Consider the following 277,676-nt stretch of genomic DNA (forward strand, 5'->3'; position numbering starts at 1 on the left):
AAGGGCTTGGACACAAACTCTAAAGAGAGCAGAGATACCAACCCAAGCTATTATACTCAGCCAAACTTTCAATTACAATAGATGGAGAAAGAAAAACATGCCATAATAAAAATAAATGTATGCAGTATCTATAAATCCAGGCCTAAAAAAGTACCAGAGGCAAACTTCAACCAGAAGAGGTTAATCACACCCAAGAAAATACAAGGAATAAATAATCCCAGGTCATCAGATCATATGGTGGGAACACACCACAAGAACAAAATAACAGGAATCAACAAACACTACTCTTTGATATTCCTTGACTTCAATTGTCTCAATTCCTCAATAAAAAAACAGACTAATAGGATTGATGCAAAAGCAAGATCCATCCTTCTGCTGCATCCAAGAAACATACCTTACCATCAAAAATGTTAAGGGTAAAAGGTGGAAAAAGATAGACTAAGAAAATGGATTTAGGAAAGTGAGCCTGTACAGCCATTTTAATATCGATGAAATAAATTTCAAACCAAAATTAACTAAAAGAAATAAAAGGATTCTTCATACTCAACACTATATATACACACACACATATATACACATTTATATATGTATTTATGTGTATGTATATATGTATTATATATACAAATATATGTACACATATATCATATGATATATGATAATAACTGCTATATTTATGTCCCTTACTCTCCTAAAAGGTGACCATCTCTTTAATGAGACCTATTTCCATATAAACCAGTGGGCAAAAGGGTGAACTGAGGCAACCCCCATGAATGTGACCATTGGCAGCCAGATTGACTGGAAAGCCACCCTAGTCTGTGTCTGACCTCCCTTTTTCTTTCTGGTCACCATTGTCCATTGTCCATTGTCCATTGTCACAGATAGCCATAACTTCTTTAATGAGAAGTGTCTCCTGCTGGATGGGGTATTCAACAACATCTATCCTGATGAGGGAACCAGCCATCATTTAGATGCCTATAATCAATACCACTTACTTTCATGCTGTCACTCTGATGAGCCGGACTGACTCACAAACCTACACTGGGAAAAGAGGGATTTTGGTATTACAGCTGCCATCATTGAGGCCATCATCGCAGGCATTGCAGGGGCAACAACAGCTGCTGTTGTCTTGACCCAGAAAGCCACTATGGCAGAGACTGTCAATGCTGTAGTCTCTAAGTCAACTGAGGCACTACAGGCACAGGAAGTACTAAATCAACATCTTTATCAAGCCATACACATTTAATAACAGATTGATTTACTAGCAGAAGAGTTTGCCCTTGTAAGGGACACATTGCTATTCGCATGTGACCCAGATTTCACGCCACTGAAACCTGACAACAGTTGGCTCAATATCGTGGAAGGTACCTAGTCAGACAAATTCCTTAACTATTCTGTGCTGTTAAGGGAGAACACAGTCAACCTCAATGCAACCAGGGTATATGTGATCTCCTTAGATGCCAGATTCTTGGGAAAAGTGTGGGACAATATTAAAAGTCTGTTTGACCCCTCATATATAGCCACTTATGCTCTGATGAAAGGAATTGTTATACTAATAATTATTTTGTTTAAGTGTCTCACACAGCGTATCTCCAGGCAGCGCTCCATAAATAAAGTGACCCTCCAGGTGCTGATAGCTTCCAAAAATCCTGATTACACCCCCATATAAGGAAGTGATCAAAGTCTGGATGGCAAATATTCGTGAGACCACTATATAGGCTGTTCCTTATCTCTCCTTTGTGTGACTTGCCTCCAGAGTGATGGCTTTTTGAGGGATGGTAGTCAATGATGGGGAAGATCCTGGAAGACAGCACCACACAGTCTATGAGGTCCAAATAGAACCTCTTCCAGGACCTCTTGAATGAGACCCACAGAGGCAGTGATCAATGCAAAAGTAAGAAGAGTTTAATCATTCTGACATGTCAGGGTCATCCCACTTCAAGGGGACACAACCCTGAACAGACTAACAGGGAGTTATATACCTTGCAAACAATTCGGGCATAATTCAAACAATGGTAACTAGGCAGGACTATTGATGGGGAGAAGCAACCTTCAAACTGACTTGTAGTCAGTGGACTATTCTGAACTTTCCAAAGGGGGTAACGATTAGGAGTGCGTTGGGGAGGACGGGGGTCAGTTGGAAATCACAGGTGGCTTTGTTTGACAGTTTGGCTTGCAGGAACTAAACTAGCCCTACCCTTCCTGGAAGAGAGGGTTCTTTGTGCTTGGAGGTTTGTGGTGGAATTTTCCCACTGGCCTTCAATTGACCCCAACTCTGGCTCTTTCATTTTCCCCTTTTCTTTTAGCATAGCTTCAATCTTGAAGCTTATAGTCCTCTAGCTTGTACTCTTGCTTCCCTGCTTCCAGCTGCACATAGTGTTGGAACAGCTAGAGCCAAGTAGTCTTCTTCAGTGAAGGAGCAGGCCTAGCATGGTTGTAGTACATGCAGGTAGTGATCGTGGTCAACAGGATGATGAAATGTCCTTTTCACCTGGGTTTAGGCACATCTTGACTTGTGTGATTCTGGAACTAAGCCTGCTTCATAGAGGGTACATATTTAGGCCAAACATATTCATGAGCCTATTGGTTAGTTCTGACCTTAAATTATCACTTTTCAGTTGTGTAATAGCTGCCAACTGTAAGCTGGATACAATGGGGGATAGAACGCCATATATATCTAATAGAGGGTAAAGGGAAGGAACATCATGCAGACCCCACCAGTCTCTAAGGCTAGTTTAGTTAAGGTCTCTTTTAGACTTCTATTCATCTTTTCTACCTGTCCTGAACTCTGGGGATGATATGCAAGGTGGGGTCAACAATGTCGAGGCAATGGCACCCTGGCTTCCACTAGGCTGTCAAAATCTAAAAACAAAGGGTGGAAATGTAGGAGGAACAGCAGCAACCATCCCAGAGATCCAGAGATGGTTCAACATATGTAAATTGATAAGTGTAATCCACCATATAAACAAATGAAAAACAAAATCAACATGATCATTTGATCAGATGTAGAAAAGGGTTTGACAAAATCCAACAATCCTTCATGATGAAACAAAGTCCTGACAAAATAAGGGACACAAGGGACATACTTCCACATAATATAGGCAGCTAACAACAAGCCCATGGTCAGCATCAGCTTAAAAGGAGATAAATTTCACTAAAATCAGCAAAAAGACAAGGTTGTCCACTCTCCATACCTATTCAATATAGTACTTGAAGTCTTAGCTAGAGCAATAAAACAACTGAAGGTCAAGAAGATACAAATTGAAAAAAAAATCAATCTTTATTTCCAGATGAAGTGATAGTAAGCCCTAAAATTACACTGGGACCTCCTTCAGCTGATAAATACCTTCAGCAAAATGGCTGAATACAAGATTAACTAAAAAAAAAAAAAAAAAAAAAAAAAGACTCAGTTAGCCTTCCTATAAGCAAATGACAGATGAACTGAGAAAAAAATCAGGAAACAACATATTTCTCAATAAAAAAGAATATAAGCTCTTGCTCTCTCTTTGCTCTTCTCTTCTCTGTTCTCATGCGCTCTTCCCCATCCCTTCTCTCTTCATCTTCAACCCCTTTCCTCCACATGCTCATGGCCGGCCTCTGTTGTTCCTCCTCTCTTCTACTTTTCTACTCTCATTAAACCTTTCCATGTGAAAAAAAAAATATAAAATATTTTGGGGTAATAACTATAACCAAGCAAGTGAAAGACTTGTGACAAAAACTTTAAGCCACTGAAAGAATTGAAGATGATATCTGTGGTGGTTTGTATATATTCGACCCAGGAAGAAACACTATTAGAAGGTGTGGCCAACAAGGTACTCCAACACGGAATAGGTGTGACACTAGGTGTGGGCTTTAATACCCTCATGCTAGCTGCCTGGAAACCAGTCTTCCACTAGCAGCCTTCAGATGGAGATGTAGAACCTGAAGCTCCTCCTCTGCCATGCCTGCCTGGATGCTCCCACACTCCTACCTTGATAATGGACTGAACACCTGAGGCAGTCCCAATTAAATGTTGTCCTTATAGGCATTGCTTTGGTCATGGTGTCTGTCCCCAGCAGTAAAAACCTAAGACAGAAATTGGTACCAGGGACTAGGGTATTGCTGTGATAGGCCTGACCATGATTTTGCTTGGAAGAATGTGGATTTGGGGACTTTGAATTTGGAAAGCAGTAGGATGCTTTAAATGGGGCTTAATAGGCTATCTTAGTAGGAATATGGAAGACTTTGTTACTGAGAGTGATTTGAATTGTGCATACCTGGTCCAAGATGTTTCAGTGGAGAATTTCAATATGTGGTCTAGAGACTGTTTTTGTGGTATTTTGGTGAAGAATGTGGCTCCTTTTTGCCCTTGTCTGAAGAGACTGCCTGAGATTCTTAGCCTTAGTGAAGAGATTCTGATTAATTGCGATCACAAAGGAAGTCTCAAAAACATCCATTATAGACTTTGTTCTCTGGATAAGTCTCATGAAGAGCATTTTAAACAAACAGAGAAAGATGAGAAAGGAAATATGTAAAATACATGGTTTGAATATTAAAGGGGCACCAGGAAGTAAAATGGAGCTGAATCCTGTGTTCAAGGATATTAAATTTAATTAAGGGACTAGTGATCTTGGGGCAAGATTTCACCCAGCTAAGTTTAGATCCAAACATATAGTACAAGTCTTTAATCCCAGGAGGCAATGACAAGCAGATCTCTGAGTTCAAGGCCAGCCTAGAATAGAGCAAATTCTAGGTGAAAAAAAACATAAATCCAAATTTGGTGGACCACACACCCTTAATCCCAGTGCATGAATTCAAAGTCAGTCTACAGAGCTAGTTCCAGGATGACTAAGCTTAGGCAGTGAAGCGATTGGAAAACAGAAAGCTGGTGATAATAGAACAAGAGAGCCATGTTCCAGCCCCAGCAAGCAGCTTTGGCCATGTGGCTCTGAATTTAGAGTGGAAAAATAGAAAGGACTACTGGGACAATTGGTGCTGGTTAGCTGGAGTTAAGAAGTTAGTGGTGATTAAGAAGACACCAGCAACACCGAGGTAGAATCTTCTGGAAAGTGTTTTCTGAGAGCACAAATAAGCTGTGTTCCAGAGATAGGAAAGGTTGTGCCTCATGTTGCAGCTGTACTTGGTAATATGTAAGAGTCACCCAGGTGGTACTGGTTTTGAAGGCATGAAGGGGTCATGAAAAGCAGCAGAGGTTTGGCACTGCGAGAAGTCATGGAAGGCCATTAGTAAAGATACAGCCTCAATTGCAGCTGATGACCCAGGACTAAAGGGGTCATCCAAAGGAATTAAGGCCATTAAGAGAGCCTCTGACAGACTATTGGTGAAGCTTAGTTGCAGCAGAAGACCCCAGCATATTGTAAATGTCAGTACCTTGGGGCAATCACCAGGAATAGCAGTAGCAGTGGAATAGATCAACCTGAGCTTAGAGAGCTACGGAGGGCAGAGCTGGAGAAGTGACACCAGACCTTTGGAGGAGCCCAAAAGATCTTGTATGGATCCCAGACATTAAAACACGAACTTGTAACATTGAAGTTGCCCTGGAAACCCTAAGATATTTTCCAAATCCATGGGCTATCTGCTGAGGAAAGCTGCTAACAGGTAGTGGAACCAGTCCAGAAGAAAGAAGTTTGTTGCAGTCAACAAAGATGAAAAAGAAATTGAAGATCTGAAGACCACTTTGACATCAGCCATGGAGATTCAGAGTTTGAAGTTTGTCTAGCTTGTTTCCTGTCTTGCTTTAAGGATTGCAGTTAAGTGATTGGGTAAATCTCAGAAGAGACTTTGAACTTTGGACTTTTAACACTGTTGAGACTGTTATAATCTATGGGAACTTTTGAAGTTGGACTAAATGTATTTTTGCATTATGCTAAGTTTAGGTATGGTTTCCATAGACTTATGTGTTTGGACAAGCCTATGGGGGCCAGGGAATGGAATGTGATGGTTTGTATATGTTTGACCCAGGGAGTGGCACTACTAGAAGTTGTGGCCTTGTTGGAGTAGGTGTGTTACTGTGGGTATGGACTTTAATAGCCTCATGCTAGTTGCCTGGAAACCAGTCTTCCACTGGTAGCCTTCAGATCTCGGTTCCTCCTGCACTATGCCTGCCTGGATGCTGCCAGACTCCTGCCTTGATAATAATGGACTGAACCTCTGAACCTGTAAGGCAGCCCCAATTAAATGTTGTTCTTACAGGCATTGCTTTGGTCACGGTGTCTGCTCACAGCAGTAAAACACTGTCTAAGACAATATCAGACAATGGAAAGCTCTCCCATGCTCATGAATAATTAGAATTAATATAATAAAATGGCCATCCTAAGTAATAAGTAATCTACAGATTCAATGCAATCCCTGTCAAAATTTCAACACAATTCTTCACAGATATTGAAAGATAATTTTTAGTTTCTTATGGAAACACACATACACAATTAAACCCAGTTAGGCTAAAACCAATCCTCAACAATCAAAGAATTGCTGGAGGTATCAACCAATCATCCCAACCTCTATATACTATAAAGCTGTAGTAATTTTAAAAATAGCATAATAATGGCACAAAATAGGCATGTTGAAAAGCTCTCAGAAAGAACTTTCCCTCGGGATGGAGATCCTCTAACTCCAAAGACCAGACCGAGACACCACAGGATGCAATCAGCAAGAGGATTTGGTTTATTGTTGGGATACACAGGCACAGGCACCTGCGGGCGCTTCAGTCACTCGGGGGACTGGCGCGCCCCACGGAACCAAGGATGGGCTTTTTATAGGATTTTGGGGAGCAGAAGCAAGCATACAGAAGCAGATGCATGGTTACAGGTATATAATTGGTGGATTCTAATATGGCAAGGGTTTAGCCCAGGGGCAAGTTTCCTAGCTACCTTCCTGAAACATAACGGCTGACTCGGCCCCCCAAGGGTTCAGCCCTGGGGCAAGTTTCTTAGCTACCTTCTTGGAATATAACGGCTGACTCGGCCCCCCACCAGGGTGTGGGACCTCTCCCGGGGCTTTTTTTTTCATTGTCAGGTGCTCAACCGAAGTCGTCCTGTTGCCAGGCCTTCAACCAAACACATCCTGCTTGGCAGCCGCTGTGTACTCAGTGTTCTAACCTTTCCCTGAACCAGTCATCTTAAGTACAGCCTTGCAAAATGGCGTTACTGCTGCTAAGCTGGGGTCTTTCATTCCCCCATTTTTTTTTGTTAACTTTGAGTGAAATCTTTCACTCAACTTGGTCAAGAAATTTCTGTCTGGTGGGGGCTTATTCCCCCACTGACTCTAGGCCACAAAAGGGCTAGGAGGAGCCACGTAGGAGTTTTAACTTTAAGGGGTTTGGAGTGCACTGAACTCTCCATGTCTGGGGTGTAGTGTTGTGATTAGTCAATTCCTCAGACCGGACTGCCTTGACGTGTGGTGCGTGGATCTAAGCTGCGACTCCGTCTACCTTTAGGGCGGTCGGGGTAGTCAGGAGGACAGTGTAGGGTCCTTTCCACCGTGGCTCGAGATTCTTGGTCTGGTGTCTGCGCACCCACACGGTGTCTCTAATCTGGAACGGGTGTGGCACCACCGGATGCTCAAGCTTGTCCTGGTAAGCAGCGGCCAAAGGTCTCCAGACGTCTCTCTGCACAATCTGTAGGGCCTGTAAATGGGCCCTCAGAGAAGGGCTGTCAGCAAAATCAGCAATGTTTGAATCAAAGAAATGGACAAATGGGGGTGGTGTTCCATACATTAGAACTAGGGGAAGGAGGGCCACCCAATCCTTTGAGCCAGTTGCAAGCGTAAGTTTGGATAAAGTCTCCTTAATTGTTCTATTCATGTGTTTTACCTGACCTGAACTCTGGGGTCTATAGGCACAATGTAATTTCCAATCAATCCCCAGCAATTTGGCCACCAACTGACTTACTTGGGAGACGAAAGCGGGCCCGTTGTCCGACCCCAACGCTTGAGGCATGCCATACCTGGGAAAGATTTCCTCGAGGAGCTTCTTGGTGACCATTTTTGTAGTCTCGTGTTTTGTGGGGAAGGCTTCGACCCATCCTGAGAAGGTGTCTACAAACACTAGGAGATACTTGTATCCATATATACCTGGTTTAATTTCAGTAAAATCAATTTCCCAATGGATGTCGGGACGGTGTCCCCTAGGACGAACTCCTTGTCCAATCATGGTCCTTCCCGGGTTAACCTGAGCGCACGCTTTGCAACTCTCAGTCACCTTTTGTATCGCTTTGTCCCGATTCAAAAAACACAGATTTATCTCTTCCCGATCTAGTAAGGTTTTCATCTTCTTAAACCCCAAATGGGTTAATTTATGTAAAAAGGAGATCAATTCAAAAGTCCTTTGTAGACCCACTGTTTTAGTTGAGGGTGGTAGATGGCCCCCATTTTTTTAGGAGCTCTATGTCCTCATGGGCATAAACCCAACTGGTTTGTCCCACTGGTGGGGGCGTGGGTTGGTCTGGGCTATTTAAGGGCAAGATTTGTTTGCTCATGGCCACTTCTCGCGCCGTGGCATCAGCCAGCCGGTTTCTTCATGCCTCTGGGTTGTGCCCTTTCTGGTGTCCTGGACAATGTATAATACTCTGTCTTTTGGGCAAGAATAGGGCTTCTAAGAGGGCCAGAATTTTAGCCTTATTTTTAATATCTTTACCCTCAGATGTGAGCAGCCCCCGCCTCCGGTAGATCTCCCCATGGATGTGTGCCGTGGCAAAGGCATAACGGCTGTCTGTATATATATTTAGCCTCTTACCTTTTGTCATCTTGAGCGCCTGAGTCAAGGCGATGAGTTCAGCCCGTTGTGCAGAGGTACCAGCAGGCAGGGCTTTCGCCCAAATCACTTTGTCCTCCGTAGTGACCGCAGCTCCAGCCTTTCACTCTCCCTCTGCCAAGAAGCTGTTGTCATCCGTGTACCATGTGTGGTCAGCATTCTGAAGAGGCTGGTCCGATAGGTCCGGCCTGGTTCCATGTACTTCTGCGAGGATTTGTAGGCAGTCATGCTGTTCTGCCTCCTCTGGTAGAGGAAGCAAGGTGGCAGGATTGAGGGCGACTACGGGCCCAAACTGAACCCGTTCTGCATCCAGTAACAAGGCTTGGTAGTGGGTCATGCGAGAATTAGAGAGCCAGCGGTCTGGGGGCTGCTTTACCAAGGCCTCCACTGCGTGGGGTGCTAGGATGGTGAGTGGCTGTCCCAAAGTCAATTTTCCAGCGTCCTTGATCAGGACAGCAATAGCAGCCACCATCCTTAGGCACGGTGGCCAGCCGGAGGCCACAGGGTCCAATTTCTTAGACAGGTAGGCCACAGGGCGTTTCCAGGGTCCCAACCTTTGTGTTAGGACCCCTTTAGCATACCCCTGTTTCTCATCGATGAACAGTTACTGAGCAAATTGTAAGGGTTTGGAACAGTCGGATGAATATCTTCTATCCTCTTGTTGACCTTTCTCAAGTCTTGTACTGGCCTATAATCTCCAGTGCCGGGTTTCTTAACAGGCAGAAGAGGCGTATTCCAAGGCGACCGGCAGGGGATTAGGATGCCTTGATCTAGAATCCTCGTAATGTGAGGCCTTATACCTTGATAAGCTTTATGTGACAGGGGGTATTGTTTTATGGAGACTGGAGTTGTAGTGGCCTTTAACTGTATAATTAAGGGGGGCTGTTGGAGCGCCAACCCCATCCCACCAGTCTCTGCCCAAGCCAGTGGAAAATTCGTGACCCAAGTGTCTATTTCTAGGGAAAATGGCTTGTCCTGTCCCGGTTCATATAGTCTATATTCATCCTCTAATTGTAGGGTTAGAACTTGAAGGGGAGTTCCGTGGGGGCCAGTTATTCGGGCCCCTCCTTCCTCAAAATGAATTTGTGCTTTTAGTTTGGTGAGCAGGTCACGGCCCAGCAGAGGGTACGGGCGGTCCGGAACATGTAAGAAGGAATGGGTCACCTTACCGGTAGCCAGCTGAACCCGGCGGTCCGTAGTCCATCGGTATTGTTTCTCACCAGTAGCTCTTTGTACCCAGGCCGTCCGGTCGCTGAGTTGTCCTGAAGCTTGGGTGAGGACTGAATGCTGGGCTCCTGTGTCTACCAGGAAAGTAACCGGCTGCCCCCCCAACTTCAAGCGTTACCCTGGGCTCAGGGGGAGGCTCCTGGCCCTGACCTCCCTAATCTTTATCTAGAGCCCAGAGGGAGGTTCGTGGTCGAGGCTTTCGGGGTCCTCCAGGCTTCTTGGGGCACTCTCTGGCCCAGTGCCCTTTCTCTTTGTAATAGGCACATTGATCTTTATCCAGCTTCAGCCCCTTTCGAGCTCCCCCCCATCTCCCTTCCTTTCTTGGCCCTGAACTACGGCGGCCAAGATTCGACTCAATTCTTAGTTTCTTTTTTTTATCTCTCTCTTATTAAAAATCTTTTCAGCTTCTTTAAGTAAATCCTGTAATGTATAGCCCTGCAAATTTTCTAACCTCTGTAACTTAGTCCTGATATCTGGAGCAGCCTGCCAGATGAAGGACATAGAGACACTCGTCATTTGTCCTGGGTCATCTGGGTCATAGGGAGTGTACATACGGTAGGCCTCCTTAAGTCTCTCTAGAAAGGCGGAGGGAGTTTCCCCTGCTTCCTGTAATACCTGTTTTACCTGAGCCAAATTAGTAGGGCGTTGTATAGCCCCTCGGAGACCCGCTAGAAGCAACTGGCGATAAAGGCGTAGGTGTCCCTTACCTTCAGCTGTATTAAAATCCCAGTTTGGTCCTCAGGCAGCTGGGTGGGACGCCCATCATCTCCCAGAACATGCTTTCTGGCCTCTAGGAACACTCTTTGTTTTTTTTTCTGAGGTTAAGAGGGCCTGTAAGAGCTGTTGGCAGTCATCCCAAGTAGGCTGGTGGGTAGGTAAAACAGATTCTATTAGGTCGGTGAGTGCCACCGGATCTTTGGAGAAAGAAGGGTTGTGTTGTTTCCAATTGTAAATGTCAGCTGCTGAAAACGGCCAGTATTGGGTCTGGCCACCGGTTCCCTGTCTAAGTGGGAAAGCCTGGGAGGTTGAATCTGGCATCACCTCGCGCTTATTGTGCAATCTCCCTGCGACAGGGGAGAAACCCTTATCAGACTGTGGCCCGGCAACTGATCTGGCCGGCGGCTCTGCCTCCTCCGTTTTAGCCGGGCCTGTCAGAGAGAAGATCTATGAGAGGGGAGTTTGGGTCTGCCGGGAGGACAGGTTTTTTAGAAGGCTCTGATTTCACAAAGGTAGAGACTGTCCCATGTTAGTTCTAAGGAAGATTAGGACACAGAGAAAACAAACAACACCAACAGTCAAACAAACAACAGACAGGCGTGCTGCACGGCTTTGGTACCAAACTGAAAGCAAAAAGTCAGATGGAGGTGGCAAAGGTCCGGGGCCCTCTGAAAGCCAAAAATACAGACAGAGGTGCCGTAAGTCCGGATCCTCCTCCTCTAACCAGAGTCCCAGATTGGGCCCCGAAAAGTCGGGCCCCTAACACCCTTGGAACGTCTTCCAGGGCTGCGGGTTGAGAAGTCCGAGCTCGTCAGCTCCTTCTTCGTCCCGCCCAAATTCCAAACAACCTGGCTGAGCGCTCACAGAACAGACCTGCCCGAGCGCTCACAGAACAGACCTGCCCGAGCGCTCACAGAACAGACAGAATAGCCCCAGATTGGGCCCCGAAAAGTCGGGCCCCTAACACCCTTGGAACGTCTTCCAGGGCTGCGGGGCGAGAAGTCCGAGCTCGTCAGCTCCTTCTTCGTCCCGCCCAAATTCTAAACAACCTGGCTGAGCGCTCACAGAACAGACAGAATAAGGCAGAACGAGACAGAATCAGACAGACGCCGGCCGGCTTACCTCCCAGTGGGTGGTCGGTGGTCCCTGGGTGGAGGATCTCCTTTCCCGGCCAACGCACCAAATGAAAAGCTCTCAGGGAGAACTTTCCCTCGGGATGGAGATCCTCTAACTCCAAAGACCAGACCGAGACACCACAGGATGCAATCAGCAAGAGGACTTGGTTTATTGTCGGGATACACAGGCACAGGCACCTGCGGGCGCTTCAGTCACTCGGGGGACTGGCGCGCCCCACGGAACCAAGGATGGGCTTTTTATAGGATTTTGGGGAGCAGAAGCAAGCATACAGAAGCAGATGTATGGTTACAGGGATATAATTGGTGGATTCTAATATGGCAAGGGTTTAGCCCGGGGGCAAGTTTCCTAGCTACCTTCCTGTAACATAACGGCTGACTCGGCCCCCCAAGGGTTCAGCCCGGGGGCAAGTTTCTTAGCTACCTTCTTGGAACATAACGATTGACTCGGCCCCCCACCAGGGTGTGGGACCTCTCCCGGGGCTTTTTTTTCATTGTCAGGTGCTCAACCGAAGTCGTCCTGTTGCCAGGCCTTCAACCAAACACATCCTGCTTGGCAGCCCCTGTGTACTCAGTGTTCTAACCTTTCCCTGAACCAGTCATCTTAAGTACAGCCTTGCAAAATGGCGTTACTGCTGCTAAGCTGGGGTCTTTCAATGTCAATCAATGGTATTGAGTTGATAACCCAGACATAAATTCACACTGCTATGGACATTTTTTTTAATAAAAAACTAGAAACACACACTGGAAAAAAAAAAGAGAGCAGATTCAGTAAGTATGCTGATGAAATTGGATGGGGATGCCTGCATGTAAAAGAGTCCAAATAGATCCATATTATCATCCTGCACAAAACTCAACTCCAAAGGAATTAAAGACCTCAACATAATACCAGGTACACTGAGCCTGCAAGACAAAAAGAGGGTAACCTTGAACTCATTAACACAGGAAAAGACCTTCTGTGCAGAACACTGTTAGCACTGGCACTAAGATCAAAATAATAAGTAGGACCTCATGAAACTGAGATGCTGCTGAATGGCAAAGGACACTGTCATTTAGACAAAGTAGCAGCCTACAAAATGGGAAAAAAAATTTGTAGCAATGTACACATGTGATAAAGGACTAACTCAAAAAAAAAAAAGAAAGAAAGGAAGAAAGAAAGAAAGAAAGAAAGAAAGAAAGAAAGAAAGAAAGAAAGAAAAGAAACCTGGATATTAACAAAGCAAATAACTCAATTAAAGATGGGGTACAGCTCTAAACAGAGAATTCTCAAAGGACAAAACTCAAGTGGCTGAGAACCATTTAAAGAAAGTTTAACAACCTTAATCATTAAGGAAATGTAAATCAAAACTACTTTGAGATTTCATCTCAACACCAGTTAGAATGGCCAAGATCAGTAAAACGAATGACAGCTCAGCGCTGTGAGGATGTGAGGTCAAGGTCACACTGATGGGAATGGAAACTCATATAGCCATTATGGAAATCAGTGTGGTGATTCCTCAGGAGGATGGAAATCAATTTATTTCAAGATCTAGCTGTAATCACTCTTGGGCATAAAGAATGCTTCATCCTACTACAAAGACATATATCCAACCGTGTTCATTACTACTCTATTTATAATATCCAGAAACTAGGAACAATCTAGATATCTATCAATAGATGTGTGGGTAAAAAAAATATGGTTCATACACAGTGGAGGATTATTCAGTCATTTAATAAAATGAAATCATTAGACCAGAAAGTGGTGGTGCACACCTTTAATCCCAGCACTCAGGAAGCAGAGTCAGGAAGATCTCTGAGTTTAGAGCTAGCCTGGTATACAAGGTCAGTTGCAGGATACCCTGTCTCAAAAAAGTCAATAAAAGAAAAAGAAAGAAAAGAAGTCAGAAAATTCACTGGTAAATAGATTGATCTAGAACAAGATCATCCTGAATGAGATAATCCAGATCCAGAAAGACAAATATGTTATGCATCTTCTTACATGTATATGTTAGCTGTTAAGTCGTTGATAAGCAAGCTACAATCCAGAAAATCACAGAGGTTAGGTATAGTGCAAGGGACTAAGTGGGACAGAAAGATCTTTGTAGGAAAGGGAAATAGAATTAATTATGGCTGAACAAGGCTGGTGGGGACTGGAAAGGGAGAATCAAATGGGGAGGGAAGAGAGGGCCAAGGGAGGGAATATAGGAAGAGACAGCTAAAACTAAGGGCTATTTGAGGGTTTATATGGAAACCCAATAGAGTAGAAGCTTCCTAAATTATAATGCATATATTAATGTTATCTAAATGAAAGCACTAAATAACAGGAGATAGCATCCCAACTGCACATCTCTCATAAGCAAATGCAGCTTTAGTAATGGCTGTGAGTTATGTCTAATCAAGTTGTTAGCCAAAGGAGTTCCATGGGAACCAAACAAACAAGCTGCTGCAAAGGCTGCAAACCAACATTGAGTCTCTATTGCTAAAAAATAACACCTAAATAATTCACTGAGCATGGAGAAGCCAAGTAGGTACCTACCAGCTCATGTTTTTGATACTGAAAGGTACTCTGCACACTAGTAAAGGAAGAAGATAAACACAAACTGCAGAACCCTTCAAAGCTATAGTGTTGGCCTTTCTGTGAGATATGTAGTGAAATGGTGACACAGCTTGTGAGAGGAGGTAGCCAACATCTGATTTGATTTAAGACCCACTCTACTACATGGATGCTGCTTGAGTTACTGAGAACTTGAGACTAGATAGCTCAGGGACCCAATTTTTAATGGCATCCTACTATAAACATAGATCAGGCCCTTTCTTGGCCATTATCAGAGAAGCTTTCCTCCTACACCAGATAGGAAAAAATACAGAGACAAAAACACATACAAATACAGCTAGAAAAAATATGCAAATAGTGAGAGGCCTTGGGACATTCAGCCCTAAACAGGATGTCTCCTGAAGTCCCGTTCCCTTAGGGCTCAGAGGGCCCTGAAGAAAAGGAGGCAGTCTAAGAGCCAGAGGTAATACAGGACACCAAGGAATCAAAACCTAAAAACAGCAGGACCTCACAGAGTCTGAGGCAGCATGCACGGGGCCTGCAAGGGTCTGCACCAAACGGGGTCCTAGAGCTGAAAGGACAAATGGACACATGCCCCATCTTATCTTCAAATGATAACCACTTACAAGTGAAAACTAAGGGAGTCTCATTGGGAAAACTACTCTTAAGGGTGGGCTGAAAGCCCAGCAGTAGATGATAACAGACATGAACTCAAAGGCATCTTTGGAGTTTTCTCCCTCATAATTGCATGTCATGGCCTTTCATCATTTTTGATTCAGCTTTTTTTTTTCTTTAAAGGTTTTGTAAATATAATATTTACAATATTTCCAGTTTTGTGTTTTTACGGGATTCCTGAATATGTGAACAAGTGGGTCTCTGTGTCTATATGTGATTCTTGTGCCTTTTCTTAGGCTCTTCTGTTTGTTTGGTTTGTCTACTCCAATTTGTTTGGTTTTGTTTTAGCTTATTATGTTTTATTTTATTTAATTATTAGCCCTTAGAAGCCTGTTTGTTTTCTAATAAAAGACAGAATAGGGGTGGATCTGGATGGGTGGAGACATGGAGAGGAACTAGAAAGAATAGAATATATTGCATAAAACAAAATCTATCTTTAGCAGTAGTGTAGAACTAGAGTTGCGGCTCCCTGTTTTGGGGTACGCTCTTTCAGTAGCAGTAGTAGTAATGATGATGATGATGATGATGATGATGATGATGATGATGATGATGATGATGGAGGAAGACAAGGACCAAGGAGACTTAGCAGATATAACCAAGTATGTTTGGGAAGCCTGGTTTGAAACAGATCACCCAAATTAGACATTTTGGAGATAATGATAGAAATTTGCATATTAATTCAGTATTGGTACGTTGGGGGAGCATTTGCTTTATTGGATATGATAATGATGTTGTAACTAGATGAAGCAAGTTTGTGTACGTTTCAGAGCCATATATATAAATGCTTAGAAGTTCTCTCACTCTTCAAACACACACAGAAGGACATAGCCATCAATTACATCTGGATTCTAGGCATATACTAATTATACTGTAGATTTCTTTTAGTTCATGTTTTAGTAGATTTTTCTTATATTTGATACATCTTATGAATGATTCTTTAACCTCTGAATACAATAGATCATATGTGATGTGCCAGTGGATTCCAGTTTTAACTGTTAAAAGTTTCTACTATATTTTTCATGGCCAACAGGGGAACTTCAGAAAGAACCCATCTGCTTTTCCTCTTTCAGGGACGGTGCTTAGAGGCACTCAGGATGGTCCAGCGTTTGACATACCGTCGTAGGCTTTCCTACAATACAGCCTCTAACAAACTAGGCTCTCTTGAACCCCTGGCAACAGGATTGTTTACCTTTATACCAAGAAGGTTGGGAAAGCACCTAAATCCGCATGCGGCATATGCCTAGGCAGACTGTGAAGGGTTCGTGCTGTGAGACCCAAAGTCCTTATGAGATCATCTAAGACAAAGAAGCAGGTCAGCAGGGCCTATGGTGGCTCCATGTGTGCCAAGTGTGTCCGTGACAGGATCAGTAAGGCTTTCCTTATTGAGGAGCAGAAAATCGTTGTGAAAGTGTTGAAGGCACAAGCACAGAGTCAGAAAGCAAAATAAATGTGCAACTTTTTTAAGTAATAAAAATCAAGACTTGGTCTAAAACGAAAGAAAGAAAAGAAAGAACCCATCCAGAACAAAACAAACTGGTGTCAATGCCCGCACCGACAGCACTGCACCGAGAACCCGGCATAAACCTGCGGGATTAAAACACACACATAAGCAGGTCATTCGGGTTAAGAAAGAATGCCAATTCTGTAGCTTTATTCACCGAATATATATCCCAAGTTGACGGGGCGGAAAACTCTAGAAAGCACAGTGGGAAAACCCGGCTTAAGGCTTCAGTAACAAAAGACCAAATACGTGCCCCAAATTTACTGGGGAGAAATCCAGGAAGACCAGCCTAAGTCCCAGAACAAAAGACTGAGAACAAAAGACAGGAACAAATGTACCATCGCCCAGGTATATGTCCAGGTGTGTTGCTACTGGGCCAGGGCGTTCCTTTGTTAGGAACAAAGGGCTTCTACATGCTTCAGCAGGGCTCAGCAGGGGTCAAACACTGCAGGGGACCCAGGAGGGTCTGACACTGTGGGATGGTGGATGGGGCTGAGAAGGAAGCAGCCTGTGTGAATTCTACTCAGGATGGAGACTAACAGGCCAAGCTCTGGCTACCTAGAGGCTGGGATGACCTCAGTGATGAAAAAGTTGAATGCAGAGGCAAAAGCAGGGAGAGATTAGATGTTCCTGATTCCATGAGTATATGAGCAATTTGACCCAGAAGCAGGATGGGGTGGTAAAGCCATCCATCTCCTTACCCAGTTATAGCCAATCCACTCTTCCCTGGTGGTCTGAGCTTCCTACGTTCTCCAGGTGGTTGTATAGGCACTCAATGAATGTTAAAAACCTTCCAGGAATAGCTGCATTATTTCCAGGCTCTCACTAGTGGGTACAGGCCCAAGAAATGGGTATAATAGTGCTTGCCTTTCCTGGAAAAAAAAAAAAACCATCCCCAAGCACAAGTTTCTATCTATCTGTATGTGGAGAAAAGTCTGATTATATTTTTCTCCTCACTAGCTAGAGAGGCAAAGAAAATGCTACATAAGTTTGAGATTGGGTTTTCCACTAAGTCATCTTGAAACTATTATTTCAGAGGCAAAAGCAATCCACAGAGGCTCAGCCCTTCACCTCTCTGGTCTTTTCTGCTGTAGATATGTCCTGAGATGCAGTCAGGTTTCCATCTTCTTTTTATCTGCGTTTGCTCCAGGCGTGTCCCATGCATGCACCTATATTGCTCCATGTCACAAAGTCCCCACAGGGAGAGATGGGAGGCCCCTGGAAGATCTCCATTGCAACTGAGAGTGGAGATAAGCCACTCACAGCTGGTTTGAACCAATAATTAGTCCCCTCATGTGCTGTAAGGAATGACCACATATGGAGTGACATGCCAATACCACATTATCATCTTGTGCCTCTCAGGATCAGAAATAATATCAGTTTCTCTGGGCAAAAAAAAATCAAAGTGCTGGGTTAGGACTTCATTCTGTCTGAAGTTCCAGGATAAGAATCCACTTCCTGACCTCTTTTGACTTCTGGAGGCAAAGGCCTCAATTAGAGACAGCCTGCTTTTCTTGGTTCACAGACCTTTCCTGCATTTTCAAAACTTATAAAAGAATTTCTTCAGATCCCATCCTGACTCTCTGGTGTGCTTGTTACACTTCTTTTACCTTGAGACCACCTTCCTCCCTCTTCCAGGGATTCTTGTAATTACATTGGCCTTGCTCAAATAATCTAGACAATAGTTAAAAAGATAATAAGCCTGAGGTTCTCAGCTCAATCACATCTGCAAAGTCCCTTTTGTCATATAAAGTAGTCTGTTCATAAGTTCTAGCAAGTGATACCCATTCAACTTTGGGACTCATTAATTTGCCACAGTGAATGTTTATACCAGATGATAGTTCTAGAATACAAGCTTTGCTCCTTCACCTGGGATCTATTTTTTGATGGTAACAAATCTCACTGATTTTTAGTCACAGCCTAGATAGCTCCCTCTCTTCAGCCTGGCAACCTCCATGTCTCAGTTGCTGGTAACTTCAGACATGGCTTCTTGCTTCTTTTGCTTGTTTGAATATAGCTACTCTTTCCATTTTTACTCTTTAACCTCTTCTCCCTACCACCATAATAAGCTGAACGGTCTTCTTAGAATTTTCTACCTTTTTCTTTTTTGCTAAGAATTTAGAAGTATACTTGCTTAACTGCTCTGTGAAAATACAAGTATAACTATGCCCAACTAAGAGTGAGTGTGTGTGTGTGTGTGTGTGTGTGTGTGTGTGTAGACATATACAAAATTGTTGCAAAAAGATGAGTACACATAATCTGTCAAATTATATATATTCACTTAAACATATTAGTATAAACATATTAGTGAGGGTAGCCACTTTTCTCCATGAACAAAATTACATGAGCTCTAACTTTTCACATAATGAAGAAATACAGTAGTGTCTTCTCAAAGATAAAAACCTGAGTTAACACATAGACAATGTCCTAATGAATTAGATTGTGGGAATTTTCATTCTAATCCAAACTCCATCTTAAAGACAGCAATATATTGTTTTATTAACTAAAAGGACTAGTGTGAGACCTGTTTCTTTTTGTAGAGTGGATCACCTGTTTTCTAGAACTGAAATGCAAGGCCTGCTACTATTCCCAGGGGGGCAGAGAAGGGAAATTCCCACAGAGTTGTTTTTCCCCATATGCATGTTAACATACAGTAATCTTCAGCTTACAGATTACTGTATCTTTACTTCAAATATCTCTTTTTCCTTGTCAAAAATAATTTCAACATTTTCTTTGCTGTTTGAATTTATCCAACTTGTTTTTATTACAATTAGGAAGAACCAAAGCATTGTGGTACATGTATCTATGGTGTTTGAAGCAGGTGGACAGGATAGACTTGCGACTTTCCAACTCTCTTAAGAAGTTCCTAAACTCTTTGCAGGAATTCCATCTGTGTGGGATTTTAAACATAATGCTGTTACATTGTTTATCTTTCTATTTTTATACTACTCTCTCTGAGGAAATAGACCCACACTCCAACCTGCAAACCAGACAGAGCAAGTGAAGCATGGAGCACTCCTTCACCTCCTCCGGAGGAAGTTTAGCAAAAGATTCTCTCTGCTCTGGAATTTAAGCCTGGAAGAGAGCTGTTCTTTAAAGAAACTATAGGGGCTTGTGGAATAGCTCAGCTGACAAAGGTGCTTGTGGTCCTGGGATAGCTCAGGAGGCAAAAGTGCCGCCACCAAGAGTGATAACCCAAGTTTGAAACCTGGAACACAGATGGTGGAAGGGAAAACCAATTCCTACAAGTTGTCTTTATCTTCAACACATGCACACGTACATGTGCACAAAGAAATTATAAGACCTATGTATGTAATTGAGAAAGTTCCCATCTGCTCCAGAGAATCAATTCTTGAGGCTGTTTTATAAATTATTGTTTTGACTTAGGAAAGATGCAACACATCAAGGAGTGCAGTGTAATCTTTGGAAAATAAAAATTTAGTCTCTTCTATTTGTCTGGGTCTGGAGTAATAGCAAGAAATATGAGCCCTAAACTCACTGCCAATACTATTTTTTATTCATTCACCAATTCAGATTAGAGGGGATGTGTGTAGTAATTTGAATGAGAATAGGCCTCATAGGCTCATATGTTTGGATTCTTAGTACCCAGTTGGTGGAACTATCTGAGAAGGAATAGAAGCTACAGCCATGTTGAAAGAGGTGTGTTACTGGGGTGAACTTTAGGATTTCAAAGCTCGTGCTGTTCTCAGCTCTCTCTATCTCCTACTTGTGAATCAGGTGTCAGTTCTCAGCTACTGCTCTGGTGCTGTATGTGCCTGTCTACTGTCCTCATCATAAGGGTTACAGACTCTATCCTCTGTAACTGTAAGGAAGTCCCCAGTAAACTCTTTCTTCTATAAACCGCCTTGGTCATGGTGTCTCCTTACAGCAATAGAAGAATAACTAAGACAAGGTGAAAAGATTTTTTCAAATATTTGGAAAGAAAAAGGGCACATATGCAGACTACACTATAATAAATTATAGGTAAATGAGTTAATCACAAGAGAGGACAATATAAAAGTGAATTTTTAGCATGGTAAGATAGGAAATTACTTTCTAAACCATGACACAAGACCAAAATGTTTTAAGAGAGCAAAAGACTTGATCACATGAAAATTTAAAATACATATATAAAAAATACTCTGAACAAAACTAAATAGCAAATGAAAGGAGGGGAGAGATTTTGTAGCATATGTACTTGGTCTATAAGATTATATTTCTAGCTCAAAAGGAGCAGGAAAGGGAATGAAGTCCCCAGTTAGAGAACTAATTCTAAAAGCAATATAAAAATTAAAAATCAGCCAAGTATGGCAACACATGCTTTTAATCCCAGCACTCAGGAGGCAAAGGCAGGCCTGTAAATTCTATGCAAATCTGGTCTACTTAGTGAGTTACAAAACAATCCAGACTATGTAGCAAAACCCTGTCTCAAAAAATTATTAATCAAAATTCTAATTTTATCTAAGTGCATATAGATTCATAGTTAGACAGATATAGCTTTTGCAACTCAGATTTGACAAAAGTAATGTGTGAATGTTGTATGTGTGAATTGGTGAAAATGAGAAACCCCAGGAAGCTTCACTGATGGGAATACAAGTTGCCAAGACCTTCTTTTAATGGGTGCTATGAAGGGGTCTATAGAAGTAACAACACATTTCTCTTCTGATCACCAATACTTTTATCAATAGACAAGAACTTGACAGACATATTCTGGAGGAATTCTCACATGGAGTATGAAGTCTAACAGATATGTTTAGTATCCTCATGCTGCTGAGACAGTGTAAGAAAGTGATGTGTTTTCTGGTATAAGGTAGTACTCTCCTCTTGAAATAGTCCACTTGTTTCTATATGTGACTTATGATAAGTGCATGAGGAGTAAGTCTGCCAAAGGCTCAGTGTGTGGCTTCATCCTCACTGACAGGGACCCACAAGGATGCAGAATGGTATGAAACTTGGAGTAGAGAAGTTTGACTCATGTTTGTTGGAATTGGCTAGGTAGCATGCTGATAGGGCAGGTGCTCAAAGGAGCTTAGTAATTTCCAGGAAAGTAATGCTGTTGGTTGACCGATAATGACATATCATTAGGTAACTGTAAATGATAGGCTACACTAAATCATAAATGCCATTTGAGCCAAGGAAAAATGTACCTACCCATCTTCAGTGTCACATTCTGAACAGAACTGATAGAATGAATATATATAAAGGGATTTATTAGAATGGCTTACAGGCTAGTACATCAGTGGCTGTCTCCTGAGGGAAAAACCATGAATCTGATTTGTTCAGTCCATAAGGTTGGATGTCTCAGTAGTCCCAAAGGATTTTTAGAAAGCTGCCAATTTCCTGTCTACATTGAAATCGCAAAGAAGTAAGTTCTAACACTAGCAAAAAAAAAAAAAAATGCATCAGCAATAGGATAGAAGAACCTACCAGCAAGAGTGAAGGCAAGCAGGTAAAAAGCAAAGCTTCCTTATTCCATGTCCTTTCATGTAGTCTGCCACCAGAGTGGGTGTGACCCAGAGTTAAGGTGGGTCTTCAGCCTCAAATGATCCAGTCCAAAAAATAAAAGATCATAACTCTGTTGCCTGAGTTTTAGTTGGTTCCAGGTGTAGTCAGGTTAGCAACTAGAACTAGCCATCATATAGGGTACTTTAAAGTTACTCTCTTACAGATTACAATTTAAAACTTCTCTGCTGCTGGGTGTGGTGATTAGTGCTAATTGCCAATCTGACAGATTGATCTAGTTTATTAGGTTAATTGCTGTGGAAAGACCCAAATTAACTATGGATAGGGATCCTAGAATGTATAAGATAGAGAAATCCAGCTAAGCACAAGCATTTGTAGCTCTCTGCTTCTTGACAGTGTGGGTAATGTGAGTAGTTCCCTCCAGCTGCTGCCCCAGTGACTGCTGTGGTGTAATGGACAGGACCCTTGAACTACAAGCCAAATTTCTTCCCTATATTGCATCAATCAAAGTATTTAATCCCTACAGTAATATAAGCTAAGGTGCCAGGGGTGACAGCACACACCTATAATTCCAGCAGTCAGGAGGTTCTTAGTTAGGGTTTTACTGCTGTGAAGAGACACCATGATGAAGGCAGCTCTTACAAGGACAACATTGAATTGGGGCTGGCTTACAGGTTCAGAGGTTCAGTGCATTATCAAGGCTGGAGCATGCAGCATCCAGGCAGATATGAAGTAGAGGAGCTGAGTTCTGCATCTTCATCTGAAGGCTGATGTGGAAGACTGGCGTCCAGGCAGCTAGGTTAAGGGTCTTAAGCCCACACCCACAGTGACACACCCACTCCAACAAGACCACACCCTCTGAGAGTGCCACTCCCTGGGTCAAGCATATACAAACCATCACATTTCACTCCCCGGCCCCCATAGGCTTGTTCAAACATCAGTCTATAGGGGTCATACCTCAACATAACATAATAAAAAATACATTTAGTCCAACTTCAATGACCTGTCCAGCGGGTTCAGTTATTCAGGGTTCCGAGGGGGCGCTACCCTTGGGCCAATGGGGGGGGCGAGAGAAGAAGGAGACCAAGCAAGATTCTATTGTCAAGGTCTCGTTTATTGGGATGAACGTTACAGTTTTTAAGGCTTTCACGTAGGAGGAGATGAGGGTATAGGCAGTGATAGCTGGAGGCAAAGAGGTCAGGTGGTAGATGATGAGGTCAGGCAGTGGAGACACCGGGTGTTGACTCAGGAGATAATTGATTTTTGCTTAGGCTGAAGCATCCCGTGAATGTTATCTTCCTGGGCTGTAAATTCATGGGAGAGGCTTTTGTCCCACAATCTCGAGGCTTTATGGCAGTCATCTTAGAGGAGTATGTGTGGCCAGAGGCACGTAGCCACTTTGAGCTATACAGTCACAAAACGGCCAGGCCCAAATCCAATACGGCTCCCTACACTTCAAGAGTCCTCAAAATCTATAGCAACAATGTTAAAGTCCAAAGTTCAAAGTCTCTTCTGAGATTCATCCAATCACTTAACTGTAATTCCCAAAGCAAGATGAGAAACCAGCTGGGCAAACTCCAAACTCTGCATCACCATTGCTGATATCAAAGTGGTCTTCAGATCTTCAACCTCTTTTTCATCTTTGCTGACTGCAACAAACTTCTTTTTCTGGACTGGTTCCACTACCTATTAGCAGCTTTCCTCAGCATATACCCCATGTCTCTGGCATCTCAAACATCTTGGGATCTCCAAGGCAACTTCAATGTTATGACTTCTTGTTTAACTATTGAGGATCCACACATGATCTTCTGGGCTTCTCCAAAGGGCTGGCATCACTACTCCACCTCTGTCCTCTATAGCACTCTAGGTTCAAGTTGATCCACTCCACTGCCACTGCTGTTCCTGGTGATTATCCCAAGGTACTCACATCTACAATATGCAGGGGTCTTCTGCTGCAACGAGGCTTCACCAATAGCCTCTCATAGACTCTCTTCATGGTGCCAAACCTCAGCTTCTTTGCATGGCCCCTTCAGTCCTGTGCCATCAACTGCAACTGAGGCTGCACCAATGGCCTTCCATGGACTCTCACAGTGCCAAGCCTCTGCTGCTCTTCATGACCACTTCATGCCTTCAAAACCAGTACAAACTAGGTTATTCTTACACATTACCAAGTACAGCTGCAGCACAAGATACAACCTTGGCTATCTCTGGAACACAGCTTATTTGTGCTCTCAGAAAACACTTTCCAGAAAATTTTACCTCAGTGATGCTAGTGTCTTCTTAATCACCACTAATTTCTTAGCTCCAGCTAACCAGCCTCATTGTCCCAGTAGTCCCTTCTATTCTGGACTCTAAAGCCAGAACCATGTGGCCAAAGCTGCCAAGTTCTGCTGCTTACTGGAACATGGCCCCCTTGTTCTATTACATTATTATCATCAGCTTTCTGTTTTCCAACTCCTTCACTTTGGCTGAAACTTGCTCTGAAGACTGACTTTGAACTCAGAGATCTGCATGCTTGTCTCCTAAGCACTGGTATTAAATTCCAACAAGCCTGGATTTAAATTTTTCTTTGATTAGAACTTGTTCTGTTCTAGGCTAGCCTTAAACTCAGAGATCTGCTTGTCTTTACCTCCTGGGGCTTGTACTATAATGCCTGGACCTAAATGTAGCTGAATGGGATCTTGCCCCAAGGTTATTACTCCCTTAATTCAATTTAATATCCTTGAACCTAGGATTCAGTTCCATTTCACTTCCTCATGCCCCTTTAATACTCAAACCATATATTTTATATTTTTTCTTTCTCAGCTTGCCATGCTTGTTTAAAATGCTCTTCATGAGACTTATCCAGAGAACAAAGTCTATAATGGGTGTTTTTGAGACTTCCTTTGTGATTGCAATTAATCTGAGTCTCTTTACTAAGGCTAAGAGTCTCAGGCAGAGGAGACTCATTCTTCACCAAAATACCACAAAAACAGTCTCTAGGCCACATATTGAAATTCTCCATTGAAACATCTTGGGCCAGGTCTGCACAATTCAAATCACTCTCAGTAACAAAGTCTTCCATATTCCTACTAGAATAGCTCATTAAACCCCATTAAAAACGTTCCACTGATTTCCAAATTCAGTCTCAAAATCCACATTCTTTAAAATAAAATCAGGATCAGAGCTATCAAAGCAATACCCCAGTCCCTGGTACCAACTTATGGGTGGTGCCTACATAACATGCAAAGCCACCAATAAACTGTGGTCCTAGTCTTCTCTTCTTTGGTCAGCTGACCATAGGGAACACCCCATGTGGCTATAGGTGCATGCTTGGCAGCAGATCTCATTGTAACAGGAGTAGAAACCATAAGCATTTGAGCAACTTCATGTAACTTGCTTGTGCCTTCATATATACTACTTCCATTTGATAGTAGACTGCTGCTGTGCATGTCCTAGTTTATGACTTGGACTCATGATGGGTAGTTCAGGTCACATGGTAATTTGGTGCCCTATTGTCAAATGTTCAGTTTTCAATAATGCCCAATAGCAGGCCAAGAGCTGTTTTTCAAAGGGAGAATAGTTATCTGCAGATTATGGTAGAGCTTTGCTCCAAAATCCCAAAGGTCTCTCCTGTGATTCACTTACAGGGGCCTGCCAGAGGTTCCAAACAACATCCCTATCTGCCACTGACACCTCAAGTACTATCAGGTCTAAGGGGATCATATGGTCCAAGTGGTAGAGCAGCCTGCACAGCAGTCTGGACCTGTTGAAGAGCCTTCTTCTGTTCCAGGCCCCCCACAAAACTAGCAGCTTTCTGAGTCACTTTGTAAATGGGCTTAAGTAACATACCAAAGTGAGGAGGGTGCTATCTCCATAATCCAAATAGACCCACTAAACATTGTGCTTCTTCCTTGGTGATGGGAGGTGCCAGGTACAATAACTTACCTTTCACCTTACAAGGAATATCTCTGCATGCCCCACACCATTGGACCCCTAAAAAATTCACTGAGGTAGATGGTCCTTGAATTTTGGTTTGATTTATTTTCCCCCCTCTGATATGCATATGTTTTATCAATGAGTCCAAAGTGGTTGCTACTTCCTGCTCACTTGTCCAATCAGCATAATGTGATCAATCTAGTGCACCAATGTGATATTTTGTGTAAGAGGCAATCAAGATCCTTTCTAACTAAGTTATGACACAGGGCAGGAGAGTTAATATATCATTGAGGCAAAACTGTAAAGGTATGCTGCTGGCCTTACCAACTGAAAACAAATTGCTTCTGGTGATCCTTATGGACAGGTACTGAGAAGAAGGCATTTGCTAGGTCAATAGCTACAAACCAGGTACCAGGAAATGTGTTAATTTGTTCAAGTAACAATACTACATCTGGTACAGCAGCTGCAATTGGAGTTACTACCTGATTTAGTTTTCAATAGTCAACTGTCATTCTCCATGATCCATCCGTTTTCTGCACTGGCCAGATAGGAGAATTAAAGGGAGATATAGTAGGCAACACCACCCCTGCATCTTTAAAGTCCTCGGTGGCAGTAATTTCTGAAATTCCTCTAGGAAAATGGTACTGGTTTGTTTCACTATTTTCAATTGCAGAGGCTACTCTAAAGGCTTCCATTAGCTTTTCCAACCATACTAGCCCTCACACTACAGGTCAGGGAACCAATGTGAAAATTCTGCCAATTTCTAAGTTTATCTGTCCCAATTATACATTCCAAAACTGGGAAAATGATCACAGGATGTGTTCAAAGACCTACTAGACCTACTTTGAGTCACAGACATCAGTCAAAACTCTATTAATCACCCATCCTCCATAAGTCCCTACTTTAACTGGAGGGTCACACCCTCTAATAGTGCCATTCCCTGGGCTGAGCATATTCAAACCATCACTGGCATAGGCAAGAGGATCTAAGTTCAATATCTCATCGTGCTATACAGTGTTCCAGGTTCTCTCTCTCTCTCTCTTTCTCTCTCTCTCTCTCTCTCTCTCTCTCTCTCTCTCTCTCTCTCTCTCCACACACACACACACACACACACACACACACACACACCATCAAAAGATCAGATTTTTACTATATTAACCAGCTGGTCCTGAACTCAGGATCCTTCTGCTTCAACCTCTCCAGTCCTAATATTAAAGAGATGAAACCATACCTAGCTACCACATCCTTGCATTACTCCAGAAATTGATCTGAGTGTGGCAGCAAGGGAATGCACACATGACAAACACACAGACCCAGAAAAATTAGAGTTGGGTGGAATTGATTCTCTAATGAAAAGGTCATGGCACTCTAGAAGCTGTCAAACAGGGAGGTGGAATTGTTGCACTCAGATAAACAAGGAGTCAAGGTTATTGCATACAGATAACAAGGAGGCAAGATTATTACATGCAGGTGAACAAGGTGGCAAATTTATTTAATTGAAGTAGGAGCAGTCTAAGAAAGAGAGCAATGTATAGCCACAAACTTCCAAAAGAAGAAAATTACAGAGGATGATTTCTGCACACATTGTGGACATTTGTATTCAGACCAGAGGCTCTGCCATCCCTTTGAGCTTCACTGCCAGGGAGCTGAGGCATTTGAGTCCTTGACAAGGCTATCCCTTGTCAAGAATACATGTTCACCCAGGATTTCACCTATAACCAGTTGTATTTATACATTTAAATAAAATGTTTACAAAGACAAATGGGAATTCAAAATGAAGGACAATAGTTTTAGATGTATTGTTGTCTCCATTTAAATTAAATCTAATCAGCTAACTAACTTTTAAAAGTCAGCATAGGGGAGGGAGAGCTAAACCTTCAGAGAGGCAGACACGCCTGGGAAGCCAGAAGAGACTACACTCTGCCCACATTTCTGACTCCAGAAGAAAACACCAAACGCCATCTGGGACCCAGGTGCACAGGTGCTCCAGAAAGGGCATCACAGGTCCTCCTGGTTGCTGCCCTCTCAGAGAGCTCATAAGCAACACCCCACGAGCAAACTTGAGCCTTGGGACCACAGGTAAGAACAACTTTTCTGCTCCAAGCGACCTGACTGGTGGCCTCAGGACACACAGAGGCAAAATTCCTCTAGGACCAGACACTTTCAGTTTTTAGCTGGATTCCCAACCTCGCTGATCCCAACCTGCAGCTCACTGCTCCCAAACCCCGTGGGAGGGAGAGCTCACTGCCCAGAGAGGTGAGCACTCCTGAGACTGCAGAGCGGAAGAGACCACCAACACTGCCCACCCCTACCCACTTCCGTGGCCCAAGAAGAAACTGTATACAGCCTCTGGGATTCAGTAGATAAGGGCACTGGAGCCGCAGGTCCCCTGAGTCTGAGACACCGCTGGAACCTGAAGGGACCAACAAAATAAACAGTTCTCTGCACCCAAATCCCATGGGAGGGAGAGCTAAACCTTCAGAGAGGCAGACACACTGGAAAAACCAGAAGAGACTACACTCTGCCCACATTTCTGATTCCAGAGGAAAACACCAAACGCCATCTGGGACCCTGGTGCACGGGGGCTCCCGGAAAGGGCAGCATAGGTCCTCCTGGTTGCTGCCCTCGAGGAAAGCTCATAATCAACACCCCACAAGCAAATTGGACCACAGGTAAGACAAACTTTTCTGCTCCAAGCGACCTGCCTGGTAGACTCAGGACACAGGCCCACAGGAACAGCTGAAGACCTGTAGAGAGGAAAAACTACATGCCCTAAAGCAGAACACTCTGTTCCCATAACTGGCTAAAAGAAAACAGGAAAACAGGCCAACAGCACTCCTGACACACAGGCCTATAGGACAGGCTAGCCACTGTCAGAAATAGCAGAACAAAGTAACACCAGAGATAATCTGATGGCGAGTGGCAAGCGCAGGAACCCAAGCAACAGAAACCAAGACTACATGGCATCATCAGAGCCCAATTCTCCCACCAAAGCAAACACTGAATATCCAAACACACAAGAAAAGCAAGATCTAGATTCAAAATCATATTTGATCATGATGCCGGAGGACTTCAAGAAAGACAGGAAAACATAAATAAACAAATAGAAGCCTATAGAGAGGAATCACAAAAATCCCTGAAAGAATTCCACGAAAAAACAAACAGTTGAAGGAATTAAAAATGGAAATAGAAGCAATCAAGAAAGAACACAGGGAAACAACCCTGGATATAGAAAACCAAAGGAAGAGACAAGGAGCCGTAGATACAACCTTCACCAACAGAATACAAGAGATAGAAGAGAGAATCTCAGGAGCAGAAGACTCTACAGAAATTATCGACACAACTATTAAAGATAATGTAAAACGGAAAAAGCTACTGATCCAAAACATACAGGAAATGCAGGACTCAATGAAAAGATCAAACCTAAGGATAATAGTTATAGAAGAGAGTGAAGATTCCCAGCTCAAAGGACCAGTAAATATCTTCAAAAAATCATAGAAGAAAACTTCCCTAACCTAAAGAAAGAGGTGCCCATAAGCATACAAGAAGCCTACAGAAATCCAAATAGATTGGATCAGAAAAGAAACTCCTCCCATCACATAATAGTCAAAACATCAAATGCACAAAATAAAGAAAGAATATTAAAAGCAGTAAGGGAAAAAGGTCAAGTAACATACAAAGGCAGACCTACCAGAATCACACCAGACTTTTCGCCAGAGACTATTAAAGCCAGAAGATCCTGGACAGATGTCATACAGACCCTAAGAGAACACAAATGCCAGCCCAGGTTACTGTATCCTGCAAAACTCTCAATTAACATAGGTGGAGAAACCAAGATATTCCATGACAAAACCAAATTTACACAATATCTTTCTACAAATCCAGCACTACAAAGGATAATAAATGGTAAAGCCCAACATAAGAAGTCAAGCTACACCCTAGAAAAAGCAAGAAACTAATCGTCTTGGCAACAAAACAAAGAGAAGAAAAGAACACAAACATAACCTCACATCCAAATATGAATATAACAGGAAGCAATAATAACTATTCCTTAATATCTCTCAACATCAATGGTCTCAACTTCCCAATAAAAAGACATAGATTAACAAACTGGATACGCAATGAGGATCCTGCATTCAGCTGCCTACAGGAAACACACCTCAAAGACAAAGACAGACACTACCTCAGAGTAAAAGGCTAGAATACAACTTTCCAAGCAAATGGTTGGAAGAAGCAAGCTGGAGTAGCCATTCTAATATCAAATAAAATCAATTTTCAAACAAAAGTCATCAAAAAAGATGAGGAAAGACCCTTCATATTCAGCAAAGGAATAATCCACCAAGATGAACTCCTAAATATCTATGCCCCAAATACAAGAGCACCTACATACGTAAAAGAAACTTTACTAAACGTCAAATCACATATTGCACCTCACACAATAATAGTAGGAGATATCAACACCCCACTCTCATCAATGGACAGGTCATGGAAACAGAAATTTAACCGAGATGTACACAGACTAAGAGAAGTTATGAACCAAATGGACTTAACAGATATTTATAGAACATTCTATCCTAAAGCAAAAGGATGTACATTCTTCTCAGTTCCTCATGGTACTTTCTCCAAAATTGACCATATAATTGGTCAAAAAACGGGCCTCAACAGGTACAGAAAGATAGAAATAATCCCATGTGTGCTATCAGACCACCACGGCCTAAAGCTGGTCTTCAATAACAATAAGGGAAGAACGCCCACACATATGTGGAAGTTGAACAATGCTCTACTCAATGATAACCTGGTCAAGGAAGAAATAAAGAAAGAAATTAAAGCCTTCTTAGAATTTAATGAAAATGAAGGTACAACATACCCAAACTTATGGGACACAATGAAAGCTGTGCTAAGAGGAAAACTCATAGCGCTGAGTGCCTGCAGAAAGAAACAGGAGAGAGCATATGTCACCAGCTTGACAGCACACCTAAAAGCTCTAGAACAAAAAGAAGCAAATACACCCAGGAGGAGTAGAAGGCAGGAAATAATCAAACTCAGAGCTGAAATCAACCAAGTAGAAACAAAAAGGACCATAGAAAGAATCAACAGAACCAAAAGTTGGTTCTTTGAGAAAATCACCAAGATAGATAAACTCTTAGCCAGACTAATGAGAGGACACAGAGAGTGTTTCCGTATTAACAAAATCAGAAATAAAAAGGGAGACATAACTACAGAATCAGAGGAAATTCAAAAAATCATCAGATCCTACTACAAAAGCATATATTCAACAAAACTTGAAAATCTGCAGGAAATGGACAATTTCCTAGACAGATACCAGGTACCGAAGTTAAATCAGGAACAGATAAACCATTTCAACAACCCCATAACTCCTAACGAAATAGAACCAGTCATTAAAGGTCTCCCAACCAAAAAGAGCTCAGGTCCAGACGGGTTTAGTGCAGAATTCTATCAGACCTTCATAGAAGACCTCATACCAATACTATCCAAACTATTCCACAAAATTGAAACAGATGGAGCACTACCGAATTCTTTCTATGAAGCCACAATTACTCTTATACCTAAACCACACAAAGACCCAACAAAGAAAGAGAACTTCAGACCAATTTCCCTTATGTATATCGATGCAAAAATACTCAATAAAATTCTGGCAAACCATATCCAAGAGCACATCAAAACAATCATCCACCATGATCAAGTAGGCTTCATCCCAGGCATGCAGGGATGGTTTAATATATGGAAAACCATCAACGTGATCCATTATATAAACAAACTGAAAGAACAAAACCACATGATCATTTCATTAGATGCTGAGAAACCATTTGACAAAATTCAACATCCCTTCATGATAAAAGTCCTGGAAAGAATAGGAATTCAAGGCCCATACTTCTTTTTGACAAAGGAGCCAAAACCATCCAATGGAAAAAAGATAACATTTTCAGCAAATGGTTCTGATTCAACTGGAGGACAACATGTAGAAGAATGCAGATCGATCCATGCTTATCACCCTGTACAAAGCTTAAGTCCAAGTGGATCAAGGACCTCCACATCAAACCAGATACACTCAAACTAATAGAAGAAAAACTCGGGCAGCATCTCGAACACATGGGCACTGGAAAAAATTTCCTGAACAAAACACCAATGGCTTATGCTCTAAGACCAAGAATCGACAAATTGCATCTCATAAAACTGCAAAGCTTCTGTAAGGCAAAGGACACTGTGGTTAGGACAAAACGGCAACCAACAGATTGGGAAAAGATCTTTACCAATCCTACAACAGATAGAGGGCTTATATCCAAAATATACAAAGAACTCAAGAAGTTAGACCGCAGGGAGACAAATAACTCTATTAAAAAATGGGGTTCAGGGGTTGGGGATTTAGCTCAGTGGTAGACCACTTGCCTAGCAAACGCAAGGCACTGGGTTTGGTCCCCAGCTCCGAAAAAAAGAGAAAAAAAAATGGGGTTCAGACCTAAACAAAGAATTCACAGCTGAGGAATGCCGAATGGCTGAGAAACACCAAAGAAATGTTCAACATCTTTAGTCATAAGGGAAATGCAAATCAAAACAACCCTGAGATTTCACATCACACCAATGAGAATGGCTAAGATCAAAAACTCAGGTGACAGCAAGTGCTGTGGAGGATGTGGAGAAAGAGGAACACTCCTCCATTGTTGGTGGGATTACAGACTGGTACAACCATTCTGGAAATCAGTCAGGACGTTCCTCAGAAAATTGGACATTGAACTACCTGAGGACCCAGCTATACCTCTCTTGGGCATATACCCAAAAGATGCCCCAACATATAACAAAGACACATGCTCCACTCTGTTCATTGCAGCCTTATTTATAATAGCCAGAAGCTGGAAAGAACCCAGATGCCCTTCAACAAAGGAATGGATACAGAATATGTGGTACATCTACACAATGGAATATTACTCAGCTATCAAAAATAATGACTTTATGAAATTCACAGGCAGATGGATGGAACTAGAAAATATCATCCTGAGTGAGGTAACCCAATCACAGAAAAACACACATGGTATGCATTCATTGATAAGTGGCTATTAGCCCAAATGCTTGAATTGCCCTAGATGCCTAGAACACATGAAACTCAAGACGGATGATCAAAATGTGAATGCTTCACTCTTTCTTTAAAAGGGGAACAAGAATACCCTTAGGAGGGAATATTGAGGCAAAGTTTAGAACAGAGGCTGAAGGAACACCCATTCAGAGCCTGCCCCACATGTGGCCCATACATATACAGCCACCAAACTAGATAAGATGGATGAAGCAAAGAAGTGCAGGCTGACAGGAACCGAATGTAGATCTCTCCTGAGAGACACAGCCAGAATACAGCAAATACAGAGGCGATTGCCAGCAGCAAATCACTTAACTGAGAACAGGACCCCCTTTGAAGGAATCAGAGAAAGAACTGGAAGAGCTTTAAGCGACTTGAGACCCCATATGAACAACTATGACAAGCAACCAGAGCTTCCAGGGACTAAGCCACTACCCAAAGACTATACGTGGACTGACCCTGGACTCTGACCTCATAGGTAGCAATGAATATCCTAGTAAGAGCACCAGTGGAAGGGGAAGCCCTGGGTCCTGCCAAGGCTGGACCCCCAGTGAATGGGATTCTTGGGGGGAGGGTGGTAATGGGGGAGGATGGGGAGGGGAACGCCAATAAAGAAGGGGAGGGGGAGGGATTAGGGGGATGTAAATAAAAAATACTCAAGTTAATAAAAAAAAAAGTCAGTTTAACTTCTGCTCACTCTTTCAGAGTTGGTAACCCACATCCCTCTCTCAACTCCCAGTGAGTGTAACTTGTGGCTCTCTTGCTTCCTGTTGCTCTAAAGCATAAGAAAGATAAACTATTTTGAAGAAAGATGTGTATGGTGCAGAAAGGCGGATTTTATGGGTCATGCAATATCAAGGCATGTCTGGTCACTTACAAGTCTTTTTATATTTATCCTGCTTCTTAATGACAAACAGTTCCTGTCTTGTAATGGTCAGCTTATAATAGTGCAAAGGGGAACTCACTCAATAAACAATGATTGAACCTAGATCTCTTTACAACCAAATGATAGGTAGTATTATACTTTCCTGTGATGCTGAGCTGGTCCTGAGTAGCTGCAGCTGTCTGTCAGCCGCATGGCCATAAAAGAAGCAACTGAAACCTGCAAAGTGTGACATTGTTAAGCTATGGCTTTAGGTGGGTTAGAGGACTTTAATGCATTTTCTGTTGTGATGCTTATATTAATTACATTTCTTTTGATAAGAAAATATCAACACATACAACCTTACAATGGCTAGATTCCATCATGCTAGGGATGGCATGGCAAAAGGCAGGGAAAGCTCAGCAACAGGTGCAGAAAACCAGTTGAGCACATTTTCATCTGCACACAAAGAGCAATGGAGAGAGAATACTGAAAGTGGAGAAGGCTATACACCCTCAAATCCTACCCCATTGATAGAACTTCTTCCAGCAAGTCACTTCTTCCTGGAGGTTCCATAATTTTACCAAACAGTACCACCAACTGAGTACCACATATTCAAATTGATAAGGCTTTTTGAGACATTTCTTATTTAGCCAACACAATATTTTCAATTTATAATGGGATTATCATCACTTAAAAACCACTGTAAGTGGAGGAGCCTCTGTGGATCTATATAGTAGTCAAAGAAAATTCTTTTGCTATTCAAATTTTGGAGCAGCCCCTGTGTTTGTAAACCACCCCACCCCACCCCCAGCATCACACAGGCATCTGTGGTCATTGGTGCCAAATATGCTTCAAAGCCATAGTACTTATTTATTTACTCTGTGTTTATACATTCATTCTTTTTAGTCTTTTTCCAATTAATCAAGTATTTTTATGGTTTTGTTGCTTTATGTAGTTACTAGGTGTTTAGTTATAAATGTTTGTGTTATATTCTTTTAGAATTTCTCTGGAGATCATGTGATTCACTTAGTATAGTATGTTACCATGAAGCAATCAAGTCATATATTTTTTGATGTTCTTCTTTTTTTCTTTCAGTTACATTTAATTTAGTCAGCTTCGAAATTCCTAAGTTAATTAACTTATTTAAAATTTTTATTTGCATACATAGCAGATGCTACAGCTCAGTCTCCCAGTGGAACCCTCAACAGCTGGAATGAAGGCTGTCCCTAAATCTGACTGTAGAATCTGATCCCCAACAGGGCTGCCTTGTCTGGTGCAATGAGAGAAGATTTGCCTAATCCTGCAGAGATTTCATGAACCTGGGGTGGGGGTGGGGGTTACCAGGGAGGGGACCCACCTCTCAGAGGAAAAGGGGAGCTAGAGTGGAGGGGAAGACTCTGAAAGGGAGGACAGGAAGGGGGCAGTGTCTGGGATGTAAATTAATTAATTTTAATTTTTTTTAAAACTATGTTTGCACTCCCCCACTCATCCACCTCACCACCTGCTGCAGGTGGGAGAGCTGGCCCTAAAGTCATGAAAGCACTCATGGCCCCTGCAATTCACCTGGACAATACAGTAGAGATGACCCTGATGGTATAGGCATAGGTAAACTGTTCCTGAGGGCATGAAAGTGGGAAAGCCCCACACTCCTTGCTGGCTGAGGCACTTGAGTGAGCTAGCCTGGGCAGTGCTGGAGAGGTGGCCCTGGTGATATGGGTACAAAAGAACTGGTGTGCCCCGTCCTTCAGGGCAGTCAACCAGGGTCTGGGGTCCACCTAGGAGAGAATGGGGAACAAGAGGGGCAAAGAATGGACAGCAAGTCAAAAGGTCTGATCAAGCTGACAATTTTTAATTTTTCTCAGGCAGATGATATACTAATAGAAGCAGGACGTGGGGAGGAATTAGGTAACCACAAAGGAATGGGCCTGGCTCGATGACCAGGATATTGGCTGGGTAAATTGGTCAGCAGGAGGAACAGAAGGGTGGGTTGCTTAGTGACCTGACCACCAGTGCTAAGCAACCTGACAACCAGATTTATTCTATCTATTGAGTTCAAGCAGAACTGCAGGTGCAGGCTTAGGTATGGCTGAAATATGATTGCTTTTGATCTAACATAAGGCTAAAATACATTTGCTTTTGATCTAACATGAAGGTTGCTTCCAACATCTTGAGGCTGCTCCCAACACTGATGGACTGAACAACTCAGCTACCACCCAGGCCCAGATCCAGGGCTTTGAGTTGGCCACCCTAACATCTACCCCATGGATGAACTGCTGGAGCCTGTGAAGGGGTCAGTTCTGAAGATCCAAAGCTGCAGGATCTCCATGACACAGGGCAACATGACAACAGGATACCCAAGAAACTCTTCGAGTCTTGGTGAGGATCCAGTGTTGATAGTGGAGCAGAAGCCAGAGGCACATTGCAATGAACATTTGCAAGTAAAGATGTGTGAACAAAGGGTATACAGTGTATGACAGACCATGACACACTATGGCTTCCAAAGCAAGATGCTTTTATTTTTTGTTTGTTTGTTTCATTTTATTTTGGGGGGGCTTGGAGGGAAAGGTTGCCAGATCAGAGGGGAGACACAAAGGGAGCAGGAGATGAGTGGGATTGGACTGCATAATTCACAAAGAATCAATAAAAAGTTTAAAAAACAAAACTTGGGCTTAAGGATTTTGGATGTTTTGGTTTAAGACAGAGCAAGCTTACAGCTTGGGTGTCTAGTGAATCACACATTTTGGTGAAAAAGTATACCCAAAGCAATCAATTTCTATCACAAGCCAGGAAGCAAAATGGAAAGAACCAGTGGTTTCTGCAAGCCATTTTGAGAGCATGCCTCCAGTGACCTAAAGATGGCATAAGACCTTCTAGCAAGTTCCTAATAGCAAGCCCCTGTAGACTGTATCTTTAGCACATTGACCTTTGGAGGACATTCAACATACAAATACACTTGTGTGTGATCATTTTCCTTCATGTTTACATTCTTCCTCTAATTGTTCTACTATTACATATTGGAGAAGATTTCTTTCCTTTCTGGTTGCCTAAAACATTTTTTAGCCTTCATTTTGATGATACTATAGATTGCTGTAGGATTATAGATTGGCAGTTTTTAATTCCATCCCTGTGAGATGTTATACCATTATCTTTTGACCTCATAGTTATATTGAGCTATTTGTATAACCGTTGCTTCTTTACGGTTAATAAATGTTCTCCCAGAATCTTCCTAGGTTTTCTCCTAATCCTTGACTATTAGAAGTTTCATGAAAAAAATATATTTAAATTTTCTTTCCATGCTACATAGGATGTGCCAAGGTTCTTGAATCTGTGAAACGATTTCTTGTTAATTTTTAGGCAGATCTGATCCATTATTTCTCTAAATACTGCTTCTGCTCCTATTTGTTTCCCCTTTGTCTTAGATTCCAATTAAATACAGGTGGCCTCTTGTTTTTGTCCCACATACCTCTTGATGTGTTTTTGTAAACAGCCAAGGTTATGTTTTATAGAGCCAGCTATGGGGGTGGGAGTTGGTGCTTCAGCAGGTCCATGCTGAGGCATCCCTTTTCCCCACCCTCCAGGAAACAATCATACAAGTCTAGTATAGAATAAAATTTATTTGGGGACATGGGAAGGGGAATTGAGAGGGAATAGGGCAGAGAAAGAGAGGTGACAGAGGACAGAGAAAGAGAAGAGGCTGGCCAGGTGGGGGGTGGGGGTGCGAGGAAGAAAGTGATCAGGGAAAGCAAAGGGGGTCAGGGAATCAAAGAGAAGGTGCAGAGAGAACAAGAAGGGGCTAAACACTCTTTTATAGCAAGCCAGGCCTACCTGGCTGTTGCTAGGTAACTATTGGGGAGAGTGTAGAAGGAATGCCAACACCTATTGCCGTTCCCTTTCCTTGCAAACATTCTTTCCAATGGTCCTTACATTTTGTATTTTCTGTTGTCTTGTCTCAGAGTGTAACAATCATTTCCTCTTCTTTGTCCGGCCTGTTGTCAAATGTATCCAGCATGTTCTAAACCTCGGATACCATGAGTCTTAGTTTGCTCTTTGTTGCTATGATAGAACACCAACCAAAAAGAGCTTGGGGAGGAAAGGGTTTATTTATTTATTGTAGTGCCAGGTATCAGTGAAAGGGGTTAGGGCAGTAAGCAGAGCAGAGACCACAGAGGAGAACTGTTTCTGGATCCTTTTCAGCTACCATTCTGTAGCATTGGAGAGGGATTTGTTCCGTCTTACGCATTGCTTTCCATCAGTGTTCTATCACAACAGAGAACCAACTGGGGCACCATCTTTGTCCCTTAGAATATGTTCATGCTTCTTTTGCACTGGATTTAAATGTCAGCTACTGTCCTTTCTGTCTTCTGGTTCACTTAAACTACATTAACCAGATACCTTGTCAGCTCTCTTCAATGTCGTGATCACCTGTGGATCTCCTTCATTGTTTACCTTTTCTCTTAATTATGATTCCTCCTCTCTGGATGTCTAGCAAGGCTTCTTGTCGTCGTCATTGTTGTTGTTGTTGTTGTTGTTGTATCCCAAAAAAGGTAGGCTCCCCTTGATGCATGCTCTGGAGAAGGTTTCCACAGTCCTCTTTGGAAAAGCTAAAGGAGGAGGGTTTATGTTTGAGCAGAATAGGGCTTGCAGCTAAAATTGCAGCAGCTGTGATAAGTCTTATACTATCTCTTACTTTTCTTTGTTCTTCAAGCATAGCTCTTTAGGCTTTGGATTAGGACCTGTGAGAGCTGTTTCCTCAGTGCTGAAAGACTTTGAGGTTTAGCCCTTTAGCTTCATATCCTTTGCATCATCACAATTTCAAACTCTGAATGCTGTCCTGAGGAGTGTTTAGCTATGTGTCTAAATGGCAGAGTTTCATATTCTGGTTAGAATTTTTCTCTCTAGCATTATGAAACCAAAAGGACTTTTGTTATGCCTTGTAGAATCCTTCAACCAAATGTCCCAGCCTTCTTTGCATAGTCCCTGAACTCAGATGTCCCGTGGGGAAAACCAACCAAATTTAGCACAACTCAAAGTTTCTAATTTCTCACACAAGCGCCACATGACTGCCAAGTCTCACTGGTTTCTTTTTCTACAAAAAGATTTCTTCTTTATAAGAAAACTCTAGTACATTTGTTGTTTAAGCCCAGAATTATAAAATGCCCCCCCAAAACAAAAACAAAAAATAAAACTGGTCACTTATGTAGCTATCAACTCTTCCTACTTTTGTGAAAGCTTTCATGTGGTCATTTGTAATTTCTCTCACGCTAATCCTTACAAAGGGGGTTCTAGTCTGCTGTCATGTCATTGACTACACTTCTTCAGAATCAGAATTCCACTGACCTTGATGCTTTAAGGATAAAAGCCACTAACATGATTCTAACTACAAAGAGCATGAGGCCATGACCTGCCACCAGTGCTTGGGTTCCAAGAGGGCTGAATTCACATCTGTAGTACAGACATTGACTTTCAATTGCAGAGGCTCCAAGAAACTGAAATAGCACAGCCTTGGGAGCCACTGCTTTGTGTAAGGAGAACGATTGTCAGAAGGATGGAGCATTCTTGGTTTTGGGGAAGCAGTCCGACCCGATGCAATGCCTGGAGCCCTCCATTTCCATGGATGTGAGTTTTCATGTGACCCCCAGGTGCAAAGGGAACCCTCCCAGTCTGTAAACGATCTTTAAACACAATTAAAGTTTAGCCAAATAAAAAATAATTAAACTCTAGGTTTCATAGAGGGAAGCATACTTACTATATGGTTACTCCAAGTGGTACAGTCAGGTAACTGGGATAATATTCATAACTGTGAGATTTATTTTGTTTTGTTTTGTTTTGTTTTTGTTTTTGCAGCAGAGTTTCTCTGTGTAGCCCTGACTGTCTTAGGCTTACTATGTAGACCAGTCTAGCCTCAAATTCAACAGAGATCTACCCGCCTCTGCCTCCCAAGCAATAGAACATGCACCACCACGCCTGGCCAGAATTGTAAGACATTGAATCTGAAGTTTTATATATAAAAAACTTCATCTTGTTTACATTGTCTTTTTTTATATGCACATGTACATTACATGTGTATGCATAAATTTTCACATATATATTGTGAGTGTATGTCAGTTGAAGGATGTCTTTAATTTACTTGCTGTAGAAGGTATATTGATATTTCATACATATTTGAGTGCCTGACCACATTTCCAATTCTCTTTATGAATGAAAACAACCCTCAGAAGCATCCATTACTTTGTTCTCAAAGTTCTAGAACAGAAAGCAGTTCTCTACCGGAGGATATGTGGGGTTCCTAGCAGCTTTATAAAACACAGTGTTTATCCATGGCCATTACAGTGCTACGACCCCAAAATATAGGGAGAGCCCACCCTACATCAGTAAATTGAAATCTCTAGAGATGAGATTTCCTGCCAGCACATTCAGCTGTTGGGAATTGTTTGCCAATCATACTGTCAATTACTATGCCAATTTTGTTTTTCACTGTCATCAATGTAGTATACATTCAGTATATATGTCTGTGTGCAGCATGTACGAATGTATGTATATATTTGTTTTTGAAAATGAGTCTCATGTATCCCAGGCTTGTCTTAAACTTGTTTGTGATTGAAGCTGACTTTGAACTCCTGATCCCCTTGCCTTTTACCTTCTAAATGCTGGGATTACAGGTATGTGCCACCACACCCAGTTTGTGTGGTGCTGGAGATTAAACCCAGCACTTCAGCATGCTAGGCAAGCACACTACCTCCTGAGCTACATCCCTGGCCTTCTCTATTTATCTACCTATATATTCTCTTCTTTCCTGTCATCACCTTTTTATCCTGAATTCTCTCCATGCTGGCTGACCTCACCACTTCTCCTACTTTGACTATGAGAACAAGTCATTTGACATTTTATAAGACAGCTTTCTGAAACATCTTGTGGTTGATCTTGAAGTCTTTGTACTCCTCCCTATCTGCATAGGGTTGGAATTTCACAAAGGCAGTCAGTCACTTTAGTCTTCAAATGAGATCTGGGTGGTCCTCAAGATGATGCCTCCACTGGGACCCCCCGTCCCCCATTCGTCAACATGTTTCTCAGTAAATCTCATTATAAGCTAGGGTGAGCTGAAGTGTAGAAGAAAATCTTATAAAACGCTCTCAGAAAGCAATAAATCCCAAGCCCTTCAGGATGTCCATTCCATCCACAACCCCCTCAGGCTGACAAATTCTTCAGAGTAATCACGCATGGTTTTTAACTTGGCTTCTTTCTCTATTAAATGTTTGGTGATCTTAATTAACATCTTTCCCCGAGCCTGTTGTAATTCTTAGTTTGGATTTTGAAGTGTCTTTCATCTAGGCACTTCACCTTTTAGTGTCCAACCTGACTAGGTGTCTTCAACTCTTAACATCTTTCTAGTACTACACACCCCCGCTCCCTCTGCCTGTCCCCTCTTGTCTGCCTGCCCTCCTCTTGTCTGCCTCCTTTTCTCTGCCTGTCCTCCTTTTCTTCAGGCCTCCTGCTTTATGCTTTAGTTCTCTCTCTCTCTCTCTCTCTCTCTCTCTCTCTCTCTCTCTCTCTCTCACTCACTTTTTCTCACTGTTTCTTCACATAAGCTTTTGCTTTCAGCCTGCCCTTTCTTTACTTCTGACTCTTTCACTCTTGCTCTCTGGCTACCAATCTTCTTGCCTCTGTAATTTGTGAAATGACCCCCTTCTAACCTCTCTGGTCTCAGCACCTGCACAGAGGCCATCTCTGCATTTGTAATTGTGTAATCATGTAATCTTTTGAGCTGCTGAAACAGAAACCATCTTTAATTGGTAACAAAAAAGGGGAACTTATTAAAGGCTGACAGAGACTTCTCACAGAACTCCAGAGAACGTGTGCAGGAGTTCAGGTGAACTCAATGTCAATGATTCCTAATGTTCCTGTTTTCTGTTCCAGGTTTCAAATCCCTGGATCCCCTGTGTCTAGAGAAATGCAGAATGTGCTATGTAAATGAGACTGATTTTGGAGCTCACAGTAAGCTCCAGCCCAGTTCTCTGGCTTTTCCTATACTAGGTCTGCTGGAATGGAATCTGGGGACGACTGCTGTTGTCATCTCCTACTGATATCTGTTGCTCTTCATGGTTCCAGAATGGCACATTGCAGCAAAATCCAGGTCAGCTTCTCTGACCTTTCCAACAATAAATGTACTGAATCTCTTGTTTGAAGTCTTCCCACTTTGCCCTAATCATTAGTCCTTCACTATATTCACCCCATACAGCATCTCAAGCCATGATCCCACAAATCTGTATGCAAGTTTAAAAAAAAAAAAAAAAAACCTAACCATTCCAAAACAAAAAACTCGGTGATGATTATAAGTAATTCACAGGAGTGTTTCAGCTGGAATTGGGTTTTGAGCACTATATACTTAAAATAGAAATTGTCTATTTATCTCTTCCTCCATTGAAAACATTTTGTGGGGCTAGGTGGTGGTGGTGGACACCTTTAATTCCAGCACTCAGAGGGCAGAGGGAGGTGGATCACTGAGTTCAAGGTCAGCCTGATCTACAGAACAAGTTCCAAGATAGCCAGGGCTACACAGAGAAACCCTGTCTTAAAGGAAAAAGAAAAAACTTGACTGTGGCATGGAGTCTTTGATTTCTATTGATAGCTATACACAAAAAGGTGAACACTGTCAGCAACACCCTATCTTCAAATCTTCTGGTTTGGCAGAAGTGAGCAATCCCACTATCTAAGTGCACCAACTGAGAGGTGCCAGGGGTAATGATGGTAAGCGGGAAGTCAGCAGAGCTCCCTCCCTCCCCTTGCCCTGATGCTTATCTTGAGGTCAGCAGGCCAGGAATGTAGGTGTCTGGAGAAGAAACAGAAACTTCTTCCAGATAAAGAGCTCACAGTCTGTGTGGGCTCTGGTGCTTAAAGGACCCTACTGCATTTGGAGAACTGGGAGTCCAACTTGTGGCTCAAGTGTAGAATTGGGAGCAACAGGAAAGAGTTGATAGGCCATCAGGAAGGGCCCTCCAAGTGAGCAGGTGACAGACTGGTGGGAAGTCATTGGCTGGTTTTCAAGCAATGGTGTAAGATGATCCAGTTCAGGTTTTTAAATGAACTGTCTGGCAGCTGTAGACAGAATGGTTGGAAAGCACTGAATGAAATCTAGAAATAGCCATGTGCACTGTCCACCTAGCCACACAGTGCGCAGAAAGCCAACATTTTCTCATCATTTCCTGACTATTTTCATTTTAAACCTGTCAGTCATCCTGGTTCAGAGGTTGTATGAATAAAATAGTAATAACGTCAAAGCAGGAGTTTTAAAGGACTGGGATTTGTCCCAGGTAACGAAACCATGATGTCAAGTATGAATCAAGGATAACTCCTAGATTCCTTACTCTAGCAAGAACATAATGTTGCATGAGAATGTAGCTGTGCTCTTTACATATCTTTCTGAACAGGCTGTCTAGTGAGGAGGATCCCTGCTGGTTCTGCCTTTTCCCTAGTTTCTGACTCAGTGTACGTATTTAATAAATTCCCTTTACTAAATCTCCATTTAAAATGTAATTACGGGGTTGGGGATTTAGCTCAGTGGTAGAGCGCTTGCCTAGCAAGTGCAAGGTCCTGAGTTTGGTCCCCAGCTCTGAAAAAAAAAAAAAAAAAGAAAAAAATGTAATTACTTTTCCCTTTTCATGCTTGTTTGTTTTGCCTAAAAGCCTGTAAATGTTCTATTTAAAGGACTGCAGGACATGTCAACACTAGGCACTAAGTCATTCTAAAAGGCAGAATTCTGCAGCATTTTGTGACTCATTCTAACTCAAAACACATTGAGATATTTTTTAACTAGAATTTTAAACCATGGCTATTGCTTCTGATGAAGGAAGAGTTGAAGGCTGTCTGCATTGTCTAGGGGAAACCAAATACAGTACATCAGAAGCACACCAGAGACCAGCATAGCACAAGATGGATCTTGTTAACACAGCAGTGTTCGGTGCATGGTTATTTCAACAGGAAATATGGCACCGTGGTTCCAGTATTACAAACTCATTGTAGCGTAAAATCTAATTTTCCTACAAGTGGTTAAGCAACTTTATTCTTTCTTTTCTCCTTCCTTCCTCTTCTTATTCAGTTAGTGTTTTCAGTGCCAAACACTGTGCATGGCTAGGAAACTTTATAAAAAATCGTGGATGTTATTTCTCAACTTCTGAAGTTGAGAGGCAGACAATCACTTAAATGCAGAAAGAAAAAGATAAAAAGTACAGACTGTCAAGCTACAGAGTGGTAGAGCAGGGTAGGCATCTCTGGGGGAATGACAGTTGAGCTGATACCTGGGATATCCCCCAGGATGAGCTGTAGAAGCTTCAGTCAGAAGGAATAGTGTACACAGCAGAACCCAAAGAGGAGAAAGCAGATGTCAGTGAGCACCTAGGAGGAGGTTGATCAGGAAGCATGTAGGGGGAAGGGGAACACAGAACAATACTATACTGGAGAATCACTTGGAAGTTCAGGTCATCGCTGACCCTCTAGGTCTGAGAAGTACTAGTACTAAAACTCAGCACGGATACTATCTATTGTGGGGCTTTGAGATGTAATGTAAAATTATTTAACTGATACCACAAGACTGGGTTTGCTATAGCCAAAGGAGATACATGGAAAATTAGGAGGAGGTTCTCAGGTGTATAAGTGTCATGGAGGTGGGGTGGATTTAAAAACAGGACTTGGTATGGCAGTGAGTATGATAGTAAGAGAAATTGTATTCAGGAATAACCTGTAAATTTCTGACAAATGTTGATATCATTCAGTGAGTAGGACAGGCCATAGGGAAATCCTCCTTTCGCGAAAGGGCCAAGAGTTCTATTTTAGATGTGGTGATAGTCCTATGCAGTGAGCCATATGGCTCTGGAGTTGAACAATCAAGATTCAATAAGTGTGAGAGTAGTATACATAAAGATCAGACTAAAGTCACTAAAATTTATGAGTTAACCTAAAAGCAGAGCAGAAAGCAGAAAGAGAAGAGGCCAGGGAAGGATGCCTGCACACGCCTGATATTAGAAAAGCAAGAGCCAGGAAAGGACACACTGAGACCCAGGAGAAAATCCCAGAGGTAAGGTGTCATGAAAGTCAGAGAATATTTAGGGGTGGGGAAATGTCTTAGGTGGTAAGATACCTGCCACCTCAGCAGAATGTCTGAGTCCAGATCCTCAGGACCCAGGAAAACGGTAGTGTGTACCTACAACTTCAGTCTTGGGAGACAGAGCACCGAGATTGGAAGATCCCTGAAGCTCACTGGCCAGCCAGCCTTGCTGAATCCATCAGCTTCAGGTTCAGTGAGAGACCCTGTCTCAAAAACTAAATGTGGATAGGGCTGGTGAGATGTCTCATTGGGTAGAAAGGTGCTTCCTGCCAAGTCTGATGATCTGAGTTTAATATCTGGGATCCATGTAATGGTAAAAGAGAATAACCAACTCCCCAAAGTTATTATCTTGTTTCCACATATGTGCCATGACACACATCACTCACAACATGCATATACACACTAATAAAAATATTTTATTTTTTCATATATGGGTACTATACTTACATCATTTCCCCCCTTTCTCCTTCCTCAAGTCCCTTCCACATACCCGTATGCCCTCTCAAATGCATGCTTCTTTTTCTTTAGCTAGTATTATTATTAATATGCATATATGTATATATATGAATAAATGCATATATATAACTTGGTAAGTCCATTTAGCATTGTTCATACGTATATACACATTTTTTTTCTTTTTTCTTTTTTTTTTTTTGGAGCTGGGGACCGAACCCAGGGCCTTGTGCTTGCTAGGCAAGCACTCTACCACTGAGCTAAATCCCCAACCCCTGTGTATACACATTTTTATTGCTGTCACTTGACTTTAAGTAACAAGTTAGGGGCCTCATCCCTCAGAAAATTAACTCCCCCTCTCTAAGTAGTCATTAATTTCCTATAGTTCTTCATCTAGTGCCCCGTCCCCAAGATTTCCCCATCCATCTTGGTATGTCAACTTGTATCATTGTTCAGGTCTTCCTTAATTAGGGTTGCTCTTTCTGTGATGAAATGCCATGACCAAAGAAACTTGTAGAGGAAAGGGTTTATTCCACTTACATGTTATTTTAGTTAGGGTTTCCATTGCTGTGAAGAGACACCATGACCAAAGCAATTCGTATAAGGATAATATTTATTTGGGGATGGCTTATAATTTCAGAGGTTCAGTCCATTATCATCACGTCAGGAAGCAAGGCAGTATCCAGGCAGGCACGGTACTGGAGAAGGAACTGAGAGTTCTACATCTTGATCCAAAGGCAGCCAAGAGAGGACTGACTCTTCTGGACTTGGTGGAGCTTAAGCATAGGACCTCAAAGTCCACCTCTACAGTGACATACCTTCCCCAACAAGGTCACACCTCCTAATAGTGTCACTTCCCATGGGTCAAGCATATTCAAACTACTATATATTTCCCCCATCACTGTTTATCATCAAGGAAAGTCAAGACAGGAACTCGAACAAGGAAGAACCTGGAGGCTGATGCAGAGGCCGTGAAGGAGTGCTGCTTACTGACTTGCTCCTTCTGCTTTCTTATAGAGCCCAGGACCACCAGAGCAGGAATGTTACCATGCACAATGTGCTGGGCCCTGTCCTATCAATTACTAATTAAGAAAATGCCTTACAGGCTTGCCTACAGCCAGATCTTATGAAAGCATTTTCTCAACCGAGGTTCTCAAGTCTCCCATGACTGTAGGTTGTGTCAAGTTGACATAAATCTAACCAGGAGAGATGGAGAGATGTCTCAGCAGTTAAGAGCACTGACTGCTCTTCTAGAGGTCCTGAGTTCAAATCCTAGCAACCACATGGTGGCTCACAACCACCTGTAATGGGATCTGATGTTCTCTTCTGGTGTGTCTGAAGACAGCTACGTTGTAACAGAATAACATAGATGAGAGCAACTAAAGAAAGACACCCAATACAGACCTTGGGCTTCTACAGATGTGCACACATGTACATTCACACCCACACAAACATATGCACATGACACAGGGAGACTATTGGGAGAAGAAAGTGGTCACTAACTCTTGAATTATGCTGAGATCTCTAGAAAACTGTGTTATGGCAAAAGACCCATTATTTGGCCACATGGAGATCACAAGTGTTGGAGAAGAACAGTTTGAAGTAAAGACAGTATGGAGAGGAAAGGCAGTTTGTTGCTGCATCACCTGTGAGCAAAAGGCAAAAGTGGAGGTAGGGGAAGTACATGAGTGATTACTGCCTGCTGCCATGTGACTGGGCTCCATGCCGGCTCACCTCAAACAGCACACTTTCCCCCCTTTTCTTTCCCTCTAGACAGCTGTGAGATTTACACTTTGCCTGCCCTGGGGTTTTTCTGAAGAAGAAAAAAATGATTGGGGAAACATAGGTAAACAATGGCAAGAGGCTAGAGATAGATCCACTTCAGATCTCACAGTGTGTGCCTGATACTCCCAAGGAGACACACCTCAGATTCCCAAGGAGACACACCTCAGATTCACAAGGAGACACACCTCAGATTCCCAAGGAGATACACCTCAGATTCACAAGGAGATACACCCCAGATTCACAAGGAGATACACCTCAGATTGCGCAGTATTTGCCTAATATTCGCAAGACCTAGAATTTATTTTCTGACACTGCAAAAAAAAATGTAAAGAATATATAATGGCATATATCTCAATCATACAATGTGTGATTAAACACCAACAAGATGCTGGCCTGGTATGGTGGCACATGTCTGAAATTCCAGCACTTGGGAGGTAGAGGGATCAAGGTCATCCTTGTCACATGATGACTTGGAGACCAGCTTGGACGACCTCAAGCTCTGTCCTAAGTGGGGTAGGGGAGAGGGGATACTGGACAGTTCAGTTAGTAAAGTTCTTGCCTTACTAGAATGAAGAGAAAACCTGAGTTTGCTCCCCAGAGTCCACATTTTTAAAATGCTGGCATAGTAATCCAAGAGCAGGGGGAAAGGAGGTACAGACAGATGAATTCCTGGAACCACTCAACAGCCAACCTAGCCTATACATAGGCAGCTCCAAGACAGTGATGCACCCTGTCTCTAAAACATATGAGACTCCCGCTGACATCGCCCCCGCCAGCAGGGACCCAGTTATTTGTGGGGGTCGAGGGGGACCCATACCTTCCGGGAGAATGGGCGAGAAAGAGGAGCGAGACCAAGCAGTGTCCTTGTCAAGGTCTGTTTATTGAGAGGAATGTACAGCATTTAAAGCTCTGAAGCAGGAATTGAAGCAGGAACTGAAGCTTGGGGTGTGGGGGGATTACTGGGAAGTGCCCAAGGACATAAGGTGAATCTCTAAACTGCAAGATAGTCTCCTTAGACACTGAGGCAACAGTCTTCAGGGGACATGTTCTTTCTTTGAAAAGGTCAAGCCCTTCTCAGGAATCTGCTCAGGGCAGGGCACTAGCTTTGCTTAGTCCGGTCCCCGACATGACATCACATACATGAGCATGCAGATCATGCAAACACATGTACATGTCACACACACACACACACACACACACACACACACACACACACACACACACACGACGACTAAGCACTTAGTTTCCAAAAGGCTTAACTTAGGCAGCTCTCACTTTGGATTCCTGCATCTTACTTTCCACTCTGGTTGCTTTGTGGCTAAAAATGCCTGAGGGATTCATGTTCTTTTGTCATGCATGTCCGTGCCACCCCTGGCCAGAGAAATTCACACTGAAAGGCTGATCCTAGGCCAAAGGACAATAGAAACTGACAGTTAAATGCTTCCCCTTACATCCATTGGGTAGACTGTTTGAGTCATGTTTCATGACTCTGATCAGAGAATCAGGTGTCTATAAAAATAGTTCAAAGAAGAGCATCTATTTCTTGTTTTGCAGCAGCAGCAACAGTAGCACCAGCACCACCATCACTACCTCTACCATCAGCAGCAGCAGCAGCAGGAGCAGCAGCAGCAGCAGGAGCAGGAGCAGCAGCAGCAGGAGCAGCACAGCAGCAGCAGCAGCACTACCACCAAAACTATCACCTCTGCCACCACCACCCATACCCTGAGGCCACTTCTCAATAATCACCTGCCTACATCCCAGCATTTGAGACACAATAGAACATGACAGGAGGTAGAAGAAGGAAGGTGTGACCTCTGATAAGGTGAAAGGAGTTGGATGGAGACTGCCTGCTACAAGACAGGAGGATGTTTTCTCTCTGTGCCACAGGGGCATAAGTGGGATGAATCAGGGCAAGTCTACTTGGAGTTCGGAATGTCACAGATGACAGATTACCTGCGTGCATTAGATTGAATTCAGAGAAGAAATTATATGTATGTCATCTGTTGAATATCTATATTTGTGCCTATAGGTAAATTTGTTACAAAGACCTGGCTGTTATAATGGTGAGGGGAAGAGGGATGAGAGCTTTCCTATTTTATCCTATCCATTTTTCTATTGTTTAGGCTTTTTCTTACAGTATTCACAAATTGATTTTACTAAGTACATGGGTGATACTTTAAAACCTCTATGCATGTTAAACATGGAATTGGCTCCTGGGAGACAGCTTTGTGAAGAGCATTTTGTAACTTGGAGAATATACAAGGCATTTTTGTTGTTCTGATGCTTAAAAGATGCTTAATGTGGCTCAGGCCTGGTATATTTCATGATAGTTCTCTTCAAGCTCTGTTATAAACTAATGGTCTTGGTAATGGCACATACTGATACATGTGATCATGTATCAACAATGATTAATTTCAAAAAACAATGATCAATTTCAGAATGACTGGGGTTGAGTTATGTAAAGATTGCAATGGGCTCCTAGACTATATCAGAGAAACTAGAGTTAGTCAAGATCTTTTCTCCACCACAACTTATCTCAATCAATCATCCTGGCCTGGGGCCTAGACTGAGCATGGTTTTAGTTTTCTCTACGCTGATTTTAGATCTGTGTATCACTTGCTTCTGGCATAGGGCTCGTGTTCATTCCATTCCTGTTGAGAGTTTAAACACATATCCTGATAATAACTTCCAGTTCTGCCTAAGAGTGACAAGTTGAAATATCAGCAAACTATTTCTCTGAAGTGAGAAGCTTAGGCTATCATCTAATTGCTCCCTGACTGAGTGACTGGGGTTCACTTGCACTCCAGATCTCATTTCCTTCCTCAACAAGTATTTCCCTTCCTTGGTGAAGAAGCACAATGTCAGTGTGAATCAGGTTAGTTCCAGATCTTGCTACCAGACTCAGGCCCTACCAGAGTTTCTAAGTAAACTCTGTAAGTCTAAGAACAAGGATGGACCTATCTGGCAAGTGCCATCTAAACCTACTCTAGTGTAGCATCATTCAATAGCAATTTAACACTCTAGGGATTTTGGGAGTGGGAAAGATGGAGCCTGGTGGAAGAAGTGTGTCACTGGAGGCATGTCTTTGAAGGCTAAAATCTTAGCCCAGCTCCTGCCTGCTACTCCTCTACATTTTCTAGCTGCCATGAGGAAAACAGCCTTCTTACAACATGGCCCTGCCATGATGATATTAGGCCTTGTCCGGCCTCCAGAAACAGAACCAACTGACCACAGACAGAAACTGCAAGGCTGGGACCAAAATAAGTCCTCCTTCCTTTTTTGTCGCAGAGACAAAAACTTAAAGATATAACGATATGAAGAAGGTAACAGAGCAAGTGAAATGAATGCTGACAGCAAATTATTTACCCTTTTAGTTCTGAAATAACATCATTTCAATATGTAATGAATATTAAAAAAATCTGTTTACATTTCAATCCCTTGAAAGCTGCTGTGTATTTTATATTTTCAGCACATCTCAGACAAAAGCAACAACACTCCAAGAGCTTTGTGCCTTTTGCTATTCTATTGATTAGTGCCCTTGAAGGATGCCATGGTATCTACTGTTTAATCCATTTTCTGCTTCGACATACCAAAAACAAATGTGATAATACACCACCCTAACAGTGACTTCCTAAGGCTACTTTTTCTGAAAATGTGAAAGTGGTCCAGCCCCTCATTCATGTGAACATTTTACAAGATGATCAAGAGGGAATAACATATTTGATCAAGGAGAAATGCTGTATTTCAGAAAGGAGAGTCAACTTCAAATATAGCTCAATGTCCTGTTCACATTTACCTAACTTCTGACTCCTATGGACTTGAGGAGACCAACAAGAGATGGAGGTGGTAAGAACTGTAGTGCCTTGCCTTGGTCATCTTTGGAGCATCAATAGCATCCTTCCAGGAACTTTGGATGGTACCTTGGTTTCTTTTTATTGCTGTGACAAAACACCATGACCAAAGCAATTTTCGAAAGAAAGAATATAAATGGTCTTACAGAGGGTTAGAGTTCATGATGGTGGAACAAAGCGGTGGTGGCAAGAACTGGAAGCTCACATTTTATTCTACAAGTAGGAGACAGAGAGAGTATGTTTATGTGAACACTGGAAATAGCATTAACCTTTTGAAACTTCACTGTGACACACCTCCTCCAAAATGTCCATACCAACTTCTCCCAAACAGTTTCATCAACTGGGGACCAAGTATTCAAATATATGATCCTATGAGGCCATTCTCATTCAAACCACCACAGACTGGAAAGAAGAAGGGAAAAGTAATGCTTAGAAGAGAGATATTGAAAAGAGACTAGTATTCAAAGAAGCAAGGAAAGAAAGGAACAAGAGACTGGGGAGAGGAAGAGAGAAGGAGACGGGTGTGATTGACACAATCCTATGATCCCAGCATTTGAGAGGCAGAGGCAGGAGGATCACGCTAAGGTCAAAGTGGTGTGATCTACAATGTGAGGTCCTGTCACAAAGCAAAACAAAGAAGAAAGGGAGAAGAGGAGGAGGGAAGAAAGGGAGAAATTGATGAGCCCAAGGATTTGAAGGTGGCAGGGAGTGGTGGAAGAACCTTTACAGGGAAATACCAGAATAATCTCTCCAAAGTGAGCTCCTGCTAGTTAATCTGGGTCTTGGGGTTGCTACCTCTTTTTATCCACACATTGAAACTGAGGTGAAGGGCTATATTTATTTTGACTGTGACCCTTTTCCAGTTGTTAATGGAGGAACTGTGAGCACCAGATAATTATATTTAACATCTGTTGCTAGGAGACATAGTCTACAGCCCTCGGCTGAGAGAAGACAGAGAGGTGGTTATTAAGTCAGCTAATACTCACAAAGATTTTCAATCCAATTCAAAACAGATTTTGTCCAAAGTCTGGATTGCTCTTAGAGAGAAATTAGAGTGCTTTAATTCCTAGGCAGCCCCCGAGGACAGCATCCACCTCTTCTTGCAGGTCTGGCAGGGTCCGTGCTGGGCTGCCCTGGTACCTCTGTGTATGTACAGATGCAGCTGTGGAGCAACTGGTCCCTCTGCCTCATGTTGTGTCTCATTTCTCACCTGCTTCAGGCAGATGCTCCCTATCACTTCAAAGTGATGGATTCAAAGCCCAGACTCAGAGAAATGGCTGGAGACAACAACAAAAACTGTCTGCAAGGAAACTTAAGCCCTCACTTCTCTCTGTAAGAGAAAGAAACAGCAAAAGGAATGGGGAAAGTAACAGAATTTTCCATGTGCGTTTCATTTTCTTTATGGATTGTAATTTGACCATCTCATGGTTTCTTTTAGTTTTAATATATGTTGTGGAAAGGAGACAGTAAGGCATTTGAAAAACTCAATAAAACTATGGCATTTGGTTGATAGAAAATTTACCCTTTTGTTTCCCCTGGAAGAAATCCAACAATCTTGGGCTATTGACAAACATTCCCCTTTGCTGCCCCAATTCCTCTTGAAGTCAGAATGAGGTAATCAAACTTCTCTCAGCAAATACGTAATATACTAATTTGCATATTATTTCCATAAGAGATGATGCAGGGATTTTTCTCCTGTGGGAGAAACCCAACCACAGGACCTTCTTGCGTTTCATATTGTACCTTATTTCCTGCCATCACAGTCCTATGAGACTTTCTTAGCCACACTGTAATGTCAACCTTGCACCCCACTGCACCATTATCCAATATTTTGTTTAACAACCAAATTAAATTACTTAAACCATCATCCTTCATACCCACAGGGAATCCATTCACTTCCAAAATGTTCCATAGGACTCCAGAGAGATTTGTTACTACCTCATAACAGTTCCTGGAGGCTCTTTCTGCTGTATCTGCACCAAGCATTAGTACGGTCCCTCCCCAACCTTTATAGGTTACTCAGCTTCTGACAAAGATGAACTACAAAATATAAAAGCCTTGTTTGTCTGGGTCCTGCGACTGCCTCTTTCCTTACTCTCTCCTCCTGGGTTAATTGTTGGCACCTGTAGTTTCTTCTCAAAGGCACAGGTGCCAGATCAAGAGGAGGACAAGGAAAATGTATTAACAACATGGAACTTTTCCCAAGAAATCAACCAGTGCTTTTCTACTGAAGTAGATTCACTAGGATGATGCTCCTCTCCTTTTCTAGGACTTTTATCTTTTAAAATTAACCTAAGTTTTATCCCAGACAACCAAACAGTCCTGTTAAGCTATCCCAGCAAAAGGGGATCTCTTCTTCTAGAGATCAACCAAGCACTTAACAACAGACTCAGTCTGTGGGCACAGTTTTGTTCCCACAACAAAAGCATTCTAGAATATTTACTTCTCTGCACTGGCATCTTGACTTAGAGTCAGTGGAATAGAGCACAAGTGTACACAAAGGATTGGGAAAGATTTCTGGAATTGAGAACAGGGACAGAGGAAAGAGAACAAGGAAATTCGTTAGAAGTATTTATTAAGCATGAAGATGTTCACACTCTATAGAGCCATGTGAAGAAAACAGCTATGTTGCAAAAATCTCCACACTAAGGGTTCAGATAAATGGCAGATTCGCATCCATTGTTCTGTGTCCTCAGGCAAATTTCTAACCAGTAAAGCAGGAATAAGTATGGATTCATACATAGCACATACTGTTGTTAAATTTTACATATATATAAATAATATCAGTTAATATATAACTAATATATATATATATATCAGTTGACAGCTAGTGGATGTTCAATAAATATTCTTCCTATTTCTATTGTTATTCCCAATGAATAGGGTGCTCCAGAGTTAATCAAATAGTCTAAAGGTCCATTATGACGGTTAGAAGGCAGCTCACTGAATCTCTAATCTTTTTGCTGGTCTTGCTCCTTTTTTCATTAATACTTTTAGTTAAAATACAAAATAATGGGTTTCGTTAAAACATATTTTTATATCCATTATTGTGCCTTACTTAGATCATTCCCACCCTCCTCTGTTATAGGGAATAACAATAGAAGTTTGCTACTCCTTGCCTCGTAACCCCCTGCTGCCCTCTTCCTCCCTCCAAGTACAATCTCTTCTGCTTAGAGAATGTTAGATTACTGATACATAGTTTTCAATATATAAAAATATTATTAAAACTCATTCTTATTGTCTAAATTATTTATTGCAATAAATAAAATTCATGGAAGAACATTTCATCAGACTAAGCTCCAGTGTAACAGAGACAACAACACAGATGCCAAGAGACCAAACTGAACTGTGAAATGGTGCAATTTCCCCCAACAAGAGATTCCAAGCATCAAATGAAGAGGGGTCCTGTTAACCCTGGATAAATGCACTTCTTCAGTAATAAAAGTCAAGTATATCTCCAAATCTTCAGACCAAAGTTATCAAAAGTTTGCTTTTTAGCAATTACTTTTCTGAAGTTCAACTGGGTTTCAGGTCTAAAATTCCATTTCCCCCAAAACCAAAAGGCAGAGACAAATGGTTATCTGTGGTGCCTATGAGCATACCAAAAACACATGCTGACCTCCAGGCTCCTGCAGTATCACAAATACACTTTTCAAAGTCTGTGCTAGCATCTTAGCCCTTCTTACTGCCTCCCCTTCCCTGAAATTCCCAAGCTCATGGGCTTCCCTTCCCCGAGCTACTCATTCTCCTTATAACTCTGCTATTTTGACTATGCCTTTTTTTTGTCTCCCTCTGTCTCCTCCACTGTTTGTGTCTCTCACTTATGCTCTTTTTCTCCCTCTCTCTTTCCCTCTGCTCCTGTTTCTCTCATGTCCAGGTTCAGTCTACTTCTTTCTCTCTTTGCTCTGGACTCTTTCAGATGCCTCTGGCTGTTTTCTCTCCTTCCCCCCAACCCCTTTACTATCTACAATTTAAAAAACTTCCTCTTATAGCATGAAGCAGTCATTTCATCAATTTAAACAACAGGCTCTCTGGTTTTATCCAGCAGCTGTCAACTAAAATAATTTTCGTCAAAAGAGAAGTCAAATAAAAGTCAGTGCTCTGTTGACTTCCTATTCCTCTCTAAATAAAAGTAAAACTCTCTTTTCATAGTCTATCCCAGCTGACTTTACCTTCTTCAGTCTGAACTTCTCTCCAGACAATTATCTGACTCACTCCTTCCTGTCCATCAGGCCTCGGCTTGTGTGTCTCCTTAACCAGCTCCTCTCTGTTCACCCAATCTGAAGCATCTCTGCTGTGGGTCTTTGTCCCATGACTTTCGTTTTCTTATAACCCATGTCCTATCCTGAGATGTCTTGCCTAATTTAGAGAAACTGCATCACTGCTTGTTGAGTTGTGTTCTGTCTGAACAGGCAGGCTAAGGATAACATGTCCATGATCCACCATCAAGGGAAGATAGTAAGTTACAAAGCAGTATGAGGCATGGTTCTTGTAACATTTATAACACACATAGCTGTTGGGTGAATCATGCTTTATAAAATGTCTGAGAAATGGCTAGGTAAAAATAGGTATGCGTATGTAAAGGATGGGTCTTCTTGGGTATAGGATTATAAATATACTTTTTCTTCTACATTTACTTGAACATTTTGTATCAGTTCATAGTCAATTACATTGATTGTATTCAAAAGATAAAATCAAGCTATTTTGTTTTTAAAGAAGAAAAATAGGTTTAACTATAAGAAATTTGATACTTAAAATGAAGTACATTACAGGATCTGAACTGATGGCTGACAAAAAGAACTACAAGTGACTTTAAAAATAAAAAGTTTTCCTGGTTACTCCAGGCTAGGTGCTCACATCTGAAAATTTGGACTTAGGAGCCTTGACTGGGAGAAAGCATGCAACATTTGCCTTTCTGGATCTAGGTAACCTCACTCAATAAAATCTTTTCCAGTTCCATACCTGTACCTGAAAAGTTCATGGTTTGTTTTGTTTTTGTTTTTGTTCTACAGCTGAACAGTACCCCCACATTATATATGTACCACGTTTTCATTATCCACTTGTCAATTGAAAGATATCTAGATTGGTACCATTTCCTAGCTATTGTGAACAGAGTGACAGTGATTATCTATGGAGTAGGATGTCAAGTCCTTTGGAAATATTCCAAGGAATGGTACAACTGGGTCATATTATTAGCTTTTTGAGAATTCTCCACACTACTTTCCACAGAAGCTGGACCACTTTGCAATCCAGCCACCAGTGAAGAAAGGTTTCCTTTTCCCCTGCATCCCCTCCAGAATTTGTTATTGATTGTTTTAATCTTTGCCATTCAGAATGGGGAAAGATGACCTCTCAAAGTTGATTTGATCTGCATTTTCCTAATTGAAAGGGGTGATGAACATTTTTTTGAGATGTTTCTTAGTCTCAATCACACACAAAGAATTACAGGCAACCAAGTGATGCTGTCAGAGAGAACACAGTCTTATTGGGGATGGGGCAGTACATCGGACCAGAGTTGCTTGCATGAGCAGGGGTGGGGATCACTCACTAGAGCAATGGTCACTTACCAGGACTGAAAAAATATCTCTCCCTTGCAGAAACCATTGACTACCTTCTGTCTTTAAGTCCTCAGGAAAAGATGGGGTTTCAGAAACCTCTCCCTCAAGAGATATTAAATTGTGGTACTTTTTTTGGTTTTTTGAGACAGAATTTCTCTGTATAATACCTAGCTGTGCTAGATCATTTCATAAACCCAGCTGGCCTCAAACTCACAGAGATCTGCTTATATCCACCTCCTGCGTTCTAGGATTAAAGATGCACGCCATCATGTTGGGCCTATCTTATAGTACTTTTAAAGGAGTGTAAAATTCGAATCTAGTCTCTATTTTTAAAAGTTTTCTTAGAACACAATCATGTTCACTCTGTTTCATATTTCCTGTGCCTGCTTCCACAGCACTATGTCATCACTGGGAGTTGAGAGGATCCACATAGTGGGCAGCACTAAGCCTACCACCTGGATCTCTACAGAAAACATTTGCCAATCTCCATTAACTGAAACTTCTGATCAGTAACTATATCTTGATAATTTCATTTTGTCTGTGTAGAGATATGTAAAATGACACTCTCAGCACTGGCAACCATGCATGTGGTCTGGAAGAGGGACTAGAGTATATACAAGGAGAATCTAAGACTCTAGAATGTAAAAACTAGAATGGGGCGCTCTATCTACCTGCCCCCATCACTGGTGAGTAGGTCAGGCTCTTTGGTTACAGCTGATTTGAGGAGGAGTTCCCACACCCCTCTGAGTAACTCCTTAACTAAGTTCTGTAAGAAAGCCCAATATACTTAACAGTTCCCCAGAGTGAACTTTGACAGAATTTTAGAAGAGAACTTTAGTCTCCCCCTGGGAAGGAATTTTAACAATACAAACATACATGTGCATGAGCAGGAACAAACTACATATGAATAAACTACCCACTTTTTGAGTTCTTCCTAGTAAACAGCCCTGGGGTGACAGTTCCCATTCTGTTGTTATTGTTTAATTTTTTTATTTATTATTTTTAATTTTTATGTATGAGTGTATACTTGTGCACTTCTATGGGTGCTTGTGCACATTTGTGTTCCTGGTGCCCACAAAATCCAGAATAGCGTATTAGATTCCCTGGAACTGAATTTGCAGATGATTATAAACCACCATATGGCTTCAGGAATTGAATTCAAATCCTCTGTAAGAGCAGCCAATGCTCTTAACTACTGAGCCATCTCCAGCCCAACCCCCATTTTGTTGTTATACAAAAAGCCCCCGCCCCTAAGTTGTTTAAAAGGCTCAGCAATAATATCTCCCCACACCCCAACCCCATGTAAACTGAAAGAGCATGCACAGGTACATGATTACTTATATCTACACAAGTTGAACTCATTGAACGTATCATGAGAAACGTAAAGTGGTGGACCCCCCATTGGAGAGGCAGAGCTGGACTGAGACAGAGAAATGAATGGAAAACTTTGACTTTATCTCTCTTTAGTACTCTTTTGCTTTTAAATTATTGAATATATAACCTTTTTAAAAATTAAATAGCTTTTTAAGAAATGAAACCAAAATTCACAAGTAATACACATCTCAATGATGTGGTCCAGACCTATCCATCCCAGGCCTCCTCTTTTTTCACCTCACAACCCTCTCTAAGCCATCAAGAAACAGCTTTCTTCTTTTCTGCCTCACCTTTTGGACTCCATGTGATCTATTCACCAGTGTGAATAAGTTCAGCAATACCTTCCTATGTATCCATGGCCTCTTCCATACCTTCAGTGTGCCCTCTCTATGCAGACCACCCACCATCCTCCATCACCCTCCATCCTTCTCTTTCTTTCCTGAGTCTCTGGCCATTGCCTTTACCTGTCAGTGAAGCAGCCTCCACCTCTGAAATAGTTACAAGCTTCTCCCTTTAAGAACATGTCACTTAGCACTCTGAAGTTGTCCAAGTCTACTTCACCAGCTTTGGCCACTACAGTCAGTTTTCTTAGTGCTTCCAAATCCTCTGTCTGTATAGCTTCCAAAACTATCCTTAGCTCCAGGTCACCACACTGAAACATTTCCTTACCCATACCACTCTCCTGCTCTGCCCTGTATAGTGAAGGCTACATCATGTACCCATTTGGGGTTTCTGCTCTCTGATTTCAATCTATGATCTTTGGTGGTTTATCAAATACTTATTCTTATATTTCCAAGGCATTATCTAAATGGCTGTTCATCCCTATTTTCTCCTTTAACTCTAGGGAAGTAGTTACCCAACATTAAACTTGATTCTGTATTTTAAATCTGAAGTGTTCCCCCAAATGTTTTGTGTTTAAGAAAAGGCTTAGTCCCTGGTATAGCAATATTTAGAGGTGAGTTTTTTGAAGACATCAGATCATGAAGACTCTGACCTTACTAATAGACTGATGAACTGATCTTTTCAGACTTTGGTGGAAACTTTAGGAGTTAACACTCAGATGGAGAAACGAGGTCACAGGGCATGTGGGTCCCTAGTCCCCTCTTTCTGTTTCCTGACTTCCATGACCCACCCAACTTTACTCCTCCATGACCCAGAGATAACGTAAATGTGTGACCATGCACCAAAGCCACTGACATTATGAGCCAAAATAAACCTTTGTCTATTAAAGTTGGTTAGCTCAGATATTTTGTTACCTCAATGAAAAACTATGATGTGTAGCCACTGAAGGCTTGTCTTCATAGGCTGGCCATCTCTCCCAGCTCTCCTCCTGACTCATCTTCCTGACACATTCACTGGCCTTTTCTCAGGGTTCCTTTTCATCAGATACCAGACTGTTACTTCATCTGTCTCTCTCCTTTGTTGAATTTTGTGGCATGCCACTTATCACTATCTTACTTTCACACTCACTTTTTCTTCCAGCCTCTCTTCTCCATTCATTTATCACTGTGAGATCCCTTAAACACTATAGTCCATGCAAGATCTTTTTTTCGAAGATGTCATTTTTCATGTTAAAGAACACTTTCCACATTAGTAATTGAAGCACAAGACAGACTGGTATCGTACCCAAACTTATGGGACACAATGAAAGCAGTGCTAAGAGGAAAACTCAGAGCTCTGAGTGCCTCCAAAAAGAAACTGGGAAAAGTATACACTAACAGCTTGACAGAACATCTGAAAGCCCTAGAATAAAAAGAAGCAAATTCACCCAGGAGGAATAGGTGGCAGAAAATAATCAAACTCAAAGCTGAAATCAACCAAGTGGAAACAAAAAGAACTATACAAAGAATCAACAAAACCAGGAGCTGGTTCTTTGAGAAAATCAACGAGATAGATAAACCCTTAGCCAGACTAATCACAGAGCAGAGAGACAGTATCCAAATTAACAAAATCAGAAATGAAAAGGGAAAGATAACAACAGAAACTGAGGAAATTTAAAAAATTATCAGATCCTACTACAAAAGCTTATACTCAACAAAACTGGAAAATCTGGAGGAAATGGATAATTTTCTAGACAGATACCAGATACCAAAGTTAAATCAGAATCAGATAAACCATCTAAACAGTCCCATAGCCCCTAAAGAAATAGAAGTAATCATTAAAAGTCTCCCAACCGGGGTTGGGGATTTAGCTCAGTGGTAGAGCGCTTGCCTAGCAAGCACAAGGCCCTGAGTTTGGTCCCCAGCTCCAAAAAAAAAAAGAAAAGAAAAAAAAGTCTCCCAACCAATAAAAGTCCAGGACCAGATGGATTTAGTGCAGAATTCTATCAGACCTTCAAAGAAGACCTAATACTTATATTCTTCAAACAAAATAGAAACAGAAGGAAAACTACCCAATTTGTTCTTTGAAGCCACAATTATGCTTATATCTGAAGCACACCAGGAGCCTACAAGGAAAGAGAACTTCAGACCAATTTCCCTTATGGATATCGATGCAAAAATACTCAATAAAATCCTTGCAAACCAAATCCAAGAACGTATCAAAACAATCATTAACCATGATCAAGTAGGCTTCATCCCAGGGATGCAAGATGGTGCAATATACAGAAATCCATCAACATCATCCACTATATAAACAAACTCAAGGAAAAAAGCCATATGTTCATTTCATTAGATGCTGAGAAAGTACTTGACAAAATTCAACACACCTTTATGTAAAAAGTCTTGGGAAGATCAGGAATTTGAGGTCCATACCTAAACATAGTAAAAGCCATATACAGCAAACCAGTAACCAACATCAAACTAAACGGAGAGAAACTCGAAGCAATTCCACTAAAATCAGAGACCAGACAAGGCTGCCCACTCTCTCCCTATCTATTCAACATAGTACTTGAAGTCCTTGATGGAGAAATTAGACACAAATAAAAGATCAAAGCAATATAAATTGGAAGGAAGAAGTCAAAAATCATTATTTGCAGATGATATGATAGTATATTTAAGTGACCCCAAAAATTCCAGCAGAGAACTCCAAAAATGATAAACAAATTCAGCAAAGTGGCTGGATATAAAAGTAACTCAAACAAATCAATAGCCTTCCTCTACTCAAAGGATAAACAGGCTGAGAAAGAAATTAGGGAAATGACACCCTTCACAATAGCCACAGATAATATAAAATACCTTGGTGTGACTCTAACCAAGCAAGTGAAATATCTGAATGGCAAAAACTTCAAGTCTCTGAAGAAAGAAATTAAAGAAGATCTCAGAAGATGGAAAGATTTCCCATGCTCATGGATTGGCAGGATCAATATAGTAAAAATGGCCATCTTGACAAAAACAATCTACAGATTCAATGCAATCCATATCAAAATTACAAGGCAATTCTTAGTATAATTAGAAAGAACAATTTATAGGTTCATTTGGAAAAGCAAAAACTCAGGATAGTGAAAACTATTCCCAACAACGAAAGAACTTCTGGGAGAATTACCTGACCTCAAGCTGTATTACAGAGCAATAGTGATAAAAAAAAAAAAAAAAACCAAAAAACTGCATGGTATTGATATAGAGACAGGCAGGTAGATCAGTGGAATAGAATTAAAGACCCCAAAATGAACCCACACCTATGGTCACTTGATCTTTGACAAAGGAGCTAAAACCATCCAATGGAAGAAAGATAGCATTTTCAACAAATGGTGCTCATTCAACTGGAGGTTGTAGAACTGTCAGCGTACTGTCAGCATGTAGAAGAATGCAGACCGATCCATTCTTATCACCCTGTACAAAGCTTAAGTCCAAATGGATCAAGGACCTCCACATCAAACCAGATACACTCAAACTAATATAAGAAAATGTGGGGAGAGTCTCAATCACATGGGCACTGGGGAAAATTTCCTGAACAAAACACCAATGGCTTATGCTCTAATATCAAGAATCGACAAATGGGATCTCAGAAAATTGCAAAACTTCTGTAAGGCAAAGGACACTGTCATTAGAACAAAATGGCCATCAACAGATTAGGAAAATATCTTTACAAATCGTATATCTGATAGAGGACTAATATCCAAAATATACAAAGAACTCAAGAAGTTAAACTCCAGGGAGCCAGATAACCCTATTAAAAATGGGGTACAGAGCTAAACAAGAATTCTCAGTTGAGGAATACCGAATGGCTGAGAAGTACCTAAAGAAATGTTCAACATCCTTCATCATCAGGGAAATGCAAATCAAAACAACCCTGAGATTTTACCTCACACCAGTCAGAATGGCTAAGATCAAAACCTCAGGTGACAGTAGATACTGGCAAGGATGTGGAGAAAGAAGAACACTCCTCCACTCTTGGTGGGATTGCAAGCTGGTATAACCACTCTGGAAATCAGTCTGGTGGTTCCTCAGAAAATTAGACATAGTACTCCTTGAGAACCCAGCTATATCACTCCTGGGAATACACCCAAAAGATGCTCCATATCACAAGGACACATGCTCCACTATGTTAGCAGCTTTAGGAATGGATACAGAAAATATGATACATCTACACAATGGAGTACTACTCAGATATTAAAAACAATGACTACACAAAATTCTTAGGCAAATGGGAGGAACTAGCAAATATCATCCTGAGTAAGGTAACTCAGTCACAAAAGAACACAAATGGTATACACTCACTGATAAGTGGATATTTCCCCAAAGACTTGGAATAACTAAGAAAAAATTCACAGATCATGTGAAGCCCAAGAAGGAAGACCAAAGTGCTTCATTTTTGTTTAGAAGGGAGAACAAAATACTCATAGGAAGAAATACAGGGACAAAGAGTAGAGTAGAGACCTAAGTAATGGTCATCCAGAGACTGCCCCACCTGGGGATCCATCCCATATACAGCCACCGAAACCCAGTCACTATTGCTAATGCTAAGAAGTACTTGCTGACAGGAGCCAGATATGGGTGTCTCCTGAGAGGTTCTGCCAGAGCCCTACTGATACAGATGAGGATGGTTGCAGCTAACCATTGGACTGAATGAGGGGACCCCAATGGAGGAGTTAGAGAAAAGACTGGAGGAGCTGAAGGGATTTGCAACACCATAGTAAGAACAACATCAACCAACCAAACCCCACCAGAGCTCCCAGAGACTAAACCACCAACCAATGAGTACACATGGAGGGACCCATGACTCTTGCCAGCATCAGTAGGAGGAAAAGCCTTTGGTCCTGTGAAGGCTTGTTTCCCCAATGTAGGGTAATGCCAGGACATTGAGGTTCGTGTGGGTGGGTAGGAATGGGAGCATCCTCATAGAAGCAGGGGGAGTGGGGAGGGAGTATGGGGGAAAGAGGTAACATTCAAAGTGTAAATATATAAAATATCCAAGAAAAATAAAATTTTAAGGAAAAAGACAGGTACCACGCATGCACATACACACTCACACAAGCACACACACACACACACACACACACCCACACACACACACACACACACACACTGCTTCATTACATGAACTGTGAGTAGCTGATGGCCATGAGCACATCACATCCAGGGAATGCCTCAGACTAGATAGAGTTTCTGGCAGAACTTGAATCTAGGTGGGAGCAGGAAAGGACTGCCCAACAATAGACCCATAGCCTGGGATGAAAACTGCCCTAGTGGCCCTACTGGGTTTTGAGACCCCATAATACATTTCCCATGGCTCCACTTGAGTATTATTACCTATAAGTTGCCAGTGAATGGTCTGTGGTTGGTATTCAACATAATTGAAATATAGTTTACAAAAGAAAAATATGAAGTACTCTCTTGAGAAGTGAGTGTGACAGGACTTTACTCGACTCCCTATGCTTCAGCATCAGACTTTAGTGACTTTGTGCTGCAGGACCATACAGTGACCTTCTTACCAAATGTAGTAATATAGTGGGAACTGAATTAGAGGTGAAAGAACTTCTCAGAAGGTGAGTTCATGAGTCATCCAAGAGGCAGTTCTGGGAATACTCCAAGCTACCCCAGGACAGTCATCCTTACAGCTCTTCCATGTTCGTATCTATAATCATTGTCTGGAGTGTTTAAAAAAGAAGCTTGTTTATCAGCCATTGTTCTAAATGCTGGTGATATAAATGCCAAGAAAAGTTGTCCCTTTCCTCCCAAAAGATTATATTATAGTACCCATGAACTACAAGTATAGTCTAGAATTAGACCATCTTAAGAGAAACAAGTACAAAGTATATCATCATATTGGTTATAGGCTGATGCTTATAACATCTTTTCACATCTATTACTATATCTAATATAGATTGAGAAGAGGAAGCAGGAGAATTGTAAAGAGTTTGAGACCAGTCTGATCTACACAGTAAGTTCTACGTGAGGCAATGGTGGTATACACCTTCAATGCCAGAACTTGGGAGGAAGAGGCAAGTGGATCTCTGTGAATTCAAGGCCAATTTGATCTACGAAGCAAATTTCAGGACAGCCAAAGCTACATAGTGAGACTCTATCTCAAAAACAACAACAACAAAAACAGTGAATTCTCAAGATCCTGTTGTAAAAAAGAAAATCTCTATCATCCCAAAAAAGTGCACAGAAAGAATAGTGTGGTACCCTTGTTAAAGAAGAGGACATCAAAGCGTGAAGACGTCATGTGCACAATTGTGTTTCTAGCCTATGGCTGAGAGCTGGGGCAAGAACCCAAGTACTCAAGTGGAATTCACATTTCTTTACCAGATTCTGCCTTCCTTCAGCTGAACTGCTTAGGGAAGCTGCTAAGTTGGCTGTTTTTCTTCTATAGTTCTTTGCTAGTAAAAGAATCTCTTCACCAAGGAATTCCTGGTCCAGGAGACACAGATGGACCTAAAATTAGCAAAACTTGCCCTGACCACATTGTAGGACTCTAGTACATTCCGTAGCCTGTACTACAAAATACACTACTCTATTGAAAGCACTTTCAGGTTCAATCAAACCAGACCTATCTGAGTCTGTTGTATCTAACATTCTAAGAAGGAAATTTTCCAGGCTTCCTTTTTTTTTTCCCCAAGTGTCTGCCTTTCCCAGAACTCAATAGAAGCAGAAAGCATATGCTTTCTTCACCACTACTGGCAGCAATCCATGTGGCTCACACAATTAGGAGCTTCCTGTGAGCAACATGGCATTATTAGGAAGCAACAAAATATGAAGACACGTTATCTTTGCAAGAGAGGAAGCAGCCTCCTTGGTCTGTGCTCTCTACCTCAACGCCATACCCTTGTGTTTCTCAAAGCACCTAGATCAGTATATTGGTGCAAGTTCCATGACTATCGCATGGGATGAGGTTGAGGGGAGAGGAAAAGAAAGGAAAAAGATAGCTTATCAAAGTTCATCAATGCTTTCATCTCCATAGATGGAACAGCTAGGACTTCATTTGTTCGAATCCTCATTTCTCAAGATCCCAGATAAAAGCAGCCATCACACTGGGTCTATTGTGAGGAAAGGATGCCTAGGATCCTCATGTAAACACCATATTCCAGGAAATTATGCTGGAGTCACAGAAGAAGCAGTAGCCACAGTAATCACTAACCCCAGATTCCTCTAGAAAGGCCAGGCATTGTTTTGTGTTATTTTAGGCTCTCTGGCTCAGAAAGCACCATTGAATGGAAGCACTTTACCTTCCCCCGCCCATCAATTCCCAATTCCCAGTGCTGACTTGTAGTCAGTAGAGAATATTCAGCCTGCATGTCTTAAGAAATATGGGACAAGGCGATGGGTGGAGAAGTGCCAGTATGACAGCGGAGGTGCGTCAACAGGCCCTGGGACAGGTAGCAATGACCAGCCTGGGGATGGATTACAGTCAGAGCAGTTGCTTTCTCTCCTCGTCACTGTCCCTGGGAAGGAAGTGGTTGACATCCAAGCCAAACCACAAGACTCTGGAGAAAGATGTCTTGGCTAATCTGCACACGAGTTTTCTCATTGTTGAAAAACTGCCCAGAAAGTCGTATTCTGAAGAGGACTTTGCTTATTGGCTGCTGCTTTTTTTTTTTTTAATTTCTTACAGACATTTTTCTCCTGATCACTTAGGTAGTATGCTTGCGTAGGCTTGCCACAGTATTATTATAATGAAGACTTTCTACCAGTCATTAGGAAGGAGCTAACTTTGGATATGGGGACAAGACCACGTAAAAGAGTAATGGATTTATTTTGTGGAAGTATGTCCATGAGAAAGTGCCACCTCATCTAGATATACAAATTGGGCTGTAACTGGCAGCCCCAGCACAACCTGTCAATAGTGTAGTTGAGGTTGCTAGTACTGGAAAATGCAAACTGGGGTAACCGCTCTCTCGAAATATGGGATTTGTGCTGCCCATTAATTCTCTCCAGGTGCAGCCCAGCAGGCCATGCCTACGTTCTGGGTCTTTGAAAAGAAAGAAAAAAAAAAGAAAGAAAGAAAACCCCAGTTTACACAGATAGCCAGTTTCCCTAATGTAAATATTCTGACAATGAAGAACGTCCAAAAAGTGGTGTAACCTGCTCAAAAACTTGCTAAGCATACAACAATCGGCCATGTTAATGACTGCATTGGCCAGGGGAAGGAGGCATCATCTTACTTGCTACTTCCAGGTTTGGCTTTGTTACTTATGGCACACATGCCTTGGCCAGTCTCACTTTCCTCTGGGGCAGTTGTTTCTGCAGCCCAGGTGATGTAGGAAATACTACTGGTCTCATAGCCAGGCCCACAAGCTCTCTTCTTGGAGAACTGTGGCCTCCTTGATGCTCCCTCATGATGCCATATTTGGAATAATGGACTCTACCCTAATCTTGATCTGATCAAATCAGAGCTGATACAGATGCCCGGGGATGTCTGGACAGTGGCAATCCCATTTCTCTTCTGATTATTTGAGCAGAGCAACCTAGAGGCTAGGTTTGAAGGGAAGGGAAAGAAAAAAGAAGGGGGGAAAGGAGACAGGAAGGAGGGAAGGAAAAGGAGAGCGTTTTCTTATCCAAGGTTGCTATGGTGCATAATTGAGAAAGGCAGCCAGCTGCTTCTTAGGAGTGCTCTTCAGGTTCAGGCATTGTGAGTGAGAGCTGTAAATGAGGCAGAAACACCCCTCCAGGCCTTTTGGAGCCCAGACATCCCATCAGTGATTCTGTCTGTGCCTCAGCATTGACTCCAAATGAACACTTAGAAGTGTCACCTTAGACTTTACCACAGATCTGTTCAGTCAAGAGCTCCAAGGTAGACCTAATCTGTGTTTCTACAAGCTTTCCTGATGACTCTGGTCCTTGCTCGACTTCGATAAAGAATGTCTATATTACTATTCCAAAGTGGTTACGTGTTCAGAGTGGCACAGTTTGTTTGCCTGCTAGCTTATTATATAAAGGCCAAAATTTTTTTTAATTAGCTAATTGTTTACTTTACAGAAATAAAATCCGGGAGCTGGAGAGATGGCTCAGTCAGTGAAGTGCACTCATTCAGAGTATGGAGACCTGAATTTGGATCCCCATATCTATATAAATGTCATACGCAGCAGTTTGAATCTGCTGGGAGGCAGGAACAGATGGATCCTGGCCTCGTTTGTGAGCTCCAGGCTCAGGGAAAGCTCCTGTCTCAAAATAAAATGGGGAGTAAGTGAGGAAGAGACATGATGTCAGCCTCTGGCCTCCATGTACTTGCTCATGTTGTGTGTGTGTGTGTGTGTGTGTGTGTGTGTGTGTGTGTGTGTGTGTGTACAACACACACACAAATAAATACAATATCACTCAAAATAAACGGCAAATTCCTTTATTAAAAAAATTAGACCAACATTCCAAAGGCTAGCCTAAAGTAATAGAAGGCAAGTGTGAAGACTTAAGCATTGTCAGTAAATGGACAGCCATGGAAAGAAAAGTGTGAACACTGAAACATTGCCAGTACATGAACAGCCTGGAAAGCCAGCACAAGCATTTCAGAATGCCACAGCTAGAGAGAACTCAAGAGCAGATGGCTCAGATGCTGTGTGGTTTTGAGTGGACAGGATTTCACAAAATGCACCACTAAGACCTGAAATGACTCATGCTTTCTGGCCCTAGGAAACAGCTTAGTATCCACTAGAGAATGATTTGCATAAGTACAGTAAAAAGTGAAACGGGAAACTGACCTCACTTTATCCTGACGTCTGTCAAAGCATACTTTTCCCTGTTGGCTTCAAGTCATTTGATTAAATAGGAATTTTCACTTTAAAATGTTCTAAAGGGGCAGTTCCCATGGAGTGGGCTCAGTGGTGACTTGGTTTTTTGAAACTAATATGGTATTCTAACTCAAACAGAACATAGAGACTGAATTTAGGAGGAAAGGACTGTAGGGAAAACAGACCTGAGAGAGAGAAGTTGGGTGCATTGTGCCTTACTTCTTAAGAGCAAACCACAGGTTGGATAAGAGGATCCTTCACATAAATGAAACGGATTTCTGGCAGGGCTGGAACATCATGCAGCTCCTGAGATGGTTATCTTCAGCAACAGCCACTAGTCCTGTGCAGAAGTGAGAGACAGGCAGTGGGAGGAGGGGAGTGAAGGAGTGGGGCAAAGGAACTCCCTTTGCACAGTGGATGGCAGAGGTGAAGGGCAGGGACATTCCACAGAGGAGTGATTTTCTCCATTATTACTGTGGCACTTGAGGCCACCAAATGAGTGTAGGTTATTCCCATGCCCAGCAATATTTCAGCTGGTGTTCAGTTCAAATCCTAACTGGCGCAGTTAGCATAGGCTCCACAAGGAAGTGCCCAGTCTCACAAGACTGCTAATCAAATGTTCCAGGTTGTGCCTGTACTGTCGTCGCCAAGGAGCCATAAACCGAAGGTCCCCTCCAGGCTCTACTCAAATTTGGTCAGTTATTAGAACCATTCACAGAACCTCAGGAAACTCTCTGGATTGTTAGAAAGGAGAGGGGCTGGGTTTGGTGGCACACCTGGTGGCCCTTAATTCTACCACTTGGAAGACAGAAACAAGCAGATCTTGGTAAGAATGAGGCCTGCCTGCTTTCTGCTTTACTAGTGAGTTCGCTACATAGTGAGATCCTGTCTCAAAAAAAAAAAAAAAAAAGCCAACAACCAGGAAGTAGTATAACAGCCAAGAGAAGGAATACACTATGAGCAAGGGATCTCCTGTACTTAGAGCTGGCCGGCGCCTCTGTTCCTATTCCTGAATGTGTTCCCCAACCCAGAAGCTCTCTGAACCAGTCCCATTTGAACAGTGCTTCATTGTATATGCATTGTTATTTATTGAACTATTAGCCAAATCAATCTCCAGCCTTTCCACAGACGTTAAGCTGAAATTGTGATCCTCTAGCTCAGACTCTGGCAGCCTTTCTCAGGCAATCTGATAGTTCTTCCTCATTAACATACAGAAAGGAACCTTATTTTCCTGAGATCCTCTGTATTTGAGGAGATGTCAGGAAGTAGAAAAAAGACCAGATATGTATTTCTTATTATGAATTATCATATCCAGTGACCAAGTATATATCAGTAAGCTGGAAAAATAAGAAATTGGGGGATGTCCCTATTTGCAGTGGGCCACTGTACCTACCCATGCTGTGTCCCAGTGTAGACCTCCAAAGCACAGTGACTGTCATTGCCAGCCTTCAGGCATATCCATCCTGGTCTTCCATACCAGTTACCTGCTCAGTGATCTAGTTATTGACTAAATTAAAAGATAGCCCCACTCTCATCATCTGAAAAGGGGGGAGGGGAGCATAATTAAGTTACTAATTAAAACCTAGTGTCCCAGTTTTCTTGCCTTTTAAAAAATGGAGATGATAATAAAATGTTTTTATTATTTTGTTTTATAAAATTCCAGTCCTCTCTGGCACAGCCCTGCCCTTCACCTCTGCCATCCTCTGTGCAAAGGGAGTTCCTTTTCCCCACTCCTTCATTCCCTCGCTTGACCATCTGGCTTTCCCTTAGGACTTATCACTGTATAAATTATCACAGAATTTAAGTGTGTGTGTTTTCTCTCATTAATCACTGAGCTCTTGAAGTAGGTAGCAGAAGTAATAAAATACATGTTTCCTTCTGCTATATGGTTCTTGTCTCGGGTTCCTGCCATGGAGCTGCTAGCCCTTTGGAATTTCTTGGGTGACAGGAACATCTCTTATTCTACTGAAAGAACTCTTGATAGGACCCTTTATGGAAGAGAATTATCAGGAAGTTCAGGCTACAATTAGAAGATTAGGAAATGGAGGAACTTGAAAGGTGAGATGGTGGGTTAAGCACTCTTACCTGCCTGGAGGAGGAAGGGAATTCCAACCCCTATGAGAAAAGCTAGGCATTGCAGCATCCTTGCCTGGGACCCCAGTGACATGGAAATCAGATGGGGACAGGAGGTGCTCGGAGTTCCTTGCCACTAGCCTAGCTGAAAAGCTGCAAGCAGAGAGTGATAGACATCTGACATCTTCTTCGTCTTCCACATAACATACTTGCACATACACCGATGCATACCACACGAACACAATTGTTTTAAAGATTAGCCCCAGGCTGGAGAGAAGGCTCAGTGGTTATAGAGCAATGACTGCTCTTCCAGAGGTCCTAAGTTCAAATCCTAGCAACCACATGGATTTAAAAAAAAAAAAGATTAGCCCCACTTTTATTCTCTGGGAAGGGAAGAGAAGCAGAGTTAACTGTTGAAATTGCCTATATAATGAGGAAAGAAGACAAAAATATGAAAAGCAGAGGCAGTCGAGGTTAGGTTAGGGACCATCTCCCATGCTGGAGGTGAGGTAGAGACTCCAGTGCCCAGAACTCTCTAGACCATGCCCGAAGTATCACTTCATTTAGTTTCTCTATTTCCTTAAAAAAAAAAATCTTATTCTGTAGCAGACTAGCCTCTAACTTGCAATGCTCCTGCCTCAGCTTCCAGAGTACAGGTGACATTAAGGCCAATATATACTGATTCACTAAGTGTACCCCTATGTTCTAACAGCTGTTCTAGACAGTGATTCGACTCAGAAAGGAGATCAGAAGGACTGATTTTTAGCTGGTCAGTCAGACACAGTTGACAGCCTGGGACTCGTGATTGAGGTCTATAGCGGAGGTACAGACTTGTGGAACTTTGTTTTCAAGATAACTGATTCGAACTTGACAATATTTAGTGTCCAATGGAAAACAGAATGTGTACAAAGAAACACAAACACCTGGTCAAATGTGTACTGAGTGTATAAAGAAAGTGGAGTTTGTTTGTTTTTTTAAATCCAAAAATAAGTCTTTTTTGAAGATTCAGTGAGCTTATTTGTGTGTTAAAGCACTTATTACTCTGAGCACTTAACATATGTTTACAATTTGTCTTAGACACATTAAATACATGATCTTCTTCTGTTTGGTTTGTTTGCTTTTGAGAAAGGGTCTCACTATGTAGCTCTGGCTGTCTTTGAACTCACTATGTAGACCAGGTAGGCCTTAACTCACACAGGTAGTGTCAGACATTTTTGATGGGTCAAACACCTGAGAGGAACAATATAATGAAGAAAAGGTTTTGTTAGCCTAGCTCCATTGATTTGTGGTTTGCGATTAATCAGAGTGCTGTGGTGTGGACCAGAGGATACAGTGAAACACAGTTCCCACCTCATGAGGACAAGAAGCCAAAAGATTGTGGAAGGGGCCAAACATTCAGAGCTCCAGAGTTCATTCAGAGAGTGGCTCCAACAGGTCTCTAGTTTTCCTTCACAGTCCAATAAACTAGGACGGGATTAACCCATTGCCTAGGTCCTCAAGATCAAGTGTTTCTCCAAAATCCTGCCAATTGGCAAACAAGCCTTTGCAGGACTGTAAAGGTATTTTATTTTCTTCTAGTAATTGTAGTCTAGAAGAGTTATTGCCTCTGTCTGCTAACCTGAGCCTAGTCCTGGAAGCTTCTAGCCTCAGCATAATCTAATCTAAGCCTAAAATGTTTCAGTCTCTGAAAGTTACTACTGAATATGCTATCCCTTTCCTAGTTCTTTCTGAGCAGTGGCTGGCTGGTTCAACTAAGCTGGCCTGGATCTAACCTCCAACTCCTCTCCAACTTAACTGATTCAGTCTAGCTGCCTCTCTCTCTCTCTCTCTCTCTCTCTCTCTCTCTCTCTCTCTCTCTCTCTCTCTCTCTCTCCCCCTGCCCTCTCCCAAATTAACAATTCATACTAATGTTAGCAATGTTCTAATCATCTGGCTCCTTCTCACTCTCTGACTCACTCAATCTTCACCTGTGTCTAGCTTTTTCCGTCTTTAATCGGTCTCTTCATAACTCTCCTGGTAAAACTGCCTCCTTTCTCTCTCTGCACTGCCTCTTAAGTAGCTTGTTTTTCCTCCCTCTTCTAATGACAGTCAGGCAAATCCTATTCTGTCAAATCTTTCTCAAATTCATCACTTTGTCTGCTACTTGATTAGACATCACTTTCAAACATGGGTACTTCCTTCTATAAGCTAACTTTACCTTCACTGTTTGGAACTAAAAGAATACTCAGGGTACGTGTGTCTTCCAGTCAGAGGATTAGAGGTGTGTGCTAAGGCTGAGACACACCACAACTATTTGTATTTCAAATACACAAGTATTTCAGTAAATAACACAATTTTGGAGTTCACCCTGAGATCAAATATCCTGCAACATAGGACATTTCAGATCAAGCTACAACCAGGAGCAAAGCTGGGTGATGCAATATGGAGAGAAAGTCAAAACAGTATAGGGCACGGCCATCCCTTGGAACCTTTGGTAGTTGTTGGGCTACATCACTCTCTTTTGGGTAAAGGCAAGCTCTTTTAGCTTGTGCAGTCAAGGGTTAACCTTCTGGACCAACAGCATGTGCTGGTGTACTGGATTTAACATTTAAGAAAGAGGTCAAGTGAGACCTCATACTTTTGACTCCTACAGTGAGGTTTGTCCCTGAAGTGTCTTGCACAGGTCAGGACACTTGGTCTTACTGCTATGTGACAAACTGTTCCATGGTTGGTGAAATGAAGCTCTGACTTATAGCTATGTTTCATGTTCTTCAGGTTGAATGGACCCAGCTAGCTAACTCCTATTGCTTCTGTTCTTTCAAAGTGAGGCACTTGAGCATCACTTATGGGGCTGGTACTTGAGGCTGGCCATTGACTGGGAGCCCAGTAGGAGCAATTTATGACCTGTCACAATCAATCTCCCACCCTTCTCTGGGTAGGGATTATTTATAAAGCTGCATTCCAAAAGATTCAGGTAGAAGCTCCACAAAATTAGTGTGAGCTAGTCTTACGCATATAAACTGCATTTTGTTGGACAACTAACTCATTAAGTCTCTAGTCACGTCTTGATTTAGAGAGGAAGGGGGAAGAAACTGTTGACAGTTGTGCTTTCGTATTTATGAGTACATGATAGCATCTCTGGACTACATCTATTCTTTCAAGTACCCTATGCAGGCTTTAGAGACTTACATTAATGCCAAGAAAATCAAAGCTCCACAGCACACACTCTGTGGTTTGCAGTCACCTCAAGAGGTGGTAGAAGAGTGAGTGGCCAGAGCATCGCATGTGAAACTACCAAGACTGAAGAGCTGGCAGCAGACAAAGCCACAGGGTCACAGGCGATCTTGTGAAATATAAACTCTCAGTGTCATTAGCAGCAAATACAGTAGGGAGTACTCATGAGTATTTGTTAAATTGTGTTTTTGAATGTCAATATTGTACCTTAACATATGCTAATTGGTCTTTTAAGATAATATATCTATTATTTTTAAAAAGGTTATTTTTAAAGAAGAAAAGCAACAATGGTGGTAACAAAAATTATTCAAAAGAAGACTGCCCTTTGCAAAAAGTACCATGAAATACTGTGGTACATTTTCTACAATTAAACTCAACACCAAAAATTTAATGGCAGCAAATATCACCAGCCATTACTCTAAGCTAATGTTGACAACTTTCATTTCATTGGTCTACATGCATATTTAGTTTATAAACTTGGTTTGTAAACAAAATAAGAGGTTTAAGTATATACATTCTTACTCCATTCACCTTAAAGAAATAGTATAATTGGGGCACTTGCTCTTCTTCCAGAAAACCTGAGTTGGGTTTCCAGCACCCATGATTGGCAGCTTACAACCAGCTCCAAGTGACCCCATGGCTTCTTCTAACTTGACAGACACCCACACACATGTGGCATTCAGTCAGGTACACACCATACACACATACATAAATAAATCTTACAAAAGAACAGAATTAAAATGACTAATCTCTACATTGATTATTTAAAACATTTTCCTTTGAATTTTTATTTCATTTTCATACTTAAAAAATATTGACTTAGATGGGTACATCAATGTTCCCCTATGACACCTAATATTTGAGACACTGAGGCAAGAGATTTCAAGTTCAAGGCCAGCCTTAAAAATAGAGCAAGACTCGATCACAAAAATAAATACTAAATAAATAGTGGCGTTGGGTGGAGCAGTGCTTCAGAGCTTGGCCTGGTGGTGCAGACAACACAAGATAAGTGAGAGGAGTCCCAGTGCGGATCCAGTATTAATGGTGGCACAGAAGCCAAAGACCTGGAACCAGACCAAGGAGTAATTGCAATGAACATTTGCAAGTGAGGAAGTGTGGACAGAGGGATATACTGTGAGACACACAGTAACATAATACAGCTTCTACAATAAGATACTTTTCTAGGCCGTGTGTGTGTGTGTGTGTGTGTGTGTGTGTGTGTGTGTGTGTGTGTGTGTGTGAGTGTGTGTGTTTTATTTTGGGAGGAGGTTACAAGAGCAAAGATCACATATGAGGTGACAGGGAGTGAGTGGGACTGGGAAGCATGATGTGAAATTCACAAAAAAAAGGTTAAAATAATAGTAATAAATATAATAAAAGAAGGAAGAAAGAAAACTATATTGATTTAATAAATAATGTTATAAATTTAAGAACCATTTTCAGCATCCAGCCAGGAAGAAAAAGACACACACACACACTTATCACACACACACACACCACACACACACACTCACACACTCACACACACGTGTGCATGTGCTTTATGTACTTCATACACACAGTTTTTTTCTTTCAAAATTATTGTTGCTAGTCTTGTAAAATTATGAGTCCAATTGTTTTTGTTATTGTTTTCTTAGTTTCCTTCGTTAAGGATCTTTATAAGTGCTTATAATTTCTAAAGACATTTGCTTACTGTACTTTGGACCTCCAAACCTCCCTGAGTCCTGAGAACAAACCACACTCAGTCTACTCCTGCACCTGCGCACTTGCTGACTCAACCCCTTTCAGAGCACTGCATAGCTGTCACTGCATAGCTGACTCTTCCAGATAGTCTCCGCTAAGCATTCCCTTCCAGAATGCCCTCCGTAGCATCTATATATAAAAAGATCTGTCCTGTTATTGCTCGCTGTCCACTTTACTCCACTGTAATAATTACAGGATCTCCTGATTAAAATGTTTGTTTCATTCAGTACCTACCTCCTTCGTGAGACTGTGGTGCTGAAAGACAGACTCCACAGCCATAACTGTGTTTGTTTTCTTGTGTTTTGCCCTGTTGGGGATCAAAGGTACCTTAAGCACACTAGACGAGCACACTAGACCAGCACACTCTTGCTGACCTGCAGCTCCAAGCCCCATATACATGGTTTGATTACTGTATTCTCGACATCTGGCACATTCTATGAGAGATAACAGAGACATCGTAAACATTGGGAAATATGGTGATCCCTGCATTCTTGACGTAGTGCATTCCTGGACATCTCATCTCCCAGGAGCCCTTGAAAATGCTAAGGACTAATTCTGTGAGAAATATTCAGTGAGTAAACTGAAGGGGCCAGCAGAGGGTCAGATACACTGAAGAGCTTCGTGATGGAGTACTCCTAAACCAACTTCTCAGCAGAGGGTAGCCCCGCTATTTAATTTACAGATGCTCACTTCTTCTCTTTAGTACCACAGGCTACTTTGCTCCATGGTTTCACAGAGTGGGAGAATTGGTACTTTAAGGGCCAGAGTGAGATCCGTTCAAGTTGGTGCTCTGCAATGGCTAGAAAAGAAGAAGCAATGAACTGCTGCACGCAGTTACATTGTTATTCAAAGACCCCATGTATTTATTTACTTAAAACTCTGTGAACTATGTATTGAATAATTGTCATTTTGCATTAACTCGAATGTGTTGTTTCTTCTGAAATTAGTTTTAATAAATGATGCCATCCCGCAGCTTACTCAACTCAGTGGCCTTTTTTTTTTTTTAAGAGCAGCTAGAACTGTGTGCATTTTACAGTTGATAACACTTTGAAATCCACTTTAGAAAGACAGGAGGTAATGGTCTAATATTAGTGTATTCAATGAAGGCACTTGGGAGCATCTCGGTAGGAGCAAGCACTAAAGCAGTATCTCGAAACAATGACCAGCAAGGCCTGGTGCAGCTACAAAGTCTTATAAGGCTGTGGGAAGTTTAATGACAAATCTCCCTGCCAAACTCCTTTTTATTGGTGATTGTTTCTGTTCAGTGTCACAATGCATCACTGAGTGCCAAGGCTCCCAAAAGATGTTTGACTCCTAACCTGGTGTAGAACCTCAGGACTGCCAACAGAATTGCATCCAGTAATCCCTAATAGTTCTCCTTGCCTAGTCATGCCACTTCCTTAACAGAGCCATCTCCGGTGACTTACTCAAGGCCATAATCAGTGAATGATCTAAATCTGACAAATTTCAGAGCTGTCAGAGCCCAGGCAACCACCCCTCCCTTGAGAACTGTCACTCAGAACAGTCAACTCAGTGACCAAGCAGGATATCCCCAGTGTGAGCAGCAGTTTCTCAATAGGAAGTGTGAGAACCAGGAACATTGCAAAGGGAGGGCCAGGACCCAGAAATATTAACATCCGGTCAAGTGTGAGAGGGAAGCAAGCCACTTCAGGAAGGAAAGCTATTTCAGAAGCCAAGTGTGGAAAGAGAAAATGACTGCATAAGCCACAGGTCACAAAGCTAAGCAAGAACAGGAATTTGTGATTCTGATTTTCCTAAGATTATGTACTCTTTTGAAAAAGATTTTCCTCTATTGCTCCATGAAATATGTGTGTGTTAATACTTTAAGATAAGCCATATTGTGTCATTAATTCCTATTATTCCTATTCTGTGGAATGCAGGATCTGGGCATACAATCTGATAATTATATTTACTTAAACTTCTCTCAGCAAATCAACATAGTACTTTCTCCTCTGTGACCCACCACAGGACTTTTTAATGAGACCCCAAAACTGAGAAAATTGAAATATCTTTTGTAGCCTCTGACTGGCACAGGAGGCCTTCTGCAGGGACTTACAGAGATTTATAACACCTTTCACAAGTCATAGTACAAATCCATCTACCAACCCAGAAAAGAGGTAGTCCTCCATCAGAATCTAGCCTCATATGAGTCTGCCAATGTGTTCAGTCAGACAGTGACCAACTCCATCTTTCCTAGAATTCAGAGAAATAGCCATCTTGGGATTGAATAGTATAACACTTCAGAGACATAAACCCAGGTAGAAAGCTATGGAATGAAACCATTCCCAAGGAAAAGCAAGCTTCAGAGAAGAGTTAGTGGAGGACAAACTCACCCTGATATGCTCTGTATTCAATAGCTTGCTGTAGGGAGAAAGACTATTATTCTTTGCCAATAAGTACATATGTCCATTGCTATTTGTGATCATTGTAAAAGGACATTGATTAGCATTATCTAGACAAATCCCCTTCTGAGGTTGGGTAGCAGACAATGCCAAAACGTAAACAATGCCAAAAGTATTTTTGCACACTACAAATCTTCATTTGAAGCTAAACAATTGCCATTGGGTTGTCTTCAAATATTAAATTCACATCAAATCACTGATGCAAAGAGGCATGTCAGAGTGTGACCCTGGTTTCTCAACAGAAATAACATAAAGTAACTGCAGCAGTAAGAGATGTCATCATAAGGCCATCTCCCCAGACCCCAGCATTTCTGCTCACAGCACCTGAGTGTTCCCACTTGCTTTTCTGACCCTTGAGTAAAAGGTCATCAATTTTACCTCCTTCTGAAGGTACAAATGGCCCTGGGGAAGAAATTTTGGGGAAGCAGGAACTAAATCTCTGTACTCAGAACAGAAAATAGGGAGGAAGTAGGGCCCAAGAAATGTGTGTTTAAAGCATGAAGGCTTGTTGGATACTAGGTCAGCCATAACTTTGAATGGTGAAATACAAGAAAAAGTTGCTGAAATGAGAATCCTCTAGGAGAGAAATCGTGGCCAAGTGAACAGGAGCAAGGGCACTGAGGGACATTAGGCAGGGGACTGTTGAAAATGGCAAAAGAATACCAGAAGTTGGGGCTTGGAAATTTTCTAAAGTGACTGTGGTCCAGGTCATCCTGAAATGTAGGAAGAGCATGAGGGAGTGTTTTCTTTGTCTTCAGGGTCCGGGATTACAGAAATTATGGCCCTGGGGATTCACATCACGCTAGATTTCATCACTAATTTCAAGGTAAAGTTGTGTCTTTGGCCCAGTCACATATGGTCACACCAAGAGTCAGACCTCCTTTTGTTTAGATTACTGAGTGATGTACCAGTTTCTGTTATCTTCCTCTAGATTTCCAACAGTCAGCATGACATGTAATAAGTTTCCTTGAAAGACCGAGAAAAGGATGTAATCCAAATTCAAAGGATTATCAGAATGTGCTCCATTGCCTGTGACTGTGATCTGTGATATACATATGTTTTATGAGTATATAGTAGATGTCAAGTTGTCAGGACTAGAACTGCACTGCTGATTAAATCAGGTACTAAGTAGTAGTGTTCATTTCTCATGGTTTTTTAAAAGACTTTCTCCCTAAAGCAAAGTGAAAAGTAGAAGTTTTCATATCAAATATTATTTCTCCAATATGAGGGAAGCCTTTAGACTTTGGAGTAAATACAATCAAAGGTGGGGTGGGGTGCTTTGTTTGCTTTGTTTTGTTTTGTTTTGCTTTGTTAAGACAGCATCTCACCATGCAGCTCTGGCCATCCTGGAATTTATTATGTTCACCAGGCTAGTCTCTAACTCACAAAGTTAAACCCAGCTGTGGTCAATATTTTTAATGTTAGGTTATGAACTAAAGTTCTGATGTTTAGGACTCCGTTTTACCATTGAGAGAGAGAGAGAGAGAGAGAGAGAGAGAGAGAGAGAGAGAGAGTGTGTGTGTGTGTGTGTTAAGGTCAGAGGGCAACCTTATGGTTTGCAGGTATGTATGCCAAACTAGCTGAGCTATGATCTTCCAGGGTTTCTCCTGACTCTGCTTCCCATCTGGGCATAGAAGAGCTAGGATTACAAATGTATATCTACTGTGCCCGGCTTTACATGGGTTCAAGCTATACAAACTCAAGGTTTGTATCAGGTACTAAGTACCTCTCACTTGCATGGCACTTTCTTACTGAGCTATCTCCCTGACACTTAAGTATCCTGTAGGGTAGTGCTGCACATCTTTAATCCCAGCACTCAGGAGGCAGAGGCAGATGGATCTCTAAGTTTGAGGCCAGACTGGTCTACAAAGCAAGTTCCAGGACAGTCAAGGATACACAGAGAAATACTCTCTGGAAAAACAAAAATACAAACAAACAAAAAAAAAGTATTGTTTGAAAAGCATATTTAGAAAAAGAAGTCCAATCAGAATGTGATGAGATTCTGAAACCAACAGTCCAACAGATCTCAAGACATGGTCAGGTAAGCCCTTGAGCATCTTGGGTATTTTGTGGAGATTCCCAAGATCCTGCCTTCCTGACTACAGTTCTCAGACACTTCATTCACTTCAGCCAAAGCAATGCTACGGATTCAACACAGAAATAGATAAAAGTTCTAGTTGTCTTCTTTTTTTGCCAAACATTTCCAAAACTTAAATGAAATTCCCATCTTATATTATATTTGGGGAGATATAGTACATTTTCATGACCAGTGTTGTTTATGCTAAAGTTCATGGCACTCCAGACACCGCTGGAACCCGATGGGACCAGATCAACAGTTCTCTGCACCCAAATCCTGTGGGAGGAAAAGCTAAATTTTCAGAGAGGCAGACACGCCTGGGAAGCCAGAAGAGACAACACTCTGCCCACATTTCTGACTCCAGAGGAAAACACCTAATGCTATCTGGGACCTCGGTGTACGGGGGCTCCCGGAAAAGGTGGCGCAGGCCCAGCTGGTTGCTGCCCTCATGGAGAGCTCAAAAGAAACACCACACGAGCAAACTTGAGCCTCGGGACCACAGGTAAGAACAACTTACCTGCTCCAAGCAACCTGCCTGGTGGACTCAGGACACTGGCCCACAGGAACAGCTGAAGACCAGTGGACAGGAAAAACTACACGCCCTAAAGCAGAACACTCTGTTCCCATAACTGGCTGAAAGAAAACAGGAAAACAGGTCTACAGCACTCCTGACATACAGGCCTATAGGGCAGGCTAGCCACTGTCAGAAATAGCAGAACAAAGTAACACCAGAGATAATCTGATGGCGAGAGGCAAGCACAGGAACCCAAGCAACAGAAACCAAGACTACATGGCATCATCGGAGCCCAATTCTCCCACCAAAGCAAACACTGAATATCCAAACACACAAGAAAAGCAAGATCTAGATTTAAAAACATATTTGATCATGATGCTGGAGTACTACAAGAAAGACATGAAGAACTCCCTTAGAGAAACGCAGGAAAACATGAATAACCAAGTAGAAGCCTATAGAGAGGAATCACAAAAATCCCTGAAAGAATTAAAGGAAAACACAATCAAACAGTCGAAGTAATTTAAAATGGAAATAGAGGCAATCAAGAAAGAACACAGGGAAACAATCCTGGATATAGAAAACCAAAGGAAGAGACAAGGAGCCATAGATACAAGCATCACCAACAGAATACAAGAGATAGAGGAGAGAATCTCAGGAGCAGAAGATTCCATAGATATCATCGACACAACAGTCAAAGATAATGTAAAACAGAAAAAGCTACTGGTCCAAAACATACAGGAAATCCAGGACTCAATGAGAAGATCAAACCTAAGGATAATAGGTATGGACGAGAATGAAGACTCCCAGCTCAAAGGACCAGTAAATATCCTCAACAAAATCATAGAAGAAAACTTACCTAACCTAAAGAAACATAAACATACAAGAAGCCTACAGAACTCCAAATAGATTGGACCAGGAAAGAAACTCCTCCTGTCACATAATAGTCAAAACATCAAATGCACAAAATAAAGAAAGAATATTAAAAGAAGTAAGGGGAAAAGGTCAAGTAACATATAAAGGCAGAACTATCAGAATCACACCAGACTTCTCACCAGAGACTATGAAAGCCAGAAGATCCTGGATAGATGTCATACATACATAAGAGAACACAAATGCCAGCCCAGGTTACTGTATCCTGCAAAACTCTCAATTAACATAGATGGAAAAAACAAGATATTCCATGACAAAACCAAATTTACACAATATCTTTCTACAAATCCAGAGCTACAAAAGATAATAAATGGTAAAGCCCAACATAAGGAGTCAAGATACACCCTAGAAAAAGCAAGAAACTAATCATCTTGGCAACAAAACAAAGAGAAGAAAAACACACAAACATAACCTCACATCCAAATATGAATATAACAGGAAGCAATAATCACTATTCCTTAATATCTCTCAACATCAATGGCCTCAACTCCCCAATAAAAAGACATAGATTAACAAACTGGATACGCAATGAGGACCCTGCATTCTGCTGCCTACAGGAAACACACCTCAGAGACAAAGACAGACACTACCTCAGAGTAAAAGGCTAGAAAACAACTTTCCAAGCAAATGGTTGGAAGAAGCAAGTTGGATTATCCATTCTAATATCAAATAAGATCAATTTTCAATAAAAGTCGTCAAAAAAGATAAGGAAGGACACTTCATATTCATTAAAGGAAAACTCCACCAAGATGAACTCTCAATCCTAAATATCTATGCTCCAAATACAAGGGCACCTACATACTTAAAAGAAACTTTACTAAACCTCAAAACACCCATTGAACCTCACACAATAATAGTAGGAGATTTCAACACCCCACTCTCATCAATGGACGGGTCATGGAAACAGAAATTAAACAGAGACATAGACAAACTAAGAGAAGTCATGAACCAAATGGACTTAACAGATATTTATAGAACATTCTATCCTAAAGCAAATGGATATACCTTCTTCTCACCTCCTCATGGTACTTTCTCCAAAATTGACCATACAATTGGTCATAAAACAGGCCTCAACAGATACAGAAAGATAGAAATAATCCCATGAGTCCTATCAAACCACCACAGGCTAAAGCTGGTCTTCAATAACAATAAGGGAAGAACGCCCACATATGCATGGAAGTTGAGCAATGCTCTACTCAACGATAATCTGGTCAAGGAAGAAATAAAGAAAGAAATTAGGGGTTGGGGATTTGGCTAAGTGGTAGAGCACTTGCCTAGGAAGTGCAAGGTCCTGGGTTCGATCCCCAGTCTCCCCCCCCCCAAAAAAAAAAGAAAAAAGAAAAAAAAAGAAAGAAATTAAAGACTTCGTAGAATTTAATGAAAATGAAGGTACAACATACCCAAACTGATGGGACACAATGAAAGCTGTGCTAAGAGGAAAACTCATAGTTCTGAGTGCCTGCAGAAAGAAACAGGAGAGAGCATATGTCAGCAGCTTGACAGCACACCTAAAAGCTCTAGAACAAAAAGAAGCAAATACACCCAGGAGGAGTAGAAGGCAGGAAATAATCAAATTCAGAGTTGAAATCAACCAAGTTGAAACAAAAAGGACCATAGAAAGAATCAACAGAACCAAAAGTTGTTTCTTTGAGAAAATCAACAAGATAGATGAACCCTTAGCCAGACTAATGAGAGGACACAGAGAGTGTGTCCAAATTAACAAAATCAGAAATGAAAAGGGAGACATAACTACAGAATCAGAGGAAATTCAAAAAATCATCAGATCCTACTACAAAAGCATATATTCAACAAAACTTGAAAATCTGCAGGAAATGGACAATTTCCTAGACAGATACCGAAGTTAAATCAGGAACAGATAAACCATTTAAACAACCCCATAACTCCTAAGGAAATAGAAGCAGTCATTAAAGGTCTCCCAACCAAAAAGAGCCCAGGTCCAGACGGGTTTAGTGCAGAATTCTATCAGACCTTCATAGAAGACCTCACACCAATACTATCCAAACTATTCCACAAAATTGAAACAGATGGAGCGCTACCCAATTCCTTCTATGAAGCCACAATTACTCTTATACCTCAACCACACCAAGACCCAACAAAGAAAGAGAACTTCAGACCAATTTCCTTTATGAATATCGACGTAAAAATACTCAATAAAATTCTGGCAAATCGAATCCAAGAGCACATCAAAACAATCATTCACCATGATCAAGTAGGCTTCATCCCAGGCATGCAGGGATGGTTTAATATACGGAAAACCATCAACTTGATCCATTATATAAACAAACTGAAAGAACAAAACCACATGATCATTACATTAGATGCTGAGACAGCATTTGACAAAATTCAATACCCCTTCATGATAAAAGTCCTGGAAAGAATAGGAATTCAAGGTCCATATCTAAACATAGTAAAAGTCATATACAGCAAACCAGTTGCTAACATTAAACTAAATGGAGAGAAACTTGAAGCAATCCCACTAAAATCAGGGACTAGACAAGGCTGCCCACTCACTCCCTATTTATTCAATACAGTTCTTGAAATTCTAGCCAGAGCAATCAGACAACAAAAGGAGATCAAGGGGATACAGATCGGAAAAGAAGAGGTCAAAATATCACTATTTGCAGATGACATGAGAGTATATTTAAGTGATCCCAAAAGTTCCACCAGAGAACTACTAAAGCTGATAAACAACTTCAGCAAAGTGGCTGGGTATAAAATTAACTCAAATAAATCAGTTGCCTTCCTCTATACAAAAGAGAAACAAGCCGAGAAAGAAATTAGGGAAACGACACCCTTCATAATAGACCCAAATAATATAAAGTACCTCGGTGTGACTTTAACCAAGCAAGTAAAAGATCTGTACAATAAGAACTTCAAGACACTGAGGAAAGAAATTGAAGAAGACCTCAGAAGATGGAAAGATCTCCCATGCTCATGGATTGGCAGGATTAATATAGTAAAAATGGCCATTTTACCAAAAGCAATCTACAGATTCAATGCAATCCCCATCAAAATACCAATCCAATTCTTCAAAGAGTTAGACAGAACAATTTGCAAATTCATCTGGAATAACAAAAAACCCAGGATAGCTAAAGCTATCCTCAACAATAAAAGGACTTCAGGGGGAATCACTATCCCTGAACTCAAGCAGTATTACAGAGCAATAGTGATAAAAACTGCATGGTATTGGTACAGAGACAGACAGATAGACCAATGGAATAGAATTGAAGACCCAGAAATGAACCCACACACCTATGGTCACTTGATTTTTGACAAAAGAGCCAAAACCATCCAATGGAAAAAAGATAGCATTTTCAGCAAGTGGTGCTGGTTCAACTGGAGGTCAACATGTAGAAGAATGCAGATCGATCCATGCTTATCACCCTGTACAAAGCTTAAGTCCAAGTGGATCAAGGACCTCCACATCAAACCAGACACACTCAAACTAATAGAAGAAAAACTAGGGAAGCATCTGGAACACATGGGCACTGGAAAAAATTTCCTGAACAAAACACCAATGGCTTATGCTCTAAGATCAAGAATCGACAAATGGAATCTCATAAAACTGCAAAGCTTCTGTAAGGCAAAGGACACGGTGCTTAGGACAAAACGGCAACCAACAGATTGGGAAAAGATCTTTACCAATCCTACAACAGATAGAGGCCTTATATCCAAAATATACAAAGAACTCAAGAAGTTAGACCTCAGGGAAATAAATAACCCTATTAAAAAATGGGGTTCAGAGCTAAACAAAGAATTCACAGCTGAGGAATGCCGAATGGCTGAGAAACACCTAAAGAAATGTTCAACATCTTTAGTCATAAGGGAAATGCAAATCAAAACAACCCTGAGATTTCACCTCACACCAGTGAGAATGGCTAAGATCAAAAACTCAGGTGACAGCAGATGCTGGCGAGGATGTGGAGAAAGAGGAACACTCCTCCATTGTTGGTGGGATTGCAGACTGGTAAAACCATTCTGGAAATCAGTCTGGAGGTTCCTCAGAAAATTGGACATTGAACTGCCTGAGGATCCAGCTATACCTCTCTTGGGCATATACCCAAAAGATGCCTCAACATATAAAAGAGACACGTGCTCCACTATGTTCATCGCAGCCTTATTTATAATAGCCAGAAGCTGGAAAGAACCCAGATGCCCTTCAACAGAGGAATGGATACAGAAAATGTGGTACATCTACACAATGGAATATTACTCAGCTATCAAAAACAACGAGTTTATGAAATTCGTAGGCAAATGGTTGGAACTGGAAAATATCATCCTGAGTGAGCTAACCCAATCACAGAAAGACATACATGGTATGCACTCATTGATAAGTGGCTATTAGCCCAAATGCTTGAATTACCCTAGATCCCTAGAACAAAAGAAACTCAAGACGGATGATCAAAATGTGAATGCTTCACTCCTTCTTTAAATGAGGAAAAAGAATACCCTTGGCAGGGAAGGGAGAGGCAAAGATTAAAACAGAGACTGAAGGAACACCCATTCAGAGCCTGCCCCACATGTGGCCCATACATATACAGCCACCCAATTAGACAAGATGGATGAAGCAAAGAAATGCAGACCGACAGGAGCCGGATGTAGATCTCTCCTGAGAGACACAGCCAGAATACAGCAAATACAGAGGCGAATGCCAGCAGCAAACCACTGAACTGAGAATAGGTCCCCCGTTGAAGGAATCAGAGAAAGAACTGGAAGAGCTTGAAGGGGCTCGAGACCCCATATGTACAACAATGCCAAGCAACCAGAGCTTCCAGGGACTAAGCCACTACCTAAAGACTATACATGGACTGACCCTGGACTCTGACCTCATAGGTAGCAATGAATATCCTAGTAAGAGCACCAGTGGAAGGGGAAGCCCTGGGTCCTGCTAAGACTGAACCCCCAGTGAACTAGACTATGGGGGGAGGGCGGCAATGGGGGGAGGGTTGGGAGGGGAACACCCATAAGGAAGGGGAGGGGGGAGGGGGATTTTGCCCGGAAACCGGGACAGGGAATAACACTTGAAATGTATATAAGAAATACTCAAGTTAATTAAAAAAATAAATAAATAAATAAATAAAAAAACAACCCTGAGATTTCACCTCACACCAGTGAGAATGGCTAAGATCAAAAACTCAGGTGACAGCAAATGCTGGTGAGGATATGGAGAAAGAGGAACACTCCTCCATTGTTGGTGGGATTACAGACTGGTACAACCATTCTGGAAATCAGTCAGGACGTTCCTCAGAAAATTGGACATTGAACCACCTGAGGACCCAGCTATACCTCTCTTGGGCATATACCCACAAGATGCCCCAACATATAAAAAAGACATGTGCTCCACTATGTTCATAGCAGCCTTATTTATAATAGCCAGAAGCTGGAAAGAACCCAGATGACCTTCAACAGAGGAATGGATACAGAAAATGTGGTACATCTACACAATGGAATATTACTCAGCTATCAAAAACAATGCCTTTATGAAATTCATAGGCAAATGATTGGAACTGGAAAATATCATCCTGAGTGAGGTAACCCAATCACAGAAAAACACACATGGTATGCACTCATTGATAAGTGGCTATTAGCCCAAATGCTTGAATTGCCCTAGATGCCTAGAACACATGAAACTCAAGACGGATGATCAAAATGTGAATTCTTCACTCCTTCTTTAAAAGGGGAACAAGAATACCCTTGGCAGGGAATAGAGAGGCAAAGATTAAAACAGAGGCAGAAGGAACACCCATTCAGAGCCTGCCCCACATGTGGCCCATACATATACAGCCACCCAATTAGACAAGATGGATGAAGCAAAGAAGTGCAGGCCGACATGAGCCGGTTGTAGATCTCTCCTGAGAGACACAGACAGAATACAGCAAATACAGAGGCGAATGCCAGCAGCAAACCACTGAACTGAGAATGGGATCCCCGTTGAAGGAATCAGAGAAAGAACTGGATGAGCTTGAGGGGGCTTGAGACCCCATATGTACAACAATGCCAAGCAACCATAGCTTCCAAGGACTAAGCCACTACCTAAAGACTATACATGGACTGACCCTGGACTCTGACCTCATAGGTAGCAATGAATATCCTAGTAAGAGCACCATGGAAGGGGAAGCCTGCTAAGACTGAACCCCCAGTGAACGTGATTGTTGGGGGGAGGGCGGCAATGGGGGGAGGATGGGGAGGGGAACACCCATAAGGAAGGGGAGGGGGAGTGATTAGGGGGATGTTTGCCCGGAAACCGGGAAAGCAAATAACATTCGAAATGTAAATAAGAAATACTCTAGTTAATAAAGAAAAAATGTGATAAAAGTAGGGGAAATAAAAAAAAATAAAGTTCATGTTGCTGCTATTTTAACTGAACTGAATACATCAACACAGCCCAGTTTCATTTTCTAGCATAGTACGTTTTAGTAAATGCAGACCACATAAAAGCATTATGCTTAAAGTCCTTAATATTTTTTAAATAATATAAAGGGTTCCTCTTATACTGAAATGTTTGGAAATTGGTACATACATTTTCCTAGTTGGTTTTCCTCAGGTTAATTCTTTAAACTTTGCAGCCATATGCTGTGGTTTGGATGTGTTTTAAGGATTTGTATTTTTTAAAAGTTTGGTCCTCAGTATGGCTGTGGTGAGATAATAGACCTGGTACACAGTAATTGGGTCATTAGGGCCATGGATATTAGATAAGATGAAGAAATCTCTCATGCAATTCCCCAAGATTTTATAAGAATCACTTATGAGAGCAAATAACCCCTGATCTTCTCCTGGTTTCCTATTTTAAGATGTGACCTTTCTTTCACATGTTCCTACCAAAGTCATCTACAATGTAGGGACCCAAATGGGACTCTCTATAGAACTTGTTCCATGCTCCTGGGCCTTTAGTATCTCCCAGACTATGAACTAAATAGAACTCTTTTTGTTACAGTTAGCCATCCTGCATAGTTCCTTAGAGTGATGAGAAGTAGACTTATACCCATTCCTTTAGCCTATGCATCCTGCTGCACTCTGCTCTCCACCTCCCAACAGTGAGAAAGAAATTATGAAAGCTATGCAATGATTGGCACAACACAGGAAGCAACCAGTCTCTGTGCTTTACCAACCACAAGCAAAAAAGAGCAGGTCTCCCACCACCACACCATCTCAGAGTGCCTAGGTCTTTCCTCTCCACTTGTAAACTGTCTTCCTTGAATATATGAGAATTCCTTCTTCCACACGAAAGTCCATTCTACTTGAAGGAGAGCCATGGGGCTCAAGGGAGCTGCAGCCAAGATAGATGGAGCTGAGATGGAGACAAATCCACCTGACTTGTCCTACAGCCATGGAAACTTTGGGATCACCTATAAGCAGTTCCTGGGGCTAAAAGAGCACTTCCTGAAAGAATGCTGCCCTAAGGATGAGACTCTAGAGGCCTTGGCTGAAAAACTCAAACTGATCCTTTGGCTTTCCCAGAAAAGGACTGAGATAATGCTCAAGTGGATATCTAAGCCCACAAGTGTTGAGGAAGATACAGGTACCACTGGACACCAAGCAAACCACCCAGCAGAACCCCAAGAAGTCCTCTCAAAATGAACCTGAACTCTCCAAAGCTTTGGAAGCCTTGAAGAGTTTCACACTCTTTTCCAGGTACCAAGGCAGAGATGGCATGTCACAGGGTTTCTGACTCCCTAGTATATCTAGCATATGTTCTTTTTGTTAATGTTTTTCCAGCTTCCTTATTGGGGTACAGGGCTGTTGGGTTTTATATCTATCATGGGTACATTAATAACAAAATTTGCATTCATAGAAACCAAAATGACTGCTTTAAAATAGGAAATTAGATCTTATTCCAAAAGAAAATAAAGACTGGTTAGCACGTTGTAAAGAGTGCCAGGAGGTGGTTGTGTCATCAGAAATCTTGGAATGTACTTAATGTCTCTTTTCTACTGGGATGAAATTCTGAGAATTGGAGAAGCGAGATGCAGGGAATTTCCAGGGCTCTGAGGCTAAACACAAGAATGCCAACTTTGCATGCTTTGATCATATCCCTTTGAAGTAGATGTCTCCTCAAGCCTTCGTTCTTCTTTCTTGCTGCTTTTAGAAATGGAATTGTGTCTTCCCCACTACATCACTAAACATTAAACACAGACATTAAAGTGTTAGCTACTTCTACAGACAGGTAAATATCAACCCAGTTAGACTGGTGTTCTTATAAGAGTAGGAAATTCAGACCCACCAACACATACAGAGAAAGACACAAGAGGAACAGATGTGAATGTCAAGACAGGTGTCCTCAAGCCAGTAAAACAGGCCTGAAACCTTTCTTTGCAGATAGCCTGGTTTTGGATTTCTCTCCTTTAGAAGAGACAGACAGGAATTTTCTGTTTTTCTTTTTCTTCTTTTTTTCTTTTTTCTTTTTTTCGGAGCTGGGGACTGAACCCAGGGCCTTGTGCTTGCTAGGCAAGTGCTCTACCACTGAGCTAAATCCCCAACCCCAGGAATTTTCTGTTTTTAAGCCACTAAGCCCATGAGACTTGCTGTAGCCTCCGAAAACATTCCTTCAGGTTTTCAGATCCAGCCACAATTTCTGTCAAAAAAGAGAATCCACTCTAAGGAGAAAAAAGTCTCAGGAGCTCTTTGCTTTGGTGAGTGAGGTCTAACAACTAAAGCATTTCTCTCACTGAAGCTGGGACAGCTGTTTCAGCCACACACCACTCAGGAAAGTCTTTCTCCACCAAAGACTTAGGGTGTCTTAAGCAAGAACATAAGAAGTGTGACCACTCCTCCATGGAAAGTAGAAGTGTGGCCTGGAATACACGAAGGACAGACTTTCCAACTCTGTACATATAGCACTCCTTGGGGGGTCTCTTTCTTGGGAACTGCTGCTCAGGATAGCTAGAACCTGATCCCAATGTATAACTGGCCCACACATGTCCTGAAATATGTAATCACCAACAGTGCGAACTTTCTGAGGACTTGAATGCTGCTTCTGACCTTGACTCAATCAACAGTTGTTCTCTCTCCTTCTAGGCCTGCACCCTCTTCTGCTGCCACCCCCTACACACACATACAACTCTTGTTCCAAATGATATTTTAAAGCTGATTTTTTTTTCTTAAAGATTTATTTATTTTTATTCTATGTGCATTTGGTGTTTTGACTGCATGTTTGTCTGTGTCAGAGTGTCAAATTCCCTGGAACTGGAGATACAGACAGTTGTGAGCTGCCATGGGGGTGCTGGGAATTGAACTTGGGTTCTCTGGAAGAGCAGAGAATGCTCTTAACCACTTAGTCATCACTCCAGCCCCTAAAGCTGATTCTTAATGAGCAAATCGTTAAATGCGTGTGCATATGTTAAATACATAGGGCAACTTTAGCCACTAATGTGCCTGACATCGATTTTTAGTCACTAATGTGCCTGACATCGATTTATTATAATGAAGAGCCCAAAGGGCAGATACTGCATAGCTGCTGGACAAGCATGCAGGACGGCTGACCTTCCTTTTGATCAGTTTTCATCTACAGGATGAAGTAGGCAAGTGTGAAGCATCTCCCCAGATGTAGGAATCCCCCCTTTACTATGCACATTTCTCATTTTCCATTTCCAATTGATAACCTCGGGAATTCTTTTTGTATAGACATGTTCATGGTGTGTACATATGTATGGTATGTGCATATGTATGTATTGTGCACATGCATGTCTTCAGAGCATGGAAAATGTGGGACTCTTTCACCATAACCCTAGACCTTTCAACATAACCTATGTTGAAGCTGAGTCTTTCACTGAACACAGAGATTATGCTCTTGACTAAACTAGTTAACCAGTTTGTTCTGGGGATTCCTGTTTCTGTCTTCCTTCCTCCTGCAATTACAGGAAGGCTGCTACACCCATGCAGCTTCTGTGTGGCCGCTAGTGATCTGACTGCCAGTCCCCATGCTTGCCTGGTGAGCACACTTCCACTTTGAGAACTTGGAAGCTGAGTTTGTGAAGTGTACACAAGGTAAGCAAACAGGTGCTTGGCTAGTGCTGCTCTCACTCCTCATGGAGGTGAGACAAAGTAGCTTTCGGTTTTTAACGCCGAAAGGCAAGAGTTTGGTTATTTCATGGACTCCATTTTTCCCTCTCAATCACTTGCCTTTTATAAAGGTATTGTTCATAATGGGTTTCTGTGTGTGTTGAGCAGTCAATCAGTTAAAAGTGTGTAATAATTATATTAATTATAATTTTTTTATATTTGGTGGTGGTGGTAGTGGTTGTGTGTGTGTGTGTGTGTGTGTGTGTGTGTGTGTGTGTGTGTGTGTGTGTGTGTGTGTTTGCATGCATGAGTAAAACCAAATCTATGGCAGCTTTTATTTATTTATTTATTCATTATTTTATTTGTTTTGTCTTGTTCTTCAAGACAGATCTGGCTGCTATGAAACTCACTTTGTAGATTAGTCTGGCTTCAAAACCACAGAGATCTGCCTGCCTCTCCCTCCTGAGTACTGAGATTAAAGAAATGCACTACCATGCCTGGCTAAGCCTGGGCAACTTTTAAAACCTTTTTGTGAGCCTTGGTTCTCTTTATGTACTAGGGCTAAGATCTTACCAATGAGTAATCAATTCTTGCAAAGTGCAATATTCAGGGTACCTGGAAAGTGCTCATTCAATTTAAAGCCACAAGCCGAGTTTGACCGACAAGTATCTCCCATATGAGCCTGAGGGCTCAACATGGGGATGAGTACTTAGCTTTATGACAAGGTATCCATATGTCTCCTCTGTCTCTGTCTCTGTGTCTCTCTCTGTCTCTTTCTGTCTCTCTCTCTCTCTCTCTCTCTCTCTCTCTCTCTGTGTGTGTGTGTGTGTGTGTGTGTGTGTGTGTGTGTGTTTTGTACATGCGTGCCTTAACCAAAGCTTCTCTTACTTGGTCCCTCTTGCTGCGACCCAGGGTAGTCTAAAGAAATTCCTGTTTCTATTACTAGAACTTGATTAGTCATATACAAGGTATTTCTCTAAAGCTATATAAGAAAGTTCAGACAAGTTATATTTCCTAGGAGACTTGGAGGTTAAGACAGCACATTCCACCAGCTTCCTTCCCCCACCTCTTGCCCATCAACCCTCTCCAAATGTATGAAGCCAGCAGAGACTGGAAGGAGAAGTTGGATGTGATGAATCAAGTCACTCATCACAGACAGCATCTGTCTTCATGCTTGCCCGATGTAATTCTGGGCTTCTGTTTTGTTTGGCTTAGTCCAAAAAACACTCAGAGGTTTGTACTTTACCATCCCTGATCCTCTGGAGGACTATGCTGCAGTCATTTTTTAAAACCCATTGCAACTAATATAATTATCACACACTTTTAACTGATTGACCCCTCAACACACACACACGCACACACAAACAACCCACTGTGATTCATATCTTTATAAAAGGCAAGTGATGGGAGAGACAGAGACAATAAATAACTGACCTCTTACCTTTCCATGGTCTATTCACCACAGCTCTCAGTGCTATCTAGTGGAGGATTGTCCTCTTTTAAATTTTTTCCCAAAATATTTTCTGAGAAATAAAAGCAGAAATTGCCCTGTGCACCCACAAACTCCATTTCCTCTACTGTGTTACATGCTGAGTATTTTCTGAATGGAAATGATGTTACATGCTGTGTATTTTCTGAATGGAAATGATAGGATACGATTCTGCAGCAAGATGGCTCTCTGTTCATTCATCTCTCCACACATTTGTCTGTGCAATAAACTCTGCCTAAACAAGTTCCTACCTGGTGTGTACAATCCACAGTCTATCAGTTGCATGTACTCCAGGATAGCTAAGTCAGCGGCTCAACACAAAGTTCATAACCTTAAAACATAAGGAATTTTTTTCCACATTTAGGGGGTAGGGTTGAAACAGGGTTGCTTTTTCTTTTTTCTTTCTTTTTTTTCCTTTTTTCCTTCTTTTTGTTCTTCTGTTTGTTTGTTTTTTTTAGATTTATTTATTTTATGTATGAGTGTTCTATCTGTATGCATACTTGTGTGCCAGAAGAGGGCATCAGATCCCATTACAGATGGTTGTGAGTCACCATGTGGTTGCTAGGAATTGAACTCAAGACCTCTGAAAGAGCAGATGATGGGTACTCTTAACTGCTGAGCCACCTCTTCAGCCCTAATACAGGGTTTCTTTGTGTAGCCCTGATTGCCCTGGAACTCACTCTGTAAGTCAGGCTGGCCTCAAACTCAGAGATCCACCCACCTCACAAGTGCTGGGACTAGAGAGGTGTGTCACCATTGTCTGGAATTTTTTCACTTTTCTTGGTAACTCACTTGTTTTCAAATGTGAACTTTGTAGATGACAATAGCATATTGCAATGTCACAAAACTAAACACACTAGTGAGACACTGAGAATGAAAGGACAATGTGCTTCATATTGGTAATGAATATAAACTGCTAATAATGATGGTGGACATTTTTTCAGGGCCTTTCTCTATTCCATGTGCTGTGTATATCAGCTGTCAACTTTGCCACAGTCTTTACTTAGTAAAGGAAGAACCTCAGGCTCAAAGGCAATAAGAAGATTGTGATGGAGTCCAAGATTAAACTCAAGCAGTTTGAAAACTAGACATCAATGTGAGAAACAAAAACAACCAGAAAAGAATGTTTAGAATGCAGTACAGTGACTGAAAATTGAGGGCATTCCATGACTGTGAGTCAAGGGAGTCATGACCAGTACCTAGGAGGCTCCAGGGAGGTTGACTTGTCTTCTCTCTGTGTGTGTGGCTCTTGACCTACAGGTTATCAGTATTGGTCTGGAGTGGTTATGCTGGGTTTTTGAGAAGCAGAGATGATTTTGAATGTCTGGAAAGGGTCAGCAGGGTGGTAGTAATGTAATACTGGTGGGAATCCTGCGATGGTTATGTCTCATCAGGATTTAAATTCAAGGGTTTTGTGTAATGTTCATTCATTTGATAAAAATCTGAAAAGTTCCCATTCTCTTCCTAAAACCTTCCCTAGATATTTGGGATACTTAATAAATACGACAGAAAAAAAATATTCTTGTAATCATGGAGGTTGTGTTCTTTAGAGTGAGACAAGCAATAAAATAAGCAAAATAAATATATTACAAATTAAGTCAGATTCAGCATTCAGGAGGTGGAGACAGGAGAGTTTTGAGTTCAAGGCCAGCCTAGGCAACATACAAGATTCTGTCTCAAGAACAACAGTAACAAAAAATAAGTTAGAAGATGGCAGTATAAAGAGAACATGAGGCAGTAGCTGAACATGTGGATTGTAGCTGAAAGAGGTCAGACTAGCCAGGGCTGTTGCCTGAGCAGTACATGGAAGGCTGTGAGGACTTTACAATGCAGAGGACAGTAGTAATGGAGGTGCTGAAACAAGCTGATCATGAACATATTTCAAACTCCACAGATGTGCTGATTGGTGAGGTGGATGTCAGAGGAGGGGCATCCAGGCAGCTCAGTGGTCCATGGGCATCAACTAAGGATGGAGATGTGAGAGACTTCTTTGAGAGGGTTTAGATCTAGTAGGTTAAGGAAGCTGTTAGGTAAGACTCCCAACAATGGGAGTGAGGGTTGCCATGTCCAGCCATGATATAAGGGTTTTTAGCCAGTCTTCTTTTATCTTATTAGGGCATGTTCAGTGCTTCTTTTTGGTGAGAGGGAGGGAAGAGTTGATCTGGCATATAGGAGATGTGGGGGAAGGGACCAGGAGGAGTGGAGGGAGGGGAAGCTATGAACAGGATGTAATTTATAAGACAAGGATAAAAGTTTTAAAAAGAGGCTGTTAGACATTAAGGTAGAGAGGGAAAGTCAACTTAGAAATGTGGGCTGGTTTATAAAAGAGAAGTCTAGGCCAGGAATCCTTGAAACATGAGTGCTAGGGAAATTGCAAGAAAAGATGGTTTCTTAGTTAGGATTTCCGCTGTGAAGAGACACCATGACTAAGGCCACTCCTATAGGGAACAACATTTAATTGGGGCTGGCTTACAGTTTCTGAGGTTCAGTCCATTATCATCATGGCAGGAGGTATAACTGTGCAGGCAGACATGGTGCTGGAAGAACTGAGAGTTCTAAATCTTGATCCCAAGGCAACCAGGATGTCTTCCAGTGTCTCTGTTCCACACTGGGCAGAGTTTAAGCATAAGACCTCAAAACCCTCCCCCACAGTGAAGCACTTCCTCCAACAAGGCGGCAATGTCGAATAGTACAACTTCCCATTAGCCAAGTATATTCAAACCACCACAGATAAGGTGAGGCAGAGTAAAAAAGAAGGTTGAAGAGGCAGCAAAAGGGCCAGGAGCAGCTTCTGCAGAGGAGGAAAGTGGTAGAAATGTACATCAGTGAAGAGGCCTGGGGGCTCTTGCTTTTCCACCGGAACAGGAACACCCAAGTGAGAGTCGTGTCAGTTTTTCTCCAGTAGTCAGGAGTTAGGAATGGGAGTTAGACAGACAGTTTTAAGGGCCAGAAACTGCAGCAACTGCAGCTTCCATTGCTGCTTTTTTTTCCCCTCTGCCACTTGCTTTGACAATTTACATCAGAGAGTTTGAAAGAATGAAAGCTCTGAGCCCAGAGGTCACCAGAGGAGCAGTTAGTCATTAGCCCACTTCTTTACCTCCTGTCCACTTGATGTTTCTAGCCAGGTTAACAAAACAACCCTGACCTCCAAGCCTCCAGATGCACATCCATCTTCCTTGAACAAGCCCTTCCTCTAGTATAGACTGTATTGTTAATTTTCATTTTCCTAATTTTATAGAGACAAAGACATAAGGAGCCTTGTATTTTTGCAATTAAAACCCAAGTTGTCCTATATACACAAGCATCTTCACCTTGTTGTACCTCCAAAGTGTGTTCTTCAGCCCTGCAGTCACAGGAGCTGGCCCTCACAAAGAACTAACACTGCCCATTCTTAAAATGGACCTACCACTTTTTTTTTGGTCTCATTCTGGCTACTCTCCCTTCTTTGGAGTGGATCCCAGAAGAATCAGGTTTAGCTGCGTCATGGTGCAGAAATGAAACACAGAGAAAACAGAGTCTGTATTCTGTGCAGACACTGGCAGAAAACAGGAAATCATCTGAAGACTTCAGCCACTGGGTCTACAAGGTCAAGCCACAGTGAGCTGGGTGGGTGGGCGGAGCAAAGCTCTGAGTGTGAGCTCTGGAGTGCTGAGCCTGTGTGTGGAGAGGAAGCTGACAAGAGCTCCAGCCCATCGTCATCCAACATTCACAACATGACTCATTATTTTGCTTCTTCACGAGTTAATAAACAGATTGGAGAAACCAGACACAGCCTGAGAATGGGGTGTCTGGGAATGGATTGTACAGCACTGAAGGTACAGCACCAACTGTTGAGTCAGACTGGCTGGGCTTCAACCCTACGCCTGACCAATTTTTCTGTAAGGCCCTGCCTCACTGCCTGTAATCCAGACATTTCCTCCAAAGAGGACATGGTGGTATGCAGCTGTGAGGGTCCTTGATGAACTGTGGACAAGAGCTCATTCTGTAGTGGGCCAGTTCCAGATACTTCAGTCTGGACTCCACATACTGGAAGGTCATTATTGTGTTCGTTGTATGTGGGAAATGTGGTCTAAATGTGTTTCATACTGAGGCTGAAGGGAATAGTTACTTCTGCAGAAGATGGAGGTGACTGTATCACATTCAAGCAAATATTCACAAATCGTTACACTTTTCCCCTCATGCTGGGAAGTAGGTTCAGTTAGGGCTTCACTGAGACCTCAACCACTGGAGCTTGTGCTGTGTAATCCAGATACCAGTCATTCAGACTGTAAGGAATTTCTCTCTCTCTCTCTCTCTCTCTCTCTCTCTCTCTCTCTCTCTCTCTCTCTGTGTGTGTGTGTGTGTGTGTGTGTGTGTGTGTGTGTGTGTGTGTGTGTGTGTGTGTGTGTTGGGGTCATTGGGTCACTGTAATGAGAGAAGGAATTTCCCTCATAGACATACTCCAACAGTGAAAATTGAGGTGACTTCATTATCATCACTGAGCTGTAGAAGGCCACCTCAGGGAGGAGCACATTTAGGAAGAAGTTCCACAGTCTCTAGATTCTCTTATTAGTTATAAATGAACTCTCCCCCATTGTCCATGCCCCAGGAAAAATAGATTCAACTGTAGTCAGTCCCACTTGCTTCAGGGCCTACTGTGTCCCCTCAGACCTGGAACATCCCACTACTCTTAGCTACAGTGTTCCCACTCCAGTGTTCCCATCCCAGCTTCTTGGCTCTATCCTTCTGTCACCAAAGCCAATCCCTGCCCAGAGGGAGTAGGGGAGAGACCTGGGGCCCAGCTTCCTCCACTATGTAAGCCCTGCCTCAATCAGAGCTACCACTGAGGAAATGGGAAGGGCATTGTCTTCCCTTCCCAAGACCCAGGTTTTAGCACTGAATGGAGATTCCCCAGAAAGAGACAAAGTCTTAGTGTGATGACATCAAGCCCCAAATTCAGGCCTTGAAAGGAGATCATTAGAATGAGTAAGTACAACTAGGCAGGAAAATCGGGGAGTGGGGAGAACCAGGGGATCCTTGGTTTCAAATTCTTAGCTGGCCTCATCCTGGGCAGTTCTGTTGCTTGTAAGACAATCTTTGCCCCAACTGGCAGAGTGCTGTGGGAGAGGCTGTGGCACCTGTCTGAAGATTATTCAACCTACCTCAGGTACTTTAAAAGACATTTCCCTGAAGTCCCCCACCCCAACACTTCTTCAAAGACCCAGGAAACAGAAACTACACTTCATGATGCTGGGACTTTGGGTGGATCCTTTCACACCCCAGACCTACATTGTCCACAAACATCCATTAGGTTTAAGTGGATGAAGACACAAGTCATAGGATGCAACATAGCAAGGAGGTATGATGAAAAAGGTTAGAGATTTAGTGCAAAAGAAAAAAACAACATTAAAACAAAAAGCAGAATGCACTCTGGGAGATATAAAGATTCTATGAGTGGATGCCAGGACCCAATGCATGAACCATATAAACAAGGATAAGCCAACCTCCCAAGCTCTACTGTAAGGTGAAAGGCAAAGCAGAACCTCAGAAACCACTCAGGGAATTCACTGGGTCCAAACCTGAACCAATAAGTCTGCAGAGGCTATGGGTGAAACTCAGTTGGTAAAATGCCTCCACAGCTTATACAAAATGCTGGGTTTGATCCCCAGCACCACACTACAATATCTGGTGCCTCACACCTTTAATTCCAACACTCTCAAATTAGAAGCAGGAGAATCCAGAACTCAAGGTCTTCCTTAGCTTCATAGAGAATTAAAGACCACCAGGGCTATCTAAGAGTCATCTCAACCTAGCAGTGGTGCCGTATGCCTTTAACCCCAACACTTGGGAGACAGAGGCAAATGGATCCATTCTTCTGTGACTTCAAGACAGCCAGGACTACACAGAGAAACGTTGTCTCAAAAAAAAAAGAAAGAAAGAAAGAAAGAAAGAAAGAAAGAAAGAAAGAAAGAAAGAGAAGAGAAGAAAGGAAGGAAGGAAGAGAAAGAAAAGAAAAGAAAAAAAGGAAAGAAAAGAAAAAGAAATATCTCTTAATAGCTATCTAATTGGATTTATAGCCAGCTGAATTGGAAAGAATTCATGTATGATACTGTAAACCTTAGCCAGTGACCTATGGCTGGAGAGGTTGTAGGCCCTAGAAGAGAACCTACTACTGTTACTTTCCTAAATCAATATTTCTGGCTTCAATTCTGAATACTGATGCTTATACCCATAAGTGCAGCTGTCACTCCTCATCAGAGAAGCTTCTGTTATCAGCACAGAGGCTACTACAGAAGTCCACAAATGGTCAAATACAGAGGATAAGGGAGCAAGAAGTGCCCAGCACCAAGTGATGTATATCAACAATGCAACCTATACCTAAGGAACATTGCAAAAGAAGAGTTGAAAGATTATAAGAACCAGAAGACCAGGACACCCTGCTGCTAGATAGCACTTTCTAGCTAGACATGATAGGGAAGCCATACCCATGAAATCTCAGAACTATGGATGCCTAGACAAGACCTGCATAATGGCACCACCAATTGACATGCCAATGTAGATAGGGGAAATTTCAAAACACCCTACCCCTAGATGAAGAGCCACGGGCAATCAACAGCTGAGAGGGAAACTTTCAGCTCCAAGGCCAAACTCTGATCAAGACTATCTTATCCCAAGTGGACAACCCTAATCATGTACATAAAAGAAACACCAAGTGCTCTCAGTAGGATGTGGGGGCAGAGAGGGTGTGGCTCTTATAATCTTTTCATCCCTTCTTCTGCATGTGTGATTATAACAATAATAGTTAAAAAGATTGGAAGTAGGAACACAGAGGAGTTAGATGGAGAGAGTGAATGGTAGAAACAATAGAAATACTAGACTCATGTATAAAATTAAAAAATAATAATAATTTTAAAAAGTCTGGGTCTAGGGAAATGGCTTAGTAGGCAAGGGCAGAGAACCTGGGTTAGGTTCCCAGAACCTAAATGTTGGTTCACAGTCACCAATAACTCTAGTTCCAGGGGATCTGACTTTTTCTTCTGACTTCAATGGATGTTGGGGCTCACAGAGAAACACTAAGATAACCTGGAATGTTATTCATATAAGAGTATCTCCTCAGTGGGGGAGATAACATTTTAATTTAAAAAAAAAACTGTATTCTATCTAGAAAGCTGAGAATGGATTTTGCTAATGACCTGGGAACTTTTTTGCTATCTGTAGAGGCAGGCTTCACCACCTTTTGCTACAGAGGCAGACCCAGAATGATTCATTATTCCAGACTCTCTAGACAGTTAACCATCCTTAGGAAAGATGATACAAGAACTTTATGGCCTACTGACCTCTATGCTATCGGTCAGAAACCACACTAGATTCTAGGCCTTTTAGCTATAGAACTCACTCTCATAGTCACAGGTACTTTGTAAAAAGTTTCTATGGGGGCTGGCAAGATGGCTCAGAGGTTAAGGCTACTGGCTGCTCTTCCAGAGGTCCTGAGTTCAAATCCCAGCAACCACATGGTGCCTCACAACCATCTGTAATGGGATCTGATGCCCTCTTCTGGTGTGTCTGAGGAGAGCAACAGTGTACTCACATAAATAAATAAATAAATAAATAAATAAATAAATAAATAAATAAATAAATAAATAGTCATTTAAAATATAGTCTGTGTAGTCACACCTTAAGCTTCATTGTACACCTGGAATTGGACTGATTAAATTGATTGTTGCCTGGAAACCTTTTCCCAAATGGTACTGTGTTTTAAATATGCTGACAACAAACTGCCTAGTATTAGACACCTGAAGACTGATCCATGCTGAAGAAGTCAATCTGCATAAGGCTTTCATGCTTATCTCTTTTTTTTTCTTTTTTTCGGGGCTGGGGACCAAACCCAGGACCTTGCGCCTCCTAGGCAAGCAAGTGCTCTACCACTGAGTCAAATCCCCAACCCCTCCTTGTGGGGTTTGATTCACTCTCTGACACCTGTAAGGACCTCCTCACATTAACACGATTCTCACATATGATGCATGTCTGTGTATGTGTGTCTTTTTTTAAAAAAAACCTAAAATTAGTCTATAATAAGAATGAGATTAGAAATCTTCCTTCCAGACCAAAACTTGGCCTGGGACAGAGCCAGCACTCCAGACCCCCTCCCACACTCAGAGACAGCTTGACTTCCAGGAGGTCTATCACAACTAGGTTCACAGGAGAGACACCCCTGCCCCAATACCTGGCCTAACTAGAACCCTAACAAGGCCCAGTGGACACAGGACCTATCTGCCCTGCTGGAGACACATCATCCTTTTGGACACAACTATGCATGGGAGCAAATCAGGTGCTCCAGCACTACCACCATCACCACCATTGCCACACCCAGAGACAGCCTGACTCAAGGAGGTCCATCACAACTACACTCACAGAGACAGCCTGACTCAAGGAGGTCCATCACAACTACACTCACAGAGACAGCCTGACTCAAGGAGGTTCATCACAACCTCACAGGTTCACAGGAGGGAGAGGATCCAGTCAAAGACAGGGAAACCAGTTAACACCTGAAATAACCAGAGGGAGAGGGGCAAGCACAAGAACATAAGTAACAGAAACTAATGCCACTTGAAACCATCAGAACCCAGTTCTCCAACAACAAGCCCTGGATACCTTAACACATCTGAAAAGCAAGATTCCAACCTAAAATAACATCTCATGATGCTGATAGAGGACCTTAAGGAAGGCATAAGTAACTCCCTTAAAGAAATACAAAACACAGATAAACAGGTGAAAGATCCCCATTTGATATTAGTGCAGCCATTTCTTAAGAATGAGAATCTTTTAAGCTGGCCCTTGCTTAGCCCCTAGATGTTAGACAATAGACAAGGAAGTACAGAAAGCACATTCCCACCCACTCTCTAGGAAGCTGCCGGACCATAAGAACAGATGGTATAGAACATATTTACTCCAGGGCAATTACAAGACAGGAAACATCTCCGGGAAGCTAACTGACCACTATAGAAGTGAGATGTCCTTGGTACTGAATGCAGCTGTGCTGACATAGCTATAGCTTTGTCCTAGTAACTCCAGAAGAGAAACACCTGCCAAGACAGATATCCTTGGTCCTTGTCCTGGGAACCCCAGGATAAGAAAACATATATCAAGTCAGACGTCCTTGGTACTGAAATAGCTGCATTGATGTGATTACGGCCTTATCCCAGGAATTCCAGGATGAGAAACATCTGCCTAGTTATCCTTGGCACCGAAATAGCTGAGCTAATGAAACTGTGTAATTTTAAATGACTATTTAAGCTGTACACTTCTGTTGTTCGAGACTCTTCACATCCCTCCTGCGTGAGGACCATGTCGAGTCCCACTACATTGGTATCCCAAAGTAAACCTCTTGTTTTTACATCAAGACTGAGTCCCGTGTGTTGGTGGGGTGATGAGTGTCCTCAGGACTGGAGCGAGAGTCTCCTCTGTCTGAGGGTCTTTCATTTGGGGGCTCGTCCGAGATTTATGACCACCCCTCAACACTGAGACTGCTCTTGGAGGTAAGGTGGAGCCTTTAACTGTTCTGTCTTTTTGTTTATGTGTCCTAGTTCTCTCGTGGGACACTCGTGGGACACAGGTCACTCGTGGGAGTGTTTGGCCTGGTTCTTTAAGCTGCATTCTGTAGTAGCTGTTTGAGCACTTGTGTGAGCTCTCAGGCTACATTCTGTAGCACCCATTTGAGCACTCGTGAGAGGGCTCTGACTGCATTCTGTAACAGCAGCTGTTCTGTTTTTCTGTCTGTGTGTCCGGACTCAGGACTCAGTTCTGTAGCAGCTGTTCAGGCGCTCGTAAGAGCGTTTGGACTGAGATCAGTAGACATACTAGGGGATCTCAGGCTGCTGACCTGGGGGACACCCCAGGGTCTGGGGAGGACCAGGGACGCATGGTAGCCTCCAGAGTAAGGTTTGTTGGGTGCAAACCTGATCAGTTGTTTCTGTTGCCCGCCGCTTCCTTCGGGCATCTGCCTTCTAGGACTTTTTCTCTGTCGAGTTTGTTAAGAAGTAGGAACGGCCAGTGTCTTATGGATCTTTGTGTCTCTTATCTGTTTGTCTTTGTCCTGTCCTTGGGTATTTTGGAACAATGGGTCAGAAGGTTACTCCCCCCAACCAGTCTCACCCTAGACCACTGGGGAGAGGTGAGGGTGAGAGTACACAAACTGTCGGTGGAGGTAAAAAAAAAAAAAAAAAAAAAAAAAAAAAAAAAAAAAAGGGACCAAGGCAGACCATCTGAGCCTCTGAGTGGCCAAATTTTCAAGTCGACTAGCCCCCTCAGGGATCTTCTAATATGAAAATTATAAAGAGTGTTAAGAAAGTTGTTTTTCAGTCGGGGCTGCATGGATATCCTGATCGGCAGGATCGGGAGGATTTAACTCAAGAACCGCCTCCTTGGGGAAAATCGTGGGCTAGTTGACCAGACCCACAGATTCTGGTGGTCCAAACTTCCAAGGGGGAGCCCTCCGGACAGGCTCCTCCAAAAGTCTATCCTGATGCTCAGGAGGATTTGCTCCACCTGGATTCTCCTCCTTATTCCCCTACCCTCTCACCTACCCAACCTCCTGAATCTTCTGCCCCTCTGGCTGCAGATGCTTCTGGTCCTGCCCAGGGGACGTTTAGCCAGTGAGCACTCACCCCTGACTCCTCTACTGGTCCGATTCCTGTTTTTCCCTTGCGGGCTGATGGACCTCCCCGGGGTCCGGGTGAGGGGATGCAGCCCCTTCAGTACTGGCCTTTTTCTTCCTCTGATCTCTTAACTGGAAACTTAATCACCCCTTTTGTAGAGGAAGGGGGTCAGGTGCGCAGGCCTGCTAGCAAGGAAGCTGCAGGCTGTGCATGGGCAGTGGCCTGAGCCAGCGGGAGAGGAGTTTCAAGGCAAAGGGGCCACTGGCCGTGGCTGACGTTTTGACAGCAAAAAGATAGCACAGTTAGTGATTGTTTTAAAGTCTATCATGAGTCCTTTGGCCCTGAAATACAATTCCAGTCACTGCCTTCAGTGGCCAGACCCTCAACATTTGCTCACAGAAGAAGAGCGTTCATTAAGAGAACTTTCTTTGAGGGAGCCTGCCTCGCTCCCCCTTATCCACTGGCCCTATTCCAAGAGAGGATGTCAGGAGCCATAACAGGACAAGCTAATAACTAGCAGGTGATCATCCTGAGATGGCCAGTCTCGGATTATTATATAATCTGCGACTGGTCCACCCTTATTAAACAATGCTGTAAGAGATTCATTTTAGGAAAGATTTCTGTTTTAAATGCTGAAAAGAAATGCAAAGAGAAATAACTTAGAGACTATAGGTAACATAAGAGAGCAGTGTGCAGAATGCAGAGGAAAAATGAAGAAGCTGGAGAGAGCAAAGAGCAGGCAGTTTTTTCCTTACTACGGGACAGAACAAGTCATTTCTTAATAGCAACGCAGGCTTAGTCTTATTAAAAGGAACAAACCTTTTTCTCTTACAAACTTGGGTTTAATGCACTTCGCATTAAAAGGGTAAAAACAATTTCTTTCTCTATGTAATAAAGATTGGAGCTCATCTTTCATCCAGAATGAATGAGTTCTTTCTGCCCCGATGCTTGAATTTTTACTCCATATGCATATGTAAGTATAGATGTGTAAAAATGTATACATGTGTGTATATAAAAATATAATTGTGATAATGTATATAAGCTCGGTCCAACTAATTTTGAGTAAAAGTATATAAATGCGCATTTATTAAATCTGTGTGTAAAAGTATATATGTTTATACATATTTGGCTATGTAGAAGAAGCTTTTCCTTCTACAAGCGCTATTCGCTTCTCTTGGTTCAATAAGTTTATTGCTCCAAACTTCCCCCTGGCCTGATAAACAAGAGACATAGGGACAAAAGAGAAAAGACTCCAACAAGTAATCCTCTACTTTATCTCCTGCTGTTTGAAAATGAGGTGCTAAGTGCCAGAGACTGTAGTTTCTGGCCTCAGAGGAACACAGAAGGCAAGTCAGTTACAATAGCAGAGCCTAGTGACTTAGACATAGATAAGTAAATCAGCTACAGTAACATAGTAACTTAGACGTAGATAAGTAAACTTATTATTATACAGCAACCCTAAATATCTCGTAAGACAAAGTCTTACCCTCCGCCGACACTTTTCCCCCTCTGCTGCCCCAAGAAAAACCAACAGGAGAAAGAAGACTAATGCCAGGGATGGCCCCTGGAAAGAGGAGTTGGTCTCCAACATTAAGGCACCTTCCCCGTTAGTCATTAGTGACACGGAGAGTGTCTCTGATCCTATTCCCACAGCACCCAGTTCCTGCTCTTGTGGTCAAAATGCCCCAGGTTGGGGGAGGGGTGACGCGGACAGAGAAACCCCTAAAATATTTTCAAAAAGAATCTACAGCAAACTGCAAAGAACTTTGTTTTGCCAGTCAGAATTCAGAATTCAGGCTTTGGCTGTGGCCAAGGTCAAGATTAATGTTTTCTTTTCCATAGGCTTTTAACCCAGTGAGACAGCTTGGTGAAGGGCTACTACTGCAGTCTTGGTATTCAGGGGCACAGAGAGAACTATAGTTTTATTAAAGGTTGGTACTACAGTATTAACAATCTCTTTATTAGATGTAAGAGGCAGGAAGCCCAATTCAACTTTGACTCCTGCCTCAAAAATGGCAACAAAAAAAGTCCTGATAGCCTCAGGTGAACTGGTTACAATTCTTTTGTCAGCTGCTTAGTATCTAGCACCCAGGTTCTAACCATCTCTCCATCCTTTTGTTATTGGTTCTTACTGGAAGCCTAGTGCCATTTAGAGGATGGGTCTCTTGAGCGATGAAGCCACAGAGCTGACACTGTAGGGAGGTTCTCCTTAAGGGAAAATCTAAGTCCAGAGAGACAGCCGGTAACAGATAGGCTGCCCCTCTCCTCACCTTTCTGTTTCACAGACACAAGGCCTTTTTGTCCCAAGAAAGCCTCCTGGTTTAGCTGTGTGACTGAATGCTATTCATTCTCTTCAGCAGACCTCTATTTTCTGGACTCTCTTCTTGTTTTCTCACCATCCCACTTGAAATGCTTGTTAGCAGCTGTTACAGGAAATACAGAATCCTACTAGAGGCCAGAAAAAATGTTCCAGACATGGATGGAAGGCCCTCACTTCTTTCTACCTGTTGGCTTCAATACGCATGAAGGTAGGGAGCGCCAGGTCTACCGCCAGACTCCATTGGTGGGTCCCTGGGGGGCTTAAAAATGCCCCACCAATTTGGCTAAGGTAAGGAAAAGCTATAAAGAAACTTGAGGGGTTAAGCTAAGTTGCTGAGAGAGTTAGTATAAGTTGCAGAGAAGGTAAGGTTGAACAGAGAGACTGAAGAAGAGAAAGAGAAAAGAAGGTAAAAAAAGCAGGAAGCTAGAGAAGAAAAGAGACAAAAAGAAGAGGAAGCTAGAGAGCTAAAGAGAGATAAAAGACTAGAGAGGAACATATATTGGCCACAGTAGTTAGGGAACCTAGGAAGACAGTACCTGGCAACAGAAGAGAATTCCTGGCTAAAGATTGGTGTGTTTAATGCAAAGAAAAAGGACACTGGGTCAGGGACTGCCCAGGGAAGAACAAGAGGGGCCTCTCCAGTGGCCCGGAAGGCAAGCCTCTCGTCCTAGAGTGCTGGCTATGCGCAAAGATAGAAGGGAAGCCTGCCCAGTTGTTTTGTGAATATGGGGTCTTAACACTCTGTGCTCCTATGCCCAAATGGGCTAGTGTCCAGCAAAAGACCTTGAGTACAGGGGGCTACTGGCAACAAACAATACTTATGGACTGCCAGAAGAACAGTGGACCTTGGCGTGGGACAGGTAACCCACTAGTTCATGGTCACCCCTGACTGGCCCTATCCCTTGCTCATGAGAAATTTGTTCTTCAAAATGGCTTGCATGGGCTGAAATGGCTGGGTGAGGCCATGTGTATGCACATCTGCAGACTGTGTATATGGAGCTTAAGACCTGTCTCAGTGCACCAGTACCTGATACTAAAAGATGTGTGGCTTAGTGCTGTTCTGCCTGGAACACACCATTCCTGCCAGCCGGGCTTAAGACCTGTCTCAGTGCACCAGTACCTGATACTAAAAGATGTGTGGCTTAGTGCTGTTCTGCCTGGAACACACCATTCCTGCCAGCCGGGCACTAACAATTATCACTCAATCCAGGACTTAAACTGTGGTATAGTGGCTGATGTTTTTCCTTTAAATAGAATGTCCCAAAAGGTGATACCACTGGTCAGCTGCCATGGACTAGATTCTCTACTGGTTGGGGACAATCTGGTCACCTTGCTGCCCAATCCTGACCTGGAACCACTACAGCACGAGTGTCAAGCACTGGCAGAAGCCCATAGGTGGAGGAAAGACCTCTGCGACTGACCAATCGACCCCTGCTGAAAGCCGAAGCTACCTTGTCCACAGACAGGAACAGTTCTCTTCATGAAGGCCAGAGATAAGTGGGTGCTGCCATGGTGGACAACACAATGTCATCTGGGATGGCTGAACCTCTACTGAAAGATAGAGTTTTAAATTAGCTCAAAACTCAGGACTGGAGTGAGAGTCTCCTCTGTCTGAGGGTCTTTCACAGGTAGAAGCTCTTAAAGAAATACAGAAAACACAATCAAACAGGTGAAGGAATTGAACAAAACCATCCAGGATCTAAAAATGAAAATAAAAACTAAATGAAATCACAAAAAGAGGCAACACTGGAGATGGAAAACCTAGGAAAGAGATCAGGAGTTACATATCAGGAGTTACATCACCAACAAAATACAAGAGATAAAAGAGAGACTCTTAGGAGTAGAAGATACCATAGAAGATATTGACTCGAAGTCAAAGAAAATACAAAGTGCAAAAAAGCTCCTAACCCAAAATATCCAGGAAATTCAAGACACAGTGAAAAGACCAAACCTAAGGATAATAGAAATAGAAGAGAGAGGAAATGAGAACTGAACCAGTCCCACAGTTCCGTGCACCCAAATCCCGTGGGGGAGAGAGCTGGACCCTCAGAAGTGCAGACACTCCTGAGAACTCAGAGGAGACTATTCTTTGCCCATGTTCCCAATCCAGAAGGAAGTCGCCTAGTGCCATCTGTGGCCCCTAGGCACAGAGACCTATGAGCAGTCAGGGGCAGGACCAAGCAGTCAGGGGCAGGACCATCCAGTTTCTGCCTGGGCCAAGAGCTAAATGCCAGTCATCACCAGGAGCCCTACACACCTGAGAGCAGACATAAGACCAACTTTTCTGCTCCAAGCAACCTGCCTCGTGGACTCAGGACACACAAAGGCAGAAATCCTCTGGGACAGGGCACTTCCAGTTTCTGGCTATGCCCAGAACTGAACCAACAGCTCCCTGCACCCAAATCCCATGGGGGAGAGAGTTGAACACCCTGAAGTTCGGACAGCCCTGAGACCACAGGACAGTCCACCACTTCTGCCCACCTCTCCCACATCCCTGGCCCAAGAGGAAACTGCATAGTGCCCCTGGATATAGGAATATAGGAGAGGTCAGTGGCAGAAACCTGCTGGGTCGGGCCTGTGGCCAGAACTTAACTGAACCAGACACACAACTCCCTTCACCTAAATCCCATGGGGGAGAGAGCTGGACCCTTAGAAGTGCGGACAATCCTGAGAAATCAGAGGAGAGTACTCTCTGACCACTTTCCCAACCAAAGAGGAAATTGCCTAGTGCCATCTGTGCCCCCTGGGCACAGGGACCAAGGAGCAGTTAAGGGCAAGACCATTCAAGTTTCTGCTCCCGCCTAGGGCTGGAAGCTAGTCTCCAGGAGCACTTACACTCCTTAGAGCAGAACTCTCTGTTCCCAGATCTGGCTGAAAGAAAACAGGTCTACAGGAGGGCTGACACACATGCCTACAAGAAGGTCAAGCTACTTTCAGAGTCAGCAAGAAAACTTAACACCAGAGACAACCCAATGGCAAGAGGCAAGAGCAGGAACCTAAGCAATAGAAACCAAGACTATTTGGCATCATCAGAGCCCAGCTCTCCCACCAAAGCAAATACTGGATATCCAAACTAGAAAAGCAAGATATAGATATAAAATCACATTTTATGATGATGATGGAGGACTTTAAGAAGGAAATAAATAACTCCCTTAAAGAAATGCAGGATAACACAAGTAAACAAGAAGAAGTCCTTAAAGAGGAAACACAAAAATCCCTTAAAGAATTACAGGAAAACACAACCAAACAGGTGGAGGAATTGAACAAAACTGTTCAGGATTTTAAAATGGAAATATAAACAATAAAGAAAGCACAAAGGGAGACAACCCTGGAAATAGAAAACCTAGCAAAGAGATCAGGAGTCATAGATGCAAGCATCACCAACAGAATATAAAAGATTGAAGAGAGGATTTCAGAAACAGAAAATACCATAGAAAACGTTGACACAACCATCAAAGATAATATAAAGCACAGAAAGCTCCTAGCCCAAAACATCCAAAAATTACAGGACACAATGAGAAGATCAAACCTAAGGATAATAGGTATAGAAGAGAGTGAAAACTCCCAACTTAAAGGGCCAGTAAATATCTTCAACAAAAAGTTTTGAAGAAAGCTTCGCTAACCTAAAGAAAGAGATGCCCATAAACATACAAGCATCATACAGAACTCCAAATAGATTGGACCAGAAGAGAAATTGCTCCCATCACATAATAGTCAAAACACCAAATGCACAAAACAAAGAAAGAATATGAAAAGCAGTAAGGGAAAAAGGTCAAGTAACATATAAACGCAGACCTATAAGAATTACACGAGACTTCTCACCAGAGACTATGAAAGCCAGAAGATCCTGGACAGATGTCATACAGACCCTAAGAGAACACAAATGCCAGGCCAGGCTACTATATCCAGCAAAACTCTCAATTAACATAGATGGAGAAACCAAGATATTCCTTGACAAAACCAAATTTACACAATATTTTTCTACAAATCCAGCTCTACAAAGGATAATAGATGGAAAACTCCAACACAAGGAGGAAAAGCTACACCCTAGAAAAAGCAAGAAAGTAATCTCCTTGCAATGAAACCAAAAGAAGAGAGACACACAAACATAATTCCATCTCTAACAATGAAAATAACAGGAAGCAACAATCGCTATTCCTCAATATATCGTAACATCAATGGATTCAATTCCCCAATAAAGAGACACAGACTGGATACGTAAAGAGGACCTAGCATTTTGCTGCATACAAGAAAGATACCTCAGTTACAAAGACAGACACAACTTCAGAGTAAAGGCTGGAAAACAAATTTCCAAGCAAATGGTCCCAACAAACAATCTGGAGTAGCCATTCTAATATCGAATAAAATCAACTTTCAACCAAAAGTCATCAAAAAAGATAAGGAAGGACACTTCATATTCATCAAAGGAAATATCAACCAAGATGAATTCTGAATCCTGAATTTCTATGCTCCAAATGCAAAGACACCTACATTCATAAAAGAAACCTTACTAAAGCTCAATCACACATTGCACCTCACACAATAATAGTAGGAAATTTCAACACCCCACTCTCAATCAATGGAAACTAAATAGATACATAGAGAAACTAACAGAAGTTATGAACCAAATGGATTTAACAGATTATTTATAGAACCTTTCATTCTAAAACAAAAGAATATACCTCTTTTCAGCACTTCATGGTACCTTCACCAAAATTGACCCTATAATCGGTCACAAAACAGGCTTCAACAGATACAAGAAGACTGAAATAATCCCATGCATCCTATCAGATCACCACAGACTAAGGCTTGTCTTCAATAACAACAAAAATGACAGAAAGCCCACATAAACATGGAAGTTGAACAACACTCTACTCAATGATAACCTGGTCAAAGAAGAAATAAAGAAATTAAGACATTTTAGAATTTAATGAAAATGAATGTACAATATACCCAAACTTATGGGGCACAATGAAAGCACTGCTAAGAGGAAAAATTCATAGCTCTGAGTACCTACAAAAAGAAGCTGGAGAGAGCATACACTAGCAGCTTGACAGCACACCTAAAAGCTCTAGAACAAAAAGAAGCAAAAACATCCAAGAGGAGTAGATGGTAGGAAATAATCAAACTCAGGGCTGAAATCAACCAAGTAGAAACACAAAGGACTACACAAAGAATCAACATAACCAGGAGCTGGTTCTTTGAGAAAATCAACAAAATCAGAAATGAAAACTGAGCCATAACAACAGAGTCTGAGGAAATTAAAAAAAAATCATCAAATTCTACTACAAAACTAGAAAATCAAGAAAATAGACAATTTTGTAGACAGATACCAGGTACCAAAGTTAAATCAAGACAAGACAAACCATTTAAATGGTCCCATAACTCCTAAAGAAATAGAAGCAGTTATTAAAAGTCGCCCAACCAAAAAAGCCCAGAACCATGTGGGTTTAGTGGAGAATTCTATCAGACCTTCATAGAAGACCTCATACCAATACTGTCCAATCTATTTGACAAAATATAAACAGACATAACACTATCTAATTCCTTCTCTGCAGCCACAATTACACTTATTCCTAAGCCACACAAAGACCCAACAAAGAGAGAGACCTTCATGCCAATTTCCCTTATGAATATCAATGCAAAAATACTGAATAAAATTCTCACAAACCAAATCCAAGAACACATCAAAACAGTCATCCATCACTATCAAGTAAGCTTCATCCCAGGGATGTGGGGATGGTTCAATATATAGAAATCCATCAATGTAATTCACTATTACAAAGTGATATACAAACAAACTCAAAGAAAAAAGACATGATCATTTCATTACATACTGAGAAAGCATTTGACAAAATTCAACACCCTTTATGTTAAAAGTCTTGGAAAGATCAGGAATTCAAGACCCAAACCTAAACATAGTAAATGCAATATACAGCAAACCATTAGACAACATCAAACTAAGTAGAGAAATTTGAAGCAATACCACTAAAATGAGGGATTAGACAAGGCTGCCCACTCTCTCCCTACTTATTCAATATAGTACTTGAAGTCCTAACCAGAGCAATCAGACAACAAAAGGAGGTCAAAAGGATATAAACTGGAAAGGAAGAAGTCAAAATATTGAAAGAATAAAAAATGCACCTAAGAAGTCAGAAGTTTAAAAAAGCCCTAAATACCTCAAATTCCAGACCCTGCCCTCTACCTGTACTAGCTGACCATAAAGTTAAATTAAAAATCTTAGAGAACAATCTTGAGAAGCAGGAATCTTCTCCCAGGAACTGATGGACCATAAAGTAAACAATCTTGAGAAACAGGAAGCTCCTCCTTGTGATTTTTCACTGGTATTCTTGACATTTTCCAATGATGCCCTCCCTACCCACTGGGGTTGAGGTTTCTTCCTTTAAATTCCCCTTGTCTTAGTTACTGGGGGTCGAACTCCACTGCCCCTGCGTGGGATATGAGTCTCGACCCCAGTGCACTGGTTCCTATCAATAAACCTCATGTTTATTACAGCAAGGACGGTCTCACGTGAGTTCTTGGGGGGTTGCATCATCCCGAGACTTGAGTGAGGGTCTCCCCGCTCTGGGGGTCTTTCAGTACCTGACTAAGACAAATGCAGTTACTCACAGTCAATCATTGGACTGAGTCCAGGGACCCCAAAGGAAGAGTTAGGATAAGGACTGAGGAGCTGAAGGGGATTGCAAACCCACAGGAAGAACAACAGTGTCAACTAACCTGACTACTCAGAGTTCCCAGGGACTAAACCACCAACCAAGAGTATATAAGAGCCAGTCCATGGCTCCTACTACATATGTAGCAAAGGACTGACTCATCGGGCATCAGTGGGAGGGGAGGCTTGATGCCCCAGAGAAGGGGGTTGCTAGAGGACTGAGGCAGGAATAGGTGGGTGAGTAGGGTAGCACCCTCTTAAAGGTAAAGAGGAGGGGGAAAGGGTGAGGATTTGTGGACAGGAAACTGGGAAGGGGGATAACATTTGAAATGTAAACAAATGATTAATAAATTTTTAAAAAGATAAAGACATCTAAATTACAAAATAGGATTATAATTATTCATCTCCTTATAATACTTTATAGGGCCATAAGTAAGTTCTTCTTTAAACATTACAAACCTCTAATAAAATAAAGACCTACTAACTGGATAATTAAAAAATGAGGTTCTATTTACTAATTATTAAAAGTAAGTGTCTTTGGGCAATGATAAGAAGTGTCTAATGTGTGGCATGGAAAGGTGAGAGTTTGCTAGCATTGATGGTCTTACTGATAAATGACAGAAATTCTTTTCTTTGTACTAAGAAGCATGTGTACACGAAGTCCTTAATAAAAAGTCTTAAAAACAACACTTTCAGAGAGTTTGGGCATGACCCCCTGGCTACCCAGTAGAGACTACAACAGCCCTGACTCTTCACTAACTAGTTAGCCACCCAACTTTCCATCCAGAGTAGGTACACCCCACTCGCCAGCTTCACTGCCTGAGCCTCCCCTGCATGGCTACCGCTCTCCAGATCAGTGTCAACTCAGAGCCACCTGCAGGGCTGGTACAATTGAGTGGCTGGGCCTCATCCTAGAGTTTCTGTCCTTATGTCTCCAGCTGGAGCCTGAGAAGTCACTTCAAACCCATACTTATAAAGCTGGCAGTGGGACACTGTAGAGCCACAGCTTGGAACTTGCTTGGTGGGAGCATAGCATTAGTGTTGAAGAGAAGCCAACTGAGCAGTAAACAAGCATTACATAAGCAATGTGGGTGTTCAGATAATTGGTAGCAATTAGTGGATGTTTTTAGCAGTTGTCGATGCTCAATAGGCCAGGGTGGGTGACCCATACACCAGTGATTGCTGTGACCATGCATTTCCCCACACCTGGTCTGTTTTAGGATGTAGCTCAATAGCAAGCCAGTATTTTCTGAGTCTGCCATGACTTGTGCTCAAGCTGGATCTGGATCGCATGGGTGAACTCTGATGGCTGATGGGTGTGTGTTTCTTTTCCAGCATGCCTGCCAAGATGCCAGACCTCAGCACAGTGGTGAGCAGCATGTGGGCAGTTAAAACCACTGAAAGGTAGAAGTTTTAAGGTTGCCTCGCTAGACAAAAGTTTAGAGCAGAAAAAAGAAACTGGTTGGGTCCTGGAACTGCAATTACACTAGCTGGTTCGGCAACTCTCTCCCAGGAACTAACTGACCATAAAGTTAGATTAAAATCTTAAAGAATAATCTTGAGAAACAGGAAGCTTCTCCTTGTGATTTTTCACTGGTATTCTCGACATTTTCCAATGACACCCTCCTTACCCCCTTGGGTTGTGGTTTCTTCCTTTAAATACCTCTTTTCCCAGCCACTCGTCGTCGAACTCCTCTGGCGCGTGGGATATGAGTCTCGACCTCAGTGCACTGGTTCCTATCAATAAACCTCATGTTTTTTTACAGCAAGGATAGTGTTACGTGAGTTCTTGGGGAGGGGGAGGTCATGTCATCCCAAGACTTGAGTGAGGGTTTCCCCGCTCTGGGGCTCTTTCACCACCACTGGAGCCTGACATTCCCTGTTTGATTTCCATCTCTTCTTCTACAGTCATTTGTACCGTCTTAGGAACACCTAATAAAACCACACAGTGAGCATGCATCATTTAATTTTTTCCAGTAGCCACAATAAAATATAATAACAGGTGGACATATTGACTCATGTCTGTAAGTATAGCACTCAGGAGGCTGAGGCTGTAAGTTAAGGACCAGTCTGGACTATTGTATTAGTTAGGGTTCTTTAGAGTAGTGATTCTCAGCCTTCCTAACACTTTGATCCTTCAGTACAGTTGCTACTTCATAACTGTAATTTTGTTGTTATGAATCATAATATAAATATCTGATATGCAGGATATCTGATATGTGACTTCTTTGGGGGATCGTGACCCACAGGTTGAAAACCACTACCCTAGAGGAACAGAATCAATAGAATGTCTGTATTTAAATTCCATATATACACATGTATACATATATATGATTATAAGAATGTACATGTATACATATATGTGTATATACATGATTTTTATGTATATGTATATATATATACATATTTTTATATATGATTTATAAGAATATCTAACAGGCTGTGGTCCAGCTAGTTCAACAATGGCTATCTTCCAAAAGAAAGTCCAAAAATACAGTAGTTGTTCAGTCCATAAGACTGGATGCCTCAGCTAGTCTTCAGTATATTCCAGAACACATAGGTTTGAAAGACCCCCAGAGTGGGGAGACCCTCACTCAAATCTCGGAATGATGCGACCCCCCAAGAACTCACGTGAGACCGTCCTTGCTGTAATAAACATGAGGTTTATTGATAGGAACCAGTGCACTGGGGTCGAGACTCATATCCCACACAGGGGCAGTGGAGTTCGACCCCCAGTAACTAAGACAGGGGAATTTAAAGGAAGAAACCTCAACCCCAGCGGGTAGGGAGGGCATCATTGGAAAATGTCAAGAATACCAGTGAAAAATCACAAGGAGGAGCTTCCTGTTTCTCAAGATTGTTTACTTTATGGTCCATCAGTTCCTGGGAGAAGATTCCTGCTTCTCAAGATTGTTCTCAAGGGCCTTATCTTAAGTCCTTTTATCTAGTTCCTGGGAGAGCAGGCTCAAGAAATGTGACCTTTTACCTACAGGTAGAGGACAGGGTCTGGAATTTGAGGTATTTAGGGCTTTTTTAAACTTCTGACTTCTTAGCTGCATTTTTTATTCTTTCAGGTTCTGATGCCCATGAAGGAATGGTCTTGCAAAGCAAAAAGCAAGCAGACAAAGAGCAAAAGTGTTCTTCATCCATGGCCTTTTTGCAGACTTCCACCAGGTCATGTTTAAACTATGGCCCAGATTAAATGTGTATCTTCCCACTTCAAAAGATCTGGATTAAAGTTTTAGCTTCCTATCTCAGAAGATTTGAGTTGAAAGTGAATCTTCCTACTTCCACTGATTTCATTTTAAAATAATTCCTCATAGAGGTACCCAGCTGTTTGGCTTTTTGTTAATTCCAGATGTACTCAAGGCTCTAGACTCAAGAATAGCCATCACGGCTGTATAATGAGACCCAGGCACAAAAACCATACAAACAAAAAGACAGGAGGAATTAATTTAAAATTTCCTGTTTAATTCAATAGATCAACATGAAATTGTTGTAAGAGTGATTAATGGCATATTTTCACATCCTTTCTCTCCATATGAATGTTTGAATACTGTCCCATGTTTCAGCTCAGACTTAGTGTGCCTGCCGTTTGTCACCTAGTTTCCTGAGACTGGTGTCTATGAACTGACAGCGTGGTCATCTGCATTTGCAGCCTTAGTGGCGACCGAACCTGCAACCTCATCCAAGCAAAATCATCCAACATGTCTATGTTTATCAAAACAAGACTCGGACTTCAGAGTCTGCCGGAGACCCTGGTTAAAAATAGAATGGCCACCTTTGAACCACAGATGTGTCTCATTAAAATGGGCCAGGTGAGAGGTTAGCACAGTTATAAGAAGCGCCTTGAGCAACTTTCTGCGTCTTTGCCAAGCTCCCAAGAGGAACATTCTGAATCAGTGACCAGATGGAGGAGAGACACCTCACGTAGGACTGTCGGGCCCAACACCACAGTGCTTTCTCTGTACTCTCACTTGCAGCCTGATTTACACTGTATTATTCACAAGCAAACAATTTGACTTCCAGTTTAGATTATCACCCAATTTGAGAATAAACAGTTCAGGATGCTTCTTCCGCTTGCTTTTTGCTTGGGTGGGTTTCTTTGATTTACAGCAGACTTGTATGTAAATATTTGTATACAGGTGCTGCTACCTAGTGGTGGGAGAGATTACTGACACCTCTGGATAGTACTATGACCTCCCCAAGGCCAGTAACAATGGGCCAGTCGATGAAGCAGCTGGTAACATTTTAAGCAGAGGTTCTCTATGTGTAGTTCCCAGACCAGCATAGCTCTCCACATGTAGTTCGCAGACCAGCAAATAGCACCCCTTGGAACCTGTTAGAAACGTGAATTCTTGGGTCCTAGCCCAGAATCACACTGGTGTGTCAACAAGTCATCCTTCCTATTCTAATGCAAGTCAAGAATCACAGCAACAACATGAAATAATAGCTCTTGGTCCTTTTTGAGGCACATATCCCATAACCGTCATAAGCAGTCTAGTATGTGTGCGGGTACACATGCCCGGTTACAGAGAAGGATGTTAGATGACTTGCTCTATCATTCTCTACCGTATTCCTCAGATACAGTGTCCCTTATTGAACCTAGAACTAGGCTGGCAACCAGAACTCCTATGCTGGTGTTAATGGATATGTTGTGGCCATGCCCAGATTTCTTTTTGTTTTGGTTGGTTGGTTGGTTGGTTGGTTGGTTTGATTTGGTTTTTGAGACAGGGTTTCTCTGAGTAGTCTTGACTGTCCTAGAACTAGCTCTGTAGGCCAGACTAGACTCAAACTCAGTGTTCAGCCTGCCTCTGTGTCCCAAGTCCTAGTATTAAACGTGGGTACTACAGGGTTGGAATTCAAGTTCTCAGGATAGCTTAGAAAGCACTCAACCGGGCTGAGAGATGGCTCAGTGGTCAAGAACACTAACTGCTCTTCCAGAGGTCCTCGGTTCAAATCCTAGCAACCACACGGTGGCTCATAACCATCTGTAATGAGATCTGATGTCCTCTTCTGGTGTGTCTGAAGACAGCTACAGTATATATATAATAAATCGGAAGGAAGGAAGGAAGGAAGGAAGGAAGGAAGGAAGGAAGGAAGGAAGGAAGGAAGAAGGGAACACACTCTATCTCCACAGACCCTATACCATCGCTTGTGAATCATGTACTCCAGTCCTTCCATATCTGCCCTCTGCTCTTGCAATCTCCCCACCCAACCCCTGGGGTGGGGGGACAACTCATTGTCAAAGCTGCCAAATGTCACACAGTATATACCTTTTTACCCAAACAGTTTTACTTGCAAGTGTTCATTACAATGAGTCATTCTGGTTCGAGGATATCTGTTGAAACAAAATTTCAAAAGCACACAGCTAGACTTTGATAACTAAGCAAAGCTGGCCAGGGTTTCTAAGCCTGGCCCTGCCAAGAGCCTGGTCACAGTGGATGTGAGGAAGCTATGGGTGACAGCAAAGAAAAGAAAGAATGTCTTTCTGCTACCTGGTGTCAGATTGGCTCTGGTTTGAGAGTCAGGTCATGCTTTGATGTACTGAGATTTTTAGATCCCCTGGGAGCCTATACTGAAGTTTTGCCAGATTAAAAAACCTTTAAACATTTTATTTATTATGTGGGGTAATATTATGAATGCACATACATGCCATGGTGTGTGTGTGTGTATGTGTATGTCTGTCTGTCTGTCTGCATGTCTGTGTGTCTGTGTGTAGATGGCAACTTACAAGAGTTGTGCTCTTCTTCCATAATGTGGGTAGTGGAGGTCAAATCTTGGTTGTCAGCTTAGAGAAAAGCACCTTCCCCCTGTTAGCCATTTCACTGGCCCCAGAACAGGTCCCTTTACCCAAGTAAAATCACACTATTAAACTCAAGCATGTTTTAAGGTTTTGATAGTGATCATTTTCAACTAAATTAGTTTTATATGAAGTAAGCAAATCAAGTTCCTGATGGTAAAATAATACAGAAATATTTTTCAAAATACTGTGGAATTCAGTAACCCTGGGAAGTGATAGTCTTCTCTTGCCTCCAATGCCTGATGACTTGTATCTCATTTTCTTTAGTTACTATTATTGAATCTTTCCTGTGCCAGCACAAATCTTATATTTAGCATCAATTTACAGTAGTTTTTTAAATTCAATTTTGAGAGCCTATCTTTCATTCTGATTATATTATTCACTGTCTAATATAGCTATTAAAATTACAATGGTGCTTGTAAATTTCTGGTAGATTATTGCTGCAAACTTACTGCAGTGCCTGAAGGAAATTCAGAATTGATTTCAGATTTTTTGAGGATTTTACTTCTGAAGGTCACAATTCTCTAGCCCCAGCTGCCTAAGAGATACCCATGTCTGGACCCTCATATTAGAATCTGAAAAACACTAAATTTTTAGCTTCTCTAGCTGGGTGATATGGTATTCACCTCTGATCCCAGCACTCTCAAAGCAGAAGCAAACTGACTTTCAAGGCCAGCTTGGTTTACATGTGGAGTTCCAGGCCAGCCAGGGATATACAAATAGACATGTCTCTAAAAAATAAATAGACAAGTGGATAGATAGGTAGATAGATAGATAGATAGATAGATAGATAGATAGATAGTAATAGATAGATATTAATTTTTTTAAATATAAAGAAAGTTTTAGCTCCTCACACATCAGGAGCACATCTCATACATGGTGCATTTGTAAGGTCTAATTTCATGTGTAAATGTAACTGAAGTAATTTATCTTTTAATTTCCTATTATCTGTGCCAAGAAAAAATAAATGGCTATGATGGTCATTCAACGTTATAAGTCTTTGAATAATGAAAACACTACATCTTGGGGTCCAGTGGCTGAACTATGAGGTTTTAAGTTGGAGGCCCCCTTCCCCATTTATCAATTTTTTAATGATAAAGACGTTGGTATAAATGTAACAAGATTTGTGATTTGGCTTGGGGTGGGGTGTTGGTATTGTTTTTGCTTTTTGAGATGGGGTTTCTCTATGTAGTCCTGCCTGTCCTGGAACTCCATCTATAGACCAGACTGACCTCAAACTCAGAGATCCTGTCTGCCTCTGCTTCCCAAGTGCTGGGGTTAAAAATAGGTGCTACCACCGCCCAGCTAAGATTTATGATTTGTTTAATTTCAGTAGCAGATATTTGATAAGCCACTACTGATTTCCTGAGAAATTGTCTCAACTCTTGATCCTTAGGATCACTGAGCACACTGACAAACTGGGTAAAGCATGGGTAAAGCACCTACTGTGCAAGTGTGAAGACCTGAGTTTGCATGCCCAAGAACTATGTAAGAAGGAAAATGTGTGTGTGGCAGTAGATGCCTGTAACCCCAGTACTGGGGGCAGAGACAGGCAGATCTAGGGCCTTGCTAGCCAGTCAGTTTCACCAAAATGGTAAGTAAGCCCTAAGTTCAGTGAGAGTCCTGTCTCAAAACGTCAGGTAGAGGCCGGGAATGGTGGTACACACTTTTGATCCCAGCACTCAGGAGGCAGAGGCAGGCTGATTTCTGATTTCAAGGCCACCCTGGTCTTGAGTTCCAGGGTAGCTAGGGCTACACACACACACACACACACACACACGCACACACACACACACACACTCGGGGGGGAGGGAAGGGAGAACATTATACAGGGTTTGTTGCTGTAACATTTTATCTTCTATTGTTCCTTTTATTTATACCATCTAAATTGGTACTGAGTAAAGATCAAACTTAAATCTATATCCATAAAATCATCAAGTTTTGGAATTAATATTCCATATTGCTCCTCTAGCTCAGTCTTGTCTTGCTCTAGATTTAGGTTTGATGTTTTATAGAGTGTTTCACTTTGTATCTCATGTAGCTGAAGAGAGCAACTGTTTAAAAATCTCCGTCAAAAATGTCTTGCTCCGTTACCACCTAAAGACACAGAAGGCTTTAGAGGACTTCTTTCGGACTCACTGTTTTCAAATGCATGCCCCACTTTATACTGCCCTCCGCCCTCACACTATTTTGTTGAGATGCTGTTTTCATAGATGGCCTATTGAATATGCATGATTTTTTGTTGTAACCTAGCCCCTCCACCCATGTGTACACATGTGGGAAGTAAACAACTGAATAATCTGTTACCTATTTACAAGGTAACATAGGAGCAATAGTCCTGACAGCTGAACTTCCACATTTTTCTTGTTTTATGCAAAATTACCTTCTAGAACCTCCATTATGCAGTATTTCAGGGTTCACAACTCAACTGACCTGAAATTTAAAATGGAAAAAAAAAACCCAAAGATATAAACAATTCTTATCTTTATAATTAGTTTTAATTTTTTATTATTTTTTAATAGCTGTGTTTTGCCCCACATGTATGGCTGGTGCCTTAGAGGTCAGGAGAGAGCATTAGATCCCCTTACAGATGGTTGTGAGCTGCCACATTGGTGCTGGGAGTTGCGCCTGGGTCCTCTGGAGGAGCAGTCGGTGCTTTTAGCCATGGCACCATCTCTCCAGCCTGGTTTTTAGAGAGGGTACATGTTCACACTTTTATTATAGCATATTGTTGTTTGTTGTTATTGTTAACCTCTGAGCCTAGTTTATAAATTAAATAAACTTCACCAAAGATATGTCCACTAGGACAACCAGTAGAGAGGATTCAGCTCTCTCTAGTCAGGTATCAACTGAGGCCTCAGTCCCATGTGTGAGGGGACAGGGACAGCTGTGATTCATCTGTTGTTTCCTTTTTATTAAGTCCTGGGGTTTGTCTCCTAAATAAAACATGCTATTATTTGGAGTCAATGTTTGCATTCCGTATAAACCTATTTCTATAATCAATATGTGCTATGGCTTCTGCCACATAAAGACATTGCACATTATGAGAGTAAGGTTGTGGGTGTTTCCTGATGTTTACATAGTGTTGAAAGATAAAAGTTTTAAAGTTGCCCCCCTAGACACAAAGTTTAGAGCAGAAAAAAGAAAACAAACAGGTTAGGCCCCAGAATTGTATGTTCCAAGAAGCCTCTCCTAGGGCTATAGAATAGATAATTACATTGGCCAGCTCAACAGCTTTCTCCCAGAAACTAACTGACCATAAATCTTAGAGAACAATTTTGAGAAGCAGGAAACAACTTCTCCTAGGAACTAGCGGATCATGAAGTTAAACAATCTGAGAAGTAGGAGACAGCTTCTCCTAGGAAACAATCTTGGGGGACAGAGTTCTTCCTTGTGATTTTTCACTGTTATTCTATGATGCCATCCCTGCCCCCTCGGGTTGTGGTTTCTCCCTTTAAATACCTCTTCTCCCAGCCTCTCGGGGTCGAACTCCACTGCCCCTGCGTGGGATACGAGTCTCGACCCCAGTGCACTGGTTGCTATCGATAAACCTCATGTGATTACAACAAGGACGGTCTTGTGTGAGTTCTTGGGGGGTTGCGTCATCCCGAGACTTGAGTGAGGGTCTCCCCACTCCGGGGATCTTTCAGTGTTTCACCAGAAGTCAGAGAACTCCCATTGTATGCTCAACAGAATCAGTATGATATGTATGTTTTACTTACTATGTCCTCACTCTGCAGCACTGATGTGGCGTGTGCATGTGTGTGTGTGTGTGTGCGCGTGCGTGTGCATGCACTGGGAATACAATCCAGGCCCTTGCACACATCGGGCAAGCACTGGACCCCTGAGCTAAATTTCCAAACAGTTATACACTTCGAAGTAAAATGTGTCACTGAGTATGTGATGCATCATCTCTGTTTATTGTATTTACTAAGAATACATGATGACTCTGACAGTCTCTTATTCATCCTTGGGCTTTGATTTTTAATTCATCTATAGTTGTAATACAAATAAATGACTGCTGGGGAGTACAGTAAAATAACAAGAATCTGTTCTCATTGTTGGGAAAGAAGAGTGTCTATGACTTTCAGTCTGTTTCCTATGTGACAGTTTATCTATGTGACTCACAGTCTGTCTCCTATGTAGTTGGCAGTGTGACTCTCAGTCTGTTTCCTATGTGACTCTCAGTGGTTCTCAGTCTGTCTCCTATGTGGTTGTCTATCTGTCCCCTATGTTACTCTCGGTCTCAAAGAATAAATAATTTTTTTTAAAAAAACAAGCAAAACAAAAAAAGACAAAAAAACAAACAAACAAACAAAACAAAAAACCCGTGAGAGGCTATGGAAGGCCGTTGGTGAAGGTACAGCTTCACTTGCAGTTGACAGTTCACAACTGAAGGGTTCATGCAAAGGAGTCGAGGCTTGGCACCATGAAGAATACCTATGAGAGGCTATTGGTGAAGCCTAGTTGCAGCAGAGGACTCCAGGTGTATTGGAGATGCCAGTGCCATGGGATGATCACCAAGAACAGCAGCAGTGGAGTGGATCAACCTGAGCTTAGGGTGCTACAAAGGGCAGAGCAGGAAAAGTGACACCAGCCCTTTGGAGGAGCCCAGAAGATCATGTATGGATCCCAGACATTGGAAGAAGAAGATGTAACATTGACGTTGCCTTGGAGACCCAAAAGTGTTGGAGATGCTGGAGCTGTGGGCTATCTGCTGAGCAAAGCTGCTAACAGGGAGTTGAACCAGCCCAGGAGAAAGAACTTTGTTGAAATCAACAACGATGAAGAAGGAGTTGGAGATCTGAAGACTGCTTTGACATCAGACATGGAGATGCAGAGTTTGGAGTTTGCCTTACTGGTTTACTATCTTACTTTGGGAATCACAGTTAAATTATTGAATGAATCTCAAAACAAATCCTTGGAATTTTGGACTTTGACGGTGTTGAGACTTCTGTAGACTTGGGGGCTTTAGCAGTTGGACTAAATGTATTTTTTCTTATAGAGGTGGGTATCACCTCCATAGACTCATGTGTTTGAACAAGCCTATGGGGAGCCGGGGAGTGTATTGTGATGGTTTATGTATGCTTGGCTCAGGGAGTGGCACTATTCAGAGGTGTAACCTTGTTGCAGTGGGTGTGTCACTGTGGGCATGGGCTTAAGACCCTCATCCTTGCTGCCTGGAAGCCAGTATTCTACTAGCAGCCTTCAGATGAAGATGTAGAAACTCTCAGCTCCTGCTGCACCATGCGTGCCCACATGATTATGGACTGAACATCTGAACCTGCAAGGCAGCCCTAATTAAATGTTGTCCTTACAAGAAGAAAAAAAAACCCTCAGGTGAAGGGGATAACAAGTTTAATAAGCCCTAGGCTAGTAGGTGGCAATTTCTGCAACCCATTGCCTGGTATGTATTCACGTATTTGATTTTATCATGTCCCAGATGTCTTAGCTACTTTTCTATTACTATGGTAAAACACCATAACCAAAACAGGTTTTTAAAAAAATGTTTAATTTCACAATTTCGAGGACTAGAGTCCATGACGGTAGAGTAAAGGAACATCTAAGAGATCACATACTGATCTCCAAGCAAGAGGCAGAGAGAGAGAGAGGCACACTAAAAATGACTTTTAAGAAATCTCAAAGCCCAGTCCCAGTAACACACCTCCTCTAATAAGGCCACACCTCCTAATTCTTCCCAAGCAGTTTCACCACCTGCAGACCCAACTATTTAAATATATGAGCCTCCTCCTTTTCCGGCTGGAACCGCGGAGGCTGTACCAGAGAAGGAAAAGAAGGTTGCCGCTGCACCAGAAACCTTTAAGAAAAAGGTCCCGCTGAGCCAGAAACCCTTGAGAAAAAGCGAAGGAATTTCGCAGAGTTGAAGGTGAGGCGCCTGAGGAAGAAGTTTGCCCTGAAGACACTGCGAAAGGCAAGGAGGAAGCTCATCTATGAGAAGGCAAAGCACTCTCACAAGGAGTACAGACAGATGAACTGGACTGAGATTCGCATGGCTAGGATGTCGAGGAAAGCTGGGAACGCCTGTGCGCCCGCAGAACCAAAATTGGCCTTTGTCATCAGAATCCGAGGTATCAATGGAGTAAACCCAAAGGTGCGCAAAGTATTGCAGCTGCTTTGTCTCCGGCAGATCTTCAAGGGCACCTTTGTTAAGCTCAACAAAACTTCAGTTAACATGTGAGGATTGTGGAACCGTACATTGCATGGGGGTACCCCAACCTGAAGCCAATAAATGAGCTCATCTACAAATGAGGCTATGGCAAAATCAATAAAAAGCAGATTGCCTTGACACATAATTCCTTGATTGCGCGATCTCTTGGTAAACTTGGCATCATCTGCATGGAGGATCTAATTCTTGAGATCTATACAGTTGGGAAACTCTTCAAGGAAGCAAATAACTTCCTATGGCCCTTCAAACTATCTAAATATATATATATATATATATATATATATATATATATATATATATATATATATATATATATACATATACATATATATGTATATATATATATTCCTATGGGGTCATTAGTATTCAAACTCTGCACTCAGGCACCTCAGGTTTCTCTGTCAGGCCACTTAGCAGCTCCCCTCCTCACTGGACTATTCAGCACCCAGTCATTCTATGACCTTCCAGGTTCTTGTAAGTGTCCCTTGTTCAGGTGTTCTCAAAGGTGTCTGTTATCCTTAAAGCTGTAGAGAAGCCCTGAGATCTTCTCTCCTCTGCTCCCTCTCCTTCTTCAGGCTTCCCTCCATCACACCCTGCTCTGGCGGGCTCAGGTCTGCTGGGAGACATAGGCAAATTGATTCTAGGTGTTTTCAGAGGGCACAGAGCACAACAGCACCTTTTTTAAAAGTTTTTTTTTTTATTTGCATTGGTGTTTTGCCTGCATGTCATGAAGGTGTCAGATCCTCTGGAACTGGAGTTGCAGACAGTTGTGAGGGGTCATATGGGTACTGGGACATTAACCTGGGTCCTATGGAAGAAGAGACAGTGCTGTTAACTATTGAACCATCTCTCCAGCCCTTTCTTTAGGTCTCTTTCATTATGGGATGATTCGTGTTCCCATACATTGTAGGCTAAAGTATCGTCAATACTTCAAAAGGTGATTGGAAGGATAAGTTGCCGTGAGGTCAGAAGAATAGATCCTGGTGCAATATGACTTATCCTTAGAAGGGGAAATTTGGGCACAGACACAGAGACAGAGAATGCCAAGGTGAAATGAAGACAAAAGATACCCCCTTTGGACTTCTCCCCAGACTATATAAAAACAAATATGCATTGCTGGCTCCCCCTGGTCTGTGGCATTTCGTTTTGGCAGCCCTACAAATAAATGTATCACTGTCAGTGGGGTAAATTTTGTTCTGATCCATGCAGCCAGTGGTCACTAAAAGCAGCACTGCTCTGGGGGGCTGGAGAGATGGTTAAGAGTGTCTGCCTCTGCTCTTCCATAGGACCTGGGTTCAATTCCTAGCAGCTAACAATTGTCTGTAACTCCAGTTCCAAGGGATTTGTTTCCTCCTTCTGTCTGCCTTAGATACTACCATACAAGCATGTGCTATATACATATACATGAAGGCAAAACAACAAACACATAAAATAATTTATTTTTTAAAAATTAGTTAAATTTTTAAAATTGTAAAAAGAGGCATTGATCTGACATAAAGAAAATATAGCAGGGATGAAGAGATGGCTCAACCATTTAAAGCTTGGCTCACAACCAAATTATGAGGAAATACAGTAGAATCTTCTTTGTAGCATCCTGTTGACTAGTGCAGGACATGTCCATCACAAACTACAAAGCGATCTGAAATAGGAAAGACTGTAGAGTATAAAGGACAACTGGCAACAGGACTCTAAAGAACAGAAGAACATTGGGGTGTTACTCAATAACAAAGCACATTCACTGGGCCCCGGTTTCCCAGCACCGGCCCACCCACCACATACCCACCCCATCCCCTGCCGCTGCCTCTGACACCCCCAGCATCCCCATCCAAAACAAAACAAAACAAAACAAAACAAAACCAGAACCTAGGGTGCAGACTAGAAAGGCAGATCACTCAGGGAAGAAAACAACTTGGCAGGAAACTTCTGTTGAACAGGATGTGGTGCAAAAAAAAAAAAAAAAATGGTGGGGAAGCTCGTGATGACAGCAGGGAAAGCTGCGCACAGGCAGGCTGTCCATCGCTAGCCAAACACCCCTGGATTTCCCTCACGCTGCTGACCAGCATGGGCTGAAGCAGTGCTGCATTGCTCCCTCATAATTAAGAGCTGTTTAAAACTGTCTTTTGGGGGAGGGGTGGGGCTGGAGAGATAGTTCAGTGGTTAAGATTAAGAACACTGACTTCTCTTCCAGAGGTCTTGAGTTCAATTCCCAGCAACCATCCCCCCCCCACCCCCACCCCGGAGCTGAGGACCAAACCCAGGGCCTTCCGCTTGCTAGGCAAGCACTCTACCACTGAGCTAAATCCCCAAGCCCCGGCAACCATTTATAATAGGATTCGATTCTTTATTCTGGTGCCCCTGAAGAGAGGAGACAGTGTACTCACATAATAAAAATCTAAAAACAAACAAACATTCCAACGGGAAGCAACAGCTTTGAGTACAGACAGGATCTTACCCCTTCCAGAACAAGACCTTCATGGCCCGGTGGGAACCACAGCTGGATCTACAAAGTTCTTGACTTCCTGCCATCCCTTCACCCCTTACACACTGCTGTAAAGAAGGCAGAGGCAGGCTAAGCATGGCTTGCTCCCCATTTCTCTGTTTTATATGGTCTACACTGATTTCTCTTTGTGTAGTAGAATGACTGCTCCCAGGACCAGGTAACTTTGGTAACAGACTTTGCCAGGTTTTAAGGAACACCACTGTGCGCCACAATTACAGGGTTATCACCATCCATAAACAAAAGGAGAGAGTGGAGGTCATCCCTGTGGTTTTGAAATCTAATTTTGTCTGGGGACTTTCCTTTTTTCTCTTTGAGCCAACACAGATGGCCTTTTGCAGTTTGTGATGAGAAGGCGGGTGAGTGTTTTGGAAACTATAAGCCTGAGTCTGTCTATTTCCCAGCTGTCTTCTCAGTGGTGGAGAATGCCAGCTCCCTCTCCACTCTGTGTGCGTGTGCGTGTTTGTGTGTGTGTGTGTGTGTGCATGCATGCATGCATATGTGTGTTCTCATGAGCCAATTTGAGAATTCCTGTGAGTCAATTTGGGGATTCTCTATTGAACAGTTTGGGGTTCTATTTAAACTATCTGAAGAGAAAGTTTGGGTGATTTGTGCTTTGTGTTGTTTTTCCCAATCCAAGTTGTCCAGGGCACAGGGAAGCTGGACAGTTTAGAGAGTTCTCTGTGATTGGCATGAGAAAGAAAAACTGTAATTCTACAGTTCTGCAGCTACGTGTCTGAGATGTCGTACCCATCTCTGTGGTGTGACTGCTCTCTAGAAGTATCTGGATTCAATAACCAGATTTTACTTTTTGACTCTTTGAACTTAAGTTGTTGTTTTTTTACTGACCTTTTTAGGTCTGCACACTAAATTTATTTATAAATATGAGATGTAGTAAGCATATTTATCTATATTAGCATTTGATATATGCATTTTTTTGTGTGATTGGAAATTTTGGCTTCCTATCTGATTTTTTTTTTTTTCTGCTAAGAAAATCTGTATTCGCTTGGAGCCTATTACTCAGCCAGGCTGGAATTAAAGCATTCAAAGAACTAACTGTTTGGGACTAAAAAAAGAAAGATAAAAGTTTTGGGGTTTTCAATAAACAGTAACAATACAAAAAAAAGTTGTGGAGTTGTGTTTTGTTTTTTGCTGTCTTAAGGTTTCATTGCTGTGAAGAGACACCAGGACCACAGCAACTCTTATAAAGGGAAACATTTAATTGGGGCTGGACCAGAACCCAAAGAGCTGGGAATCGGAGTAAATCAGGAGCATCCTGGGAAGTTACTGAAGCCCTGTCCTCCTGTAGGGCCTTCTACTATCCTCTATTGACAGAGCTTAACACTGTGCCTTCCGGAAAAAAAACAATCATAGGGAAAGGGCCCAGCATATCCCAGAACACCAACATGAAAGGGAGAAGCAGACATACACACTCAATTACTGAGACATACATGGCAAATTGGCCCTGAGCTGTGCAGAAGATGCAGGCTTAGCATGGGGCTGGCAAATGCTTCTTAACTTTTTCTGAGGAAGAGAAAAATAAGTATTCAGGTCTCAGAGGAAGATATTCTGTCACCTCTAACCTTTAGTTCCCTCAGGCTAAATAGGCATGCCTGCTAGAACATTCCCTGATTTCTCAATAATCCTTCCCAAGAAATGTTCCCACCATCAGGATTTCTGAGGGATCTTTGCTAGATCATTAAAATGCTTACTAGAATATTCCCTGGCCTTTTACATCCCCTAAGAAAGGCAAGGGCTACTAGAGTAAGGAATGAAGAAGACATAAGACATAAATGCCATGAAGGTCCAATGTTACCCTTTCCTGACCTGAGGGAAAGAACATGGCCATCCTGGATAAGTCACTCATGACCACATGACAATAGACTGTTGCTACCAGCTGAGCCTGACACAGGAACCCTGACTTCTAGACTTTGGAGTTGAGCGAGTACCTCTAGTTACTAGACCAAGAAGAACTAGTGGTTGGATGAGAGAGACACATAATCTAAGATTTCCATGGATTCATTCAGAAAAAAAAAAAAAAACCTGAAGGTTCTAACAACAGGTGAGATGCTGCTAGATTGGGAAGAAATCAAAAAAGAATACCTCTGAAGTGTCTTTCCCTTTTCTGAGCAAAGTGTGTGTACCCCAGCTTTGCCTGACTGCCCAGGATCCAGTATCTTAAAAATCTAGATCGAACACGCTCAGCACAATCTGTCTGCCCCTAATTTCAAAAGGGACATGACATGGCTACCTGTAAGAGCTCAAGGATGCAAAGCTCATCCTCTCTATTCACGTGCCTTCAAGAGAGATGTCCCTAAACTCTGATCTTCAGTCTTTTGCCTACAACATCGTAGTATTTCCTACTATTTTGTGTGTAGATATAACTAGGAGCTGCGTTAGGAGAGACATCACCACTGATGGCATGACAGGGATCCTGCAGGGAGACACTCCATTTCTAGATAAACAAAGGGAATCCTGTACCTGTATGAGGGTTGGGGGAGTTCCACGCCACATGTCCAAGCCTACATGCCGTGTATCACAAGGCATTTCAAGGTGGTCTTTTGTGCGGGGGATGGTATTGCACTTGCAGCTTTGGGGCAGAAGATGGAATGGGACACTAGGAAGCAACAGCAGGCTTGCTCATCAACTCCCTGTACAGAGAGAGCTACAGTAGGGGCATGGCCTAATCGGGAAGAGAGAAGGAGCAGGGGAGTCTCCCTGTGACCAAACAAGGAAGAAAGGAGGACATCCCAGGCCAATGAGAGAGACTCTCTCTCAAACAAAAGTGAAAGAGGCCTGAGGACCAGCATCCAAGGTTGTCTTGACCTACACACACACACACACACACACACACACACACACACACACACACGCATGCAGTGGCCCTAAGAAGATTTCCCATGTGGATAGAAGAAATCACCACCCGTGGATCTTTCAAGATGAGACTCCCGAAAGGTATGGTGCTGCTTTCCATGTACCTTCTTGACAGAGAAGTTGTTTCCCAAGGCTCTCCACATGGCCCTTTCATCCATAAAAGGCTTTATTCCAGGATAGGAGAGTTGGCTCAGCATGTGAGAGCACTGGCTCCTCTTCAGGGGACACAAGTTCAATTCCCAGCACCCACATGGCAACTCATAACTATCTGTAACTCCAGCTCCAGGGAATCTAGGACCCACACAGATATACTCACAGGCAAAACACCCATCTACATAAAAATAAACCTTTTTTTCTTTAAAAACAAGTGAACTTTTAAAAGGGGGGGAGGGGCACTTTATTCCACAAAGTCCAAAACCAATGTAAACATTCACAGTTGATTTCAAAGTCTATTTGTTTACCTATAAACCCCAAACTTAGCGCACCAACTACAGTGAGTGGGAGAAGGGCCAGGTAAGGAACCCCACTGGTGACTCCAGGAGTTTTCATTCATTGGGAATCTCACGTTTCTTGGCATTCCTGTCAGTTGAGGGCAGGAACTGACTCTGGGAAGCTTTCATATTTCCCTTTCTCCCATCACAATTATGGTTAGTTCTGGGGAAACTTGAAGAAAATTCTCATAACCTAGGCTTGCTTTGTAGTTGAACAAATGAGTTGATTTAGGTTTTGAAAGGAAAATTATACAGATTTAAGGTTAAAAATATAAAATAAAAGGAATAAGTTTCAAAATTCACAGCCTCAGAGCTAAACACTGTAAAAACCAAGTCCAGGCAAGTCCAGGCAAGTCCAGGCATGACAGGCCCGCCCTGCTGCTAGGACTAACAGACCATAAAGATAAAGAAAAGGAATACAGGAACCAGCCCAAGCTATCAGGACTGACTCATAAACCATCTGGCAGGAGGGCACCTCCCCCAGCTTACTCAGAGCCACACTTTAACCAGATGTCCTTCAAACCCTGATACGCCCCTGGCTTCTATAAACCCGAACGCCCCGGTCAGCACGTACTCTTCTGGCTGTGCTGTGATCTCACTGCTATGTTTGAATGAGCCAATCACTTATAGCCACGCCAACTCTCCCCATCCCCCTGTTCCTCACCCTATAAAAACCCCTTGCTTCTAAAAGTCCAGGTTGACACCCCTGTCTCCTGCGCGGGATACGTGTCGGCCCGGAGATCTCCGTAATAGATCTCCGTAATAAACCTCGCCTTTGCTTATTACATCCAAGATGGTCTCTCTGTGTCTGGGGTCCGCGATTTCCCAAGACTTGAGTAAGAGTCTCTCTTCGGGGATCTTTCAGTTTCTGCCTAAAAATTTACATATTTTTTCCTCCCCAGACAATCCAAGATGCATTTTAGTTGGCTACCCATTTATTTCAATTCAATTCTCAGAAGCCTGCGGGCAGCTCCCTGTAAAATAGGATGGCATCTGGGACAATGAGAAGCAGGAGACACATCCCTCCAGGAGACCAGCCATCAGAAAGCCTGCAGTAGGCCAGGATGGAGACATCTCAGTAGCCCGCAGTAGCTCTTTGTTAAAAAAAAAAAAAAAAAAAAAAAAAAAAAAAAGTTGTTCCCCTTTCTCCTAACCTTAGCCCTGGACAATTACTGTATAGATTTCATTTGTGTATAACTGCTTTTCAGTTGGCCTTGGTGTGCATAATTATTTAATTATATCTGACTTTCCTACTCCCATCTCCTTCTGCTCTAGTGAATTCTGTGAAACTAGATGTTCCTTGATGTAATGATTCTTAAACAATTAGAAATTGAGGCATAGGGACACAGCACAGCACAGCCCTAATGGTCCAGGTTCATGCTGTGTGTTCTCATCTTGGAAACAATGTAATAACTGCACCATAGTAGTGGCAGATTAATGCTTGACTGTCTGGGTCAGAACCAAGCAAAGCTAGAGCCCTGCCCTGAGCAGATTCCTGAGAAGGGCTGGACCTTTTCAAAGAACTCGTCCCCGGAACAGTTGCCTCAGTGTCTAAGGAGAATATCTTGTGGTTTAGAGATTCACCTTAAGTCCTTGGGCACTTCCCAGTACTCTCCCCCAACCCCCCGCCCTAAGCTTCAGTTCCTGCTTCAATTCCTGCTTCAGAGCTTTAAATGCTGTACTTTCCTCTCAATAAACAGACCTTGACAAGGACACTGCTTGGTCTCGCTCCTTTTTCTCACCCATTCCTCCTCAGGTTTGAATCCCCCTCCGTTCCTGTAAATTACGAAGCTCCTGCAGGCAGGGGCACTTGACTTGCAAAGAAAGTTTGAAGAAATTATTAGAAAATGAATTAGAGCCTACAGTGAGACCCTGAGGAAGGAAAAAGTTATCATCGAAGTTATGAAATGAGTTTTGCACATATGAGAGCGGTTCCTGATCTCCTTTGGATATGTGTGGATAAGAAAGTATAGAATGCATACTAGTATATTAGTAAAACTAAGTCAAAATACGGGGTCTTTTGTGAGAGTCGTTGTGTGCCATGTGCAGAAACAGAAAGCTATCAGAACCACTGAGTTAAGGGACAACTTGACTCTTTCTGACCACTGCCTGGAAGTTTTGCCCATGTCATTTATCATTAGAGCTTCTCAGGAAAATGCAAGTAGCTGACCTCAGAACTTTGAAGTATAATAAGTCAAAAGGTAAAGTTTAAATAATGATAAGTTTGCAATTATAATTATTTTGGCCACAGGCCCTGGGAATAGGGGAAGCTTGAAACATTGGGGAACAATTGTAATTCTTGATTCTTTATGGGATCTAGTTATTCTTTTGAATTTGATTCAACAATGATTATTCAATGTGTTTTTTTCTAACTGCTTTGGGAGTAACAAAGATTGGAGCAAGAGAAAGGTGAGAGAGCTGGTGAAAAGAGAGTGAGGTGAGCATGAGGTGTGCATGAAGTGAGTGTAGGGAGTGTGGAGTGAAAGGAGAGAGACTGTGAGGTGTGCGTGGAGAGAGAGTGTGTGTAAGAAAGTGAGTGAAGAGAGGATGTGAGGAGGGATTTTGAATGTGTGAAAGAGTGTGAAGAGTGTATGGATATTCCTTATTCCTTCAGTCTCTACTCCATCTCCAATTCCTTCATTTCTTGTAGACAGGAGACCTAGAATACACAGAGTGAGTGTGTGAGTGTGAGAAAGGCAGCTAATGAGAGAGCAAAAGTACATGCAGCCTTCAAGCAGAGAGAGAGAGAGAGAGAGAGAGAGAGAGAGAGAGAGAGAGAACAACTTTAAGCCTTAAAAAACTGCCTGTCAGTTTGTACCTGAAAAGTTTATTTATTAAACTTTTTGTCTGTTTATTATGTGCCCCCTAGATATTCCTGCTTCCAGTGGAGAACTCTGATCCTGAGGCTGGACCATGACAATATAAAGTTCTAGTTTTTGTTTTGCATCTCTACCAGCTTCGTTAAAATAATGGTGCCCTTCCCATCCCTGTCAGGGATTTGCTGTTGTGGTAGCAATGACTATTCTGATAGGCAGGAGATAAAAACCTTCATGTTCTTTTGATTTGCAATCCCCTGATGGGTATCAATGCTGTGAACATTTATTATTTCATATGCTTATTAGACATTTGCACTTCTTATTTAGAGAATTGACTATTCAATTCATTTTCCCTCTTATTGATTGGATAATTTAGGGAAGAAAGTTTGGGGTTTAATTTTTTTAAGTTCTTTATTTCATAGTCTGGATATTACTCACTGACCACATGAATAATTGGGAAAGACTTCTTTTTTAAGATTTTTTAAATAAATAATCTATTTTTATGTGTGGGTGTTCTGCCTGCATGTGTCTATGCAATGCATGGCTGGTGACTATGCAGGTCTGAAGAGGACATTGGATCCCCAAGAACTGGAGCTACAGACAGTTGGGAGCTGCCATGTTGGGGCTGGGAATAGAAAGTGTGTCTCTGCAAAAACAGCTGGTGATCTAACTGCTGAGCCAGCTCTCTAGCTCGTTTTAGTTTTTATGTTCTCCCCATTCCTCTCTTGAGTGTGGGGCCACATCTGTGCACAGAAGGAATCCAGAGGCTGACTTTAGGTGTCTTCCTCAATATCTTATTAAGACAAGGTCTCCTGTCTACAAGAAATGAAGGGATTGGAGATGGAGGAGAGACTGAAGGAATATCCAACCAATAACTAGTCCAACTTAAGACCCATCCCATAGACAAGCACCAGTCCCTGACACTATTAATGATACTCTGTTATGTTTGCAACACTACTGCCCATGCTACAACCTGGAACTGGCTCCCTGGGACACATGGGCTAGTCACTTATGATTGAGGTTTCCTCCTGACATTCACTCTCATGGACAGAGACAGTGGATGCTAGAATGAGAAAGAAGATAGGGAACAGAGGCAATGGGGTGGAACCAAGGTCACTATGCTAACAGTGACCCAGTAATGCAGGTCCTGTTTTGCCTTCAGCTGTGCAGTCACCTGTGCACACAGGAGCCCTAGGCATTCTTGGGTAGAGGCTAGAAATGGAGACAATGAATGGGGGAAAGAGGAAGAGGAAGAGCCCAAGACCTGGCCTCCAACGCCTACACTGTACCCCAGAGGGGCAGGCCATGCACTTAGAAAATGCCATGTCTAATGTTTATACCCACTTTTCCTCTCAGCACAAAAAGAGAGAAGGGAGCATGCCCCAGAGAGTCACAGGCTCAGGAAAATCCTGCAGGGTCTCCAGAACAAATGGCTGAGCTGAGCCTGGCCTGGCCCTCTGCATGAGACTCAAAATCCACTTCAGCAGAAGCTGCTACCAGGGCAACTGGGGCTTGGACAGTACTGCTTCATATTTAAAACATTGTTTTCCTTTTAAAAAAAAATAGAAAAAAAGGAGTACTTTGAGCTCACTGGTGTTACAGATAGGGCCTTCGAGAGAGAATCAGCAACCCATATTCACTACGTGTTTCCTGCTAGGGATGGCAACAGGCTAACCCACCAAGAGATGGAGCAGAGCTGCAGGGAGAGGACAGGGAGGGGTGAGGTGTGCAGCTCCTGACTCCTCACAAGGGCTGGCAAGGTTCATAGGGGTTATGTGGAAATATGGGGCCAAAAAGTGAGGGTGGAAGTGAGGAGGCCAGGAGTGCTCATAAAGATTTCTGCCAGCTGCCACACTACCTGCTGCTCATGGCCTCAGTATACAGATGGGTTACCAGAATGCCATTCCATGTCAGTTGTTACAAGAATCATAGAAAAGGATAACCCTTAGCCATCACTTGGTTCATCACTACCTTTATCTGGTCTGACTGGGAGGGGTGCTCTTACACATGCCTGCTGTTAGACCCTTCACTTCCAAATGTAAAGTACACCTGACTCTGACCACTTGATCTCAGGGTCTGTGACCCTATGAAGAGGATGTGTTTCTTCTATATTGGTACTAACAAGGACAGTAGAAACTTGCAAAGCAATGTGGGTAATGCCATCAAAGACACTACTGGAGCCTCTGAATGCCCCAGCAGCAGCAGCAGCAGCAGCAGCAGCAGCAGCAGCAGCAGCAGCAGCAGCAGCAGCAGCTGTGTGACTATTGGAGCCACTGAAACCTGAGAAGCTATCAGTATTTAGTCAGTAGAGACTGTAATCCTTGCCATGTGGGTTCTTAGAACAGCTCTTAACTGCTAAGCCATCTCTCAGGCTCTGAGGCCTTGCTTCTAAAACCATGTTTTTCATCCTCAGAAATGGTCCTTGAATTCCAAGACTGCCAAGGATACACAGAGAAACCCTGTCTCAAAAAAAAAAAAAAAAAAAAAAAAGATGAAAGAAAGATTGGGGGTGGGAGTGTGTCCTTGTCACAGCAAGCCACCATGTAGTCCCTTCTTGATGGACCAAACATTAGATGTACATTAAGCCACCCACATAGTTCTCTAAGAAGTAAAACCACCCACAACACCTTGGCCTGCATGTAGCTGAGACCCGCTCAGAGCTCTCAGACATCACTAGTACTGCTCTTGCCTTCAGCTTAAGGGTTTCTAGATGACTGGTAGATTTTAGAACCAGCCATATTCTGCAGAGTTCATGTGGCACCTTCAAAGCACCCCAGGCTCAGCACACAGACATAGATATGAACACTATGCCATAATATATGTTCCCCTAAAAAAGAACCCACAGAGCAAATATGAGCATAGTCCCCAGTCAGCCACCTGTCAAGCTTACCTTGGCAGGGAACAGCAAGCCTTAGTTGACAGTGAGTTAAGAGAGACAGAGTCTGGTGGAAAGTTCTGGTCTCAATGCATTTCCTTCTTCCTGGTTGAAAGAGTCACTGTCATACCCATCAGAGGACTACAGACTCATAAGTTCTATGCAACCTCCTGCAGTAAGTCCTCCAAGCCTGTCCTGCTACAGGTAAGGTGAATACTTCATCTGCTCTATGCTGTAGAATTTTGTGTGTGCTTTTGGTGTATACCATAATCACGTCAGTCGATCACACTTGTTTGATCTGACCCTCCCAGCCTGTATCCTCACCAGTACATCCTCCTATGGCTCACAAACAGGCACCAGAAGCACTTTGCCCTCATCCCCACCGTACACCATTAGAAGTCAATAGTATTGGAATTTGGGTATAAGAGGGAAAGCAATGGAGGGAGCCAGGGAATAATGCTTTTTAATTATTTTATTTATTATTACTTCATGTGAGAGGTGGTATGTGCATGCCACAGTACATCAGAAAACAACTTTAAAGGGTCAGTTCACTCTTTCCATCATGAGGGAGAACTCCAAGGCTTAAATTCAAGCTCTCAGACTTCAAGGCAAGTGCCTTTACCCACTGAGCCATCTTATTTGGCCTGGCCTAATGTTCATTGTTGGTTGGTTGGTTGGTTGGTTGGTTGGTTGGTTGGTTGGTTGGTTTGTGTTTGAAGATTGCATTTCTTTATGTAGCCCTGGCTGTCCTGGAATTTGCTCTACAGACCACACTGCCCTCAAACTCAGAGGTCTACACCTGTTTCTGCCACCTTAGTACTGGAATTAAAGACAGGCACCACCTCCACTTAATAAGCCTAATGTTTTTGAACTAATACAATGCGGAGGTGGTGCTTTCTATTTTTAGCACTTGCCTTTGCCCTCAGAGGGCTCCATGATCATAAGCACAGTGGATACCACTGTGATAGAAAAGGTAGACATCCAGGCAGTGCCCAGCAGATCTATGTGGATCCCAAGACCATGCAAAACAGGGAGGGAAATGAGTGGGAGCAGGGAAAATGTGCTGGAATTCATGAACCCGGGCAAATATCAACCATAGCTGAATAGATCAGGTCATGGCTTTTCCTTAACATTAACTGTTAATGAAATCAGAGATAGTAACAAGATAAACTGCTTAACACTTCTCTGGACTGGCCTCTAGGCTACTCCCACACAGGTGAGAACACAGAAAATGCAAGCCCCCATTGCTCCCTGTTCCCAGCTATGACCTACTGCTATATCAGTAGTCCTCATAGCTTTTTCCAGGAGGAACTCTTAGTTGACCTTCTATGACAACAGCAGGAGCTGGAGGCAAGGTAAACCCTGGCTGGACCCAACAATCCTTGTACCTGTCTACCTGGATCTTAAGGTTGCTGCCCTGTACCTGGCCTCATGTATGCACAGTGCACATACAGGCACTTATGCCACACACAGAGGATTCATTTCTTTACCTCCTGAATTCAGTGCCCAACAATAACTGCCTCTCTACTTTGTGGGATAGAGACAGACCAACAGGGTACCTACCTGTCACTCATCAGTATTTGTGTGCCTATCATAAAATGGCCTTATATCTGAGCAATGTGTTTATGTAAGACATGATGTGTTCAGGCATGTCCTCCATAGGAATACAGAGATAATCAGTGATTAAAAGTAATCATTGCTCTTCCAGAGGAGTCCAGCACCTATTCTAGGTGGTTCATAGTTACCTGTAATTCCAGCTTCAGTGAATCTGATGTCCTCTTCTGGCTTCTGCAAGTACCCTACACACACACACACACACACACACACACACACACACACACACACACACACATAAATAAATAAATAAATAAATAAATAAATAAATAAATAAATAAATATAATGTTTTTACTGTCCTCTAGGCCAAGATTTACTTACTAGTTAGGAGGGAGCAAAGCGTTGTCTCATTGTTTATAAACAATGTTTTTGTCATGGTGGTACTTTGGTTTTAAGATTTTTTTTATTTTTAATTTTTTAAGTTTGTGTGTGTGTATGTGTGCACGCGCTCATGCGCGTATGTGCATGTGCATGTGTGTGCTCACAGAGGCCTGAAGATGCTGTTGGATCCCTTGAAGCTAAGTTTACAGGTTGTTGTGAGCTACCTGACATGGTGGTAAGACTTGAACCCAGATCCTCTGCAAGAGCAGCAAGTTCTCTTAACTGCTGAGCTGTCTCTCCAGGCTACATTATTGGGGTTGAATTGTTTGGTTGGTTTGGTTTTTGAAATGATGGCCTCAAACTCAATATGTAGCCAAAAATGACCTTGACTCCTAATCTTCCTACTTCCAACTCCCAAGGGCCAGAATGGCTTGATGCCATGCCATACATGGAAAAATAGGGTTGTTTTTATTTTGTTACTAGGGACTTAATTTGTGGGCTTGGGCTTGTGAGAACACTTTTACAACTAAACTATATCCCCAGCTCTAAATAAAAGACCTGAAAAATGTTCACTCATACTCAGAAAGCCAGAGTTCAAAAATACATATATATAAGGAATTGGCACTTGTCCTTTATAAAACATCCCTACACACTGTGTGGTGTGAAGACAGCAGCTGAGATGCCAGGAACTGAGGCGATGTCTTGAATAAGGCAGTTATTAGTGGCCCTGGGACTTAATGTCTCTAGATTTTTCAGCACTTTAATGAGGGCAATGTGTAAGTAGGAAGGGCTATAATTCAGAAACTCTGCCTCCACTAGAAGACTCTGGGAAACGTTGTTGTAGGCAGAGACTGACACGAAAGCTTCTAGAAAGGGTTTTCAGAAGAATCAGAAACCTAGCAGAAGTAGGTATCAGGCTCACTTCCTGAGGACACCTAACCTCACCTTTGAGGAGGAGAAAGGAAGAGAGGGTCTCATTGCCAAGCCTCTTCCATTGAATCCACTCAAGGAAGAACAAATGTTGGGGTTACCTTCTGCACATTCTGTGAAAGTGTGCCTCTGTATATTCAGTTGTTAATTCTGAACTGACAAGGAGCTGGCCCATCACCAGGTTTCCTATTTTGTAAACATCCACCTTCCTTACTTGCTGATTGGCTTGATAAAGAATGGATACCCAATAGCTGAAGCAGGAAGGCAGAGCAGAACTTCTAAGCAGAGAACAGGTCTCTGGGAGAATTGATAGACAAAGGATTTGCCAGTGGGATGTGGAGAGGTACTGACATACCAGGGCTGAAGGAGTTGGTAAAGGACTCACCATGTGGCAAGATGTAGGAGTAGAATAGTCAGGATAATAGAGACAGAGTTAGCTGAGAGTCTGCCCAGTTAAAGAAAACCCTCAACTATCATAAACATTAATACGCCTCTGTATTATTATTTAACCACAGGCAGTTACAAGTCCTGCTATACACAAGGAACATGACTTGGTGGCCCTAAACAGGGCCAGATGGGCAAGACCAGGGTTGTCTCTTTCCAAACGGACAGAGAACTAAAGGAATGATGTGACATACCCACCCATCCCCTGCCAAAGACACAGGAGGGACCAAAACCCAAAGCAATTATATATAATTTATTTTTTTTACTTTATGTGCACTGGGGATTTGACTGCGTGTATGGCTGTGTAAGGGTATCAGATCCTCTGGAACTGGAGTTACAGACAGTGTGAATATTCATGTAGGTACTGGGAATTGAACTCAGACCTCTAGAAGAACAGCCAGTGCTCTTAACTGCTGAGCCATCTCTCCAGCCCTGGCCCCCAGCATCCCAATAACACAGTCAGTCAGCTCAAAGCACACAGGCTCAATGGGTTACTGACCTTCCTACAGGGAGTTTTCAAGGATGCACAAAGTGAGAAGGCAGCTTTTAGTTCTCTCCAGCTTGGGAAGCTGAGAAAATGACCTTTTACACAACCCATTTCCCTGAAGCCTAGGGATATGACTCCAATTCAGCTAAGATGTTTCTAACTCTATAACTTAGAAATCAGAAAGAAAAAAGGAAATTTTTAAATCCTAAAACAAGGCATAGAATTAGGGCACTTGTGAACAGAAACAATCAAGACTGAGAGCCACAAATTGTTATAGTTTTGTTAAAGGGCAGACTGCATAGCCAGCTTCAGTGTGTGTCTTTCCTGGCAACTCGGGAGATAACAGAGTGGATTGAAGGGTAATAGGTGAAGAGGAAGTGGAAGGGGCTGTCCCTGCCTCTACCTGTTTATTTTCTTAACAGTTGTTTTTAGTCTCTACCCACAATCCCTCAGAATCAAGCAAGCTGGGGCCAATATAAGCTGCCAGGTACAAGAGAAGAAAGTGCCAGTCTGCACTGACAGTTACCAACTGAAAAATATCAGGGAAGTTCAAGTATTGTCTACAAAATGGAAACTGTAATTTGTTTGCTTCATTGACCTTTATAAAGCTCACAGGACATGCCATGTGCATGCCGTACAGCAAGGCTCAAATGGTGAAGGCTTGCATATAATAATATGAAAAAGTATGGAGTACCCATTCAGCCTTGGGAGAGGAACACAAACCACCTAGCAGCATAGGGAGTGGAATAGGGAGTATCTATACTATCTCAAGTGGAGAGCACGGTGCTCAGCCTCTTCTGGAGACACCCATTGCCCAAGAGTCACTGGACCCAAGTACAAGCTTATTGTGAGTTCCTCTTCTGCCAAAGCCCCCACTCATCTTTGTATCCTTTTAAGGAGTCCTCTCCCTGGTCCCCAGCCTCCCCAGGACTTCCAATAGCCCCACAATATAATTTACAGGTCTGCTATCTGTTCCTCCATCCAAGAGTCTGCTTCAGGCTCCAGTTCTGAAGGGCATAACCACTTCCTAAAGGAAGTAGTGTTTGGACAGCAGCTCTCAAAGGGGGTGAATTCAATGTGCCAGACATCCAAGTTGAAAGCAAATCTGGCTCATTCCGCTGAGGAACATCAGGATGGGACTCCATTATGTCTGAGCCATCCCAGGTTCTTCCCATTACCACTCGATCCAGATGACTAGGAGGAGGAACAAAAGACACAAGAGCAGCTTCTGGGTTCCCTCTAAACTACTGTGAAGCTGACTGGTGTGCAGGATAAATGGCTCAGTGGTTAAGAGCACTGACTGCTCTTCCAGAGGTCCTGAGTTCAATTCCCAAGCAACCACATGGTGGCTCACAACCATCTCTAATGAAATCTGATGCCCTCTCTGGTGTGTCTGAAGACAGCTACAATGTACTCATATAAATAAAATAAATAAATCTTTTTTTAAAAAATGAAGACTAAAACAAGAAACCAACCGAAAATGAGTGCAGTGTCCTTGCTACACAGGTGTGCTGCACACTATGCACCAGAGGGGAGTACACCAGGAAGGGTGTGTTATATCCCAGGTAAACCATGCTCTGTTGCCCTCCTCTTTCTCTCCCTCTTAAATTCTGAACTCACAGGAAGAGGTGCTAAATGCTGATGACCATCTGCCAGACTTAGGTCACCTGATGCAGGTAGAGCTGGCACAGAGTTTATTAACACAGCCTACCCAATAAAATGAGCCAGAATCCCAGCACAGACATGCCAGGCTTTGGAATCTCAGTAGTTAGATGGCATGGAAAACATTGATGTGAAATAGTGTTGAGTGAGTTCAATACTGGGGACAGAAAACTAGCTAAGTTACTTACATTAAAAAGTAAAATAAGGTGTGTTGGTGCACACCTTTAATCTCAGCACCCGGGAGGCAGAGGCAGGCAGATCTCTTGAGTTCAAGGCTAGATTGGTCTACACAGCAAGTTCCAGGATAGCCAGGGCTACATGCACACACACAAAGAAAGAAAGAAAGAAAGAAAGAAAGAAAGAAAGAAAGAAAGAAAGAAAGAAAGAAAGAAAGAGAAGGAGGGAGGGAGGGAGGGAAGGAGGGGAAGGAAAAGGAAGGAAGGGAAAGGAAGGGGAAGGAAGGGAAAAAAAGAAAAGAAAAGGAAGGAAGTGAAAGGAAAGGGGAGGGGAAGAGAGGAGAGGAGAGGAGAGGAGAGGAGAGGAGAGGAGAGGAGAGGAGAGGAGAGGAGAGGAGAGGAGAGGAGAGAGGTCAGACAGAGCTCTGCCACAGGAAACATGGGATAGAGGAGAACAATCTCCCACCTTCATCCACGTGCTAGATATACAGGCGTGGGAATCCATGAAGCTCTGCACATGTATGAGTATGTTTGGGGGGTCTGTACGTTTTTTCTCTAGACAAGGTCTTGGAGAACCCAGGCTAACCTTGAACTCACTGTAGCTGAGGAGGACCTTAAATCTCTGATCATACAGGCATATGCCACCATGTCTGATTTGATGTGGTACTGGGACTTTGTGTGGTGCATACCTGTAATCCTAGCATTTTGGAGGTAAAAGCGAGAGAATCAGGAGTTCAAGATCATCTTTGGCTACAGAATGAGTCTGAGGCCAGCTTGGGATACATGAGACAGGAAATACAAGTTAAACTGGGCATGGCATGGTGGTGTGCAACTTTAATCCCAGCATTTGGGAGGCAGAGGGAGGCAAATCTCTGTAAGTGCAAGGCTAGCTTGTGAGTTCCAGAACAACCAGAGCTATATAGTGAGACCCTATCTCACAAAGAAAATAAACAAACAAAGGAAATATTGGGGGTTTTTTTTGGTTCTTTTTTTTTCGGAGCTGGGGACCGAACCCAGGGCCTTGCGCTTCCTAGGTAAGCGCTCTACCACTGAGCTAAATCCCCAGCCCGGAAATATTGTTAAGTAAAATAAAATTCTATTAAAACCAAGAAAGAACATTCTAGTTCAATACCTGTTAACCTCTCCACCATAGCATTTACAAAACCACCAGAGCCAGTGTAGTGGCACATGTCCATCACTCCAACAGAACTGAACACGAAACAGAATAGTCATGAGTTTGAGGCCTGGAATCTCTACTAAGGCTCTGAACTTGCCCTGTGTCATAAAAAATAGAAAGAGAGACTAGAAAGAAGCTCAGAGTGAGTGCTTGCTGCTCTCCCAGAGGCCTCAAGTTCAGCCTTGTCTGGAAACAGTCACCAAAGATGTGGCTAGTGATATCACACTGCAGTATGACTGGGGACCTTAAGAGTAAAGGGTCAGGTTTTTTTTTTTTTAAGCGGGATTCCCAAACCCGAGGATCCCTGCCCACAGCAGCTCGCTGCTCCCAAACCCCGTGGGAGAGAGACCTCACCGCCTGGACAGGTGGGCATTCCTGAGACTGCAGAGCAGAAGAGACCACCAACACTGCCCACCCCTGCCCACATCCCTGGCCCAAGAGGAAACTGTATACGGCCTCTGGGATCCGGTAGATAAGGGCACAGCAGCAGCAGGTCCCCTGCATCTGAGACACCTCCGGAACCTGAAGGGACCAGCCAGATAAACAGTTCTCTGGACCCAAATCCCGTGGGAGGGAGAGCTAAACCTTCAGAGAGGCAGACACACCTGGGAAACCAGAAGAGACTGCACTCTGCCCACATTACTGATTCCAGAGGAAAACACCAAACGCCATCTGGAACCCTGGTACATGGAAGCTCCCTGAAAGGGCGGCTCAGATCTTCCTGGTTGCTGCCACCACAGAGAGCTCTTAGGCAGCACCCCACAAGCAAACTTGAGCCTCGGGACCACAGGTAAGACCTTCCTGCTCCAAGCGACCTGCCTGGTGAACTCAGGACACAGGCCCACAGGAACAGCTGAAGACCAGTGGACAGGAAAAACTACACGCTCTAAAGCAGAACACTCTGTTCCCATAACTGGCTGAAAGAAAACAGGAAAACAGGTCTACAGCACTCCTGACACACAGGCTTATAGGACAGTCTAGCCACTGTCAGAAATAGAAGAACAAAGTAACACTAGAGATAATCTGATGGCAAGAGGCAAACACAGGAATCCAAGCAACAGAAACCAAGACTACATGGCATCATCGGAGCCCAATTCTCCCACCAAAGCAAACACTGAATATGCAAACACACCAGAAAAGCAAGATCTAGATTTAAAACCATATTTGATCATGATGCTGGAGGACTTCAAGAAAGACATGAAGAACTCCCTTAGAGAAACGCAGGAAAACATAAATAACCAAGTAGAAGCCTACAGAGAGGAATCACAAAAATCCCTGAAAGAATTCCAGGAAAACACAATCAGACAGTTGAAGGAATTAAAAATGGAAATAGAAGCAATCAAGAAAGAACACATGGAAACAACCCTGGATATAGAAAACCAAAAGAAGAGACAAGGAGCCGTAGATACAACCTTCACCAACAGAATACAAGAGATAGAAGAGAGAATCTCAGGAACAGAAGATTCCATAGAAATCATCGACTCAACTGTCAAAGATAATGTAAAGCAGAAAAAGCTACTGGTCCAAAACATACAGGAAATCCAGGACTCAATGAGAAGATCAAACCTAAGGATGATAGGTATAGAAGAGAGTGAAGACTCCCAGCTCAAAGGACCAGTAAATATCTTCAACAAAATCATTGAAGAAAACTTCCCTACCCTAAGGAAAGAGATACCCATAAGCATACAAGAAGCCTACAGAAATCCAAATAGATTGGACCAGAAAAGAAATTCCTCCCGTCACATAATAGTCAAAACACCAAATGCACAAAATAAAGAAAGAATATTAAAAGCAGTAAGGGAAAAAGGTCAAGTAACATATAAAGGCAGACCTATCAGAATCACACCAGACTTTTTGCCAGAGACTATGAAAGCCAGAAGATCCTGGACAGATGTTATACAGACCCTAAGAGAACACAAATGCCAGCCCAGGTTACTGTATCCTGAAAAACTCTCAATTAACATAGATGGAGAAACCAAGACATTCCATGTCAAAACCAAATTTACACAATATCTTTCTACAAATCCAGCACTACAAAGGATAATAATGGTAAAGCCCAACATAAGGAGGCAAGCTATACCCTAGAAGAAGCAAGAAACTAATCGTCTTGGCAACAAAACAAAGAGAAGAAAAGCACACAAACATAACCTCATATCCAAATATGAATATAACAGGAAGCAATAGTCACTATTACTTAATATCTCTCAACATCACTGGCCTCAACTCCCCAATAAAAAGACATAGATTAACAAACTGGATACGCAATGAGGACCCTGCATTCTGCTGCCTACAGGAAACACACCTCAGAGACAAAGACAGACACTACCTCAGAGTGAAAGGCTGGAAAACAACTTTCCAAGCAAATGGTCGGAAGAAACAAGCTGGAGTAGCCATTCTATATCAAATAAAAGCAATTTTCAAATAAAAGTCATCAAAAAAGATAACACTTCATATTCATCAAAGGAAAAATCCACCAAGATGAACTCTCAATCCTAAATATCTATGCCCCAAATACAAGGGCACCTACATATGTAAAAGAAACCTTACTAAAGCTCAAAACACACATTGCACCTCACACAATAATAGTAGGAGATTTCAACACCCCACTCTCATCAATGGACAGATCATGGAAACAGAAATTAAACAGAGACGTAGACAGACTAAGAGAAGTCAGGAACCAAATGGACTTAACAGATATTTATAGAACATTCTATCCTAAAGCAAAAGGATATACCTTCTTCTCAGCTCCTCATGGCACTTTCTCCAAAATTGACCATATAATTGGTCAAACAACAGGCCTCAACAGGTACAGAAAGATAGAAATAATCCCATGCGTGCTATCAGACCACCACGTCCTAAAGCTGGTCTTTAATAACAATAAGGGAAGAACGCCCACATATACGTGGTAGTTGAACAATGCTCTACTCAACGATAACCTGGTCAAGGAAGAGATAAAGAAATTAAAGACTTCTTAGAATTTAATGAAAATGAAGGCACAACATACCCAAACTTATGGGACACAATGAAAGCTGTGCTAAGAGGAAAACTCATAGCACTGAGTGCCTGAAGAAAGAAACAGGAAAGAGCATATGTCACCAGCTTGACAGCACACCTAAAAACTCTAGAACAAAAAGAAGCAAATACACACACGAGGAGTAGAAGGCAGGAAATAATCAAACTCAGAGCTGAAATCAACCAAGTAGAAACAAAAAGGACCACAGAAAGAATCAACAGAACCGGGGTTGGGGATTTGGCTCAGTGGTAGAGCGCTTGCCTAGCATGTGCAAGGCCCTGGGTTCGGTCCCCAGCCCCGGAAAAAAGAAAAAAAAAAAAAAAGAATCAACAGAACCAAAGAGAGAAAATCAACAAGATAGATAAACCCTTAGCCAGACTAACAAGAGGACACAGAGAGTGTGTCCAAATTAACAAAATCAGAAATGAAAAGGGAGACATAACTACAGATTCAGAGGAAATTCAAAAAATCATCAGATCTTACTATAAAAGCCTGTATTCAACAAAACTTGAAAATCTGCAGGAGAGGGGTTGGGGATTTAGCTCAGTGGTTAGAGCACTTGCCTAGGAAGTGCAAGGCCCTGGGTTTGGTCCCCAGCCCCGAAAAAAAAGAACCAAAAAAAAAAAAAAGAAAAAAAAAAAGAAAATCTGCAGGAAATGGACAATTTCCTAGACAGATACCAGGTACCGAAGTTAAATCAGGAACAGATATACCAGTTAAACAACCCTATCATAACTCCTAAGGAAATAGAAGCAGTCATTAAAGGTCTCCCAACCAAAAAGAGCCCAGGTCCAGACGGGTTTAGTGCAGAATTCTATCAGACCTTCATAGAAGACCTCATACCAATATTATCCAAACTATTCCACAAAATTGAAACAGATGGATCACTACCGAATTCCTTCTATGAAGCCACAATTACTCTTATACCTAAACCACATAAAGACCCAACAAAGAAAGAGAACTTCAGACCAATTTCCCTTATGAATATCAACGTAAAAATACTCAATAAAATTCTGGCAAACCGAATCCAAGAGCACATCAAAGCAATCATCCACCATGATCAAGTAGGCTTCATCCCAGGCATGCAGGGGTGGTTTAATATATGGAAAACCATCAACTTGATCCATTATATGAACAAACTGAAAGAACAAAACCACATGATCATTTCATTAGATGCTGAGAAAGCATTTGACAAAATTCAACACCCCTTCATGATAAAAGTCCTGGAAAGAATAGGAATTCAAGGTCCATATCTAAACATAGTAAAAGCCATATACAGCGAACCAGTTGCTAACATTAAACTAAATGGAGAGAAACTTGAAGTAATCCCTCTAAAATCAGGGACTAGACAAGGCTGCCCACTCTCTCCCTACTTATTCAATATAGTTCTTGAAGTTCTAGCCAGAGCAATCAGACAACAAAAGGAGGTCAAGGGGATACAGATCGGAAAAGAAGAAGTCAAAATATCACTATTTGCAGATGATATGATAGTATATTTAAGTGATCCCAAAAGTTCCACCAGACAACTACTAAAGCTGATAAACAACTTCAGCAAAGTGGCTGGGTATACAATTAACTCAAATAAATCAGTAGCCTACCTCTACACAAAAGAGAAACAAGCCGAGAAAGAAATTAGGGAAACGACACCCTTCATAATAGACCCAAATAATATAAAGTACCTCGGTGTGACTTTAACCAAGCAAGTAAAAGATCTGTACAATAAGAACTTCAAGACTCTGAAGAAAGAAATTGAAGAAAACCTCAGAAGATGGAAAGATCTCCCATGCTCATGGATTGGCAGGATTAATATAGTAAAAATGGTCATTTTACCAAAAGCGATCTACAGATTCAATGCAATCCCCATCAAAATACCAATCCAATTCTTCAAAGAGTTAGACAGAACAATTTGCAAATTCATCCGGAATAACAAAAAACCCAGGACAGCTAAAACTATCCTCAACAATAAAAGGACTTCAGGGAGAATCACGATCCCTAAACTCAAGCAGTATTACAGAGCAATAGTGATAAAAACTGCATGGTATTGGTACAGAGACAGACAGACCAATGGAATAGAATTGAAGACCCAGAAATGAACCCACACACCTATGGTCACTTGATTTTTGACAAAGGAGCCAAAACCATCCAATGGAAAAAAGATAGCATTTTCAGCAAATGGTGCTGGTTCAACTGGAGGGCAACATGTAGAAGAATGCAGATCGATCCATGCTTATCACCATGTACAAAGCTTAAGTCCAAGTGGATCAAGGACCTCCACATCAAACCAGATACACTCAAACTAATACAAGAAAAACTAGGGCAGCATCTGGAACACATGGGCACTGGAAAAAAATTTCCTGAACAAAACACCAATGGCTTATGCTCTAAGATCAAGAATCAACAAATGGCATCACATAAAACTGCAAAGCTTCTACAAGGCAAAGGACACTGTGGTTAGGACAAAACGGCAACCAACAGATTGGGAAAAGATCTTTACCAATCCTACAACAGATAGAGGCCTTATATCCAAAATATACAAAGAACTCAAGAAGTTAGACCACAGGGAGACAAATAACCCTATTAAAAAATGGGGTTCAGAGCTAAACAAAGAATTCACAGCTGAGGAATGTCGAATGGCTGAGAAACACCTCAAGAAATGTTCAATATCTTTAGTCATAAGGGAAATGCAAATCAAAACAACCCTGAGATTTCACCTCACACCAGTGAGAATGGCTAAGATCAAAAACTAAGGTGACAGCAAATGCTGTGGAGGATGTGGAGAAAGAGGAACACTCCTCCATTGTTAGTGGGATTGCAGACTGGTACAACCATTCTGGAAATCAGTCTGGAGGTTCCTCAGAAAATTGGACATTGAACTGCCTGAGGATCCAGCTATACCTCTCTTGGGCATATACCCAAAAGATGCTCCAACATATAAGAAAGACAGGTGCTCCACTATGTTCATAGCAGCCTTATTTATAATAGCCAGAGCTGGAAAGAACCCAGATGCCCTTCAACAGAGGAATGGATACAGAAAATGTGGACTATGTGACTTATTCTACAGTTCATGCCAGGAAATTTGGTAAGTCGAGATCCGAGACTCAGGGGGCTTAGGTGACTCTCAGCTCCCTGCCATAGTCCTAACTTGGAACACACATGCCATGCTTCTCACATAAATGAGACGTGACTACAGGTCATATAGGCTCAAGACAGAGGTCTCCATGGTGATGTGCTACCTAGAGGCCCAGAGGGTGTAGCCAATAAGCTTTCCTTCCCAGACATTCCTTCCTGCAAAAGGTGTTTAATCTCAAGCCCATCTGAGAAGTGGGGTACGGTTTTACACATCCAATTTTCACCGTGACAATAAAGGTCTTAGAACCATGGACATCTCTTTTCATCAGGATCTGCTGTGAGGAGCCTTAGTAGCCTTTGCCTACAGAGCTGTTGTCTAGCCTCCTATAGAAGGCCTCTCTCTTCTCCCAGCCACAGCTACCAACAAGAGGGCCACCCACTGAGCCAAAGACCCATTGATTAGTCACCCTGGGACTGGCCAGAGCTCCCCTTCTCCCACCTTCCTGTCCCCAGACTAGGCCCAGACACAGCTCCTTTCTCAGCTCTTCTGAGATTCCCAGCAGTGCCTGGATGTCCAAAAGCCTGAGAACCCCATAGCCCCAGCCTCCTCACAGGTCTGCACCCCATTCCCCGCAACCAGGTCTAGCTTCCCTGCCCCCGGAGGGATGTCCCCAGTGCTTTACTACAGCCCATGCCACCCCAGAGTGCAGTCAAACTTTCCAGTGGCAGAGTGGAGGCAGGACCCCAAACCATACACTAACCCACCTGAGGCCACACTCCAAAACAGCACGGGAGTTCGTATGTAATTAATCCATCCTCAAGACACCGGGGAGAGAGCTAGCTCAGTAAATAAAGGCACTTGCTACTCAAGCCTAGTGACCTAAATTTAATCTCCAAATCCACATAAAGGAGAAAGAAGAGGGGTTGGGGATTTAGCTCAGTGGTAGAGCTCTTGCCTACCAATCGGAAGGCCCTGGGTTCGGTCCCCAGCTCCGAAAAAAAAAAAAGAAAAGAAAAGAAAAAAAGAAAAAGAAGAAAGAAGAAAACTGATGCCCCCAAGTTGTCCTCTGGCCAACACATGTGTGCTATATGTGTCCCCCACAGTAACAACAATAATAATAACAATAACAGCAATAACATTTGTTGTTGTTGTTGTTGTTGTTTTGAGACAGGGTTTCTCTGTGTAGACCAATCTGGCCTCAAACTCAAAGAGATCTGCCTGCCTCTGTCTCCAGAATGCTACATATGCCACCACTGCCCAACTTATTAGAATAAATGTTTTAAGGAGACACCCAGGAAGGGGCTAGAAGAAGTGGTTAAGCACTGGCTGCTCTTCCAGAGGACCCAGGTTCAGTTCCCAGCACCCACACGATGACTCATAACGCTCTGCAGACATGGTTCCAGAGAATCCAACCCCTTCTGGTCTTCCTGGCCAGGCACACAGGTGGTACACATACATACATGCAGGCAAGCAAACACTCATACATATAAAATAAAAAGAAATAAATCTAGAAACAAACACCAAAGCCACACACACACTCCCAGGGAAGGGGGATGGAGTTCACAGGCCACAAACAGTGCCTATGGTACCCATCTTTTATTTCACCTATTCAGAGGGAGGAAAGCATTTTCATACTAAAATGCCCCCCAAAGAGCTAGGACTATAACTCACTGGGTAGAGTTCTGACCAACATGCATGAAGCCCTAGATTTAATTTCCAACAATGTGCAAACTGGGTGTGGTAGCACCTGCCTGTGATCCAAGTAGAAGCAAGAGGACAGAAGTTCAAGGTCATCATAGGCTACACAGTGAGTAAGGCTAGCATGGGCTACATGAGATTTGTCTCAATAAAACAAAACGCAAAAATAACCCTTCAAGGAAACAATGTACGCATGTGCCTAATTTGGAAGTGATGTGGCTGGTCATTGTATACAGAAACACCACATCTTTTCAGCCTAAAATAAACCCTCCTTGGATTTCTTCCTTCTTGCAGTGGCCTTTTGGTCAAGAGCCAAAGATGGTGCCCTTTGTGATGGACTGTGTCCAACTTTAAGAACCATCAGTTCCTATTTGAAGCCAGGAAGCTCCCTGGCTAGGAACAGCTGTTGTCTCCAGAGCAGGGCCTATTCTTCTAACTCCAGACTCCACAGCAGAGGACAGACACTCCTTCAGAGTTCCACAAGATGAAAGGAGGATCCCTGGCAGGCTGGGAAGGATCAATGTGCCCTTGGTTTCTGAACGCACAGAGGCTGCACCATAAATCCTTCTTATTTCAGTTTCACTGGACCATGAGCCAAAAAAAGTCAAAAAGAGATGGAGAAAGACACAGACAGCCACTTGGGAAGACATTTACTCAGAGCCTGATGCAAATGAGAGGATCACAGGACCTGAAGAGCCCTATCACCACACTAACACTAATAAATGACAGCTGAACTCAGAAGCAATGGTGACAAGGCAGTGCAGCTGCCTAGGAAAGCAGGATGCATGTGGAGATTTGGCCAGACAACAGGGTCCACCATATGAGTATGAACACGAAACTCATTGCTCCGTGGGCCAAGACTATCCAAGTCTCTGACACAAAGTCCCTCTGGTCCTAGAGGCTTTCCTCTTCTGCCTGGTGTTTTCTTCACAGTAGGTAGGTGTTGAAGCCGGAGGATAGAGAAAGATGGCAATATTAAGAATCCAAAGAAAAGCAACAGCTATCACAGTGCAGTCTGGGAAACAGCACTTACTGTCAGCGGATAGTCAAATGGCAGCCAAATGGTCCAAGCCCAACCCAGAGCCCTCCCCATCGCCCAGTCAGTGGAGGATAATGATGGGTAAGAAGCTTATCAGAGCACACAAAGGCACATGGCCCACTTTAGACAGCAACCAGTATGGGCTATGGATGAGATTACCTGGCTCTTGAGATATCATAACAGAGTGGTTTGAGACAAGAGTAGTGTTGTGCCTAGGTCGTAAAAACCCCCAAGAGACCACCAGGAATCATAACCCAATATAATCACATGAGAGTCTTTATTCAAGCTCAAGATTGGGCCACCAACCTTCCTGATGGAATAGGAAGGAGAATGAATCCCCAGGTCTAAGTGAAGGAGGTTTATAAAGGAAAACACAGCAAGCAGGGACATTTTGTGATTTTTTTTCTCTCAGACCTCAAGGGAGGGGTCATGCCTCTCTAAGGGCAAGTTAACTTAGAATGGAGTCTTAAGAACAAAATGGAGTTTATTCTGCTACCTCAGTCCCTTCAGTAGTTCACTGGCCTACAGCTCTGGGAGCTTCACATCTAAACTCAAAGTATCCTCATTTCCTCTAACACAAACAAAGCTCTGAGGAGGGGCATTCCACTCTTCTGCCAGCTTCCATCTCTGTGTGGCCTGCTCTGTCTCATGAGGCCACCACTTCTGTATCTGCATGGCCTCATCACCCTCCTCTGCTCCAAGCATCCCCCTTCCCCTCTTTCTCTGTCCCCATGGAGCCTCCTTCTGTTTCCACATGGTTCCTCCTCTTCTGTCTTCATTCTTCATCAATGTCTCCATAGGGCCGCTTCTGTCTCCATCCAGTTTCTTCCTGCCACCATGCAGTCTCTGCCTCCCACCCTCCTCCTCTTCTGTGTAACTTCATACAGATGTTTTATAAGGACATCAAACATTGGTTGCTGGGGCTCCAGTCCTGGACTATTTAATCTGAACTGAACTGTAGAGACCTTGTCTCCAAACAAGATCATCTTCTTCACATGTATGAGTGTGGAGATGACTTCAACATGTCTTTGAATAATAAACCCAGTCCCTAGCCATGAGATACCTCTGTCATCACTTCCACCCCTAGAGACAGCATAGACCCTGGACTAATAGCAATCTTCCTCTGACCACTTCCAGCTCCAATTCTTTTTTCTCTTTTCTGTTTTAAGGTAGAATCTCATGTGTCTTAGGCTAGCCTAGAACTTCTGGTCTTCTTGTTTCTACCTCCCTAGTACTAGGATAACAGGTACATGCCACCACACCCAGTTTTATGTGGTGCTGTTGTCTAACATAGAACCTTGAGCACATTTGGCAGGCAGTGCACAAACTGAGCTACACCATAGCCTCTGACTTTCTAATACTAACTTTAGGCTTGGCTGTAGCTCTGAATCAGCTGTCAGTAGCACAGATAGAAACAGGGAACAGGTATTATCCTGAAGATGTCCCACTCTCCAAGAGCTAGAGGGAAATCAGTGGCCAAGGACCATCCTAGGGTAAGACTACACTTGGTAGAGAGTGACTATACTTGGGTGGAGCCTTCTTTCAACAAAAAGTTTGGCAAAGAGAAACTGGTAGCTAGATACGATACCATGCATCTTATGTCAGCTACTTCAGACTGAAGTAAGTTCAAGGCCCCACAGAGGGGAGAGTGTGCACTCAGAACTCCTTCCTTGAACACTGTCTTCAGAAAATCCAATCTAATCAGTGAATGATTAAAGCTGAGTCCAGCCAACTTTTAATTCTAGCACTGGGGAGGCAAAGGCAGGCAGATCTCTGTTCAAGGCCATTCTGCTCTGCATAGTAGGTTCTAGGACAGCCAGGGAGACCATGTCTCAAAAAAGTACAACAAAGGAAGCTGAGCTCAATACCCACTTCCCTGTCTCAACTTCCCAAATAGCACAGAACACATTGTCCTGCTGTCACTGCTTCATGTTTACAGATCTGACCAACACCAGGGGCAAGGCCCTGCAGTACACAGACACCTGTTCTCACTCTCTCCACCCACAGATCTTAGCAGCCTTAGCTTGTCCTGAAAGATGAGCTGCACTCTCTGGAGACAGATGTCCCTGCAGACGTCAGGTAAAGAATTCCATCTGCTCATCTTCAGAGATTGCCCCCACCTCAGCAGGTCCTTTGAGCAGAAATATATTGTTGAAAAAGATGGTATTTCATCCCAAATCAAAGGCTATGACCTTGGGGTGATGGCATATGTGTCCTGAGCACATGTGACTAGGGCAGCTGTAGGCAGGCATCTGTACTCTGTATGACTACCACGGGGGAGCAGCCACCTTGATGTACACAAGCAAGGCTTTCTTCCAGCAGTGGAGAGGCTGGTAGATTCCTTGGGCCTGCTGGGGCAGCTTGATCCTGCTACACGAGAAAGGGACTGAATCCTCACTGGTGGGCCACCCCTAGCAGAGGCCTCCAGAGCACCTTCTGCTTAGGAGTCTTCCATCTAGTGCCCTGCACACAGCACACTGACGCTTCCCTGTGCTCCAGGCTCAGAAGTTCATATGACATCTGAAGTGGGAACTTAAGGATTCTTCTGAAAGTCAGTCAGGTGGTGCTCTGCTGGGGCAAACACGTGGAGGAGTGTTTTCCTGAAGTGGACACAGGTGAAAGACTAAGGCAGGAACATTTCACTGAAGCAGACACAGGAGAGAGGATGCTAAACCAAACACATGGAAGGACATATGAGGAAGGATTCTTCTCTAACAACTCACATGTATTGCTCCACCTTACATTGGCCTTACATTTCGTAGTTGAACTGCATTAATTGGGACTCCAGAGAAAGAAATGCACCAAAAATCTTCTGGTGGTGTGCTGCAGTTTCCTGTCAATTCTTCAGACTTGGGCTGATTGGCAGAGTGATGTCAGCTAAGACAGACATATGTGCTGAGGCAAGACCCATGCTAAGGCAAGACCCATGGAGAGCACGTGATGTTTGGAGAGTATAAAAAAGGGATTCGACAGTAAGGGGGCTAAGCTAGGCTTGCTTATAGAGTAACTGTGCAACACTTGTTGGTTTCACATCTTCGTTGATCTTTGCTTTGCTGAGAGGCACAGCTGAGAACTTCTGGTTTTCCTCCCTGGTCCCTCCTGCTGACTTGAGCTGAGGCTGAGGCCTGGCTGTCTCTGCTATGTAGTACCATCACTGCTGATTCATGTTTGCTATTCTGACTCTACCAGTCTAGACTGCTGGTTTATCTGTGAGGTGTTTGTGAGTGGATCGAGCTGCTGCTGCTAACCTGTGAACTAAATTGCCTACTTCCAGACAACACAGATGGGAGTTGCTCCAAAGAACCGTTTCTAAACATGTCCACTTCTCTTGTATCCTTTTCCCTCTGGGTTGTGGTCTATAAGGGAGGTTAAAGCATCTAAGAGCCATCATTAAAAATAAGGTTTGAAGAAGTTAGTTACAGCAGCTTAGCTAGGCAAGGCTTCTACAGGACTGCAGCTCTCACTGCCACAGGCTGCAACTGGGGAAGCTCTGTCATGTGCAAGGGGTGGGTGGAGTTACAAAGGTGGGAGGTGTACAAAGGTCTTCAGTGATTACACCGTGTCTACCAAGGGGGCATCTCCTTACATTAGCATGGATGCTGTATCCATATGTGAGTGCTGTTGACCTGAAAATGGGTCCCTGACTCCCAGCCACCTAATCTGGGAGTTGCTTAGCACCTAAGATGGACATGTTCCCAACTGAGCGTAGTGTGAGTCACAGTAGCCAGCAGAACAGACTACATCTGGATCATCTGTCCCCATGGAACAAGACTGAGATTCACAGCTTCTGAGACTTCTGAGACTGTTGGTAACCATTTTTCCCCTCAGTGGGTACAGATGATGTGTGACAGAGAAACACGCTCAGAACTGATGGCCACAGATGGCTCTGTTCCAGTTCCATGTTTCAATTCTTTCAACTCTTGCTCTTCACTCAATCTTTGACAAGATTGAGCTTTCAATCTTGCCCCATGTCATAGAACTCAAAGAACTGACTTAAGTATACAAGCACTCCTTTAGCAAAAACTGTATTTTAATTGACTACCAAATCAGCCTTCGGTAATGTTTTAGACTCAAGTTCCATGATTTCTTGTGACAACTATCATCTGTCATTCATATCAAATTTGAAATTTGATTAAGGTGTCCTTGAAAGAGATAACGAAAATATCTATTTCAAAGCAATTACTGTTTTACCCACACGGTCATATTTTACAACAACAATATATTTTTTACAGTTTTGTTTAATGACCTGACATTTGAGCTGCATCCTGATTAACTCCAACTCTGACTAAACCGGCTGTGATAAACAGAACCGGTGCTGAAGAGGAGATATAAGAGGCTGCCAAAGGTGAGGTACACATAGGAGAGTCTCCATATGCAGGGCCCAGCCAGATCCTGACGTTATCATCTGGATGGATATACAAGTGAGTTGAACAGAGATACAGAGAATCAAACCACCAGCATGTCAGCAGCCTCTAGGTGTAACACAGTTACACAGCTATGTGAAATAATCCTGGCTTGAGTGTGTCTTGGGCTTAAGGTCTCTGAGGTATATAGCATTTAAAGCTATCACTACAGTAAGAATTAAGCACATGAGGCTAAAGTGAGTCTCCTTCTAGCTGTTCCCTTCCCAGTCCCACATCAACCATTGTGTGTGTTGAGCCTATGCCTAGAAGGCAGTTGGGGGGGGGGGTGCCTAAGTGGAACCTCCTACCAAAGCAGCACTGTTGTGGATGGTTCTAATTCTACTTGTGTTAGTTGGGTTCTCAAAATTACATGGGAACCCGAATGTCTGCAGGTAGGACACTGAGGGTCCCTGCTCCCAGTTGGCTTTGATTTGTGAGTAAAGTTGCAGGTGGCCAATGTCTGGGCACGGAGACAGAGGTGGATTCACAAGCAACTGAGGGAGAGGGGGAATCTCTCCATTGCCAGAAAAGGAAGAAGATGCAGGCTTGAGATATGTAGACGGGAGAGCATACAACTATGTAAGAGCCGGGAAAGAGTGGCCAACACCCTCTCAATGAGTCAAGATGGAATATACATTTTAGTAAAGAGTACTGGAGGGGAGTTAGCAACATGGAAGTTTAGGAGTGGTCCAACCATTGAACCAACTAAGGTATAATATAAGGCTGTGTGTGTGTGTGTGTGTGTGTGTGTGTGTGTGTGTGTGTGTGTGTGTGTGTGAGTGTGTGTGTGTGTGTGTGTGTGTGTGTGAGTGTGTGAGTGTGTGTGTGTGTGTGTGAGTGTGTGTGTGTGTGTGTGTGTGAGTGTGTGTGTGTGTGTGTGTGAGTGTGTGAGTGTGTGAGTGTGTGTGTGTGTGAGTGTGTGAGTGTGTGTGTGTGTGTGTGTGTGTGTGTGAGTGTGTGTGTGTTTCATTCAAGAATCTACAACATTGGAGAAGTGGTGAGGAACTTGCCACGCCCACTGCTGCCACCACTGCCATCTGGGAGATTAAAGCAGATTAATCAACTACCACTACACAGCATGGCTTCTGAAGTCACCCAGAGAAGTCCTGGAGAGCCCACTGCTACTGTTGAGTTTTGCTACTTCTGGTTCTAACAATAAACTTCATGTGAGACTTGACTAACTACCCTCACGTCAATCATAAACCAGCTGACCTTCCTCCAATCTGAAGCCAGAGGACAGGCAAGAGGGCGGGCAGTGGACAGAAATGCTTGCTACCAAGCTCAACAGCCTGAGTTTGTTCCCTGGGATCCGCTTGCTGGAAGAAAACCAGCTCTCAGTCGTCCTCTGATTTTACATGCCCACTGCGCATATCTGTTTACCTATCACACATATACTCACACCTACAAATTCACACACACGCACGCGCGCGCACACACACACACACACACACACATACACAAAACATTCTAAGTTTTTTTAAAAGAAATCAAAACCTGGTGTTGGATGTGGTCTTAAGTCTGGAGGCAGGGGCAAATGGATCTACATAGTGAATTTCAGGCCAGTCAAGGCTACATAGTGAAACCCCATATATTATTATTATTATTATTATTATTATTATTATTATTATTATTTACCAGATGTGGTGGCACATACCTTTAATCCAGCACTCAGAGGCAGGGGCAGGCAGATCTCTGAATTCAAAACCAGCCTGGTCTACAGTGAGTTTCAAGCAATTAAGGCTACACAGAGAAACCCTGTCTGAAAAATATAAATAAATATATGTATAATAAAATTTAATGTAATTTAATTTAAAAGTTGGAGCCTGGGGCTACTCGTAGTACATAGACATGTGACTTCAGCACTGGGAAAGCTAAGACTAGAGGGCTGACAGTTCGAAGTCAGTCTGAGCCATATACAGAGACTTTGATGCAAAAACAAAACTAAAGTCCCTGCAGTCAGTCTCTGGGCTGCTCTGATTTCCTGTGCTGCTGCTGACTCTGGGACTCCCTCTGTGGGGGACACAGGTAGTCTACCAAGTCTCCCCACTCTTACATTTTAGATAGGGAACAAAGGGTGCCACAAGAGGGCAATGACTTTTTTCAGATATGACTAGGGTTGGGATATTTTGGGGTTCTCTCATTTTATTTTACAACTCAACAATTTATAGAGTCAGGGATACAAGGAAGCACACACGTGGCTCACAATAGACAAACCAGGAAGGAGGGTCTGAAAACCAGGAGTAGAGTGACTCCCATCCCTCAGGCTGTTCACATCCCTCAGGCTGTTCACTGTACTATCGAGAATAGAATGTTTAGAGGAGTACAATTGTGGGCTAGACAGTTTCAGTAAGCACTTCCCAAATCCTGCTGAAATGGGTTTTGTGGCATGAGAAGATCAACGCCACCCTATCCCTACAGCCAGAGGCTGACTCCAGCAGCTCTGTGAGCATTGGCTAGTGTCCTATCAACGTAACTGTGAGAGAATGGGTAACCTCCAAGTGTATAAGCTCCACGTTTGAGACCTATTGTTACTACAGCCTAAGATACAAGGTTGTGTAAGCCTTTAGTCTCAGTACTTGAGGGGCAGAAGCAGGTAGATATCTGTAAGTTGAAGCCAGTCTGATCTACAGAGTTTCAGGACAGCCAAGGTTCCACAGAGAAGCCTTTCTTAAAAAAACAAAAGAAAAGAAAACAAAAAGAGCAACCTCAAGGCACTGACTGTATGCTCAGGGCATGCTGCTGTCTACTGGGACCCACTGAGTGCAGCCTCTGTGGGCCTTCAGCATCCAACCTAAAAACACTGGTTATTTAATATTGTGTATGTCTAAAGTCCGATGTGTTTATGGGGGTCTACTACCCATGGAACAGTTAGAGGAATGACCTTGTCGGGTAGATTCTATCCCTCTGCCTTCATGTGAGTTCTTTGGATCAAGGTAAGGTTGTCAGGCTTGTGTGGCAAGGGTCTGTAGTAGCTAAGCCACCTCACTTGTTCTAGTCCTGGGTGGAGACTTTGAGGTGGGGTTTTTGCTTGGTCTGGCCTCAAATACTTGTCTCACTTTTAAAAAAAAGTGTGTGTATGTATGTGTGTGTGTGTGAGAGAGAGAGAGAGAGACAGAGACAGAGACAGAGAAAGACAGAGAGACAGAGAGAAGTGATGGAGGGCTTACTAACATGGCTGTGGGTGCTGGGATCTGAATTTTATTCCTATGACAGAATAGTAAGTGTTCTTAACCTTCCAACCTGGCATCTAGCCACAAACAAAATGTTTTGTGAGAAATTCTCATATGTCTTATGTGACATATTTTATTTGTCTTAGTGACAATTTTTATTTCCACACCGAGAATCTGAATGTTTCACAGAGAAAAAAGACTCTGCTCAGTCATTACAGGAGGCAACAGTTTCAGGGGTCACAAGACATAAACAGACTACACAAATTATCTCTTGCTTCTGAAGATGCATACATGCATGATCACCCATGTGGGAGCAATACCTGTATTCACATATGCATACTCACAGAAATGCATGCATGCACATTGAGTTTCACACACATTCCCACCCACACATGTGCACATAATGCACATGTGAACACATGCATTCACATATATGCTCATGCAAAGGCATACACACTTGGTATGTTCACATACATAAACATTTGTGTGCATACACATAAATGCTTGCACACACACACAAGCATACAGAAGTAAGTCAGTTTGCCTTAATTTAATTATGTTCAAGTTACTTGAGGTTAAAATTGAGTTTTAGGGTGAAAGGATAACAGCCTTTATGCTGTCCCCTTCGTAGTTTTCCTGAGGAGAGGGAGATTTGTGTCCAAGAGTCACTACTCAGCATTATGACCCTATAGGTGGCACATCAAAGGAGTCCGAAAGAGTGATAAATGATAGTCACTCTGTTCTCACACACTCATGACAAATAGTGATTTGTGCTTCCCTAGTTAATAGAAGAAGTAAGACCCACCAGTGTTTCCAGCCCTTTCTACCTAAGATGACTTTCTGGTCACTTGCTGAGCTCTAACCACTCTCAAAAGCCTCTACTAGATGTTTATCTGCAAAAACTGAAATCTCCACAGGGTCACATTCAGAGGCCCAACAGTCAGGATGTACAGTTTCCCAAGGACCATTTTTAATCTGTGCAGAAACCAAAACACCTCAGGGAGGGGCAGGGATAGAGAGCAGTGATCATAAGGAACAGAGATTAAGGAGACATCACACTCTGTAGGTGACAGGCTGCAGTGCTCTGTGACACAACAATGGCATTATGTGAAGTCCCATCTATCCTTATCTGGGGTGGTCCTGACCTAAATAATGCTCTTATTCTCCTATCTTCATTCCTACCTCCCAAATCTGTGGGGTGCGACTGAAAGGTGTGAAGCATACCACAACACAGCAACACAAACAGGATGCCAAAAGGATGCAGAAGCTGCCCTTCAGCCCAGAACTCCCGTCTGGGGCCACGGGTGAAAGACAGAGAAGGAAACCTCTCTGTGGAGTCCCATGCTCCAGAGCCAGCCATGCCTTCCTAAGTCAATGGGCTGGCTGACTGGGAGGACTCAGGCTCTGTAGCCTGTCAATCCAGCCGGCTGCATACCTACACACAGTACCTTCTCCAGGGAGGTAGTCATCCCAAGATCTCTAGTCCCCAACAGGGCACCTGCAGGTGCTGGGAACATAACTGTGACTAGGTTTTATGGAAAGCCCCAATTTAAAACAACATAGACTATGTCTAGGCTGGGAGAGTTAGCTAAGTTGTATCCCAGGCTGCTTGCTGTCAACCCATTATGAATGCTATGATGGGCTTCCACAAAAAATACAGGGCTGGGATATATTAGGGATATCCTGGGTAGCCTCCATACCTGTCTGTGGGCCCCAGGGACTTCACTGTCATCTTGGAGTACTCTCTAACAGTTGCCTCCACTGTCGCAGCCAGAAGCCTAAAACTCCCTACATAACCCTAGGCTTGATACGCAGGAAACAGAAGCTAAGGAGCTCCACAACACACACCCACATTCTAAAGGCCATGTGTGTGAAGGCCATCCTGTGGTGAAGGCAAGCTGGCCTCCTACAGCCATACCCAGACCAGCCAAAAGCCAGGATGGCACTTTAGCCATCTGCCCAAACTTACACATCTGAGTACCAATTCCACAAATCAAAGTCATTTTCTCAGCAACTGGAAGATTCTTTGTCCCGTGTCACCATCGAGACCCTGTGTCACTGTGCAATGGCTAACCCATCAGAGAATCAGTCATTTTTTTTGTGTGTGTCATAAAAGCCAAAGTCTGCTTGTCTATATACGTTGTGGGAGAGCAAAGATACATTGACAAAGAAAGAGCAATGAAGTTGGCCAGTCCAAGGCCCAGGAGCATGGCTGGTCATCTGGAGCCAGCCCCTTACTAATCAAAGAAGCTCTAATAGGCAAAGCTGAGTATGGCTCCCTATAGCAAACCCTGTAGTGAACATGGTACTGAGTCAGCTGACAACTAGCCCAGGCTTACACTCTGGACTGGACTGGACTGGACTGGACTGGACTGGACTGTGCCCCAAAGTCTGCTACTTGAAGGCCTACCTAGCCCCCAAATGTGACAATCAGGAAATAACAGGTCAAAACAGACAACTCAGAAGGACATTGGGGAATGATGCTATCTACAGGAGGAGAAGGACCTCAGGATAAACCGGCCCTGAACTTGTACTCATCCTGTTGCATATATGAAATGTCTGTGATCTGAACCCCACTACAATGGCCACACAATATGTTCTCTGCTTTCCAAGAAAAGTCCACAGCCTGCAACCTAAGCAGGGACAGCCCTAACCTAGCAGATAGAGGAAAAACAAGATCTAACAACTGGACAGCAGTCTCATCCAGTAACATCCTGAGATAGCACTTAAACCATCACTTAACACATTCATCCAGGAGATGCCAGAAACCTGGAAATGGCACGTAAGGTGTGCTTATGGTGTCCCTACAATGCACATAGAAATAGGTTGCCCAATCAGTTTTCCTTGTATCCAGCCTTTCTTCCAACTCCAGAAGTGGTACACATGGGACAGAGAGAAATGTGGCCTTGTTAATATGGTCTTCTCTATCACTTTCCAAGCTCAAGCTGCAGATGCTATTCTGTGCCTGTGGAGACTTATCTTACTCACTCGGTGCACCACACACTTGCACAGTCCGGACAGGGTCCTCAATCACTTCTGCACTAGGTTTTTGTCTACACATCTGCACAGCCACATGCAGACATGGTCATGCTGTCTATTCCTGGTCTTTATAGGCACTTCTTACCCCTCCTCTTCTCTCAGGACTCAGGTCTGCAATATTCAGCTCAAAGCTTAAGTTGGGCTAAGAGGTGCAGCCCTCTGGAAAAGGTATATGCATGAGGTACTAAATTCCATCTTCAACACAAAGCAAATAGAAAAGTAGACCTCAAATGAAGAGTGTGGTGCAGATGGCCCTGGTAAAGCCTCTCTCACAGGGTCTAAGGAACCATGGAAAGCAATAAGCTCTCTAATGCACTCGAATACATTCTCTCCCTCTCTCTCTCTCTCTCTCTCTCTCTCTCTCTCTCTCTCTCTCTCTCTCACACACACACACACACACACACACACACACACAGTTGGAAAAGAGGAGAGGAGAGAGAATGTGTGTCTGGCATGATGATGTGCACTTTTATCTCCCTAATGAGTTCCAGCCCAGCCAAGAGTATGTAGTGAGACCTTGTCTCTCAGAAAAAGTAAAGGGGATTGTGAATGGTTGGTGCCAAGAGCTGCGGAGAGAACTGGGTAATCAATGTGTCATTTTGTCAGATATTGGAACAAGATCACTATTAGAATAGCAATGACTTAAAATGACACATTTTATACTATGCATATTTTATTAGGAAGATTGCCTTTCTAAGATTTATTATATACTACATATAACATATATTTATAGTACACATGTATACACACACTATTTTTCTCTTACAGGGTTTCACTGTGTGACCCTGGACATACTGAAACTCAAGAGAGTCTCCTACCGCTGCCTCCCCAATGCTGGGATTAAAGGCATGTGCCACCACTGTCCAGCTTATTCATTTATATCTTATGTGTGTGACTTGCCTACATGCCTGTCTGCCAAAGTTCTAATGGAGAAGATGGCATTGGATCCCTCAGAATTGGAGTTACAAATGGGTCAAGCTACCATGTAGGTGCTAAGAATTGAACCTGAGTCCTCTGGAAGAACAGCCAATGCTCTTAACCAACCTGGAATCACATTAAAAAATTACTTTAGTTGGGTATCAGTGGCACATGCCTTTAAATCCAGCACCCAGGGGGCAAAGGCAGGCAGAGCTACAAGCTGAAGGCCAGCCTGGTCTTCAGAGTGAGTACTAGGACAGCCAGGGCTACAAAGAAAAACCTTGTCTCAGAAAACTGGATTTAAAAAATGTTTTTTGTTTTTATTTTTGAAGACAGAGTTTCTGTGCAGTTCTGGCTATTCTGGAACTCACTCTACATGTGGCAACATTTTAAACAGGTGATAAAGAACCCCCACCTTTGCTGTCTTAGTGACTGCCTTAGGTTCCCAGAATTCTAGGAAAACCACTTGTCCTAAGCAAGGTTATCTAATCTGGCTGGGGGCTGTTGTGTTTTGTAGGTGTGTAGCCTATATCCCTGAGAATCCATCACAGGCCAAGCTATATGAGAAAGAAATTTAAGGCAAAGGCAGACACACAGTCAGACCTCCTGTCTTTATTTAGGATTTTTTTGGGGCGGGGGGGGGGGCTGTCTTTGTAGCCTTGACTGTCCTGGAACTCAGGGTGAACTCCAACTCTGTGCTGGGATTAAAGGCTTGGGCCACTACCACCAGTCTCTGTAGTTTTTATTTGGTTCATAGAAAATGGAATGAGATGAATAGAAGCTAAGCGTAGCAGAACAAGTCTAAACAGAACCTAACTACAGGGGTCACAGCAGACTGGCTTCAACCTGTTTTAAAATACATGACAGACCCTTGGGTTTCCCTGGGGCTTATCCTTTCCTCACAACTGTAACCTCAGTTCCTTCTCACATCCACTCCTCCCCTTTCCAAAGTCCCTCAGTCACCTAGACACAGAAGCCATGTGCAATAGACCCTTCCTGACTCCCAGGCTTCCTACAATGTTCAGCCAAAGCCCAGAGTCAGACCTCCTTCCTCAGCCTGTCATCTGTTCTTTACCTATGGACGAGAAGTGTTCTGACTGTACGTTTAAAGGTGGCCAGGGTCCTGTGAGTGGAGGGCTCATTCTTGCAAGTGCTGCTGGGTACACAGCTCAGCTGGCAGACCATTGACTTTGTTGCCTAGGAGCTACCCACCCCTGATTGGCAGCCCTGGGTTTAGGAGGCAACATAGTGATGTAGAAATACTCATTGAAATGGAAAGCTGGTCTCAAGTAAGACAGCATGAAATACTGTCAAGCACAGGTGGGAAGGCTATGCCACCCACCTGCCTAGAGAAAAGTTCCACAGCACCACCAAGACAGCATAGGGAGACCAATGTCAGAGCCCCAGGCCCTCCTCTCCATCTTGGACCACTGGGGATGTGCATAGCTTGTTCACATGGAGCCTAATACATATTTGACATAGCCTACAGTGACCCACCCTAGGGTGACTCTTAGGCCCCACCCGCTTCATCATGGCTCTCAGACAGTTGAAAGGGGCATCTCCGGCAGCAGCGTTTTACAGACCAAGCATCACCTTTGGATGCATGAGACACTTAAACAGGACACTCTCAGCAGTATCTCTAAAAGCAGAATAAAGGAGACAGAAAATCTTGATAAGTGGTGGGAGCTGCTTTTTTATTCTTTATTGCAACCTTTTTTCTTTTGGGGGTTGGGGAGTATACAGGCAGGGTGTGTCTTACTGCATAGCTCTCACTGGCCTAGAAATATATGTAAACCAAGCTGATTTGAAAATCAGATTTTCAGCCTACCTCTGCCTCTCAAGTACTAGTATTAAAGGCATGTGTTACGATGTAGGACTACAACTGTGACTTTGAATGCCACTTTTGCTGAAACACCTTCCGGGGTTTCTCTCTGTCCTACAGCTAAGATGCTGAGGTCCAGACCTTGGGCCTTCACCACGCTCAAAATCAGTGGAAGAGTCCAGAAAGAACTAGGCAGACCATGGGTGTGGTCCTGATCTCTTCGAGTCTCCTCCTCAGTCCTATTGGGCATTTCCACACCCAGAGCTCCACCTTTCATCTCACACATTAAAGATCACAAAGATAACGCCGAAAGTGTGCTGCAGCACCACATCACTGGAGATGCACAGAACTCTTATCCTCTATACTCATTTCTACACTCAGGCAGGATCCTACACCCTTCGCATTAGGAAGCAGTAACCAGCCTGGACTAGCTAACTACTACCACATATTGCAAACTACTGACCACATAGTGCTGACTGAATAATGCGCCAGCCCACATATGGACCAGCATCCTGGCTTTTCTGTTTCTTCATCTAAGTGCTGGCCTAGGTGTATTTAGCAAGCCCTACATAGATGTTGGCTCCTTCCTACTGGCTATCACATTGGGCAGAGCTACCTGAAGACATGCAAAGACTCAGAGTTAGGGTTAGGGTTAGAGTCAGGGTTCGGATTAGGGTTAGGGTTAGTCTGCTGGCTACACACTTGTGACAGGCCTTAGTTGCTGTAGCTGAAATAGTAGCGACTCTATCCCTAAAACCTCTGTTGACCATTACATCATCAGCTAGATTGGGGGCTGAGTGGCCAAGGAGCCTCATCTGAAGTGGTCTCTCACACATGCATTCTAATACCTTCCTCTTTAGTACTGGAGACTTGAGTAGTATATTGTCACATTCATAAGGCCAGGCCAAGAATGAACCTCTCCTCCAAGCTCCCGTATGCTCAATCAGGCTGCTAGGTTCATAAAGCCATGCTCACTGGACGACAACTGACCTTTGTATAGGGCACCAACACATCCTTTCCCCCTAAAACATCACTTTAGCTTCCATAATTGAAAATGCAGAAGCTGGTGAGTTGGCTCAGTGGATCAAAATGTTTGCCACCAAGTCTAACCACCTAGAATGGGCACTCAGAACGCACAAGGTAGGAGAGGACCAACTTCCATAAGCTGTCCTCTGATTTCATGCACCAGAGCACACCCTTGCACACACACAAAAATAAATGTATAAAACTATATTTAAAAAAATGCAAGACCTGCTTTTATTTTTCATAGTAACAGTGCAACTTACAGACAGGGAATGACCACAAGAGAGCTGAACTCAGTGACGTTTACATTTTATTTACGTCAGTAGCACTAAAATACATTCCTCCTTGAGGGTCACATTTCCACAACACACATTAATACCAATCCACACTCCATAAGTGCCCACACCTCCTCCCACCAAAACCAAGCAAACACAGCAAACACTTCATGGTTACTTCTTCAAAACCCAGGTAACCCTGTCCCAGCTCCTAGCTACAGCAGTGCCCATAACTCACAGAACTTCCCCTTTCCATGCTGCTGGACCCATCTCAAGCTCACCAACACCCTTTACAAAATCCTCACTGCCAAGGGGACAAAGTTCAAGCAACAGACCCTCATGGCCAAAAGAAAGGAACACAGCCCCAAAGAGGCACGTGCAGCCCAGAAGTGAGATGGCATCTGAACTACCTGGTGCTCAGTGCAAGCCACAGGTTAGGTGACAGCGTGGCATGGGTTGGGACCGGATGAAGCTTGTGAAGGGGCCATTATTTGCAATTTAAAGAACTGAGGTCAAGCTTCCTGCTTCAGAGCTAATTATTTTGCACACACCTCCGTGTGCTTGTGTGTTTGTGTAAATAGCCAGTAGCACACTGACCTATCATTACTAGAAATGCTATTGCTAAGCAAAACCTTTTGACTGAAAAAGGACAAATATTTCTCCAAGACGATGAGATTTTCCAAAAACTAAACTATATTTGGTGTCAATTTTTGACTACCTGGAGAAGATTAAAAGTTGAACAATAAATAAGGAAAGACTCTACATCTGAAGTGGCTCCTGATGGCCTGTACGTTGCCAGAGTACCCTGAATCAAAAGCATCTCATGGCTCAAGGCACAGCTTACTTTACCATAAGTTCCACTGTACTTAAAACTGCGCACTGTACCGCCACCAGGAGGCAGTCTGTCATGAACACAAACCCAGCTCCTACTGGACCCTATGGACTCCTACAACTACAACTACCTCAGAGCTCAAAGCAGGGCTTGGGCTGCTGAAAACAATGAGGCAGACCCTTAAGACTCGAGGAAAACGCTATGGATTTGGTGTTGGGGGAAAAGCAGAGTTACAAGGCTGAGGCTGTGTCACAAGCTTATACAGGCCACCCAGGATTGTCGCCTCCGTCTCCAACGCCCCTAATCCTACCGATCCGTGGGCACATGTCCATAATCCTGCTAAGCGAAGTGACCCTGGGCGGCACTTAAAGGATGCCGCTGCCGTGCGCGTGTGCAACACACACACGAGAGCGGCTGCTGTGGCTGCCGCCAAGTCCAGCCTAGTGGTTCCCTTTGGTCGACTTCTTCTTCTTCGAGTCCTCTTTCTGCTTCTGCTTCTTCCTCTTGCCACCTTCTTTGAGCCCTAAGGAAACATGGCTTGTGAAACACTGCACACTAGCAACTGCATCCCCATGAGGTGGGTCACTCACTAAACAATTCCCCATGTACAAAGCAACAGAACAGTCATTTATGGTGTCCACATCAAAAAGAAAGCACAATCTACTTGGAATAGCATGTTAAACCATGTTGCTCCCAGAATGTCACAACACAGAGACGTGTACAACCCGCAGCAAGCGCCCTACGTGTACCCAGCAGCCCAGCCACAGACACAGCTCTGTGGAACACACTCCTCTGAGGCCCTACCAAGGCCCTACCTGCACAATGTACAACCTGTCACCTACGCAGCCAAGTCAATCGGATACCCTCCACAGCTGCCTTCCGGAATGGGAAGTCCATTCTCTCTGGCAGCCCATTTTTCTATCTTGAAAAAAACCCTAATTTTTCCTGTCATTAAAGCTAAAAGACACATGATCTTACCAACCAAAGCCACGGTAAGACTGACAGAGGTTCAGCTCTGGATGCTGCACATAAGCTAGAAATGAAAGGCTTTGCCTCAGGCCTGCAGAAGCTGAGACCTTGGTCACATGAAATAGGTGGGTTGTAGGCCTGGTGTTGAACAAGACCCACAAATACCTCAAAATTCCCATGGTGAAATCCACCAAAACCTCAACACATGAATTAGTGAGGGGGAGGGAAGAGGCCACAGCAGGACTCGATGCATGCTCTAGCTCTGTGAAGAAGGCCTCACTCCACAGCACTATGAGGCAGGGCCACGTTCGGCAGGAAGAAGGAAGGAAATGTTCATTCTTTCATTTATGACTCTTCTCATGTTGAGTAATTTCTATTTTTAACAACTGTGTTGTGTGTGCAACAAATGCAAAATGTCATTAATCCCTTTTCCAAAATGCAGCTTGCCTTCTGCAGAACAAACTTCCAAGACCACAGAATAGCCTGCAAAAAAGGGGGGAGGGAGGCTTACATATCCTGATCCCATGGCTCAGCAATAGAGTTTACCAAGCATGTGGGCAGTCCACAGTGCACAAGCGTGCATGCACAGATACACACACACACACACACACACACACACACACACACACACACACACCCAGCAAATCAAACCGCATTTACTTCTTGCCTCATCACCAGCACAGTTTGTACCATGGCACTCTGGCTGACCACAGTCCAATCCAGGAAACTCCTGACAACCCCAGGTGGCTTGAATTGCACAGTAAATCCTTTTCTGGGAAGAAACCTCAGTGAAACTCTTTTTCATCTAGGAAGCTCCACTTGCTGATGCCAACCAGTCAGGCTGCACTTAGGCTGTAGCGAGCAGCTCCACAGCTGACAGCCACTGTGGGAGATGCAACTGGGATGGCTTGCACCAAATTTCTCCTTGTGTGAATTTTTAGGAAAACTTGCCCAAGACTTGTAAATCTAACCAAAACCAATAACAACAGCAAAGCCCTTAAAGGCTGCACTGGGTAAAGTGTGGGAAGCCTGGCCCAGGATATCTTAGTTCTTCAACAGTAGCTCTCAGAATTTTAACGTTTTGACTTGGTCCCCCTGATCCCAACAGCAGAGGCTTTGCAAAGGCTTCTTTGTTAGCCAAAGGAGGACAATAGCTTGCAGTACAGAGCAAGCTACGTTCCCCAGGTCACAGTTTTGTTTTGGAAACCAGAAACCACATTTGTGTGACAGCTGTCTCTAACATTCCTCCCAATGGGCCTCTGTTTTCATTTAGTTAAGCCAAACCCTTGTGTAGCTCAGATGGCAGTTTTGAGAACTCCAATTCAAAATGGGAAGGTATTGAAGGGTTAGAGTTTTTCTCTAGGCAAGCATGGCTCCACAACTTAAAACGGGAGGTAAAGGGACAAAGCAGAGGAAGTGCCAGCTGTACCCAGAGCCACGCTGGCAGTGCTTCTGACTCAGAGTCAGGCACAGGGAGACCACCTCACTCAGCTTTGGCAGCCTCTCATGCAAGATTTCTACTGTGATCTACAAGTTCACTAGTGTCCACACGTATGTGCACACACACGCGCACACACACACACACACACACACACACACAGAGTCTGGATCTGCACTGACAGAACAACAGAGTGAAAACACTTTGCTGTTCTTATTACTAAATTCTACTGTCCCCAGATCAGCCTTGGCCGGTTACCTTTGGTTAAGAGGCATGGCCAGGGCCTAGAGAATGGCCATGTGCTGCAGTCACACTTCCTGTCCAGATCCTGCTGTGCGGGGCCTACACACCTATAAACAAGTTCTATATACCTTCTAGAAACCAGAGGATTAATGGCATGGCACCTCATAGCCCAGGCCACAGCACCTTTACAATGGAACAAGAGTTGGGGGTTAGGGGGGGTGGCAAATTACAAGGCTGCTCTGTTCTGTTTCTCTTACCACCCTTTCCAATCCTCTTGGGCTCACTCAGTGCTCATGGGAGGTGTCTACAGCCACTAAGGTACACGGAGCTCCCCACGCAGTCAGGCAAGCATCCGCCGCTCAGCTGCACAGAGCTCGGTCACTGATCTGGTTTTGCTGGCATCTCTCCACAGCAAGGCTGTGGCTTGCTGGCTACCCAAAAACTCAGTGGTATGTTTGCTTCAGCTTGTAGAATCCCACCTATAGGACACCTGCTTCATTCTCCTCTGAGGAGAAGCAGAGAGCCTTGAGGGCTTGACTGTAAAACAAACTTCTGAAAAGTAAATGAATAGACCTTTGCCCTCTGTTTCCTGCCTGGAGCACTTTGCAACACAATGTGGCACAGGCCACCCACCCACATATCTGTCGTGTGACCTGGCGTGTTGTATAGCCACAGGTACAAACTTGTCTCACTTCTGGGCTGAGGGCCTAACTGAGAAAGTTCTATGCATACACATGTTCTCTAAGAAATACTCCTAGAGATGGAGCTACTGGCCAAGGGCAGAGCCGGATGGTGGACGATCCCATCATGAGCACAGAGGGATGAGCCAGGGCTCCACCTTCACCTGTGGCTCACCTGAGGTAACTCTCCTGTGAACACGGCTGGGGCTTTCTGTCTGGACAGTGAAGCTAATAAGTGTGCAAGTGGCCTTGGGGTAAGTCAGGTTAAGTGATAGCTCTAGCATCAAGTTAGAAATGGGAATCATTAGGGACAGAAGCAGCACCTAGCAATTCCCTAGCAGTCAACCTAACCCAGACAACATACTCCATACACATCAGAATACTGGGACCCCTGTTTTAATCATGGGGCTGGCTTTGAGCCACGCAGCTAGGCCATACATACAGCAGCTGTGGGAGGGGAGCTGGACACAGGTATCCATCCTCTCTGTCCCTTCTCGGCAGGCCAGGCACCTACCCCATGCCCGCTCAGGTCAGAATGCAGCAACATAGGCCTGACTTCTGTGCTTGCTGACCTGGATCTGGGGGCAAAACACTTTGGGGGTGCTCCACACCAGCTCCCTTCTGCACACCTGCTGAGGTCATAGGGGCATCACAGTTGCCAGGAACCCGCTGCCTGTCCTGCTCTTCATCTTCCCAGTTGCTTTTAGACACAAGTTTGGCCGTTGGGGCAGGCCTGGGTGGCTTCTGTGGGCGGGTGCTGACAGAAGGGGCTGGAGTCTGGGCTGGAGCTGGGGTGGGAGCTGGGGTCGGGGGTCGGGCCTGAGAGGGGACCCGGGCTGGTGCTGGGGCCGGGCCAGGGGCCAGAGCTGGTGTGGGTTGGCCTCTCCGCCGGCATTCTTCTGCAAGGGCGTTCTCGTCGGCCACACCTGAAAGCACAGCACACCAGGAGAGCTGTGAGCCTCAGCCCTCCCTTGGGAGCAAAAGGCTTCACACACCTTCCTTCTTTCCCCAAAGATGGCTCCATCTCTAGAGCCACCATACATTTATAAAGAAACTACCCATTCCCTCTGATGCACTACTAGGCCTGAACATTCTCTTCCCACAGTGGGAAAGAAACAATACCAGAGAAATGGACTCTCTCTGCTTATTACCATCATCCAGACTCTCAGCAGATCAATCAAGGCACAGGTCTGGCAGACACCTTAGCATGGTTCTTGCTAACCCAACAATTGAGCCCTGCAAAGAGGCCCAGCATGTTCATAGGCCAGCAATCAAGGACACATCACCTCTGCACAAGAGTAGAATGGTTTAGCAGGCCTGCGGAAGCCTCAGGTGCTTACTCTGTCCTCCCAGAAATTTCCCAGCCAGCCAGCTCATCACACCTCTCAACCCCGTCATCATTCAGAAGGCTGTTATCTTTGGAAAAACAGAAACAAGGTTTTCCACACTAGGTGGATACTGAAAATAGAACAAGAAAGCAACACTTAAAGGGTTAACTCCCATTCTCTGTAACTGAGTAACAGCACTGCTATCATTTATACCAAGCATAAAACTAGAGGCAGTGACTCTATTCTGACACTCAGCTCACCCAGGATAAACCTTTGCCCTGCAACCACCCATTGCAGCCTATGTGTCAACTCAGCCAGAGACTTTCAAGAGCTGCCTTTCTTTGGTAGTAAACCAAAAAAAGGTACAACCACCCCACATGCACCCCCTCCCTTTCATCCCTGGGAGGCACCTGCTCAAGGCAATGTGGTCAGCAATTTAAAGCAGCCCTCATCTGGACATCTCCCACAGACCCAGGTTCTGCAGGAGCCAGACCTGTGGAGAAGCCTGGTAGGTAACAACAGAACCTGCCAGAATCTTAACAGGGTAATGCGGCTGGGAGATGACGGCGCTCACCTTTAGTCTCAGCACTCAAGAGGCAGAGGCAGGCCAACCTGCTCTACAAAGTGAGTTCCAAGATAGCGAGGGCTATACAGTGAAACCCTGTCTCAAAACAAAACAACAAAAGATGAAATAAAGATAGGAAGGCAGGAAGGCAGGAAGGAAGGAAGGAAGGAAAGAAAGAAGGAAGGAAGGAAGGAAAGAAAGAAGGAAGGAAGGACAACTGGGGTAATAGATCACACCTGTGGCTACAGGGTCACCCGTCACAAGTCCAGAGCACTGAGCTTGCAAGCTTCACCAAGGCATCTGGCTATTTACTGGCATTCAATGAATCAGAGGCCTTACACACACCATGTTGCACCCATTTAACCAACCATGCACAAAGATAAGCCAGCAGCTACAGCCTGTCCAGAGGTGCCCCTGTTGTTCTCACCCATCCTACAGGCCTGGGGATCCGGAGGAGCCACACACATTTGCAGAGGGCAAAACTGTTATGAGCAAGCTTTTCAAGTTCAGCAAACATGTCTGAATGAGAACAAGACCTGAGATCTAGGGTGCCATGGAAAGGAAATTACCATGCACCCCATGTTCAGGCACCAGACTGAGACACTGTATTCAAAGACTGCTGAGGAAAGACACTGTTTGGGTAAGAACAGCCCATGTGGGTTCCTGAAACAACCCAACCTCTGCTGCAAACTGAACACATTTCCTGACAACTCAGGTGGTAATGGTAGACATATGGTGACAAGGTTCAGAATCTGAATGATATAAATGATGGCACATGGGAAGATAATATGATGTTCACTTGATGCCTTGGGGGTATTGTCAACTATCCCTGCCGTGTCCCACAGCTGGCCAGTCACTCCAAGACTATGGAGAGACTGAGCACATGAAGGAAGCCCAGACTCCAAGCCAGACTACTCTCTGCTGAACAAAGAACCATACCTGAAAACCCCCCAGGCATGATCAGACACGCTGTGATTGCAGCACTGATAATGCACTGGGCATGACAGTGCACTGGAAGCCACTCTGGACATAGCAAGAATTTATCCCATAGCTCCCTGCACCCAAATCCCCTATGAGAGAGAGGTGAACTCCCAAAGTGCAGACAATTCTGATACCTCAGGGGAGACCACCACTTCTGCTCACTTACTGGCCCAAGAGGAACCTGTATAGTGGCCTCTGGATACAGGAATATAGGAGCAGTCATCAGCAGGAACCTGCAGGTTTCTGCCTACACCCAGAACTGAACTGAACCAGTCACATAGCTCCTGGTACCCAAACCCTGTGGGGGAGAGAGCTGGGCTCTCAGAAGGATGGACAATTCTGAGAACTCAGAGACTACTTTCTTCTCACATTCCTGACCCACCTTATTGCCATCAGTGCCCTCTGGGCACAGGGACCCAGCAGCAGTCAAGGGCAGGACCCCTTGGGTTTATGCCTGCACCAAAAGCTGAAAGACAGTCGCAAGGAGGGCCTAGACACCTAAGAGCAGAGGTAAGACCAACTATTCTGCACCAACCAACCTGCCTGGAGGCTTCAGGTCACACAAACAGGAGAAGCTCTCTGTTTCCAGATCTGGCTGAAAGAAAACAGGTCTACAAGAGTGCTGATGCACAGGCCTACAAAAGGGTCAAGCCACTGTCAGAGACAGCAAGATAAGCTAACATCAGAGGCAACCTGATGGCGAGAGGCAAGCGCAGGAACCTAAGCAACAGAAACCAAGACTACTTGGTATCATCAGAACCCAGTTCGCCCACCAAAGCAAATACTGGATATTCAAACACACTGAAAGAGCAAGATTTGGATTTAAAATCACATCTTATGATGATGATAGAGAGCTTTAAGAAGGAAATAAATAACTCCCCTAAAGACATAAGGACAACATAGGTAAACAAGTAGAAGCCCTTAAAGAGGAAACACAAAAATCCCTTAAAGAATTACAGGAAAACACAACAAAACAGGTGAAGGAAATGAACAAAACCATCCAGGATTTAAAAATGGAAACAGAAACAATAAAGAAAGCACAAACGGAGACAACCCTGGAGATAGCAACTCCAACACAAGGACAGAAACTACACCCTAGAAAAAGCAATGAACCCAAAAGAAGAGAGCCACATAAACATAATTCCACCTCTAACAACAAAAACAACCACTATTACTTAATATCTCTTAACATCAATGGACTCAATTCCCCAATAAAAAAAATACACTAACAGACTGGATATGTAAACAGGACCCAGAATCTTGCTGCCTACAGAAAACACACCTCAGAGACAAGGACAGACACTACCTCAGAGTAAAAGGCTGGAAACAACTTTCCAAGCAGACGGTCTGAAGAAACAAGTTGGAGTAGACATTCTAATATCAAATAAAATGGACTTTCAACCAAAAGTTATCAAAAAAGATAAGGAAGGGTACTTCAAATTCATCAAAAGAAAAATCCACCAAGATGAACTCTTAATCCTAAATATCTATGGTCAAAATGCAAGGGCACCTACATTCATAAAAGAAATGTTATAAAAGCTCAAACACACATTGCACCTCGCACAATAATAGTAGGAGATTTCAACACCCCACTCTCATCAATGGACAGATCATGGAAACAGAAAGGAACCAAATGGATTTAACAGATATTTATGGAACATTTCATCCTAAAACAAAAGAATATACCTCTTTTCACCACCTCATGGTACCTTCTCCAAAATTGACCATATAATCAGTCACAAAGCAGGCCTCAACAGATAAAAGAAGATTGAAATAATCCCATGTATCCTATCAGATCACCACGGACTAAGACTAGTCTTCAATAACAAAAAAAAACAAAAAACAAAAAACCACAAAGCCAACATATACATGGAAGCTGAACAACACTCAATAACTTGGTCAAGGAAGAAATAAAGAAATTAAGACTTTTTAGAATTTAATGAAAATAAAGGTACAACATACCCAAACTTATGGGACACAATAAAAGCAATGCTAAGAGGAAAAGTCATAGTTCTGAGTGCCTCCAAAAAGAAACAGGAGAGAGCATACATTAGTAACATGACAGCACACCTAAAAGCTCTAGAACAAAAAGAAGCAAATACACCCAAGAGGAGCAGGAGGCAGAAAATCAAACTCAGGATTGAAACCAACCAAGTAGAAACAAAAAGAACTATACAAAGAATCAACAAAACCAGGAGCTAGTTCTTTGAAAGAAAAAAAAAAATCCACAAGACAGATAAGCCCTTAGCCAGACTAACCAGAGGTCACAGAGAGTGTATCCAAATTAACAAAATCAGAAATGAAAAGGGAGACATAACAACAGAATCTGAGGAAATTCAAAAAATCATCAGATCCTACTACAAAAGACTATATTCAACAAAACTGGAAAATCTGGAAAAAAATGGACAATTTTCTAGACAAATACCAGGTACCAAAGTTAAATCAGAACCAGATAAACATCTAAACAATCCCATAACTCCTAAAGAAACAGAAGCAGGGGGTTGGGGATTTAGCTCAGTGGTAGAGCGCTTGCCTAGCAAGCGCAAGGCCCTGGGTTCAGTCCCCAGCTCCGAAAAAAAGAAAGAAATAGAAGCAGTCATTAAAGGTCTCCCAACCAAAAAGAGCCCAGGTCCAGAGGGGTTTAGTGCAGAATTCTATCAGACCTTCATAGAAGACCTCATACCAATATTATCCAAACTATTCCACAAAATAGAAACAGATGGAGCACTACCGAATTCCTTCTATGAAGCCACAATTACTCTTATACCTAAACCACACAAAGACCCAACAAAGAAAGAGAACTTCAGACCAATTTCCCTTATGAATATCGATGCAAAAATACTCAATAAAATTCTCAAAAACGGAATCCAAGGACATATCAAAATGATTATCCATCATGATCAAGTAGGCTTCATCCCAGGTATGCAGAGAAGGTTGAATATATGGAAATCCATCAACGCAATACACTATATAAACAAATTCAAATAAAAAACAAAAACCACATGATCATTTCATTAGATGCTGAGAAAGCATTTGACAAAATTCAACATCCATTCATGATAAAAGCCCTGGAAAGAACAGGAATTCAAGACCCATACCTAATCACAGTAAAAGCAATATACAGCAAACCAGTAGCCAACATTAAACTAAATGGAGAGAAACTTGAAGCAATCCCACTAAAATCAGGGACTAGGGTGCCCACTCTCTCCCTACTTATTCAATACAGTACTTGAAGTTCTAGCCAGAGCAACAGACAACAAAAGAACATCAAAGGGCTGCAAAGGAAAAGGAAGTCAAAATATCCTATTTCCAGATGATATAATAGTATACTTGAGTGACCCCAAAAATTCCACAGAGAACTACTAAGCCTAATAAACAACTTCAGCAAAGTGGCTGGGTATAAAATTAACTCAAACAAATCAATAGTCTTCCTCTACTCAAAGTATAAACAGGCTGAGAAAGAAATTAGGGAAATGACATACTTCACAATAGTCCCAAATAACATAAAGAACCTTGGTGGGACTCTAACCAAGCAAGTGAAAGATCTGAATGACAAGTACTTTAAGTTTCTGAAGAAAGAAATCAAGGAAGATCTCAGAAGATGGAAAGACCTCCCATGGATTGGCAGGATTAATATAGTAAAAATGGCCATTTTGCCAAAAGCAACCTACAGATTCAATGTAATCCACATCAAAATTACAATGCAATTCTTCATAGAGTTAGAGCAATTTGCAAATTCATTTGGAATAACATAAAGCCCAGGATAGCTAAAACTATCCTCAACAATAAAAGAACTTCTGGGGAAATCACCATCCCTGACCTCAAGCAGTATTACAGAGCAATAGTGATAAAAACTGTATGGTATTGGTACAGAGACAGGCAGGTAGATCAGTGGAATAGAATTGAAGACCCAGAAATGAACCCACACAACTTAGGTCCCTTGTTCTTTGACAAAGGAGCTAAAACCATCCAGTGGAAAAAAGATAGCATTTTCAGCAAATGGTGCTGGTTCAACTTGAGGTCAGCATGTAGAAGAGTGCAGATCGATCCATTCTTACTGCCCTGTACAGAGCTTAAGTCCAAGTGGATCAAGGACCTCCACATCAAACCAGATACATTCAAACTAATAGAAAAAAAAAGTGGGGAAGCATCTCGAACACATAGGCACTGGAGAAAATTTCCTGAACAAAACACCAATGGCTTCTGTTCTAATATCAAGAATCGACAAATGGGATCTCATAAAACTGCAAAGCTTCTGTAAGGCAAAGGACACTGTAGTTAGGACAAAACGGCAACCAACTTATTGGGAAACGATCTTTACCAATCCTACATCCAAAAGAGGGCTAATATTCAAAATATACAAAGAACTCAAGAAGTTAGACTCCAGAGAGCCAAATAACCCTATTAATAATGGGGTACTGAGCTAAACAAAGAATTCACAGCTGAGGAATATCATTTGGCCGAGAAGTACCTAAAGAAATGCTCAACATCCTTAGTCATCAGGGAAATGCAAATCAAAACAACCACGAGATTCCACCTCACACCAGTCAGAATGGCTAAGATCAAAAACTCAGGTGACAACAGATGCTGTCAAGGATGTGGAGAAAGAGGAACACTCCTCCATTGTTGGTGGGATTGCAAAATGGTACAACCATTCTGGAAATCAGTCTGGAGGTTCCTCAGAAAATTGGACATTGCACCTCCTGAGGACCCAGCTATACCTCTCCTGGGCATATACCCAAAAGATGCTCCAACATACAACAAAGACACATGCTCCACTATGTTTATAGCAGGATTATTTATAATAGCCAGAAGCTGGAAAGAACCCAGATGCCCTTCAACAGAGGAATGGATGCAGAAGATATGGTACATCTACACAATGGAGTACTACTCAGCTATCAAAAACAATGACTTCATGAAATTCATAGGCAAATGGCTTGAACTAGAAAATATCATCCTAAGTGAGGTAGCCCAATCACAGAAAAACACACGTGATATGCACTCACTGATAAGTGGATATTAGCCCAAAAGCTCAAATTACCCAAGATACACAGACCACAGGAAGCTCAAGAAGAGGCACTACCAAAGTGTGGATGCTTCACTCCTTCTTAAAAGGGGGAACAAAAATATTCATAGGAGGGGATATGGAGGCAAAGTTAGGAACAGCGACTGATGGAATGGCAATTCAGAGCCTGCCCCACATAGGTATACAGCCCATATATATTCAGCCACCAAAACTAGGTATAATTGATGAAGCTAAGAAGGGCATGCTGACAGGAGCCTGATATAGCTGTCTCCTGAGAGGAACAGCCAGAGCATGTCAAATACAGAGGCAAATGCTAGCAGCAACTGAACTGAGAACGGGATCTCTCTTAGAGGAATTAGAGAAAGGATTGACAGAGCTGAAGGGGCTTGCAACCCCTTAAGAACAACAATGCCAACCAGAGCTTCCAGGGACTAAACTACTACCCAAAGACTGACCCATGGCTCCAGCTACATATGTAGCAGAGGATGGCCCTGTTGGGCACCAATGGAAGGAGAAACCCTTAGTCCTGCCAAGGCTGGACCCCCCCCCAATGTAGGGAAATGGGGGTAGAGGGGTGCAGGAAGGGGAGAGTGGTTGAGGAGGGGAACACCCTTGTAGAAGAAGGAGAAGGGGATGGGATAGTGGGCTTCTGTCTGGGAAACCGGGAAAGGGACCAACATTTGAAATGTAAATTTTAAAAAATCCAATAAAAAAAATGACTTTATCAAAAAACATAGAGGCCGGCATGGTGGCACCTACCTTTAATTCCAACAGCTAGGAGGCAGAGGCAGGAGGATCTCTATGAATTCAAGGCCAATCTGGTCTACAAATAGAGTCCAGAATGGCCAGGGCTTGTTACACAGAAAAACCCTGTCTCAAGGGGGGGGGGGGGCGCCACACGAGACAGTTCTAAACCAGTCTGGGACCATATAACTTGAGGCTATATAACAACCCCCATATTTCATTCACCACAGTAAGGGGTGGGGGGGGGCAGTAAGGGGTGCTGAGGAGAAAGGTAGGGTTGAGCAAGTTGCCTGATTGTAAGTTGTTAAGGAAACCTTTTTTTTTTCCAAATGTATTTTCCCCATACAACTGCTGCCAAATCTTTATTTTGGGGACACTGTGCTCTTCTCGCCTCACTTACCTCAGCGCCAAAACGGACATCCTCGGGTCTATCCACAAGACAAGACAGGATGCTCCCCACATTCTGCTTCTGGAGCACCCTTCCCAAAAGTCCTGCTGGATCTGCAGGTTCCACCTAGATACGCCCCATAAAGTACAACCCCCAGTGGGAAAAAACAAATGTCCTAAGAGAGGTTTACAGGCCTTGGCCCTCAGTGGAAGAGGAGTATCACAAACTCAGCACCTTGTTGCGCAAGTTCCCTATACTCTGGCTTTCAGAGTGTGGCTGGGACATCAACAGCAAGAAAGGAAGCCAGTCACCACAAGGATGGCTTGCTTCTTACTACAGATTCTCTGCACTTGTACTCCCTACATTCGCCAGCCTGGAAAGAGTGGACCTGATTTCAGAGCACCTTCAAAGAGTTCCGTGGAACATGCAAAGTAAACTGGCTGGCTTTTATCTCTCCACTGGAAAATGGCAAGGTGGCTCAGACAGTAAAGAAGCTTTGCGGAGAAGCTGAGCCTGATATATTGAACTTGATCCCCAGGACCTTCATGGGAGAGAAGCAACTCTCAAGTTGGCCTCTGATCTGCACTTGCATGCACACGCACATGGACACGCACACTCACAAATTAATGTACTAACTTTAGAAAGAACTAAGCTCTTAGAAAGAAAAAGAAAAAAGAAAGACAGACTAGCAGAAAGCTGACATTGTACTTGACAATCCTTCCAGAACCTGGTCCTCGTTCTCATGACAGGTAACTAATTAACAAACCAGGAACTCAGGACTCAAAACACAAGGCCAATACTTCTTGGTGGCCTATGGCAGCAAAGCAAACCCTCTCATAGTTGCCATCTTCCTGCTCAAAGTGCCACCCAGTTCTCAGGGCTTTCCTGAATATCCCCACTAGGAATTCCCCTACCCATGGCCCAGCACTGAAGAGCATGGGGACACAGGCCACAGGGTCCCACAAACTCCAGTGCCTGGGACAAAAATGAAGGTAGGAATCAGCAGATATTAGGTCATTTCTCTCCTCCAGCATCCTCACTAGGCACTCCCTATAAGGGATGACCATGTATTTGTCCAAGCACTGCTTCCAGCCTGCTGTCCTCACAATAAACTAAGTAGTGGCTGGCAGTCAGCAACCCAAAATAACAAACTGGCTGCTGGGACAAGACCTGTGAAACTTATCCACTTAACAACTGCTGCCTCTAAGGCAATTTGGACCAGACCAGATACAGCATGACCACTGGTGTCTGGGATATGACCAAGCCTGATTCCCATGTGGAAGGAAGAAGCTGGGTTGAGCTACTGACCTCAGTACACAAACCCAGATCCAGCCCAAATAGAGATAGATGGCCCTGTGGACTGACTGCTCTGTGCTTACAAACTCCAAAGCTCTCACAGCACACCAATTTCTCTCAAGTACCACAAAGTGACTTTCACGCTCTACCCCTATGATGTGCTTGTTCCTGTCCTGCTTGAGAACCTACCTCTTGTCCTGAATCCTCTGTTCTTTGTCTTCATGGCTGCCTATGAGGAGGAATACAAGTACTGGGTTCAGGAGCATGGCCAGTCTGCCAACAGCCCATGGAAATTGCTTTTTACAGGGCATGTTGTGTGGAAACCCACAAGCCACAGATAACTATTACACCTCCACCTTCACAATGATGGCAAGCTCCTAGGCTCAACACCTTCACCCTTACTCATTCATTTGGAGCTTGGAGACGTTGGCAAATTCGTGAGAACCATCCCTGCATCTTTCTATCCTGGCCCAAAGCAGCAATCACTCCTCATTACAGTGGGCTGATTGGCTCCAACCACAGCCTTCACAGCACACTCTAACAGAGCTGGACAGGTACACACCACCACCACCACCTCATCACAGAGCAGCCAGCCAGAGTCCACAGAACCCAGAAGGAAGGCAGCGAGCACTACTTGTCCTAACCAGCACCTACCACAGAAAGGACTTCATTCCCTCATATGTAGCCTACAAAGACTACACAGAGACAGAAAGGCAAGGCCCGGGTCAGAGTGGCTGTGTGCCCTGGCCACATTCCTGGTGGGCTTCCTTCTGAAAGTATAATCATTTGTGGCATTAACATGCTCTACGGTTATCCCTCAACACCTAATCAGACCTGGAGTAGGAGGTAGAGCTAGCCCATGGCACAAAGGGTAGAGCTCAGAGCTCATCCACGGGGCCCTCAAAACTCATCCTGGGCTGCGCCGGTGGCTGGAAAGAACATCAAATCTTAAAAGGCAGAGCAGCAACTGAGAGCAGCAGCTCTGGGGGAAGACTCATTTAGTGACATCATGGATTCCATACCCAGGACCCAAACATTATTTAAAGAATGAAAACCTGTAAACAAGGCTGAATGTCTTAATATCCATGGGAACAAAAGAAAGTCCCATCAAAACAAAAAACAAAAAAACAAAAAAAAAAGGCACCATAAACCAGCAGCTCTCACCTCATGACCCCTTGGGGGTGGGGTTGTCAAACAACTCCTTCACACGGGTTGCAGATCAGATATTTGTTACCATTCATAACAGCAAAATTACTGTTATGAAGTAGCAACGAAACACATTTCACTGGGGCCGACCGTAACATAAGGATTGTATAAAAGGATCGTGCATTAGGAAGGTTGAGACCCACTGCCATAAACAGATGTCCTCACTTACTTAGGAGTGAGGATGCTGTGGTCCCAGCTTACATTATGGTGTGTTATATCCATCTCTTCCAGGGATCCACACACCACAGTTAGGCAGGCAGAATAGTCCAGAACACAATGCATCGTCTGATACTAGATAGCATTCTTATGTAAAGACTGCAGGAAGAACCCTTCAACTGACCAGTGCTGCTCTATTCCCTTAACAGATATGGATTATACAAAAGTTTAACTTCACAATTTAACACATCAGACTGGGATGGACATAATAATCCAAGTATCTATAAAACCCATGGTAACAGAAAAACACAGGTGCAACAAGACAGTACTTTGATAGAACCCATCAGAACCCTAGGGAAGGACATAGTTCCAACTCCACAAACAGCAGTTTAACCTCACCTCAAAATAAGCATAATTTTGTCATACCTTTCAGGTTCCTAGAAACCTAATAGGATCACACAACTGCAAGGCCACAAGTAATCTGTCCAAACCTGCATGGCCTGAATGAAACCAATGCCAGCAGCCAGCAGCCAGCAGTCTCCAGAAAGAATGTGGCCTTGACAAGTGTCTCACCTCCTCACCACAACCCCATCTAGCCAAGGCACACTGACCCTGAAGTCTTCCTCCTCCACCCAGTGATAAACAAACACCAGCCTCATCCCAGAAACCCAGCAGTAGACACATAAGTCAGTGAGATCTTTAAGGCTATATGCCTGGAAGCAGTGAGTGAATGACTTCGCCACAGCCGGCATGTCTCAGAGTACTTACCACTGCCAGCTCTAGCATGTATGTCCAGGAGGAACCGTGGGTGTGTGCACCCTGAATCTCGGTGAGGATCCTGGGGCTTGCTACACTTAACTCATCTCACACTCAAAGCTACCTGCATCAAACCATCAATCATGTGGGGCCAGCTGGGAAGTGCAGAACAAGGGTACTTGCTTCAAAACTGATGACCTCAGTTTCCTAGAAGCCAACTGTCCTCCATCTTCCAAGTGTGTGAAAGAACACATATGCACATACAGATATAATTTAATAAAAGATATACAAAAAAGATAGATATACAAAAAAGATATATAAAAAAGCCTTTTCTGGAATGCACAGAAGCAACTGTTCTGCAACTGACACAAATGCCAGGTCCTCCTAGCAACCCTTCAAAACCTGGGGAACAATCTGAGAGTCAACACAGCCTTTCTGGACAGTAAGTTACCAGGCAGGGAAGGGCCTGTACTTGCTGCTCTTCCAGGAGACCCAGGTAAGATTCCTAGCATCCACATCTGCCCTATTCTGGCTTTTATGAGCACTATGCATGCATATGGTGCACAGAAATACATGCAGCCAACACACACACACACACACACACACACACACACACACACACACACGCGCGCGCAAATCCATTTTAAAAATTTAGTACAGCCAGGTGATGATGGCACATGCCTTTAATTCTAGCACTCAAGAGGCAGAGGCAGACAGATCTCTTAGTCTGAAGCTAGCCTGGTCTACATAGTGAATTCTAGGACAAGAGCTATACAGAAAAACTGTCTCAAAAAACAAAAAGAGGCCCAATTTCTGCTAGCCAACCTGCTAGCATGATTTTTACTTACATGGTTTTTATTTATTTACTTTCTTATGAAGGGAGGGGTCTAGAACCTTCATAGACCAAACTGGCTTTGAACTCAGACTTTTACCTTACTTTATTTAATAGAATTAAAGGTTTTTACCACATCAGCCACTGATGCCTTTTTTATAACTTATATTTAATATTTTGCCTGCATGTAAGTCTGTTTAAGAGTATAAGATATCAAGAGTTACAGACAATTGTGAGCTGACATGTGGGTGCTGGAAAGTGAACCTGGGTCCTCTTGAAAGAGGAAGTCTTTATTTCTGAGTCATCTGATACTTTTTTTTTGTTTTGCTTTGGGTTTTTTGTTTGTTTGTTTTTGAGTGTGTAGTGCTGGCTGTCCTAGAACTCACTCTGTAGTCCAGGGCAGCCTCAGATGCAGAGACCCCTTGCGCCACACCCATCCACCTTACATTCTTTTTTTTTTTTTTAAGATTTATTTTATGTTATGTGTACACTGTCATTCTCTTCAGACACACCAGAAGAGAGCTTTGGATCCCATTACAGATGGTTGTGAACCACCATGTGGTTGCTGGGGATTTGAACTCAGGACCCACATTCACTTGTTTTTTTTTAAATGGGATTGTTTTGATGCTGGGGATCCAAACCAGAGCCTACGGCAAGTCAAGCACTGAGCCACAGCACAGGTTATGAGAGCTCATAACCACCAGAAACACCAGAAAACATCTGCCTTGGTACAACAAATTAAATGAAATTTTAAAACAAAACCACCATCTGCCAGTGTCCTAAACCAAGAAACTGAGGTCACCCAGAAGCTGAGACCGAAATACTCAGCAGCTGTCACATGAGTGTAGTACAACTTCAGAGCCCACTGAATCCAGCTGAATGTGGGTACTGACTTCACAATACACGAGGAGAAAGAAGAGTTAATTTCACTCAGCCATTAATGCCGTCAACCCACGATTTCACCTGCTGGCTCACAAGATGAAGTCAGTCACACCATTGGTTCTTGTCCTTAAGAGGTAACTCTGCACTGTCAGCCTCAAATGAACACAACAAAATGGGGACACTGTGAGAAGACACACAGGCAGAAAGCCAGAAAGTGGGGACCAAGTGCAGCATGTTTATAGCCAGCCTGGAGTGAAGGGTGGTGCAAAGTTAGGAGAAGAGTATGAACAAGGGAACAGACAGCAGGGCCATCTTAGGAAACCACCATTAAAGTAGGCAAAAGTCACATTTCATCAGGAGACCTAGAGACCAGGGAATCCCTAAAGCACTGACTTCAAACAGGACAGTAATTTTATTTCTAACTCAGGCTAGACAAGTACCCTACCACTGAGTCACATCCTCAGCCTTATGAAGAATATTTATTTTGGGTCAGAGATACATAAGAGCAACTATGAAAATAACTGGTGGGGCTGGGGATTTAGCTCAGTGGTAGAACGCTTACCTAGGAAGCGCAAGGCCCGGGGTTCGGTCCCCAGCTCCGAAAAAAAAGAACCAAAAAAAAAAAAAAAAAGTGGTGATCTGGGTGGCATTTACAATTCCAGCATTTAAGATGCTAAGACAGGAGCTGAGTTAGACAAATATGAGCTCCAAGGTAGAGACCCTGCCTCTGTGGTTAAGAACTATGAAAAGCACCAGTTGATTACAAGCTTCTTCTGGGTCCTGTGTCACAAGCATCCTGAAGTCACTGAGTCACAATAGACAAAGAAACAGGCAAATGACTTCCAGCAGCCAAGTAAAGTTGGTACGCCCTAAAGTGTCAAGAGTTCCAGGGAAGTTGTCCCCTATGGCACACAAACTGCACTACTCATATGCATCAAAAGCCCTGAGTAAAGGTGCCCACAGTCACATCATTTCTCAGGTGGTGGGGCTGAAACTAATGGGCGTCATAAAAACACCAGCTGTTTCCACGACTGGGACCAAATGTTGTTAGTTACAAGATGGTGCTTCGTAGCAACTCCCCACAGCCTACAGCTGTGGCCATTCCTGAATGCCACTTGTAGCACCCTCTAGGACCAGAGCCAGACCTCACGGGGAACACATGCAAGGCAGCACCCAGGCAGCAGAGCCAGACTTCACTTCCTTCTGCCACATGCTCACCAGTAAAAAGACAAATGGGACTGAAAGGTGCTGGACAAATGCCACTGCCTAAATTCTTTTGGAGCTGGGGAAATGGCTCAGCAGTTAAAAATCTCCTAAAAACCACAGCAATGCTGAGCAGTGGAGGCACACACCTTTAATCTCAGCACTCAAAGACAGTAGAGGTAAGCAGATGTCTTGAGTTGGGGGGTCTAGAGTTCCAGGACAGTCTTGATACCCTACATCAAAAATAAATAAGTTGGGGAGTATTTATTGTCTCTATGATCGCTGGCTTATCTGCAGCATTTTCCCCTTTAAGCCCCCAGAAACCTTGTAAACCAAGTGGTACCAGCACACAGACACAACTGAAGTGAATCTTTTAAAGGCCAGGCAGATGCCAAAGCTAGCTTCTGAGTCATATCCTGTCCTCCTAGACCACCCAAATACTGGAACGTTGGAGGCAGGTTGGCCCACCCAGAGAGTGGTAAGTCTCTTCCGGTCAACATGATGAAATACTCTGACAGACAGTAGGGTAGTAGCGGCAGCAGTCAGTTAGAAAGAGGAGCACAGAATGTTAACTAATGTTAACTATTTGTGTCCCAGTCAGAGAATGGTGCCAATCACAAGTGTAGGTTCTCACCTCAAATAATCAAGAGAATCTTCCACGGACATACTTAGATACCTATCTCCCAGTTCACTCTAGGTTCTAGATTATCAGAGCTATCCTATTACGAAAAGTCCCAGAGAAAATGGATAAATTTCAGGATCTACTTCCTCAAAATTTTGTTTTGTTGGTTTTTGTTTTGTATTGTTTTTTGTTCTATTGAGACAAAGTTCTTTGTGTAGCCCTGGCTGTTCTGGAACTAACTCTGTAGATAGAGCAGGCTGGCCTCACTCACATGCTATCAGTGGGCTGGAGAGCCGTCTCTCCAGCATTTGCCATTTTCCCAGATGACCTAAGTTTAGTTCCCAGCACCGCAGCGACCTCATCACCACCATGCCCAGCCATAAGGAATCAGACATGCTCTTGAGCTTACAGGAGTGCATGAACCCATATGTGCATACTGAAATAGATAATCCAAACTACATCCTGGGGCTTGAAAAGAACAGCAGTTACAGTACTTGCTCTTCTAGAGGACCCAGACTCTATTCCACACTCTTATTTCCAAAGTCACTAGGCACTCATAGTATAGACATACACACAGGCAAAACACCCAGTTCTTATTTTAAATCCACTGTCACCCTAACAGCTACATGAATGACATTCATTTTACAATTATCTGTAAACTATTTATTTTTTAAGGCAAGAATGGGGGCTAGAGAGATGGCTCAGCAGTCAAAAGCATTGGCCATTCTTCCAGAGGAATTCTCGGCATCCATATGGTCACTCAACTGTAACTCCAAATCCAGGGCATCTAATGCCATCTTCTGGCCTCCTCATGCACTGCATACTCATGGTGCACAAGCATATATGAAGAAAACACACATAAAGTTAAAACAAAAATCAACAATGACAAGTCAAGCTTACAGACAGTAGGTACTGAACAATTTAAAAAAAAAAAAAAAACCTGAAAACTTGCTGTACTGGCTGGTTTTGTGTGTCCACTTGATCAAGGTGGGAGGATCCAGCCCATTGTGGGTGGTGCCATCCCCGGGCTGGTAGTCCTGGGTTCTACAAGAGAGCAAGCTGAGCAAGCCAGGGGAAACAAGCCAGTAAGTAACATCCCTCCATGGCGTCTGCATCAGCTCCTGCTCCCTGAGCAGCTTGAGTTCCAGTCCTGACTTCCTTTGGTGATGAGCAGCAACATGGAAGAGTAAGCTGAATAAACCCTCTCCTCCCCAACCTGCTTCTTGATCATGATGTTAGTGCAGGAATAGAAACCCTGACTAAGACACATGCTAAGTCAAGGCCCTGAGAAAGTATCACAAGTACCCTATCCTTAACACAGGCCTTAAAACAATGAAGTGGGATGGCCAGAACACTCTTAATCCCAGGGTTCGGAAGGCAGATCTATGAGTTCTAGGCCAGCCTGGTCTACACAGCAAGTTTCCATCCATCCCTGTCTCAAAGAAATACATGTGGTGTTTCTGAAGAGACTGCACAGCTCCACAGAAGACCTGGGATCAAATCTCAGCAGTTCATTCCCAGCACCCACACAGCAGCACAACAGGCAGGCATACATGTAATGTACAAACATAAATGCAAGGAAAACATGCATAAACCTAAATAGTAAGTATTAAAAGTCAACCTAAAAATGTTTCATGTGAGTTGCCCTTTCAGGAAAAACACAACACTGAACTTATAAGGCACACTTGGAACAGAAACAAACCCTAGAAACCAACTATGAAAGTAAAAATTGACCTAGCAAGATGTCTCAATAGGTAAAGGCTAAACCCCTAGGATACCTCCACACTGTCTTGAACTCCTCTACCCCACCCCCACGCACAAAAATTCACAATAAAATATAAACATTTGAAAGAATAAAAACAGGTCACATCTAGCAGTTGATGATGCTGGCAACAAGTTTATGAAAGGAGCAGTCAGACAGCTCAGTAGGAAGGACTGTCACATCCCACAGCCCAAGTTGGACCCCTAGGTCCCATGTAGTGAGAAATAACAGACTGCTGAAGTTATTTCTCCACATGCATGCTTTAGCATGTGCACACCAAGGTGAAATATGGTCTGTTGCTATGTACTATAATGCTATGTGCAGACTTCCAAGACCTGCTTGTCCGAGGCAAGGCAAGTAGACCCAAGTGACACTATGTGACCTTGACCCACCCCAAGTTATTTCTGACTGAAATAAGATCCCTACAGTAGCTGGGCAGAATTGAGAGGTGGAAAATGGTGCTCCCGGCCTTGTGATCAGGAGACCACGAGAAAAGATGGAGAGGAAAAAGCCAACGTGGGTTAAGAGTCAAGAAAGCATGGCCATGAGGGCTGGCCAAACGTAGAGCAGCTCAGGTGAAATATAACAATGCAGGAGTTACCACCAGAAAAGGAGATTTTAATAGCACAGAGGGCAGATATCTGCCCCCGTCTTGTGCTGATTAAGGTTTATAGTACATAATAAAAGTTGTCTTTTATCTGGGAACTGAATGATCAAAGGTAGGGGAGAAGCCTCAGACAGAGTTAAGTATTTTCTACGACACACTCGAACATCACGAATAATGTAACTGGGACAGTTGGCAGAGCATGTCCTTAATACCAACACTTGGGAGAAAAGAGGCAAGGACTAAACAGAGAAAGAAACCCTGGGGCCCTGGGGAATCATCACAATCAACAATTTGATTTTTTCCCCCTAAATTCATGGTCTGACAAACAGAGTTTAATCCTCAAATCACACATAATGGAAAAGAGTATGTGTGTGTGTATACATGCAGTGCACATGGGGAAACAGGCACAACTACAAATGTAGAGCAATTCTTTGAAGCCCTTCGAGAATAGCACTTTAATCCTCCCCAGTACTTCTCCACCCCCCAGATTCTCAGTGTGCCCTGCAGAAGTTGAGGTTACCTGGGCTACAGAGCTGGTTCTAGGACAGCCAAGGCTACAGAAGACTAACAAGATGCTAGGAGTGATGGTGTACACCTTTAATCCAGCACTCAGGAATGAGACCGGTATGAAGCTCCAAGACAGTCTCGTCTACATACACAGTGAGGTGCTATCTCGAAAGCAAAGCACAGGGGTTGGGGATTTAGCTCAGTGGTAGAGCGCTTGCCTAGCAAGTGCAAGGCCCTGGGTCCTCAGCTCTGGGGGAAAAAGGAAAGCAAAGCAAAGCACAAAGGGAAGCTGTACGTATTATAGATCATCCCAGCACTTGGGTGGGGAAGGGAAGCTGACACTGTACTTATCATAGATCATCCCAGCACTTTGGGGGGAAGGAAGGAAAAGGAGAAAATGAGATCCTCTATCATCACCACCTCCCAAAAAATAATTCTGGAAGAGATATTTCTTAAGAGGCAACCCACATTGTGTTGAACAAAACTAGTTACTGCCAAGAGGTTTATCCCACTATACCTCAAACCCAAGCACCTGCACACACCCCTTTACTTTAGAGGTATAGGTACACAGGCTGAGAACTTTGATGTATGGCCAGATTGATTACACACTGAGACTGAAATCCTCCCTGAACTTCCTTCCACAAGGCAGGCCACTTAATAAAATTGTGATTCTGTATATATAATATATGGTTATTTATAATTATGTATAATAATTTCATGTCAGTAATATAAACCATTCAACCCCAGAATCAACCCTAGAACTTTTGCTATTACAAAAAAAAAAAGGGGGGGGGGGGAGGCTGGAGAGGTGGCTCCCAGAGGTGGCAGCCAAGAGCACTGACTGTTCTTCCAGAGGTCCTGAGTTCCAATCCCAGCAACCACATGGTGGCTCACAACCATCTGTAAAGGGATCCGATGCCCTCTTCTGGTATGTCCAAGACACCAACAGTGTACTCATATACATTAAATAAATAAATCTTAAAAAAAAAAAAAACAAAACACACCATGGAGAAGAATCCTTCACTACACTGACTCAAACCAAGTTGGAAGACATAGAAGAAAATGAGTAAGGCAAAGAGAATTCACAAAACATGGGTTACCTCCCGTGCAATGGCTCTGCACACTGCAGCCAGCTACAGAGGATGACTCTGTGTAGAAACTAAGCATACCCTCACAAATTTTCGGTCAAATTTTCTAGGACCAAAGGTTAAGAAGTCACTGCTGAATAAAACTATCATCACACAGCAATTCAAACCTTCCCAAAAGTGGCATGTACCCTGGGGATTCAGCTCTCTGGGAACAAGTGCATCTACACAAACAGCAATGGAAGAGTGAACAGGACTACAGCTCTCTGTCCACTGGTCCATGTGCCCTCCTTCTTCATCACCAACCATCTTTGGGTCAGTGTGTGTTGTGTGACTTCCAATGCTTCAAGCTCCAACATCCCAGGTGTACTCACACATGTGCAAAACCAAACCTGAGGCCAAGTACTTACTGTCTCACTCCTTTCCGTTCCCGTATCATTAGGCAACACCAGAGTGCTTCTGTATTATCCTGTTATTAACAGGCTTTCTGGTCACAAAGCAAAAGGTACCCACTATCTTCAAAACCTGCAGTGTTTCTGGGTACCCACCTTGTACAAAGGAATGGGAGTCACAGCCAGCTCACTCCTAACATGCTCAAATGATTCATCTGCTTTCTCTAGACCATTCACTTTGAGACAAAACTTTTCTTCTCTCCTGAGAATTTGTAAAATGGCTATTCCTTATTCCAGGAGTGTCAGGATCCTTACAACAATCAGAATGTACAAACACTTCTTAAATGGTGGAGCAGGGGTTTAAATGTACATTTAGTATATCACCTAACTGAACTTTTAGCTGGAATTGTCATAATCCCAGATTGTTTTTGCAGATTGAAATAAGTTTACGTTTACCCTGATGTTCCATGCACACTGCCCTGCCCTGAAGTGATCTTCTGTAAACCATATCCCTAAAAATCTTCTAAATACTTTTCAATGAAAACCTTTGGACCAGCAGTTCCCTTTCCTCACACAAATGTTAAACTAAGATCTGTAACAATGAGGCATGGTAGAGCATTCCTATATAATCCCAACATTTGAGGTGAAGGCAGGAAGATCCCAAATTCAAGTCTAGACTGAGCTGCTTAAAAGGTTATTTCAAAATACACAGATGAGGAGTAAACTGCCTGTCTAGCATGCATCAAGCCCTGGATTCCATTCCTGGCACTGCTCTCTGACCCGTGAGAGATATCACTAAAGTGCTGCTCATACCAGGTCACCGTGTAACCTCCGCCCCCACACCCACCCTACAAACCACGCTAAGTTGTTGCTCATCATTTACAGGTCTTCATTCATACGCTCTCTGTATACACTGAAGACAGGTCTACGTTGTAACTTCCGCTCAGAATTCACCTCAGTGACAGAAGGAAGCACTAATGAGGTGACACTAGAAGCTCAGGCCCAAAAACCACACAGACACAAGAAGGCTGCAGACCCCGCTCATGAAAGAATGCACCAAACACATTCGCATTTATTTTTTTTTTTAAAGCAAATGACAAAAACCCAAATTACCAGCTTTTTTTTTTTAAACCTAAGCTTAACATTACATATTTAAACAATAGTCAAACTGACGAGGTTGCCAGCATCCATGCACAACTAGAAAACATCCTTAATTTACACTAAACCAGAAATGTATTACCATTGATGCAGTAATAGCTTACATCACTAAATACTGAAAATAAAGTTGAAATATTTCTGTAGACATTCATCTGGCAATGGTAACTTCACAGCAGGCTGACACTACTCACAATTCAACACAGTGGGAAGCAGATCCATGCTGGTGTTAAAGACAATCTCGTCCTAGCACTACTCAGGAGTCACAGAGCTCACCTCAGATCACGTTTTGTTTAAAGCAAAGTGCATACAGAGATTACAACAATTTTAAAGACAAAAAAAAAAAAAAAAAAAAAAGAAAAAAGAAAAAAGAAAAAGAAAGGTCCTATTTTGTGGTCCCAACAACAAACTCAAAAATCTGACAAATGGGGGGTCCGATGAGCTGTATTATAAATACTTTAGATTAGGTACAGTTATACAGAAAGTCGAGTTCGTTTGAAATCTTCAAAAAAAAAAGTTCCTGTTATTCCTCAAATGGTGCTTGTTATGGTTTAGCATTTCTGTTAAATGCGTGCGTTGAATTACTTGTTATCCAAGCGTAGCAGGTGCTCCTTACCATTTATCGTCAGGGACTTTAACTGTCCGTCTTCTTCAACTTCTACTCTTTCCTGACCGTTCTCCACAATTCTGTAAGAAACGACCATTTAGAAACCTCTGTTCAATTGGGATGTAGTGCAAGAGTTTTCCTAGCAAACTTATAGCCCTGGGCTCAGGCCTTAAAACCACAAAAATAATTTTTATAATATTTGAGAATTTACACAACAGACCAATGAAAACTAAGCTCAAGAGTTCTTCCTAAAATTCCTATCCTCCAAAACTAAGTTTGGACTCAAATACTACACTAACTTTATACAGGAGATGTTACTAACCACGAGTACAGCTCAGCCAGAGTGTGGCTAAGTGTCTCAGCCCAACTTGGCCATTAGGGTTTTCCTGCTCAAAGAGCCATTCTCACTTTCCGACACTGACAATGCTGGGGAAGCTCATTACAAATGACCACATGCTGGCCACGCAACAAAGGAAAAAACTGAGCAAATATTGGAAGCAAAGAGCTTTAAACCTTTAGCTGATCCAGAAATTAAGCATGGGGTTGACACTTCGGCCTTGGGAGCTCTGCATGCACATTCAATACTGTAACATTGTACCCTGCTACTAAGGACAAAATACTAAGCTACATGTGATACATGACTTTAATCCTATTAATCCTCACTAGAAAGTTAGGCAGTAGGGGGTTAGGGATTCAATGTCATTTAGGCCTGCCTTGTCTCAAAGCAATAAAAACTTTAAGAAACAAAAACAACGACCATGGTGGTGGTGGTGGTGGTGATGATGATGATGATGATGATGATGACAACAACAGGCTGATGATATAGCTTAGTCTGTAGGGAACTTGCCTAGAATGAGTAAGATCCTGCACGTCAAGCCTCAGTACAACAATGGCATCACAAAGGTGTGACTACAGTACTGTAATTTCAGGAGGCACAAGAATCAAGAAATCTAAGATCCTAACTAAGCATTTAATGTACTGGAGGTAGAGGCAGGTGGATCTCAGTGAATGTGAGGCCAACCTGGTCTAGGTGAGTTTCTGGTCTAGCTGAATTGCTGTCTCAAAAGTAAATGTATAAATTAATTTAAGGAAAATACCTCTTTGTAGTGATTTTTTTGCCATTAACTATTTTAGTTGAAGTTGATATTGATTTGAAGTTGCCCATTCCACTGCCGCCAAATGACGCTGAAGAAAATGAAGTGAGACCCCCATGACCTAGTGACCCGAATGGAGTAAAGCCTATAAAGAAACAGAAAGTACAGTTAAAAGCTACATACTTTTAAGATTCAGGTAAAAATTACTGAATTCCAAATTTGTAAGCTTCAAAGGGAGCCAAATGAGCTGAGGAAATGGGTGATGCACTTAACCAGTTCAGGGCTGGATGCTGCTCTACCACATGGGAGAAGGAGAGCGGCAAAGTCCTCTCCACCCCACACATGCCGGGCACCCCTAACAAGTGCCTGTGCGTACACACACACATGCCGGGCACCCCTAACAAGTGCCTGTGCGTACACACACACATGCACAAATACATGTCATTTTCATTTTTTTCTCCCAAAAGCTGCCTCAAAGAACAACATATCATGGTCTGGGTGTGGCACATACCTTTAAATTAATCCAAGCATGTGAGATGAAAAGGCAGGTAGATCTCTGTGATCTCAAACCCATCCTAATTTACACACTGAGACTTAAGGGTTGGGAGTGGAGTTGACACATGCTGGTGAACAGCAAAGCCATACCCAGAAATCACTGTTTTAGGTCTATTAGCTACTTTTTTCCAGTTGTGAGAGAAAAAGAGAAAGAGGGGAGAAAGAGAGTGTTTTGGGGGCACAGGGGTAAGGCAATTGCCATTAAACCTGATGACCTTAGTTCTATCCCTAGAACCCATTGTTGAAGGAGAAAACCACCTCTAAGAGACATTTCTCTGGCCTCCAAACACACAATGGCATAAACACAACAGATTTTTTTTTAAAGATGGAAATAATGCTCTGCTTTCTCATATACAGATTTTGAGAACCCTGAGTATATGTCATATTTGGACCACACCTTACTTACGAGCACCTTAAAGTTGTGGAATGCTCTGGAGCTGTTTGTATTTTAATGCTAACTCCACTTTACCCAAGAAAGGGAAGGGAAGGGAAGGTGGAGCTAAAGAACTAGAGAGAAAAGGAGAGAGAAGGTCAACAGAGGAAGAGGAGATGAAAAAGACGGAGCGGAAGCCTGTGCCTGAAGAAACCACAGGTTATAAGGGATCTCACAGCTGAGATCAGTGGTACATCTGCCCAATCGAGGCGCGCAGCTTGTACTCATATGAATTGAGTTGTGTTTTCTTTGCACAGGCTTATTTGGGTTGGAATGGTTACTGCAACAAATTAGTGCCCAACTTATCCATTAGAACTCAACTAACCTGAGATAAAAGCGCACACACACACACACACACACACACACACACACACACTAGGGCTCTGGCAGAGATCTAGGCTGAAGCAGTGGTGGATTGAGAGTTGACTGGATCTGAGAGGTCTACATAGAACTGCAGAGAGGATTCCCTCCTCCAAACCCCAGGCAGAGAGCTTCAATAAGGGGCAACACCAAGAATGGCAGGGAGAGACAGGAGAACCTAGAGCACAACTGCCTGCAAGGTAGTTTTCCAGCAGACACATTGAACCAGTCTGGGCATCTACGCCCTGGAGAACCTTGCTTTATTTGCTTACCCATATCCTCTCACGTCTACAAAGGAAACAGTCAGTCAGACTTCCTCTCTGAACTGCAGGTTGCCAGGTTGCCAGAGATCAACACACAAGCAAGTGCTGCCAGGGGCAACCCAAAGAGACTGGGAATAAAGAATGGGAGAGGACTGCAGTGTTCTGAATCGAACAGCAGAGGGAGACAAAGGAACACAGAGCTCGGGATAAGGTAATACATTGACATAAAGATATGTCACCTTTTGATACTTAAAGATGAGAAACACAGTATCTTTGGGCCTTATGAGATGTCATTTTGAATGGTCTGACAGGGATGGATTTAAAGGAAATAGACACCTTATCATTTACCGGTATTATATTTATTCTCTCGATTTACTATATATTCTCGAAAGACAGGGCCCTAGATAACAAATTCCTTGCCTTAGAAAAGAAATTACAAGTAAAACTAGAAGACTTTTCATAGAGGAGTCTGAGAAACAGAGATGAGCTAGGAGACAGGATAAGGTGGGAGATAGGAGCTGGAAAACATGCTAGAACAAAACATACAACAGCTCAGATCAGACTGACCAGAAAAGAGAAAATAATGAGGTTTTGAAACAAGAGAATAACTTTAAAATTAATCAATCAAAAAATAATGGACAGCAGACTATCAGATTGCAGTGTAAAGGAAAATTCTAACTGTGGAGGCAGAACCTTGAACAGAGAGAAAATACAGGAACTCAAGGAACAGGAGGAGGGACAAAAGGAGAGATATGAACCACAGACCTTAAGGGAGGAATTAAAAATCTCAATTAAGGAAAATACTCGGGTAGAGACAGAAGATAAAATTAGAGAAAGTCAATCTAAGATTATTGGAAAACAAACTTTAGTCTATCCAGTTAATGTACAACAAAAAGGCCTCCAGACGATGATCATCCACAGGGTTATGAAGAATTTGAATGGCAACCCATGAACGTGTTAGAACTGAGGAAACTTAAGTAAATTTAAGTAAATTTTGGAATGTATTCGCCATTTGTAAAACAAATCCTGATTTCTTGGCTAATAAAAACAGAATTCCCCCAAGGCTAGAAAGATGTGGCAAGAGCAATACAAGAGCCTACTGCAAATTTACAATGGATTTCATGGTGGAGAGAAGAGGTGAGGGAGCTAGCATGACCAAATAGAGCCAGGGGTAGAGAGATTTCCACAGATCAGCTGCTTGGTGAAGGTCGCTTTGCTGAGGTAGAAGTGCAGGCTGTATATGATGAAGAAACTCTGGCATTGTGTCGATTGTTGGCCTTAAAGGCCTGGGACAAAGTCATAGAATCAGGGAAAAGGCTTGAACCATTCACTCAAGTCATACAAGGTCCTAAAGAAACCTTTCCTGGCTTTTTACAAAGGCTAACCTCAGCTGTGGAAAGGAGTGTATCAGACTCATAGCAAGACAGGCAATAATTTAGTCTTCAGCCTTTGAAAATGTGAATACTGAATGCAGGGAAGTAATCAGACCACTGAAGGTGAGGTCAGCATCAATAGATGAGTAGATTAGACATACAGCTGATGTTGGATCTTGCCTGATATGACTGTGATAGGAGAAGCTGCCACTAGACAGACGTAACTGCAGGAAAAAAACAAAGTAATACTAAAAGAGGGCCTATGCCTCCTAGAATATGTCAAAGATGTGGCAAAGGCTGACATTTGACTAGGGAATGTAGAGAAATAACAGACAAATGGGGCAACAACCTACCAAAAAACTCCAGGGGGCGGGGAGGCATCTCACAGGCCCTAATGCTAGGCAGGGAGAGTTCTCTTCCTCAGAAAAATTAAACGTCGTGGCTTCAAAAACATGTTCTGAGACAAGACAAGGCTGAGGCAAGTTCTATAGACAATTCCAAAAGCCTCAAAAGGAGCTAAAAACGAATATTTTGACAAACTTCTATAGACGATCAAAGGCCAAAACTAAAAATACTAGTAAACAATATTGAAATTGAAGGAATAGTTGACACTGGAGGAAATGTCACCATCATCTTTACAAAATCTCAGCCTGCTAGTTGGCCACATTAAGAAGTGGACATCCAATTTCAAGGAGTTGGCACTTTATCCCAAATAAAGCAAAGCACCAGGTGGCTTAGACCAGAAGGTCAGGTAGGAAAATTGAGGCCACCATATGTGACTGATATAGCCATTAACTTATGGGGAAGAGATCTATTACAGCAATGGAAAACCCAAATTAATATCACCTCAATTTCAATGTCTGGCCATGAAACTTGTCAGGCTCCTAATAAAATGTTTAAATTAGTCAGGGAAGCAGGGAATGTTATCAATGGCAGTTACAGACTGTCCAAGCTGTCCATAAACAAGATACAGCAGAGGCTGACAATTTAGTTCTACCACAAGGAATCAATGCTGCTAAGACAACAATTGCCTTACCATAAGGTGGTTGGCTAACTAGCCCATTTGGATTGATCAGTGATCTATGACAAAAGAAAAAACTATAGGTATTAGAACAGCTAGTCAGGAGCAGCTGAGGGCTCAATATATAGGAGTCTACCAGCCCTTGGAATTCTCCAGTATTTGTCATTAAAGGGAAAAAAAAAGGTCTGGCAAATGGAGCATGTTGACAGATCTCAGAGCAATTAATAAGATTATTCAACCCATGGGTTCCCTGGAGCCTGGGATCCCACTGCCTTCTCTGTTGCCTAAGGAATGGCCTATCACAGTGATTGACCTGAAAGATTGTTTTTCACAATTCCTCTACACGAATGCGCTAAGGAAAGATTTGCTTTCTCAGTGCCTACCGTCAATAGAGGTCGCCCAATAAAAAGTTACCAATCGAAGTCCTGCCACAAGGAATGTTAAATAGCCCCACCTTGTATCAATATTTTGTACAACAGCCACTGGAGATGATTCATAAACAATTTCCCCAATTATTTATCATTACATGAATGACATCCTATTGGCTGATCCAGATATAAATCTGGAAAGGATGTTTGGTGAAGTAAAAAAAACCTTGCCTTGCTGGGGACTGCAAATTGCCCCTGAAAAAATACAAAGAGGGGATTCTATTAATTATCTAGGGTATAAAATAAGTCTGCAAAGGGTCAGACCACAAAAGGAAAAATCAGAAGAAACCAATTAAGGACTCTTAATGATTTTCAGAAGCTACTGGGAGATATTAACTGGGTGAGGCCTGCGATTGGCTTGACCACTCAAGAGCTAAGCAATTTATTTCAAACCTTATAAGGTGATAAAGATTTAAATAGCCCAAGGGAACTATGAGCTGAGGCTGAGAAAGAGCTAGCTTTGGTAGAAAGGAAATTGCAGGATACACATATACATTGTATTGCTCTAAAGATGGCCCACATCTTAAGTCATCTTACTTTCTACTCATTCCCCTACGGAAAATTTTTATGCAGAGGGAAGATTATATCTTAGAATGGATATTTTTAGCACATAAACAGACTAAGAAACTAAAGACCTACATTGATACTAGAAGGAAAAATGAGACTTTGACAATTAGTTGGAATGGATCTGGCTGAAATTGTGGTACCTTTTACTAAGGCAGAAATTGCCTCTTTATGGGTACAAGATGAACACTGGCAAAGAGCATGCTGTAACTTCTTAGGAGAGATTAACAACAGATACCCTAAAAGCAAGCTACTTCAGTTCATAAAATGAACTAATTGGATTCTCCCTCGTATAATGTAACTTCAATATTTGGAGCACCTACATTTTACACTGATGCCAGTAAGTCAGGAAAGGCAGGATATAAATCAGAAGATGTAAGAAAGGTGGCTGTGAGTTCCTATAAGTCAGTTTAAAAATCTGAATTATATGCAATACTCAGGGTATTGTCCGATTTTCAAGAGCCTCTTAATATAGTAACTGACTCTCAATATACAGAGACTGCTGAACTTATTCAGGATGATCTGAATTGACCTCACTGTTTACTCAGCTACAGAAAAAGATCAGACATAGGAGTCATTATATATATGTATGTATGTGTGTGTATATATATATACACACACACACACACACACACACACACACACACACACACACACACACACACACTATATACCATACAGGTCTGCCAGGCCCTCTGGCCAGGTAATAATGACATTGACCAGCTATTGATAGGAAGTTACTAGAGGCTTCAGAATTCCATGAAATACACCATATGTTAACAGCAAAGGTCCCCCCCCCGGGGGGGGGGGGCTGGGGACCGAACCCAGGACCTTGTGCTTCCTAGGTAAGCGCTCTACCACTGAGCCAAATCCCCAACCCCAACAGCAAAGGTTTAAAGAAGAATTCTCTATCACTTGGCAACCAGCCAAGGAGGTTGTGAGGCAATGTCTACGTTCTCGTTACATAACCAAACTCCACTGCCTACAGGCGCTAACCCTAAGGGCACTCAGAGAAATGGTATTTGGCAGATGAGGTCTTCCACTTTACAGTTTGGTAAACAGAAATGTTTACTATAGACACATGTTCAGGATTTCAATGGGCAACTGCCAATTCTATAATTACACATTTGTTAGAACTTATGGCCATTCTGAGAATACCCATACAAATTAAAACGGACAACAGTCCAGCGTATATCTCTAATAAATGAAGTAGTTTTTTGAATATTATAATATAAAACACGTTACAGGCATATCACACAATCCTACAGGACAAGCGATTGTGGAGAGTTCTAATCGAATTCTAAAGGAGATGCTTAACAGACAAAAGGGGCAACAGAAACCCTCAAAGATAGGTTACCTAGTGCTTTATTAACCTTAAATTTTTTTTTCTTTTTTTTTTCAGAGCTGGGGACCGAACCCAGAGCCTTGTGCTCGCTAGGCAAGCGCTCTACCGCTGAGCTAAATCCCCAACCCCAACCTTAAATTTTTAAATGCTGATGAGCAAAACACCACAGCTGCTGAAAGACATTGGAAAAACAACTGAACTAAACCAGCCTGCTTATATCAAGGATATTCTGACGTCAGAATGGAATATGGTAAATGTGTTACGCTGGGGAAGGGGTTATGCCTTTATTTCTACAGGAAAAGAAAAGCTGTGGGTTCCTTCCAAGCTGATAAAGATCAGACATGACAAAGGGAGAACTCCTGAAGACCTTGGTGACAGAGAAGAAACGGGAGACTAACACAACAAATAAATAGATGATGTGGTGATGTTTATGTCTCTGTATGTGGAGACAATTCTGGAACTGGCTGAGACTAAAATGTCTATTCACAGCCAATAATACTTATTGGGTACACATTTCTCATGACTTGTTATTACATGCTGTCATTTAAGATGGCATGTACACAAAGTTATATTGCAGTTTGATTATGGGATCAAACTAACTAACCTCTGAAGAAAAGCAGTCATCTTTCCTAACCAATCTGTGCACCCTGAACACTCCCCATGAGTGTCTTTACAGGACTATATGTTGCTTGTAAGTTTTGTGTGCTGCAGAATGAAAGAAGAGAAAGTCAGCTCTCAAAACATCCACACTCCAGGATGCTGAGGTTCTGGGACCTTCCATTCCAGCTCCGCATCTGATTCTACCTCAACTACACTGAAGCTGCTTCTTTTAAAGACTCGCTTCCAGAACTTTTCCAGAACAGCTAGCTTCCCTATCCAGCCATTTAGACTGTCATAGTCAAGATGTCCGCTAAGCGATGAACTTTCTGCCACACAGTGACTGGAAGGCAAATGATGCCAGCCAGCTCTCCTTTGACAAAGTCAACTTTCCTATTTCCCCTTGGGCCCCCAGAAGGGGATTCTTCACCCCAAGTCAGTTAGAAGCAGACGAGGAAGATCATTGTCCCAGTTCCTTATGTTGGGGTGGACGGTTCTGGTGATTTTATGGATTTTGGATATACTGTCATTTAAGGGATACTTTACAAATGTAGCTTTGGACAGGAAGGGAACTAGAGAGTTTAAACTCAGGGATTGCTACCTTTCCTTTCCTCTTCTCTACCCTTTCTTCTTAGGTAAAAGGGAAGGGGGTGGAAGAGAAAGGGGGTATAGCAATATCATAGAAGTTAGAGGAATAGACAAATAGGGATAGGTTATCAAATTTACTCTTAAACAAAACATTACATAGCTCTATCATATACTGGTAGAAATCTTTGTAATTCATACAAAGTTGAAGATATAATCTTTACATTGGTACAGAATTTATTTGATAAAAATTTAAGGTTTCCATTGGTATAACTTCTTATTGATTTAAAATTGAGATTAATATTGTTACTTTCATATAGGCATTGCGCCTATACAATACATTTAAGAATACATGGTTTAGGACTGGAGAGATGACTCAGTGGTTAAGAGTGGTTAAGACTGCTCTTCCAGAAGTCCTGAGCTCAAATCCCGGCAACCACATGGTGGCTCACAACCATCTGTAATGGGATCTGATGCCCTCTTCTGGTGTGTCTGAAGACAGCTACAGTGTACTTATATATAATAAATAAATAAATCTTTAAAAAAAAATAAAGGAATACAAGGCTTAGACCCAGTCCTATAAACTGCTATTATACACTGTTTTTGGTTGATTAAACAAGTTAAGAGCCAGATAGCAAACTCATGGTTCTGAGTCAATTAAAAGGATGTTTTTGAGGTACTTCGATTAGAAATGGCCAAGAGTAGTAGAGGCTTAACAGTTCAGAAATGCCTTTCCTAGCTAGATAATCTTCAAAGATGTCAGAAGTCCACAGAATATGACGTTTATGGAGATTTCTCTATTAAAGGTCATTTGACTAGAGACCTGTCTGCTCCTGACAGCACTCCTTGGATTCTAAGAAACTGAGCATCAGTGGAGTTGCTCCAATTGTGGCGAGACAGCTACTGGGCAAGGATTGCCTCAATTCATCTACAGACAAAATACTGTCCAGCAAGGGACACATTATGCAAAATAGTCTACTGATAATCTCTGCCAAGACAAGGTAATCAGCCCTTCAAAATTCTGCATTACAAAGGTCTGTCAGATGATCCTTGGCCAGAAGGCTGAAGACTAATGCTCCAATGTTTTGAGGAATGGGGGCTGTCCAGGTGATCAGCAGTCTTTATAATTTACCTGTCTAAGTTTTGGCAGTTATGTTTTGTGCCTCTCAAATTTTCAGGTGATATTAGTCATTCTTGGATTTCTGATGTAGTTGAAGACTGGTAGTCTCATAGCCAACCCAAGCTGTTTAGAATTGAGAAAGATAATACAGATTTGAAAGGGTGGTTTTTCAAATGACATAGGATCTAAAACCAGGATATAAGTCAGGTATAGAATTATATTCTTTTAAGATAGATGGCAGAGTGCTTTATTTATAGGACAAAATTGATGGACTGGGTGTTAAGTGTATCTTATACTTCATAAATTGTAGAATGGTAATAGTTGTTCTCAATTTATATTTGTGGGAAAACAGTCTTTTAACTGGACAAAAGGGGAAAATGTTATGGATTGCCCTGGAGCTGTTTGTATTTTGATGCTAATTCCACTTCCCCAAAAAGTGCTGCCTAGTCACATACTCAGGTGACCTCATCAGAACTTTCTCCCCATTTTAATTTGTAAAATAAAGGTGGGAGATGGTGATTGGACAGGGAAAGGGAAGGTAGAAATGAAGAGTTGGGAGGAGAGGGGAGAGAGGAAAGAGGAGGTCAATGGAAGAGGAGGTAGAAGATGGAGCGGAAGCCTGTGCCTGAAGAAACCACAGGTAATAAGGGATCTCACAGCTGAGATCAGTGGTAGATCTGCCCAATCTAGGCACACAGCTTGTACTCATATGAATTGAGTTGTGTTTTCTTTGCACAGGCTTATTTGAGTTGGAAAGGTTACTGCAACACCTTAACGCAAGGACAACTTCATACCCACACACACCCACAACTGGTGGCATGGTTTATGTTGACAAACCCTAACTGAGCTCAAACCTGGCATCCAGGGTAGGCATATTACCTTCACTCGAAGCAAGAATCTGTCTACACTACCCACCCTCAGAACAAGAAACAGATTTCCAACCAAAGAGAAACTTACCTGCCCCATCACATACAAACTTCAAACTATACTAGCTAAAAGACACATCAAATGTAAGGCTTTAATACCTGTATCAAAAGCAGGAAATCCACTTCCAAAAGAAGGAAATCCACTGAAGGCAGAGAAAAAGGAGCCAGCACCTCGGCTTCTACTTCCTCGGGGACCCCTTCGGTTTCCAAAAAAGTCATCAAATGGATCTTCTAGAAACAGATTTTTAAAATGTGTTATGAAAACATTTATTTATTTTTTCCATAGAGGAAGAAAAATGGGTTAATGCCTTGATACACATAAAGGTCTATTAGGCACAAACGCCTAACAGCTCTTAGCACTCCACTCGAGCTCATGCTCAACTTTTACTCATTGGTATCATTCAAATAAAGCTCAATGCTACAACAAAGCAAATGGCCAGCCCAGACAGACACCTCACAGCCTTCAGAGGGCCCTTCAACAAAGTTTTTGCTCAGTGCACAGTTCAGTTCATTAGAAAGGGCTTCAGCCCAGCCTTGTGTGGTACAAGCCTCTAATTCCCCGCACTCCTAAAGACAGGTAGGTGGATCTCTGTGATTTCAAGGCCAGCCTGGTCTACAGAGCAAGTTCCAGGACAGCCAGGTCTACACAGAGAAACCCTGTCTTAAAAAAAATAGAAAGAAAAAAAAAATGGTCTCAACATTAGGTCAATTTTGCTGTTTTCCAACTTGTCATTAAGCTAGGTATAGTTTAGGTGCAGGTGCATGTAGGGACACAGAGAAGCCAGACACATCAGATCACCCAGAAGCTGAAGTTAAAGGTATTTGTGAAACGCCTATCTTGAGTTCTGCAAACTGATCTTCTGAAAGGGAAGATCATTGAGCTCTCCAGCCTCCCACCTTAGAAACTTGTACACAGAGGAAGAGCAGCTTTCAAAATAATTCAGAGTTCAGCATGGTGCCCCACACCTTTATATCCCAACTAATACTAAGACAGACAGATCTCTGAATCTGTGACAAGTCTGGTGTAAAATAACAGCAACTGGTGGATGTAACTGCTGGTGAGCCCGATGAAGCTGTCCCAACAATTCCTTTCTCATATCTACTCAAAACTCTTTACAAGATAGGGATGGAGTTGACTCAAGAGATTAAAAGCATGTGTTTGCTCTTACAGAGCATTTAGTCCTCAGCACCCACATAGAGGCTGACAACCATCTCAACTCCAGTTCCAGGGGACCCAACACCCTCTTCTGGCCTCCATGTGCAGTACCCATTTGATACAGACACGTAGGCAGGCAGGACACTCAAGAAAGTGCATCTTATATTTTTATGAGACCAATGGAATCTGAACTGTGGTTATTTGGCAGGCCCAGGACTATACTTATGAAGTACTTTTGCTGAGACTTGTGACCATTACTTAATTGGAAACATGATGGCCCTGAAAAGAAAACGCTTACCAATGATTCAGCAAGAAATACTCTACATAGAACAAGTATCAACACTACAATCTAAAGGCAGCAGCATACTCAGTTTTTCATTATGGCAACTAACAACATAATATTTATAACTATTTCTTTTTAAACTTACCTTAGTGTTTTTATTTCCCCTAGTAAAGTAGAAAATCTGTAAAGAACCACAGACCACATACTTTCAAATATAAATGCATACAGAAAGTTGTCACAGATGCATAAATGACAAAAGGAAGAGAGAGGACAAAGCAAGAACCGGCTGGCCTGCTTAAAATCAGATGAACACAACATTCTAGTTATCCATTCCTGGTTCAAAAACAGCCATCTCTGTCTAGGATTGCCCAAAAGGCTTTTTTCCAGGGTAGACGACATGGACCAGAGCAAAGGCTTGCAGTGCTCCAGAAAGCTTGAGATGGGCACAAAAGAGAGGCTCAAGCTGGTCAAGAAGGTTATCCTGTACAACGCTGCCTAAGGGCCCTGCCTAAGTGGCCCTAGATGGCTTCTTCCAAGGTCTGACAGTGGCTGGTTAAAAGAAACTTGTGTATTCACCATGACTCACTCTATGCCAAACAGGGCAAGGAGTAAACAGCGGTCTGAGCTGTAACTAAGGGATGTCATCTTTTAAGAATTTTGTTTTATTGTATTTTGTGATTTTTTTCTTCCCAGAATCTATTTTTAAATTTCTATGAGTATGTCTGTGTATGGGTTTGTTCATTTGGGTATAGTGCCCAGAAGCCAGAAAGGGGCAGCACATGTCTAACCTGAACGCTGTGTTGTGTTCCAGTATAGGCCAGCCCTTAACACTGAGCCATCTCTCCACCCTTTATAAACAGACTCTTTCCTATTCTTCCATCTTTTTAAAGAAAGAGACTAAGTAAATAAAAACTTAAATAAATAAAAAATTAAAAACTTAAAAAAACTTGGGACATTTCATTTACCAAGAGGCTCTCAAACTGATTAGCAGCCAATAAACCAAGTATGTATGCCACTGAGGTTTCCTAGACAGCAGGCCTACAACATGGATAGCAATTCTTGTATTTATAATACCCAAACTACAAGCAAAAGAATCAGTAGGCCAGTATGGTGAATATAACTTTAATCCTAGCATTTAGGAGGCAGAAGAGGAACCGGAGTTCCAGGTTGATCAGGACTACATAGTAAGACCTTGTTTTGTTTTGTTTTTAAAAAAAAAAATTGTATTTCAAACAGCTTAGTACAAAACCTCAGGTTCCATTCCCAGCACCTGTGAACCCAGCAGTTGCAAGAGGCAGAAGGATCAGCTGTTAAAGTTCATCCTCGGCTACACAGCTAAGTTTGAAGCCTGCCTAGGCTCTCATATCTCGACTGTGACAGTTAATTACAAGCAGCTAAAACATACTATGTGATCACTCACAAATTGGGGACAACTTAGATTATCATGAAAACAAATTCTCCTCAGCTATTCTTAAACTAATGAAGCCTTTGTCTTTCCCAAAATCTTTAAAAGCTTATCTACATATACAATTTGGAGTGGGAGTACTGACAAAGCATGCTTATGGATGTCACAGGACAGTTCTCTCCTTCTACCTTTACTGTCTATGAATGTACTCAAGTCATCAGGCTTGCACAGCAAGTGCTTTTACCAGCTATGCCATCTTATCCATCCATCCTGACCCAACCATGTCTTTATTTGTAAATGCTAAAGTTGTATTTAGTGATCTGTTTTTTGTTGTTTTTTAAAGGATACCAAAACAATATAAAAGGAGTCATTTATACTAAATTCAAGGGTTATAGCCTACAATTTTTCCTTATTAACCCTTCTGGATTATATGGGGACTTCGGTGTGGCTCAGTAGGAGCACTTCCTTAACATGTGCTAGCTACGTGCTCCATCCTATGAATAAGATATATAACTTAAGTCATTGATAATAGCAATCTTCAAGTGATGAGATCACAAGTTTAAAGCCAGTGGAGCTATTACATAAGACCCTGTCTCAAGGAACAAAGACAGAACAAGGGCTGCTAAGACGCCTCAGTGTATTTGTCTGCTGACATGCATGTAATCCTTAGACCTACCATAGTGGATGGAGAAACTGCTGAATGTCCTATGACCTCCAACAGTCGCCAGATAGACAGACAGGTGCGCATGCACGCACCTGCATGCAAATTACTGAGCAAAACTTTAAGAGGGGCTGGAGAAAGCTCAGCAAGTAAAAGTACTGACTCCTCTTCCAGAGGACCCAGGGAATTCAATTCCCAGTATATACAGGATGACTCACAGCTATTCATAATTCCAGCCTCAGGGAATCACTCCCTCTTCTGGCTTTTGCCAATACCAAGCACACACCCACACATTTTAAATGTTTTAAGGAAGAACTTTATGTGACCCTGTTTTCTGACACTGAAGTAACCAACACTCCAAGGACTAACAAAAATATCTAAGTGGTAGAAAGAAAAAAGAAAAGGAAAAGAAGAGAGAAAAACCACACTGAATAACAAAAAGCCTAAATGAAGTAAACATGTGAGATTAATGAAATGCCCACATTTTACATCACAGAATGTTAATTTGAAATCCAATGCTTCTGTGAACTCCCTACCAATAAAAGCCCAGGAGCAAACTATGCACTCCACACACCTCACACAGCAAGCAGAATATACTAATGACCCATGGCCCAAACATATCCCTATGCTTATCCTATGCTTCCATATCAACTCCCAAATACAAAAACCAAAACAGGAAAGTACAAGGGCACGGTGAAGGGGTAAGGGTGAAGGGGTAAGGGTGGAGGCAGAATACACAGTGGGAATTCCTAACACCTAAAATCTCTCGAGTAACTTTAAAACCAAATTACCAACACAGCATAGGGTTAAAATCTCAGGTCTTGAGAGCTAGTCCAACCTGGGCAATTCACTGGGACCTATCTCCCCACAAAACTGCTAAGCAGTTGCACATGTCCCCTAATCTTAGCCCTAAAGTAAAAGGACTGCTAAAAGGACTGAAGAGATGGCTCTGCAGCTCAAAGCTCTGACTGCTCTTCCAGAGGATTTAGGTACAATTCCCAGCACCCACACGGCAGCTTACAACTGTCTAACTCCAGTTCCAGGGAATCTGACGCCTTCACAAACATATATGCAGGCAAAACACCAATGAACACTAAACAAAATTAATTTAAAAAGGAAAAAGGAAAAACAACATCCTAAGGAGATATACAGGGAAAGGACTAATTCCACTCCTAAGAGCTAAATTTAAAGTGTTCCCTCATTACAACTCCCATTTTTCAAATGGTATCTTTTTACACTTCAAGAATGGAAAATGACTACTTGGAATTAACAGAAATAAAACCACAGCCCAGCACCACACTGAGCCACAGATGGACACTCAGGATAGACACAGCTAAAGGGTGTCATGTATGTTAAACAAACTGTGTCACTTCCAACTTCTAAAGTGATTTTGTTGATAGTCTACTTCATGAGTAGTCCTGGAGACACAGTAATCACACAACTTTCCCCTAGAATGAACATGCTAGGATATCCAATGGCTCTGTTGGGAAGATAGGGAGTACTTTGTGCTGTTCTAAGATGACAATTCAGTATTTAGTTCTATCTTTTGTGTTAACTGCTCTCACACAATGTGAATCTGCTGCTTCCCCTTCCACAAGATAAAGGGCAATGCATTGCCATTGTTCCCTAAACCCACACCAGGGAGCTTAGGGTTCATTAAAGTACTCTTCCTGTCCAAGATCATAGTTATACCCACCAAGGATGTGGGGCTCACCTGAAGTTGTCCACCATCATGAACACAATATAAAAGTGAATGAACTAAGCCAGACATGGGGACACTCTAATCTTCACAAAGGAGAAAGAGGCAAAGGCAGGCTAATATGAGATTGATGCCAGCTAGATCTACACAGCAAGTTACCAGACCAGGTGGGGCTACATGGAGTGACCCTGTCTCAAAAAGTCAAACTTTGTACTGTGCAACCAAAATATTCATATTCTTCAATTACGTGCAGTTTGGGGGAATAGAAATTGTTACAGAAAAACTTTAGAAATTAAATGAAAACCTCACTGTACTGCTCAATGCTGTGAGTTTGTCTACAGGGGGAGAAAGCCCACAAGCCTCAGAACTTCTCAAATATGTCTTCAGGGGCTGGACAGATGGGTTAGTTGTTAAGAGCACTGGCTGCTCTTCCAGAGGACCCAGGGTTCAGTTCCCAGAACCCACATGGCAGCTCGCAACAGTTCCATGGGATTTGACACCCTAATACAGATATACATGCACACAAAACATCAATGCACATAAAATAAAAATTTAAAGAGTAATTATGAGCAATCTTGAATCAACCGGATCATTGGGAGGGGTGAATCAAAGTAACCTCCATCCTTCTTCCTCCAAGCCAGGACAAGTTTTTGAGAGCACAATTAAGTATCAATCTCTAATTCAATGTGATATCTACTGTCTTTCTTTTAGAAAGAACAAGGGAGGTAATGAAAGATGCAGGCAAGCTGTAGTCTAAAATCCAATGAAAATGCAGCATTTTAACAACTAGCTGGAAACTGATCCACAACATGTTTCCATATACTTTTAAATCCAATACTCTCTTTCAAATCCCACTGGGAAGAGAAATAGTACTTTGTCCTTAAAGCAATTAAGGACATATGTGATCAAGTTTGAGATGCAGTCACCAATACAATGCAAGCTTAAGCTACCTGTTTTTGTCGGTGCCACTCTGTTCTCTGAAATTACATTTTTCCTAACTTTCAACTCTTCTAAACATCTCCAGCTTTCAAGATTTTCTACTTCTAAATGCACTACTAGCTTCTTATAGACTGCTAAGAATTTTACTGAGCTAGAATCATCTCATCTTAAAGGACCCTGGACTCTTAATACTGGCTCCCTGAAACAATCAAGATCAAAGGGAATTATGAACCAATGATCAGTCACCACTGGTCACAGGATGATGCTGTGGCACAGATGGTATGAAGACTCACTGAAGTCTGTTAGCACATCTGCCCTCAGGTCAGCAGGGATCCCTGCATACCTTTACCTTGGTTGTAGCACTGGGGGGGGGGGGGGTTCCCTCTTGTTTAAATCACTTTGTTACAGCACTCCCAGTGCTACCTGTGCTATTAGCTCAGTCCTCCTACAAAGAGCACTGACCTGGGGCATCTGGACCCCTCCCCTCCTTGGTCTCCAAGTCAACTCTGGTAATCTGACCAAATACAACATGGTGATGATAGAAGCAATTCTTTTTATTCTAGATAAACTTTAAATAAAATAGACTTTCTTATAAAACAGAGACCCAGGCCATTCCTTTTTGTTTATTGTTGAACAAGCAGCGCCTCGGGTTCCGGCCCACTGTGCTCCTCCTCGCTCAGCAGCTCCTCATACTCCTCGCTGAGCTCCTCCGCATCCCCGAGACTGGCTTCCTCCTCGCTGGAGACGAGGTCCAGGTCCTCACTGAGGAGTCCGCCCTGGCCCCAGCTACAGCCTTCACTTGACTCATCTTCACTAAGGTCCAGCTCCTCACTGGATATCACATCCAAAACCTCACTGTGCTCGTCACTCAGGGCGTCTTCTACTGACTCCTCAAAACAGGGCTGGTCTAGTTCTTCACTAGGTTCCAAGTCCTCACTGGCCACTTCCTCGAATCCTGGAGAGTAAAATGACTGACTCACTACAACTAAATTTATGGCTCAAAAGAAGTACCCTCCACACAATTACCCTCCCCCACAAGGTTTTTTTTTCCCAAGGTTCTCCATACCAAGGGCTTTTTCCAGTGGACTACCAAATCCTTTGATTCACAAAGTCTTTGTGAAGAAAGAGCATACTAAGTGATAAAGGGAAATCGATAGCAATGCCAAAGGCAATTTGGTCATTCCTGAGAATGAGAATAAAGTGTGGAGCTAAACACACAGCTCTCTAAGAGATACTTCCTGCCGGAACTACTAGAACCAAAAGCCTTACTGTCAGGTACTTGTCAGTCTTACATTACCAGGTCTACATAACCAGGACACAAGTAAGGATGTCCTGGGTCAGTAAAGCACACGAAGAGATCAATCTAATTTGAATTAATGCACAACGTTTCAACAAAGGTTCATTTGTGGTTGGGATCCATATTCTGGGAAATTCCGCTAACCTCTATATTCCATATATACTCCCCCTCCACTACTAAGCTCCTTGTGGAAACTGCCTATTTCCTGACCTTCCTGGAAAAGTTGCCAGTCACAGGGAAAGGTGTTCCCAGAGCATCTCCCTCCTCTAAGGACTCCACTCCATCACCAAGGGAAGAGACCTGAATTTTTTTTTTAGCACAGTATAGACAGTATAGCTTAACAATGCTTCACAACAGGACATGGGATACTGTGCAATGCCAGCACTTGGAGGGCTGGCCAGAAATACAGGGACAGTCTGAACTACATTTTAAAACAAAAATCTTAAAAATGACTTTTTGACAGATAGAAAAGGGATAGGGACAGGCCAGAAAAGACTGTCTCAACCTCCCAATCAGCACAATACATTATACTACATATAGCATATTTGTAAGAATGAGCTACTTTGAAAAACAAACCCCCCTCAAAAGGGGGGGGGGGGGGTCCAAAAAGCTGGTTGTATGAAAACTTAAGACTAAAAAAATCAATAGACATTGTTATCAGATTTACAAGGGGTCTAAATGCTGCTGACTGAGTCCCCCAGCCCTGCACAAAGGGCCCAGTCTACACTCCACATACCACCAGCAGGCTGCACGGTCACCTCATACACGTAGTAGCCATGGAGCAACTTCTTTTCCTGTGCGAAAATCCTTACTGCCTGAAAATGGAAGTCCCCTAGAAGACCTATAAGAATGGATTAAAGAATTATCACTGCCACACTTATGTCGGCAAAGCAGGGAGGGAGTGCCTACCTGAGCCATACCTAAGGTGGAGCAGACTTGCAAGCCTACTACATTCCTTCTTGCACTACTGATACAAACTCAGGTCCATCTAATTAAAAGCTCTAATATAGGCCTTCCATAGAAAGAACTGTCCAAAGACTAGAGTGTCAGATTCTTTTTCTCAAGGAAAACAAGTGCTGAATATTAATTCCCTAAAAAGGAACACAGGCCTCTTTTCTGTGACAATGCTAGAGACAAATCAGCGTTGTATAGGATAGACGAGCATCTACCACTGACAAACATCCACAGCCCTTAGCTTTTTTCTTCTAGACAGACTCTCAGAGTAGCTCAGGTTAGTCTCAGCATAATAATGTCATCTATCTACCTTCCACCCCAAGTGAGGTTCTGGAGTTTTCAGTTCTTGTTATTTATGATTCACTATGTATCCTTAACTGGCCTCAAACTAATGGTCCTTCTGTCCCAATCTCCCAAGTTCTAGATTACAAAAATGTGCACCACAATACAGGCTTCAATTTTTTCTTTAATTAGGCAAGATAAAGCAGTGTTTCAAGATGCCTGACCTCCTCAAAGACAGAAAAGTTAGCCTCCTTTATCTTATTAACTCCCAAACTAGAGAAGTCTTTCACTCAGCTATCTACCAGCAGATAGGACACCAGAACAGGCTCCATTTAACACTGCTGTCCCACAACAAACCAAGATATAAATTACTAAGCACTAATTTCTGAAGGAAAAAAAAAATACACAGAAGTAACTTTACTGCTTTGTTTTGGTTATTCCTAGGTGGGGTAGGCTACCTTGAAACTCAGAGCTAGTACTTTAGGTAGGCATGATCACATCTAGCTGTATCTTAGTTTTAAGAGTTATAGAAAATACAACAAATGTTCATTTTCTCTTACTACAAATTACTTTTGCTCATCTTAAATATGTAGAGGCCATAGGTATAGATCTTTAAATTATTACTTTTTTTTTTTCGACGCGTTTATTAGTGTGTTACTGTTCAAATACTCATCCACCAAATTCAGGCCCTCAAGTTTGGTGGTAGGTACCTTTACCTGCTGAGTCATATTTGGATTGTGTACTACTAGTAAACTGTTCCTAATCTGATATTTTAAATGCCCTACAATCGTGCCACTGGCCACACTCTTACTCATTTGTTATAGGGAGCTTTCTGCATGCTTCTTCAGAACATCCCAACCCTCACTCACAGTAACCTTTCTCCTATGTAATTTCACTATGAGTGAACATGTTCTGACATATTCACTATTTTCCTTCCCTCAGGAAGACAAGATAAAAGTAAAATGTCTCTCTCTGAAAGGCAGGATAAAGGGAAAAAAATCAATCTCTGCCTCTCCCTCCCCTCCTCCACACACACTCATTGAGATCAACTTGGTATCACAACATGAAAAGTCCAAGACCTACCAGATCCAGGGTGACTTGCTCCTCTTCACACCTATGACATCATGACATGAAGGGATCCCACCTGTCTCCCTTTGCTATCACTGGTAGACACAACTGTCTGCTTCTCCTCCTGAGGGTTTGCTGGTGATGTTCAAGTCTCTTCAGACACACAGGATGTGTTTCCCTCTCAGTGCACCAGGACAAAAGAGAGGCAGCAAGAGCACATTCAACCCTGATCTCCCAAGTCCAGTGCTTACCAATGTTCAGCCATAAGGAAGATTTCTAGTAACTAAGTGATTGCTGACAAGGACATGGAAAAGTCTGCGCCTGTGTACACGATCCCTAAGGGTCCAGGGTCAGGCATCAGACTAAAGGCAGGAGACCTGCTTCCCCACAATCCACCAGCTGCTATCCCAGTGCCCTCTGCTTTGCACTAAATGCATCCTTTCTTCACACTCTAGACTAGACGACAGGAACAGTTACAAAGGGTATGTTTATGGAACTTGTATGTTCTGGACCAGCATCTATGATGCTTAGTGCATTTCACAAACTCACTAATAAACTACTTTGCAGAGTGGAGGTAGATGAATGCTAAAGATGTCAGTATATCCAAGATCCTGGTTTCAAATCCTGAACACCAAAAGTAAGAAATAAATGTTTAAAAAAGATTAAGATTAGATTTCCAACATCTTATCCTGTCCAAACCATAAATTCACTAGAGGGCAAAAACAAATTAACTAGGATAGAATAATACACATGGAAGAGGGAAATAATACACTAAAATCTTTATTGCTGAAGTTACAAATCCAAAAGCTCTGAAAAAGGTTGACAGAAAATGTCTGAGGACTCCACTGATCCATATCACAACACAATATATTAAATGCAAAGGGTACCACCAGCCCTCACTGGGCCAGACCAAAGGATGGAGCAAGTAGGTACTTACCAAAGAAGTCAAATGAAAATGGGTCCCTTCCACCAAAAAATTCCCTGAAGACATCATCTGGGTTCCGGAATGTGAAGCCAAACTCAAATGGACTGTCAAAATGACTTCCACCTATACAAGCACAGTAAGTCAAGTGTTTAGCGTATGAATTCTGCTATTTCAAAGCAACTGTTCGTTCATAAACTATTGTATATTTCATGGTCTAAGAGAGAACATGTTCCACACATCTTGAGACTTTTCACTGATGCTAACTACATTTGCCACATGGGTGCTCAGATCTCTAAGGCCTATGAATTTCTCAGTCTCTGTCTACAATGCTACTTTAACATAATTAAATCACTATTCACTGTTTTTGTCATTAGTTATAAAGGCTTATGAAAGCCAAGAAGAATATTTACTCTACCAATTTCCCCATAGGTACAACATTAGGTCACAGCAAGCATTCTAAGGATCACAGTGAGGCAGCTCATCTGCTGCACACCATTTTCACACAATAGGCAGCATCACTGCTGAAAGCACAGTAAGGCTATCTATCAAAGCAAACACCTCCACATACATCTCCTAACTTGACAAATGTGTGGTGGTTTTTCTCCCCCTCCCTTTTATTGAAGCAGATCCTCACTATGTAAAGCAGGCTGGCCTTTAATTCTCAAAGCTCCTGTCAAATTCGCTTTTGGTTCAGTTTTTATATTTTTTTTTAAATTACTTTGAGGAGGCAGAATTACCGAAGAAAAATCGTAATCATATAGAGTAATCTGAAACCCACCAGGCAGGTTTTTCAACTCACAGGCACTATACCACCTTAGGCGTTAGGATTTTCAGCATGCACCACCAGGCCCAGCCAAGGAGCAGCTCCTGTAAATGTTTGCTTCTCATTCACACAACTTACCACTTTTTTTAAGTATAGAATAGAGTTTATTCAGGGCATGGGGAGGGGAATTAAGAAGGTGGTAGGGCAGAGAAAGAGAGGGAGAAGAGGAGGAGAGGCCAGCCATGAGTACATGGAGAGAAGCGGGGAGGGGAATGGAGAGAGAAGTGACAAAGGGGCAAGGGAAAACAAGAGGAAGCAGGAAGAAGAAACTCACTCACCACTTTCAAGACTAATCCCTATTGACTATCAAGAACAAATCGTTTAAGAACTGAACACAGTTCAGTTACACAAGTAATTTGTCAAGCCCTTTTGTCTCCAAAAAGAAAATTGACATACCTCCTCCTCCACCACCATTTAATCCTTCTTTGCCATATTTGTCATAGATGTCCCGCTTTTTAGCTTTAAATTTGAGAAAAACAATCAGTATGGTTAAGTTCTTTCCAACATTCAGTCAGTATTTCCCATTTTAAATCTACATCCATTTAGAAGACCCTTGACTTTAAAAGGAGGCAGGTCTCCTGAATTGGCAAACTTACTTGTAACAGCTACAGATGCTTACTACAAAGTCCAGCGAATGGATGTTAAACACTGGGTAGAATGCACAGTGGATAAGCATATACCATAAAAGAAGCCAGGCTTGTGCTACATTGCACGGCTCAGTCTCAGGCTCAGGCTCAGGTTCTGCTGAGCTGACCACTCACTCACTTGGTTCATAGGTGCTATGCTGGTTGCCCAAGCCCTGCTTGCTGCCTTTGTGCTTCTGGGATAGCCACACAACACAGCTGCCACATCCTTCTGTCTTCCCCCAAAAATCTTATGCTATTCTACAACAGGGGAAACAAAGTGAAGAACAACCCCATCTTGAGTAAGAAGAGCCCTTGTAAGAACAGTAACATAAGCTCTGATGTCCAGGCTCCAGTCACTAGAGCTCAAAGCCCCAACAGTATTAAGACCTTGCCACATTTGCAGGATTTCAGTTATCAATGTCTTCATTAAGTGGGGAAAAAAATTGATACTTGTGAAGTTTCGTGGGTTGCCTTTAAAACTGGAAAGGTTACATATTAGAGTATTGATAATGCAAGGAGTTGTATGCCAATAAGCTGGCTCATTGCATTTTAGGTCAGGTTCCTTCTAGAAAAAGATTTTTTTTAAGATGGTGACCTATTATTTCCTATAATCAGTCAATTAGTACCTAACCTTTTAAATGCCTCTGCCTTGACTCGTGCCAGGCCACCCAGCAGGATAGTGCTTAGGATATAGGCAGTACTTTTCACATCTCTGGCACTAGTCCCAGCCTTTTAGATGCAAAATCTTTCCTTAACCACAAATGTGATGGGTGCCCCTAGCTGACAGCTAACCCTTCACCCAACTGCAAACAACCTTCAGAGGCATCTAATGTCTATGCTCTAGATCTAAAGTGGGATGTGTATGTGTGTATGTATGTGTCAAAGTGTGTGTTTGTGTCAAAGTCTAAATAAATCGGAGCACCCCTTCCTTGTGCAAGTATTAAAACCCCATTAACAATCCCTGCAGCAGAACAACGTCTACAGCTCATGCATGGCCCATAGCTCCTCAGGACCCATGGTTAGATGTACCAGATACAAAGTCCACAAAAAAATAAAAACCTTTGGGAAGGGGAAGCAGTTTAGCTGGGAGCAAACAAATTTTGTGTCTGTGCTCTCTTAGAAGTCCTGTTCTGATGCACCCTCTCAGAGCCCTTCCCGCTCAGGCTTACTTACCATCCGATAACACTTCATATGCCTCAGCTACTTGTTTGAATTTCCGCTCCGCTTCTTCTTTATTTTCAGGATTTTTGTCTGGGTGCCATTTGAGTGCCTGTTTTCGATACCTTGAAAGATGAAAAAGGTGTATACTGAGTACACTGAAGTCCATAGAACTTTAATATAAGCAGCTAGCCATGGTAGTAGCACACCTTTAATTCCAGCAATGGGTCTATGAGTTAAGACTAGCCTGGTCTACATACTGAGCTCCAGGCCAGCCATGCACACTGTAAAAATCCTGTCTCAAAAAAGGAAAAAGAAAAAAGAAAAAGAAAAAACACCCTACCCTTAAACAGAAAATAACTATACCATTAGGTATAAGAATATCTTAGCAGTAAAGCCCCCTTTTTCCTGCGAATGAAATAAGCAAGTTCTAATTTCAGATACTTGCACAAGAACTGGCAAGAATAATTAGTTTGAAAACTTGCATGTTGGATGATCCAAGTATTCAAATTACAGGCTCTGGTGATCAGGCTAAGCGTGTACAAAATGTAGACAACTCCCTGTCCACTGAGCAGAACAGATACAATGTAAATAAATTCCCTCGTATTTCTATTTTTTCCCCAGCCATTCAATCCTCCACTCATCATCAATATAAAGGAAGAACATCTCCCACAGCACAATCTGGACTCCTAATATCTTTTAAATAGCCACCTGTTCTAGATTTAATGCTTAAACAAGATTGAAATGTCAACTTTTGTGGCTAGAATATAGAATTACTTGGAGAATGGTCTCAAGGAAGCTGATGTGGATTAGGTACAGCACCGTTCAGTAGACAGCACCCCTACACTGCAAAGAAAGCAAGCTGAGAACAAGCAAGAACACAGCCATCTACACACTCATTTATCTGAACTATAGTAGATATAATCGAACTAGCTGTTTGAAGCGTCTGCCATGACTTCTCCACAGTGATGACTATGTGACCTCTATCATGAAGTAAACCCTTTTCTGTTTCTTTTGGGTAGTTCATCACAGCATCAGAAATAAACTAGAACACTAAACCTCAACTGGTTATGTCCCTGATGACACACCAACCCTCTGTGTAACAGAGTCCTGGCTGTCTGGGACTCACTTTGTAGAATAGGCTGGTCCCAAAGTCACTGAGATCTGCCTACTCTGAGTACTGGGATTAACATCACCCAGCATACACCAACATTTTAAAAGATAATGGTGAAGAGCTACAGATATAGTTCAGTGGAGACAACAAGCCTAGGTTGGAATTCAGGAAACACCAGGGAGAGAAGGAGGTATCACAAAGTAAATATAGATAGTACGAGGAACTCCAGATGGAACCTAGGACCTCTAGCACACAGGGCAATTTTAACATTTCTTTTTTGGGACATGGTATAATTTGTCAGGTTTTTGGGGTACGTGTGTGTGTGTGTGTGTGTGTGTGTGTGTGTGTGTGTGTATATATATATATATATATGTATGTATGTATGCGTGTACAGTGTGTATGAGTATGAAAGCCAGCTTAACCTCCTAAGAATCATCTACTTCATTTTTTTAAGAGTTGTTCGGTCTTTCAACCTAAAGATCACCAATTAGAAAGAATGCCCAAAGATCCCCTAGTCTGAGAAATATTAGAACTTAAACATTTAAAATTAAACCATAGGACCTAGATTAGATCCCAGTACAGGATGGCTGCCTTGTTCAGGGTTTGAGAGCACTTGCTCTTACTGAGATCCAAAGTTTGATTCCCAGCACCCATATGGTGGTTTGCAACTATCCACAAAGTCAGTTCTAGGGGATCATATACTGTCTTCTGACCTCCTTAAACACTGAGCATACACACATACATTCAGGCCAGCAAAACATTCACACATAAAATGAATAAACCTAATTTTTACATTATCGAATTACCAACGAACCATGGTATAGAACATCATCTCAGAAATAGAATTACGTACGCCTTTTTAATGTCCTCAGGTGAGGCATGTCTCTGCACGCCCAGCACTTCATAGTAATCCACCATGTTTTAACAGACTGTTGGAACAAATCCTGCAAATAAAAAAATACACCCATGATAACACTGCTTAATCAGTGAAAAATGAGAGAATGAATAAGAGTCAGTTCCTCCTCTGCACCTACTGACCCAGTCACTAGCCTGTATCTTAGGCAGGACCTTTGTCCAAAAACTGGGTTCAAGAATCATTTCCCATCCATATGGTGAGACACACCTTTAATTGCAGTGCCAGAGATGCAAATCGCAGGCACATCTGATTTCTATGCCAGCCTGGTCTACAGAGTGAGTTCAGGACAGCCAGGTGTGATGGTGCACACCTATGATCCTAGCACTAGGGAGGCAGAGGAAGGAGAATCTCTGTGTATTAGAGGTCAGACCAGTCTACAAATCAAGTACAGGACAGCCAGGGGGCTCTGTTGCACAGAGAAATCCTGTCTCAAAAACTAAATACGTATATAAAATTATATATTATATGATATAAACTGAGGGAAGGCAGACAAAACAGGAAGGAGGCACAGCTCAGTTACTGGAAAGCACCAGGGAGTTTACAATCCTAACACAATAGCAGCCTGAGCACCAGTCCACAAGGTCTGGGGTTTTCAACCTACATTAGCCTTCAGGCACAGGAAAGCTACTACTGAGAGCCCTACAGGAAATGTGATTCCTCAAAGGCTACCATCCTCAGAAGGAAAACAAGAAAAACTGCCACTCACCTTCGGAAGAAAAGGACCATGAACTTTGAAAAGGGTCTTACAAGCAAAATGGAAAAGCACAATCTTTTACAACATCAAATACCACCTTGATAACAAACAACCATTATCCTACCCTTTCAGACTTTATGCCCCACCTGGCTGCACAATGGTGCTTGTCTCAAAAACAAAAATAGCAAATAATACCAAAATAAAGACTGGAGATATGTTCAATGGTAGAGAGCCTGTGAGTACATGTAAGGCCCTAAGTTTGGTCATCAACACCAGGGAAAAAAAACAACACCTCTTCCTCTCTACTCCATTAAATGATAAAAGTTGGGCTACAAAGGATCTGTCTAAAGCAGCATTTTAAAAACCAATGCTAATAACTGCAGGACCCAACACAGACAAGGCAAACATTGTTGTACTAATCCACTCTTAGAGAACAATAAATCCCAAGACTGTTTCTGACTGCAAATATGTGAGCCTTACAAAGTGAAACAACAGCTACTGTGAAGTGCTAGTAAGAGTCAAAGCACATGCCCTCTTCTCCTTCTCCTCCGAGGTGGTCTAATATTTCCACCAATGTCCATGTTTCTATTATGAGTGATGCAAAAACTAGAGCTGACAGGAGAGCCAAATGAACCAGCCATGAATCCTGACTTCAAGGCAGTGGGGTACACAGCACCAACTGGCAGTTGATATTCAGCCAACACTTGAATGCTGGCCTTCTTAAATGAAGAGTACCCCTTGAGTTAATTCATTTGGAGAACTCGAGACACTTTGAGAGCTGCCAACCTCTCAACCACCAAACCCCTTGAAATAGACTAATTTAAGTCCAATGTATTTCTTTCTCCACAGCCTGACTCACTCCCAAGTTTCTACTTCTGTCCTACCTCATCATCTGAAATCACCTGATTTAAGCTCAGGAATTCCTAACCCTTCCCCCATACATTTAAGGGCTCTTCTGACTTCCCAAATCTTTTCCAGTCTTCTCAGATCTGCATTCTATGATGAATTTCCTCAAATGTGCTCAAAGCCTCACTCATCTCAACATCTACTGCCCATTATATAACACCCTGAGTCCCAAATGAAAGCCTAACCCAGTAAATAGACACAAGACTGCACAAAATAGCCACTTGGATAGTGAGCATGCTGTTTCAAATAGAACATAACCAAAACTTAACTATTGAGTCTCCCCACTCCAACCAACATGTCTTTCTCTAGTAAATTCTATGTTGTTATACCTACCACATAAAGAAAATAACTCTTTCAAAACATCTTCAGCATGGTCCTCAGCCCTTACTCCTGCAGAAAAAAAAGCCTTTGGGTCATCCTCTTTTCAATGAAGACAGAGACTCAAAAAGTGTAATACCTAGGCAATAACAGCCACAAGGGACTAAGCTAACTAGGAAATATTAAGACAACAATCACGTGTTGTATTAACTAGTGTCAGGTACCAGAGGGAAGGAGCTATAAAATAAGCTACAGATCACCAAACAAAGTTTAGGAACTATCTCAACTAACCTCAAGCTGGGTGTGGTAGAAGGATCAGGAATTTAGGCCACTAGTGTGACCCCAATTTGTAGGCAACAGGAAACACATGTGACCCTGTCTCAGAAAACAAGAGCCTGTCTCAGCCAACTCCAGACCCACCTAATGCTACTTTAGACTATCTCAAAAATAATAAAGGCTGGATTTTCTTTTCTGCCCTTATTTTAGCACTTTTTTGTATTAGTACCATCTACAGTGGATATGGTTCAGTAGTAAAGCACAATGCACAAGTCTAGACAAGCAGACATGTTTGCACATGATATATATTGCAAGCTTGTATCTGGGGGCAGAAGGACCTACAGCTTTGATTATTATAAAGTGATTACCTATATAACCTTAGTCCATTTTTCATCTAAGTGTGGCCTTTCCTGCTATCACTAAAAACCAAACTTTGACTCTTCCCGTTTTCACTCCTTAATACAGGAATGCCAACATGAGAAAGGCACCCCTAAGTATGGGGGAAGGAGACCCAGTTGACAGTGCTTCTACTGAGATGATTACAAGCAATCAAACCTGAACGAAGATAAAAAAAAAAAAAAGAAAGAAAGAAAAAGGAAAGATGAGGCCAACAATGAACTACAAAGATAAATAACCAGCACGTGTAAACAAACAGAAATGAAGAGGGAAGATCAATTACAGAGAACAGATGGTCACTGGAGTGGAAATGAAAGCTCAAGGACCTACCTGGTTGGTCCAATTCTACAAGATAATACATTGATGATAGTGTCTGCCAAGATGCACTTCAAACAAGTACTCATAATTAACCCTACAGATACTCACAATTCATATTAAAGACAACTACTAATACTATAGACTATTATATACAATGTGAACACAAATTGCTTATCCACTTAGGATTAATTTAGACTAGCTACACCAAATAAGTAAAATACTAAAATGTTATCCACTATCCAAATATACACTCGACATTAACGGGAAACATGCTTTACTCTATTTGAACCCAGAACACCCACCAGAAGCCCATACCCAGTGCACTAGGTATTTACCAATACCAAAGTTCAGCTGTGCATGAAGGCAAACTACTTTAATCTCAGCATGCAGGAGACAGAGGTATGTGGATCTCAAGTTCTAGGCCAGCCAGGTCTAGAGCCTGAGTTCCAGGACATCCAGGGCTACAAAGAAGAAAAAAAGTTCCTTCAATTCTCTCATTTAGTGGTGGTAGTCATTTTACTTGGCTACCAAGTATGCCAGGCAGCACTCAATAAGATACAGTCCTAGCTGACCCAGGCCTTTTTGAAGCATGGTCTCCCTAAATTATTCAGGTTGACCTTGTATCTGGCAGTCCTCCTGCCTCAGACTCCTGAGTGGATTATATTACAGACCTCAGCTACCCAGCTCCAATGTATTAGTTATACTTAGTCTGAAGCTTTTTTAGTTTATCCAAGATCAAACTGCTGCCAGAAGCATCTGTCTTATATAATTCAACTAGCAGTAGCAGTGTGAAACCTTTCCCTATGGCTATTCATTATAATCTCCCACTTCTAATGAGAATGTCCAAACACACACAAACACACACACACACACACACACACACACACACACCGAAGCCAAGCATAGTTCCAGACCAGTCATAGTGAGATTTTGCCTTGGGGGGTGGGGGTGGGGAATATCAGTAGTTAAGAGCACAGTTACACTTCTATAGGACCAGGGTGGTTCAGAGCACCTACAGGGCAGCTCGCAACTGTCTGCAATTCCAATTCCAATAGGACTCAACACCCTCTTCTGATTTCCTTGGACACCTGTCAAGCACATAGTGCACATATCCACATGAAGGCAAAATATCCAAACAGAGAAGATTACTGCCAGGATCAGGAGTTCGAGAACAACCTGGGCTACAAGACAGTTCCAAACGGAAATCCCCACATAACCCTAACAAACTAGTATGGGTATGGAGGGATAAGGAGAGAGAACAAAAACAGACACTAAATCTAAGGTGTTCAAACTTTACATAAGTTGCTAACTCAAAAAAAGAAACCAACTTTTGAATATCTCCTGAAAATACAAGGAACGCTAAACCACTCCTGGTTGATTTATAACATTCTTGGGGCCAGCAAGACCACAAACCATGTAAAAGTACCACACACACACCCCCAAAAGCAAGATGACCTACTTGTCTTTGACCTCTCCACACACACACCCCACTCACACACACAAGTTGTCCTCTGAACACTTCACGCATGCTGTGCCACAATTCACACACTAACAAGCACAGCTTTTTTTCTTTTTTTCTTTTTCTTTCCTGCCTCCACTCCTCACCCCACACACACACAGCGTTTCTCTGTGTAGCCCTGGCTGTCCTGGAACTCACTCTGTAGACCAAGCTGATCTTCAACTGGTACTCCAGTGGCAAGCAGTTTTAATTTTAAAGAACATTCTGATAGTAGGATTCCAAGTAAAACAAATTATACAAATTGTTTCATTTTGAATTTATGTGTGAATACAGGTGCGAAGGGAGGCCATAAGTTGCACCTCCTAGTAGCTCAAGTTAACAGGCACTTGGGAGCTGCCTGAGAAGAGTGCCGGGATCAGAACTCAGATAGGCTGCAAGAGCAGTACCAGCTGCTGGATGAGAAGCCTGTTAAAACCCCCTTGATAGACTGCATCCTAAGAGAGGAAAAGCTGAGTGGAGTGCAGGCTGGAATGAAAGAGGAAATAAACAGCATGTGTGCAAATCTTTTTAATCGGTTCTAAACTGACTCTGGCTCCAGGACTGGTTTTCATATAAAACAGATTCAGTCCCCAAGATTGAACTCCAACTCTGTCCTTCGGACTTTTCTCCTTAAGGCCCAGAAACTTACCAGAGCGGACCTGTTGTTACTGCATCCCTCCCATGTGTTGTGCTTTGAACTCTACAACCATACTCCTGAGCCTCATTGTTGCCAAATACACGACTTTTCCTGATGCACACACATTTCTCTGTCCATGAAAGACTGGGCAACAATCTTTTGCATGAGTCTTGCCAGGTCACCAACAAAAATAGCTCTTTTCCTTTCCATAAAAGAGGGTCAGTACTGAAGAATAATACAATCCAAGGCCACATCCACTAAGACTAAATCTATCTTTTCTCTTAAATTAAGACCAGGTGTAGTGGTAAACACCTTTAATCCCAGCATTATAAAAACAGGAGTAAAAGGATATTTGTTGAGTCCAAGGCTAGCATGGCCTACATAGAAAATTCCAGGCAACCAAGGCTACCCTGTCTCCAAAAACAAAAACAAGTTTTAGTTAAGTTTTACTGGGCATGGGGGCAAACACTTTTAATCTAGAAACTTGGGAGGCAAAGGCAGGCAGATGTAAGTTCAAAATTAGTCATAATCATATTCAATTACAGGTCAACTAGCACTACGTAGTGAGACCCTGTCCTGTCTTGGAAAAAGATTAAAAAATTCCATGTGGGAGTTCAATTTATATGGAGGCATCAAACTAAATAAATGTAGTACTCTTTTCTTGACAAAGTGGAAGCAGGAAGCAAATGTGAAGAGGACCAACACAGGTGAGGCTGACCTATAAAAACCTAGCTGGGGGCAGAGGCAGGAGTAGAATTCCAAGCCATGTAAACATTAACAAAGTCAGGCTGGAGAGATAGCTCAGCAGTTAAGAACTGTTCTTCCAGAGGTCCTGAGTTCAATTCCCAGCAACCACATGGTGGCTTACAACCATTTGTAGTGAGGTCTGATGCCCCTTTCTGGTGTACCTGAAAACAGCTACAGTGTACTCACATATATAAAATAAATAAATCTTTAAAAAAAAAGGGGGGGGGGGGTTGGGGATTTAGCTCAGTGGTAGAGCACTTGCCTAGGAAGCGCAAGGCCCTGGGTTCGGTCCCCAGCTCCAAAAAAAAGAAAAAAAAAAGAAAAAAAAAAAAAAACTTTAACTGTCAAAGCAGTAACAAATTATTTGGAAGGAAATAAATTATAAATCCAGAGACATCATTTCCTGAGTAGTAGTAGTTGTTCTTCCTCTTCCTCCTCCTCCTTTTCCTCCTCGTCCCTCTCCTCCTCTTCCTCATCTTCTTCATCTCATGAATTCCCACAATATAATAAATATACTGAGACCTCAGCAAGTTAAGGCACTTGCCACCAAGCCTGAGTTCAATCCCCAGGGTCCAAATTCCTACAAATTGTCCTCTGACCTGCATAGGTGAAACATCTGTCAAATCTAAGTGGGGATACATAATACACAATATATAATACCCTTTGAGGGTAAGAGAATTTTAGCTAGGATTAGGGACAAATTTTGTTTTAGTTTAGTTTGTTGTTTTGAAACAGGTTTCTCTGTGTAGATCAGATGGGCCTCTGAACTCGACTCGCCTCACCTGCCTGCCTCTGCCTCCCGCTTAAAGGAGTGCACAACCACAGCCCTGCTAGGAACAAGTACTGAGACCAGTCTGAACCATTTAGTGACACCTTGTCTCAAAACTCACCACTGAGAAAATCCTGGGGTTGTGAGGAGGATGTGGTAACAGTTTAGAACTGATTCAGATGCCCACTTAGACAGAACAGCAGGGCTGTTCTGTGTGGCACAACACACAGCCAGTGTAGCCATGTGGTGAGCCCCTGAATTCAGTGGGAGACTTCCATTAAGGAGGGTGTGTGTGTGTGTGTGTGTGTGTGTGTGTGTAAGAAACCGGGACACCCAATTGCCTGGCCTTCACAAGCACATGCGCATGCTTGCACGCAAACACACACACACACACACACACACACACACACACACACACACACCCCACACCTGCAACTTATCCCCTTTCCCCCCAAAATACAAAATTTTACAGGGGGCAAAAATCATGTGTTGCATAAAGAAACCTTTCTGAAGGCTCATCATTCCTAAAGTACCCTAGTAGTTTTAATACATCACAGTTCAGCACTATTAGAAGCTAGAAGCTATGGTCTTTATTTATTGAGAATGCCTGAAAGGTCTTTGACTTGGATTAGATAGTCCTTTTAAGAGAAAACCACCCTATAGCCAACTGAAGTACATGAAACTGAAACCTCTTTACACAAACACTGTAACCCTAGGAGATAAAAAGTATTTTTAGCATTTTGCATTCTCAGGTAGGAGAGTAACATGGTCATGTGCTCTTCCTTGGCCATCCAAAATTATGTAGTTTGACAAAACACTTTTATCCATAGCAGTATGTAATAAAAATGAAATTCCTCACTATCTAAAAAAGACAAAATTCCTAGACCAGACATGGTGGTGCACTCCTTTAATCCCAGCTCTTGGGAGGCAGAGACTGGAGGATATTTGTGAGTCCAGGCCAGGCAGTTCAACCAGGGCAGCCAGGGCTACAGAGACCTCAGGAGAAAATGGTCCATTTCCCCCTATCACGCTCACTAGGGGAAGGGCACACCTGTGGACAAGACGACTTTAAAGAGTCCATGCCCTCCTGCCACCCTTATGTGGGTCCCAGGAATCAAGCTCTCTCTAGTCCTCAAGACTTCCTATGCTTTAGGTTCTTAACCACCACACCAGTCCAATTACAACATTAATATTTCTGTCATGTTCTTCTCATCTGCTCTTTTCTTCTCGTTAACCTCTGGTTTATTGGTAGAAGTAGGGTCTCATAGGCCAAGACTGCCTCTACCTAAAATTCTACCTCACCCTCTTGAATTACTGGTATCAAGGACCCACACAATACTACACAGCTCACTGAGCCTTGTTTCTATTCCCAAGGTTAAACTCTCTTAAATTCTATACATGAAAAAAGAAACATAACATTAATTTGCCATCTAATTCCTCCTACAAACTCAAAGTCTGTAACTATAGGCCCTTCACCACCAGATGGTGTCCTGGATAAATTTAAGACTTAACATAGGATCACTTTCAAAGTAAAAAAGTCAGTTTTTAAGAATCCTACAAAGCTGGACCAAGTAGAAAGGCCGATTCTGTTCTATTTGCTTGCTCTTTAGGAAGGCATCAGATATGGTCTAAAAGTATAGGAGCATCCTTAAGCATTAAATACTGTAAAAGGCACATACTATCACACCAGTAGTGAACAGTGTAACAAGTGCCTTCTTTAAAATTCTAAGTATGTGGCTGGTGCTGGTGGTGCACACCTTTATTTAACCCCAGCACAGGGAGGCAGAGGCAGAGACAAACTGATTCTGAGTTTGAAGTCAGTCTGCTCTACAGAGTGAATTCCAGGACAGCCAGGGGCACACAAAGAAACCAAGTCTTGAAAAACAAAAACAAAAGTTTGCTGGGTGGAAATGTTAGCAGCTGCTATGGGTACAATACAGGTTTACATAGGGAAATGGTATTGTCACTTAACTCTGACAGTAGAGCCACTATTCTGAGGAATTCCTACTTCTGTTTTCACAGTTTGCAAGAATATTCATTACCCAATATACTATTTAGCTCACATCTAACACTGAAATCAACAATACTTTTGTTTTTAAGGAAGATCTCACTATACAGACCTAGGTGACATCCAACTCAGGAGGACACTGGTCCACCTCTGACTCAAGGAATAATTTGTTTGGCTTTTTGTTTGGTTTTTCTGAGACAGGGTTTCACTGTGTAGTCCTGGCTGTCCTAAACTCCAACTGTAAACCATGTTGGCTTCCAGCTCTCAGAGATCAGCTTGCTTCTTTCTGCCTTCTGAATACTAGGATTAAAGGTATGGACCATTATTGCCTGGCAGACAATGATTTCTTTAAGATATTCCACTCTAAAGCTCAATGATCTGAGTTCACTTGTTCATCTTCCACTGAACAAAAGCAAACTTGTCAGGCTATGGAGTTGGCCAGCTGGCCAAACAATTCAGTCCCACTTGTCTTACAACCTAAATTCCATCCCAGGAACCTACTGAAATAGAGAGTTGACTCCCTAACATTGTATGTACTCTGGGCCAAGCATGGGGAATATTAGTGAAGTCAAAGCAGAATTCAAGGCCAGCCTGATCTATATACCAAGCTACAGCTAAAAAGTGAGACCTGTAGTCAAGAGGTAGAAGAAAAAAGGGCAGGATGTGGTGGTGCATCTTTGATCTCAGCGCTTGGGAGGCTGATCATTGGGTTCCAGGTTAACACGCTGAGACCCTAAACTCAAAATCAAAAAGAACAAACTCAGCACTGGCAGTGCACAGCTATATAAACAGAGCATACTGGCCAGAAAGTCGGATTCCCAGGCATAGGCTATAAGATACACATTTCATATATACACACACATAAACACAATAAAAATATTTTAAAAGCCAACTTTCTCAGCTGGACATAGTGAGTACTGCCTTCAGTGCACTTAGGAGGGCAGAGGCAGAGGAATCTGAATTCAAGGCCAGCTTGGTATACAGAGCAAATTCAGGACAGCCAGGGATACACAAAGAAACCCCATCTTCTGTCTCGGGCAGGGGTTTCGGGTGGGGGGAACAACTTCCAAGAGACACAAGAGGGCCGGAAATCTAAGAGGTCTGCCTGGGCAAAAGAGTGAACAGAAGAGAAGACTGGAGCTGGAGAGATGCTCAGTGGTTAAGAACACTGACTGCTCTCCCAGAGGTCCTGAGTTCAATTCCCAGCAACCACATGGTGGCTCACAACCATCTGTAATAAGATTTGATGCCCTCTTCTGGTGTGTCTGAAGATAGCTACAGTGTACTTATATATAATAAATTAATTAACCCATTCCTACAAAAGGCAGCATTTCTTCCCGTATTTCATGTTCTTCCTAATCCCAAAGCTCTACCCGAAGTTCACTGCAAGTGTCTGTACTGATCACATAGTAATCACACACCAGAGGGCAATTCCACCTGTGGTGGTGACGTCCCAAAGGACAAGGAGTACGGTAACAGATATGAAAACTTTCTTTCAGGTATCAGTAAGTCTGATACACTTCATTTCAGGTATCAAATGTCAAGACGCCTGCTCTTTAGCTGTTCCCTCCTCTGGCTTTTACATCCAATATTTCTACTAAAACGGTTGCCTTATAGTAGCTATCACTTATTTCCCTAGCAAGCAGAATCTCCTAAGATTCTAGGGTCTAGATCGAATGCACAAACCCTAACCACAAATCTATGATTCTAATAAAAACGATAATAATAATAATAATAATAACAACAATAATAAGGTGGGCACACACTCCTCACTGTAGGCATTCCCCACCTTATTAGGTGGGACCATCCCCGCCATTCCCTATCAACGGTTCACAAACAGCTTCGGTAACAAAGCTTTTAAAACTTGACAAACTCATTCTGTAAAACTCTCTGTCTCAAAAAAAAAAAAAAATTTTAAGACAACCTTTCAGTTTGCAGTGCAGAGTTCCCTAGTCTACACAGCCGAAGTAAATTAAGACTTAATGTAAACTTCAGTTACATAAACTTTATTACATAAACCACAGCAAAGCAACCTTCAAGGCCAACAGCAAACGAGTTTTAAAAGTAAACTAAGCCAGGCAGATCGCCTAGCAAACTTCCCCAACAGTCCCAGGAGCATCCTGGAAACCAAACCGCCTTGGCCTTCTCACCGGCCCCCTTCGCAGCCTGGTGGCCTGGGCCAGTGACTGTGCCTTCCTGGGAGTTCTGCTCTTCGCATGCCACCTGACCCCTTGCTTACAGAATGCACTGAGGACACCAGGACACGGTGACACCAGCCTCGCCGACTCCTGGAGCTCTGCGGCCGACCTAGCGCGTGCCGGGCCCCAACCGCCACTGCTAACCAGAGAGCCTGGGAAGCGGACCGGAGCTAAGCCCCAAGCTAGGCCTGACCAGGAACCGCAAAAACGCTCTCTACAGACCCAACCTAGAACCAGCCCAGACCAAGAACTAGACACAGACTACAGCTTGGACTGGGACCCGTTCGGCCCTAGCGAGCAATACCCGCCGGCCCCACTGTCGAGCCGGTTTCCAGAACCCGTATTCCGGGTGCCAAGCGGGTTAGCTCACCCGCAAACCCTCTCCTCCCGCCGCAGTCAACCCCGCTTTCCGCCCCAATACGCGGACCCTCACCGAGGACGCGGCGGCCAGCGAGGGGGGAAGTCAGGCGGCCGGTCTCCTCGCGGCTCTGGCACAGTGCGCTGGTGGCGGTGGCGGCGTCTCCTCGCGCTTTCCTTTCTCTCCTTTTCTCCAACAACAAACAGGAAGTGCGTCACGCGGTGGCGGCGCGGCGACGTCGACTTCCGCCCGGCCCTGAAGCTAGCGTGCACAGCAGCTTCCTTGGTCGTCGGATCCGATAGCGCGCGTCTCCCAGACCTGAAGATTCTCGGAGCTGAGCATGGTGGAACTCTAGAGGGTTTATATAGGCGACTGAATAGAGTGGGAAACCGCCACCTTTCGCAAGCCCTGAGCCTGGAGGACTCTAAAGCCTGAGGCGACCTGTAGACAATCCTGCGTTTGCCGGAAGCAGGCTGGGAGGAAGGACGCTCACAGCCTCTGACTGTGGATTCTGAGATAACGAGCTGCTAGCATAATATGACTCACACTCCCAATGGACGTTGAGAGCTGTGGTCCCGACTTAGATCCTCCTCAGTGCCCCGTCCCCAGCCCTGATCTTACTTGAACCGTGAGAGGCCCCATCATTACTTACATGGAGTGCCGAATCTGGATTTCAACCACTTTTTTAAAATAAAGATGAATTTATTTTATGAATATGAGTATACTGTCACTGTCTTCAGGCAAACCAGAAGAGGACATCGGTTCCCATTACAGGTGATGTGAGCCGCCATGTGGATGCTGGGAATAGAACTCAAGACTTCCTGGGAGAACAGCCAGTGCTCTTAACCACTGAACCACCTCTCCAGACCCTCAACCACCTTCTTACCACATGGCATTCTTTTTTTTTCCTTTGCTCGTTTTTGTTTTGTTTTTGAGTGCAAAATTTGATTTTCCTAGTGGTAGACATTGAACCCCAAGGCTTTGTACATGCTAAACACTCTACCCTAGAAGCCTACCCCAGCCCTCTTTTGAAAAGGTTGCAGCTTAGTTGCTCCCTCTGACTTTGAACTTTCCAGAATTACAGGTTTGGGATGACATCCTTCACAACCACCGGGCCTAGTTTTCATTGAGATGCCGAACCAAAGGCATTTTGCACATTTTCTACAGCCTGGTCCACAGCTAATTCCAGGACAGCTGAATGTACGTACACAGTTCCAATGCTGTACCCCCGAGCCGCATCTGCCTGACTTTATGGACTAAGGTCAGCACCATACTCAGTCTGTCCTGATTTTGAGGGCTCTGACTCTTCTCAGTGGCCCACCCACTGCTCACCCCCCATGTGGAGAAGTTATATAAACTCCTACAGCTAACAGGAGGGCTGAATATTGATGTTCATGTAGTGCCTTCATGTGTGCAAAATTGTATATACCTTTCTCTTGTTAATGTGCCTACTGTCCATCTATTTAATAGACTTGTTAGATAAAAATTACAGCAGGTTGTCTATGTAGTGAAAACTTTTGCACTTGGCCAACACAGTGAGCTAAAAGCCAAAATGAAGTCAAAAGTCAAACGGAAACAAGTTGTTTGTGCTGGCTAGTTTAGATCAACTTGATACAAACTAATCTTCAGAAAGGAGGGAGCCTCAGTTGAGAAAAGGATCTTGCTGTAGACAATCCTGTAAGGCATTTTCCTAATTAGTATGGATGTGGGAGGGTTCAGCCCATTGTGAATATGGCTGCCCCTCAGCTGTTCCTCCTGGGTTCCATTAAGAAAGGCCCTGGAGCAAGGCAGGAAGCAGCACTCCTCTATGTCCTCTGCATCAGCTCCTGCCTCCAGGAACCTGAACTGCCTAGATACTGTTGTCGAAGTGTAAACAAGCCAAATACCCTAGTCCCCAAGTTGTTTTGTGGCTTTCATTACAGCAATAGTAACCCTAACTAAAAACTGCTCTTCCTAGAAAAGATTCCAACTGGCTGGCCAGTTTCAATTGACATGATAATAAAGTTACTCTACCTTAATCCTTATTTAGACAGAAACCTCACATTAACCTACTGGTTGCCTTTCTAAGGCTAGGTCTCTCGGGCCCATTATGCTAGAAAAGTAACTTTGAAAAGCCCAGTGGCTTCTTTGTTTATGCCTTCTTTCCTTGATCATCTCAATAAACTACCAAAATCAGGAAGACTTGCCTGATTCTAGAATTGAAAATAAAGTCAGTTAAGACTGAACTTGGGCTGGGTGGTGGTTGTAGAGCAGGCCTTTAATCCCAGCACTTGGAAGATAGAGGTGGGGATCTTTGAGTTCAAAGGCCAGCCTGGTGCACAGATAGTTCCAGGACAGCTGAATGTATGTACACAGAGAACTCTGCTTCGGAGGTGGGGTGGAAATGGGCTTGCGGGTGATAGCACAAACCAATAATCCCAGCATTCTAAAGGATGATATGGGATTACCAAGAGTTCACAGTGATCTGAAACTATTTGAATTAGTCTTAATAATAATAATAATAATAATAATAATAATAATAATACTGTTAAAACATGCTGCATTTGAGAGACTGGGTGATTAAGAAACTGAAACAGAAGGATTACCAAAACCCAAAGTCAACCTGGACTACAAAGTTGAGACCCTGTCTCAAAAATAAAAGAACTGAAAGAGCTTGAAGGGGCTTAAGACCCCATATGAACAACAATGCCAACCAACCAGAGCTTCCAGGGACTAAGCCACTACCCAAAGACTATATATACATGGACTGACCCTGGGCTCCAACTGTATAGGTAGCAATGAATAGCCTAGTAAGGGCACCAGAGGAAGGGGAAGCCCTTGGTCCTGCCAAGGCTGGACCCCAGTGAACAGGATTCTTGTGGGGAGGGAAGTAATAGGAGAATGGGGAGGGGAACACCCATATAGAAGGGGAGGAAGAGGGGCTAGGGGGATGATGTAAATAAGAAATACCCAATTTAATAAAGATGGAGAAAAAAATTTAAAAAAATTTTTTTAAAGTGTAGCCAATCAAGTTAGCCTTTAATCCCAACACTCAGGAGACAGAAAAGGGAGGATTTCTGTAAGCTTGAGGACAGCCTGGTCTACATAGAGTTCCAGAGTGAACTCATATCCATAGTTGAGCATTTGAAAAGCTGAGGCAAGAGAAAAAGGAATTCAAGGAAAACTTTAGATGCCTTAAAAAGGAAAGGGGGAAAAATTGTAATTTTGTCCTTTGACATCAGTACTTTTAGCTCAAAAGGTAAAAGAAAACTTTGTACTTAGCCACTAAAGTTTCCTCATTTTAGACATCTGGAACATCCCATTGGTGGTTCTAATGTTTCTACATCAGTACTTACTAATGGGAGGGAGGGTACTGGAGGAGTGATTTAGTAGCCTAGGGTGGCACAGGAAGGAAATATTCACAGAGACCCTTGTGCCCCTTTCTTCAGCTGTCAGACTTGAAGCAATAGATAATACAGAATTGAATAAGATAATAAATAATAAGGAATTAAAATTTCCCCAGGATCCATGCTAGGGGGAAGGAAAGATAAGAAGAGCTTGCCTCTCAGAATGATACTATCTCACAGAACAGCACATGTGTATGTAGTTCCTGGCTTCTAACTTCATCATATCTATAACAATGGCTACAGAAATGAATCTTTCTAACTTGTCCAAGTTACAAAAGAAATGCATTCATTATCCTAAACCAGTTATAGATCCTGTGATGGCTATTGTTGGTTGTCAACTATATTTGGATTACACCTGTAATCTGGGCCTTACTTTTTGCTGGAAGCCTATATAAGGATATGGTAGAAAGAAGGCTTTGCTCTTTGCCTGCTTGTCCTCATTTTCCTAGCACATCCATTCCTTCACTTGGCATTGGAGCCTATTCCTTCGGGATTCCAGCACATACAGAGACCAGCTGAGACCCCCAACATTGTGGAACTGATCAACTCCTAGGCTCTTATACTTTTGTTCACAGCTAGTGATTGTTCAATTAGTTGATCTGCAGCCTGAATGTAATCCCAATAAATGCTGTTTATATAACATGATATATGACATATCATATGTATTATATTCCATAAATTCTGTAATTCTAGAGAACTCTGACTAATACATTACCACTTGTCTGTACTTCTAGCACTTGGGATGTGGAGGCAGGGTAATATTCAAGCTCATTATCAATTACATAGTAAGTTCCAGACCAGCCTGAGACACATGAGATTCTGTCTCTAAAAGCTAGATAAATGTGTGTGTGTGAACGTGAGCACACACGTGCCCATGCACACCCTGGGAGTTGAAAGTAAATGGCCTTATGAGTGCTAAGCAAGTGCTTTAACAATAAACTATTTAAAAAAGAAAAGTCATCAGGCATGGTGGTGATACATGCCTTTAATCCCAGCACTGAGAGGTGGGCAGAGGCAAGCAGATCTCTGTAAATTCGAGGCCAGCCTGGGGTACACAATCATCACAATAGGATCCTGTCCCAATAAATAAATAAATAAATAAATAAATAAATAAATAAATAAATAAATAAATAAATAAACAAACAAACTAAACTTAACTCAGACACACTGCTTTATGGGTTTTTTTTTTTTTTTGTCTTTTAGTGGGTTAAACAATGTCTATTCAAAAAGAAATGACACAAATACCTGGGCTGGAGAGATGGCTCAGAGAGATGCTCTTCCAGAGGTCCTGAGTTCAATTCTGAGCAACCACCTGGTGGCTCACAACCATCTGTATTGAGATTCATTGCCCTTTCCTGGCCTGCAGGCATACATGCAGGCAGAAAGCTGTATGATGTATACTAAATAAATAAATATTATAAAAAAATGGCACAAATATCTAGCATCTCATAATAGAGTCTAAGATCATCTCCTCAAAAACTAGGTTTTATTCAGCTGTACACCACTCAAGCCAGTCAGGCACAGTCACATTTAATTCTATCTGCCAACCTGCTGAGGGAATTTTATTTACATCTGAGTGTTGACAGTACCATCATGTGACATTTCACATTTAAATAAGTCCCCGCAGCCATTGTGAGCTAATCTTGAGATGCAGGCAACATGGGTTTTAAATAGTACAATGTCAGGATAGCCAGAGATAATCTCTCTTCCCCTACAAAATAAATAAATAAATTACCTAAAAAAGCAATATGTAGATATCTAGGACAAAAGCCAACCCCACACACAGCCTACAGCGGTTAGGGAAGAATAGGTGTGAAAACTCCAGACTAAATAAATGTGTACATGAGTACACAACTTATGTTGATGTACATAAGTGAATTCTGTTAAAAACACAGAATTGCAGAGCTCTGCCATGAGATTAAGGATCCACACTGTAGCTAATGTCACTTACCTAGACAATGAGGTAAGATGACCTCCACATGGACCAGATGTTAGGGCCTAAGTAACTATCACCTATTTTGTGCTGTTACTTATGTCATAAGGAAACTTTCTCATATACTGTTCCTGCTGTTACTGGGATATGCTATGGTTTTCTTGGACACCAGTCACAACAGAAGTCAGCTAGAACTGCTTTGTACAGTTAGCCACAATAAGCTTGGACCTGAACCATCCACCCACCTGTGCCTGTGTGTGAGGTTTGTTTTTTTTTTTTTGGAGCTGGGGACCGAACCCAGGGCCTTGCGCTCCCTAGGCGAGCGCTCTACCACTGAGCTAAATCCCCAACCCCATTATGGTACTTCCCTTTATAAGCTGCCCCTGGTATGGAACCCAACATAGGAGACACCTGAACCTATTTGAAATAAGACTTCCATTTCAAGTAGGGATCCAATAAAGTTTAAGTTCCAAGATCTCTCTGGGAACTGACATCCTACTTTGCAGAAAGAGACATGTACATGGGTAGCTGACATCCCAGTTGACAAGTTAAGACATGAATGTTAGACAACACAAGTCCCCTGCTACAGGTCCCAACCGATGGGAACAGGATAAATGTACAACCAAGACATGTCCTAAAGAAAAAAGGTGCATCCCTAAATCCTGATTGGTGGAATAACGGCACAGATAATTTATAGATATCAGGCTTTAAAAGCACTATGGGATATCGACTCAAAGTCACAGCAGCCAACTCTCTAGAGTCTTCACTGTGGGCCTGATCGATCAGTCGTGGGGTATGGGTTTAATAAACCATCCCTATTTGACTGAGATCAGTGTTTGTGTAGCGATTCCCAGACCCCAACACCAGAAAGGACTCAAATTGAATAAAAAGTGTTTGGAGATAAAAGACAAAATACAGAAGCAAAGAACAGGCCTTAGGCCAGAAAGCATGTTGTCCTCACAAGCAGGGCTCCAGCAGGGATAACAGGAGGCCAATAGGAGAGAACAGAGTCCATCTTGCAAGTAGTGTTCACAATGAGAAGAGACAATGACATGACTAAGCTGTGGTTTCCAGAAAGATCTTTTAGAGATCTAGCTGTTTCCCGTGTTCTCTTTCCTCGTCAGTAAAGCAGAGATAATGGGCTTGGGTGGAGGTCACCTGTGTGTTTAGATCATTCCTAGACGTGTACTCACACTCAGAACTAACAGCTCTTCTTCCCGGCCTCTGACAAATGCAGGTAAGGGGATAGCACCCTGAGAGAGTGTGCAAATGACAAGGAGAGATTTGTAGACAAACATGCACATGTGTCTCTCTCTCTCTCTCACACACACACACACACTGCCCAACCCTCCTTGAATCCAGGGACCTTAAATGAAGGTCCTAAAAGACAGTCTATCCATTTCATCAAACTGTAAAATTTATCTTTCATCTAATAGCAGAAATTTGCCCTAAGACAATAAGTGCAGAAGTGGGAAAGAAAAATAAGACACACACATAAGTCCTGAATTTGTAGATAATTAGTTCCTCCTTTCTGTGAATTGAATGCAAGGCATGAAAATAGCCATAGGGGACTGCTTAGCAACTAGAAGGCCTGGATTCGGTATCTAACACTCCAAAAGTAAATACATCAGGAAGAGACATATAACTATATTTAATGACATAGCATATATCCAGGATATATTTCTTTTTATGGTTTTTAAATGTTTTCATTATTTTTCAGTCTATGTATATTCATGTGTATGGCAGAGAACCATGTTCAGTGTTGGTCTTTGCCTTCTACCTTGCTTGAAACAGAGACTGTTGTTTTTTGTTTTTCCCATTGTATAAACCAGTTTGAGTGCTTACAAAGATTCTCCTGTCCCACCTTCCATCTTCCCATAGGTACCCAGGGATTATAAACGTTCTGGCTACTGTGTTTAGGTTTGACATGGGTTCTAAGTTGTAATGCTAGCTGTTAATGAAAAAAGAATGACAGTTTGTGGTTTGGATGAGGAATGGAGATGATACTCATCTTCAGAAGATGAGTTTTATTGAAGAGAGAGGCCACATAACCTCAGAGGCCAAGAGATGGAGAGCATTGTAAGAGACAATACATCATACAAGAGACAGTATGGTTCTAAGATGGACTTTATAGAAACATTTAGAAAGTTAGCTTAGAGGCCAGGTATGGTGGTGCAAGCCTTTAATCCCAACACTCAGAAGCCAGAGGCAGCCGGCCAGCCTGATCAACATAGTAACAGGTTTTCTTCTCCAGTGAAATAAGCCAATTAAGACCAAATTGAGAGTATAAAGGGAGGTTTACTGGGGACAACTCTCAAGCAAGTTCCCTGATCTCACAGGAGGAGGTCAGGGAAGGTACCAAGTAGATGAGGGAGGCAGAGGGAGGTGGTTGGGGAGAGAAAAGGGGAAAGAAAAAGAAAGAAGGAAAGAGAGAAGGGAGAGGAAAGGGGCAGATGGAGGGGGAAGTGGGGGGTGGGAGGGGGCAGAGAGCCAAAATGTCTGGTTTATTTAAGGGAAGAGCCTCTGGTGGGGGAGGGGAAACTCCAGACTGGAAAGTCCAGTATAGTTGGTGGGGTACCTAACCATACCTTGCAACAAGTAGGGACTGAAGGATGCTGGGAGAACCTAGAGGCCAGGTCTACTTTGATATGTTAAATAGGCAGCTCGGTCTCTGTTCCTGGGTCTATCCTGGGATGTCCAACATCCCTTCCAAACCAGGGTGGGTTATGAAGTGAGATCATCTCCAAACACACACACAAAAAGAACCTTGCATGCAATAAGCACACATGCTCCACCACTGAGCTGCACTCTAGCCTCTTTTACTGTTTGTTTTGAGATAGAGTTTCATTAAGTTGACCAGACTGATCTTGAACACACTGCTGCTCACAAGGGCCTTAAACTTAAGGTCTTCCTTGGGGGCTGGAGAGAGGGCTCAGTGGTTAAGAGCACCGACTGTTCTTCCAGAAGTCCTGAATTCAAATCCCAGCAATCACATGGTGGCTCACAACCATCTGTAATGGGATCTGATGCCCTCTTCTGGTGTGTCTAAAGACAGCTACAGTGCACTCACATATAATAAATAAATAAAATATTAAAAAAAAAAACTTAAGGTCTTCCTTCCTTATGCTCCTAAGTAGCTAGAATTATAGGGCTGTGGTTTCAGATTTAGCTAGAAAAGAAATATTTACAAAATTAAAACCATGGATAACAGACTCAGAATACTGTACATGTGGTTAAAATAAAGTCAAGGTTAAGTATGAGGGGTACGTTTTTACTTAGCCATTGATTGAACATGTCTTAAACTCCCAATGTATATCAGCATTACCCTGGACTCCAGGACAGGATCTGGCCCTGAAGGAGCATCATCCTGGAAGAAAACTCCCATCTAGTGTTCTAATACAGGCTCCAGACCCAGTGCAGTGGCTCAGAGAGTATGTGCTATGAATGGCTGCCCAGGGTGACAATGGAGAATACTAGAGGCAGAGGTCATGTCTATGGGTGACATGTTTTGGTTGTTTTCAGAGACAGAGTTTCTCTGTGTAGTCTGGGTGTCCTGGAATTAACTCTGTATACCAGGCTGACCTCAAACACAGAAATTTGCCTGTGCCACCACCAACTGGCATAGTATACTTTTTTTTTTTTTTTGGAGCTGGGGACCGAACCCAGGGTCTTGCCCTTGCTAGGCAAGCGCTCTACCACTGAGCTAAATCCCCGACCCCATAGTATACTATTTTTAAAGCAAGCTTTTTCACATTCTCAGGATACCTTTTGGGAAACTCTTTTCTGAGTATAGGAAAATAATTCTACCAGGCAATAGCTCAATGGAAGACTTTTGGTTAATGTGTGGTGACACTGGGTTGGATCCCTGGTATTAATTTAAACATGCAAAACAAATAAATAAAGGAAGGTGTAGTGGCACAGGCCTTTAAGTCCAGCATTCTGGAGATAAAGGCAAAGAGATCTCTGTGAGTTCAAGGCCAGCCTGGTTTGTAGATCTAGTTCCTGGCTAGTAGCCAGGGCTACTCAGAGAAGTCCTATGGAGGTAGGGGTGCAGGGGGGAGGGGGCCTCTACTCATTCCACCATCACTGAAAGTTCTGGGCCTGCTAAACTCTATCTCTGAATTACAGTGCCAGCCATCTTTTAATTTTTTAAAAATGTACCTTTATCTGTTGTGCTCTTGTGTGTATATACCAATATTACGGGATATGTGACAATCATTCTCAGCTAAATAGTGAGTTCAAGGTCAGCTGGAACTACATGAGATGCAAGACTTTAGAAAATCATCTGTGACAATGAAGATGACCAGAGATTGAACACTGCTTCTAGTCATCCTGTGAATGACCCTCTCCGTTTTCCTTAGCCAGGGCTACCCTTGTTTTCTCTCATTGGACTTTAAGTCTCCACTTTGAGTATGCTTTAACCAATCATCCCAAGCTTCCTGCTCTGACCAGAAGCTCAGCAGGGTGAATAGAGGGAACAAAAAAGGCAGGAGCAGCATTTGTAATGAATTCTTCCAGAGAACTGACCTCCCAGTCCTAGCATGCTCAAGGCCCTGGATTCAGTCCCCAGCAAAACACAGACATATACCTCTGAGTAAATAAGATTTTAAAAATGAGCTGAAAAGTAATGAGATTCCTGATGCCAGAGGTATTCAAGCAAAGATCGTTGTAAAAGCCCAGGATCCATCAAACTTGGCTTCTCTTACTGTCAGCCATCTATACATTTATTCAACCCATACTTACTCAGTGACCTGCAAAAGTGGAGTGGCACAAGGCAGTATCACAGTGCAAGTCCTTGTCACAGTCACACATCAAATCTGTCTGTGGTCTTCCAGAAAACACTCACATCTGCACTAACCACACGAAGTACAGCAAAGAGCTGTTAATGACAACAAAGTACTCTGAACGCCTTTTACGGATCTTCCAACTCCAGCCTGACTTTTGTTTCTCTGCGACAGAGTCTAACAAAACCCAAGTTGATCTCTACCTTACTGATGTGGCAGGAAATGACCTGAAATGCCTGATCTTTCTGCCTCCACCTTATAAGTTGAAACTTCAGGCATGTACCAACCATCACTTGAGTATCTCCTGAGGGAAAATTTCAAGTGCACACAACTCTAGAGTGGCCAGTTTTTAGTAAAAGAATTGTGAGCATGGGAAGTTCCCAAGCAGGCCTTTTCATTTTTCTCCAGGGCCCTAAGGTCCATTCTACCATGACCCTCATTTGGCATGAAATTAACCAGACTTAGAGCAAAAGGGGCCTTGGAAATGAGCAGAGCAGGACTCCATTATCCAGACCAGAGAAGAGGCTCCAAGATAATGTCAGTGGCTTCCCAGCTGTTCTGGGTCATCAGAAGAGAGAAGAGCTGGGTGAGGCTGTCCTCACCGCACTCCCACTCACACCCAGAAGGATGCCCGGCAGAGTCGAAAGGCCAACTGACACCGCACTGGAGAGTAAGAATGAAAGTGAACATACAGCTCCCAGAACGCTGTGGTTGGCTACTGCCTTCTCAACACCTGAGAAGGACAAGCACAGAAGACATGGAGGCCCATGTCCTGAATTCATAGATCCTGGGGTACTCAATCACATGTGGGATGTATACCTCTCCAGACTCCTCTCCAGACTCCTCTGCAGATAGAGCCCTCCAAAACAGCCCCTTAGTCGCCTTGCTTTTGTTCTGTCACCAAGGTTCCCAAACACTATACTTCCCCTTTTGTAAAAGGTGGAATTTGGCCAGATCTCTTTTCTAATTGACTTTTCAGTCCTACAAGATGGCTGTCCGGGACTGAAATGAAAACTAGACACAAGAGTTCCCACCCTTTCCTTTATCTTCCTCCTCTTTTTCCACCTTCCGATTCTCAATCCTCCCCACCCCCCATGGATTGAATAGAGTCAGACCTAGTGACTCTGTCGCAGAGAAACAAAAGTCAGGCTGGAGTTGGAAGATCCGTAAAAGGCGTTCAGAGTACTTTGTTGTCATTAACAGCTCTTTGCTGTACTTCGTGTGGTTAGTGCAGATGTGAGTGTTTTCTGGAAGACCACAGACAGATTTGATGTGTGACTGTGACAAGGACTTGCACTGTGATACTGCCTTGTGCCACTCCACTTTTGCAGGTCACTGAGTAAGTATGGGTTGAATAAATGTATAGATGGCTGACAGTAAGAGAAGCCAAGTTTGATGGATCCTGGGCTTTTACAACGATCTTTGCTTGAATACCTCTGGCATCAGGAATCTCATTACTTTTCAGCTCATTTTTAAAATCTTATTTACTCAGACCTAGTGGAAGGTGTGTGTGCTTGCATACTCCAGGGCACAGTAAAGGCACCCTATTCTCCTACTGACTGCCCATCAACACAAGTTTTCTATTGCAGCAGCATGGAGAGACAAAGCCAGTTATAAGGCAGAGAGAGGGAAAAGGAGTCCCTTCACCCAGAGTCTGGCTGAAACCTCTTGCCAGATGATGTTTAAGAATTCTAACACGAGGTCTGAGGAGATGACTCAGTAAAGAACATTAGTTGCTCTTTCCAGAGGACCTGAGTTCAATTCACAATCAGGTGATTCACAGCTGCCTAGAACTCCAGCTCCAGGGAATGTGATGCACTCTTCTGACATATGCACGATTGCACGTATACCTGGTTTATCCTTCCTCTGAGCTCCTCTCTTTCAAAAGACTCTATTATCAAATCTATGTAAACTCTTTTTTTTAGGCTGGAAATGAACAACTCATTAATCCCAGAATTTGAGAGGTGGAGGATCTCTGTGAGTTCAGTTCATCAAAAACTACGGAAGGTGTAGAATGAGACTTCTGTTTTAAAAAAAAGAAAAAACAAAACAAAACAAAATAGGTCTCTGAAAAGAAATCCTCAGGCTGTAAACACAGACATCACTGATGTTACCACTTCCATTTTCCTTTTTATTTTTTAATTTTTTTATTTTTGAGGCAAGGTCTTACTGTCTTGCTAATGTAGTCCTCACTGGTAACAACACAGAGATCTTCTTGCCTTAGCCTCCAGAGTTTAGAGATTACAGGTGAGAGCCACCATATTCAACACCCCTCGACTGAACCATTTGGGAAAAAATGGATTCATGGATCTGGTAGTATAAGCCAGAGCTCCAGGCAAGCCTTGTGCACCAGCTCCTGGGTTCAATCTCTTGAAAACACTATTCTCAATGTCAACAAAGACACACGAACAGATCTAATTTCTCTTTACAGAATGGTGTGCCATGACCCAAGCCAAGTTAGCAAGCATGACACAGTGTAGACTTGTCTTTTTCCTGTTGGCTGGGACAATCTGACCTCAGTCTTGTGACTGGCTAGTTTAAAAGAGTTGGTGCAAAGAACGGAAGAAGATAGGGGAAGGGCTAGCAGGTTCTAGGAAGGCAGTGGTGCTTTTGTATAAACAAAATGTTGATTAAAAGATGTGCAGCAGGGTTGGGGATTTAGCTCAGCGGTACAGCGCTTGCCTAGCAAGTGCAAGGCCCTGGGTTCGGTCCCCAGCTCTGAGAAAAAAAAAAAAAAAGAAGAAAAGAAAAAAAAAAGATGTGCAGCAAAGTTTTACAGGTAGGATAGATTTGTGGAATCTTGGCAGACTAGTTATCTTGGATAAAAAAACAAATAAACATACCAAAACAGTCTCCTACCGTTCCCCCCCAAGAAAGGAAGAGAGAAAAAGAAAGCAGAGTAGGGTGCAGATGTATTTCCACTCCAAGTGTTTATCATTTTACAACCTAGGAATGGGGTGGTTGCTATGTAACTTTGCTGCTCTAGATTTAAAGCTCTTGGCATAGTTGCTTTGAGCTGAGCTCCTGCATAGGATACCAACAGAGTAAATCAGTCACCAGAGGAAATGCCCCAAAGTCAAACACACTTGATGGCAGAGCCCCAAGCAGACCAGCTCTTTCTGAAAACTGGCTCCATCCAGGCCAGTGTCAGAAAGTCCCCATGCTCTGAGGCTTACAGAAAGAAACCCAAGCTACCCAGTATTCCCATGTTTCAAAAACATGTTTAGCTATTGCCTGGTAGAATACCCCTTCTATTTTTGCCCTTCCTTCCTCCCTTCCTTCTTTTTCTCTTTCTTTCATTCTTTCTTCCTTCCTTCCTTCCTTCCTTTCTTTCTTTCTTTCCTTCTTCCCCACCCCCTCTTTCTTTCTTTCTTTTTTTTTGAGACAAAGTTACATGTTTTCCAGGGTAGCTGCAAACTCCCTGTGTAGCCAGAAGACCATTTCTTGCTATTCCTGCCTTCAACTCTCAAGTGCTGAGATTGCAGGAGTCTCACCATGCTTAGCTATTGGGAGCCTTTTTCTCCAGGCAGGGTCTTGCCCTGTAGATTAGGATGCCCTGAAACTCACAGCAATCTTCCTGCATGGGCCTCTTCTGCCTCTCAGGAGTTAGGATTACAGGCATGAACCACTTACTCCCAGCTTTGCTTGCTAGTTTGCTTGCTTCCTTTTTTCTTTTGTTTTGAAACAGGGTCTCACTCCATAGCCTTGAATTTGCAGATATCCACCTATCTCTGTCTCTGAAGTCCTGGAATTAAAAGCTTCACTTCATAGGCTGCATCAGTCACCTGGTGCCACCTTGGATATTCCTAGTTTTGTTGTTTTGAAACGATATCTTACTATGAAGCCTTGGCTAGCTTGATTCACTCATGGAGATTCACCTGTTCTGCCTCCCGAGACTTGGGATTCACTCAAGGTTAAAGGATGTGATACCATGCCCAGTTGTTCTTTTGGTTTGCTTTGTCCTTTTGAGCGCTTGCCTGTGTGAGCATTCCTGGGAAGGTCAGTAAACAACTTCTAGGAATCTCTTGTTTTCTTTCCTATTGTTGAAGCAGGGTCTCTCCTGCTGCTCCCATACTCTGTGTACTGCAGAGGAGCTTTTCCTGGGTTCTAGAGATTCAACCCAGGTCAGTGGGTAGGCTTGCACATCCCCCACCTTTCCCTGCTGCACTATCTCCCAGACCTCCCTGGCCTGCTTTCACTGCCTCAGTCTTCTCAAGCTCCCAGTCTCTGTGCTACGTGACTGGATCCTAAGATAGTTCAGACAGGTGACCTTGTGGAATGTTACACACACAGCCTTTGTCAACTCCTTCCTCGGGGTTATTCTTCTTACTGTAACAGACTGAGCTTTGAATGAGGAAGAAGGGCTTCTGGAAAAGCTTCTGCATATTCAAGGATGGAAAACAGCCCCAAGAGACCTGGTAGACTTAAGATTCCAGATGCCATACTAACTAGGCTTAGACTTTTGTCACCCAGTCAGTCTGCCTTCCGTCTGGAGACTCAAAGTGCTTCCCACTCTTGCTTTCTCCCCCATGGAAGTAAACCTTGATTACTGATTTGCTCTGCCTGTGCCCTGGTGCAAATCCTCCTCAGGGACAAGAAGCAAGACTTCTGCTAGAGTTGGGATCAGAAGGTACGTGGGATGAAGGAAGGGTCATCCCTAATGATTATGTGTTCTTTTATAGCAGAATTCCTAGAAAGCTGTTTCTGCAAACGTTTAATTAAAATGTCAACGACTGTGGATAGTAGGGAATGTTGCAAGTCGAGAATCTAATTACAATTTATCTTAGGCTATCTTTAGTTCACTAAATAGCCATTCCTTGACCACTCTGTTACATCTATAACATGGTGATAAAAAAAAAATTCTTTGGAATATCCTAATTTAACAAACCCCTATTCTGGGGTTGGAGAGATAGCTCATGGTTAAGAACATTGACTGCTCTTCCAGAGACCCTGAGTTCAATTCCCAGAAACCACATGGTGCCTCACAACTATCTGTAATGAGATCTGGTGCCCTCTTCTGGTGTGTCTGAAGACAGTAACAGTGTATTCATATAAATAAAAATTAATAAAAAAATAAGTTTAAAAAATACCCAATTCTGAAGTAATCAAAGGTTTAAAAATGCTATTAGCAGCTGAGGCCTGTAGCTGAGAGTTCCCTGATGGTCCTACCAAAGTATTTTATTTATTTATTATTTATTCTTGTAGATATGTTTGTTTGTTTGCTTTTGTTTTTGTTTTTTTGAGACAGCATCTGTCTCTCTGGGTAGCTCTGGCTGTCCTAGAACTGACTATGTAGACTAAGCTGGCCTCAAATCCAGAGATCTACTTGCTTCTGCCTCCCAAGTGCTAGGAAAAAAAGTACAATCTGCCTTGTACATGACATCATACAGTCACATACTGCCTCCAGTTTTTTTCTTTCTCTTTGAGTTATATTATCATTTATTATTATTAGAGAGCTGTGGTGCCTGAGGCTGGATCCCAAGGCCTCTGGCACTGAACAGGAACTGGTATAGCCCTGAGCAGCACCAGCCCTGACTCATTTCCTGTTTCAGATACTGAATCACTTGAAGGTGTGAGGCTAAAGCCTGGGCCCTAGCAGCTCTCTCTAAGGAGCTAGTGTCAGCCATTCATCCTCAATACACCATCTAAACTGACAAGGAAGGGCAGAAAGCAGGGAAAGGTGAATTCAGTGTGGAAAGAGAATTCACAGTGGAAAGAGAGACAAATAAAGGGATTCTATGGTGTCTTCCAAGACTGTTTTCAGGGTGGCAACATAAGGTTAGTGTTGGTTGGTTGGTTGGTTGGCTGGCTGGCTGGCTGGCTGGCTGGAGACAGCGTCTCTACCTCTGACTGTTCTGGAACTCATATAAACTAAGCTGGCCTTGAACTCACAGAGATGTTCTCTGCTATGATTGAAGGTAGGATTAAAGCCACCACACCCATCAAGGTTTAGGTTTAAGTGCAGGGCAAGAGTTACGCCTAGCTAAACAGTCCAGTTGTGGTGTGGTCCCACCCATCATGACCCATCTTTATCTCAGCTCTAGTCTCTCTGGCAAAGTGAATTGACAAATTGTCAGGACAGTTTGAAATCTCAAGACAAATCCTCCTCAGACTGGAGCCTTCACAAACAGCAACCTTCTCCTTCTCTTACGGGATTCTTAGGGAAATTTTAATTCTTCACAGTCAGTTGTTTTGTCAGTGGTAGTGGCATAGGCACAAGCCAGAAGAATCAGAATAGCTCAGTACTGCCTGCAATGGCTTGACCTGCTCCCTATCCCCTTCCTTTTTTTGTTTGTTTATTTTTTAAAGAGACCTCTACTCAGGTAAGGTTGGATTCATGATTTTGAAGAAAAAGAATTTCAGAACAAGTCAGCATGGAATTATCAAAAAAAAATGCTTAAGATTTGTTTATGTATGTGAATGTTTTGCCTGCATATTTGTATATGGGTGTGTAGTACCCACAGAGGTCAGTGATCCCAGAACTAGATTAGCGATAGTTGTGAGCCACATGTAGATTCTGGGAACCAAACCCAGGTCCACTTCAAGAACAGTAAGTGCTTAACTGCTGAGCCACTGCTCTCACCACACTTGAAAGGAAATCAAGGGCTACTAGAAAGAGAAAAATAGGGGAGGTAAAGACATACCTGAAGTGGGTGGGCTTCTCAGTAGATATTTTCTTTTTTTTTTTTTCTTTTCTTTTTTTCAGAGCTGGGGACCGAACTCAGGACCTTGTACCACTGAGCTAAATCCCCAACCCTGGTAGATATTTTCTTAAGTATTTTGTTGCTGTGTTGAGACAGTGTCTCACTATGTATCTCTGGCTGGCCTGGGACTCACAATGTAAACACATTAAACTTAGAGAACCACCTGCCTTTACCCAGAGCACTGTGCTGGGCCAGTTCCTCGAGTGTCTGCAAAGCTATATAGTTGGTTTGGTAGCTCCTTAGGTCACATCTTGAAAGAGTTGCTAAAGAACTTAAGCGAGATCAAAGGTTCCCCTCAGAACACTATCTGGGATCACAGCTGATTAGAAACACCCTACAGGGTACCAGGGAATTAGATTTTTTGCTAAAAAGAATAATTTATGCTTTCATTTGTGAGGTTTCTAAAGTTTGCAAGATTACAATTGGGAAAGGAGTTTGCTCACACATACTTCACCTCCTTTAGTTCGTTCACTGCTGTTTGTTTTGTTTGTTTGTTTGGTGTGTGTGTGTGTGTGTGTGTGTGTGTGTGTGTGTGTGTGTGTGTGTTGCTTTCTTGCTAAAAACTCTAAATGAGATCTCAAGAACAAACCTTTAGGATGAGATTGGGTGCATCAGGATGGTATGTCCATAAGAAAAATAATAAACCTTTGCAAAAGATGACCTTGCCACGTCCCAATCTAAGTGCAATTTATTCTTTCTTTTTTTGTTTTGTTTTATTGAGATAATCTCAATGTATGCTAGACTGTAGACCAGACTGGCCTCAAAATCACAGAGATTCACCTGCCTCTGTCTCCCAAGTATTGAGATCAAAGATCTATACCACCACACCCACATAGCAATTCATTTTTTTAGACTTATTTATTATATATAAGTACACTGTAACTATCTTCAGACACACCAGAAGAGGGCGTCAGATCTCATTGTGGTTGCTGGGATTTGAACTCAGGACCTCTGGAAAAGCAGTCAGTGCTCTTAACCACTGAGCCATCTCTTCAGCCCAGCAATTAATTTTTTATGAATAAGATGTTAGCATTCTCTCTAAGCTCCACCCCCACAGTTACCTGGCAACAGCCAGGTTTGCTCCACCCCACAATTACCTGGTAACTGCCAGGTACCCTTAACACTATAAAAGGGGCTGCTTGCCCCCTCCTCACTCTCTTGCTCCCTCTTGTTCTCTCTTGCTCTCTTGCTCTTACCTTCTTCCCACTTCGTTCCTTCTCTCCATGTGCTCATATCCGGCCTCTACTCTATTTCTCTACTTCTCTCTCTGTCTCTGTCTCTGTCTCTGTCTCTCTCTGTCTCTCTCTGTCTCTCTCTGTCTCTGTCTCTCTCTGTCTCTGTCTCTGTCACTCTCTCTGTCTCTGTCTCTCTCTGTCTCTGTCTCTGTCACTCTCTCTGTCTCTGTCTCTCTCTGTCTCTGTCTCTGTCTCTCTCTGTCTCTGTCTCTGTCTCTGTCGCTCTCTCTGTCTCTGTCTCTGTCTCTGTTGCTCTCTCTGTCTCTGTCTCTCTGTCTCTGTCTCTGTCTCTCTCTGCCTCTGTCTCTCTCTGTCTCTGTCTCTCTCTCTCTCTCTCTCCCTCTCTTTCTCTCTGCCCCTACTACCCTCTTGACTTACCCCCATGCCCTGAATAAACTCTATTCTATACTATACTATACTATACTATACTATACTATATGTTGCTGTTGCTGGTCTCTCAGGGGGAAGGCATGTCTCAGCATGGGCCTGCTGAGGCACCCCTTTTCCCTTTCCCCATACTTCACCACACCTGCACAGAACATAATTGCTGCTGAAACATGGGACATATCCTTTCTTATCTTTTTATAAACAAATTATAAAACATCTACCATGGAAATGTTCAATCCAAACTGTGCAGCCTCTCTACCACTCACCCAGTAACAAGACCCCATCACAAATATCAGAAATAAATAAATAAATAGTAAATAAATAAATAAATGTTTGGGACAGTGATGACAATGTGCATACCTATATCTCCGTAGCGGGGAGGCTGAGGCAGGGGAATCTGAGGTTTCAGGCCAGCCTAAGCTACACAGTGAGACTCTATCAGAAAGAGAGAGAGAGAAAAGAAGGGAGGAGAGGAGAGGAGAGGAGAGGAGAGGAGAGGAGAGGAGAGGAGAGGAGAGGAGAGGAGAGGAGAGGAGAAGAGATACTGCCTGGTGGTAGCATTCAGCTTTAATCCTAGCAGTGGGGAGGCAGAGGCAGGTGGATCTCTGTGAGTTTGAGGCCAGCCTGGTCTGCAAAGTGAGTTCTAGGAGAATCAGGATGGTTACATGGAGAAACCCTGTCTTACAAAATCAGAAATATAAATAAATAAAAAGGAAAAGAAGCTAAGTGCTTGCCCAGCATGCTCAAAAGCCTAGGTTCAATTCCAAGCACCAAATAAAATTTAGAATGGTAGAGCACACACATAATCCCAGCCCTTGGGAAATTGTGGCAGTAACACCAGGAGTTCAAAGTCATCCTCATCTATATAGCAAATTTTAGGCCAACCTGGGTTAAATGAAACTGTGATGGTTTGTATAGGCTTAGCTCAGAGACTGGCACTATTAGGAGGTATGGCCTTGTTGGAGTAGGTATGTCACTGTGGGTATGGGCTTAAGACCCTCATCCTAGCTGCCTGGAAGTCAGTCTTCCACTAGCAGCCTTCAGATGAAGATGCAGAATTCTCAGCTCTGCCTGCAGCATGCCTACCTAGATGCTGCCATGCACCTACCTCGATGATAATGGACTGAACCTCTGAACCTGTAAGCCAGCCTCAATTAAATGTTGTCCTTTATTAGACTTGCCTTGGTTTGTTCACAGCAGTAAAACCCTAAGACAGAGACCCTGTCTCAAAAATACTATACTTTTGTTGTTTTGTTTTTGACACAGGCTTTCTCTATGTAACCCTGGCTGTCCCTGAACTCACTGTATAGACCAGCTTGGCCTCAAATCTAGAGATCTGACTGCCTCTACCTCCTAAGTGCTGGCATTAAAGGCCTGTGCCACCACCATCCAGATATTTCCCCCATTAATTAATTTATTGATTCACATCTGTCTTTACCCCCTGCCTCTACCCTCCCCCATTCACACAGTCCCTCTCCCCATCCTCCCTCCTCCTCTCCTCTAAGAGGATGGAGCCCCTCTTTATCCCCTCCACCCTTGCATATCAAGTCTCTGCAGAGCTAGGTATAGCGTCTCCCACTGAGGCCAGACAAAGCAGCCCAGTTAGAGGAACAGAATTTACAGGCAGACAACAAATTTAGGAACAGCCTCCACTCCAGTTGTTGTGGGACCCACCTGAAAACCAAATTACATATTTGGGGGGAAGGGGGGACCTGGGTCCAGCCTGTGTATGCTTTTTGGTTGGTGGTTTAGGCTCAGAGTCCCAAGGGTCCAGGTTAGTTGACTCTGTTGGTCTTTCTGTGGAGTAATTCCCCTCTGGGTTCCTTAGTCCTTCCCCTAAGTCTTCCAGAAGACTCCCTGAGGTCTGTTCAATGTTTTCCTGTTGCTGTGGGTTTCTACATCTGTTTTAATCAGCTGTTGGGTGGAGCCTCTTAGAGGACAGTTATGCTAGGCTCCTTTCTGCAAGCATAACAGAGTATCATTAATAGTGTCAGGGATTGGTTCTTGCCCGTGGGATGGGCCTCATGTTAGGCCGGTTATTGATTGGCAAGTCCCTCAGTGTCTGCTCCATCTTTGTCCCTGCTTTCTTGTAGACAGGACAAATTTAGGGTTAAAAGTTTTGTGGGTGGATTGGTGTCCTTATCCTTCCACTGGGGGTTCCACCTCACTACAGGAAGTGGCTTACTTCAGGTTCCAGAAGAGGGTGTCAAATTCCCTGGAACTGCAGCTATGAACAGTTGTAAGCCACCACATGGGTATTGAGTACTTAATCGGGGTTCTTTGCAAGCCAGCACTATGTGCTCTTCACCACTGAGCCATCTCTCCAGTTTATCCCCTCTTTCTAAATTATGTATATGAGTATGCATGGGTTTGCACATGCACTGATCTCTACAGGCACTTGTGAGCTGCCTGGTTTGCTAGACATATATATTGAGAATTGAACTCAGGTCCTGTGTGAAGTATGCATTTTTAATTGCTGAGTCATCTTTCTAACCTTCAGAGTCTTGCTTTTCTAGTGAGATCACCTGAACCCTGTTCATATCTCCAGTTGGTGAATGACAAAAGGGTCACCAACTGAGTTAAGTGTGGTTGCAAGCATCTCAGGGCTATGAGCTGGAAGGACTATATGCTGACAACTTTGGGGTGTAAGTGACTTGGACAAGGACATGACACGTGCCACCTGTGTGAGCATAACACTATTATCCTTTGAGTATTACTGCTGGTGCAGCTGCCTCTTTCTTTCTCTTTCTCTTTCTCTTTCTCTTTCTATTTCTATTTCTATTTCTATTTCTATTTTTATCTTCTTCATGTAGCCAAGACTGGTCTTGAGCTCTTGACCCTTCTGCCTCTGCCTCCAACTCTAAACTATAGCAGAGAGTAAGTGCCACACCCGATTCAAAGGCTCTCTCCCCTTCTCTGTGCCTCTCTGTCTGTTTCTCTCTCTCTCTCTCTCTCTCTCTCTCTCTCTCTCTCTCTCTCTCTCATGTGTGTGTGTGTGTTGCCTTATACATATCTGTACCTGGTGCCCTCAGAGGATCCTGTGACACTAGAGTTGCAGATAATTGTGAACCACCATATGTATGCTGGGAATTGAAACTGGGTCCTCTGGAAAAGCACTAAGTGTTCTTAGCTGAAGGACCCTAGGATCTTTTGTCAACCTACACCAACTGCCTAGGGGGGCAAGACTAGGCCAAGTTCCAGAGTCCCACCTCAGGTCAAGCCTAGGCCAAGTTCCATTTTCCACCCATAGGAACATCCTTATAGAAAATTCTCAGAATGCACTGACTAATGCTTGCTAGTCAATAGATTTAAAGTGAATATGCTTAGCCAATAAGTTTGAGCTGCAATCTTGGTGAGATAACCTCTGCCCCTAAAAAGTATAAAAACTGCTTGTAATAACCATTTGAGATTGCTTTCTAGTCACTCACATTGACAAACTAATTGAAGGTCAACCCCTAACTAGTCAGAAAATAAACCTCTTGCTTTTGCATCAATCTTCATCTCAGTCACTTGGGGGACATCTTGAAGTAAGTAGCACTGACAGGGGGGATCTTGCATTTGGGGGCTCATCTGGGATTTGAGGAGATCCCCCTCTCCCTCAGCAACCACCAACTAGATTGATCAGAGGGGAAAAGACCCAGCTCACTTAGCAACAGGCACCTACTATTGTTTGTCTCTGTCTTTTGTTTTCACTTTTGGATTGCAAGCACAGTGTCTGCTGGAAAGCCTCTGATCTGGTATGGTCTGGTATGGTCAATTGCTGCGGACAGACATGCCTTAGAATTATGGGAAGTCTAGAGGATGCTTTAGGAGCCCCCCACTCCCCACAGGAGGACTCCACTCCTTTTGGAAATGGCAAGACACAGTATCAGCGGGAGCTGCCTAAGTCTTGCTATAACCTGGTTTCTGCACCCGTGGCAGGGGAAAACTGTCTCTGTGTTGATTGTCTTTCTCTGTGTTTGTTGGTGTTGGTTATCTCATTCTATGTTCTTGGACTTGGACTGACAATATTTTTGGACATGGGGACCTTCAACTTGCAGGTGACCAAAGCAGTAAAGAATCTTTAAGCCAGGATCCCTCCAGCACCCAGACCAAGTGCCCTATACAGGAAGAATCTAGTGGAAGAATCTAGTGGAGGACCCGTTCCCCCGTGGATAAAAGTCTTTCTTTCCTCAAGACCCACCTCACAAGTTCTGGCCATCAGGAAAAAGGAAACACGGGAGGAGGGATCCGGACCTGAGAAGTCAATCCTCCAAGATCCTTCAACAGCAGACCTATTGCTCCAAGACCCTCCTCCATATCTCCTTGCCCTCGTGGCCCGCCAGTGCCAGCCCTGGGATCCTCAGCCCATGCATGGGACCAGAGTTGTTATACAACCCTCGCCCCCTTTACTTGAGGGAGGAGCCAGAGAAGACCCTCAACTTTCCATCCCACCATGGGGACCTAAGTCGGAAAGCCACCTCCCCTGATATTATGATGGCTCTCCAGCTGAGGCCATATGGGCCTCTAGATGATGTAGGTAATCAGGCTATGCAGTATTGGCCATTCTCATCTGCTGACCAATACAACTGGAAGTCTCAGCATCCTCTTTCTCAGATACTCCCAAGGGTTTGATTAATCTCTTTGAAACTGTCCTGTTTACCCATCAGCCCACCTGGGATGACATACAACAGCTTATAAAGGTCCTCTTCACCACTGAGGAGAGAGAAAGGATCCTCAGTGAGGCTGGAAAGAATGTGCCCTCGGACATGGGGGCTCCCTTGGCAAACCCAGCTGTCACTGATGCAGGATTCCTTTTAACCCAACCCGATTGGGACTTTAATTCAGCCAAAGGTAAGGAGCAACTTAAGGTCTACCACCAGGTCTCAAGGCTGCCCAGTGGCCCACAAATTTGACCAAGGCACATGAGGTTAGATAGGGATCAGATGAATCACCTTTTTGGAGTTGCTTATGGAGGCATTCCACCAATATACACCCTATGACCCCAGCAGCAAGGAGCATGAAGCTACTGTGACCATGGCTTTTATAGACCAGACTAGATATCAGGAAAAAGCTTCAGAGGCTAGAGGGACTACAGGATAAGTCACTGAGGGATTTGGTGGTTGCTGAGAAAGTCTACTATAACAGAGAGACAGAGGAGAAGAGCAGAGAAAGAGAAAAGAAGAAGAAAGATGAAAAAGAAAAGTGACAGGAATTTACAGAGAATCTTAGCTACAGTAGTTAGGGAAAAGAAAGAGACTCTAACCAAAGAGAGATAGAAAGCCTCTTTAAAAGGACCAGTGTACATATTGCAAGGAGAGGGGACACTGAGCCTGAGAGTGCCCTAACAAACAGAAGCTGGAGTCGGGAAATCCCAGGCCTTGGGAAAAGGGCCCCAGTGAAGGTGTTAGCCCTGGGGGAAGACAGGCTTTGAACCCCCTCCCCAAGCCCAGGGTAACCTTGAAAGTGGAAGGGAAACTCACCTAATTCTTGGTGGATACTGGGGCACAATACTTGGTCCTCCAAGTTGATTGGCCAGTCTCTAGCAAAAAAATCATGGACCCAACGGGCCACTTGGACTAAACAATATTCATGGACTACTCAAAAAACAGTGAACATAGGGATGGGCCAGGTACCCCATTGATTTATAGCCATCCCAGACTGTCCCTACCCTCTCTTGGAACAAGACTTATTCTCCAAGATGGGGGCCCAGATATACTTCCTGCCCAAAGGGCTGCAACTGACTAGCCTAAAAGGAGAGCCCATACACATTCTGACTACTAGACTTGACTTCGTGGTTTGAAACATTCCCGTTAGCCTGGGCAGAAGCAGCAGAGATCAGCAAAGCAAAATGTCATCTCCCCATGGTGGCAGAACTCAAGGCCCAGGCCACCCCAGTGTCTCTCAGACAATACCCAATATCTTGGGACGCACAAGAAATAATTAAGCCACACATCTCCAGGTTTCTCCATCTTGGAGTGTTGCATAAGTGCTGTTCAGCCTGAAATACACCACTCCTGCCAGTTAAGAAGCCGGGCAGTAACAATTATCACCCAGTCTAGGATGTATGAGAGGTACACCATCGAGTGGCTGACATTCACCCTACTGTGCCTAACCCCTACACTCTTAGTTCTTTGCCACCTTCCAGAATATGGTACATGGTCTCAGACTTGAAAGATGCTTTCTTCTGCCTGCCCTTGGCACCCCAAAGTCAAGAATACTTCACCTTTGAATGAAAAGACCTAGAGGATGGGACCACCAATCAACTGACCTGGACTAGATTCTCCACTGGTTGAGCTCAATCCCGCCACCTTGCTGCCCAACCTTTACCTGGAGCCACCACAGAACAAGTGTCAAATACTGGCGGAGGCCCATGGGTGGACGAAAGACCTCTCCGACTGACCCCTGCACAGAGCCGAGGCTACATGGTTTACAGATGGAAGCAGTTTTCTCCGTGAACGTCAGAGACGAGCAGGTGCTGGCAGCCTGTGGTGGACCTCACAAATGAATTCATCTGGGCTGAACCTCTACCCATCCCTAACCCCCACCCCCGGCACATCGGTGCAGAAAGCAGAGCTAATTGCCCTCACCAAAGCCTTGGAACTTGGGCCCAGCAAGAAAGTTAACATCGACATGGATAGCAGATATGACTTTGCCACAGCCTACATCAATGACTCTATATACCAAGAGAGAGGACTGCTCAAATTAGAGGAAAAAGAAATAAAAAACAAGCAGGGAATCGTGAATCTCTTGGATGCTCTAATGAAGCTGGCAACTGTGAGTATTATTTATTGCCTGGAACATCAGAAGGGAAGAGACTAGGTGGCCTGGGGCAATAACCAGGCAGATCAAGTGGCTCAAGAAGTGGATATGCAGGAGCCTATCCCAGTTATGGGCCTGCAAGAGACACTGGGAAATGGGACTGGACTAAGGGATGGCTTCACTTAGAATATACAGCAAAAGAAAAGGCCCAAATTGCTGTCCCCCCCACCTGTTACTTAGAGGAGGAAGGACAATGGTGCACTCAAGAGGGGAAAACTATACTCCACAGAAAACAAGCAAAAGACTCACTTGGCCAAATGCACAAATGGACTCATTGAGGGGATAGGAAGCTCATCCAAGCAGTCAAGGGATCTAAGGTATATGTAATGGACCTTGGGTTTCACCCATAGAGACAGTAGACAGTGTAAGACATGACAGCAAGTGAATGCTCATGCAGCAAAAAGCAAGGCAAACACAACAAGAGACCTAGGGGCGAACGACCTGGGGTATATTGGGAGGTCGATTTCATAGAAGTTAAGTGGGGAAAACATGGTTACAAATACCTTCTAGTGTTTGTAGATACTTTCTCTGGATGGGTTGAGGCTTTCCCCATCAAGCAAGAAACAGCTACTGTGGTGGACAAGAAGATATTGGAAATCTTACCAAGGTTTGGAGTGCTCAAGGTAATTGAATCAGATAACAGTTCTGCTTTTGTTTCTAAGTGTAGGTCAGGGATTGGCAGAGATATTGGGGACTAATTAGAAACTCCATTGTGCATACCATCCCCAGAGTTCAGTGTAGGTAGAGAAAATAAACAGAACCCTAAAAGAGACCTTAACTAAACTGACTTTGGAGACTGGCACTGACTCCTTCCCCTGGCCCTGTTCCAAGCCAGGAACACCCCCTACCATTTTAACCTGACCTCTTTTGAGATCATGTTTGGTACCCAAACTCCCTTGGTGTCCACTAGGTCCTGCCTGGAGGTATCCCAATTCACTGACAGGAACCTCTTCTTGAGGCTCCAAGCCCTTCAATCAATACATGAGATTTGGCCCCAAAAAAAAACTGTCTGCTTTATATGCTCCAGGAACACCAGAGACCCCTCACCGTTTCCAGACTGGTGACTGAGTCTATGTCCAGAGGCATTGGGCACTGTTGCTGGAACCCCTGTGGAAGGGACCCTTCCTGGTACTATTAACCACTTCCACAGCCCTCAAGGTAGATGGTATTTCGGCCTGGGTGCATGTGTCCCATGTGAAACCTGCAGACACCCACTCCACAGGGATTCCCCCACTGGGTGACACAGAAGAGGGACAATCCACTCAAGCTCAAGATCAGCTCTGATCATGTTTGCTTGGTGGTACCTCTGGATTTTGATTCCATCCCCATCCTATGCAAGCCCCTGTCTTATTGAGTTAGGTAGGGTCTTATTACTGTGAACAGACACCATGACCAATGTAAGTTTTCTAAAAGACAACATTTACTTGGGGCTGGCTTACAGGTTCAGAGGTTTAGTCCATTATCATCATGGCAGCGTCACAGCATCCAGGCAGGCATGTGCAGGAGGAGCTAAGTTCTACATCTTCTACATCTTCACCTGAAGGAAGCCAGGAACAGACTGAGCATCTTCAGGCAGTTAGAAGGAGGGTCTCCAAGCTCACCCCCACAGTGACACACTTCCTCCAACAAGGCCACACCTTTTTTTTAAATTTTATTTATTTATTTAACATGTGTGTACACTGTTGCTGTCTTCAGACACACCAGAAGAGGGCATTGTATCCCCATTACAGAGGGTTGTGAGCCATCATGTGGTTGCTGGGAATTGAACTTAGGACCTCTGGAAGAGCAGTCAATGCTCTTAACCTCTGAGCCATCTCTCCAGCCCAAGGCCACACCTTCTAATAGTGCCACACCCTGGGCCAAGCATATGCAAACCATCACATTCCACTCCCTGGCATCAATAGGCTTTCAAACACAAGAATCTATGGAGGACATACCTAAACTTAGCAATAAAAAAGTACATTTAGTTCAACTTCCAAAGTCCCCATAGTCTATAGCAGTATCAACAATGTTAAAAGTCCAAAGTTCAAAGTCTCTTCCAAGATCCATCCAATCACTTAACTGTAATCCCCGAATTAAGCTGGGCAAACTTCAAACTCTGCCGTCTCCATGTCTGAGGTCAAAGCGGTCTTCAGATCTTCAACTCCCTTTTCATCTTTGTTGACTGCAACAAACCTCTTTCTCCTGAGCTGACTCCACTCCCTGTTAGCAGCTTTCCTCAGCAGATAGCCTGTGGCTCTGGTATCTTTAACATCTTTGGGTCTCCAAGGCAGCTTCAATGTTACCGCTTGTTTCAGTGTCTGGGATCCACACATGCTCCTCCAAAGGGCTGGCTTCACTTCTCCAGCTCTGCCCTCTGTAGCAGTTTAACTTCAGGTTGATCCACACTACACTGTTGCTGTTGTTCTTGGTGATCAACCCATGGTATTGGCATCTCCAATACACTTGAGTTTTCCCTTGCATCTAGGTTTTACCAATAGCTCCTCTTAGGCTCTCTTCATAGTGCTGAGCCTCAACTCCTTTTTTTTTTTTTTTCCGGAGCTGGGGACCGAACCCAGGGCCTTGCTTGCTAGGCAAGCATTCTACCACTGAGCTAAATCCCCAACCCGAGCCTCAACTCCTTTGCCTGATCTCCTTCAGTCCTGGACCATCAATTGCAACTGAGGGTGCACCTTCACCAATGGCCTTCCATGGCCTCTCACAGTGCCAAACCTGAGCTGCTCTTCATGACCTTTTCATGCCTTCAAGACCAGTACCACTTGGGTGACTCTTACACACTACCAAGTCCAGCCACAGCCACAGCAGGAGGTACAACCTTGGCATCTCTGGAACACAGCTCTCAAAAAACACTTCCCAGAGATTTCACCTCAGTGATGCTGATGCTCCAGCTAACCAGCATCAATTGTCCCAGTCATCTCCTTCTCCTCTTGAATATAAAGCCAGAGACACATGGCTGAAGCTGCTGAGTTCTGCTGCCTGCAGGAGCTGGAACATGGCCCCCTTGTTCTATCACATTGTCACCAGTTTCCTCTTTTCTAATTCCTTCCCTGCCAGAGCTTGGCTGTCCTGGATCTTGCTGTAGATTGACCTTTAGAGATCTGTGTGCCTGTCTCCTGGGATTAAAGGTTTGTACTTAGAGCTAACTCAGCTGGGCCGGATCTTGCCCCCAGGTCATTACTTCCTTAATTCAATTTAATATCCTAGAACACAGGATTCAACTCCATTTCATTTCCATGTGTTGAACCATATATTTTGTATTTCCCCTTTTTCAACTTCCCTTTTTTCATTAAAATGCTCTTCAGGAGACTTAACCAGAGAACAAAATCTATGTTGGTGGGCTGGAGAGATGGCTCAGCGGTTAAGAGCACCCGACTGCTCTTCCAGAGGTCATGAGTTCAATTCCCAGCAACCACATGGTGGCTCACAACCATCTGTAAAGAGATCTGATGCCCTCTTCTGGTGTATCTGAAGACAGCTACAGTGTACTTATATATAATAAATGAATAAATAAAAAAAAAATTAAAAAAAAAATCTATGTTGGACCTTTTCTGAGACTTCCTTTGTCAATTTAATTAATCTGAGTCTTTTCACCTTAGCCTCAGGCAGACTCTTTAAACAAAGGCAAACAGCAGCCACATTCTTCACCAAATACCACAAAAGTAGTCTTTACAGCACATACTGAAATCCTTCTCCTCAGAAACCTCTTGGGCTAGGCCTGCACAATTCAAATCATTCTCAGTAACAAAGACTTCCACATTTCTACTAAGATAGACTATTAAGCCCCATTTAAAGCATTCCACTGCTTTCCAAATCCAAAGTCCCAAAATCCACATTCTTCCAAATATGGTCAGGCCTATCACAGCAATACCCCAATGCCTGGTATCAACTTCTGTCTTAGTTAGGGTCTTATTGCTGTGAACAGACACCATGACCAATGTAAGTTTTATGAAGGACAACATGTAATTGGGGCTGGCTTACAGGTTCAGAGGTTCAGTCCATTATCATCAAAGCGGGAGCATGGCAGCATCTAGGCAGGCATGGTGCAGGAGGAGCTGAGTTCTACATCTTCATCTGAAGGAAGCCAGGAACAGACTGAGCATCCTCAGGCAGCTACCCCCACAGGCCACACCTTCTAATAGTGCCACTCCCTTGGCCAAGCATATGCAAACCATCACAGCCCCCATGTGCCTGTCCATCAATCCTGGACTGTGGTTTTCACTGGAACTAGAGATGAGGTCGCCTCCCTGACAACCTCCAAACCCCTCAACACCTGGTGGCCTGACTTCACTTTCGACCTGTGCCAGCTAGTGGCAGGACTTGACTCATTGGACATCCCTACCCATGAGTGCTGGTGGAAGCAAACTGCCCATATGGGAGAAAGAGGGCTCTGGGCTGGGGTGGGGGCGATAGGATGTGCACTCTCTGCATGGAGACTATCACCCGCAGGAGACCCCCATTTTTCATTTGCCCTGGAGATGGAAGGAGCCTGGCAGAAGTTCACCGATGTGGGGGTCCAGACCAGTTTCACTGTGCTGCCTGGGGATGCAAGACTACATTACACACCTACTGGACTCCTGCCTCCTCTTGGGACTTGATCACATAAAAAGAAATTACACTGCTGAGGAGCTCTACCGGGAGACCGAGGATATTGAGACACCCCGTACGCAAATGCCACCTGTAACCCAATAATAATCAGATTCACTCAGAAAAGCAAAGAAGCAATAAGATGGCTAGAGGGAAAAACTTGGGGACTCAGGTTGTACAAATTGGGGTGTGATGACGGCCAAGGTAAGAGAAAGGCCAGCCAAAAGGAAGAGAGAAAGAGAACTGAATCAGGGCTGGTTTGAGTCTGTTTAACTCCTCCCCTTGGTTAACTGCCCTCATATCCATGGTGTTAGGACACCTAATTGTTCTCTTGCTGTTGTTGACCTTTGGACCCTGTGTAATGAACAAGCTTATAGTAGTCACAGAAGAGAAAATAGGTGCAGTACAGCTGATGGTCCTGTGCCAACAACATGAGACCCTGAGGACAGGACCTGAGGAACATGAGTTAGTCACCAGAGACCCCTGAGCATAGCTCCAAGATTGGAGTTGGAACAAGAAAAGGGAAGTAATAAAGGACCCTATGGGCTTTTGCCTGCCTTACACCCTTGGGTAAAGTTCCAGGAACTAACTGAAGGTCTAACCCTGATAGCCAGGAAATAAACCTCTCGTTGCTTTTGCATCAGTCTGTGTCTCAGTATCTCACTCGGGGACATCTTGAAGTAAGTACCACTAGCCAAGGGCCAGGGTCTTACATAGCCACTGAGCCATCTCTCCAGCTCCTCAAAGACATAATAGAGTCAGCCAACAATTCATGAGACATTATAGCAGATTATAAAAATAGACTTGCTTGAACACATAGGAATTCTACCTTAGTTGGGACTAGAAAGATGGCTCAGAGGTTAAGAGCACTAGCTGCTCTTCCAGAGGAGCCTGGTTCAATTTACAACTGTTGGTAGCTCCAGTTCCAGTGAATCTAACACTCTCACACAGACAGATGTGCAGACAAAACAGCAAATGCACATAAAATAAAAATAAATCATTTAAGACAAAAACAAGAATTGTGCTTGTTTTTGAACTCAGGACCTCTAGAAGAACAACAGTCAATGCTCTTAACCACTGAGCCTGAGAACAGGAAAGTCCTGTTTCCTTTAGTTTGGAACTTTTCCTTGTTTCAGAGTAAAAATTGTTTTGAAGTAGGAAAATCACAGCAGCTGTGTTTCTCATTCGTGAGAATGAAGTCACAGTAGTCTCAGGGTGCCAAGGTGGCAAGTAATGAAGCCCAACAATGAGTCTCTTTTCTCCCTCCTGGGATCCCCTCTTGGGATTAAATCTTGAAAAGAACATCTAAGTCCCAAGAAGCTCCTGCCAGGCTCTTGTGACTGCTGGACACAGAGCTTCAACTCCACTCTATACCAGTCCATCCATATCTGTTCAGGTTCCCCCAAACTGTCAGTCAACTGGGCAATATACACTGGACATAACTGCAGCCTGTGGTGTGGTCGTGGAGGGTATTGATGGCTGCAGACCCATGAGTTGCAGATGCCTCTGCAGGGAGGTGAGGCACTGACAGTGTCAAGTTCCAAGGCCAGATTTTCAGGATAGATGGAAGCTAACCTCAGCCTCCCCTGGGGTAGGCTACATTTACTAGGAAGGATGTGGGGAGGTAGGGAGCTCAGGACACAGGTTGGAGAGTGTTTTGAATTCTAGAGCAGATAGATTAAGGTGGGAATTGTATTCTCAGAAATAGAATCTTAGGTCAGAGCTCTTAGCATTTCTATAGCCAAGCCTGGCCACATAACTAAGGAGGGCCAGTTGAAGAGGTGCTGTAATTAGGAATGTTTTCAGAACTAGTTTTGTTTGTTTGTTTGTTTTAGTGGTGATACTGAGAGTTAAACCAAGGGTCCCACACATGCTAGACCCCTAGACCCCATTCCTTTTCTTTCTTTATTTTCTGTCTGTTTTCTCCTTCCTTTCTTTCTTTTCTCCTTCTCTTTCTTTTTTTTTATATATATTTTTTAAAGATTTATTTTATTTATGTGAGTACACTGTAGCTGTTTTCAGACACACCAGAAGAGGGCATCGGATCCCATTTCAGATGGTTGTGAGCCACCAAGTGGTTGCTGGGTGCAGTCCTAACTGCAAGAGTGGCTCGCCATGGCCGAGCTGGGCACTCTGTGAGGCATGTCTGATCTCTGTCAGACCACTACTTCCACCTAATTGTCTTTTATAAAAGAATAATGGGGGAGATGTAGTGAGTCATATTGGATTTGGGCCTGGCCGCTTTGTAACTGCATGGCCACAGTTAAGAAGTCATGGGATTGTTGGACAGAGGCCTCTCCCATGTATTTACGGCACAGGAAGAAAAGACCAAGTAGTAAACGCCCGGTGTCTCCACTGCATGACCTCTGCTGAGCCCGGCTGATGCATGTGGAACCGACACACCTGGACCACACCTGGGTGGTGGTCAATTTACTTCTGCCTTTTGCTTCCTCAGCCTTTATCCTTGAGATTTAGGCTGGTCTTCTCGGATTTCTCCCTAATTAATTCAGGTCTCGTAGTTGGTCTTTTGTTACCGAAGTCTCGAGCCAGGTAGTCACGAGCCAGGGTTTCCCACTGTGCTTCCCAGTTATTTTCTACCTGGAAACTTGGGTATATAAGTTCTTCCTCTCTCTCTCTCTCTCTCTCTCTCTCTCTCTCTCTCTCTCTCTCTCTTCCTCTCCTCCTCTCCTCCTCTCCTCCTCTCCTCCTCTCCTCCTCTCCTCCTCTCCTGGCTTGACACGATAACCTGTGTGTGTGTGTGTGTGTGTGTGTGTGTGTGTGTGTGTGTGTGTGTGTGTTTCTTTCATCCTGTAGGCTTTCGCCCGATTCTCGGTACCGTGTCGGTGCTGGTGCCGACAACTGGGAATTGAACTCAGGACCTCTGGAAGAAGAGTCAGTGCTCTTTTTTTTCCTTTTTTTTTTTTTTTTTTTCGGAGCTGGGGACCGAACCCAGGGCCTTGCGCTCGCCAGGCAAGCGCTCTAACGCTGAGCTAAATCCCCAACCCCTGAGTCAGTGCTCTTAACCACTGAGCCATCTCTCCAGCCCTTCTTCCCTCTTTCTTGTGACAAGATCTTTCATGTGGCCCAGGCTGGCCTTAAGCTTCTTACATGACTAAGGATAACCCTAAACTTCTGGTCCTCCTGTGACCTTTAATATGGAGTAGCTATATACAGTGTATTCTTACCACTCTGTGACTGAGAAACTCGTATTTCTGAAGTCAGACCCTGCTGTTGTTAAGGGCAAGGCAGGCATATCTCCTGTGGATAGTGGCCTAAAAGACAGAGCTGCATTCAGGGTCCCACCACTGCCCATAGAATAAAACACAGTCCTTGCTTCAAAGGAAATAAGAGTTTCTTCTGAGTTGGGTTATAGTGGCACTCACCTTTAATCCTAGTGTGCAGGAGACAGAGGCAAGCAGAACTCTGTGAGTTGGAGGCCAGTTTAGTCTTCAGAGAGTTCCAGGATAGCCAAGGCTACACAGAGACACTGTGTCTCAAAAAACAAAAGAAACAAGAGAAAAAAAATAATTCTGAGAAGAATGGATGACTGGAGCACAGACTTGGTTTGCCCCAATGACATGTCTCATCAGGTAGAAGTGATTGCATGAACTTTTATAGTCACATATTAAAACACTATAAATCAATGCAATTAGCAAAAACATATACAAGGTGCTGGAGAGATGGCTCAGAGGTTAAGAGCACTGACTGCTCTTCTAGAGGTCCTGAGCTCAAATCCCAGCAACCACACAGTATCTCACAACCATCTGTAATGGGATCTGATATCCTCTTCTGGTGTGTCTCAAGACAGCTACAGTGTACACACACACACACACACACACACACACACACACACACACACACACACATATATGGCTTTTTAAAAAAATATGCAGGAACATCAGGCAGGACAGTTACAGCGAAATGGATACATCTCTGCTAAAGGTCTCAATGTTAGCTGATGATAGTTGTGGCCTTTGGGTTGGTGCAACTTTGAGTTGGTCTAACTTAATGTACCCCAAAGGTTTTGAAACAGTCACTTACCAGTTGTTTTCACTAAAAAGTGCATTGATTTCTCACTTTGGCCCCTGAACAAGCTGAATAAAGGCCTGGGCATGGTGATCCACACCTGTTATGTAATCCTAGCACTTGGAGGCTGAGGCAGGAAGATCATTGAGTTCTAGGCCAGCCTAGACTACCGAATGAATTCCCCCATCTCACCAAACCATCTCTTCATTTTGTGTCTCTGCCTTTTACTTTGACTGAAGACACAGATAAAGAGAAATAAGCATGTCCCAAAGCTGAGATCACCTTGATAAAGACAATTCTTCCACAAGGATGAGGCTCCATCCTAAAGCAGAAGTGATCCTCTTGTAGGAACTAGGTGACAGTCCCCAAATGAAGACTGGAAGAAGCATTTTTTGAGCCACTTTGCAGAACTGTGGCTGTGACCAGAAGGAGCTTGCTAAGACTAGAACTGCTCAGTATGCACACTCTTCCCCTTGCCCTAGTTCCTCCTCTATTAAACACAAAACCCATGTCAGCACTGTGAAGATGAACTTGGAGGGCACTGGACCCTTTGTCTGCTCCTCTTCTCTCTGTGACCAACTGACTTCTGAGCCTGGGCTAAAAACTCCTATTAAATCTTATTTGTTTTGAGATAGGGTCTCAATGTGTAGTCCTGGCTGTCCTGGGACTGAATATGTAATGTAAACCAGGCTCAATGGAATTCAGAGAGGTCCACCTGCCGCTGCCTGAGTGCTGGGATAAAAGGCTGTATGTACCACAGCCAGCCTGCAGTCACAGGGATGTCAGGTCAAGAACAGGGGTGGGTGACAACTGACTGTTCAAGGATGATAATTTTGACTTTGAATTTGCAGCATTTTAACTCCACACAGAGAGTTCTATTCAATCCCCAGTGTCCAAAGTCTCAAGTGTAGGTCTCTGTCTCTGGTTGGCTCAGTACTGACTAACCCACAGAGTAGAAAGTACCATGGAATCCATCCCAGATTGAGTCAAGAAGAGAAAAGAAGAGGGCTGGAGAGATGGCTCAGTGGTTAAGAGCACTGACTGCTCTTCCAGAGGTCCTGAGTTCAAATCCCCAGCAACCACATGGTGGCTCACAACCATCTGTAATGGGATCTGATGCCCTCTTCTGGTGTGTCTGAAGACAGCTACAGTGTACTTATATATAATAAATAAATAAATCTAGAAGAAGAAGAAGAAGAAGAAGAAGAAGAAGAAGAAGAAGAAGAAGAAGAAGAAGAAGAAGAAGAAGAAGAAGAGAAAAGAGAACTCAGAACCGAATCCATGGTCAGCCAACCAGATGGCTCCAGTGATGGCCACAGGAAGAAAAACAACTCCTTTCTGAATGCGTCAGGTTCCGCCTGCATCTTCGCTTTAGTCTCCACGGTCCACTGACACAACCTATTTAACAGGAGAAAAACACCTTAATTATGCACATATGCAGAGTCAAACAAAACAAAACAAAACAAAACAAAACAACAAAACAAAACAAAACAAAACAAGAACATCTTAGTAAAGCAGGGCCAGAGATTGAGCTTCTAAGCCCTTCCAGCCTGGGTTCTAGAGGGGTGTGTGTGTGTGTGTGTGTGTGTGTGTGTGTGTGTGTGTGCAGTGAGAAATTTGAGAAGCAGGAGGAAAGGAAAGGAATTAAGGGGTGCATAAAGAATGCCTTGCCATGAGGATGATTAAATTATTTCTTGAGGCAAGAACACCAATTTATGATGTTGCAAATCTCCCCAAAGCAGGGTGAGTTTCTGAGCTGCCCTGGAAAACTCAGTTCAGGTGTGCTCCAAGACCTTTGTTTTGGAATTAGCGGCACCAACATTCCCAACTGTGGAGGGGGTGGATGGATGAAAAAGGAGACAGATTTACTTATAGGGAGATGTTAAGGGTAGGAGAACTGGTTCAGCTTGTAAGAGCACTTGAAGCTGATAACCCAAGTTCAATTCCTGGATCACACCCAGGGAGTACAGAACCAACCCCCAAAAGTTATTCTCTGACCTGCAGACTCACTCACAAAGGCATTCACACACACACACACACACACACACACACACACACACACACACACACACACTACAAATAAATAAGTAAATATGCTTCATTTTTTTAGCTCACTCTAAACAGGACTGATCTGAGGCCTCAAGAACAGGAAGAATCTCATTCCTTAGGACACACGCCCTCCCTCAGCTCCTGCTCTAGGAGGAGGCTGACTCTCTATAGAAAAATGGAGGGGCTTTCTTTGTCCACACAAAAACACAGTTTCCTCAAGGGGATAGTTTATTCAAATAATTAGTGATTGTGGCCTGGGAACACAAATTCAGCTTCCACAAATACCATGTTTTGGCAAGCTAACAGTTTCAAGATGTTTTCATAATAATCAGACGAAATAAAGTCATGAATCAGGACTTTTAAAATACATGAGCAGAGACATTGGGTAGGCTAGACACAGCAAAGCCAGAAGATTCTGTCAAAGACCTCAGAGCTGATGACATATACCCTTTGGTTTGGAGGAAGCTAGTGGTCTTGTGTGTACATTCTGAAAAGATGCTAGGTCACCCACAGAGGTGGCCACTGAATGAAGATATAAGATTTTTGGCTTTCAGCCTGTAACATTATTCCAATTCTCCATCAAACAGAAGTTCTCCTCAGCAGGTCGGCTTTGTGGGATACTCAGCAAAGGTGTGGCTATTTTTTAAAATTTCATTTTTATCTCTTCTCCCTCCTCTTCGAGGATTTTCCTGGACCTTACTCTATAGAGTAGGCTGCCTTCAAACCCAGAGATCCACCTGCCTCTGCCTCCTGAGGGACTGAAGGTGTGTGCTTCAAAGGCTTGCCTCAGTTCATTTCAACAAATATTTCAAAGACAGATTCCAGGGCAGCTGGGCAGCCCTCTTGATTCTTGACCCTAGATGTGTGATCATGTCTGGAAAGGATGTTGAGTATTTTGAAAGAGGAAGAGAGAAAAGCCATGGATGGTTAACGGCTGCTGGTAATGGCTCTGCCAACGAAAGCCCAGGAGCCGTCTCTCCCACCTCAGGATCTCCAGTCAGATAAATCTTTCAAGAGTGAACGTAATTTAATTGTATAAATTTTATTATACAAAACTTACAGATACATAAAAAAAATCACACACCAAAGTTAACCAGACCCAAAGTTTATACAACTCAACAAACTTTCCTACAGTTAGAATTAAGCACTCAGAGCAGAAGCTATGGGGCCACCACGTACATTTTATACTTTCAGTGTACAATATATCAAATATGCACTATGTACTTATCCACACCAAAGTCTGAAAGGTTTTTTTTTTAATTTAACTTAATTTTATGTTTTACTTTTCAATTAGGGGGCAGTTAAGAGCACTTGATCTTTTTTTTTTTTTCTTTTTTTCGGAGCTGGGGATTGAACCCAAGGCCTTGCGCTTGCTAGGCAAGCGCTCTACCGCTGAGCTAAATCCCCAACCCAAGAGCACTTGATCTTATAGAGGACCTGGGCTCGGTTTTCAGCATGTATAAGGCTCATGGTCCTGTACAACCTCTGTAGACCAGGCTGGCCTCCAACTCAGAGCTGCCTCTGCCTCCCAAGTGCTGGTTAAGACTGAGGCTGTGCACCACCACCACCCAACTCAATTGTTTCTCTTAAAGACTTTTCCTTTATAAAGCTGTCTTATGAAGACCACTGTTTAAAGATAAAACAGGGGTACTGGGCCAGCCTAGGCCTTTAGTCCCAGCAGAGGTGAGCTGATTTTGACTACAGAATAAGTTGCAAGATAGTCAGGGCTATGCAGAGAAAGCCCAGGGCAGGAGTGGGGTGAGGGGCATGTTGATATTACTAAGCTCAACGTTACAACCCTGAACTACATAAACGTAGTTTAATGCTGTCTTTCTGTTGTGTTTACCATCCTTATTTAAGATGTCTTTAGAAAGCACACATCACTGGTCGGTGGTGGCACAACCCTTTAATCCCAGCACTAGGGAGGCAGAGGAATATGGATCTGAGTTTCAGGTCACAAATTGAGTTCCAGGACAGCTAGGGCTGTACAGAGAAATCCTGTCTTGAAAGAAAGAAAGACAGAGGCACAGAGAAAGCACGTCATCTTTGGCTATCGGATGTGTGGAGCTCTTTGATTCTCAGGAGGAAAAGCAAATTAGATTCTGTTTCTTTCCTTCTCATTTTCCTGCTGTTTCTTGAAGGGATCTCTGGCTCCCAGCACATGATGACTTCAGCTGTAGGGCATATTCTAGTCTTCCAAACACAACCTGGAGGCTCGTCTGCCTTGCAGGTTTTCATGTTCAAAGACCCTAGGTGACTCAGGATAAAAGACACTGATGTCTTGGTTTTCAGCCAAAGTGAGAGAGCTGGACGGACATGGAAAAATAGAGACCTCACTCGGCCTTTCATCCCGCAGCCCCCCAGGAGGAGCTAATGATTTCTGGGAAGGAGAGCTCCCAAATGCCTGTTTCTAGCACATAAAAGAAGGAAAACTGCAAATAAAAAACAGCTCAAGTCAAGATTGTTCCACAAGGCCCCACCCAACAACTATCTATGTATACATGTTAAAAGTCAATACTACCTTAGGTAGAGCAGGGTGTGAGGAGACGGAAGGGGTTCCGGGAACAGTGGCCAGCAAAGAAGTAAGCTTGATGAAGTAGCCATGACTGACAGCTCTGGCAGAGGAGACAGTGCAGGGTACAGTTGGATTGAGGGTTCCAGCACCACCCCAACATGAGGCAACATGAGACAGAGAGTCAACCCAAGGAGCAAGGACATTTGTTCTTGGGAGTGAGTGCAGCAGAACACACATACACACAATCACACACACATAGTCACATTTACACACACATGCACACACAAACATATACACACATATACACAAACACACACACATGTACACACACATACACACACCACACACACACAAACTCAAACACGCACGTGCACATGCACACGGGCTTGGGAGTGCTTTGGGGAGAGGAACAGAATAGGTGAAAGGACACACTGCTGTCTGATGCCGAAGCTGTTGTGAGCTGACATAGGACTCACTTGCCCCCAGCAGGTAAATAACAGCTTCGGACATCTCCTTTAGCCTAAGTCCAAGATTCAAGGAGCAGTGAGCAGTGCTCTCCCAGCCAGCATGAGATGTCTTCTGGAAATCCCCCTGCCTGATGGTCAGAGACGTCTTCAGGAAGCTCCACAGGCTGGTAGCAAAGGCTAAATGGTGTCTCCCAAAAGACAAGTGGAGATGGGTAGTCCTGGATCAGTGTGAGGTCTGTCTCAGTGTGACCCTACCCTGAAGTGAAGGGCTCTGAAGCTAGACCTTTCTTAGCTTTTCCTGCAAGCTGAGGAACACCCAGAACTGTCACATGCCTGTCTGCAGGCAGAGCAGAAAGGACCCCTAGGGAGCACAGCCCATGTTCTCAGTCACACAATTCTGGACTCAGAAGTGCCCAGGGGGTACATACATTCAGTCAGCTTTGTTCTGGTCAGGCTGGAGACACATCCAAGGGCTCCCTTCATGACAGGCTCTGCTGCCGGGCCACACCCAGCCCTGAAACTGGCTGCTGTTAGGATTCGGCTGCCTGGCTCCTCTCATTTGAAGACTTAGGAAGGTCTGGTGAACAGAGCAGGGCAGAGGTATCTTCAGAGGCACAGTGGTGTGAAGACCTTAGGTAAGCTTGTGGGCCTTTTCTCCTCAGGAGGACATGAGCAGGGGCTTTCTTAACCAGTTCTTTTCATCTGTTGTTTCAATCTCTGATTCTTGGAAACATGGCCTCATTCAAAGTTTGCTGTTTTGGTATCTGGCCAGCAGGAGTGATAGTGCATTGGGTCAGTCTGCTGGGCCAAATAGAACCACTTTAGAATACCAGCTTCTGCTTGCAAGCAGATTCACACAAGATGACAATACCAGGAATACTTGAAACACCCTCCTGAATCCCCTCCTATTGTTGAAGAATGGAATAGCAATAGTAACCAAAGAAATAGAGGCGACCAGCTCCAAGATGACAGACAGTTTAGAGGTAGGGATAACAGATGAGGATGGCCAAGTAACAATCGGTCAAATCAGTGGCATGGACGGTCATGGGGTAACAACTACCCGCAGCAAAGACCAGAGCCCTGCTGTCAACAACAGTGCACACAGTATGGTCACAACCAGCGGTCTCCAACTACTGACAGATGTCAGCAGCTTTTAATGAAGACCTTTTATTTTGACAACACCCAGATCAGTCACATGCCTGTGCTAAATGCTTGTATGTCTTCTGTTGGTCATAGTTTTTCATTCATTTTAAAGAATGTGTTATTAATTGTTTAGGACTTGAAACTTGAAAAAAATTAATCTTATTAGAAATATGATAATTGATGGGAATAAATTTACCAGGTGTGGACTATATTATTTGACTTTATCTCACATGCTGTTTTGTTTTATGATTTAATAGTGTTTTGGGTTTGGTCTGTTTTCCTTATTTGGACTATAGGAATTCTGTCTGTATCAGAGAAATAAAATTTTTAATAAAAAAAGAATAATAGCTTCCAAGAAATGTCATCTAATAAGCCCCCAAAAGGTCTAAAATTTGGTTAAAAACAAGGAGGAGCTGTGGTTGGTGGGGATTAGGGAGGTAGCATGGGTAAGATGACTGGAAGTGGTGAACATCTTTGAACCCTCATATAATACTATCATCTCCAAAGAAGATAGGGTCCTTTCACCTAGCATACCATAATAGTTACTTTTTTCCAGTACTGGGGATGAAACCCAGGGCCTCATGCAAGTGTCTTTTTCACTGAGCCACATCTCATTACAGTCTATCTTTAGACATGGGTGTATGGGACTGGAGAGTAGGCTCAGAGCTCTTGCAAAGAAAGGACCATAGTTTGATTCTTAGTACCAATGTCAGGTGCTCCCAACTGCTTGCAACTCCAGCTCCAGGGTACCTGATGTCACTGGCCTGTGTGAGCATTGCATTCCCATTCCCATTCCCCCTCCACAGACACAAACGCGCACAATCACACAATTTTAAAAAAAAAATCTCAAAGCTGGATGTGGTGGTGCATGCCTTTGATCCCAGGACTCAGAAAGACAGAAAGATCCCCAAGTTTGAGGCCAACTTACTTAAATAGTCTGTACAGCAAGTTTAAGGCTAGCCAGGGATGGGTACATAGTGAAATCCTGTCTCCTAAGGGGCTAGAGAGTTGGCACAGTGGTTGAGAGCAATTGCTGCTCTTGTGGAGGATCCAGGCTCAATTCCCAGTACATAAATGGTATTTCACAACCATCTAGCTCAAGGGGATTGGATGCCCTCTTCTCACTTCCTCTCCTACCAAGCCTGCACATGCTGTACAAACATACCTGCAAACAAAATGTCCACACATGGCAGTGCGGTGGTTTCGGAAGCCAGAGGCAAGTGAATCTCTACAACCTGATACCAGTCTCCTTCAGCTCCAGGCTGGGCCATCTCTCCAGCCCTATTATACAATTTTGAATAAGCATATTGAAAGTTGGAGGGGTTGGGGATTTAGCTCAGTGGTAGAGTGCTTGCCTAGCAAGTGTAAGGCCCTGGGTTCGGTCCCCAGCTCCAAAAAAAAGAAAAAGAAAAAAAAAGTTGGAGGCACTTCAGGACTTGCTTTCTTACTTACACAGAAGTTATAGGCTGTGGAGACAGTTCTCAGAAAGGGGTCACTCAAAACCTCTGAGTTAGATGTGGTGCCTCACCTGCAGTCCCAGCCCCAAGGAGGCTGAAGCAGGGAACTGGACAGTCCCCTGACTCAACACAACTGATTCTGGCTGGACAGCAGAAGCCAAGGTCATGATGTCATAGGGCCATTTTTCTGCATGCTTGGAGGGGACACTTTTTGTCTTGCTTTTGGGACACTGCTTGGCTCACTGTTGCAGCAGTTCATGCCACTCTGTCCCTCTCCCCTCTACATGTTTCTTCAAGTTCTGGAATGGATATTGCCACATGGCTTAGAGCCACCCTAAGGCAGCATGACCCCACTTTCCCCCTTCCATTTTACTTATGTACTGAGAAAGAGTCTCAGGCTCTGCGTGGTCTGGAGCTCTCTCTGCAGAACTAGATGACTTTAAAATAATAGAGATCTGCTTGCCTCTGCCTCTCAAGTACTATGTAGGATTAAAGGTGTGTGCCATCATGCCCATCCTTATTCATCCATGTATTTATTATGTGTTTACGGTAGTATGAATGTCAGAAGATAACTTCCTCTCCTGTCACCTTGTAGTACCAGAGGATGGAACCAGGTCTTCAGGCCTATATATAAGGGACTGTCACTCACTGGCCCATCCCTCTAGCCCATAGTTTTTGGTTTTTGGTTTTGTTTTTGTTGTTTGTTTCTACTGGTTTTATATTCTAGCCTAGGCTGGCTCAATACTGACAGTCACCTTCTTATTGTAGCTTTCCAAGAACTGAGATGGCAGATATAAGCCTCCATGACTCACTATGATCTAATTCTAACTCAGACATCCAAACAGACCCCACTTCCAAGCAAGACTACCCCCTCTGCACCCACAGCCCCAGACAGGGTTACTTTGTGCAGCCCTGGCTGTCCTGGAACTTGATTTGTAGACCAGGCTGGCATTGAACTCATAAAGATCCATCTGCCTCTGGCTCTGGGTGCTGGAATTAAAGACGTGTGCCTAATCAAAATGTTTGCTAAGTATAGGATGACTGTCTCTGCTCTATAGAGATCTTGGTAGAGCCTCTTCTGGGGAGCAAATCACTCAAGGCAGCCTGGGCCAGATGCTCCATTTATATTGGAATACATATTGTCTGCCCCTAAAATTGTTCTAATTTACAGTCATACAAAATGGCTCAGGAAAAGCTGCACTCACCACTGTAATTCAGCTTCTACGTCTGGCAAACCTGATAGGTATGAAATGTCACTTGCACAATACTTTCTATGGTTATTTCTTTTTTGTTGTTTTTCAAAACATGGTTTCTCTGAGTAGCCCTGGCTGGCCTTGAACTCATAGAGATCTGCCTGCCTCTGCCTCCTGAGTGCTAGGATTAAAGTTCGACCACAGATCTGCCCTCTTTTTTTCCCCTCTCTTTTAGACAGTGTCTTACTGTGCCACCCTGGTTGGTCCAAAACTTGCTATGTAGACCAGGCTGGCCTTGAACTCAAGAGCTATTCCTGCCTCTGCCACCTGAGTGCTGGTATTAAAGCTGAGGGAAATAATATATTCTTTTTGAGCATAAAAGTCTTCCTGGGAGGCTGGAGAGATGGCTCAGCAGTTAAGAGACCCGACTGCTCTTCCAGAGGTCCTGAGTTCAATTCCCAGCAACCACATGGTGGCTCACAACCATCTGTAAAGAGATCCGATGCCCTCTTCTGGTGTGTCTGAGGACAGCTACAGTGTACTTATATATAATAAATGAATAAATCTTTAAAAAAAAAGTCTTCCTGGATCCAATAGCGGAGTATATTACAAAGTATTTGTCAATGGATTTCAGCCTTTCTTAGGAATGTGGGTATCTCTAGGACGTGGAAACAGGATTATGGGGCTACTCCTGGAGTTTCTGACTGCAATTTAGCCATTTTTTCCCTAGCAAGTTTTATTTTTAAAAGATTTATTTATTTATTTATTTATTTTTTATTTTTTTTTTTTGGTTCTTTTTTTTTTCGGAGCTGGGGACTGAACCCAGGGCCTTGCGCTTCCTAGGTAAGCGCTCTACCACTGAGCTAAATCCCCAGCCCCTATTTATTTATTTTATGTATATGAGTACACTGTTGCTGTCTTCAGACACACCAGAAGAGGGCATCGGATCCCATTACAGATGGTTGTGAGCCACCATGTGGTTGCTGAGAATTGAACTTAGGACCTCTGGGAGAGCAATCAGTGCTCTTAGCCTCTGAGTCATCTCTCCCTAGCAAGTTTTCCTGTGACCCACTTTAAGAAGTGAGAGACTGAGCAATCTGTGACTGTTTCTGGGAAGAAAGAAGGCACACACAGACTTTGAGCTCTCACAGAGACCCACTAGAACCTGTAGGGTGGAATAGCATTTAATAACCACCAATGTCACACAGTCTCCAGCCATACTCAAGGAAGAATATAGGAGAACATATACAAAAGGAAATCACAATGTCTGCTGAACATTTCCCTTCTCACAAGTTAGAAAAGGTGAAAAAAGGAGCCTCCAAGTTTCTCCATTTTGTACCAGACAACAGCTTGCAGGCAATGTCTTGTCCAGAGTGACTCCATTTTACAAAGCAACTCTTCACTCTTATTTTGAGTGTAAATGTTGAGACAGTAGGCTCTGCACTGGGCAGGAAACATCCATGATTATTAAGACTGATGTAACTAATTAGTTCATACAAAGTTTTTTTTTTTTGTTTGTTTGTTTGTTTGTTTTCGGAACTGGGGATGAACCCAGGGCCTTGCGCTTGCTAGGCAAGCGCTCTATCACTGAGCTAAATCCCCAACCCCCATACAAAGTTTTATCACATACATACTTACCAAATTATATCAGGAACACAGGGACACATGGGTGTATTAAGACAAAAAAAGAAAGAAAGAAACGGAACCAAACCTATAAACCCACTGAAGGCCCCAGACCAACAGACAGTGGAGCACCCTTACATACACCACATAAAAGCAGAGCTGCTCCTACTGGTTACAGGAATCTGTCACCCTCTTCTGACCTCTTCAGACACTAGGCATGTACACGGCACACATACATACATGTTAAAGCCAAAGGTGGGGATGGGATGAGGATGAGAAAGTCAAAGCAGCCAGGCCCAGGAACACTTCGAACACTGTGATCCTAGCACTAAATTCCTGGAAATCAGGAGGATCAAGAGTTCAAGGTCATACTCAGCTACATAGTAAATTTGAGGCCATTCTGAGCTACACAAGACCCTGTTTCAAAAACAATGAAACAAAACAAAAGATGTTTAAGTAAATCCAGGAAAAGAAAAGCCAACCAGATGACTAAGAACATGAGCATGTGTGTCACTTGAAACATGCCACCAGCACCTTAGTCATAGAGGCTGCTGCAGGATGTCCCACTTTTCTGGCACAGAGAGCTCAGAACCGTCTTGCTTCTGCAGTGTCTACTAAGTAGGGCCCAAGAAAGGGGTCTCAGGGCCAGTGGTTCCTGTGGCTATGAGTGTGAGACCAACCTGGTCTACACAGCAAGACAGTGAATTCCAGGCCAGCCAGGGCTATATAGTGAGACCTTGTCTCAAAACACCAACAAGTACACAAATAAACACTGTATTTCTTTGCAGTCTGCAGAGCCCATTGTCTCTGGGGTGCTGGGGATGGGCCCAGGACTGAGTAAGTATTCTGGATCCACCCTCCAGCCTGCCTCTTAGAGAAGGTTGTCGGTGTGACTGAACTATACTTCCTGACTTCAGCTACAGCTGTGCTGTATGCTGAATCCGGGCCCCCTGTTTTGTATGTTGAAGTCCCACTCCCCAGGACCTCAGAATGGTCACTAGGCCTGGTCCTCATCCAACAGCTCTTTCTATAAAGGGGAAGCTACTCCAGGGACAGGTACATACAATGGAAAGGATTGAAGGGATAGGATGGATGTCCAGCTTTAGGAGCAGCCTGGGGCAGATCCCTCAAAGCCCGAAACATGATCTGAGACTATTTTCTGGAACTCAGAGAAACCACTTACTTTTCTTACCCGAGTATATATCTGTCTGTCCATCTGTCCTTTTGTGTTGAATATACAAGTCTATGGCCCTCTGTTGGGTCCAAAGAAAACTCCAATTTCCAAAACTCCAAAAGGTATCCAAATATCCAGAAATGATATCAACATGGACTCTAGGAGGAATTTCAGCAGGTAGAGAAAAGCCAGCATTCCTCACAAACTTGCAAACAGTTTCCCTCTACCAAAAGGAATAATTTCCCTTACTCCTAGCAGAAAGGACGTGTGGTATCTTAGTCTTTTCTATTGCTGGGGAAAAGAAACCACAATCATAGTAACTCTTATAAAAGAAAGAGTTTAATTGGGGTTTGATCACAGTTTCAGAGGTTTAGTTCATTATACTCTGTTGAGCCCTGCTAAGACCACCCTAAGCTTGGTGCAAAGTGGAGGACTACCTTTACCAATAGGGCTTCTTCTCTGAACCTGTGTGAGGGGCCTGCAATCCCTCTACCAGCAGAGTGTCACGTAGGCTTGGTGAGGTTATGGTTCAGCTCCTTTCTCCCAATAGGAACTCGTTCAGGTTCAGGAAGCACCTGAGATTCCTGGAATGCCCCCCCTCCACGCTGATGAGGTATCTCATCGTTAGCCTTTAGCCAATGACCTTTGCCCACCCTCGGTATTAATACTCCTGTCTCCAAAACTATATCACACTTGATTCACCTGAATAAAGTTGATCTGTCTCCCTAAAGCTGATTCCGGAATGTCGTCATTTCCGTTCATGCTCACTAGCTTTCCTAAACCCCGTCAGTTGAGTGTACTCCCTTTGTCCTCTTGGGTTGGTGGCCAGTGACCCTGGGCAGAAGGGGACCCACAACCCTCATGGCAGGGAGCATGGCAGCATGGCAGCACAGGCTAGCTGAGACTTCTATATCCTGAAGTGCATGCAGCAGGAAAAGAAAGAGGGACTGAGCCAAGCCAGGCTGGGCCATGGTGGTACACCTTTAATTGCAACACTCAGAAGACAGAGGCAGGGTGATTTCTAAGTTCAAGGCCAGCTTAGACTATAGATCGAGTTCCAGAACAGCCAGGGTTACACAGAGAAACCCTGTCTCAAGCCCCTTCAAAAAAAGAAACCCCAACGCCTACCTCAGTGATATACTTCCTCCAAAATGCCACACCTTCTAATCTTTCCCAGTACTGCCACTCCATAATTAGCAAGCATTCAAATCTATGAGCCTATGGGGGACCATTCCTATTCAAACCACCACATCTGGCTACCTCTGCTGCCTATTAGCATGTCAAAGGTCATGCTGCTCTCTAGGCTCCCTCAGTATCTCAGGTAGATAATACAGTTCAAAGTCCATGGTAGCACCCTGTCTCCTTTTACTTCCTCCCCTACCTTAAACTGCCTCCTGCTCATGAGCTTCCCTCTCCCCAGCTATCTTCCTTACAACCCTGCTATTCTCACGTTTCTTCTCTCTGTCCTCTCCTCCTGCTTCTTTCACAACGTTGCCTCTGTTGCCTCTGCTCTCCATCCCTTGCTATTCTCGCCTCTTTTTTAAGTAGTCCTGGCCATGTCTACTTTCTCTTTCTCTCTTTCTCTTCTTTCTCTTCTCTCTTTCTCTTCTTTCTCTTCTTTCTTTCTTTCTTTTTTTAAGATTTATTTAATGTATATGAGTACACTGTACCTATCTTCAGACACACCAGAAGAGGGCATCAGATCTTGTTACAGATGGTTGTGAGCCACCATGTGGTTGCTGGGAACTGAACTCAGGACCTCTGGAAGAGCAGCCAGTGCTCTTAACCGCTGAGCCATCTCTCCAGTCCTACTTTCTCTTTCATACCTACACAAAGCATACCCTTAGCCCCACCATGAAGTTTATATACCCTTGTGTGTCCTAGACAATCTATGCTCGGTGGAAGAGCAGAGTAAATGCTCTAAGCTGTGGTTGGAGAGATGGCTTGGCAGTTAAGAATGCTAGCAGCTTTCACAGAGGATTTACATGTGGTTCCCAACACTCACAGAGCATATATAAACTTCAGTTCCAGAGTGTAGGGGCACAGAGGTCTTTGTTCTTATAGATAGGCAGACACTATGGGAACTTGGAATATTGAGCACAAGGGATTGTTCCTCAAGGGAAAGAATACAAAACCGGTTTTCTACCCAGAAGGTTGGAGTGGACGTGCTTTCTAGTGCTGTAACCTCTGTACTAGCTGTGTAGCCTAGGGACTTTCCTAGCAACAGATCTTATCATGAATTTGTTTTTCTCAGTTGATCTATAGAATATCTTTATGGACTTTACAAAGCGTTTGATGTACTCATGTCTGATCTGTATTTAGCGTCCTGTGTTTCTCAAGGAGATTTATTTATGTTTTGTTGTGCACATGAGATTGAATTATCACCAGATGGTTTTCACCAAGAAACGCTGTACTTAAGCAAGCCTAGAAGAGGTCAGCCTGCGTCAGACTCTGGCATCTACAAGGGAAAGATGTGTTTGCACCAGCCCTACGGAGTTGTGTTGCACCAAACTGCCTTCTGCTTCCTTTTGGAAGGACACAGAGACACCTGCCTTCATCAGCCCCACAGCTACCCCCCAGCCCACACCAGGGACCCAACCCCCTCTTCTGGGCGCTGTGAGCATTTCACATGTGGTACATATACATAACATACTAGCCACAAATGTAAAAAAAATACACTCTGGATGCTGCATGGAATTAAAAGTCAAGGATTTTGAATTTTCTCTCCATCCCCTTTTATTTTTCTGGGTTGGGGATGAGACCCAAGACTTAGCACATGTGAGTCAGGAGTTCGTCCACTGAGTAACAGCCTTAGCTCTCTTCTCTGTATTCAGATG

At 43.1% G+C, this 277,676-nt stretch overlaps 1 protein-coding gene, 1 long non-coding RNA gene and 2 pseudogenes across 12 annotated transcripts; 3 read left to right on the forward strand and 1 right to left on the reverse strand.

The window, feature by feature from the left end:
* Positions 1-7,620: 7,620 nt before the first annotated feature.
* Positions 7,621-229,592, reverse strand: Dnajb6 (DnaJ heat shock protein family (Hsp40) member B6). Of its 11 annotated transcripts, none has more exons than XR_010065653.1 (11): positions 229,454-229,580; positions 220,189-220,245; positions 218,193-218,283; positions 216,241-216,350; positions 214,838-214,900; positions 213,631-213,741; positions 203,049-203,180; positions 193,383-193,524; positions 192,295-192,365; positions 126,641-126,735; positions 125,610-125,827 (listed from the first exon to the last, which is right to left on the reverse strand). XR_010065653.1 is itself a non-coding variant. In XM_063286216.1 (11 exons), the coding sequence occupies exons 3-11, from the start codon at positions 218,255-218,257 to the stop codon at positions 167,296-167,298; spliced, it is 1,074 nt and encodes a 357-aa protein (XP_063142286.1). In that variant the 5' UTR covers positions 218,258-218,283; positions 220,189-220,245; positions 229,454-229,580; the 3' UTR covers positions 166,042-167,295.
* LOC108350850 (60S ribosomal protein L34 pseudogene) lies at positions 16,126-16,514 on the forward strand (annotated as a pseudogene).
* LOC120102202 (uncharacterized) lies at positions 90,883-115,458 on the forward strand. Its single transcript, XR_005503371.2, has 3 exons — positions 90,883-91,067; positions 113,534-113,602; positions 115,273-115,458. It is a non-coding gene; the product is annotated as an uncharacterized LOC120102202 (long non-coding RNA).
* Positions 115,906-124,466, forward strand: LOC108350803 (60S ribosomal protein L7 pseudogene; annotated as a pseudogene).
* Positions 229,593-277,676: the final 48,084 nt, after the last annotated feature.

Source organism: Rattus norvegicus, chromosome 4 (assembly GCF_036323735.1).
Source record: "Rattus norvegicus strain BN/NHsdMcwi chromosome 4, GRCr8, whole genome shotgun sequence".
In the NCBI taxonomy this organism is placed as follows: Eukaryota; Metazoa; Chordata; class Mammalia; order Rodentia; family Muridae; genus Rattus; species Rattus norvegicus.

Excerpts from the sequence above, each read along its gene's own strand:
- Dnajb6 (XM_063286214.1), bottom strand. The coding sequence starts at position 218,257 with ATGGTGGATTACTATGAAGTGCTGGGCGTGCAGAGACATGCCTCACCT. Across the intron at positions 216,351-218,192 it reads CCTGAGGACATTAAAAAGGC|GTATCGAAAACAGGCACTCA; the intron begins GTACGTAATTCT and ends TCATCTTTCAAG. Across the intron at positions 203,181-213,630 it reads ATTTTCATTTGACTTCTTTG|AAGATCCATTTGATGACTTT; the intron begins GTAAGTACCTAC and ends ATCTGTTTCTAG.